The sequence below is a fragment of the Xiphias gladius genome, unplaced genomic scaffold (genome assembly GCF_016859285.1).
Source record: "Xiphias gladius isolate SHS-SW01 ecotype Sanya breed wild unplaced genomic scaffold, ASM1685928v1 HiC_scaffold_1473, whole genome shotgun sequence".
NCBI lineage: Eukaryota > Metazoa > Chordata > Actinopteri > Istiophoriformes > Xiphiidae > Xiphias > Xiphias gladius.
This window is the reverse complement of record NW_024401803.1, coordinates 44,132-331,180: the sequence shown is the minus strand read 5'-3', so window position 1 is coordinate 331,180 and position 287,049 is coordinate 44,132. Positions and strand designations below refer to the sequence as shown.

Genomic DNA, 287,049 nt, shown 5'->3' with positions numbered 1-287,049 from the left:
ATAGTGTTGACACTTCAGTTGATTCCAATTAAAAATGAGAAAAATAGCAAAATTATTTGCTAATATATAGGTTTGTTAATGAATGAACGCTTAACAATCAGCAGGTAGACTTTGTCCAGTTGTCATGGAATTATAGACACTATATTTTCCTTTTTTTTTGGATAACTTTAAAGACATCCTGCCATATTGGCGTAATAGCTCAACACTCCAGAAAAATGGAAATTTGAGCATCTACAATTCCATGAAACTCCATTTGCTGATGAAGATCATGTGATATGATAGAATGCTTCAAAATAGCTGTTAAATTGCCCTGGTGTATTCTCAACCAAAGTCAAGAAATAACTTTTAGTCTCTGATTATAAATGGTTCTAAACACACTGGTTTCACTTTTTAGTGGATGACTCATCCAGTCAGGTATAAATTGTGAAATATATGACCCAACTTAAACAGAATGTTTGGGATTAAGCTGAAATTCTGTTGTTCTGTGTTTCCAGAAGCACTGCAAGTGGCATAGTACAGGATTAGACAAGGTTTTTTTGTTTTCCCACTGTTAAGTAGGGAGTGGGTAAAATTGACAGAGCTCATAGTAACCAGTTTTTTATGTTTTCTATAATACAAATAGTTCGGAAAAAGTACATTGTTGACACCATGTTAATTGGATTGTCTAGGGAGTACTAGGGACGTTGTTTCTGGAAAGACATGTTGCTAAGTATTTTGAGCAGCAGAGATGAAATTCCATTCATTTCTGTTGTACTGGGGTGGCCCCAGGACAGTAGGCAGAGTTTTAGAAATACTGAAGGCCATGATTCCAAATCCCCCTAATCCACATCCCCCAAAAGAAATTTTGACCAGGCGAAGGTCTTTACACTTTATTTAATGATTTGAATTTACATTTCATTACTTACTTTTTAATTTAACCCAGTTAGTTCAATTTTCTGAAATTAATTTCATAAAAGTTAAATATCTAAAAACAACAACAACAACAACAAAAAACCTTGGACAAATACAACAAGACTATCTCTATGAATGGATATAACTAGTTATAAATTTGAATTTGGTTGAACCGACTGTCTAAAAATGGATCAAATATAATTTGAAAGTTGTCCCTTACAGTGATAAAACCACAGAGACTTATCACCCAACTTTGCCATCCTTTTCAGAGACTAGCTGGTGAACATAGCGGAGCATTTAGCTGCTAATACGTCAGATATTTATATTCCCTCAGGATAGAGATAGAAAACCGAGTTTAAAGAGATATATTGATGTTGGACTAAGATTCATCATGTGAGCACAAACACCACTCCAAATGAATGATCTTGTTGCTCTGTGTCTGCTGGATGTGTATGTAGCCAACTCTTTTTGCTTGCATGATAACCATACTAATTTTTAAGTTGATAACATATCATTGGTGTGTTTATCAGCTTGTCGTGGAGTTCCCCTGCTCCCAAGTGGCCAGAAAATCAATTACTGCAGCTGTAATACCTTACCTGACACATCTTTGCTGTCTTTACAGCCATCACCTCCCCTGCTCCCCATCACCAACAACATCAAGGTCCCATCCATGGTGCTGTGGTTCTTCAGAGACCTGCTCATTAATGGTGCTGCCCCCTAGTCAGTTTGGGTCCAGGCTGAGGCAAAGAGAAGATGCAAGGAAATAGGAATTAAGGAAACATGTTTTCAGAGAAATTAGATTTGCATTCCTCTGAAGTGTGATCTGAAGGGACATCAGCTTCTGATGTCAATGGCACAGCTGGTTCACAGCTGGATCAGCTGTCACTGTTTAGGTGTTAACTGCTCTGTATACCTTGCAGTTTGTATTTGCACAAATAATGTGATGTACTGTCCAAACAATATTAAGGACGCATGTTACTAGTGCCAGCACATGGCAAAGTCTGCATGTTCCATGTTTGACAAGCATCTGCAAACTCATAAAAAAACCCTGTGTTTTGTAATTATATTGTCAACAGACTGATGAATGCAGAGTTTGTAAAGTTATTGCTCAGACATTGAAAGCACAAATGCTTTATTTATTTTTGTAAATTCATTGTGTAATTATCCAGGTTTTGATGACAATGTTTTGTAATTTGTAGGAAAATGTTTTGTAGGATATAAGTTTTAAAGAAGGTGGAAAGTATGTTAATATATCTCACACCAAAATATTTACTACTTGATGCCAGGGATTTTCAGCCTTATAGAAACCAACATTTAAGACAATAGACTCCTCTGCACACTGACTATAATATTATTCATGATACAGGTTAAAATAGTTGTAAACTTCCTTTATTGATCAGACCTACAGTTACCAAAGATCCAATCGCTTTAACTCAGTGGCAAATAAGAACACAAATTAACTATATCACTAAACTTGGTCGTGATATTACATTTGAGTTGAATCTTTATGTGTCCCAGCATAAAACAGTGGTGATGTAGATCAGTCCAATCAGCTGCAACATCCAATCACAAACTTATTTCTAATAATGGGAATTGAGATGTCCTTCATGATGGCAGACCAGATCAATTTCCTGGCCCCCTGTGGTGCAAGCAGACATTAAATAAAGCAAATGAGAAGCACCCTTGGCTTCTGTTACATTTAAGCTATCAACCTAGCCAACAACTGGCATAATAATGTAAAATTTCAATTGACAAAAAGTTGAACTGTTATTACCCACTGGTACAGTTATTAGCCACTGTCATTTTCCTGAATAAAATCCTGATACAGTGGGGAAGGGGAAGAGTCTGTTTTTGACTGTTTTTTACCAGCGGAAATTGGGAGCTTATAGACAAGCACTATGTTCTATTTTACAGGATTTATTTGTAAGGTGAGAACCACTGCCTGTTGTGGTCTAAACATTGAACCCTGATGCACCACCACAGCCAAGTCTATTAGTTTCAGAGGTCAGTGAATTTGACAGATTCTCTGGCTACTCTGAACTTACCCGTTTGGTCAGAGGGAAGTGTTACTGTCTCGCCCTGCAGTCTGTAGCTCTACATAATCAGAATCCTTGAATAGGAGCCTGCAAAGTAGACATCCATTCCTTATATAAGATAATGCTCATTGGATACAAAGCCTACGGGAGCAGGCTTGAGAGAGGGGAAAACTTTGCCAAGCAAGTTGTCCATGATGCACATGAATGACGATGCCAAACAGCATATAGAAGAAATCTAATGTACTTACAGACCAGCAACTTAAGATAAAGTTCTTGAAAGCACTCTTCTTCAGAGCTGAAGAGTCTTTTCATGTTGAATTGTTGGCTTTATCATATAGTGATTTTGCATCAAGACAAAAATGTAAGAGGAAAGCAAGTACATAAGATCAGGAATATGTGACTGATGCCCTTCTTTCCTGTTTACTTGTTGTCTGTTAATACCAGCTTAACATCCTTCACACAAAACACATAGTGTAAATTTTGGACCCAGAGCCACATTAAAGCTCCAAGAATACTCCAATAGGGGCCCTATTCACAAAGAATCTTATCTTACCTCTAGTAGTCCTCCTAAATGTTTTCTTGATGGCAAACAGCGTGCACATTTTGCGGAACAGTTTGACTCGAATTTCTGGCCTTGGTTGCTGTGTAATGTCTGTGGTGATCCATATCAACATACTCACTCATGAGTTAGCACTTAAGTCACAGGTCTCCACTCGTTTTGTGAAATACTCCTGTAACAGGAGCATATACCAGTTGTGCTCAAGTTGTGTCTCATTCAGTAACCCATTTTGATTAACAACCAAAGGCTACCATGGTTGGTGAGCACGATGAAGGGCTGCCCCCTGGAGATACTGCCGGAAATATGACATAAACTCCTGCCATAAGGTGCAATAGTTCTGTTCAGTTTTGGATAGCTTATAATTCCCATACGTCAGCCTGCCCTGCTAAATTTATAAGAGGACAACAGTGATGCCCATGTTGCTTGTGTCTGTGGCCAGTATCATGTTGCACTGGTGGAGTGGATAACCCAGGACTGCTGCGGTGGTGAGCAAGCACTTGAGTTTGTCGATGCTTTCTAACACTCCAGTCAACTGAAACCAGGCATGTTTATTTGTCAGAGTACGGAGCACGGGCGGGGCTTGGTTATGGAATCAAAGCCTTTTATAAACCACAAATATTACGGTGCAAGGCTGACGAATCGGCTGACCTCAATGTAGATGTTGGCCATACCAGCACCCTCTGGGCTTTGCTGATGCCTGTGGCCACACCATCGTCCGAGACAATGTGGCGTTAAAGGCAGCAGTTAGCAGCTTCATCTTCAAGAACTTCAAGCAAGTCCAGTTGCCTTCGCATAGCACTTACCGTATACCATGACTTGGATTACTGAGAATCTTCACAGACATTTAGATGAAGACATTGTTTAAGTTAGTTGGCAAAGGTCGATGGGAGAAAAATCTGAATATATATCAGGTTTCACAGCTGTTTCTAAGGTTCCTTTGAAGATAAATTGGTGCTGGTTGAGGGCAGGAGGTGATGAATTTAGTCTCTAATAGTTACAGTTTTATCATTAAAGAAGCTCATGAAGTCATCACTACTGAGAGCTATAGGAATACATAGAGTAATAGAGCTACGACTCTCTGTCAGCCTGGCTACAGTGCTGAAAAGAAACCTAGGGGTTGTTTTTATTTCCCTCTATTAATGATGAGTAATAGGCTGCTCTGGCATTAAAGAGGCCCTCCCTATATGTTTTTAGACTCTCTTGCCAGGCTAAGTGGGATTCTTCCAGTTTGGTGGAACGCCATATCCTTTCAAGTTTTCGCGTAGTTTGCTTTAATTTGCGGGTTTGTGAGTTAAAGCATGGAACTAACCTCCTGCAGCACTATCAAAAAGATGATCGATTTGGGAGGGACTAAAGTCAGCATAGGAGTTCTCTGTTATATTGTAACATGGCGGTGAATTAAGTGCTGATGGAATCACTTCCTTAAATTTAGCTACAGCACTATCAGATAGAAATCTAGTAAAGACATTTTTGCCTAATGGTGTGTAGTCCAGTCACAGGAATTAAATAATGGTCCGATAAAAGAGGACTCTGTGGTAAGACTATTAAATGTTCAATTTCGATGCTATAAGTCAGAACAAGGTTGAGGTTGTGGTGAAAACAGTAAGTGGATTTATTTAAATTCTGAGTGAAGCCAATTGAGTTTAATAATGATATAAACGCAGAGCTAAGGCTATCATTATCAGCGTCCACATGAATATCTGTACTAAGGACAAAACTTGATCAAAACTCTGATAATTCAGATAAAAAGTCAGAATATGGGCCAGGAGCGCGGTACACTGCAACAAATAGAATAGGCTTTAAAGTTTTCCATGATGGATGTGTAAGACTAAGAACCAGGCTTTCGAATGAGTTATAACTGACATTAGGTTTAGGGTTAATTAATAGACTTGAGTTGAAAAAGTTTATAAACTGTACATAATTTATAATCTGCTCGTATCATTTTCACGTAACTTGGACCTCATATAGACATTTACCCACCTTGTTTTCCTGACTCAGCATAAGAGGATGTTTGTGCTTCAGTTCCAAGCCATTTACCAGTAAAAATCTGCGTATATCCATTTTTTCCTCACACTGACTGACTGTGTGAGGTAGTGTTTGGTATAGTAATCCCATCAACTGAAGAATTTACAGAGACCTGTCAGCCAGTATGTTCCAGTAAACCCTCTCTGATTGCACTTGCATTGTTCATTGAAAATAAAATACAACACTCTGTTCACAAGATAAAAAAAAATTACAACACCTGAAGTCTTCTTTTACTGATGTTCAGGTAGTGATGAACCGCTCAAAGTGGGAAATTATCATGGGGTAAAGACAGAAATCTTAGGCGCTACAGCCATGAATGCCCAGGCCAGGCAACACCCATGCCAGAGGCGTGTCTATCTGATACATTTATTAATACATTTGGATGTGAACAGAAACCTATAAGTGTAATCTGTCTGTGTGTTCTCTGGATTTTTATCCATGGGTAAGAAGCTTTGCTGTACATCATCTATCACGGATCGATAAGAGACAGATAAGAGACATGTGGAAGTCATGTATGTATTATATGTTCAGTTATTTTTTTAATTTGAACATAAATCTATTGTATAAATACCATCCTGCTTTTGAAGAAAGAAAAATCAAATAGCCTCTTTGGTTTGTATGTCTGATAGTACTTTAAATGTGACATAATAATGTGTCACTTTTTGCCTTTTAGAGGACGATGCCATGCTAATCATGATAATAATATCAAGTAATTCTCCCGACATTTTTTTTTTTTCATGATTAAATGTCAAACCTGTTTTGCACAGTTGCTTGTGTTAAACTCATATTAAAATAAACATAAACATAAACATAAACAAATGATGGTTAGATGACAATCTTGTCAGGGAGTGTGCAGTATTTGTGTGCTGTGCATGTTTGGCTGTTCTGGGCTTCAGGGCTGCTTTTCTGTCCCAAACTATCCCTGCTCTGAAATGTATTGTACAAAGTAGTATAAAACTGAAATACTCAAGTAAAGTGCAAGTATGTCAATACTGTACTTACAGTATTGACATACTAATGTACTACTACATTAGTAGTACATTACTTAAGTAAATGTACTTACTTTACGACACTGGGGTTGAGTTTTTGATATTTTTCACTCACTTTTACACACCAGCTACTCATTCTATTGCATCTAACAGGAAATGTAAAGACCCTAGATATGAGTCCCTGTAAATCTGCGCTCTTAGTATTTGGGGCCAATGTAACATTTACTTGATTTCATTGTCATACTAATGGAATTCTTAACTGGTGAATGTATTCAGATGAAAGGTATAATACGTTTGTTTCCTAGTTGTGGAAAGAAACTGATTAATTTCAACCCAAAATCAAAAACCACACTTTCTCCCAGTAATATGCAGCTGGCATGTTTGTAGTTCCAGTTTCAGTTTTTGTGGTTTGGAGACATCTGTAGGGGTGAAGGGACCTGGGTTTGTGGCAGTCAGAGCATAGAAAAATAACAGCAATGTCATTGTCCAGACATGACATCCTGGTTTCCCATGTCCACCCATTGTAAAAATGTAGAAGCTGAAAAAACTGAAAGAAATAAGGCCACCATTTGAAAAGTCTTTCACTTTGTTCAAATTTTGGGCCAGGTAGTTGCGTCAACTCAGTTTAAGAAGTTATACTGCTAATCAAACTTCTGTGTTATTATACTTTTATTCAATTTAAATTTACTACATTTTATTAGATGCCCAAGCACATTGCATATTCATATACTTAACATCCATGTGTTCTTTATATTGAGCTGCATCTCCTGATATAGGCCAGGCCCATTTCTAAAACTAAAATATTTTTTTGCAAATTTGCAAAATAAGCAGAAACAGCTTTCTTGTACTATTCTATATATTTTTGAATCAGAGTGATAAAATTATTGTCAAATAATTGTTTAAACCCTCCTTGTCAATAATTATTTCAAAAAGTTTTTATTGTGTACATTTTTTGCAACCCACATGACTTTGGTCTTTGACTGCACAGTGTCATTTTACAATGAAAAATTTGGTGTAAGTCATGCACTAAGGGGGGCTGTTTTCTTTTTTCTTTAAATGAACACAATTTTGAAAATGTCACCATATTTGTTACGCACATCCAGCATATGCTATAGACTAAGTATGTCAAATTTAATGTAAATTGGTCAAACAATGCTGCTGTGAGATTTTTTCAAAGATTGACACTAAAAAAATTCCTCCTGGTTTACCAATACTTGCTCCAAATGTCACCAAAACTGCTTATCATTTATGGTCTGCTGCTGTCCTCCAATGGAGAAGCTTCATTTTCAAGTGTTTTTGCCTTCTGTGGTCAATTCACATGGCTGATCGCACTGGGCTTTAGCTTAGGGGCATAAGACGATGGCTGTGAGTAATTCTGTACCCTTCGGATGGGGGCTTGATGTCTGGGCATAGACCACTATAATTTTATGCTCATTTCAATCTTGTTTTTCCAGTATAATAAATGATAACAATACATCCAAGAAGTGCCAATTGCTTTAAGCAGTGCAACAGTATTTTTGCAATTCATATGTCCCTTTTTAAGTGTCACACTGTATTACTGGCTGAAGTAGTAGATAGACAGACATAGTAGAGAAAAATCACTAGAATCATTCTTTACTTGCAAATGTGTTGGTTTATTGATACTGAGAAGTCTTCCTGGCGTACAAATACTTTATCCAAATGACATCAAAACACCAGACTGAGTCTGCTTTAAAAGAGCCCCTGCAGACGTGTTTTAAAACATTGAAAAAATAATTAGTTAGAACCCTAATAAAAAACTGAGAATACAGGAATCTGCAAATGTGTTGGAAACAATATGTCTTCTACTTTACCAAAAAGTCCATTGTCAGTGATCTGGAGGCTTTGAATTTCTACCTCACAGCTGTGTAAACTGCAGAGATACAGTCTGAGGACAGAGAAACTTTTCCCCTTCAGATGATGAATGTAAAAAAAACTCTGATATGCAGTATACAGTACATCATTCTGCACAGTGAGCCTCAAACATCATGGTGATGTAGCAGTAATGCCATTTTTTTAAAAGGAGAGGGTCTTTATCAAAAACGTATTAATTCATGATAAACTGTTAAAATAAATTAATAAAAAAACTTAAAAATTAGGTTCATTCATTTCATTATACTTTAAAAATAAGCTGATTCCTATGTTAGGTCAGTGTTTTATTGACATTATACCTGTGGTGATGAATGTGTCAGAGCTAGCCACAGCATCAGAAAGACAGAGAGTGAAGGAGAGAGAGTTACAGGAGGTGGTTTTCATTTCTCTTAATTTTATCCTCATTTTCCTCGTGTGTTAGTCCCTCCCACTGAAGATGTGAAGAGAGATGCCAGGAAAAGATGTGAGGAGAGAGCAAACAAGGAAATATATTTTTAGAGAAATTAAACACCCCCTCTAATCTGAAAACCCCCTGTCATTTTAAACTGATTTTAGGTTCTATTGTCTGACTGAACTACAACCATAGCAACACTCTCCCTGTTGACAGTGATGGTAACAAACATTGTTCAGCCTGAAAGAGCTGTTCTGATTTACTGTTTCGTGTACTATGATTCCAGAGCCCAACTCTCTGTAAACTCACTTTGACATTAATCAATGCTACACTCTAGCTAATACCAAACCATTTTCTGAACGAGTCTCACACCATCTACACAATAATAGTACTCATTTTTTATGGTCACAAGTAGTGAACATATTCAGCAATAGCAGTTGCTGGTCTTATCTAAAGTGTACTGTAGGAACATAATTCCAGTGAGATTTTTCTCACATCTGAATAATATACTGAAAAAATTGACTGCCCCCAACCTTAGGGTATGTGCTGGTTCATTCTGTACCTTTATCTATATCAGCAGGTTCATTTTTGTAGTAAGCCAGCTTTGTGGCATACATCCCACTTTGGATGGAGCAGCTCTAATATCTAGAAATCTGACTGAGTTTGTTAGTACACCAAAACCATGACAACCCAGAGGTGAGACCAGGTTGGCAGAGTTTGAGTCTTACACGCTCCTCTGACCAGCTAAATTAATTAACTCAAACATAAACAGAAGAGGAGTTGTACACAGAAACCTAATGAAAAGTAAGACCACCACTGCAGAGGTACAACAAAATTGGAGAATTAAATGTGGACTCTTACATTAGATCGCTCCAATCCAAAGCTGTATTAGTAAATGATCTAATATCAGATCGTTATATTGATATATTAAGTCTCACTGAAACCTGGCTGTGTCATGATGACTATATTAGCCTAAATGAATCCACTCCCTCAGTCATATTAATACTCACATTCCTCGAGGCACTGGCCGAGGAGGTGGACTGCAGCCATTTTCAACTCAAGCCTAATAATCAACCCTAAACCTAAACTCAATTATAACTCATTCGGAAGCCTGGTTCTTAGTCTTACACATCCATCATGGAAAACTTTAAAGCCAATTCTATTTGCTATAGTGTACTGTGCTCCTGGCCTATACTCTGAATTTTTATCTGAATTCTCAGAGTTTTTATCAGGTTTAGTCCTCAGTACAGATAAAGTAATTATAGCAGGTGATTTCGATATTCATTTGGATGTTGATAATGATATGCCTTAGAACTGTGTTTCTCTCTGCGTTTTAGACTCAACTGGCTTTGCTCATGGTGTTAATAAACCCGCTCACTGTTTTAACCACACCCTGGACCTTGTTCTGACTTATGGCATCAGAATTGAACATTTAATAGTCTTACCATGGAATCCTCTTTTATCGGACCATTATTTAATAACTTCTGAATTCCTGTTACTTAACTACACACTATTAGGCAAAAATGTCTTTTCTAGATGTCTATCTGATAGTGCTGTAGCTAAATTTAAGAAACTTATTCCGTCAGCACTTAATTCACTGCCATGTTACAATGCTAACTTTAGTCCCTCCCAAATTGACCATGTTGTTGGTTGTGCTGCAGGCTCAGTAAGATTGACACTCGACTCTATTGTCCCTCTAAAAAAGAAAATAATAAAACAAAGGAGATTAGCTCCATGGTTTAACTCCTAAACCATTAAAGCAAACTACGCGAAAACTTGAAAGGATATGCCGTTCCACCAAACTGAAAGAATCCTGCTTAGCCTTGCATGATATTCTTAAAACATATAGGAAGGCCCTCTGTAATGCCAGAGCAGCCTATTACTCATCTCTTATAGAGGAAAATAAAAACAACCCTAGGTTTCTTTCCAGCACTGTAGTCAGGCTGACAGAGAGTCATAGCTCCATTGATCTATGTATTCCTATAGCTCTCACTAGTGACAATTTCATGAGCTTCTTTAATGATAAAATTCTAACTATTAGAGATAAAATTCACCACCTCCTGCCCTCAACCGGCACCGACTTATCTTCAAACAAAGGCACCTTAGAAACAGCTGGGCAACCTGATTTATACTTAGGTGTGTTCCCTGACTTGAAATAGATACAAGAGAACACCTTTGGAGTATTTAAAGATGTCTTCATCTAAACCATCAACTTGTCTCTTAGAACCGCATCCCAACTAGGCTGCTTAAGGAAGTTTTACCCTTAATTAGCACCTATTTACTAGATATAATCAAAATGTCTTTATTAACAGGTTACGTACCGCAGTCCTTTAAAACCGTTGTAATTAAAGTTCTTTTTAAAGAGCATACTATTGATCCAGATGTTTCAGCCGACTATAGACCCATATCTAACTTTCTGCTTGGCCCCCAACACCTCAGAAACACCTTATCTAATGATAAAGTTCCTCTGGATGGCTTTACCCTGGCCTCCAGCACCACCATTAGGAATCTCTGAGTTCTCTTTTAATCAGGATATGGCCTTTAATTCTCACATAAAACAAACTGCGCTTTTTCACCTACGTAACATTCCAAAAATCAGTTACATCCTTTCTCAAAAAGACGCTGAAAAACTAGTCCATGCTTTTGTTACTTTTAGGCTGGATTATTGTAATTCCTTATTATCAGGCTGTCCCAACAAATCTTTAAATACTCTCCAGCTGATCCAGAATGCTGATGCAGGAGTACTGACAGGAACTAGGAAAAGAGATCACATTTCTCCTGTTTTAGCTTCTCTGCAATTCAGAATAGAATTTAAAATCCTCCTCCTCACCTACAAAGCCCTTAATGTTCAGGCACCATCATATTCGGAAAAGCTCATAGCACCTTACTACCCCATCAGAACACTTTGCTCCCAGAACTCAGGCTTGCTTGGGGTTCCTAGAGTCTCCAAAAGTAGAATAGGAGGCAGCCTTCAGTTATAAGGCTCCTCTACTGTGGAACCATCTTCCAGTTTTGGTCCGGGAGACAGACACCCTCTCCACATTTTAGAGTAGGCTTAAAACCTTCCTTTTTGATAAAGCTCACAGTTAGGGCTGGCTCAGGCTTGTCTTGAACCATCCCCTAGTTATGCTGCTATAGGCCTAGACTGCCAGGTGACTTCCCATTATGCACTAAGCTCCTCTCTCCTCCTGTTCCTCTCCATCTGCACGCATTCATATGGCATCAATGCTCATTACTAACTTGACTTCTTCTCTCTCCCTTAGTTTTGTGCTTTCCGTCTCTCTCCTCTCTCTTCCTTTCACTTTCTGCAGTTATTTCTGCCCCTGGTGCTAGAGAGTCTGGATCTGTGACTGCAAAACCACTTACTGCCCCAATCATCCTGCTCAACACCCGCTGCTTCAAACATGATGATTATTATCTATTATTGTATTTAGTTTTGTTAGTACTATTATTCATCCTATTATTATAATTATTAGTTTTATTATTAGTCTCATTATTGTTACACATCTTTATGTTATACGTCTACTGTACTATGCCCCCCCCCTCCTCTCTCTTTTCTCCTTCTCTCTCTCTGTGTTTCTCTCTAGACCCAGCCGGTCGAGGCAGACGGCTGCCCATCATGAGCCGGGTTCTGTTCAAGGTTTCTACCTGTTAAAAAAAAGTTTTTCCTTGGTGCTGTTGTCAAGTGCTTGCTCATGGGGGAATGTTGGATCTCTGTAAATATAACAATAAAGAGTACAATCTAGACCTGCTCTACATGAAAAGTGCCCTGAGATATCCTCTGTTATGATTTGGTGCTATATAAAGAAAATTGAATCGAATTGAATTTAATTGAATTGTTGCTTTAGATGGCCAACATTAACACAGCTGGCTATATTAAAAGAAAATAAAGTAAAGTACGTTTCATAGCTTAAGTAACAGCTGCTTACCGGAGAATCAATATTGCCAGCTGTTTATCGCTTACTTTAGCAAACCTTTCTGCATTTCTGAGCAAGGATACCTTAGTGATGCACGTACAAGATCCTTTGTGGATTTCTTTACTTTCAGTCTGTCTCTTTTTTGTTTGGGAGTCTGGCAAATTACTCTCCAGTTCTCCAGTAGATCCATTCACTGTTTAGAAATGATAGCATCTTCAAAATTATTTGGATGATTTTCTTTGCATGCATGCACCTGTCACAGTGGTATTTTAAAATTCAATTCAATTCAATTCAATTCAATTCAAATCATTTCAACTCAACTCAATGCAAAGCACTCAATACAAAGTACTGAGTACTGCCTCAGAGAGCAAATCATTAGCAAGAATGATAGAGGAGAGAAGGATGTGCTTGCATTTTATTCATTTAACATAAGCTCTCACACCAGTCTTTCGTTTTCGAAATCCCGCTCATTGTCTGCTTCATGAGTCCATTTAGTATCTCCTCTGTTATATGTTGAGTGTAGACGAACGTATTAGTCATGATGTTATGGAGCTCCCAAGAGTAGCGTTGATGTAGTTGGCCCTCTGTTGACAGTCCCAGTACCCCAAAGGCCAGGCAGCAAAATCACATACAACTCTGAAGAAATCGATCTGTGCAAGTTAGGTAACATCAAGTATTTTTTATATTAAGTCCATGCAGTCAGAGAGGGAGGAAATCACAACACACAGTCAGCAATAAACAATCAAAAAAGCAATCAAGTCTCCATCACACAAACTTGTTGCCCACTGCAGGAACAGTGACTTGGAAGCATACAGTATGTTGTAAACGTACTACTACCAGTGTGGAGCGGCAAACTCTTGTCCTCAATATCTCCAAATCGGTCATTTGGACCGATTCCACCCCAACCTCTCTCTGTGACAGAGACTGTCTCTGTGACAGGTTGGGGTGGGACAGCAACATCACTGGCCACATTCATTAGTTTTTTCTGCTCCCAGAAATTTCTCAGTTACCCCGCATGAAGACCCACTTAGAGAAGAGACAAGCTCAAAATGCACCAGGAGAGCCAGAGATAGTAAAATGGATTAAATGCACAGAATCAGTAAACAGCGTTACGTTTTATCTTATCAGGTTCATTACAAATTTCCTGGGGTTATTACTAGTGTATGGTATAGTATGTTGCATTTCTATGGATATTTTTTGTTATATAGGCTGGAAATACAAAAGCTCTTATATTACAATGAGTCAAATGACAGAGGGCAATATAAGAGGGGTCACTTGTATTGATGAACCCACATAAAATTATTAGCCAATTCTGCAGATCTATGCAGCTAGTAGTTAACTAACGGTTATTTACAGCACATCTACTGTTTTGGTTCAGTGGCTTCGCTCTCATCAACTTCATTTACGGCAGCAGTATGCAGCTGTTTAAAGAAAACTGATAAACCAGCTTGATGACATACTATGCATGCTACCATGTATGGTGGGCTAACAGATTTGTTTGCAACATTGTTTAACTATGGTATTATGAGGGATTTGAATTTTAGTGGCAGGGGCTGCAGTAGACACACATTTATCTTATAATAGACAGTAAAACACAGAAACACATTTCACTTTTTCCACAAGATCACTGAAAGAACCCCTCAATGAGAGATTGCATTGAATAACAGAAGCTAGATGAACACACGGTAGCCTGGATGTGATTTCATGACTTCAGCTCCCTATACTCTGTAGAACCACTAACCACTACTGTCTACAAGAAAGAACTATTACTCACTTCTATGTTGACTTAAAAGAATATTTCTCATTCATTTCCCAGCCTGGACAGTGAGCTTTCAATCACATCCCTGACCTTATCTTACCAATGAAATAGTGCATAAAACCAAATAATGCAGAATTAATTCTCTTTATTTTACCGAAATGACACTACACCCAGACCCCATGCATCCCATTCATATACATGTAAACAGAAATATTTATTGCACAAGAAACAGTTAAAATGTAAAGTTCCTGTTGTGAGTATCATGCTAGTCAACAGAGGAGGACATCATTGACAGAAACACAAAAACCTGGCTCAAAATCATTTTTTAACAATTTATTACTTTATATTAATAAAGTCATAATTTCTGCAACCAATTCAATAGCTGTAATTCAATGCAGTATACACATCTTTCATTACACAGCTATCAACCATAAAGATGTGATCAACCAGATGATGACAAACACGCACGCACGCACGCACGCACGCACACACACACACACACACACATACACACACACACACACACACACACACACTTCCTATGGTATATCTATTATGATATGGCATGTCACTGAAATACACTAAGATTACACATTACACATGTAAGTACACTTCTCCTGCCCGTCAACACCGCTGTAAAAATGCATACTGTGTTAGATTTTCTACTGAGAGGCTAAATCTGATTGGACAGTCAAAATATAGAGTCAACAAACAGCATTGTGGTAATGTGTGAGAGTCCATGAAGAGTATGCTAAGATATCAAGGTGACCACATAGAAGATTTACTTTGTTTTTTAGAAGTATGTGTTCATGGCTGTTGTTTGGGGTAACGCACATTTCTGTTACTTTTCAACATAGCATGTTGGAGTTGTTGATTATATCACCATATCACTAAGTGCTTCTTATCAATACCAGTTACTGTAGTCCTATGTTACATCAATAGCTGCTGATTTTTGAAGATTCAAAAATCTCTGTGTACTTGTTGGAAAAGCTTCACACGCTAAGGCCTAATTCCAAGAAAAAAATTATTTGATGAATGTATAAAAAGAGCGAATAAACACTGTTTTCCAAAACTAATTTAAAAAAATTAAAAATATTAGGAAAACCTGTTTAGCAGAAATATCTGTGTCCATCATGAAATTTATCTTGCACTGACAAAATGTTGCTTAAATGGCAATATGATGGTGCTACCCATGCCAAAAGTTAATCACACATGACTGAAAACATAAGCTCCTTTGAGGAGGTAACACAAATGGGGGATTGTAGGTGTTTGCCATTCTCCTATGGCTACCACTGTGGAACCATATTTGCACCTTTTAGAACAAAGATCCATTATTCTTAATGTATGTAATGAAGATGTTGAAAGTATGTTTTGTAGAAAAGTAAGACAAACGCATGTTGTCCCAACTAAACAGATGAACACTGTTACTGCAGATGAACACTGGTCATGTTTCAGGTGAGTTTTGTAGTCTTACATCCTCCTAAACCTTGTACTGTTATATCAATGGTTCTCAAGCTATGTTCACAGAAATTTATAGCAAACAAGTGTTCACATCTGGTGGATCTGAATGTTTAAATGTTTGAAGTTAATCCGTAAGATTTTAATAGTAATGACTATTGCTGATACTATTTAAGGCTTGGGTTGTGTTTATACTCTGTTTTCACATTGATTTTCATTGTTAGTAGCAGAGTGCAGGATGAAAATCCACAAATTCAAACCCACACACAAGGGATTCACAGGAATGGATGCATTCATGTACCGGATGTGATACAGAAGACAAATACATTCTTCATTTGTCTTCTGCATTACATTCTTTTCATGTAATGTGGAAAACAGTATTCGATCATGACTTCATTATTTTGATGTCTGAAACAGATACACCAGCTTCTGTTATATTTATGACTGATAGCTGCCCATGGTGTGTTTGCTGCCCCCAGTGCTCGATAACCTGTAATTTACAGAATGGTGGGACCTGTATTATTACGACACACCTGCCAATACGACCAACACCCACAGGTGTTGCCAAATCAACCAGGACTGAAATCTTATGGATTATAACTTAAATAGCTGTAGTTGTGTGTTTGTTTTTGTTGTGTTTTTTGTGGGGCTTTTTTGGGTTGTTGGGGTTTTTTTTTCGCATTGTCAAAAATGACTCAGCAATACTGTTGGGGACGGTCATTCGAACAGCTGTGGCTTTGATTTGAATTTAAATAACACCATGTGGCCTGTCAGACAGTTACAGTCAATGTTAATAATGTAATACTGAGTCATGTCATTGTTGCTTTTGCAAATCGGTCAGATTTTGAACAAGTAGTCTTCTTTTTTTATTTCATAAATGCAGGATTAGAGGCTGCACAGACAGTGTGATGTTATTCCAGTTAATGTGCAATGTATGTAATGCGTCTGAGTTGTGATGATCCCAACAGTCCATGATTCCTGGTTCCTGGTGGCCCTGCAGCAGCACCCTTCCATGATTGTGTTTGATTCAGTTATCAAATGGAGAGGACAGGAACGTAAGGCAACAGGCTGATAGAGCAGAGAAAACTGATCAACGAGAAATAAATTAATGAAACAAGATATCCAAAGTAGGCTCAGCTGTACATACAGTACATGCCATCCACTTTTGTGCTGTCCTTTCCTTTTTTTCTCTTCCGTCCTCTTAATACTTTTTTGTCTTTGACTCACTGCTGGTGCCCAAAGACAGGAAAAGAAGCATGCCAAACCTACAGAGTCAAATCTTCATGCCAAGCTTGGCTTTCTGTGGAGAGGACACATCACAGAGGTAAAGTGCATTACAGATATCCAACATCTTAAACTGAACAAAAGTAAATTAACATTTACACTAACTACTTATTTGGATGAGTAGCAAGTATTTTTATGCCTTATAACAAAATGATTGTAGCAGTCAGAATTAATTTAATGTTTAAACTTTTGGATTAATAATGGAAGTTAGGGAGTTCACTGCTTTCAGTACTGGCGGCACAGTTTCACTTTCTGTCTCATAATAGTAGTTAGCACTGGCATTTTTATTACTGAAACAGATCACCATCTTTCCTAACATTATCCAAGTGGTATTAGTTGCCTACAGTGAAGATCTACCGAATGGGTCCTCTAAAAGTAGTAATATACCACAATATAAAAATACTCCATTACAAGTAAAAGTCCTGTATTCAAAATTTTAATACTATGGAAGTATATCAGCAAGATGTACTCACAGTATAAGAAGTAAAGGTATTCATGCATAAGGGAGTTCCCTCTAAATGCTATATATATTATATTATTGGATTATTATTTCTAATCCATAAATGTTTCAGAAACTAGTTGAGGTGTAACTATTTTTTCACTACTCTTGGAGAGTTTAATCTATAACAATGCATTTTTTAAATAAATTGAATATTTGAATATTTTGAACCCATATAGTGAGGTAAAAAGTACAATAATTCCCTGTGAAACATAGCACCCTCAATTAAAGTACCAAAAAAATTGTACTTAAGTACAGCAGTAGAGTAAATTTTCTTAGTTCCATTACACCACTGCTTCTGCATTTAACCGATGCACATTTGACAAACAGCAAGATGATGTATGGATATTACCCACACATGGGTATTGAAGCAACATCCAACTGTAAAAATGTTCAGTGTAAATTATTCTTAGATATCGTAAATGTAAATATTCAGCTAATACTGTGTTTTTCTTCAAGTGTCATGTTTTGGTGAACCTGCCCACTGCAGCCTCAAGTTTTTGGCTGATGGGAGTGTAACCTGATGTGGTCTTCTGTTGTTGTAGCCCATCCACCTGAAGGATGGCTGTGTAATGTATTCTGAAATGCTTTTCTGCTCACCACAGTTGTAAAGAGTGGTTATCTAAGTTACCACAGCCTTTCTGTGAGCACCAGCCAATCTGGTCATTCTCCTCTGACCACCAAGGCATTTCTGTCCACAGAACTGCCACTAACTGGATGTTTTTTGTTTTCGGCACCATTTTGATCTCAGAATTACTGCAATACACTGCTGCCACACGACAGGCTGATTAGATAATTGCATGAATAAGCAGGTACACAGGTGTTCCTAATAAAGTGCTCTGTGGGTGTATTTCTTAAATCATCTTTGTCAGTTTTACTTTGTGTTAGGAAGCCAAGTAAATTGGTTTTAATTGTTAGAGCTTTTCTTCTTCAGTCTTCAGATTAACAGACGGATCTTCTGACCTTGAGTTTGCTAACACCACAAAAATTAGGAACAAATGTCAACTTACGATGCCAGAGGCGTGTTTAGGTTTGACGCTGTAGGAAGCCTTCTCCTTGGCCTGGCGGAAGCACTCTTCTGCTGCTTTTAACCTGTACAACACACAATGTTACAAATACACATACTCAATGTTCCACTTTCATTATATCACGAAATTTAAGATTAATGTTATGGTGGTAATCCATTTAATTGGTCTTAATTTTGCATTCAAAGCACTTTAGGTTATTTGAATGTTAAAGTTTGATATGTCATACCAATATTGTGAATTTATAATAAGAGAGAAAGAAAGAGAAAAAAATTTAACAACAGCAGGTTGTAGAGCAGCATGTGATAATGTACCTCTCCTTGAGAATGGTTTTGTTCTCCTTCTTCCACTGGTCCTTAAAATCGGATGAGAACTCGTGCCAGATGCAGAAGAATGTATTGGTTGAAACCTCCTTCTCTCCTGCCTTGGCCCTCACTGAGAAGAACACTGTGAGCTCCAGGAACCTGACAGGATACAAAATCAACTTTATGTATTGACATTACCTTTCATGACCCCAGAAATGAGCCAAACTCTGCAGACTATGAATAATGTGAGGACCAGAAGACCTACAGCCATAATTATCATTGACTAACTGTGGAATCACATGGTTGTAATGTCTCTGATGTCTCAAAGACGCCTTTTTGAAGGCTGGAGTTTGGGTGTATGCTCGCAGCCATCATCAGTCAATGGATACTGGAAATGCAAATCTAATAATAGGGTTGATGCTCGGCAAGGCTTTTCGGGGGGGGGGGGGGGCAGTCCTAAACCACCACAGTTTAGGGAGGATTCAAACGAAAACATTCCTGCATTAAAACAGTGCAGGGTGTTGTGGTGGTGGGGACATGTTGCTTTAGGTACCTGTGAAATAATGAAATACAATTCAGGAAGTCAAGTTTAAGTTACATATTAATGCATTTAAATGTGTTTAATTGCAATCATATGCCAAAACTAAACAACAGTTTATAATACTCACAGACAAAATTTGACAATTCTGGAAAGCTATCATGGCAGAAATTATTTGATCTTTCATTCCAATGATCATGAGGTAAATAGTACAAATATTCTGTTCATGTTACAAAGTCATTGACCAGGAATGCACGCTTACATGTATGTGATTAGCCAATGCAGCACCTTGCCAGATTATTTGCAAGAGCCCTCTGTGTTGGCACCCCCACCGGACTGGTCTCATTCAACTGAACGAGAGGGCTGAATTTTTTCACACAGGGCTCAGGTCGGTCTGAACACAGCCTTAGTGTGTCAGTTTAAGCAATCCAATCCAGTTAAAATAAATATGGCCCAAAGATGTGTCTCTCTCTGAGTCTATATCTACATCTGCTAAGTGGAACAATGCATTGGCATACATTGATGAAAGTATTCAGAACTCCTCACTTTTCGCTAACTTTATTTCGTTGTAGATTTAATTTTATATGCATAAAATTGCCATTTTTGCCCATCAGTCTGTGCTCAGTAACCACTAATGACAAAGTGAAAACATGTTTTTTAAAAATTTGTGCAAATTTATTTAAAAAAAAAAAAAAAAAAATCAAAAATTGAAATCTCTTTTTTACAAACATTTTCAGATCCTAAGTTCAGTACTTTGTAGTGGCCCCCCTATGGCAGCAATTACAGCTTGGAGTCTTCTTTGGTAAGTCTCTACAAGCTTTGCACACCTGGATTTGAGCAGTTTATGCCATTCCTCCTGGCAGCTCCAGGCTCCATTAGATGGGATGGGAACTGCCATCTTCAGGTCTCTACACAGATGTAATTTTTGCAGAGTTATAAAAAAATCAAAAGCTGAAATCTCTCATTTACATACGTTTTCAGATCCTTTTATAGGACTCCAAATTGTGGTCAGGTGCTTTCTGTTTTCTTTAATTATCCTTGAGATGTGTCTAGAACTTGATGGAAGTTCACTGGTCAAATTGCATGGACTGAACATAGTTTTAAAAAAAGCACACATCTGTGTGTATATAAGGTCTCACAATTCACACTTCATGTCAGGTCAAAAACCAAAAGATTAATCCAAGAGAACTCTCTGTAGACCTTTGTGTTTAAATTGTGGCAAGGCATAGATCAGGGAAAGGGTATGCCATTTCTAAAGCTGTAAGTGTTACCAGGAGCACAGTTGCCTCAATAACTGTGAAATGGAAGAATATTAGAACCACCAGGACTCTTCCTAGAGTTGGCTCTCTGGCATAATTGAGTAACCAGGCAAGAACGGAGATGACCAAGAAGCCAACCATCACTTTAACAGAACTTCAGAAGTACTCTGCAGAGATGGGAGAACCTGCCAGAAGGATGACCATTTCAGCTTTAGAGAGTGGCTACCATAGAGGCCACTTTGTTTTAGAGGCAAATGACAGCCCACTTGGAGTTTGCTAAACAGCCTTTAAAGAACTCTGAAAGCATGAGGCAAAAGAATCTCTAGTCTGATGAGAGTAAAATGTAACTCAGAACTCCAAACACTTTGTCTGGTGAACAACAGGCACTGCTTCATTACCTGGATAATACTATTCCTATGGTAAAAAAATGCTGTAGGGGTTATTTTTAGTGAGATGAACAGGGAGACTGGTCAGAATTGAGGGAAGGATGAATGCAGCCAACTACCGAGAGGTTTCTGAAAGAAAACATGCTCCAGAGTGAATGTGACCTGAGACTGGGGTGACTGTTCATTTTTCAGCATGACACTGAACTGAAGCATGCAGCCAAGAAAACACTGGAGCGGCTTTGGGATAAATCTCTAACTGAATGATCTATGACACACTGATCAGTTTGCATAACTATTGTGCATTATTTTTCATAGCTGCCAGGTTTAGTGAAAATGATCCCATTCCAGCAATCAAAAGCCCTTCCCAGCAAAGTTATAAGCATAGTTTTATATTCATAATTGGGGGCAATGCAATCTTTAAATTGAAAATTTGTTTTGCCACCATCTTTGTCAACTTTGAAATAAATTTTACTTTAATACTCCAACAATCAGAGGTAGCTGAAATGGTCAGGTAGTGCTGTAGAGATTCATTTAGAGCGCTGATATGAACAGTGCAGAGCTGTGTTAACAGGAAGTATGGCACACTCTTTACCCAATTGGAATATTTTCTGTGGCCATGGTGTAAGATCACTGGTTAGGCACTGGCCATAATACATTCCAGGTCAATGTATGTAGATACCATCACATTCTAGGCCTCCTTTTAAATTATTCAGTTCTTACGTGTTATATTACTTATTCACTCAGATTCAAGTGCAACATCAAGACACATTTTATTGTAGACGTTTGATATTTGTCCCTCTGGCCTCCAGAGGTCTTTTCCTAATGTCAAAGGCCCTTGAACAACAGCCCTATTGATTTAGTCATCTCTGGTGTAATGTTGTTACTGCAAAACAAAAGGAATACAGGTAAGTGGATTTAAGGAGTGGGATTTAGACAGTTGAGATACAACAAATAAAGGAGGTTGTTCTTACAGTTTGTGAGTGCTGCTGAGTTGATCTTCCAGGGTCTCCAGTTCACCTTTAGCTAAGAAAGGAAGAATAAATACAATAGGTCAAAACAAACAAGTCCTTGGGTTTGCTGTCAGCAGCTGCTGCCCATTCATTCCAGTGACAAGTTAGATGCCAAAGAGAAATGTCTTACTTCCTGGTCTACTTCTTAGATGTGTGGAGCACTGTACATGCTAATTAGTGCCCCTTTCCCTGAGCCTGCCTTCTCATGCCATAGATATTGATATGATGTCACATATATATACATACACATACACACACACACACACACACACACACACACACACACACACACACACACATATACTTAGATATTTATTTATTTCTAGACTTGGGGAAGTTTTACAAACATTAAACCTTAAACCTTCACAGTCAGAGTCATAGTACAGAGAGTAACAATAGGTATGGAGATTTTTTTCTTGGACAAATGAGCTGAAAAACTGACTCATTGACATTCATGTTTTTTGTCAGTTACCTTGTTTAAGGAAGTCCTCCATCTTGTCTTTGAAAGGCTGCAAGTTATCCTCATCTGAAACTTTGCACACCTTTTCTACTTCTGATGTACAAGCTGACAAAATATGAAGAAAACAATTAAGTCAGGTCATATTCACAACTTTAACAGCATTAAAAATATAAGTAGGCAAAATACAATATGTTTTTGGTGAAAACAAAAAAAAACAAAAAAAAAAACAAATGAGCTGTCACATTTACAAAACATGCAATATTTAACATTTAATTACATTGTACGCTGAGAATCAGCATCTCATTTTTGTCATTAGTCTTTGTCTCCTATCTCATAGGCATGTTATTGTGTTGTTGAGTGCTTTTGTCCTAGACAGAAAAGATTGTGAACTTTTCAGTAATGTATTAGGAGGAAGGTGTATTTGAGTTTGGCTTGCCAGCATTGGTGTATTTATTGTGGAGAAGTGGCAAGTGGCACACGTAAGTAAAGCTGCAAATTTGTTGAATTTGCAGCAAGCCTTGTGATTGCAAGAACTTAAATGCAGGAAGGACTGAGGACTTTTGTGGATCATTCCTTGAACCTTCAAAAGCAGTCAGTCATTCACATTCTGCAGCCATTTGGTGAAAAAAATGCCAGAAGCCACAGGGACTGAGACTATTTATAATGTAAACTCTCTCCCTCTGTGTGTGTGTGTGTGTGTGTGTGTGTGTGTTACCTCTGAGGTCCTTCCTGAGTCGAGTCAGGTCTTTCTGAAAGTCTTCAAACTTCATTTGTGAAGCCTGGAACAAATCATGAGGCTCAGGGAGAGGATACACACAAGTCTCCCTCCCAGCATCCTGATGACAGACAGACACACACACACACACACACACACACACACACACACACACACATTATACATTATGAAATGAATAATTAGGACAATCATAAATGTCTGACACTGTTTTAGGATTACCACACACACATCATTCTTCTCAGTTTGCTAGCGGCCAGCCTATTAAATATGAAGCCTAAAAGCATTACATTGGTGTGGTGCAACACCAGACTGATGTGAAAATATAGTGCAAAATTTTGCAAACTGTGTTTCTTGGGTTTGATTTTCCGATGTTGTAGATGTGCACTTATCTCAGCTCTGAATATGAGCTAAATATGAGAGGGGAAGGCAGAAAGTACAGATAACATAGCAAAGAAAAAAAGGTGAAGATGAACAATAAAGAGTTACAAATGAGAAGTATGACAGCAAAACAGCTTACTTCATCAAAGTGTCTGAGGTAGTATGCAACAATGTAAGACAGAAGACTTTTCGTGCTGTCCTGCATGTGTAGAGAAAAGGAAAAAAACATGTAAGTTTACAGGAATGGAGAAGTTCTTTTCAAAAACATGATATTCCTTACAGGTATTTCTAGGGGTTCGCTTTTACTTTTCAGTCTTTTTAACAGAGTAAAAAAAAAAAAAAAAGTGCTCCACAATTATCAAACTCCTAAAACATTGTCTGACTCATGATGGACAGTTTAAAAAAAAAAAAAACCAAAATTGATGCAGCAAGAAACAGACATACTGTCTCTTATTCCACACATTCTTCTTCCTTGTTAAAACCTGGTGCCTACCATGATGCAAATGGACCGCCAACAGTTCAATCGGAGATTCAGGTGTGTAATGCTAGTAGCGGCTAATGTATCCTGCTGCCTGTAGCTTGCAAGAGAGATGAGCAACGGGCTACAGAAGTCTGGTAAGCTCATTTCTTTCTAACTCCACACCCCCAGATTTGTTTACTTTTCAAACTTGTAGTCTTCAGACCCAACCCAGGCTGGCTCAAGTGATATCACTTGAGGACATTTATCAGACATCGCATAGCTTCCTTTGGAGACACTAAAGGCTGTATACTACTGTTTTCACATATACAGTAGTGCTCCCCAACACTTTGGAAACGGATGTGTAAAATCAGTGGAGGTCCCCTTCGGTAACTCTTGAGTAACTGTGGTTAACAGAGTTGTTAACTGCCCCATATGAGCAAAGCCAAGCACGTTCTCAACACCACAGCTTCACACACTGTTAAAATGTCACAAATCCTTTGGTGCTGTCCCTATAGTCTGTAAAAGTGAAATAAACAGTTAAAACAGTCAGCACATGAACATGGTATTGAAAATGTGATTTAAGATTTATACAACTATATATACAGTATAATGCTGAATTAGCAGCAAATGTAATATTACCTTTAACTCTTCCATTTGCTTATTGTTTTATTTTAATTTGTTGTCTTTCATGAGGCACTTTGCAATGTGTTTTCTGAAAATTGCTCTGCAAACTAAAGTGGCACTCAGTAGTGCTCATACCTCCGGCAAGGCCTTGTCAAACAACATACAGCTGACTTCAGAGAAAAAAAATTCAAATTCATAATAAATGATCCAGATCTGCCCTAAAATTTAATGGGTTATTCCCTCCACCAAATTCGTTGCAAATGGGTTCCGTACATTTTGCGTAATCCTGCTGACAAATAAAACAAAAAACAAACCAACAAACAGACACGGGTAAAAATGTAACGTCCTTGGCAGAGGTAATAAAGGTTTTTTTTTTTGGTTTTTTTTAAAGTCACTCACAGCACTGGGGGTATGCAAATGACATCTTTTCTGTCAATTTAAAATTTATACTATATAAAATGCAAAAAATAAGACAATGATTTTAAAATGAAAAGGAAGTCAGTGCTGCATGCAGCAATATTCATCACAGTTTGACCATTCACTGGTGATGGGTAATACATGAATAAATACTGACTTGTCTTTTATCACGCAAGCAACTGTAATTCCAAACACATCACCATTCAGTCAAAGTACATGTATCATGACTTTTACACTGGAAATTTAACATGAATAATGATCCACAGGATTTACAGCTTTACAGGATTTGTTTCTTTCTTGGACCACCTTAGAAAATGTGTTCTACAACAATGTTCAACCATAGCAGTTGTCTAATTTACAGTTGACATGGTGAGATGTCACAGCTAATTTCTACTATAGGGTTATTCAAGTAATTATAACCATTAATAACCTGTGTTCACCCTATTATACAGGCTCAGATAACCCATGTTATCACATTCATATCAAATGGTAACATGGATTTTTTCTAAATTGTTCCTTCATACTTTTGATGAAGACTGTTTTAAAAAGAATAGATGGAAGATACGAGTGCAAATGTCCACATCAAAGCAGTGCTTTTTGGCTGTGAGAGAGAATGACTGAAAAAAGTCTTATATATGAAAGTCAAATATTACTCAGAAAGTTAATCTGCAGGTTTATCAAAGGTTATAAGACTGTCTGGAACTGAGCTGATGGAGTTGATTTGGCTAAAAAGAATAATTTCTGTCCATTTACACCTTCAAGCCACATAACTACACAGTGCAAACAGATTATTCATTTTGTGTTGGGTAGGATTAATTCCTAAGAGATTTGGTTGTCCATGAATATAGGGTCAAGCAACACTGCAAACTACAAATAAGATAAATGTTATATAAATATAAACTGTATTATATATACACTATATTGTCATCTTGACACATAATATTTAAATGGTACAAATACTGTAATCAGCACATACAAGCACACAAGGCTGTAGGGAGCAAGGTCCAGGATGGAAGAACAGCATTTTTCAAAGGTTTCATTACATTTTTTTGTCAGTATCTTTCCCTCTTTACTCACACTGCTCTTGACATCTTTGAGTTTGGGCAGGATGTCAAGGGTGAAGCCATCAGCTTGGCCTCTGGTTCGATTACCACCATTCATGAAGTTACCAAAGGCCAGAACCAGACCTAGAACCTGCTTCACTGTCTCACTGTCCTGTAACACCTGCAGATGAGATGTCATTTTACCTTTAAACAATTCTGAAAGTTGAGAGAGTGAGGATGGGAGATGGTGAGAAATAAAGGCAACACACAATGGGAGAAAAGACATAAATGTGAAAAAAAAACCCTAAAAATGTTTTCCATCATGCACACAGGGTCACTGCTTAGGTCTGACACAGGCAAGCTGTGTCAAGCTGACAGGCGTTCATATAATATATCTGCTGTGTTGAATTCATGCTGGAGAAATCGAGTGCACTCTTATTAAATCATCTATATTCTGATTGGACAGCTTTTAAGTGGTCTGTACCAAACAGGATTTGACTCACCTTGCATACCCTCTGCAGTGTCTCCAGTTTCCTCAATATAGATGACATGCACTCAGAGAAGCTGGACTGGAAAAGAATGCAGAAAACTCTGCCAGAGAAGTTTGGAATCACAGAGAGCTGGTAGAGAAACCTGCAACAAAAGGACAAACACAGGCTGCTTTGGCTCCAGCTTTCATCTCATATCATCTCTATACTGACACTCATTCTCCCCTGTGTGCTTTACACTCTTTATGGAATGACACAGCATATGCCAGTATGTCTGCTCATTAGTGATGAAATGTCATAGAAGTAACTCACTGCTCAGGTTTGTCCAGAGGTTTAGCATTCTCTTTGTCTTTAGAGGGCTTGATGCACCTTTCAATCTTGTCCAGCTCCTCCTGCTGTGCCCTCTGTGGGAGAGACAAAAGAGAGTGGTTCTAGCGCTGCATACACTACAATTCATATGTAGTGTATGCATAATAACACTAATATACTATAACAAACTTACTGTTTGTTATACTAACAGGGAGTTAAATTAGCATGGACAATTGGAACTAGCTGGCACCAACCAAAAGAAACCATAACTCTAAGCTGTGAAACATAGATTTTAATGCCAAAACATTCTTTTCAAGAGGGTGTAAACAACCACAGTGACAGATGGAATTTTTGCTGGCATTTAACCCATGGGAAATAGCAGTCATAAAGATGTTTGAATCAGTTTTTCTTTTACTCTTTTATCTATTTCATGCATCATTTTTAAATATATATCCAGGGACATAATTTCCATTGGGGATGGGCAGGCATGTACCACTCACTTTCTCTTTCTTTACAATTTCTGAACATTGTTCTCTTACTGTTCAGCCACCATATTCCATGACAAAATCTGATTTCTTGTTGATTTTTGTGTTGCTGCTCATCTGAGTCGCCTTCAGCTATTTCTGTGAGTGGTGCGGCAAGCGCGTATATACTTCTGACACCAAACTTTCACCCTTGTTCCTCAATTTGATTAAATTCTATTTCTATTATTGTGATACAATAGCTGATAAACCTACTATATATGTTGCATTTTAAATGTTTAATGAGCTGTGCTTAACTGACGGCTATTATTATTTACACTACAGTAACTAACTGTTACTTACTGGGCTACAATTAAAATTGCCTAGTAATTCATTATCCTTAGCACATATGAAAGCAATGAACACTTAGTCATATAACCGCAGGGAAGCTGTCCACCACGGCTGCCCATCTCTCTAGGTCTGTGTGCTCACGTCTCACAGTGTGTGTGTGTGTGTGTGTGTGTGTGTGTTTGTGTTCACTACTTACAGACGGGTTAAATGCAGAGGTCAAATTTTCTGTGTTGTAAAACATACTTGGACAATAAGGATTCTTCTTCTTCATATACACCGATCAACCACAATATTAAAACCACCTACCTAATATTAGGAGTATGTAGATCCCCCTCGTGCTGCCAAAATGGCTCTGACCTGTCAAGACATGGACTCCACAAGACCCCTGAAGGTGTCCTGTGGTATCATGCACAAAAATGTTAGTATCAGATCCTTTAAGTCCTGTAAGTTGCAGGTTGGGGCCTCCATGGATCTGACTTATTTTTCCAGCACATCACACAGATGCTCAATTAGATTGAGATCTTGGAAATTTGGAGGCCAGGTCAACACCTTGAACTCTTTGTCATGTTCCTCAAACCATTTGCTGAACGATTTGGTGTGTATGGTAGGGCGCTGCCATCAGGGTAGGTAGGTGGTACGTGTCAAAGTAACATCCCAACGAATGCCAGGACCTAAGGTTTCCCAGCAAGACATTGCCCAGATCATCACACAGCCTCCACCAGCTTGCCTTCATCCCATAGTGCATCCTGCTGCCATTTCTTTCCCAGTTAAATGACACAAACGCACCCTGCCATTCACATGATGTAAAAGAAAACGCGATTCAGCAGACCAGGCCACCATCTTCCATTACTGTGTCAGCTTGGGCACTCTGACCGGTCTGCGGTTTTCAGCAATTGGTGCTACAGTAGCTCTTCTGCCCGATTGTACCACATGGGCCAGCCTTCGCTCCGCATGTGCATCAATGAGCCCTGGGCGCTCATGACCCTGTCGCCGGCCCACTGGTTGTCCCTCCTTGGACCACCCTTGGTAGGTACTGACAATTGCAAAGCGGGAACACCCCACAGGACCTGCCATTTTGGAGATGCTTTAAACCAGTTGTCTTGCCATCACAATTTGGATCTTGTCAAAGTTGCTCAGATCCTTACGCTTTCCCATTCTTCCTGCTTCCAACCCACAAACTTCAAGAACTGACCGTTCACTTGCTGCCTAATATATCACACACCTTGACAGGTGCCATTGTAATGAGATAATCAGTGTTATTCAATTCACCTGTCAGTGGTTCTAATGTTGTGGCTGATCAGTGTATTGCCAAACAGACAATATAAACTGAATGTAAGACTGTGGAGAATGGGTGTTGCTCACATTTTCATACAGGGCCTGCAGGGTCTCCAGGTCCACTACTGTGTAGTCCAGGTTCAGGATGGCTGAGAGAGGGACAGAGAGAAAATCTGAATTATAAGCAGACCTTTATTTGTAATTATGTACCCTGTGCAAAAACATATTACTTCTTTCTTTTAAATAAAGTCCAGATTCACATCAGCATTGGTCCAAAAAATTAGTTGTTCCTCTCCTAAAGAGCACAGCACCCTGCATAACTCCAGATACACTGGAAACCATTCAGGTCCTGACTGGCTCTGCAAAAACTGAAGTCCATCAACAATCTGGGCTTCATCATTTGAACGAAGACTAGTTTGGCATCAACATCCAAAGATTTCTCCACCTTCCTCCCCTTGCTCACATACACAGCCAGCCTTGCCCGTCCTATACAGAAGTTTAAAAGGTGACATTTGCTCTTTCTAAGTTGACTGTATTTAAAAACACAAATAAAAACTTGTTTAGTAAAATCCTCTTCAATTCAGTTCAAAACCTTCTCTGGCAAAGCAAAAAAAGGCTGTCAGACGGGTACAATCTAAAAAACAGTGAAAAAATTGTCTCCCTTTTATCACAAAAAGGACATTTGTTTACTGAAGTGGCATTATAACACATACAAATTAGTTAACTTGTACGATGCCATGTAGGATCCTCCACTGTAAGTCTGCATGTTTCTTTGTCAGAGGAGGTTTATATAAAACACCTCCAGGCTGGTCTGAAGTTAGGAAAACCCCAGATAAGTCCTCCATGCAGTGTCACTGTGTCCATTCAGTTTCTTTTTGTTCAAAGTCTTTACCATCAGCCTGTACAAAGTCTTCCCTGAGGCCTCATCTAAGGACGCACCTACAGGGCAGATGCAGTCGACTAGGGAGCCACAACAGTCTTCAAAGTCTGGAAACAGTCTGATGACAAGAAATGGGTCAGTAGAGTTTGGCAGCAGACAACCATCACAATAATGCCTCAGTAAAGAGCATTCATCTCCTGTCAGCTCATGTTCCAGTGTCTCGGTAACTGATTTGTTATACGTGTGCAACTGAGTCCCAGACCAGCAGGATTGTCCAGCTAAGGTTTGTTCAGATCCACTCCCTGTCCCAGAGTGGAAATCCTGATAGTGAGGAACAGTTTGGACAGAGTGGGTCCCGCCCAGCCAGGAGTGTCCAAACTTCCTCCACACAGTACAGGCTCCTTCAACAGCCAGTACAGAGAGCCCGTCTGTCCCTGTCTATGAGTTCATACTGTAAAAACATTCTGATAGAAATCTGGGAGAGAGGAAGTGTTCTAGTTTTCTTTCTAGGATCCATTAAAAACAAACACTGGCTCAGTCCCAGGCCACCCAACTGCTGCAGAATACAGCAGGACAAAAGTCTCCACAACAGGTCTGTGAGCCCAGAGAGCATTCTCTGATGAATCAGACCCAGTCCACCCTCCTCCTCCGAGAGAAACAGAAGACTCTGAAGTATCCAGTGTACCTGTCCTAGAAGAAGTCCACCAAAACTGTTTGGATGTTAGACAGAAGAGATGCTGGAGGATCAACACAGGCCAACTGGTGCCACAGAGCAGAGGAAAACAGGTTATTAATGATAAAAAAAAAAGCACACACATGACATTTTAAGTAGAAGCCACTTCCATTTTTTAAGATGACCTTCAGCCTTTTCTAAAATGTTCTCCCAATTTTTCTGTAAAAACAGTTATTTTTCCCACAAACGCTCCCAAATATTTCAGTCCTCCTTTTTTCCAGACCAGACCTCGAGGTCTATAGTCTGTGGGCACCTCAGTGCCAGGACAGGACAAGAACCTGACACACTCAGCACACAGGGAGACAAACACCTACCAGGAGGTTGAAGCCTCCCCTGTCCAATATGGCCCAGAGACAAAACTACGGCAAAAAACAAACAAAGGTGGGATTCAATAAGACCTCAATCTCCTGTGGATTCTACCAAACCACACAAATCCACGACTTCAGTCTCTATAGCTGTCATAGACCTGGTTATGTTCATGGTGACATTGCGTTTGAACTGCTAAAAGACCTGTTTGAGTTGACATTGCTGAATACAACCGACTTGTACAACAATACAAGTCAGATAAAGATGCTCTGAATCTGTATATGCACATTATGACTGTTTGATCAAGATAAAAGCAGCTGTAGACATATATAAACTGGCCAATGCAGTTTTAACCCATGGACAGTTGTCCAAGGGAGTGGAGAACTGTCAGTGTCTGGTTCACTATCATTGGCCTCAGTAGGTAGTTTCTTTGGACAGGAACACATGAGTCCAAACATTTCATTTTCTCTGAAGATGCATAAAGCGTAGTCAGAATCATCCACTCTGAAATTGAACATCAGATTTAACTCAGTGTTGTTCTTCAGAATCTTAAAAACCTGGCTTCTGACGGAAACCTGTTTCAGGTGTGGGGATTTACAACCATTAACTGACCTTGTCTCGCCAGTTCTCTCTCCAAATTTCATTACCACTGAAAAGAGGGACTTTCGACAAAATGACCTTTTTGACGAGATTAACCAGTGGTACCACCTGGACAAAGGTGTCCTGAATCACCACACCTCATTTATCAATCACACTGACTTTATCAATGCTGTCCAGAAAAATGCCAACAAAATTGTTCATTCTAAGTTCTGACTTAACACTTTTATAACCAACAATCTCTCCGACAACCAAACTACAGAACTGTCTTCCACAGAGCACCTGACAGTTGGACGGTATAGTTTAATTTCCATGTTGCCGTGTGAGCCATCACCGGTCCAAAACCACTTTAAACCAAAAAACAGTAACGGTAACAGATCTATACAAATATGTCTGCAAAGACAACAGCAAAAGATAGAAAATATGGAAAACACACTCGCACTGAAACACTCCCAGCAGATAGAGACAGGGGACACCCTGCTGCAACACTCAGAGGACACCCTGCTGTACCCTGGTCCAGCACCTTCCTGCCAACCCCACACAACACATATGCACAAGCTGTGAGCAGAGCAAGCCCTGACCTACACCTGGTGGAGATCCACCCTATGACCTAAGCTTACACCAGATGCTCAGGCAGCTCTATGCAATCATGGTCTCGGCCTAAATGGTCTCTGAACAACAAACCATGGAATACAAATGTTATACTAGTTCTTCCTGGAATATACAAGGTCTGAGGTCAACTGCCTTTGGTATTAAGAGTAGAAAACCAGATTTCAACAGAAATTTCAAACACTGACATCATTGTCCTACAGGATACATGGTACAGAGGAGATGGTCCCACTGGCTGCCGTGTAAACTACAGAGAGCTGGTAATGCCATCCACTAAGCTCACAGGGATCAAACAGGGAAGAGACTCATGAGGCATGTTATTATAGTACAAATCAGAACTAACCCACTCCATTAAGCTAATCAAAACAGGTGGTTTTTACATATGGGTAGAAATAAATAAAGGAACTTATCTCAACTGAGAAACATCCTCGTGTGAGCTATGTACATCCCCCCATTGGAATCATCATATTTTAAGGATGACATGTTCTCCATCCTGGAGGGGACTTTAACCATTTACTGTCTCATGGCCACATTGTAGTCTATTTGGACCTCAATGCCAGGACAGGACGAGAACCTGACACACTCAACACACAGGGAGACAAACACCTACCAGGAGGTGAAAGCCTCTCCTCTCTAATATGGCCCCAAGACAAAACTAAAAAAAATAACAAAGAAACATGGGTCACAGCTCTTACAACTTTGTTGGTCGCTGGGCCTGTAATGGTAGCCTTCGAGGGGACTCCTACAGTAGGTAGACCTACAGCTCATCTCTGGGTAACAGGACGGCATATTAGACCTCAGCCTGGGTGTCTATCAGAGCATTCCCTGTCAGCCCATTGACACCCCTGTCAGTACACAGTAAAACCACAGTCTACCTGAACAGATCAACATGCAATCATGAAGTATCAGAGCCAACCAAACTACATACCATTAAAAAAAACCTACAAATGGAAAGAAGGTAGAGTGGAAGCTTACCAAAATGCTATTCGGCAACAGTAAGTCCAATCACTCTTAAGACTACTCTCTGGAAATAACCTTTCAGTTCCACAGTGAAGACATAAACTGGGCAGTAGAAACCTTAATGATATACAGTATTTGACCTTTCAGCCTCTTTATCCAACCTAAATGCCTCAAACACCAATCAAAATAAATAAAATAACAACAATGACAAATGGTTTGACAATGAATGCAAAAACCTCAGAAGGCAGTTAAGGAACCAATTAAACTGAAAACATAGAGACACAGACAACCAGAACATACTTTATGCCTTCACTATGGTGTAACATTGAAACAGTATAAAAATACAGTAGGGGAAAAAAAAGACCAACATGTTAGAAACCAGCTACTTGCCATGGGGAATCCATAAAAATAAAACACTTCTGGGAAGAGTGGAAGATTCTAAACAAACAAAAATATGAGGGCCTACCTGAACAGCAAAAACACATACAAACAGCAACAACAAAACACACAAACACAACATAAACTACAAAGTTTAGAGTCAACAATAAAAGACCATCAGAATCTGCTAGACTCCCCAATTAAACTAGAGAACTTCCGGACAAAATAAAATCACTTCAACGATAGTTTGGCTTTTTACCAAATTATCATAAAACAGATCATATCTTCACCCTCAGCACCCTGACTGACAACCAAATAAACAAAAACAAAAGCAAATTGTGCTTCTGCTTTGTTGACTTCAACAAAACCTTTGATTCAATTCGGCACGAGGCTGCTGTATAAACTTTAAGAAAGTGGTGTTGGGGGAAAAACCTAAGATATCATTAACTCAATGTACACAAACAACAAGGGCGATGTTAAAACTGGCAAAACACACACAGGCTTCTTTCCTCGAAGCCAGGGGTGCAGACAAGGATGCAGCTTGAATCTGAACCTCTTCCACAAATACATCAATGAACTGGCGAGGGTGTTAGAACAGTCTGCGGATAAGCTGAAGCTCTGTTCTTAATCTTGAGATGAAGGAAACTCTGTAAATGAAGGGATCTGTGAAAACATCGTTAATAACAAAAAACTTCCAAACCTACTGGCCAAAATACAGCAATGTGCAGACACAGCAGCAAGATACAGTATGTGAGCTATTGTGACCAGAAAAGGGTATCTAATGTAATACAACCGCCATGAAGACTGTCAAATCACCTTTTTATTCTTGCACTGACCATTTGTACTGTGCTGATCTCTGTACATAGACAAACGACTGACATACAGAACAAATATCTTTTAAAACATTCATTTATTTAAAAAAAATATTGCAAGGTTTATATAGTTCTCACTGTATTTATATTTCTTCTTTTACATTTTAAACTTTTCTATTTTACTTTAAATTATTTTTTAAGTATCTCTATATATGGTATACTGTATATTTCTAACAGCAAAATTACAAATCTTCTTTTTATATACAATTTTTTTTTGTTTTGTTGTTTTTATTTCACACTTGCTTTGTCAATCTAAGCATTTTTCTCCCATGCCAATAAAGCCCATTTGAATTGAACTGAAAATTGAAAATTGACAGAGAGAGAGACAACTAATCATAGAATTGAAAAATAATGTTACCAGGTATGATTAAAGAAAATGGAATGAGTACTTATGAAGTGCTTTTCTGGTCTTATTGACCGCTGAAAGCACTTTACACTACTGCCACATTCATCCATTCACGCACACATTCATACAGCGCTTTCTCTACACACACACACATTCACACACCGATGATACATCGGAGGCAACTTAGGGTTCATTATACTGCCCAAGGACACTTCGACCTGCAGACTGGGGGATCCGAGGATCGAACCACCAGAAATGGCTTTTCACGGCAATACAACTGCTGTGCACGGTCACTTGTAGGGAAAGCATTCTGGATTGCTTTGTTTAAGACGCAGCAACAGAAAGACAGAACCATTTTGTTAATTCTTATCCCCACCCAAGCATGATAGCCTATATAAGGATTATTAACAGCCTGAACAAGTAATTTATGCACCGCTGCTGTTATGGTAACTTTACACCATGCGTCATCTAACGTTGTCACTCATCTTATGTATATTTTCACTTTAACTGCCATGTATGACTGAGAAGATGCCTTAAACTAATGTTACAGATTGTTGTTACAGTTTGTAAATCATTTCAAATATCTTCCTTGCTGATGCAAAAATACACTTGCCAGTGATTTTCTTAACTTCATATGACTCCAGTGATGAAATAAATCCATGTCATACCCATTTTAAGTTTTAAGTCAAGTTCTTCTGTGAAAGTACTGATTCTCCAGTTCAAGGAAAGGGTTACTATGACACACAGTGATTAAATTAATCTACACTAACTTGCCAGTTTATTAGGTACATCTGGATAAAACTCTGTTCCTAATATTATGTAAACCTTAATAAATGGGATGAACAAAATATTAGGATTGACCTCTCAGTGTAACCCCATACAAATTAATACCCTTCAAAATTAACATGAAAATAAATCAACACGTCTTTCAAACAGATTCAATAAAAACTGAACATTATAATCATTATAAGGATTTATTGCAGGCCTATTGTATTATAGTGCATTAGTTTTATCTAGGTGTATCTAATGAATTGGAAAGTGAGTGTATGTGTCACAGCAATTGTTTTGAATTTGTGGTCAAGTATTTCCTGATGAAGTATCTGACAAATAGGGTCTATTATTATTATTAATATCACAACACAGCAGTGACATGGAAATTAGATGATGATGATTAGATGATTAAATAAAATATTGAACTATTAATGAGATAACAAGCATGTTCTGAATGGGCACTGCACTAGTATTGTAGATTATGTGATATTTCTGATTTAAAATATTTTTTTCTATTTAAACTAAATGTAGTTTAAAAGTGATTTTTTGTATATAGGATGCATATATTCTTAACTTGTTTTAATATCATTACAGTTACTGTACTTAAAGTTACTATATGTATAAATATAGTCATTAAATGTAAAATGTAAACTAGACATCCGAAAATTTACACCCAGTTTTTACCTAGACACATTTTCAACTGCAAATCATCAAAATCATTAAGCTATCACTGGGTTGGACAATGAGTTTACAACCATAGATCTATAAAGTTATGTCTTTTCTGTTTGATCTATATCTTCATCTTCTGTTGCCACCAGCACTTTGTCCTCATCAGGTTACAGCTGAATAAATATATTCAAAAATTTATTCCAACAAACAGTAGGATTTCAGCACTAATTTCCTTAGCATCCACTAAAGAAATTAAAGTCTCTAAATGTGGTCTAGTGGACCACGCTGAATGAAATTTAATAATGTTAACTTATTGACTCTTTTCTCCAACTCAGCCTCTTTCACTGCTGCTGCTGTGTTTTTAAAAGATAAATGTGCATTGCCATACATTAATCTTTCTTGCTCCACTGGATTAAAATGGAAGCTCTGTTCCTGATTTACCCGTTGCCATAGTGATTCGCAGTATCAGAGCTCCATTGATGATGGCTCGCTTAACTCAGAGTAAACATACTCAGAGTTGATTGAACTAAGTCAGATCAGCTGTTCTGGAACCAAAAACTATGAGTTTCCCATCTCAGGGTTAGTCAACTCAGAGTTTAGGGTCAGGCTCAAAGTTTGTTAAACCTACTTTCTGAAACAGGCCCCATGAAAACACTGAGAGGGAGTATGCAGGAAACAATGAAATACTACAAAGAAGACAGGAGGACAAGAGAGTGATGGTTGATTAGAGTCAAAGCTCAACCTGTACCTCAGTCTTTGGGTTATGGATAAGTTTCATTCTTACTTTCATTCTACTTTTTTTTCTATTTAAAGAAAAACTTATTACATATTTTGACTTTCTTTACTGAACTGTCTGAAATGATAAGATGCAGATTGGACATGTATCAGATTTATGACAATTTTATTGTAATCATGCTTGTTATTATTTTACCAAGACAACTGTTTTGGACAAAATATCAAATGGCAGAAAAAAAAACAACACATTTATTGACAAAGGTTTTTCTTATGATTAGATGAATATCCATCCATTAAATATCCATCCAAAATGCTGTAGATATGTAGGTAAATAAAAATAAAAGGTTCCTTGAGTGGAATTTTCTTGTTCTCTTAGTAGTATCATTTTCCTCTTTGGTAAAAGTAGGTTCTTACTGCAAAATGTGAGACTAAACAACTTGTTGAGGTGGATCTTTTCCTCAGTGTTTCTGGTTATGGCCTATCTAAATTATGACATTTCATGAGGAATAAGAACCCTGTCTTACTGTATGTAATTATCAAGCTATTACACTAACTACAGCAAACAAACTGATGAACTCACCATGCTGGATATCCTTCATATCAAGGTGCAGGGAGGACATGAGGATTCCTACTGCCTGAGAACGCTTGTTGTTTAGGAGCTTCACAACCTAAAAAGAAACAGATACAGGTTTAGATTCAATAGCTTAGATGTAGTTTTGCCATTGCAGCACATGCAGTGTGTCAAATGCTGTACTGGTTTGCATTTTATTTTGCAGCATTTCCAAAAATATGGCACCAAAGATGACACTGCAACTGTAGCATGACTATCAATCTGATAAAAGTTGGCGTTGGGAGTAAATGATGAGTAATTTATAAAATTAATGAAAGCGTGGTAACAATACTAAAACTAGGACCTCTAGTCTGGGATGGAACAAACATACTACAGTGTCTGGGAGAGGAAAGGTCAGGGGGTCACCAAAATAGTTAGAAATCATCCTTTGTTGACCATGAATATCTGCGCCACTGATGTTGATCGGGGTGTGTGTCTTTGCCTCCTTTTTTCTGAAATAAACAATCAGCTTCTCGGTTTTGTTGACATAACTGTAGGTTGTTCTCTGTGCACCACTCCGCAACACTGTTGATTTCCTAACGACATGAATTCTCGTCATTGTTTGCCAATGATAGTGGTGTCATCCACAAACTTCACAACAGCGTTCTCTCCATGTCTCGGAATGCAGTCATGGGTGTATAGTGTGAAGGGAGGGGGCTGAGCACATAACATGGGAGTTCCGGGGTTGAGCATTAGAGTGAAGGAGGTGTAACTGTCAATTGAAACTGTCTAGGGTCTGTTTGTGAGGTATGTCCAGTATCCAATTGCAGAGTGTAGTCCAGAGCTCTAAGTTCAGGTGTTCTGGAGGTAGAGTAGACTTTACAGCTGACTGTTTGTCGAGGAGATCAAACTGAACGTAAAATATATTAAGCTCAACTGGCAAAGTGGCCTCACACATGGTGGGGGTGCTCCTGCTTTTGTAGCCTTTGATGTTCTGGATGGTATATCCTTGGTGTTGTTGGTGTTGAGATCTCTCTCCAGTCTCTGCTGTTGTCTCCACTTTGCCTCGCTCTGGTGGAGTTGTATGCTTTCTTGTCACCTGACCGAAAGGCAGCTTTTTTGGCTCTGGAAAGAAAAGATCCCTGACCTCTCCTTTCATCCAGACTTTCTGGTTGGGGAATGATTTTATTGTCTTCTTGATCACTACGTCATCAACACATTTACTGATGTATGATATCACTGATGATGTATATTCCTCAAGATTGATGTGGTTCTCCTGCATGGCAGCATATCTGAAAATGTGTCAGTCTGTGCACTTATAACAATCCTGTGGAGCTGCTGTAGCTTCATCTGTCCACACTTTAACAGTTTTTACTGATGGTTTGACCCTTTTTATCAGCTGGAAGTAACCTGGAAGGAGAAGCTGAAAAAATATGTTCTGATATACCAAAATGAGGAACAGGGAAGGGCTTTGTATCCGCCAGGAATATTTGTATAAATATGTCCAAGGTATTTCTTCCCCTGGTGGGGATCTGGACATGGCGGTGGAATTTAGATAAAAAAGTTCTGCTGTCTGTATGATTAATATCACCAGCTACAATAAAAAATACCATCCACTTGTTTTGTCATGTGACTGCAAATGACCTCTTACAATTCCTGTGGTGAATTTTTTTAAATTTTCATTTGCAGGAATCTAAACAGCAGTAACAAACACACTGGCTTAACTTAACTCTCATACTATATTTTTAACCACATGGTCATTTACTCCCCTATATGTTTTATATATGACTTGTTCCATGTGTCATTAACAAAACAACATATTTGCAAACTTTTTGGTAAACAACCTCCTATTGATGGTCTGATTGTATAAGACAATGATGGGGATTGTAGTTTACTGTCTGTCAGGAGGCCACCGACTTGGCTTGTAGGTCAGTATTCAAATGTAGGTTAAATTTGTTTACATCAAGCAACTTCAAAAATCCTCACTGTTTAAAATCCTTGTTAAAACATTTATGCATCCATTTTTTGTGGTGCAGGACAACATTTAAACTCAGTTTATCAAACTTTTTATTTCCAGAATAGAATTTGGACATTAAGACAATTGAGAGTCTTTGAGCAACATTCAGGGAAAACATAATAAGCCCATTATAAAGGCCCACAAAAGAGAGATCAGCAGTGCCCTACACCATAATGCCACAGCTACTAGGTGTTGTGGGAGCATCCATCAAGCATTGTGGCATTGCTGCTGTTATTGGCTATATTCCTATTATATTCCAGGTTTGCATTCAGTTTATTACTTTGTAGCCATTGTTAATGGTCCAATTAACTGCAATGGCAGAGTTGGTGTTATAAAGGTGTTATAATTTATTACGCCACTAGAGAGAACCCTTTCCTTTCTCAAGTTGAAGAAATGCAGCAGAGCCAATTTCTGAGTTTCTGTCCATACACTGTGTATAATATGCCTAAATTTTCACAGTTGATCGAACTACCTAATAATTTGGACTTAATTATAACATTTAATCGGCTTTTTTGAAGGCTGTTAGTTATTTTTTAGATTTTTAAATATTGTTGGGTGTGTTTTTATTGGTTCAATAAGATCTTTACTTTTGTGCCTTATTTATAAAACCACTTCCCTACCCATCAACAGACTTGACTAGGATATATCTGATTGTACCTGTTATTTACTATGCTTCAAATAAAAAATTGAGACTGCATTCTGGGTTTAGCCATATGTATCCTGACAGACACACCAAGGCAAATATCAACCTTAAGAATTAGCCATTAGAGTACTTAATTCTAACTGGCTTTAACTTGTAGAAAGTGGCGTACTGGCCTTCGGGCATATTGGGATAAATCCCGATGGGCCACTGCATCGGTAGGCTGGTGAACTGTCAAAAAAATCCATCCATGCCTTTCATTCGGAGTGCACATGAGAGCGTGCTGCATGCGTGTTCCAGGACTAGGCTAACTGGCCTGACCTCCCAGTAAACCCATGCTAGTAGAGGGTTAGTACTACAGCTTTTGACCCCTTTTATTTCAAGCCATATCACACTTTTATGTTTTAAGAAGGAACAATAAATACGTTAATAATCTGTGATAAATAGTTTTGCTGAATTTAGAATTTTAATAATACTACTTTTACTGTATATAAAACAAACTTAAACACTGACCTGTTTGGTCTTGGACTTGGTGATAGTGTCAGAGAGCGGCTGCTTCTTCTCCTTTACAGCTGTTTTCGAGAACAACTCTACAAACTCCCCAAAGTCCACATCAGGCTCCTCAATTGTCTCCCAGACCAAGGAAGAAGAAACCTCCCTGAGAAACACATAACAGCACTTACAGGTAGCACTTAAAAATCTAAAAAAAGTGTAAAGGTTTTCAACAGTAAAGTATGATTATCCTCCCCTGGTGTTACTGCTGCAAAATGGTGATGCAATTTTGCACAGATTTGTATTAAGTTTGAATTTCATCCATTCAGTACTTTGCAGGAAATCTGATAACAGACGATGCAGCAAAAAGAGTTCTAGACAGTTTTACACTCGCGTGTAAAATTAGCCTTTAGCAGTTTAGATCAAGGATGCAGACTCTTTTAAAAAGTCTACCACTGAACATAATATTAATATCAGATAGGGGATATGTTCATGTGGAGACAAGAGGTTCTGAAATATAGGACCTCCAAGTCGAGGCTACTGAACAATAAAACAAACCCATAGGGCACTCAACAAGTAAACATAGATGTGGTTGAAAGAAATAAAAAAAAGCTCAACTACTCTCATGCCAAAACAAATGCAAATCAATTTTCTGTCTTAGAAAATACAGATACGGATGTAAATAGTGACATTTTTAAACGCCACTACTTTGCATTAACACTGTAGTAGAACATGAACACTTATCTAGCCTACAACATTAAATTTCAAAACAGGTAAAAATGTTAATTCTTGAGTGAAAAGTCTGGTGATATTTTTCTTCTTGTCAACAAATCACATGCGCAGACTCAAACCAACACTGAATGTCTCCTAGTAACAAGTATTGTGTGTCCATTAAAGCCTGATATATCTAATTCCTCTGTACACAGAGCTCTATTGTTGTCCAAAAACTATTTAAAACACATCAAAGAGCCAGACTGTTGCGCTGGGTGATGTGTTCTTTCATTACCATGAACACACACACTGTAGTTTATTTTGACTCAGTCCCACACACACTGTCCAGCTGCCAATTGTAGAGTACCAAATGTAGATTAATCTGCCACTGAAAATAGTCCCCAACAAATGCATTATTTCCTCCTGTTTGAGTAATGTTTGATAAAAACTACAGTGACCAGCTGTTTTATGAATTTACTGAGCCTTTTAAAAGAAGATGCGTTTAAAGATTTACGTCTTCACTAGGAACCAATGGGCTTAGAGCTGAGGGCTGGTACTAACACATTGTTGGTTTGAAGCTTTTCATGGGTTTTGTTACCAATATAAAAACACAGAATAACGGCAAACATATCTTTTAGGGTATAATGTCTACATGTTTCAAAAATGTTAACACCAAACTTAAATCATATCAGATCCAGATCCTTTGAACAGTTACTTCTTGTTTTACACTATTTCCTCCATTATATAGAACACATAATCTTTTTACTCATGGTGCAAATACATTTTAAAAGATTGCAGCATCTTTTTGGGTCAATCATGGCTACAGTTGTTAATTTACGTCTTTACTTTTTGGTGTGCAGTTGGATCCTGGTCCAGTACAGTGGCTTCATGGGTCTGGGTGGCTCAACCAAAGCCTTCCTGGGTGGTTTCTCCTGAGTCAAACCCATAGCATACAGCCCCAACGGCAGAGGAGGAGGCAAGGTGCCCAGAGATCCTGGAAAAGCTGGAGGAACAAAGATAGCTCCTGGTGGAGGAGGGGGAGGAGGAGGACCAAAGCCAGGAGGTGGTGGTGGAGGAGGTGGGCCTCCAAGGCCTGGTAATGGAGGAGGGGGGGGGGGAGGGGCAATGCCACCAGAGATAGTAGGGGGTGGGGGTGGGAGAAGGCCACCAGGAAGGGGAGGAGGAGTAGGTGTGGGTGGAGCAATGCCACCAGGGAGAGGAGGGGGTGGGGGTGGGACAAGGCCACCAGGAAGGGGAGGAGGAGGAACTGCTGAACCAGGTAGTAGAGGAGGTGGTGGTGGAGGGGCTAGCATTGAGCCTACTGGTAATGGTGGAGGAGGAGGTGGTGGTGGAGGAGGTACTACATTCTGTCCTGGATTAGGAGGCACTACTCCTCCCGGAAGGGAAGGCAGAGGCGGAGGAAGAGGCTGCTGCTGACATGAACATTGGAAGCTGTCTTGCCTGGGTGGGGGCTGTAGAAAGCTCTTCCCTCTACCCAGCTCACTACAAGGTACTTTGAACTCAAAGTTGTCATCCATGGGTGATGTCTGCACCGACTTGGCCTTCAGGCAGCCAAGAGATGGAGCAACATCTGTCTGCAGGTGAACATCACACACAGGCCTCAGCAGGCCCTCCTCTCCTCCACACTCCTTATCTGTAGTGAAGGTTGTGTGTTTTATACTGTCCCTGACATGCAGAGGGGGCTGTCGCTCTAGCTCAGCAATCTTAGTCCTGAGGTCTTCTATGGTTTGTTCCAACTGTTGGATGACATTAACATGTTTTTCCTTCAGTTTTGCTGAAGGAAGGACACGGTCCTCCTGCAAATAAGAGAACACAAGGGGGAGAAAAATCAAAGAAGCTCTCATTTAAAAATAATGTTTATTAAAATCAGGAAATCAGAAAGATTCTTTTACTTTAAACTTTTCACTTTAAACTTTACTCTCACTGAGAGATGATATTCTGTTGGTCCTCTCAGAAATAAATACTTATCTCATGTGACCAAACAAAGCCACGGAGGATACATCGTGTACATATGCTGTGTACATATCCTCTGAAGCCAACTAACACAGAATAGACGATTATGTGAATGAAGAATATGTACAGCAATAACATTTGGTACCTGAGCTCTGACCTTGTAGCACTTACAGCTCAAAGGGTCTGCCATGTCTAAAAAGGAGCATTAGATACATGCTGCAGCAAAAAGAGTATGCCATATGACTGTAGCGTCTGACACGAGTTGACTACTTTAGCCAGCTTGCAGATTTTGATTCATTTGCTATTTCAGTTAAGCAGACTTTGGTTTTGACAGCAGGGTATTTTTTGTGTGACTAGTATACAGCTCTAATCTGTGTGCTATAGAGATCTTACCTCCCATCCCCCTATAAAGAGCCGAAGTGAAATTGAAACTTCCAGCATGCTTTCCAGAAGTAAGAAAATCTAATTCAAAATCCAACTGACATGTGTGACTACACTAACCACTAAAAATCCTACCTTTGAACAGAGCCTTTCTCAACAGCAGGTTGTGTGGTTCACTTCATATGTTTAGATAAGGACAGTAGTTTTATGATATATTGCTGTTTATTCAATAATTTGTTTTTAGTGCTCTTTAACAAACTGCATTTTCCATAAGCCCTAGACATTTGCAGGCTAAATTTTATGGCTGCCAAAGAGTCTATGAGCAAGTCAAGGGACTGTGGTTAGTTCTCGTGTCTGTAATAATAGCAGGACAGTTGAATATCTGTGGTTAGTTCACATGGTCAAAGAAGACTGGACGAAAAGAGGAGTAACTTTAACAAAACCAAGTTACAATGATACGAATATATTGTTTTTGTCATGGAAGCTGCAGTTGTTTCTGTTCTCACAAAGTAATGATTGTTTAATTTGTTTCACAAATGTTTCAGTTTCTTATAGCATCTGCCATAGTGGAGCCAATTTGTCTTAGTAAACCCCAGAGGAAAGTAAACTCCAGGAAAACACCTCACCTTTTTTGAAAGATCGATGAAAGAAATGCTGATTGAGAGATTGCATTGAGATATAGAACCTAGTGGAACAGCGGCTAACCTTCTTCAATTCTTGAATCACAAATACCATTAGCTCTCACTTTTTTTACGAACTGTGGTTAATCTCCACCTGAATGGATTAGAGTACTATAAAATCTATTTTTCCTCTGATTTCAGTCTCTCAGGCAGAACTATCCATGTGACTATTATCCATAAATACAAATTCCTTTAGTTTGGTGATCATGTTTTTTGGGACAAAAATACCTTCAAAAATACTTTGCCACTGATCCAATCTCTGTTAAACTATAGAATTATATAAACATTTATTTAGGTCTATGTTCATCAATTGGTTTTACATCACCAGGATAAACATCTTTCACATAAAGAAAGATTATATGGAGTCATAAGCTCTAGAGCCATTTATAATCAAGTCTTAAACTCTACATTACAGCGTGTTCATGTTTTGTAAATTCAAACCAATCATAATCCCTGAACTAAAAAATATTGTATAGATGTGAGAGGAAAAAAGAGTACTTTTATTTAGGATCATGCACAACAATTATGTTCAAAATCATTTTACATAACACCATTTAGAATTAACTATAATGTGTTCTGTATACCAGTCTTTTTTCTACATATATTTTGTTAAAAAATCACTTCTGCTCCAGGTTTCAAGTAAAGCATAGAAAATTAAAGTGACTGACCGGACAATCTTGGCTCTGCTTCTGGTGTTGCCTCACACCCAAGATGGCTGCATGGTGTTCTGGAACAACAGACACATCAGCAGGTCACTAGAATATAGTACAACAGAAACACTTTTCACAACGCTCCTAGGACTCCTGTAAATGACTATGAACACATGAAACCATGAAGTGACTGTGCATAATACATATCTTGATTCTGCTTAGTACCAATATTTCCCAGTTACATCAAATTAATAATTTTTTTTTACCTCTAACCAAGCACCTTATCAACAACAGCCAGTTGTAAACTAAACACCATCATCAGTTTTTTGCCAGACCAAAATAAATTGTAATTTTAATCAGATCTACTGGATCTGAATATCTGCCTGAGCCATTCAGCTGCATGGTGTTAATTAAAAATGTGACACAACTGTGATATAATAGCAGTAACACACCAGAATTTGTAATATACAGTAGTATAATGTAATGTTAGCACTGATGTGTTGGTCTCTGTCACACAGTATCGCGGTCTAGGCCGTGACAGCAGTTTTTTGTCTTATGTTTCTAGTGTTTCCCTTTTCCCCATGTTTTCTGTCTTTCCCCTCTCTGTCTCTCTCTCTCTCTCTGTGTGTGTGTGTGTGTGTGTGTGTGTGTGTGTGTGTGTGTGTGTGTGTGTGTGTGTGTGTGTGTGTCTGTGTGTCTGTGTGTCTGTGTGTGTGTGTATTTGTGTGGCTGTGTCTGAGGCATGGTGCTCTTCCCTCTCCCTCTCTCTGTCTGTAAGCCACCTGTTGCCAATCAGCCAGCATACCTGCAGTCCATCAGCTCATCAAGTAAGCAGTATATATTCACACATTCTACAGCCACTCTTTGCTAGATTGTTGTTTTCAGCAGTATGGTAGATTATACTCAGTCTGCTTAGAAATTACATTCTAAGTTCTTGCTCCAGTTAACATTTGTCTCGTTGTTTTCTGGACCACTTCTCATCTGTTTGCCTGCCAGCTTTTCAGATTACCACACTCCAGACCGCCTGCTTGCCTTGCCAGCCACCAGCTATCTCAACCTCACCTGCCTGCAAGTCATCTACTCCTTCTCCTAAATTCCCTGCTCTCCACACGGCTCCCTCTCCATGTGCAACCGGCTTCCCTCTGCCCCTCCAGAAAAATTCCTGCCTGCCCACTGATCTACCCATTCCCTAGCTTCCAGGACCTGCCTTCCCTGCTCACCTCACTGCTTCCTCTCTGCCTACTGCCCACTTCCCTCAGCCCTTTGCCCAAAACCCCCACTCATTTTTCTAATCTCTCTGCTGAGTTTGAGAAACTCACTTTTGGTGTTTCTGAACTGAGTTGTGTCCTGCATTTGGGTTCCTCTGCTATGTATGACACACATTGAAGATTTATGGAGTGGCGTATTTAGGTTGATATTTATATATATTTAAATACCCCAAATTAAGTGGACAATATGGTTGAGAGCATGCTACAGAAATGCATTTGGTTGCACATGTTACACCAATTGATGCTTTTCCTGAATGAAACTCTTGACTAGCTTTATTATTTGGATGTGGCTGACATGAAATAGTGTGGGAATATAATCAAGGTGCTCACCAATGCTAAATAGCATTGGTTTTCCATACAAGGTTCTTATTGAACCTTCAAAGTTGAGTTAATGGAGTCAAGTTTTCCACACTTGTATCAGGACAGAGCTAATTGCCTGTTGTCAAATAGGAGCTACCAGCCAGGGAGCTGCTTCCCTCACCAAATTATGAGGTGAAATACTCTTATCACAGTTTCTGCTGCTGTGTTTTGCGCTTATTAAGAGGAGCCTGGTTATAGAGTTCTACTAGTTCACATCACAAATTATAAAAAACATAACTTAGTACTGTGCAATTTATTAGTGGGTTTAAAAAAGATGTTTAAATGCAGTGAGGGTTAGATAAATAATTCTGCTGAGAGACGAAACTATCTTTGCTTCACTGACAGCTCAGTCACTGTTGTGATACATTGACAAAGAGTGAAACTAAAAAGATAAGATTTAACATTCACTTATGTAAAAAAAAAAAAAAAAGTGTGGCTCTATTTTCAGTTGAAGTGTAAACACGTTCAAGCTAAGGATGTAGACACATACGGCACACTTATTTACTTTAAAATTATTTTTGGGGAACCAGAGATGCAAAATCCATGTTGTCCCTGTGTAATATTTACTTTTATTTTAGAGCACAGTTACTTCTGTGCACTGACTTTATATCATAATGAAAGGCTTTGTCTGCTCTTTTGGTTTTCTTAAGGGATTAAAAAGTAAATGAGGCAAAATCAGCATACATAAAAAAGGCTTTACATTATACTTGAGAGGCCTATGCGGGTGCCTTTAATAACTTAAACCACAAAAAGAGAGTACTTTTCAGGTTTCAACCAAAATTAAACTCCAACCACTACGGTATAGAAAGGTTTATTTTAAGTTATATTACCATACAAGTGGAAAAATCTACACCTGAAGCCTAACAGCAATGACAAGCTGCTTGTATTTGCAGATTCTCAGGCTTTGAGTCTGCACAAAAATACAGCCCACAGTTGCAGAAATTATTACTGACCTCGATTGTCCTCTACGAATGCCACCGAATGAAGATAGAGATATCCCATTCAGAAGTAAATAGGATAATAAAAAAGGGGAGAAGAAACAAATGCCATGGTCAGAGTCCTTGGATAAAACTGAATGGAAATCAGGCAGGACATTTTGTCTTTGACACAGTTATCATTGCCACCCTCCTCCCACTTCCTCTTTCATGCCATTAGAAGGTGAGAAAGCAAGGTAAAAATAACAAAATAAAAAAAACACTGATAACATGCATCTCTAGGATTACACATGACTTTTCAGTAGTGTCAGTAAGCATGCTGACATATCAGTCACCTGCCGAGGTGTCAAATTGTAAATCCCACCCCCACACAACGACAATCACCACCAAATTTTCATAAATTTTACCTGTGGTATTACTTGAATACATTCTTGGAAATAGTTTTCAACAGTCTGTTCTACTATAGATTTGAGTTTGAATAATACAAGACATTTATTACAGGAAATATAGCCATCATTGTGTAGCATTTTTTAAATCACATATGTATTCATAATCATCATATTCATTCATTAATATCCACAATTTATAACTAGATCATCTGCGGTTGGTCAAATCACGCTGATCCTTGGAAACTCATTAACCCTGAAACTGCCACACTGTCGTAAAGCTTTTCTACTTATCTTCTACAGTGAAGATAATTTGGCTTCAATATAGTATACAGTCTAGTGTTGTGAATGTCTGAGTTAATGCCACCCAAGGAAAGTATTTTCAGTCAAAGACACTTAAATTGACCATTTATTGCAAATGATTAAACAGTCACAGTAGCTCTTGTGGAAAATTGTTCTGGTGAAGTTATTATGGACGCATTGTGTACCTGATTGAACACAGTTAGATGTTACTAGTCAGCTGGTAGCCAAACAGCTGGTCAACGAGCAACTCATGGTGAAGTCTGAATGAAACGGCTGATGTCAATCAACTAATGCAAGTGCTTGTCTGAACTAACACTATGCTCTAAGACTAGAGACACTGGGAAAAATAAGTGAGTAGTGTCTGTTCCAAAAGAGTGTATGGGCTGTAAAGAATAAAAGCTACAACTTAGTCTCATGAGTTTGATGATAACCTGCATGTCATATACAGTATGTACAGAATATGTGTAAGTGTTGTTATTACCAGCCTCTGTGGATTTGAATCCAGTCCTATTTTCTGAACCAGGCCTGGCTGGGGGCCAGGGGCCCTTGATCTGCCCAGGTAGCTTCCCATCAAGAGGATCCAAGGAGTGTGGTGGCTGGTTAACTGCTGCCCATGTATACAACTGGTCATGCTGGAGAGACAATTATAATTACATTCAATTAATGAATAGCATGAAAAATTATACAGGTTTTCAGTGGTTCAAAAAAAAAAAAAACTAGATTTTTTTTAAGTCTCAAAGGCAGCAAAACAAAATTTCACTTTGATTTTTAAATTTATTAACATTTCTGAGTTTGTTAGTGTTAAACTTATCAACATGTCTCCAGATGTGCAAATGCTAATAATAAATGTGCGGTCAGTTTAGTATCCGGTTTTCCAAATGTGTAGCAAGTACCTTGTGTTTCACACTCTCAAATCAGCACATTATCAGGTGTACCGAGTTTTTTTCATGCCCCCATAATGCCTTGCTAATGCATTCATGGGAATATAGGTTTCTGGTCTTGCAAGAAAATCTTTGTGTACCAAATGGTGGACTAAATTTACAAATAACTGGATGCTGATTTGAGAATGTGAAGGCACCCTGAAACGGATTAAATTCACATTATTCACATTACATTATGGACCAATGTTTAAAAATGCAAATGTAGTAGTGATGCCCTATCTTTGTAAATAGACCTCCATGAAGAATTTATATCAAAACAACTCACAACAAAAATATCCGAAGCTGGAAAAATAATGTTTATGAGCTGCGACTATTTACATCAAACTTGGCTGATGGCACGGAGGTGATGTGGGCAGTGCTGCCACCCAGCTGCTCTCTGAAGCAGTCAGTGAATGGCAGCAGGAGACCCATGGCCAAGATCCTGGAGCACAGCCTCTCAGCCTCCTCCGGCTCCTCCTGATGCTGCTGCAGGAACAGCTTCTCCAGCAAGGTTCGACCTGGACATGCAGTAATGAAACAGAGAGACAAAGCTTATGTGACTTGTATATGTGAGAAGCTGGGAACAGCCAGTACTTAATCTATAAGAAAAACTATTTCATATAGTAAAGCAATTTGCTAAGAACCCAGATGCTCTCGATATATTATTTCTCTTCTGTATTCATTAAATCCCCCCAGGCAAATGTATTTTTCATTGCAAGATTTTCCTGTTTGAATGCTTCAAAACTTGATGTTTGTGTCAAAACTAAAAACCTTCCTACATATTCCGCTACTACTTAGAGGCCGTTGAATGTGTGATGTCTGATCGCAAGCATGAGGCATTTCCCTTAATGAATCCATGGACCTACTATGACTGCATCAGACATCAAAGGTCTGGGAGCCATTTGTGGGGCCCCACATGTCAGTAAGATATATGCAAAGAGTCCAGGTTTGTCCGTCTTTCGTGCCTTGTCTGTACAACAGGATGGAATGCCAAGACATCATCTAAGCAGGACTATAACAGGTCTGAGATACCCTAGCAACAGTTTCATGACTGTTTCTTTGAGAAGGACATGCTTGTTGTTCAGTGCTTTATTTTTTATGCACCCTCCCATCTCCCAAAATGAATTTTAAAACAAAAGAAAAAAGATTGACTGATAAACAATTAGTGTGTCCTCTGTAACGTGTGAAAAGTCATTAGGATTAACTAGGAAAGTTTTCACTGAAAGCTGTTTGTTGATGCAGGTCAGATACAGCTGGTCCTGAGAAGATTCAATTTTAATTAAAAAAAAAATCATCAATCTATCCCTAAATTGTTGAATCCTAAATTCTAATTCTAATTGAAATTAGATGGGAATATCGATAGCTGGCTACAGGGATGGTTTTAACTGTGACAGACCTTTCAGCAACTTTCTTTTGGCATGTTAAAACAGGAAATTGGAAACATAACTAAGGCCATTTCATTACCAAGCTCACTACACTTGAAAATGCTTCTTTCCTTCTGTTAACTGGCCTTCCACCTGTGTAATCAATGCTAGGTCAACACATTGCAGTAGTTTGAGTTACATATTTATTCAAACACTTCCTGTTTACATCACACTGTACTAAAACAGACTCCATAGAACACTCTTCATATATAGCCTTTACCAAATCTTTCCAAAAAATCATACTTTATCTTAAAATGTCTTGGTCTTAAGAACCATGTAAACCTATAACGTGCTCCAGGAACATTAGTAATAATGTGAATACTGCTTTCAAAAAACAAAATTAACACTGTATAAGAACAATAAAATAACTAAATTAAGGTACACCTCCATTATGTGCTGCCTATAATATCAACAAGACAAAGATCTTTTTTTTTTCATCCCAGGATTAACATTAGGTAGGACCAGAGGTTCTACAACTTGACCCACCGTTGGTGTGGGAGAACTTATATATGTGCCTTGTTTCTGCGCAAATTTCCCATCCCTGTATCCACAATGTCGGAAAGGGGTGCATTTACCAGCCCCATCACCTTACTAGCAGCCCCTTGTGTGGTCAACCACACCTGCTGCCCTTGATGCAGTTCTGGTCTGTTTTTGGCCTGGAATGCGAATGTGACAAGTACAGATTTAAATCCCTGGATGATATGCTTTGAAGATGAGTGTGAAGCTTCTCTGATCTCAAAATAACAAGAAAAGTAATCCACCACCAATATATAGGATTCTGCCTCACAAACATGTCAGCCCCTACTTTCTGTCTCTTAGGTGACGGTGTTGACATTAGAGGCTCTGAGTGTGAGGGAGACGGTTTCACGAAAATTTCTCATTCCACCAGTATTTCACTTTCTGCAATCAACCCTAGTCACCAAACTGCAAACTTGAAATGTGAATTGCAAACCCACAAGATAAGAGCCCAGTCTCTCACAGGCCCAGACGGCTGCCAGGGCCTCTTTTTCAGTCCTCAGATAACTTTTCAAAATACAGATCTCCACTAATCATCATCCTGTAGCTGTGTAAGACCAGCCCCCAGCTCAAAGGACGACAAATCCACTGAAACTTTAGTTTTAGCCCCAACACAGTACTGTGCCAACACTGTAGGAGATTCCAAATCAGAGTTGATCCAATGGAAAGATTGCTGCTGTGCATTGCCCCATGTCAACTTATTTCAGATGTCTGTGAGATGTTGCAGAAATTTGAACATGTATGTGGCAGGGCCAATAAGTTGCCCAGAGGCAAAAACTCATCTTCCACTGACTCACCAGTTGAACTCAGTAACATTTGTGTCTTCACAGGAACTCATGTGTAAGATATGCATTACAACATCTGTGTTAATTTATTTAATCTTGGATAATTTTTCATATCATCAGCCATCATGGCAAGAAGCGAGAACAGAGGCAGCAGGGTAAGGAGACAATGGACACATTTTATTCACCACTGCAAAAGACTACTGTTGTTTTTGTTCGGTTTTCAAAAGCTACAACAAATATAATACATAATGCAGTATTTGAATTCATATCCAATCAATAAAGGATGTACTTAACAGTTAAAGAAAGGTTTCTATTCAAACTTATGTAATTATGAAATATATTCACATTACTGTTTGCCTGCTAGTGTCACTGTCAAATTGTGAAAAAAAAGGAGCAGATTTCATACTATGTGATATGAAAATGCCTTTATGTGTTTCTTTGTTCTGCATGTGGGTGTAACAGGGTGAGGACATGAGAAAAATGGAGGGTGAATGAAAGAAATGGAAGAAAAGTCGAGGATTGCTGCAAAGATCATGTTCATGAGAGGGAGTTTTGGAAAAGTGATGGACAGCAGCTGCTGGATGAAAAAAGGACCATGCAGAGAAAGCTGTCCATCACTGAGGGAAACAACAGGAAGTTAAAGATTGACCTCCAGAAGGAAAAAGAGTAGACTGGACAGAGAGAAGAAGAGATCAGCTCTCTTCAACCCTATCTCTCTGCTTTGGAGAAAAAATATAATGCAGCCAAACCTGTCTGCAGGGGGTTGAAGAAAGACTGCAAGAAAGCAGAGGAGGAAAAGACAAAGACAGATGAGAAAACATCTCTCCACAAGAGCACCTCTGTACTCAGAAAGACGAAGTGGAGAGGCCACTTTTGATGAATGGACAGAGTCCGGTGGGTTGAAGGTCATGGAAGTGTGGCAGAAAAAAACTCAGCAATATTGAAGACACCTTGGCCCAGCTGAATGAGACATAGTCTGCTCTGAAACACAGCAAGCTGAAATGTGATAGTGTCAAAAAAACTCCAAAATCTGCTGGTTGAAAAAAAGAAGAACTTCAGGAAGGAACTCTCAAACAAAGAAGACAGCTCCAGGAAGGAGCTTTCGTAGCTGGTGGACAGCGTCAAGAGGGAGCTCTCCGGTAAAAGAAGAGAGTAGCCAAAAAGATGCTGCAGGTCAGAGGGAAGATAGTGAACTATGAGGAGGTGGAGCGGAAAGAAGAAATCCAGTGCCTCACAGTGGGAAAAGATCAATCTTCCGGTATACTCCTGTTTCTGTTATGGGTAGACTCTGTCTCTCCCTTTTTCCCTTTGTTCTCATCTGTTTTCCCTCCCTTGTGTGTTTGTTTGTCCCCATTTTCTGTTTCTCCTTGTCTGTGTGTTTGTGTGTGTCTGTGTATATGCGTTGGTGTGTGTCTGGCTGGGTGTGGCTATCCGGTCCCTCCTCCCGCCACTCCACCTGAACACCTGCTTTTCATCAACTAATTACCTCTACAAGCTGCAGCAGTATTTAAACCCTGGCTCCTCGTTTCACTCTCTTCCAGATTGTTCAGTCTCCTATGCGGTACTAATGCTACACCCAAGTTCTAGTCTATTGTTTCATTGTGTTTTCTTGTATTGTCCTACTTCTGTGTTTACCTGTGCTCCTGGTTCACTATTCCAGTCTGCCACATTTACCTGCCATGTCCAGCTCCGTTCTCCCGTTTGCAATAAATCCTCTTTAAACTGCTTTCTGCTTGTGTTTTTGCATTTTGAGTCCAAAATCGAATAGTTAGAACAGAATGATCTGGCCAGTATAGACTCAGCAGACATAGCTCCCGAAACTTCCATCTTACAGAAAGCAGTTCCAGTCAAGGCATACTATTAGGGCAGCATGAACAACTCCTTCGGACTCTTTCAGATATTAATCAAGCCATTGTAAATGTACCTCGGTCTTAGGGAACTTAGGAAAGGGATATGGAAGTACTTGGAGGAGTGTTTGTTAAAGGTATTCGTAATCGTATGTGGAGTTCGACTTGTCATTCCTTTTGCTTGCAGTCTGCTTTATCTCCAGCAGAGAATGCCACTGGAGCATGTAATCCTGCTCCAGAGCCCCCAGATTGTCCTTTATTCCAGATGTAGAAATACATTACGGACTCCTTGGCAGCTGGTATCATTTGCCCATTCCTCCTAACCTCTGGGTGCAGGATTCTTCCTTGTGGTGAAAAAAGATCAAACCCTACGGTCCTGCATTGACTTTCGTGGTCTTAACAATATCACAGTCAAAACTAAATGCCCCTTGCCTTTAATCAGCTCTGCTTTTGCTGGACCTGCGAAAATGCATACCATCTAGTTTGGATCAAGGAAAGAGACGAGTGGAGGACTGCATTTAATACCCCACTTTTGCATTCTGAATACGTGGTAATGCCTTTTGGGTTAACTAACTGGCTGTTTTCCAGGCTCTTGTGAACACTGTTTCGTCTTTGTGTACTTCGATGATATCCTTCTTCTCTCGGAACATGACTGAATACATGTCCCAGAATTCATCAGGTACTCCAAAGGCTTTTTGAGGACAAGCTTTTTGTAAAAGCTGAAAAAAGTGAGTTCCACTCCAGCACTGTGAGTTTCCCAGGCAACATCATAGAGAACGGGCAGGTAAAGATAGACCCAGAGAAAATCAAGGCAGTTTAGGAATGGCCGCAACCCACCACCAGAAAGCATCTGCAAAGATTCCTTGGTTTTGGGAATTTTTACCAGAGCTTCATCAAGGACTTTAGCAGAGTGGCATCACCCCTTACCAGACTCACCTCATCCTCCATCCCATTCACCTGGTTTTCAGAAGCTCAGTCCAGATTCACTAGATTTAACACTCTCTTCACCTCCGCTCCTGTCCTGATCCAGCCTGATCCCTCTCATCATTTTATAGTTGAAGTGGATGCACCAGATATTGGGGTAGGGGCAAAGATAATTCCAGTGCGGACACAATTCTTCCTCCTTCCCGTGTTGTGGCTGCAGTGATGTGGTAAATAGTGTGGTAGGATATGTTCAGCAACAAGCCCAACTTTGCACGCATGGAGCAATCCTAGTGACATTAGGTGCTTTTTTGAAAAAAAAAATAAATTCACTAAAGGAGTTTGAGAATATTCAGTAAATCTAGTGACAAAGACGTTATTCATTTTAAAAAAGCCAACCAATGGTGTAACTTCATTACTCAGTCAGTCAGTCAAGGGCATCACTCAGTCAGTCAGTCAGTCAGTCGGTGATGTAGTGCTGGACCATGGCCAGTTCAGCCAAAAACAAACCCACTCACTGCTCCGAATCCATCCCTCAACCCTTACCTTAACCCTAACCCCATATCCCCTTCCTAGCTCCACCCCTACCCAAAAGCCTCTACCCCTACCTCCCAACCATTCCCTTTCCCTATATGTATTTTTTCTAAATAGTTCATTAAAATAAAAATAAAAATTAACCATATCTATATCATATCATACCATATCTTCAGACTTTCTGAAAAATCAAATGGTATAAATACAATAATGTGACATTATTATTTCTGTCAGGGATGGAAATAATTTAACTAACTTTGGTAATTATTCACTGTAATTCAGTCTTTCTGGTTTATCAGTGACTTGGACTGTGGACTAAAGAGTGGTGACATCCAAAGATTAACCTGTGACAGAAGACTCATGAATGGGTTCAATTTGGGTCCAAAACATGCAAGCAGACCTGCGTCATGTACAGGACTCATATATGAAAAGGATACAGTATTAGTGACTGTACAAAAATTTATAAAGGATGGAGGGGGTCAGAAATGGGGGAAGGTTATGTACTTTTTCTTTTTGCTGAAGGGAGTGTGGTCAGACGTTGGGGAGCAGGTTAGGATCTTTTATTTTTTCCTCATCCCAAATTTATTTTATATAATTTAACTTGTAGATTAACTGGGACAAAAAGGAATTAACATAAAAAAAGACAAAAAAAAGGATCAAATGCAAAAATAAGGGCATTAAACCATTAACATATTATGATTAAATCTTAAAATTATAATAATTTTCCAATTTGAATTTGACCAATACTGTTATATTATTTTGACATATTGAGGGGTATTGCAAGTTTTTCTAGGTTAAGGAGACAGTCCAAATAAAATATTAATAGCATTTTTAAAAAGTGAAACATAAGGTTCAACACCTCTCCCCCGTCAATACATTTTCATACTGTCCTTTACTGTCTTCAGTTTGATCTATGTTTTTAAGGAAGTTCACTTTGTTGCTGGTATGAATAATTTGGTTCAGTTCAGTTCAATTAACCAGGCCTATATGCAGTAAACACTGCTTATAAGGTTAATAGCTCAGCAACAACTTGCAGTCTGTAGTTATTTCATTACAATTCTTTCTATGACTTTCCATCTTTTCCAGGAAGCCAATAATCAGAGTATAACACACTATAGATTATATCTAGTTTGACACTGTACTGTTGGTGTCTTCATACCAGTGAGAGCTCCAATAGAAAAACCTCAAGATTCCGTGTGTTGACATTTTGGATTGTGGATTCATTGTTTAAAAAACTAGAGTTAGGGAAACAATACAGGAGCAGGTTATACAGTTAGGCTTCTCAGTTATCTGAATGACCTCTTCACCTCTGAAGTCAATAAAGAGAAACAATATTGACACTGACATTGTCAACCAGCAGCTGTGATGACAATCAATTGCTGTCTGAAAGCACCGTAACTGTAATATACTGTAATATGCTACAACTGATAAAAAGCCTACACATTGATGATAAAGTTTACCAAGAAGTTGATTGTTTGCACACAAGCCAAAGGTTATTATTAAGAGAACACTAAAGGGGCATAGCAGCAGACAAAGATCAATGAAAAAAGGCTGAGCTTGTCACCAGCCAAAATTTGCCTACACAGTATGCATTTAATAATGACAAACTGCTTGACACAAATGCTGTCTACAGTATGCCAAAGCTCAACAACATCTATTTTTAAGTATTAAGTAAAAGTTTTTAATTTGGACAAAGAGATAATGTCTGTCTTTGTTGATCTTTTTTTAATCCATTTAAATGTTTTCACTCACCTGCACGTATGGACGCCTTAATGTTTCTATCAGCGCAAGATTCAACTACAGGACATTATTACACTGTTCCCAAACTATTGAGGTGGAACCGCTTGGTCTCTCATCTTTGTATACATCCTACCAGGGGCTACTAGTGCCTTGGATGATCCCTGTCTTCCTTTGTATGCTGACTTCTAGCTGCTCTCCTTGAGGTGCAGAAATCCCACATTCAGGCTTAAAAGCATACAATCTTTTTTTTTTTTAGCCTCAGTCCCATTAGTGCACTTGTATTACATTTAGTTTCTTGCATTCTTGCACCCAGAAAACAGTAATCATTGACAGAATTGAAACTGAGACCATTCTGTACTCACCTGTAAAGACATCCTGAAAGCTGCAGGTAACCTGACCACAGGAAGATCTTCTGGTTGCACATATGGGCTGACTGCCTCCTCCTCTGTAGCCCACCAGATATTCTCCAAAACCACCAGAGCCTCCACCATCCTCCTCTCTGCTCCGCAGCCTCCTCTCAAGCTCTTCTGTCCAGTCAGCTGAGCGACTCAGAGGCCCAGCAAGGCTTTGAGAGCGCTGTCTACAGACCTGATGACCTTCAGCCATCATCCTGTCAACATTTACATTTCTAGTTAGCTTTACTTTGACAGTGGATAATACATTTAAACTAATCTTGTTGTGTAAAATGGCAAGTTCCCTGTCAAAGCAGACCATTTTCCAAAGTGTGCTGCATGTTTTCCTTCCTTTCAGACAGCCACTTGTTTCAATTTGTACATATATGGTATGAAAATTAACTTTGAAAGACCTAAAACCTTCTTCAGTTCTCAGTCAGAATCCATGAGAACATCATTGCATGCCTTATTGCTGTCAGTCTTATTATTGCTTATTAATGCAACTGAAATGGGGACTGCACTGCATTACAACATAATAATGTAACTGTTGTTGCCAACAACAAAAGCAGGCATCATGGTCAGCTCCACCCTCCAATATGTGAAATGTGGAAATTTGGACCAGACACATCATCAGCTGTCTCCTAAAGCTAAAGAAAGCTAATTTGTTCCCCTCAATATTCAGTGTTAAAGTACTGGATGTGTAGACTCACTGAACTACTCCTACTCCAAGTACAAAAAATAGAAAAAGAAGTGCTATGATCAGGCAAGGGTGAGAGCTGCATTAACATCGGTGAGGCACAGTAGAGAGACCTTTGAGAGTTGAAAGGCATGAAGACGGATGCAGAGGTTGCTCTCTTTTTGCTTGACAGGTGGGTAACAATAGTTTTGCTGTTTCACAGAGCTAATAGGTCTGTATCGTTTTGTCCCATTTACTAATGTTTGTGATAGCTAATCCCAACTGGTTAATTAGTAGTCCGGTCACATTAAATCAATTGTCCACGGGCACTCGGTTTACTTTCTAGATTGCCAAGATATGTTGTGGGTGTGATAGTCGCTGGAGTAGCAGGAGAGTTGTGAGTATTGCTGTCTGCAGCTGGTTTGTTGGCTATAGGAAACCGTCACATCCTCTCCGTATGTTAGCTTTGCAGCAGCTACTGCAGCGTAAGTTTGCTGGTTCATTGTTTGCTCTGTATCATGATATTTGTGTTTACATCATATGAATAGTTTTATAGTCACAAAAACCTAAAAACACAACTTTGCTAGCACAGTAGATTTGTTTGGATTGATGCCTAATTCGAAATGCTATGCAGAGTAACGTTACCTTCCTTGTTAGCTTAGCTACAAACCTACGGTCCTGACAGAAGGTTAATGTAGTTTTATAAACACACCACAGATGACTTAACAACTAACTCTTTCAAGTTTTTACTCCATTGTGTTTTGGATACTGCATTTGTGTGCATGCCATGTGTTTGATGACTTTTTATATTATATGGTTTAATTTACTTCAGCTAAGAGAAAGAGTATCCACTTCCACACTGTATAAGACGCTTTGGATACCACCGTTGTGTTGCTGCCTTTGCAATTCGTGTCCATGAATTTGAGGGGTGGAGCTTCTGAAGGGGCACTGAAGGGAGGGGTGTATTTTTTTTTGCTGTTGAGTTCGTATATCAACAGTCTTTCTCCAGAATCGCCAGCTACCGTTACACAGTGCTGGTGGATGGGTAGACAGGAGGTGGGGTTAGAAATGCACACATTCCTCTTGGCTGGACAGTCATATTGTCTGTCAGTGCTGTTAAGTGCACAATTCTTCACTACATTCCCCATGATTCCTAGACTGAACAGATGGGTGACAAATTAAAGGAAAAGTCACCAGATCTCAAGACAGCACTCTCCACCACCATCATAAAAACACCAAATAAGGGAATATCTTTTGGAAAAATGGTGTTCCATCCTTCCATCAGAGTTCCAGAGACTTGTATAATTAATGCCAAGGTGCACTTAAGCTGTTCTGGTGGCATGTGGTGGCCCAACACCTTACTACACTTTGTGTTGGTTTTTCCTTTCATTTGTAGCCATCAAATGTGTATTTAATAGCTCTTTGCAAAGTTCAGATTTTTGTACAAGTCAACAGGAATTAAAAAGGTATTAAAAACTCACTTTGAGAGAAAAGTTTTTAACCAACTCACTGAGTTAATTAGCAAATTGTTAAATTCTTCCAGTGATATCTGATTTTAGCAGGCAAAATAGACAGTTTGTGACTAGAAATAAGAAACCTGTTTTTGCCTATTTCTGTTTGAAATCAACTCGAAATCAAATGGCCACAAGTTTTGGTGATAGATCTGCCACTGTTTGTCAGTGCTAATTGGGAAACTTGACAGGTGAAGAAACAGTAACTAAGGGGGGCTGGAGGTTTAAGTGAAGGGTCATTTCCAGTTTATTACAACTTGGGTCTGATTTTCATAGCTTAGGCCATCATTTCTATCAGTATAAATAACACTGTACTCACCAAAGTAATTTTCCTAAGAGCCTGGAACATGGTGACATCACTACAACAAAGTGTAAAAACACAAGCAGTCAGAGGATTAGTCAGGTTGTAAATAAGCCAACCATTTAACCAGATGATTTAAACCACTTTTGGTTTTTTAAATTTTATTTGGAGGTCAAACTGAAAGTGACCTGAAATGTTCTTTATATTCCCTCCTTGAAAAGGTGAACTGTGCACACACAAGTATCGTTGGTACTTTAGGTCAAAGTTGAAGCAGGAAGTGTGCATGTTTACAACAGACAGTTTGGGTAGTAATTTTAGTTTTCACCTTCATTTTCTCCTTGAAATGAGTTAGGTAAACTCATTTCAAGGGGGTTTGTTTACAACCCGTCTGATCTATGTTTCTTTCCCCATCGGAATTCATTTTAGCAACAATGCTATGTACCAAGATTTCAGCAATTAACTTGAAATTGTTATTATTATTTATATGAATGATGTCCCAAACTACAAAAATAAGACCCAAGTTGTAATAGATTGGAATTATCATTAATAATAAATCTAAGTGAATCCAGTCTATCTGCAAATGTGATTTACATCACCTGATGACAGTTAAAATCAACAAGTTTCTCTTAAAAAGCATACTATATCTTAAGTATTGTCAATCACATTTGACTGCCTGTCAGAGGTAAAACAAAATCAAAGATTTTAAAACAATTAACATGCAGCAACACCACAGATACCTGTGGAGGTGATGGTGGGCTCTGCGCTGGGACAGTGGGCTGTGGGAGGGGGACAGGGCTGGGGAGTGTCCTGGGGAGCTGAGCTGTCTGGTGGTGGTCTTTATGTAGGACGGGAAGATAGGAGGGTAGGGTTTCACCACAGGGCTAGAGGAGGTGGAGGAGTGGGTGAACCTGAGGATTCTTTTGGCCAATGTGGGGCTCTCCTGGGGAGGCAGCGGGATGAAGCAGATGCTGCTCCTCCTGCACTGCTGGGTGCAGGGGGAGGAACTGGCTCTGGCAGCAGCAGACTTGAGTTCAGAGCTAGTACTTAGGCAGTCCTCAAGGGAGTCTGCACTAATGCCCAGGCCCAACTGACCCTCACCTTCTTCAAACAGGGTCCCTGGCTTCAGCCCCTCAGTGGCGTCAGGACTTCTGTTGTGGCTGTCTGCGGGCAAAGGAATGAAATTCACATTCACCCTAGGCTCCTTCTCCTCCTGAGGGGATTCACCGTCTGTTTCCTCCTGCTCCAATGGGGTTTTCCCAGCACTATCAAATGTGTGATCAGGGAAGCTGTTATAATTGGTTGTCATGGTGACTGGGCTGACTGCTGCCCCACCCATCGTAGCCATGGTGATGGCTGTGTGAGGGGGCTGCTGTACCCGAGCATGCTGGTCTTCTATTCCTATGATAACACAAAGAGAGGCTTCTCTCTCTCTCTCCCTCTGTCCCTTCTCATTTAGTTCCAGATGCTCCACCTCCTCCTCCTTCTCCTCCCTCCTCTCATGGACTTTTGTGTGGACGAGGGGGTGTAGTGTTGGAGGATGGTCCATGTGCTTGACAGAGCCCGACAGAATTCCTGTCTCTAGGAATGACAAGACATCAGACCCCAGTTCTAATTCAGGGGTCAGGTCAAGTGCCTCAGGAAGAGTTAATTTAACTACTCCATTACTCTGCTTCCTCCTCCCCTCTCCTTCTCCCCAGTTCAGATCCCCCACCCCCCCCCCCTGTGCTTCCACAATTGAGTTAACCACGCCCTGCTGCTGTTGGTGTTGCAGCCTTATAGTGAGCTGGATGTCCGCTAGCAGATCTTCATGGTCAGCTGCTGAGTGAAAGCTATAAATATCTGTGTCTGACCCCGAACTCCCTCCCTTCTGCCCTCCATCCTCTGTGGGAGAGGGTGCTGATATTGAAGCTTTCTGCTGCATCTCTGGCTTCTGCTTTCCTCCTCCGCCATCTCCATCCTTTTTTCCTTGCTCTACTTTTTTATTCTTCTCAGGGAAAACAAACTCAGTGTCTGACTGTCCGAGGTCATCTGCAGACAAATCAGGTGTTTTTGTGCTGTCCAACTCCCCATGTTGAAAGGCTAAAACGTCCTCCTTTGAGCCTGTTACTGATGAACACGTGTCTCCTTTTCCTTTTAGATTGCTCTTTCTCTTGCGAATGGAGAAAACAGAGGGCTTGGACTCAGATTTGTTTTTTTTCTTTCCCAGTCCTGTGCCATATATTCCACCTCCTCCTCCATTGCTGCCTGCTCCTTTACCTCCATGCTTACCGTGGAGTTTCTTTCCTCCCTTTTTTGTCATATCCCCTCCTCCCTCTCTCCATCCTTCATCCAGTGAGGGGTAGCTTCCATTACCCGATGCTGCTGCAGCTTTCTTTTGCTTAGCCTCCTGGTTGCCCATGTCGATGGAGAGCGTCCGATGGCTGCCTGCCTCACTCAGGTCATTCTATGGGGGAGCTTTTCTAACTGGGAGAGTTTTTAGATTAGAAGGTAGAACCGTATTGGCTTAATCTGTGGATGCATGTCTGATGGAGGAGGAGCTACTGCTGATGGTGATGTTTTCTTTTTTTTATATCTGTTGTGCGAAGATCTTCCTCCTTGTTTTCCGGTGACGAATGCTGGCGTGGCAGTGATGTTGGCGCTGATGCAGGAGAGACAAACGGCCCCCCCCCCCTTTCTCTCCCTGTCTTACCCTCCCCCTCTTCCTTCTCTCCATCTGCTGAAAGAAGTGACGTAGGCACTGCATGCTCAATGGAGCTCTGACGGGGGGGGCAGACTGGGAGAGATGGAAAGCAACTGGGATCTGGACTCAGAGCCAGTCTTGGCAAAAAATTGGCAAAAGACCCTGAGGGGAATAAAGATGCTGCCAGCTACTTTGACACTGTGTTGGTGGTTGGGTAGACTGGAGGTGGCGGTAGAAATGCACACCCATCTCTTTGCTGGAAGGTCATTTGGTCTGTCAGTGCTGCTAAGCGCACAATTCTTCACTACATTCCCCATGATTCCTAGACTGCTGCCTACATTACCCATAGTGCTAAGTGTGGGCTGGACTCCAGTAAAAAATCTCTCATGCAACTCTCTGTCACAGCAGGATGTTGGTTCTCGAAAGTCCAAAATGCCATCCGTTCTCTGTTTAACAGTAGTACACACAAACAATAATACTTAATAAAGATAAAGGTGAACTATTTGCTCACTGGTCATAGATTTTTCATGGTCCCCTCAGTACAGTAGCTGTTCTGCAGCTTTCGATTACATAACAGGATCCTCTATAGCAGATGGAGTTTTCCCAGTTGTCATAGAAATATAGATGTTTTGTTTTGATAAAATGTTTTCTGAGCACCTTATGGATTTCTTATCCATGCTGTTGATGGTATGGTAGATCATTTTAATAGATTTTTAGCTTAAATTTATCTTCCCCCATATCAAGAATGCTTAGTATTCCAAGGTTCCGTTGCACCATGGGGTGCTTGTTAACAGTTGCCTCCTACAGAGAGGTTATTTTAGCTGAAACACAAGTGAACAGATGTGTCACATCCTTTTTTTTGCTTAATTTGCTTGATTTGTTTCAAAGAGCATTGGAAGAACTAGCAAATTGCTAGTACAATATTACTATTCAAAGGAAAAAACTGTTAGCACTTGTACTATAGCACTGAAGATGCTCTTATTTGTGTGTTTGGGAGGGATGCACTCAGAGTTTTTGATGACATCTAGCTTTTGTTCCTATACCAGTTGATTGCACTTATTGTATTGTTATATTGTTTGAAGAAAAGCAAGCCAAGTTTATTTTAATGTAATATAATAGAAGGAATGCAGGGGAAGAAAAAAAAGGGAATGAAACTTAACACCCCTTTTTTTGTTTTCAAAGTGAAACTATGAACAACACCCTAAATGTCTGGTAGAAATCTAGTGACATTACTTATAACATCTTCTGACCATCAGCTCTCAACTAAATGTGGCTCAAACCTCATCTTCCAAATAAACAAAAAGCCTTTCATCTTCCCAGAATGGAAGTAGGGAAAGTAACCAATCTGGAAAAACTATACAGTCATGGCTTATTCACGACTGAACAGGTTTTCAAGTTTGGTTACTTTTCTGACTTCTGACATGACTAAAAGAAGCCCTGGATGAGAAAACTTGCACTTTCCTGTCTCTGTCCTTGTTTTATGCAAAACACAATTTTGTTCCCCTGTATACTGAATATCGTACATGGAGAGAAATACAATACATTCTACGTTGTACCTTGATAAAACCAAAGAAAATTGGGTCACAAATATATGAACTCTGCTCATTGTGAAATTACTGTATGAATAAAAGGATGGATAAAGTAATTTATCAACTTAAGTACCACTAAGTTGTAATATCTGTATGGAATGGTTGAATAAGATCTAATATTCCCCAGAGATCAGAATTGCCCAACATTAGATTGTAATTCATAATGGCAATAATTTGCCATTACTAGGCAAATTATACAGTAGTTTGCAGTGCTGCATCTAGCACATAATATGAGAGTGTTAAGACCGACCTGGGGTGCTAACTACAGAGCACACCATATCAGCACTTTTCCTGTTATTCCATTGCTGGTAGATCCTTAACCAAAGAAACTGATTTAAAATAATCCCCAAATTGAACACAGACGACCAACAAAATTATGTTGCGAACTACATAAATAATAATAAAAACAATGGAAAATATGGAAATATGGTGACACAGTATGACAAAATCTTTCATGAATGTGATGTGTACAACAGTTTTCACTATAGCAATTTAAGTTAAACAACTACAGTTCAAAAGTGTATCACAGTATGAAGCCACTTGATGCTATTGCTCTATTATTACAGTGATCATAACCCAGAGTTGCAGTAGTGAAACGCAACATGTTAACATCTTTGTATCTTTAACATATTAGTTTATTTATTTTTTCAGCACTCCTGGATATATATCTTAAAGGTTATCCATTTCATCATGTTCTTATAAGCTCATATAAACAAGTGAACATCAATCTAAAAATAATAATTTTTAGTTTAGTCCCGCAAGTATTCACTATGTAACACAAAAATATTCTCATTTTATTGTCATTTGTGAAAACAGCAGTGGTTAATCAGAAGTAATTGCATATTCTGTAGTGTTTGATGTCATCGGGCACATGGGTTCAGTTTGTGACTGTATAAGAGAGTGCTATGGGTTTTAATTTGAGCATTTTTTTAATTATCCAAGTACAATACCTCAACAGAACCATGAAGCTGAAAGGACTTCATTTCATTTGTAGTTTTGTATTGTATGAGAATTTCTTTCTATTAATCTTGCTATAAATATATGTTAAATTTACAGGACGGATGGAGTCATATCAGACATTCAGGTTTTTGTTTTTTTTTTTTGTAGAAAACAGTCATTGCTGCACACACAGAGGGAGAACATTGTTTGTTCAAGGCCTGGCCTGTGGAAATAGACAAGAAGCTGACTGTTTTCATCTATTTAGCCAATCACTCACCCTGAACACATCTCACCCAGAATAAATCTTGTTAATATACATTTCTGAATGTGCTGTTTATGGATACTTTTCCCACAGTGCAACACAGATTGAAAATAAGAAGTTAATTATGGTTGGACAATGTTGCAACAGTTCCAGCAACAGACTAGAAAACATTATTTTGTTGCTTCTTGTTAATAATGATTCCTTGGGGCAATTTTACTTGCTATTTCTTAAGTTATAAAATTTAACAGTCTTAATTGACAATCAACTGTGATTGACATGCATCTTCACATGCTTTGTTTTATTTCCTGTAATCATCTACTGATGAAACAGCACAGTCAGCATTACTTGTGCCCATGCAAGCCCTCTACAGTGTAATAAAGTATAGGTTAAAGGTAGGTGATGTTTGAAAATTCACTCATCCTCACCCCCTCTACTGGCAACTCACAATGTGAGGCTGTCATGCAATGATTATTTTCCAAATGTAAACCAGACACGTGTCTTCACATTATTAAATATTACACTATTCTATAGTAACTCCACAGATAAACAGATATAAATATTAGAAAACACCTATTATATTTAACACAATACAGTTCCACAGAAGCATAAACTACAGCCTGCAAAATAACCATAACGATGAATCCATACCTCTTTAAAACAGTTTCAAAAAATTAGCAAGGTGTACCTAATAAATTGCCGACTGAGTATATGTCATAGCTGGCATCCCAGTAATCATGTCAAAGCAATATTTCGATAGACAGTAAAACTGTCTATCAAATCTTTTGGAAACATTATTCATTGTATTTTTATGAAAAATAAAGTTATGCCTACTAGTTCAGTAACCATAATGTTATTACCAAAAAAAAAGTAATTTGAAAAAACTTTTTTGCTGAACTATTGGTGCCTCACTGAGCTGTCTTTGAGGTAATTTTATTTATTCATTTATTCATTCAGTCATTCATTTTATTTATTGAATGCTGAATATAGAAATTTAAATACCCTACCAAAAATACTTAAAAAAGGGCTCACTGAAAACCAAATCTGGCATATATAAGATGACCTCTAAATTTTCCTGGTGGCATCAGTATTAAAATCAAATAATAAAACTCTTACATCCTTCAAGAAGTCCACTTCCTAAAACACACCAAACTATCATTCCATTATTCACAGCAGAGAAGTGAAATAATTAAATACATCTCTGCGTACATTTGTATCTGAAAAGCCTAAGTCTAAAGCCCTATTAAAACAAACAACACACTAAAAATCCTGCTTTATTAAGTCTCATCAGGCCCAGGGATACAAATGTGAAGTCCATCGTGAGGGTGGCACAAGTCATTAAACTGAAAATATTTTAGAACATTTTATATCTAAAAAATTCCATGCAGAATTTTGATATTAAATTATAAGATATTTTTCCTACAACTGACAATTTGGCCTGAGGGTGGCACTTGCAGTGAGCTCATGGGAGTGTCCAAAATGGAAATGTTTTATCCTCTGTGATGATGAATATGATCATTAAATTTCATGTGAATCTGTCTATTACATTTTGATAGATTTGATCATTGTTATACACAGTGTTAATGTTGTCCTGATTGTGGCACTAAAAATACAGTCATGGGGCCACTGAAAACATTGTAGTTCATACTCTGAGGAACATGAATATTCACAACATGAAAATCCAGTGAAAAACTTTTGAAATATGAAATCAATGTGATATTTTTAAACTGATGTTGTGCTAAATAAGAGATCAAGGGGTCACCAAAATTATTATGAAATTACCTCTGGAGACCATGAATATCCATTTCATATTTGGCCAGAGGCTGTCAAGATACAGTATCTTGGACAGACTGACAAACCAGCCTTAGGCTCCTCTGCTAACTTGTTATAACATCCCATAAGGTTAGAACAAGGTTGGGTGCGCAAAATTCAGTTCAGCATCTTTTCCCTGAAAGATGAGGCATGCATGCTGCATTCCAACTCTGAAAATGGATCAAGAAATGCATCTTTAAATATTGATCCTTCTTATTAATTTTCCCCCCTACTCTACATTGAGTCTTTCTTCCGGAAAGCCACAGCCTTCCTTTGATGAAAATGAGACTTGTTCTTCCTTTGATTCCACTGGCACATCAAAATATCCCTGAAAGTTGTACGGAAGGTCTTGTTACACAGGGCATAGCACATGGGGTTGACTGTGCTGTTTACATAACACAACCAGTAGCCCAGTGCCCAAAGAGTTTCAGGGATACAGTCCTGACAGAAAGTGTTGACCAACACCATGATGTTATATGGTAACCATGTCGTAATGAAGGCAAACAGGATAGCACTGAGTGTCCGTGCTGCTTTCTTTTCATTGGCCTTTTTTTCATTTTTGCGCTTATTGATCTCTGTTTTGGCCTTAGAAGCAAAGCGTTTGGCCATAGCTGCATCTTTTATGGTGATGGCTGCAGGTGACTGGTTGGTAGGCGATGAAGTCACAGCGTTTGATTGTGACTGTTTTTGACTTTTAGTGGATGATGATGGCTGTATATTCTTGTTCATCTTCACCTTCCCAGATTTCTTACAATCTAGACAGATAGATAGAGAGATAGATAGACAGATAGATACATAGATAGAAAATTATGTATATTTTTGTTATTAATGTATCATGCAAACAAGGCCTTAGTAGGGTTATGTCCAACCTGTTGGAGGCTTTAAAGGGTCCACACCATCAGCTTCCTCCTCTGTGCCTGACTTCTTCCCAGAGGCACCAACTTCATTGTTGTTGAAACTATCACAGCTGCTCTGCTCTGCCTCGCCCACCATAGTTGTCATGGTGTTGATGGACCTCTTAAATGCATGGTGACCTGGCAGCAGTGATGAAAACTGCAACTGAAAGCAGAACGTTCCACACATCCCTCTGTATCCTGTTCTTCCTGGTATGCTGGCATTGTCCATGTTGTTGTTTTCTGAAGCCATCTGATTTAGTTCATAGCTGCTGCAGCTTTGGGAACTCATCTGGCGGAGCATGGCTGATGAATTACTCTGGCAGTAACTTGCACTTTCTCCACCAGTTCTTCCATTGCCACTCCCTTGATTCTGAGACGGGCTTGGGCTGTTGCTTGACCCAGATCCCTTGAGACCTTGTACATCTTTAGCTCGCTTCTCTGTCTCCTGATAAATCTTCCAAAAAAGGATTGCCATAATAGTCACTGGCAAGTAGAATGCAGCGATAGCAGTGCAGAATGTAATGATGGGTTCAGACAAGAACTGAATGTAGCACTCGTTAGGCTGGACTGTCCGCTCACCCACAATGTACTGCCAGAAGAGGATAGCTGGAGCCCACAGGATGAAAGAGATGGACCAGGCTAATCCAATCATGGTCATGGCCCGCTTGGTTGTACGCTTGGCCCGGTAGGTCAAAGGTCTGGTCACAGAGAAATACCTGAGAAGACACAGAAGGAAAGTAGGCAACTGTACACATACAGAGTAGGTGTCACATTGCCATGCATTACCGTCTACTTCATTGTCTATGATAGTACCACTAAGATTTAGAAATTTTCAAACTCTTCACAAGGCACTTTAAATGTAGCCTGTTTCTCATGGTTATCAAGATGATACCATCATGATACCACATGTAAATGTGTGATTTTGTGATTTGGGTACTCTGATCTGATTCAATTTTAAAACACTACATTCATCAGAAAATGGACCTCTACTAAGCAGTCGGAATAACCCCTTCTTACAACATAATCCCCTCATAGATGTCAGTGTCCACAGGTGTCCTATTTTATTTTATTTTAAAAAATCATCATATAACTTTTTCATGCGGGTAGAACCAACAATACAAGGTGTCCAGCAGATAAGTTTATCAACAAAAAACATAATAATCACTTTCTGCTACCTGTCAAAGCTGATGACGAGCAGGTTCATGACTGAGGCGTTACTGGCCACGTAGTCAATTGCAAGCCACAAGTCACAAACCACTGGCCCCAGAGCCCACTGGTCCATGATGATGTAGGTGGTATACAGGTTCATTGACAGTGTGCCAATGGTCAGATCAGCAAATGCAAGGCTAAGGAGGTAGTAGTTGTTCACTGTCTTCAGTGCCTTATTGATCTTGAATGACACCAACACTAGGATGTTGCCAACAACAGTGACAAGAGAAAGTGATCCAGTGAGGAAGACAATTATGATGACCTGAAGATGAAAAGGTGGGAAGAGAAAGAACCAAAGAGAGTACATTGCACTGTGTAAGACACTCATACTGTTTATGTTCTGAAACTCAAGTGAGAACAATGTTACCTTTCAAAACACTGAGCTGAACAAAAATGTGGAATTTTGGAGGCTACCTTAAGGAGAATAGTTCTTTGTGAAATTGAAAATGCTATTAAGAAGTAAATGTCATTGTATTAGGATGGTGGCATAACTCTCAGAACCTTATCCAAATCAAACGGAAATTATTACATTGCTAGATGCCACCAGGATAAATTGAGTATATTTAGGTAAACTGACTAAGTTCAATCCTGGAACACTATTATGCATATGCTGACCTCTACTAGCAATAGGAAAACCCTATTATTCTGAGAAAGCCTCTAGTGGTTACCAGGATTGGCTGCAATACATTTCTAAAAGACCTTAAAAGGAATTATGAGCTGTGTGCATTTCTTAAGACAGTCAATCATTACAACTCAAGATGTTATGATTTAGACCATGTCAGAGCAGAACAACCGCTGCTTTACTTCTAAAAAATAATATTTTCAATGCCCTGAACAATTAGCAACAGTCTACTGCACTACTCAATTGACCACCATCCATTTTAGTTTTATAGGAATGGTACATTCGATAACTCAAGAAGTAGTTTCAAATGAAGTGCTGTTAAAGTACTATTGGTGTCTCAAAAGGGTCTGTTTTGGGTCCTCCTCTGTTCACTGTTTATATAAATAATATAAAACAAGTAATTTCTGTCACTCACACTGAAACCGACAATTTTATGCAGATGATACTGTCTTTCATGTTACAGACTAATCTCTTAATCCAACCCATTGCAAATAAGCATAAGCTTGTTTTAAACTAAAATGGATGGATGGCTAAAATTTAACCTGACTTCCAGAAGTACTTATAAAACATAGAAAAATTAAGTCATTGATTCATTTAGTTGTCTAAATGAATCAATGACTCAATTTTTGTCTAATAGCTTTCTTTATATACAAAGTTTATCTTGGAGCCCCAACTATAAGCAAATGTTTCAAATGAGCCAAAAAATTCAAGAGCTTTGGAGCAGCCATGTGTAGACCGCAGCTTAATGTTTGTCTGGCAGTTAGAATTAATTGCTACTAAAGTCAGGATTTACACAGTGAGGCCACAGAACTATCCTGTCTCCTCTTATCTGGAATGCTTTCAAATAGCAGTGTACACATGTTTCATGTCTGCACATTCAGGTGACAAAATGTAGTAGTAAGTCATATGAGGAATTATTATTAGTCTATTGGCTGTTAATGTTTGGTGAAATCACAGCTGATCTTTACCTGCCAGATAGTATGTCCTCCTAATGGGTCAAAGCCGTCCGCTGGCAGTATTAATGTCCTGTTAACTGTTGAATCAGTGAAGTTCCCTCCTTGTCTTGAGACATGACTGACATTATGCTGCCACTCACCAACACTGTCAGATAATATGGTCAACTCCTGGTAAGAGCCACCTAAAGATGTGGAGAAATATATATTTAAAAAAAGCCACATCTCAGATCACATCCTTCTTAAGATTTTAGAATAATCAGAGATTTGGACTACAATTACTCTCTCAGAGTATCCCAGAGAATTCCACACAAGCCTACAAATCCTAAAAAATTCATACAGATGCAAATTTTATCAGCAAATTTGTATCATCTCAGCAGGCTTAAATCATAAAAAGCTCCACTTTTTCTTTTACTGACTGCTCCCTTCTCTCTCTCCCTCTTTTTCTTTTTCTTTGATTATCTTAGTTGACTCTAAAATTTCTTTAATACTGGATCTTGGACCTTGTATAAGTGCTTTTGGCTCACTTGATCCCTGAACATAACTTTTGCGATTTTTATTGAATGCTTTTACAAATATAATCTACAACTTCACAATATCTGCATTCCTTGGCTGTTATAGAGATACTAAGTGCTGTAGACAGTACCAAAGATGGCTGGCTCGAATATGGTGGTATCAGACGGGTCTTTCACACCAGGAGAACTGTTGGTAAGGAAGTGGACAGGAGTGGAGGTAGAGGTTATGTTCATGATGACCAATGGACATCTGGAAGAAAAGGGGAAAATATATTTCCAGATGTAAAAATTAATAATTGAGGTGTTAAACCTGTTTAATTCTTTAACATTTTTATGAAAGATTTGGGCCACAAAAGTAGAGTTATTTGGTTCAAAGATGAAATTACTATTTCACTCAGTGGAGACAGCAGTTTTGAAGAGAGCACATGTTACCATCACTTGCAAATTGTGTTAAATTGAAGCAATTTGAAGCAAGCCACACACACATATACTCTATATGTTGAATTACTAATTACCTGATAGTACAGGTTTTGATACCTTGATACCTGATTTGTTATTAGCACCAGTCTACAAAGGTTTGTGTTCAACATTCTGCTGTCTAGGAATTTCTTAATAAAATATGACAATGAAGTTGTGTTGTTGTGTTGTTTGATGTTCATCAATGTATCTGTTTGGAAGGCTGTCACACTAGCCTCATAAAAAATGGTTGTACACCACAAATTTAGATCTAAGAAACAGTAATTTTAATGCATAAAAGTTTAGCTTAAAAAAAATTGTAACCCAACACAAGGCACAACGTCATTAGTTACTGCACCTTCTGCCAATCCCTGCCGCATAACCCCAGATATACCACAGCTTTCTCCATCTTATCTAACCTAACACATCTGCAGCCTTTGTACCAGAGGGAGCATATTTAAGAAACAATGAGATGGACCAAACTGACACAAGACAAATTCAAACTGCCAATATAAAAAAATAGATCAATAAAACAAAAGGTAGTCGTCGGACAGTGGCGGATTAATGTGGTCTAGACTAGACTAGACTTTTTGTGGGGCCCCCTACCATACTACAAAAAATGAGAGAACGGAGTAATTCATTGACACCATATGACACAACACGTATGTGCAGGGAGTACAGACAAAACACACATTCATACACAACAGATGCATAAACACACATACAACTATAACCTGTAATGAAAACACTGCACTGCCTTTTAATACAGGCTCAGACCCTTAATTCAAAAATATTAAGAAGCAAACAGTTACTGTGTTTATGTAGGTAGTGATGACAGGTGATCATCACCAAACTGATACCACCACCCACTTTCACAAACACTTTGGACACCTCAAACCAAAAAGCAAAAAATGAATGATTGAGCCGCACTTTAACGCCAAAATAAAAACTGTTTAATACAAAGGGACAAAGGACTGGAAGACTCTCGGAGAGATTATTCAGAAGGTTGTCACATAGCCAACTTCAATAGTTGACATGGATACCATAAAAATACATTAATGTGTGCAAAATAAAATTATGGGACACTAAGGGTTGCTTTGAATGGAACTACACAGGTTGTATGATTGTGTCATCCAAACTGTTGTTGTCCATCATCTTCAACAATACATTTCCAACTGCAACTTTCATGAGTTGCCCACAATCTGGTTTAAGAGCCCTGCATGGTACAAAAACTGCCTTAATTGACAAGAAAAAATAAATAACTTCCCCAGGTCAACTATTCAAGTCTTGCCAACATTCATTCTACAGTATTACGTTTGATATTGTCTACCATAGCATCCTCCTCACCCGTGTGACTGACTACCTTTGCCTTACTGGTACCCCTTTTCCTGTTTCCAGGCTTATCTTGTAGACAGGAAGTAGTTTGGATAATCGTGGACTCTATATCCAAACCTGTGCCTGCCAACCAAGGGGTACCCCAAGGCTCAGTGCTCGGACTACTTCTTTTCATCAACAACATGCTTATTTGGGTCACATAATAGATAAGTTCATACATCACGAACTTATGATTGCTAATGATACATAACTGTACCATCACACCAAAACTTTCAGTCACCTCCCTCCTCTGTCACTCATTAGCTGCCTTCCTGAACATGCTCAAACTCAACACCAATAAAATAGAACTCATACCTTCGAGGGCTGGTGATTTGGTACTGCCTCTAAGGTTTGCAATCTGTGCATTGTTTTCAACTCCACATGTTAATTTTAGCTGCTCTTAAAATCCATCACCCAATTTACTCTCTTCCATCTGAGGAACATCCCCAGACTCTGGCCATCACTTCCTGACTCTGTCACAGAGACGTACATCAAAACTTCTCACCTGTATTACTGTAATGGAATCCTAAATGGAGAACCCCAATAAAGACCTGGACAGACATCAATATGGACAGAACTCTGCTCATAAGGTTCTCACACACACAAAATACCCCAACTCAAACAGCATCTCCACTGGTTCCCATTTAAAATTTAAAATCCTCAATCTGGACAAAGCAGTTAACTGTTACTACAGCCATAATCATGCAATTTTGGTTTTCCAACATAATAACCTACCTTTGAATTTACTGGACAAGAACATGAAAGAACTAAAGGTAGACCTTACTGTAAGTGTGCGTGATGAAGATTGCTACCATTGCTGACTGGGTCACCACCAGTACCAAACCTCAGGAGACACAATTGTGGTCAAGACAAGCCTTAGGATAATAGATGTACTAAGGTTCTGTGCTTCTATGATCTGAATCCAAGCTATCCCAAGGAATGTACTTTTTAAGTATTTCAACATACACCATGTTGATACACCAGTGGGTCCATAGTATCAGCCAAAAGAGTGATAAGAACAGTTCAGTATTGTCATTTATTTTGGCCAACACTGTAGCCATTACATAGTTAGTCGACCACAGAAACATTTAAGACGCCACTCCCTGTGAGCTGGCAGAAAGAAAGACAGCTGATCAGACTAATGGCAGAGAAACGCGGGATCAAAGTTTGTTGGTTTGTTAAGTGTTTATTTCATGCCAAATATTTGCTTATGAAATGGATTATACAAAATTAACAAATAAATACAAATATAAACTGGTATGAAGCTTGACAAAATTTGTGTTAACCATGGCCATATGACATTTTTGATACATTAGATAGCTAAATAGGTTCACTTTACTGACATTACACAACACAGTATTGCACGTATAACAGTATAGCTACAGTTAGTTTGCAAGCAACTTGTCTTAGCTTATCTCATGTAGTTAACATAGCTAGTTTGCAAATGTTAACAAGCACGAACAAGCTGTTTTCTTAAGCTTGTGACTAGTTTAATATTTAATATTTTTATATTATATTTCATTTTACAGGTAAAATCATTACAGAAGGTGGTAATTTGCTAAGTTTGTACTGTACAAAAGCAGGAGTGCATGTCCGTGCAAAGACTGTTGTATAGGTAGTTTAGTAGAGCTGGGTAATGTAAATCTAATGTAAATTAGATAAAGTATGTAGAGCTTGCATACACTACATACACTACAAGATATTGTAGGATACCTTTTAGCACAACGAAATAGGCAGAAATATTTTTTTTGAGGTGTAATGTGTTGCCAAGGTGAACCCACCCTTCAGAACTCTTTCCTTTCCCACAGTTGTAAATTAGTTGAGAGTCTATTTGATGGCTCTAGAACCTATCTGGTGTTTACATTCAAAGACAATCAAAGACCTCTTGAAGGAAGCAGACGATTAGACCAGATTCAAAAGTGACGTCAAATGGTCCTGGAAGATGATATTGGAGGCAACACAGACCCCCTCTAGCAGCAGGGGACGCTGCACGCTGACCTCTACAACTTTCCTTCAGGCTCCATATAGAAGAATGGATTATCCATCAAGATGGGATCTAAATTAAAAGGGAAGCCAGCTTCACTTTGGGGTCAAGAGACCCAAGGATGGAACTACCACACTAAAGTGTGAGTCTGAAAACAGCAGCTTTACAGCCACTTAAAAAACACTTTCCCCTGGACATTTCAAAGGCCCCCTTCTCTCTGATTGTCTCTCCCCTCCTCTCCTAAAACGCTCTAATGTCTCTACTTTGTATTTGCATTCTTACTTTTATTAGAGATTTACTACCATTTATAGCTAAATTCTGTAAGTTGTATATCTGTAAAGTTATGTATTAATATTTCCATAACCGTTAGAGATAAACATGTGATGTTTGGTCTAATTGTAATCACCTGGGCACCTGGACACCAGATCTTTAGTCATTGAAATTGATTAATGGCAAAATACTGTTAATTAGGAACTTGTCTTAAAGTAAGACAATTAAGCAGTTGACATCTGGCCTCTACTGGACAGCATGCTTACAGGGGGTGTGAGTATGTGGTGAGCTGTCCAGGGATTTGTCGGGTGTCTGTGAATCTCTGTCCCAAACTTTCCCTATAAAACATCATCACTGGAATGCAACTTTGGATTTCCTTTTGTTACCTGTGCTATAGGTGTCCCTATCTGTCTCTGTGTGGCTCCGCTAATCTCAACTTCAACAGAATCTTCACCTTCACACCTCCAATGTCGCATCATCACCTTCTCCCCCGATCTGGACAACATCAGCTGAATCAGCTGTTCCACAGACACGCAACTAGTATACCTTCTCTTCTGCTAACCGGGTGAATTCAGAAATTACAACTGGCTTCTCTATCCAACTGTGTTTATAAATTTACCACTGTTTCACCAGCTGCCTCCTGTGACAGTCGAATTTTGGTTTTCTCACCTGTTGCATATTTTCCCTGCCTGACTGCAGTTCTTCAGTAATATAGTAATTCATAGCGTCAATATACTGACCCCAAATTGCCCCCAATGTATCATCGGTGTGTGAGTGTGTTTGTGTAGAATGTGCCGTATGTATAGAAAAGAGCGCTGTATGAATGTGTGTGTGAATAGGTGAAGGCAGCATGGGTGAAGCTTTGAGTGGTCAATAAGACTAGAAAAGCTCTATATAAGTGCAGTCCATTTACCATTTCAGCCTGCCCCATACGTTGCACACTAAACCAAGAAGGCCAAGGAGGACACCACTATTGAAAGAAAAGCACAAAAAGGCAAGACTAAAGTTTGCAAAAACTTTCATAGATAAGCACAGTCTTTCTGGGATAATGTTCTATGGAAAGGTGAAACCAAAGTAGAGCTCTTGATTTTGACGTTTATAGGTGACAAAATGAAGCCCAAAAGGAAAAGAATGTCCTACGTACAGTAAAACATGGTGGAGGTTCGATCATGCTGTCAGTAGGACAACGACCCAAAGCACACATCCAGCAGCACAAAAGAATTGTTGAAAAGGAAAAAAAGGAGTGTTTAAAACTAGCCAGCAATGAGTCCTGACCTAAATCCCATTGAAAACATTTGGAGAGACCTGAAATCAGTGCAAAAAGGACTCCTGCAATCTCAAAAGTGCTTGAACGTATAGCAATGGAAGAGTAAACTGCTGGAAACTACCAGCAGACAGATGCAAGAAGCTTCTAGATGGCTACAAGAAATGGTAAGAAGCTGTCATTGTTGCCAAAGATTCTGCAACCAAATGTTAGTGAAGGGTGCCAAAAATTGTGTCAGGCGTACAATTTGTGTTCGTATTTTTTCACTATTATAGATTTTTTTTTTTTCTTTTGTTCTGTAACCTTGGACATTTTATTAAAATATTTTGATTATACAAAATTGGTAAATTTTAATTTATTTCTGAAGATATTCTAATTTCTGTACATAAAATTCCTGGGTGCAGATAATTTAAACCAGGACTGTATATCAGGGGAAATCACTGTATTCCCGTGGTGACATGCATACGTGTTAATATGGTTATATAATCAGAATCAGAAAAACTTTACTGATCACCACAGGGAAATTGCTTTGTAACAATTGTTCAACACGCAGCTAGGAAAAAGGAAGTATAAAGTATAAAGTTAAAACAACTATAAAATAGAAATAATGATAAATACACTGTTAGTGAACAGAAAAATGCACGATTGCGAAATCTGCAAAAAGTGATGTGTCCACTGTCATGTGAATGAAGTCCCTGGAGCTCATGAAGAAGCACTGGGGTGTAGAGTCTGGAGTCTTGCAACAACAGAGTGGATGACATCACCTGTGGTTGCAGGGTCAGCGGGGGGGGGGGTGTAAAGAACAACCAAGACAGCATGTGAGAACTCCCCTGCAAATTGTAGTATGTAAATAGACCTACGGCTAACAGTTCAATGTCTGGGCTGCAGAAACCTCCCTTTGCAATAATGTGAGCAAGCCCGCCACTTCTTTTCTTTCCAATCTCGGATCTATTCCTGTTCGCCCAAAACCATCTGAAAGCTTTCAATCGTAGTGATGAGATCCTGTGTATCCACCTGTAGTCATGTCTCTGTGAAACACATAACAATACACTCACGGACGTCCCTCCAATTTCTCACCAGGGCTGCTAGCCTGTCCATCTTGATGTCCAGCAAGCTCACATTGCCCATGATGATAGAAGACAGATATGGCTTATATCTCCCCCATCAGTTTCTGTTGTCTGGACCCAGCTCTCTTTCCTCATCTCTTTGCCCCCCCCCCCCCAATTTCTGTGGGGATGTGCTTGCCGGCGGGCTTAAGCACGACAGCTTGTTCCTGGTGTAACAATACTACCTTTGAGTTCCTGCGCAACGGTAGGGTAGCTGAATGTAAACACATAACACTACATTCATTACAAAGTACAAAGTACTAAAGAAAAAACAGACTAGAACTCTCTCTACTAGCATGTTTAGAGAGGGTACCGCTAATATAAGTTATTAGTAAACATTTAAGTGGGTAAGACAAAAGAAGAAAGCTAAAGAAAGCTCAAGAAAAACAAGAAAACGAGCAGGAGCAAATGCAACCAGCTGCATGTACACTTGCCGCATGCGCACAAAAAAAAACGATATACCAATTTCACTTATAAAAATTGCAAAATCCTTTTCTTAATAGTTTACAATCACAAGATGGTCTAAATAGCAGTTTAGATTTTGAATTCATGCTAAAAACACGTATCTACCTACCCTAATCATGTATATGGTCTGTTTGCTTAGCATCTCATCGGCCTGTCAGAATGGCTTGCCTCCATCTAACACATATATTTTCAATTAGAAGTACAAAAAATAAGATCCCAGAAATCTTGCTAGATATTGAATAATGCAGACAACAGTGGAACAAAACTAGGGCACTCCATCTTCAGGTGAAATAATATTAATTTAATCCCTCAAACATGTAGGCAAAAACAGACTAACACGTATCGACTATAGGCCTTCAAGAAGACTGCCTTTCACCTGAAGACAGGTTTTTTTTCCAGGGTTGTCTGCATTATTCAATATCCAGCAAAACTTCTGGGATCTTGTTTTTGTACTTCTACTTGCCTCACTAAATCCAGCCTGTCAGACTAGAAAGAGCAGCGCTTTCTTCCTCCTTTGTAAGATATTTTCATTTGTGTATCTGTTCAGTCACCAATTATGACTGTGTCTCTTTTCATTTGTACTGTGCTTTTGCTCACGACAACTACAGATAACTATTGACAAACAAAGTGCAGTCATAGCACGATAATAGTTTAAAATATTAGTATTTCCTACTTTTGCTTAAGTACTGGAGCACCAGGGCTTTTATAGTGATTCCCACTGCAGCAGAACTTCTGTCCTCATATGTTTTATTTCATGATGAAAATTACCCAAACATCCTAAACATTTTGGTCCCGAAAATCCTCCCTGACTCCAGTCTATCAAGTAAATGCATAGTTTCATATGCAGTCCAACCAAGAAAACATAGTATTCACGTTAATGGTGCTAGAAGAAGTGGAAAAATATTGCAGAGTTCAATCCTCAGCTCCCACTGCATTGCTGATTCTGGCATAGATTAGCATAGCCTGTAAAGAATTGATGACATTACTAATACAGGCTGTACTAATTAAAGCCAGAACCATCATATTTAGTCAGAAAATTTCTTCTCTCTGATTTATGATGTTAGGGAACATAAAGGTTTGATAGGTTAGACCACAATCTGAAGGGCTACATTACTACACAAATCAATAAAACACATTAAACAATACATAGAAAAATCAACTACAAACATACACAATCACAAAATAAAATACACATATAACAATTTCAGATAAATCACATCACTATATAAACTGGGTTATCTAGCCTCTTCTCTGATTTACAATTCCATGTAATACTTAATACTTAAAAGTAATTTTAAAAAATTGAGAAAAGTGGAAAATCAGTGGGTAAAAGAGTGAATTAATCCTCATATGCCTGGAAAGACCAGAAAGGTGGGATAACTAAATATAAAAAGTCATGTGGGTTCTTTCTGGTAATTTAATATCTGAAAAACCAAAGTAGTGAATTTCAATTCAATTGATGGGGAACAAAAATCCATAGCACTCATTCAGTGCAAAGTTGCCTTGTAAAGTCCAGCCAAAGTTAGTATGAGGCTTCAGAAGTCTATGTGTGTTTGCTAACCCTCCATTACATTAAAATTGCTTTAGGAAAGGAGTTACTTCATGGCCAGTATGGAAAAAGCGGGATAATTACAGACACCAACAAGTCATTCAATGTACATACATATGGGCATGCAAGTGTTGTTTTAAGTAAGACTTGAAAAAATGTAAACCTATCCAAATAAGTAAATATCACTTCTATGCTGTCAAATAGTAGTATTTCTTTTAAGTTGCTTAATTCAACATTTTCTATACATGGAAAATAATAGAATACTAGCCTTAACTGAAATTAGTTGATTTGCTTTCTTTTACACTTCTATGCCATCAAAGCTGCAGGAGACGTGTTATATCATTAAGCAGATCTGCATGAAAAATGTAAGCAAAATGTGGGTAAGGAACACTATCATCAGATACTGAAACATTAAAAAATACTTTTGGAGCACTATTTCACTTGATTTATCATTTTAAGCTCTTTATAATATTCCTATAATGTCAGAGGCAATGCTGTCGATTTGTGACTGTCAGTAATTAGGCAGCTGGTGTTGACCAAATATAGAACAATACATGGACTATCACAGGAAGAAACTATATACATGCCTGGGTTTTTCACTACAAAAAATGAAAGATTTAGAGAAACCTAAAGGGATATTTAGGTTGAACATCAAGTGGTTAAGAGGTTAATGAATTCCATGTATTTTCCTAACTGGGTATGGATGTTAAAAACCTGGGTTCTTTTTAGTTAAAGACCCTGACTATCTTTGTCTGTCTGTATGTATGATAATGTGTGCCCATGAAAAATGAAAAGAAAACGTACTTACAAGTCCACTCTAGTTCCCAGTGTTGAGTATTATTTCCTACTGGGAAGCTCAGCTCTGCTCATCCAGCATGCTTCTCTCTGCTGTGGCTCAGACTGTTCAGTTGGTATGACAGGAACTTCAAGCTCCACCTTTTGACTACTGCTTTTCTACCGTCTGTAGTGGAACCTCTCTGAGATCTATGACAGAGGCGATTATAAGATATTTTATGAGGGGGCTACTATGGGACCAAGTGCTGGGAATGGGTAGCCTGTGATATAGATGGGGCAATAGTACAAAAATGGGGGTGCTTTCCACTCTGTTAATTTATGCTCCAGCAAACATACTACAAAAACTACATTAAAATGTATGCATCAAAAACATATTTACCTTATAGTACATAAAGAGACATAATTCTATGTAAAGGAAAACTAAGCAACATTTCCCCACGTGTGAAAGCAGTACCTTATGGTTTATTCTGAGTACTCAGAGATGCTGCAATTTTCAATTCAATTCAATTTTATTTATATAGCACCAAATTATAACAGAGGTTATCTCAGGGCACTTTCATGTAGAGCAGGTCTAGACCATACTCTTTATTGTTATATTTACAGAGACCCAACATTCCCCCATGAGCAAGCACTTGGCAACAGTGCCAAGGAAAAACTCCCTTTTAACAGGTAGAAACCTTGAACAGAGCCCGGCTCATGATGGTCAGCCGTCTGCCTCGACCGGATGGGTCTAGAGAGAAAGAGAGGGAGAGAGAGAGACAGAGGGAGGAAAGAGAAATAGCACAGCAAAGGTACAAAATGTAGATGTATAATGACATTGAGACTAATAATAAGACTATAATTATAATAGTAGAGTATTAATACTAATAAAAGTAAATATAATGATATTATTATATTATTATTATAATTTTATAATAATAATATATTAATCATAATAGCACTGGGTGTTGAGCAGGATCATGGGGGCAGTAGTTGGTTTTGCAGTCACATGTCCAGACTCTCTAGCACCAGGGGCAGAAATACCTGCAGAAAGCGACAGGAGGAGAGAGGAGAGAGACGAGAAAGCACAAAACTACGAGAGAGAGAAGAAGTCAAGTTAGCAACAAGCATTGATGCCATATTAATGTGTACAGATGGAGAAGAAGAGGAGGAGAGAGGAGCTTGGTGTATCATGGGAAGTCCCATGGCAGTCTAGGCCTATACCAGCATAATTAGGACGTGGTTCAAGCCAAGCCTGAGCCAGCCTTAACTATAAGCTTTATCGAAAAGGAAGGTTTTGAGCCTACTCTTAAATGTGGAGAGGATGTCTGCCTTCCGGACCCAAACTTGAAGATGGTTCCACAGTAGAGGTGCCTGATAACTGGAGGCCTCCCATTCTACTTTTGGAGACTCTAGGAACCACAAGCAAGTCTGCATTCCTGGAGCGCACTTTTCTAGTGGGGTAATACAGTACAATGAGCTCTTTATGATATGATGGTGCCTGATTAAAGGCTTTGTAGATGAGGAGGAATTCTATTCTGGATTTTACACGGAGCCAATGCAGAGAAGCTAACACAGGAGAAATGTGATCTCTTTTTCTAGTTCCTGTCAGTACTTGCGATGCAGCATTCTGGATCAGCTGGAGAGCATTTAAAGATTTGTTTGGAGAGCCTGATAATAAGGAGTTGCCATAATCCAGCCTAGAAGTAACAAAAGCAATGTAATGTAGGTGAAAAGAGCAGTCCTTGAAGTTTGTTTTATGTGGGTGTTAAAAGACATATCCTGATCAAAGAGATTCCTAATAGTGGTGGTGGAGGCCAGGGCAATGCCATCTAGAGTAACTATATCATTAGATAATGTGTTTCTGAGGTGTTGGGTGCCAAGTACAATTACATAATTTTTGTCTGAGTTAAACAGCAGAAAGTTGCTGGTCATCCAGGTCTTCATGTCCTCAGGACATGCTTGAAGTTTAGCTAACTGATTGTTTTCATTAAGTACAATTGGGTAAAATCTGTACAACAATGGAAGTTTATGGACCGCTTCCTAATAATATTGCCTAAAGGAAGCATATCCTTAAATAGGCTATTATCATGTAAAAAGTCACACAGCTTTGGCAACAGCGACAGCTTTCTCAAGGATCTTACAGAAAAAGGGAAAGTTAGATATGGGTCTATAAGTTAGCTAAAACATCTGGATCAAGAGTAGGCTTTTTACTTTTTAAGAAGAGGTTTAAAGGACTGAGATACAAGCCTGTTAATAAAGACATATTGATTATATCTAGTAAAGAGGTGCTAACTAAGGGTAAAACTACCTTAAGCAGCCTAGTTGGGATGGGGTCTAACAGACAAGTTGATGGTTTAGATGAAGACATTTTTGAAGTTAGTTGGTGAAGGTTGTTGGGTGAAAAACTGCTTAAGTATATATCAGGTTTTACAGCTGTTTCTGAGGTTCCTGTGTTTGAAGATAAATTGGTGCCATTTGAAGGCAGGAGGTGGTGAATTTTGTCTCTAATAGTTAGAGTTTTATCATTAAAAAAGCTCATGAAATCGTCACTACTGAGAGCTATGGAAATTAATGGATCAATGGAGCTATGACTCTCTGTCCGCCTGGCTAAAGCACTGAAAAGAAACCTAGGGTTGTTATTATTTTCCTCTATTAGAGATGATTGATAGGCTGCTCTGGCATTACAGAGGGCCTTCCTATATATTTTAAAACTATTATGCCAGGCCAGCGGGATTCTTGCAGTTTGGTGGAACACAATATCCTTTCAAGTTTTCGTGTAGTTTGCTTTAATATGTGGGTTTGGGAGTTAAACCATGGAGCTAACCTCCTTTGTTTCTTATCTTCTCTTTTAGAGGGACAATAAAGTCGAGTGTCATTCTCATCGAGCGTGCAGCAATATCAACAAGATGATCAATTTGGGAGGGACTACAGTTAGCATAGGAGTCCTTTGTTATATTGAAACATGGCAGTGATTTAATTGCTGATGGGAGTACAGTTCCTTAAATTTAGCTACAGCACTGTCAGATAGACATCTAGAAAACACATTTTTGCCAAATAGTGTGTAGTCCAGTAATAGTAATTTAAGTTACCAAATCTGATATATCTGATTCAGTCTTGTGTCCTATAGGGACAGATGAAGAGATCCTCAAGCTAATAAAGCTGAAGGTGGAAAATGACCACCTGTTTACAGAGGAATGACACACCACTACTGGCCTGAGAGTGAGTAATTAGTGTGGTGTATAATGATATATTTAAATAAAAGTATCAAGAAAAGAAAAAAATACATATATCGGGAAACATTTGAAAAAATAAAAATTATTTGTCTGGTGTCTACACATGTTATATAAGAAACAGTGTCAGATGTTTTTCATATAGGTTAACATGTGCAAAGGGGCGCCAGATACAGTCATATCGGTCCAGAACCCAAACATAGAAATATGCGGCTATTTTCGGTTTATAACCATTTTGCGCTTAACAGAAGGAAGCAACACAATTGCCCAAATTTAAAGCTGCGAAAGCAAGAAGTGAGTTTCAGGCCTCAGAAAAGTCACACCAAGGAGTACCCATTAGGGTATACAGAAATACAGAAAATGGGGAATATATTACAACCTTGGTTGAATGTTTCCCAGTGTCTGTGTTTCTCTCAATAGTTTGGAAAAAAAACCCAAGACTTGCATCTGGAATACTCACTCCAGTAGGGTATTCCATAAAGCTTGGTTAACCTAGCCTGGCATAAACCCTGTGACTACGGGTTGACTAATCTTATTGCAGTTTAGTAATCTGTCCATAATGCCAGTCCTTAAATACTGCATACAAAAATGTATGCAGATTGGACTACCTAAGATGACTTTCTATGTGGCAAGTTTTGTGCAGATAAGACTCAGAGCCTAGGAGGAGTTTGAATAAGTAGGTTTTGCATATTTCTCGATTTTTCAAAAAAAAGTTTTTATACATGGAAATGGCCGTGGTCTGTATCACGAGATTCAGCTGTGTTCTATGTGGGAGTTACTGACAAAACACACTTACCTTGAGTATAACACCACCTGCTGGTGGACATGTGTCATTTTTGGTGTCTGCAATGTGTGCATACCTTCCCTGAAAATTTCACTTACAAAACTTTTACATTGTAGGCTGCAGTACCAATTTTATCACTGGAAATTTTTTTTAAAAAGTAACTAAAATAAAAACCTAAGCGATTACAATAGAGTTAAACTAGACCTGCAGGCAGGTATTAACAGGGTCCATGCCCCACATGCAATTCGCACCCAGTGGCCCATCGAAGCAATGTAAGTCTCAGGTTGAGAGCAGCAAAGACATTGGAAAACTTCTGAGAGGTATTCCAGAAAGCATGGTTAAAATGGCCTAAACTGGACTTGGTGTCGAGTGAACCTGTTGTGACATACCCCAAGTTTTGGCCAAAATGAACCGACAATCATGGTACGAGTTAGATGGTACGAGTAACAGTTATGTCGACTGGGTGGATCTATCATGAGTTTGAAAAAGTTGGTTTTGCATATTTTTCAACTTTGTATAAAAGCACTACTTATTGGCCAGTATCCACCAAATCTTGCACAGAGGTTCTGTGCGAAACTTGGTCCAGTAATAGTTCAGTGTGGCATGGTAAACTTCTGGACCAAGTTTTCTGTTACTCGGACTGACCTATGTAGAGATATGACATCACTTCCTTTGTATGAGTACAAGTTTTTCCTTTATAACCTTTGCATTTTTTGGAGTATCAAAATTCTTTTAATAACTTGACACATGCAAATGGTCATGCACATCACACTTACAGCCACCTAGTGATTGTTGGCAAGATATGCAACACTTCCTGTTTTGACTGAAACCTTTAGGATGTTGTTCCTTTAAAAGTTGTGCATTTTTTGGATTATCAAGATCCTTTAAAAAATTGTGATCATGAGAGTCCATAGATTCTATGTGCAAAGTTTCATGCAGATTACACTCACAGCCTAGGAGGAGCTTGAAAAAGTAACTTTCGCATATTTTGCAATTTTCCTGCCTATAAAAATTAACTGACAAGTGAAGACAATAAAGATACTTAGTGATTGTAAATCAAATCAGTTATTCTTGTTGTTTGTTTGACGCCTGATAAATGCCAAAAAAAACATCAATCAAACACCATCAAATGTAATAGACTAAAATTACAAGCAGTGTAATCACAAGCGGTTTGACTAAAGCAGTGTAATTAATTCTTAATTCTTAACACTTATTATTATTACTATTAGACAGAACACGGAAAACAGAGCATTGCTTTGTTGTTTCTGTGCTGCACTCATCGAGGATCTGCTCTTAAATAACTTTAGTAGACCACTGCAGCTCTCTGATGTGTAAAGACTTTTTAAATAACTTTCACTCCAGAAAATTAAATAACTTTCACTCCAAAATTTTGAGCTATTGAGGATCCTCACTGCTTGAGTGAAAGAGGCTGTTGCAGAACCTGGTAGAGGAGGTCCTCTTGCTCAGGTATCTCCTGACGGATGGTAGGAGGGTGAAGAGGCTTTGGGGTCAATCATGGGGGGAGATTAGTACCAATTATCTTTTCTGCTGTGTTCACTGTTTGTTGTCAGGTTTTAAAGTCATAGACCTTTTAGTTACCATACCAGTGATGCAGGTGGTCAAGATGCTTTCACTGATGCTTCTGTAGAATGTGGTGAGGATGGCTGGAAGGAGACTCACCTTATTCAGTCGATGCAGGAAGTGGAAAAGTTTTGCTTTCTTGGAGAGTGCTGTTACGTGTAAGGTCCAGGAGAGGTGTTCTGTGATCTGCACTGCCAGGAACTTTGTGCTGCTGACCCTCTCCACAGCAGTGCCATTTATGGTCAGTTGTGTGTGGTTGGCACACGGCTCTCTGAAGTCAATGATAACATCCTTCCTTTTTCCCTATGTTTTGGGAAAGGTTGTTGGTGGTACACTGTTTGTAGGTGCACCTCTTCTGTGTAAGCTGTTTCATCATACTAATGAGGTAAGCTAGAGCTTTGTCAAGTAGAGATGTAATCCAATATGTATACTTTATTTGAATATGAAGAGCTCTCAATAGAGAGCAACGCATATGAATACTTTATTTGAGTCTGAATTTGCTCTCAATAGATGTGAACCTGTAATTTTTGTTTTTCCCCACTGACCTGTCAACCAGTTGAATCTCTTTATCTCAAAACTCCCTGAAAAAAAGTTTTCATAGTCATATCTCAGGTAGATTGGAACTCAGACCCATTATACTGCTGGAACCAGTGGAACTTGGTCTTCTCAGTATTAGTGATATCCCTGATGTCCATTGAGGATAAACATCCAAAAATGCAAAATCATTAAAAAAAAGGCTCCTTATAACTTCAGATCTAGTGTCATAATTTAATAATCAGATTCATACTTTTCTTTCAGTCTCAAAAGTAATCAAGCAGAGTTTTGTTGTCTGTGCATCCAACACGATCTGCTTGCAGCAAATTAATCATTAAATTTCATGGTGCAGATTTGCTAAAATGTTAACAAGTATAGCCTAGGTTTAAGAAAATGTGTAGATAGGTTTAGATTTGCTATTCAGACAGTCTGAAAGATTAATCTTAATGTTTGAATAAGATCATGAGTTTTCACAAGATTTGTTGTGCATTGCTGGAAAAAGCTTCGGTGATGCTGCATGTTTGCTATTTTTACCTTATGGTCTGAATTTGAAGCATGGTCCTTAAGACTTTGTAGGACTTGACAGTAGATAGGAAATAATGTAAAGGGACCATCTTCAAAGTGAATGTGAAATGGCCAAGAGATCTTTTCAGATCCTCGTCAATAGCTTTCTCATTTTTTTCAACCACAGACATTTTAGACTAACTTAATGCCCATCTGAGACTCTGCTGTGGACTTATTTGAACTCATCAAACCATGCACACCACCTCAACATCCAGATCTCATGTTCTGACCTCATACTACTACATTCCGATTGTTCTGAGATTGCATTTCAAATTGATATAAAGTATTAAGTGACATTTGGGTGATTACTCCTTTGATTGTACTTTTAATTGAGTAGAAAGCATCCATTCTTTTGTTAAATTATGAGCATTTTCATTATTTTTATATCACATTTTAAACATTTAATCAATTTCTTATGGTTGATTTTGACTTTGATATTATTAACCTGCTTATGATTGAATACTCTGACATATGTAGCTTGCTCATGATTGATGATTGCTAATTCCTCAGTGATTCCAGATTGATTGCTGCTAATGACTTGCTTGTATTTTGCATATTGAGTCATTATCACTAAACCTTGATTTTAATTTAAGTATATTAAAATGATTAATTATTGATTGATTACTTTACCCGTGATTGATTATTTGGTTGACTGGTTAGTTGGTTGTTGATTGTTGATTTTGGCTAATTCAATTAGTTTGTATGTTATGCTCATTTAATCTTTTATTTATTTATTGGTATAAAGTCACATCTTGCTAGTTCCCTGAGTTGGTTGTTTTGCCTGGTTAATTTTTCCTAACAGTCTCCAAAAAGTTGAGTATCAGTATTAATAATGTAACTAGATAGTTGTCAAATTTTAGAATTGGTCCTTCTACCAGTGCTGAAAATAATGTTATTTTAAGGCCTCAAGACTTCTTATATTTAATTAATTATAAAATTATAATCTATATTTATATTATCTCCCTTTATATAGACAGCTTCAAGTTTCTAAAAAAAAATCATGTTATATGGCCTAATGAGGCTTGCATTTCCCCAATGTTAAAACCCCTCTGTTGTAGTTCCACTGGTTATTTGGACTAATTTCTTCTCCTGTTTTTTTTTTTTTTTTGGGAGGTATGCTTCAAATACAGATCATTATCTGCTATTTGATTGAAGTACAGGGTTCAAATGTTATATGGATGCAGCTAAACTTTTAGTCATACAAAAAGAATAAATATTAGTGGAAACCGATTTAACACAGAAAATGAGGCAGTCGAGATGAGTTCTACCAGCTTCCAGCACAGACCCTGCACTTCCAGCATAATGTATAATAATACAGCTATTGTAGTGAATTTGACCGATACAAAGTCATAGTAGCTCTAATGAGTTTCTATAAGAAATAACCAGATTTTTAAAACTAATCTTCAGTAGTGTTTAAACTGTTTAGAATAGCCTAAACAAATCCATTTTGAAGCTTACACTGCTTCGAATGTTTCCACTGATAAAAGGTGAAGAGAGAATTTGCTTATTTCCTAATTATACACCGTAGTAGCACAAAAAAAGTAAAAGGAAAATAGAAAATGGCTTATTTACAGTGCTTTTGCAGCAAATTATATTTTTAAAATCCTTTTTTACCCAACTTTAAAACATTTTTGTAATTCAAAAATAATCAGATAATTTCCCACATTTTTAAAATTAAAGATTAAAATAATGAGACCTAAATGTAATGCAAGAAATCCTTGCTTCAGAAAGCTTTTATTTTTTTATTTTATTATTTGTTGAGACTGTGTCAGAGGTGAGTTTGTCAATCTTGTGTTGTATTCAACTGAATTACCACTTAAGTCTATTAAGTTATGTGCAGGTGTATGTAACTGTCCACAGCCTGTATGTTCTATATAAAAAGTAACCACAAAACAGAAATAAGCTTCATAATGTTGAAATAAGAATATTCTCCTCTTCACAAGTTAACAAAGTTTTATTTTCAAAATCATGCAAATCCATTACTCAGTCCCTCTTTACACATTTATGTCTCAGAAATAGCATTAGCCTACTCAAACAGTCTACATGATGCCTTACTGTGTGGCAAACTAAACATGCCCGCTCTGTGGTAAATATGGAAAATATTCATTTATTTTTACATTAGCAAAATACCACTTAGTAATGGCATTATTCAGTCTGGTGTGATATTGCAATAAAAAAAAAAATTAAAAAAAACATAGGCATGACATCTGCATTGTATAATGAGCCCAATGCTATATGCAACACCCACAGTAGTTGGTTGTAAATGTAAATTCCACTGTGTTATCATACTTTGTAAAGTCGTAAGGGCTAAATGTACTCTCCTTGAGTAAATTGTATAATGGAATTTAATTTACAGAACTTCGGACATGTCAAGTACAAACTGACTGAGGTGAGAAAACTGATTAATTTACAACAACTCACAATCAAATGCCATCCATGTTTTTCATGGTGGGAGTTTGAGTGCTCTTATTAGCAAATATATGTTATTAGCTGTAGACAGCTGACGTTTGTTACATAGAAAAAACAAACATCAGGTAGCTAGTTTATATGGCTGACTGCATCATACTATAGGTTGCTTATTATGGAGACCCAAAATTTTCAATATTTAATAAAGAAGACATTATGAAATACATTATATAAATAAAGAAAATATATATAAATATATATAAACAATTGTGAAATAATCCAAAACAGCTCAGTTCAGATAATTATTATGAATATTATTTATTCTATCCCAGCAGTCTGTATTTTTCAAATGTCCTACAAAGTATGTTTTATTTGATAAAGCCACTTTTAGCTGCAAAGTCTTTGTCAATCACGACAAACAGAACAGAGCCCGTTATGTGACTGGCCGTTTCTACAGTCCAAATGAGGGGCCAGCCATTCTCAAAAGTGGCTCTGCCCCTGGGTGAAATAACATTTCATAATAAGATGAGTATTTAAAATATATTGGATTATTTCATGGTTATATTATTAATTTGTTCTGTATTTATTCATATTAATATTTATCTCACAATGTATTAATGACTAATATTAAGCACTTTGGGTCTTCATATTGCATGGTTACTGGTCTAAGAGATATATTCCAAATTTATCACTTACTTAAATATTTCGTTCACCTTTTACTTACTTCACTAATGATCACTTGGATTTTGGCGAAAACAAACCTAGTGCCCAGTGTATGCAGAGCCTGGGGAAGCATAACATTCTCTGTTCTCTTACATAACAGGAACACCTCTGCCTGTTTGAAATCTTATATTAGAAAGCTGATAGGTGAAACAGAACAGCAACGGGCAATGTTCAGCCAAACCTTGCATGTATGCGAAGGTGGTTTTGCACAAAGAACCAATAAAATATTACTTATATACTGCATCTTTAAGATTAAGTGGTGAAATTACTTAACAGAACGACCTGTTTTTATTTCCTTACCATTATTTGTTAAGTAATAAAGTAAAGAAATAGCTAATAAAAGAAAAAATAGATAATTTTATTTCAATCTAAGACAAAGTTAAGCAAGCTTGTTGTTTTGCCTTAGTTTGCATTTACAATAGTCAGTCATCTCCCATATACTCCCTGAAGGGCTATTGCTTGAACCAAATGATACCTAAACAAACCCATTACTCATAGTACATTAAAAGTGAGAGAGAAGCAAGAGCCACTTTCTTTTTTTCAGAGGGATGCAGCTGTGGCAAATGAGTTAAGAGTTACAATGAAGCCCACAACAATTAAATACGGTTCACAGAAATCTTAATTCATCTTAAATAATCCTATTAAACAATTTATGGGTGACATAGATTTAGTGCCATTGTTATACTTGTTTATCAATTCTGCATAATAAACATGCAATGGAATTTTTTTTTTTTTCTTAGTTTTTTTTTGGAGAATGTTTATACAAAAAGAGTAACTCTGTTTGCTGTATTGCATAAGATCATCACAAGAAAAGAAAAGGAAAAAAAGACCTTGGATAAACAATCCTTATTTGAAAAAGTTTCTGGGACATGTTTTTTGAACATCATTTGCCAGCTCTGAACATTCATTCAATCAACACACACTTCCTATAACTGAATAAATTAGTTTAAAAAAACAACAACAACAAAAAAAAACCCAAACAAACAAAAAAAAACCCAACTATACTCCAATAATTATTATTCTTTAAATAAATAATTGTTTCTGATATTTTCATTCATTTAGCCATAGTTGTGCATTCTGACCTACAAGGTCCAAACTTTGTAAGTCATGAAATGTCTTCTATAGAAGATTTGCACTTGTAACAATTACAATACAAAATAGAAATAAATGATCATACAATCCAATGTTTTGAAATGGATGATAGATTTCTGTATCTTCTGATTCTCCTATATTGCATGAGACAGAATGTGTAAATAATGTGTGTCTGCAACAAGATGAATTCATCTTTAAAATTGGTGGCATGGCAGCATCATAAATGATGAATACTGGTAAGTGTCATGAAAACCACTTATGTTGTTGTAGAAACCATCACATACATGTAGCTTGTTCCATGTTAGACTAAACAAGCATTGTAACATACCTAGTTTACTAGGTCCACCTTGCTTAAGCTAATCCAGTCTGATCCAACAGATCTGCAATAATACCTACCACAGGCTATTGTTGGTCTGTCTATATTAAGAATTCACCATCTCTATTCACATCAATGAAGGTATATTATATATTAGAAATACCTCAGTATAATGCAATACTGTTCAACATCAGCACAAATTACATCATCCAAAATGATCAAACAGTTGAATCAACACATCTTTACAACAGTTACAACACAAACTGAAAATTAGAACCTTCACAAAAGAGGATTTATTACACGACTGTTGGATTAGACTGACTTAGATTCAACTATGTGGACCTAATTGACTGGAGATTGAATGTATACAGAGCCACCCCAAAGAATTCAATGCTTTTGTTAAAAGGAAGAAGGCGTTTGCACTTGATGAGTGTCACAATACTGAAGGTGTATCTCTTATTACAACACTACCACTAGTGACAGACTCCAGTCATTCTGCTGTTGAATGTCCCTATTTGCTGCTGTCATATCAAACTGAAATCTGACTTCCCAGAACTCAAAGCAATTTAAAGATCATCTGACCGTACTGTATAATAAAACAGAATTAATTAAATGATACTGAGTTGTACATTTTTAAAATTGTAACACGCCATTTGCAATTCATAAAGCTATGAAGCAAGCGCAACTGAAATTGGATACCATTTCAAATGTAGATATTTCTAGTAAGGTCTCCACCAAAACTCCTTAAGAATCAACAGGGCATGCCAGTCTTTTTATGTCTCCAATAACATAAGTCCGGAAGACATTTCTCTCTCCATACTTTTTCCGTTTCTTTCCTCTATTTGTACTTTCGTCTAGTGCTCCCACATGGCATATTTCTCTCTTTCGTGAACACCCAATCACTCACCTGTACATGTTATCCTCAGTTCTTTACATTGTATTTATGTGAAGCTATCCAACATTCCTCTCTCCTCCTCCAGCATGCATAGCTCATTCCTGGCTTAGTAAGGCACTGTATCCTCCTGTTTTCCCTCTTCTTTCATCAATTCATTTAGGAAACATGACTAAGAGTTGCTCCACATTATTTATCTTAGCGAACAAGCATGCACAAATTTTGTATGCAGCTTTAAACAGATAAATCCCTTTTTTGCTACTTCAGTATTGCTTTTCATGGAACTACATCATTTGGTTAACAAATGTACTGAGCAAACCCTAGTTAAGTAGCATTCATTAAAAGAAGACAGTCCCACCAGTGGCACCCAGAGACTGTGTTTTCTCTTACACATCACAATGCTAAAGAGTTAGACAGAAAAAATGTGCTGACTGTTTAGCTGTTCTTAGTCTTGACCTGCAGAGGGGCTAAAAATGTCAAGTTTCTCTGGACGGTGGCATTAGACGAAAGGTCTGACCAGTACTTGTCCACATCTATCAAGCTAGACAAAAGTGTTGGAGTTCCCAAAGACAACCCTAATGGATTCAACTATTTTGCAAGCATATTTTGGGGGACATTTATTGATTGATCTAATCCTGTCCTTACTGTAGTTTCCAGGTCACTCAGCTCTACTGGAACAAAATTGACTTGCTGATCCTGTTGCTAGCAAATAGGAACATTTACTTAAAGAGCCCTTCACACACAGTGTTGCCATGTACAGGGTGTGGACTCAGTATTAACAGCTCTGATCTATTCTTAAATTCAGTCCAGTACAATGGGCTAATTTGTGAAGATCAGACTGTTCAGATTTTGTTGACAATGTGTCCAAGGTGTTGATTCAACTCTGTGGTACTTCTGGAGGCTGTTGGCTGGTAGTGTGTAGGATTAGATAAGTAGGTAGAGGAGGTATATCTTCCCTCTTTACATGTACCACAAACTAAAAAGCCTAAGAAAGTTACCTTAGAGTTGAATCAAATCATCGCCTCTTTGATGATGAGGATTTGTCTTAATTTCTGACCATGGAAGCTTTTAAATGGTCAGATTTGTTGCACAGCCATGGAAGCCAGTTTCAGAGATGTTTGTGTCCACCCCCTGTACCAACATGCAACGTACACTCTACACATGTAAAGTTGTAAATATCATCATTCTAATGTCTAATGTCTCTTTGTGTATCCATCACTGTCCTGAAAGTCTTTCAGGAAGTATTCTCTCTTTATCTTCCGTCCACTCTCCTCCACTGTCCATCTTTGGGTTCTTCCTTTTTCCCTTGCTCCATTATTCTTTTGTATTTTTTGCTTGTTACTGTGAATGTAGAATAAGATAATGCAAAGAAGTCATCATTAGAGCCAAAAACCAAAAACCTATTGGACAGCATATAATCGGATGTTTTCTCTGTATAAAGTCTTAGAAGCATTCAAAACAAACTGGGCTGGAAGGGGGGCAGAGCTGGCAGAGTTGAATGTCTGGATGAGGAAGAGCTGGGAGAAGGGCTTAGGGTGGGTCTGTAGAGGAGGCTGGAGATGTAGTTCCTCCTGTACTGGGAAGTGGAGCAGAGTGTACAACCTGTTGTTTGGTACAGGGACAGGGACTCCTTAGAGAGTTGTATGAAATGTTTGAGGGGTAAGCAGAGGGAAGACAGAGGGGACTGAACAGGTGACTAAGTGAAAGTGAAGAGTCTGTTGCTCCAAGAACAGATTAGTTGAGCTGATCCTCATACTGTTTCCGGAAACAGTCACCAGCAGGGAAAAACTCCCAGCAACGCTCTTGGTACATCTTCCATACATAAGACTCCTTAAGACAGACAGGTGAGAGAAGGTAGGAAGGGTTTACATTACATACAACATTTTCTGCATCTATTTCACTCATCTACATTGTCCAGTACTGAGGTTAGTAACAGCAGTGTAAGCTTCAAATACTGAACCGCAAATGGCCTCAGTATGCTTCAAACAATGTCTTTCACATGTGAAGGCGAAGTGTTTCTGCCTGTTCTCAACAGCCAAACCTGAAGGCCCATTTCTGCATCTCTCTTGGTCAGATCACAGATCTGACTACAATCTGTCTTTGTTTTCTTAGCTACTTGTAAATCAGTATGGGGGGAGTCCAGAAGTTCAGAGGGAGGTGGTTATAAACCTGTAGCTAGGAGAAAAAGAACTTCTGTACTTTAGCTAGCATTAGCTAACAACTATCCATTAGCTAGCACAAACACATGAATAAATCAAATTTATGAACTACAAGCAAGGGAAAAAAAATTATATCATCTTCAGGGCTCTAACTGGCCGCTCTCACACATACAGCTTTCAGCAGTTGAACTGATCAGGGTATTTGATAGTGTGTATAGTAATGTTTGGAGCCGTTCTTTTGGGTTACTTTAATGAAACACACAACAAGGGCTCATTTCAGTGACATTTTACTTAAGTTGCTGTCATCACAAGGACAAAGGACACAGACCATGGATGTATTAAGAAAATCAGACAGTGAGTAGGTATTTCCACAGATGGCTTACTGACACATTTACACCGGAGGAGGAGTAAAAATTAGCCTATGTATGTGTCTTGGACATACTGATGCATTAACACCTTTTCAACATCTGGCGAGAATGCGCCAAAAACCTCCTCCAGAGGTGGTTTGAACAATCGTATTTCAATCTGTCTTGAACACTTCTTGGATGCATTTAGATTAAGTTTATCTGATCTGATACTGTAGTTCTCTGATCCACCCAAGCCACATGAAGTGACTCAGTCTAAATGAGGTAAAAGACATTGATGAAGTAGCAGTGTAAAGAATTAAACAAAAAGAGCTTGAGAGAGAAGTTCAAACCTTGCCTATTTTCCCACCTCCACACAGCTGTACAACCTCAATGTAAACTGGGTGTTTAGGCTTTGAGTTTATCTAACTTAGAATTTTTACATCTGTGAAGTTATTATAATTAAAATATTATTTTACATGATCACAACCTAGAATTTCTACTTTTGTTAATTTGCTCTAAGTTGAAATAACTTAGAATAGTAAGTTAGTATAACTTATCTTTATCCCTCATGACAGCTTTTGCTGCACTTTCCACAATATGACCAAGGCTCAAGTGCCACACATCAGAAGGTTGCAGGCATTGTCGGAAGTACAGACCTGTCTTCATCATGGCTTGAATTTTTGTTTTTGATTTTGAATTTAAGTTCCTAAGGCCTAACAATCTATAACTGTTACGGCGAGTTTTTACAGTGCAGATAGAAGATCTAACAAGCACTTTGTCTGAAGCATACTGAGACTTTAATAATGCAAGCAGCCAACAATCTATAACTGTTACGGCGAGTTTTTACAGTGCAGATAGAAGATCTAACAAGCACTTTGTCTGAAGCATACTGAGACTTTAATAATGCAAGCAGCCAACATCTGCCACAGATCAGAAGCACAGGAGGAAAGTTTGAAGCTAAGCTGTACTAACCACATTACGGTATCACAATAGTGTACTGTTAATTAACTGAGATCAAAGGGAAATGAGCTGGTTTACCTGGCCTGTGTGCTCTGTTTCATCTTTGTTGATGAGATACATCACAAAGAATCTGAAACACACACACATACACACAAACATATTAGAAAAGCATATCTACCAACATCACACATACACCCACATGCACAAACACACACCAACAGTGCCTTATGTTAAATAAAATGTAACCCTTGCTACTTCCTTGCTGTAGTATCAACACAGCTCTGAAACTGTTGGAAGCTCAGTCTTTAACAATAATTTGGGCAAAGCATGAATTACACAAAATATAGATTTGGGTATGTATTATCACCTTAAACCTGATCCTAATTCTCAAATGGTAATCCTAACTAAAGCAAAACAAAACCTTAAAGCATCACTTTTTTTTTTTTTTTTTTTTTTTTTTTAAATACTATGAATCCCATTTCTTAAATTGGGAGGACAAGTGAATATGTGGCAAAAAAAATTCCCACTGAGTTTTGTGTTTTGAGAAGTTCTCTTGACTTCTTCTGACAAATGTCAGCCAGACCTGTTCTGAAATGCAGCCTCTATTTCCTCAATTCTAGTTGGTCTGTCTCAAAGTAAGGTTCAAGACATCTCCAGAATTATACATCTGAGAAATGTTTCCACCAACTTGTTGTATACCGACTGCGTTCGCACATTTTTCATGAAATGAAAAAGTATTCTGAAGTTAATTGCAACACAAACACACAAAAGAGTGGCTACATAGAGCCATATCTATCGTAGGTACTTTCTCTGGGGACCAGGGAACCTAATGAGGATCTCAGTGTTTTAACCAGAGGAACTAGGGACTAATAATAGTTCCTGTTAAAAGGACAAGATAAGAGAATAGAATAGAATAGGATAGAATAGAATGTAATTTTTTTTATTGGTATTGTACTGGTGTATACAATGAAATTCAGGCGCACTAGTGAGAAGAGTATAAAACTGTACAAAAAAGACTTAGACACACTCATACACGGACACACACATTCACACACACATAGGCATTATCAGTAATAATTCCACAATATAAGGTATTTCACAGGGGTGGCCATTGCACAGAATAAGTATTGCACAGAGGTAGGTATTGCACAGTATAAATATTGTCTATGGGGGGTGTTCTTTCGGCATAGAGTTCAGTGTGGTGATGGCCTTGGGATAGAAACTGTTCATTAATCTTGTGGTACACACTTTGATGGACCTGTAACGCTTTCCTGAGGGCAGAAAGACAAACAAGTGATGAGTCCTTTTAGATGAAGGATGCCTTCTGCAGGCAACGGGAGCCATTTATGTCTTACAGGGCAGGCAGATGTGTGTTGGTGATCTTCTGGGCTGTGTTGATGACTCTGCAAAGCCTTCTTGTCAGCCGCAGAACTGTTACCATATTACACTAGGAGCTCATGTGTCAGGACACTCTTAATGAAACAGCGGTAGAAGGACACTAGCAGCTGTTGTGGCAGATTGACTTTCCTAAGTGTCCTTAGGAAAGTAAAGCCACTTTGGTGCCTTCTTAATCAGAGAGCTTATGTTGGTGGACCACATGAGATCTTCTGAAATGTGGGTGCCCAGGAACCTGAAACTGGAGAGACTATCCACTATTTCTCTGTTGATGTACAGTGGGGGATGGACCTTGTTTCTTCCTGAAATCAATGAATAGCACCGTTGTTTTTTTGGTGTTTAGTGTCAAGTTGTATTCTGAGCACCAGCCTGTTGGCCTCTGTACCTCCTCCTTGTAAGCTGACTCATTGCCCTCAGTGATCAGCCCCACCACTGTTGTATTGTCTGCAAATTTAATGATTGTGTTCGTGTCGTGGGTTGGTATTCAGTCATAGGTGTATGGGGAGTAGAGGAGGGGGTCAGCACAAAGCCTTGTGGAGCCCCTGTGCTGAGTGACAAGGTTGGAGAGTGGTAGGGGCCCATCCTGGCTGACTGCGGCTGGTCTTTTACGAAGTCCTTTAACCAAAAACAGATGTTGTGTTTGAAACCTAGTTCAGACAACCTGAAGACACTGGCTGGGTATGATGGTGATAAACGCAGAGCTGTAATCAACAAACAACAGCTGTGCATATGCTCCCCGTTGTTCTAGGTGGAGCATAACAGCGTGGAGGGCAGTTGCAATGGTGTCATCTTCTGATGACATCTGTTGATGACATCTGATCCGTTGGCTCTGTAAGCTTATTGGTGTGGATCCAGGGTGGCTGGAAGAGCATCTTTGATCTGCTTAAGGACCAGTTGCTCCAGGTACTTCATGATTATCGGTATTAATGCAACTGGCCTGTAGTTGTTGAGGCAGATTATGGTTGTCTGCTTCAGGACTGGCGCTATTGTGGAAGATTTTAGACGTGTCAATCTATCCCATGCACTGTCCCAGGGATAGATCGAAAATACAGTGCATTCAGAAAGTATTCAGACCCCTTCAATCTTTCACATCTTGTTAGGCTGCAACCTTATGCTAAAATTTAAATGTATTAAAAAGGTAAAACTGAAATATGACATTGACATAAGTATTCAGACCCTTTGCTGTGACACTTGAAATTTAGCTCAGATGCCTCCCATTTCTCTTGATCATCTTTGAGATGCTTCTAGACCTTGATTGGAGTTCACCTGTGGTAAATTCAATTGATTTGACATGATTTGGAAAGGCACACACCTGTCTATATGAAGGTCTCACAGCTGACAATACAGAGCTGACAAAGCAAAAACCAAGCCGTAAGGTCGAAGGAACTGCCTGCAGAGCTCAGAGACAGGATTGTGTCGAGACACAGATCTAGGGAAAGCCATAAAAAAAAAAATCTGCTGCACTGTTGGTTCCCAAGAGCACAGCGGCTTACATAATTCTTAAATGGAAGAAATTAGGAACAATCAGGACTCTTCCTAGAGCTGGCCGCACAACCAAACTGAGCCATGGGTGGAGAACGGTCTTGGTAAGAGAGGTTAGAGTTCCTGTCTGGAGATGGGGGAAACTTCTATAAAAACAACCAATTCTAAGCGTCGTGTCTGGTTTCCTCCAGACATGACGCTTAGAACTGAGGCCAAACAGTTCAATCTTGGTTTCATCAGACTAAAGAATCTTGTTTGTCACAGTCTGAGACCTCCTTTAGGTGCTTTTTTGCAAACTCTCAATGACGAGAGGCTTTCATCCGGCCAGATCGGCAGAGTGTTGCAGAAATGGTTGCCCATCTGTCCTTCACCACACAGGAACTCTGGAGCTCAGCCAGAGTGACCATCGTGTTCTTGGTCACCTCTATTACCACGGCCCTTCTCCCCTGATTGCTCAGTTTGGCCAGGTGGCCAACTCTATGAAGAGTCCTGATCGTTCCAACCTTCTTCCATTTAAGCATTATGGAGGCAACTGTGCTCTTGGAAACCTTCAATGCAGAGGAATTTTTTTGTGGCCTTCCCCAGATCTGTGCCTCGACACAATCCTGTCTCTGAGCTCTGCAGGCAGTTCCCTTGACCCTTATGGCTTGGTTTTTGCTCTGAAATGCATTGTAAGATGTGAGACCTTATATAGACAGGTTTTTGCCTTTCCAAATCATGTCCAATCAATTGAATTTACCACAGGCTGACTCCAATTAGGTGTAGAAACATCTCAAAGATGATCAAAGGAAAACATTTCAAGTGTCATATCAAAGGGTCTGAATATTTATGTCAATGTGATATTTCTGTTTTTGCTTTTTAATAAGTTTACAAAAATTTCTAAAATCCTGTTTCGGCTTCGAAATTAAGTGGTATTGAGAGTATATTGATGAAGGAAAAAGTGATTTTTTTTTTTTTTTTTCATTTTAGCATAAGACTGCAACATAATGAAATGTGAAAAAAACTGAAGGGGTCTGAATACTTTCCAAATGCACTGTGTTTCCCTAGCAGCTGGTTAGACCATGTTGACAAGAGGTCTGTATGCTGGGGTTACAAACAGGGAGATTTAGTCTGACTGGCCCAGATGTGGGAGAGGTGACGCTTTGTACCCTTGTTTAATGTTGCTATAAACTTTATCAAGTGTGTTTTTTTTTCCTTTTGTGGGTCACTGCATATGTTGATAGAATTTTGTGAGGACAGTCTTTAGATTTACTTGGTTGAGACCACCTGCTATTGGAAAAACTATCAGGATGGGCACTCTGTTCTTTGCTAAAGGTGGTTAGATAGCCCAAAGCTTCTGTAGTATCAGTATTAGTATCAGCACCGTTCATTCTCACAACATACAGAAAGGGTGAGATTTTATTGATAAATATTCCAAGTCCGGGGAGCAATGGTTATCAACGACTTTTACATTTGTGCACCAGTTACTGTTTGCTCCTGTCGTGATGGTGTACTATGTGGCCTGCTAGCCTAACAGTCTTCTCCGTAATCGTCAGGTTGAGGCACATTTCCGTAATAATCATAATGATGCAGTCCTGTATGTTATTCTGCATAGATATGGTAAGTTCCAGATCTTCCATTTTGTTGGCACGTGATATTGCATTTGTGATGAAAAGACTTGGCAGTGGAGGTTTGTGCGGGTCTTTTCATAGCCAAGCATGTAAATGTGAGGCTCAGCAGCCTCACATTTGTTACCTCTCTCTGCACCGCATCCATCGCTTTCCAGGCAGGACAGTAATCCTCGGAGACCCCAGCTGTCTGACGAGCTCTGTCATAATTGTGTGTCCAAAATTCTCGTTGTTAAAAAGACAACCACTGTGCATTGACCTGATGTTCATGTTGGCTGTATGATAGGTTTACAGATGCATTCATAGCACTCAATAATAAATAGACTAAAAGAATACTAATTAAGTAGTGCCACTTCAGGGAGTCTCTGTGATTGAGAGACTTAGGAGAGTGAATGACAGGGAGGGAGCAGTAATTGGAGATTAATTAAAGTGAATTAAGGTGGAAACTATAACTTTGCTTTTTAATATTTTCATGTTGGTTAAATAATAACGCAGCAATAAATAACCAGCAGGTTGTGTACTGTGGAGACACTGATGTTCTGGTGTTTTCAGTATCCTTTTTCTCCATTTCCTGAAATTCAAGCATCAAAGTTCCAGAGCAATAAATACAAAGAATATCATCATAACTCTGTGTTTCTTGTTTCCTTATGTGAAAATTATTACTAACTAGTTTAGGTTAGTACACTCAAAAAACTGCTAGTCTTTATAAACCAATGAGAGCCCAGCACCCGCTGAGTCTCCCAATTAGTTTTATTACATAATGAAGACATAATAGCTATAGTAACGAGCTCAGCTATACCTGTTTGTAATTCTACTTTCGTTACAGGAAGCTGAAGAATTCAGGTCCTAATGATTAAACAATGGTTGGCACTCTTTTAGAGGTGTAAGAACACACAGATACTAAGTACTATTAGGAACACCTTACTAATACTAGGTAGGGCCTATCTTTGCTGTGGGGCAGCGCAGGAGGTAGACCGGGTCGTCCACTAACCGGATGTGGATCCCCAGCTCCTCCAGTCAGCATGTTGAAGTGTCCTTCGGCAGGATACTGAACCCCAAATTACCCTGATGGCTGTGCCATCGGTATGTGTGAGTGTGTATGAGCGTGATGTATGAATGTGTGTGTGAATGGGTGAACGTGGCATGTAGTGTAAAGCGCTTTGAATGGTCGATAAGATTAGGGAAGCATTATGCAAGTGTGGTCGCTTTACCATTTACCATTTGCTCTCAAAACGGCCTTATTTCTTCCTGGCAAGGATTCCCAAAGATGTTGGAAACATTCCTGTGAGATTCTGGTCCAATGCTGACACGATTGCATCACATAATTTCTGCAAATTTGTCAGCTGCACAATCATGTTGCCAATCTCCCATTTTACTAATTCCTAAAGGTCTTCTACTGGATTAAGTACAATGAACTCATTGTCATGTTCATTAAACCAGTTTGAGAGGACTTGCTTTGTGGACTGGAGCATTATCATGCTTGGAAGTAACCATTAGAAGATGGGTAAATGTGGCTGCACATTTACCCATCTTCCCATGAAGGGATGCACATGGTCAGCAAGAAAACATTCCCCACACAATTACACCACCACCACCATCCTGGACTGTTGACAAAGGCAGGTTGGGCCCATGTATTCATGCTGTTGACACCAAATTCTGACCCTACCAGCCTCAGTAGAATTCAGTAGATTCATCAGATCAGCCTACGTTTTCCCAGTCTTCAACTGGGTTGGAAAGCCTGTGCCTGTGCAGCACCTCACGTGGTGGTCTGCTGTTGTAGCTAATCCACATCAAGGAAGAATGTGTTTTGCATTCTTAGATCCTTGTCTGCTCACCAAATTTGTAAAGAGTGGTTATCTGAGTTACAGTAGTGTTTATGTCAGCGCCAACCAGTTTGGCCATTCTCCTCTGACCTCTCTCATTGACAAGGCGTTTTTTGTCCACAGAACTGCTGCTCACTGGATGTTTTTTGCTTTTGGCCCTAGGCTGAGTAAACTCTAAAGACTGTTGTGCGTGAAAATCCCAGGAGACCAGCACTTTCAGAAATACTCAAACCAGCCCGTCTGGCACCAACAATCATGCCATGGTTTTATTTTTACCTATTCTGTTGATTGATATGAACATTAAGTGAAGCTCCTAGCTCCTGACCTGTATCTGCATGATTTTATGCATTAGTAATAAAAATTACAATAACTGCATGAATTAGCGGGTGTACAGGTTTTCCTAATAAAGTGCTTTGTGTGTGTACAAACAAACACAAACTCCAGATGTACTCACAGGTAGTTGGCCAAGTTGTGCTCCTGTAGCGTATGTGTTTCAAAGCCATGTGGCACTGTGTCAAAGTAGTCATTACCTATTCCACAGATAAAACATTTGGTCTGGAAGAGAAACATGGAAATGTTAAGGGACCATCATTACACACAACATTTACCTGTGGGTTTTTATCTGCCCTACCTCCCTACTTAGTAAACTGTAAATAGCAATCTGCATCATGATATCATGCAAATGTGATGGGTATATTGGGGATTTGGGAGTGGGGGGTTGTAACAATATCTGGCAGTGTGTATTTCAATACAATGTCATTCATTTACTGTATAATACTGTGTTGTTTAAATTGGTAAAGATTGTGTATGTGCGTGCATGTGTCCGTGCTTGTGCATGCGTGTGTGTGTGTTTGTTTTCACCTCCATATCTTCTTTCACTTGTTCCTGCTGGTCCCTCAGCTCTCCAAAAGCATCAATGATCAACCCTAGAATTTCACAGAGCACAGATGTTGAACAAATTAAACGACCCAGCTTTCTCTTTTGGAGTTTGAGTCAACATAGTTTGACTTACTTAATTCACTTCCTTACCTCTGCACCAAAACAACCTGGAGACCATAAGTCTTCTGTTTTATCCAACTGACCTTTCAATAGTACTGGTTTCATATGAGTATCTCTTGGTATTCAAGAAAGAGGCTTTAAGTCCTTTTTTTATTATCATAGTAATGATCAATTTTATTTGTTTATGTAAAACAAAATCAGTGTATTACATGCAACATTAAAATAATGCCATTACAAAGCTTAAAATGCCGTCTTCGACTCATGTGCACATCAGCTTGTAAATCTGGAATATAGTTCAAAAATATATCATATCAGGAATAAAAATTGATATTAATGATGGCTGCATTCCATTTAGTTGTTCTAGGGCCATTATGCGTGATGATCCACTGACACAGGTAACTGTGGTACAAATGGAACAAAGTCATCATTAGTGTTATTAGTTATACCTGTGCTTTTCCAACTATAACAAGTCCAAATGTGTGATGTGAAATGGCCTCATGCTTGTGACTGCAATAAGATTAATACGATTTTTAAAAATCCCTTCTAGTCATGTTTGACAATATATAAAAATTATCTGCTTTGAATAATAATTTGTGTCTGATATGGTTTTCCATCAAATAGTTCATTTACCTGGTTACAAATTCTTAAAATGACATCTACAACTCCTCCCTCAATGAAAAATTCAGAACTATGACTATGCAAATATTTTTCGTTTCAGAAGTTTAATAGCCGGAGACCATAAGTCTTCTGTTTTATCCAACTGACCTTTTAATAGTACTGGGTCTATATGAGTTTCTCTTGCTATTCAAGAAAGAGGCTTTAAGTCCTTTTTTTATTATCATAGTTATGATCACAATTTTATTTGTTTATATAAAACGTCAGGATATTACATGCACCATTAAAATAATGCTGCATGAAAACAACTCCTCCCTCATTGAAAAATCCACAACTATGAATATGCAAATATTTTTCATTTCAGAAGTTTAACTGCTGGATACAAAATGTTTCCTACATAACTGAAAGACCATTCTCAATGTGTGTGCAATGCAAGCTTCAAGTTTCCACAACACACTTGTGTAAGCTATTTATTGGACCAGGATTGGCTTCCAGACTACTTCTTTTGTCATACATCATGCTCGCAGGCACATAACTAAAACTCAGCACAGAGAAACTTTATCCCTTCAAAATATGAATTTAAAAACAGCCTTCCAGAACATACATCAATCTGAACAGTGAAGGTCATACATCTAAGAGAAGTAAAGACCAAAGCACATTATTGAGTGGAGGGGGAACTTTAACATTAAATTATACACTTTTTGGAACTGATTCCTGAGGCTGTGAAAGTAAACTAGCATGGATCACTAACTTTATCATTTATTCACTTTATTACTATTATGAACCTTTGATCGCTTTGATTATTTGTTGGGATTAATGTAGCTAAAGAATGTGAAGATTACACGTTAAGTGAAACCAGATGTTCTGTTCTGCATTATCACTAAGCAGTGGCCTCTCTTCTTTGGTTTCTTTTATCTGTATGTTTAGGATTGTTTTCCTGCTAAATTATACGATTTTGTCCAATAAGTTTTGATGCAGTTGGCTGAATTTGAGCAAACACAGAATTCTCCTTTATACCTCTGCATTCATCCTGTTGCTTCCATCAGCGGTGAAATCATCAAAAAATGCCAGTGTGTCAGTTTCACTGGCAGCCGTTCATTCCCAAGCATAACAGAATCATCATCATGTCTGATAGATGAAGTGGTGGCTTTGGGTCATGAGCTGTTCCTTTTTTTGTCCATCTTTCACTTGCACAGTCACCTCTTTATTCCTCATACTGACAGACAACTTCACCTCAATCTAAATGGCAACTCTCAACTCTCAGTCAACTCTAAGCAACATGTGAGCTCTTTTGTGCATCAAGTAACAATGAAACAACGCGCAGTTGCCCAAGAAACATTTAGCAGCCAATTGTCCAATTACTTTTGAACCCCTAAAATTTGGGCACTGTGTGTTAAAAGGGCTATATCTCTCACACAGTTCTTTCCATACTGATGGATACATGCTCAATTTAAAGCTGAGACTCTGCACTTTATTTTAGTATCCGTTATTTTATTTCAAACTGAATGTGCTGAAGATCAGAGCCTGAAGTCTAAAACATGTGTAACTGTCAAAATACTAAGGGTCTGAACTATAAATCCCCTTTGTTCTTTGACTTTGTAATTGTCCTGTATTCATTGTTTTGTTTCCCTCGTGTTGTCCTGTCAATGTTCTGAATTTTGTCTTGCACTTGAAAGAAAAAAAATATTTTTGGAAAAAATGATCACTTTGTCTATTGCTGAGTTATCATTTCTAGATAGTGCCAGCATATTTAAAACACATGACTTACCTTCCAAAAGTAAATAAATAAAAAAAACAGCTACAGTATTTCCTTGGGCTTGAACCCGTCAGTACAGTCTGTGTGTGTGTGTGTGTGTGTGTGTGTGTGTGTGTGTGTGTGTGTGTGTGTGTGTGTGTCTGTGTGTCTGTGTGTCTATCTCACCCTGGATGATAGCCAGGAGGATTACAATGACAAAGAAGAAGAAGGTGATGTCAAAGATGATGCGATAGATCTCGTACTCGTCACCTGCTGGGTCTTCAATCTGGTCACCAATCCCTCCACCTGCTCTCACACCTACATACATGTGAAACATGTAGCACTAGCAGAGAGGGCAAGAGATACACAAGAAGTAGGGGGGAGAGAGAGAGAGAGAGACCAAGATGAAATTTAACACGCCGGATTTGAAATTGGGAGCAGATATGATTACAGTATTGCAGTGAGATCACATAGACTAAATTTACATCAGCTTCTCTGAAATATTGCAATGAAATTTGTAAACTTTCCTTTTTTTCAATAAATTACAGTAATATTTAAAAATCAGGGACACAAAAATTGTGACTATTTAAGTACATCAATGAATCTTGTATGTTTAGAGTCAAGGTTCTAAGTACAGATAGCTTCAGAAAAAAATAAGCAAAAAAAAAATATATATATATTTTGTTATGTAAATGTAAGTGGTTGTCGAGGATCTCTGATGTTAGTAGCTGTTTTTCTGTGCAGATAGTCAGCCTTTCAACAATGCAAAGTATTAGTTTGGAAAAGTTCATGATATCAAAAGGCCAAAAGTAATCTATCACACGGGTAATACATAACTTTTTTCTTGATTTGGGTTTAATTCGGTCATATGGTCTATGTGCCTTTACACATTAACGTTGAAAATGCTTTTGTTCTATTCATGTTTCTACAACAATGTACAAAAAACATAATCACTTTAAAATCAAGTTCAAAGACAGAGAAAGAGTCAGATTTGGGGGAAAACTGTAAAGAGAATCAGAAACAGTGACAAATACTTAAAATGTTAAACAGTATACTCTACACAGAGGGAACAAGATGCAGAAAGGAACTGAGCATAAGAAGACAGAGGGGGGAAGACAGGAAAAACCCAGTGCAGAGAGAGAAAGATGAAGACTAAGAGAGGATAGAGTGAATAGAAAAGGACAGATCAGCTCAGATCATCTCACTCTGCTGTGAGTGTAAGGGTGAATAGAAAAGAGCAGAAACCTCCCAGGTTAGTGGCCCTTCATCAGTCTATCCCTCTATCCCACTAAGCCTGTGTCACCTTCCTGTAGACCAGGCAGAGCTGCCACCTCTGGCCCCTTAATAGGAAACAGAAGAACTCTATGGAATGCTATGGCTGGCTGACTACAGGGGATTAGAATGTGTGTGTCCTGAAATTTCTGGGTGACAGAAGCCCCCCCCCCCAGCTCCAGAAAACACAAACCATAGTGCCCTTATATAGTACTTCGTTCAAATGGCTTGGCAGCAGGGAAAAGCATCATCACAGCTGTAATTCATTCGGTCTTTACTAACATGCATTACAACTTTTGTGCAAATGTATAGGGTTACACCATCAAAGTTTAAAAAGCAGCATTAACCTGTTATCACTGTTTATTGGCCTGTATCATGAAGTGAGATGATTGAATTAGCAGGGTTTTGGGTTAAACTCCAGTATTACATTCCTGTATCTCAAAGCAGTCCCACCTAACCAAGATGAATACAAATGGTAACTTATGCTGCATATTCTGGTTAACCTGCTCCAGTATCATGAAACAAGTTGACAGTTCTATTTTTCATTTCAGATCCCATTATCCAACATCACTAACAATGGCTTTCATGAAGCCAGATAGTATAATGCAAACAAAGCCTTAAATTGAATTTGCATCATGATATAAGCCTCAGGTTAGTAGCATAAAATTAATCTTTTTTGTCATGTGGACTGTTGCTATTCCTGTAAAACTAACAGATGCTTGGAAAAAAATATGACAAGAAATGAACATGTAATCTTACAGCAGCTCAGCCGGACCATAGACAAAGCCTGAGGGTGAACACCGTCAGACTAAAAGCTCTGACCCATGACTTTCTTTCCATAAATGGAGCTAGACCCTCTTTACTAACAGGCTACACAGGATACTTCCTACTTTCAATGAGACATTATCAGCCTGAACAGCAGTGAGCCACTGCCCAGAGCAATGAGACTGAATAGCTGAAAAGTCAAACCATGGTCTTAATGTCCACACATTTAACTGCTATTTGCTGAAACATCCACCACCATACCCTTCATCCATACAGAGTCGTTATTCATTACAAGCTTAGTCAACCTTACCTCTGTACCTAAAAGGCTGTTATTATGCTCACGTGTAATACTAACCAACAGAGTCTGCCATTGCTCAGTTTAGGTTCATGCCAAACAGGAGGTTTGTTTTGCCCTAAACATAATATTAAATCAAATATATTGAGAATGTTTGCGTCAATGGTGTTGACCAATACACTACTCATACTCACTGTCAGCATGTCGTCACACTTCATGTCTGGCAGTTCTCCATCTTCACTCTTGTTGTAGAACTTCCTAAAGAAGTTGAAGGCCACTACTGTGTAGAGGTACACCACCACTGCTAAGAGGCCAACCGTTAAAACCAGCTGGAAGACAGGAGCAGAGACAAGGCTGCTGAGATGCACAACGGAGTCTAAATAAACATGACCAATACAAGATTCATCACTTTGGTGGAAAAATGACAATTGGCTTTTTTCCTACAAAAGCCTTTTTGTCAAATTTAAAAGTGAAAGATGTAAGATAAATCAATAATAATGTGTAAAGTGTTTTTGAAAAATGGTTAATCTTTTAGAAAAACAGGAGTAATGAAATGAAAATTAAATGTATTGAAAATTTCTGCAGTGATGTCACATTTGGGTTTGGTTATTGTTTGTTCTAAACCACTTGTGTATCTGATGTGTAATCATATATACAGTCATTATTTTATCTCTTAATTAATTAATTAATTAATTTATCTCTTTCACTTTATGACATGACATTTCACTCAAACTGAAATGTTAGTGTTTATCTGTACCCAGACTCATATTTTTGGATACTGCTAAGAATTTGTGAATTTATATAAATTAGTACTACTGAGTGCAATTAATGCGTGTCAACAAGGTAGTGTATTTTACAGTAGAGTCTCCTGGTATTTTTATTGCTCTATATGTGTAGCTTTCTAATGATGATACTATAAAAAAAATAATCCGGTGTTAAATAAGTCAGAGGAAGTCAGAGGAAAATGGTCAGAGTGATTAAAACTAGAAGTTTAGTAGCTTAGTACAATGTGCAGAAGGGCATCTCAGAAGCACAACTAAACTACAGTAGCAGAATAGGTTTCAGTCCGGCCACTTTTAAATTGCATTAGATGATTTTTCTTGCCATTCAAGGGCAGAAGAACTCCAAAACAAGCTGACATAGGTCATAACATACAGTACAGCATTATCACTTGTAAAGTCATTACAGATAATGTTATAATATCTTAATGCAGTACTTTGTAGAAGCCCCTTTGGCAGCAATTATAGCTTCAAGTCTTCTTGGGTAATACTCTAGAAGTTTTGCACACCTGGATTTGGGCAGTTTGTCCAATTCTTCCTGGCAGATCCTCTCAGGCTCAATCAGAACTGACATGTGAACTGACATTGTCAAGGTTCTCCACACATGTTCTATGGGGTTTAAGTCTGGGCTTTGGCTGGGCCACCCAAGAACAGTCAGAGACTTGTCATGAAGCTACTCCAGTGATGTCTTGGCTGTATCGTTGGGTCATTGTCTTGCTGAAATGTGAACTGTCACCCCAGTTTCAGGTCACATGCACTCTGGATTAGGTTTTCTTCAAGTACCTCTCTGTATTTGGCTGCATTCATCCTTCCCTCAATTCTGACCAGTCTCCCTGTTCCTACTGCTGAGATCAACCCCCATAACAAGATGCTGGCACGGTATTAGCCAGATGATGAGCAATACCTCTTGTTCACCAGACATAAGATTTGCAGTTCTGCTAAAACGGGTTACAATTGTCTCACAAGACCAGAATCTTTTTCATCATACTTAGAGTTCTTAAAATACTGTTTGGCAAACTCCAAGAGAGTCACATCCCTTACCAAGTCCCTTTTTGCCTGGTCAGTTTGGCCAGATGGCAAATTCTATGAAGAGTCCCGGTGGTTCCAAACTTCTTTCATTTGACAATTATTGATACCACTGTGCTCCTGGGAACACATCAAAAGTGAAAGGGTCTGAATACTTTCTGAAGCCACTGTAGTTTATTTACCTGTTTGCCATTGTGTGTGACCGAGGACAAGATTGTACGTAGAGTCTTAAAACCCATGGCGATGTCAAGTAGATGGGCAGCAAAGAAGAAGTTGTTATAGTGACCCAGGATGGACATGGTCATATACCAGGCCAGATACAGGAAGGACTGCAGGGATGGAGGGGGGGGGTTAGTCAAAGAGCTATAGTGACTATTGCAGTGAGTGTGAGAGAACTAAGAAAGGTACCTGTTTTAACACTGAAATAGGTTTTGCTCGCTGTAATCATTCCTCCTGTTCATATTGGCCATTAATATATCCTGTGCTTGTTCAATGCAAAAATACATTCTAATTTTGTCTGAAGTTCATTTGAGGCTTCAGCAGTCTGAGTTAGATAAATTCTCCAAAGTTAGTCTTTTTGGTACAAAATTCTCTCCCTCCACCACAGCTGAACAAGGAAACTCTCTCTTTGGAAACACAAATAGGGAATTTTTGTTTCTTATATGTGTAGGAAGCACAAATTCCCTAGGTGATTCCAAAGACTGCACCTTTGGATGTTACTTACTTGATTTCTCTAGCTCAGCCTCATAATAACTTAACTTATTAAGCTTGGAATGTATTTTTGCACTGTAGGAGGACTGCGTGCCCCACTTGTCCTCAATATTTTTCATTGGAAGAACGTTAGTAATGGATCTCTTATTGGCCAGTATGAACAGGAGGAATCATTACAGAGTCAAAAACTTGGCATGTGACCATCATTTTAAGAGCTGTGAAAAAATGTGAACTGTACTTTAAATTATCCAAAGATTACATGTAAACGCCAGCATGTGTGAAATATGTACACATTTACAATATTTCCATTCGATATGATGGTTCAGACATAACATACATGGAGTATGTGAATTCAATCTTTCACTTGGTGTAAACATCATACTGCTGTATGAAAAGCTTTAACAAGCCGATACAGAATACATATGATATTGTCACACAGTATGAGATAAGATGATTTTAACTATTTTAAAACTGCTTAAGGGGAAACAAAAGGGGGAAAATAGAAAACTGGATGTTTAGAGTTTAATAGAAACTTTTTAAAATCTTACTATGAGAAGAAAGGAATTTTACAAGGCCTCTTACACACACACAGCCAAATCTACAGTGAATCCACATGATGGAGCCAGACACGGCTGGTGAATTAATTGTATTTCTAAATACTTACATTGTCTGTAAATACAACCCCCAGCTTCCAGATCTGGTACTTGACATCAATGGAGCTCAGCCTGTTAACAGACGAAAAAGAGGCTGTAGGATGATCATGTATGAGCCCCCTTTTTCATAGGATTTTTTTGCCCTGGGTCAACCTCCAAGGCAAAGCTTACTGAGGGTGAATACAAATCCTGCTTGTACAACTGGATACATGAACTCCCAGTCTCAAAATACTTGTGAGAGACTGCCCTGTGGACTTTCTTCATGTGTACAGTAAATAACATAATATTTTTTTGTGTCTGGATGACAATCAGTGAATGGCCTATGGTGTAAGGGTACTGATCTGAACAGCAATAAACATTTCTGCCTTTTTAGCTGATAAAACAACTTATAAAATACAGATATGAATGCACTTTGACTAGAGTCTGTCCTCTTAAGTATTGGAAAAACTCTAGTCAGCCCACCACAGAATACTATAGCCAGTAATTAACATTACAGCACCTGCTAGTCTTTGGTGTAAAATGATATGTGTAAATTTTGATAGTCAGCTTCCTTGTTTTGCATGCCCTCATTCTCAAATTAAACTGGTTTTTAAATTAGAAATTTGTCAAAAATGAATAAATAAATAAATAAATCTCTCACACTCACACACACACACACACACACACACACACACACACACACACACACACACACACACACACACACACACACACAAAGAACACTCACACAGCAGCCAGTGAGCTGTCTCTCCTGGGTTTTCTCTTTTTGTGAGCATCACTGAAGTCCAGTGCCGCCTTGTCCATTCCCAGCAGCTCACTGATGCGGTCATGGCCGTAAAACTCTCCATATTTATCCATCACCTGAGGAAGAGCAGCATTCTTGATGAAATACTTTTAAGTGGCAAATTTTCTCTAAAAATGTTGTGGAACAACAGCTTCTCTAAAATTTAATTTTTTAAATTAAACATCGGCTATGCAGGGGCATATGACAAGGAGTTCCTTTACAGGACTTACACACTTGACACAAGAAGCTGCCTAGCAAAGGCGCTGTCCTCAGCTTGTGGCTGTCAGTACATCCACTGTGCCAGCCTCAGTTAACAGGAGGTTTAGGCTGATTTATATCCATTTTAAATCGTCCCAAACTTGGCTCTGTTCACTGTAATAACTAAAAGTTCCAAAGATTTGCAGATCAAATTGGAAGTATTTTTATCAGGGGGCTACCTTGATAAAAGATTTTTGTAAAAAAAAAAAAAAAAACCTGGACAGTATAGTCTAACCTAATAATCTAATAGCTACATCCCTAAAGAGAAGGGAATACAAATAGAATTTATAGATACACTGAAAGGGTTCACTGAAATGTGACATACAGTGGCATGAAAAAATCTGGCTACCCCGGTCAAATTTTCTTTTACTGTGAACAGCTAAACAATTAAAAGATGACCTGATTTCCAAAATGCATAATGTTAAAGATGACACATTTCTTTAATATTATAAGCAAGATTATGTTTTATTTCCATCTTTTACAGTTTCAAAATAACAAAAAAGGAAAAGGGCCTGAAACTAAAGTTTGAGCATCCTGCTTGGTCAGTACTTAGAAACACCCCCTTTGGCCAGTATCCCAATTTGTAAATCCTTTTTGTAGCCAACTTTTTCCTTTCTTGTTTGGGGAATTTTAACCCATTCTTCCTTTCAATAGACCTCTAGTTCTGTGAGATTCTTGGGCCGTCTTGCCTGCCTCGCTCTTTTGAGGTCTACCCATAGATTTTCAATGAGGTTTAGGTTTGGGGACTGTGAGGGCCATGGCAGCAGCTTAATGAATTTCTGCCCACTTTTTTTCCCCACACATACCTTTGCTCATTGCAGCCAAAAAGTTATATTTAAACTTCATCAGTCCACAGCACTTGTTGGCAAAATGCATCAGGCTTGTTTAGATTTTCCTTTGCAAATTTCTGATGCTGATTTTTTTGGTGAGGATGCAGAAAAGGTTTTCTTCTCATGACTCTTCCATGAGTGTCATGTTCATGCAACAGAACAGTGATGTTAACTGCCATTATTTATTTACATTATGTAGTGAGGAAACAGCTACTTGAAAATTATTTGCTATCTTCTTATAGCCTTCTCCTGCTTTGTGGGCTGCAATTATTTTAATTTTCATTTGGACTTCACACTCATTACGAGAGGCAAACGAGCCACAGCCCTGACAAGCTAATTATGGTCTAAGACCTTGATAAAAGTTATGTAAGAGCTTAAATCTCAGAGGGCTCCCAAACATCTGTATTGTAACCCAGTCAGAATCGCCCATATCAATACCAATAAATACTTTTTATTATTAAAAGTGGCTTATGTACTTTGATGTAGTGGAGACCAGTGTGTTATGATTTATTAGGTATATGCATCATCAACAGGCTACATCTTGTTTAATACATTAGTTATATTTTTTTCAATTCAATTAAAATAATTAATTTAGATATCACGTTTCAGTGGGCTGAATCTATTATTTGAAAGCCTGAATATAGTGAATATTTAATCAGTCTCCTAAAGTAACAGCTAATGATGACCAATTACAGTTTGAAAATGTAACATAATCCAAAACTGAAGATTTGACAAAAATATAAATTTCACTAGTATACTTGGATACCTCTCTGAAAAGACTTTCCCTGTGTCAGGGGTCTGTCTTAGGCATTCTCCTCCTTCTCCCTACTTTTCTGTTCCACAGTTCTCTTTTTGTTATTTTTTAAGTGTTTAAACAAATTGGTGCTGTTGCCACAGTAGTGAACATCCTAATTCGCAGTTTTTTCATTTACATCTGCAAAATAGCTAAACACAACGCTCCTCTTTCATTCAGCCATCACTACAATCGTATTGGATTGGCGCAGGTAGTCAGGGTGCATGCAACGGTGTGCACACGACAGGACAACAGCAGCGGAGAAGCAAAGAGTGCACGCGCTTGTCACTGTAACTGGCCACATAAATATGTAGCATGTCTTCAAAGACATAACTGTACAGACAGAGAAAAGCGTTGGGAAGAGTGAAGATGGATCAAGAAAGAGACTTTGTGAGTGAGTGAGGGGGAGAGAATGGAAGTTAGACTAAGTCTTTGAGCGCATAGCTTGATTAGAGAGAAGAAACTTCTCTCTAATTAAAATGAGTGTGATGCAACCCACTATCTAAATTAGTCCGGATTTTACAGCTCCTATAATTTAAACCTAAAGTATATATATATTATAATAAATTAATATAATATTAATATAAATATTCAAAAAACCTCAGAAAACCTAAATTCTTTGTAGCTCAAACTCAAGACTATGCTGTTCCACAACTAAAATGGCTTGATGAATAAATTGGGTTTAGTATTTCCAATGACTCATATGATTGGTAAGTGCTTGAAGGACATTACCAGGTCTACAAAAACAGTGTCACCTACCTTCCTCTTCACAAACTTATCCCAGTAGTTGTTGGGGAAAGATCTGAAAATCAAAGGACAAAAGCCTCATGAGCTACATCGAATATAAAGGTGTATTACAAAAATGTATCTGTAAAGAACTGTAACAAGAGACTCGAGCAATTCAAACTTTATTTGGAAATATTTTCTCCCAGTCTGAAATGCTTTTCCACTCTGCACTGCAGTCCTTGTCCCTACTGACTCTATTGTTGTGGAGGGCTGTAACAGACATGTACTATCTCCATGATTCATTGTCAGCCACTTCATCCCTGCCAGTAATGACTTTCAGTTGCACAGGATTGTTACATGTGGTAGGTTCATGCTCCATCATACAGGTGCCATACCAAACTAGTAGGAGTCGCTAATGTAACACCATTGACACAGAGAGGGCCAATTTCTTTCACTGGCATGATAGAGGAACCTCAACCAGGAGCTGAACTTCGGGTTGTACCATCCATGCCCTTTTGATAAATAGGTTTTCTCAAACTGTACGTCATGTTCTTCCCACATTTCTAAGTCATTGGTACCTGTCTTTTGTCAATAAATATATAATACAACCTATAAATTTATTTATACACACTCTTATATAAAAGGGGGTCTACTTACTGTGTGTTGATGACCAGTCTGTCCCACTGTCCTTTGATGTCATCTTCAGATGGTTGTTCTGTGATATAAAGGCCGTCAAATTCCAGCTTCCTGGCCACCTCCTTCTCATGCTTAAAAATTACCAGTGGCACCTACGTCACAGACACACACCCATATACAATATAGGAGTGCTATTTAATTTCTGATCCTTGAATTAGAAATTTTTAAAAATATCTCAGAAAAATAGCAGATTCTAGACAAAAGGAGCATTTAATGAGTGTAAGAGAACATCATTTTGTTTTTGATTTAATGTATATATGATTTTAATGAGAAATATCACATACAGACTCCAATGTTTTTAAATTATTTCTGCTATATATCAATAGTCAGTATCCTGCCTTGAGACAGTAGTATCCAATGATACAGAAGAAGGAGATAACAGTGTGAAGAACGGCCAGGATCCGTAACATGGGCTCCATGTATCCACTGCTCTCTTCCAGGACAAAACGGACCGTGACAGCCTTCAGGGGCCCCCCAGTCTCATCCATCACCTCCTCTGTCTCCACTGCTTCTCCACCCAGTGGATCCCACTGAACGCCACTGTCTGGTTGGCTGCTGGTGTACATCACTTCCCTTTCTTCAGCCACAGATGAGGATGTAGACACCTGTAAGGGACAATTTATCAGTCCTTAAGCTACGTTTGTAAGAATAAAAAAAACCTGACAGTCAACATCATGTGACCCTGATGATGTAACCGATAAATTCATGAGCAATCCTATAGTTTACCCTTAAAGTTAAATATACAACCTTTGTAAAGCTTTGAATTTTCAAGGTATTTACAGGTTGTTAGAGGGGTTTATTCATTTTAAGAAGCCCCTATCCCAAATTTTACGATATAAAGGGTGTGGACACAACTTTTTGAGTTTTTTAGGACTTTGTCCAGGAAGAACATATTGTTACTTTTAAAACATTTTGTTTATTTTGTTATGTATTTTGTATGTACTGTTTATCGCAATGCATTATGTTGCGCAGTTATTGTACTTTATTATTTGAAGGGCAACAAAAAACCAACCACAGTAGCTATATGTCGCAAATTAAAGCTGCACTTATTGATGTTTGGGGGGCACCGAAGCAAGCTGTAAACAAACCATTGACATATTATCACCTTATAAAATTGATACTTGCATATCCAACATATCATATTTCTGGTACCTCAAAGAATCTAAGTAAAATATTCTTTCTTCTTTTAGCTCTGGTTTGGTCTCTAGCGATTACTGAGAAAGAATATTTGGCTCTTTACTGCTAAATGCTCCACTATTTTCACCAGCTGGTCTCTAACTGTGTCTATCTGCTGTTTGCTGCTGGACAGGTAGTGGACAGTGGGTGAACAGTACCAGAGACTTAATCTTTTCTGAATGTGCTAAGAAAGTCTGTGAAGAAAGAATGTTTCTATTTCTTACCAAAAGTGCAAGTTAACACAGCCTTGGTATGCTGTGCCATTACCTTATAGAATAAGAGGATGAAGTTGATTGCAAAGGCAACAAACAGCGCCAACATTCTCATGTTGTAGAAGTTCCTGGCAAAGTAGTTCTGCAGGGGAGACAGAAAGAGGAGCTTCTAATGTGTTTCTGGGTGTTACAGACAGAGCACTTGATGTTAGACTACAAACTCCTAAAATAATCATTTAGTTTCAAAATTGTACTTTTCATGTCATCGCTCACATCATCACATGAAAATATCCAACTCCTTTCATTTATGTCACTGCATTAATGTGAGAGCTCTCCTCTTCAGTTTTACTGTCCACACTGTATGTAACCAGCATTTGTTTAAACTCTCTGAATACAAAGTTGGACTGAATAATATTGGGTTGACAGAGAAGCTCACGACCAGGATTGAAAAAGCAACTGAAAAGGACAGAAATGTATCCCGTACCAGTAGTTTCCTCTGGTAGGCTATGATCTTCTTCAAGAATGCAGACTCCTGCAGATCTGGTTCATCGGACTTTGAGGTGTGATGCCTTCTAACTTTTGGCTTCATCTTCTCATTCTTCTGTTGTTTCTCTTGTTCCTCTACATGCCCAGCCCTGAAATCACAACACAATATATACTTGCACACATACATACGATACAGTAATGCTTCGCTGTGACTTCACTCATTTCACTGTGTTTTTTAGATTTTAGAGGGCTAAGTAAATTGACAGGCAGTTGTTGCACACTGCAAGCCAAGTTGTAGCACCAAGCTGCTAGAAATTTTCATTGCTCTGAAACCCTCGAAATGGATTTGCACACAAAGTAATGATGAATAAAATAACAGTCTATAAACCAAATTATCAATGTGTGTATTTTACATGTCACTACAATTTCAACTCTACATTTTCCCGTGGATCATCATATTTCTTCATGAATAAATAAAATAAAAATAAAACTGAATAAATAATAAACTGTTGCAAATGGTTAGTTGTAAGGAGCATTTAGTATGTATCAATGTCTATAAAGGTTTTTGTGGACTAAAAATAAAAATAAACATTTTATTTTTGCCAAACAACTTACTTACGAGCTTATTAGCTTCTTCCAGAGCTTTCCACTACACCTCACAATCTTCCTGATTTGGCTCAGTAATCATTGTGAAAACCATTGACAACATCATCAAGTGACCTAAGGAAGACCTTCATCAATTTTCCAAGACCATAATATGAGGCAGAATGGAGGGGGGGTAAAAGCTTCTAAGTGGACCTTTTTTCTTGTCAAACTACTGCTTCCAAGTCAAAAAAGAATTTCCATGCTAAATATTTGTTTTTGTTCAGAAAAAGATCCATATTCTTTGTTTTCTGACATGACCTGTTATTTGCTCTGCTTTACTGCACACATTTTCATAAGGGACAAATGTGGCTGAAATGCTTAGATCATTATTTCCGCATAAGTAAGATTCAGAAACAGTCTTGTGTTGCCTTCTGACAATCAGTGGATGAAACTGTATGTTAGTGCCTGACTCTGGACAGAAAGTAGCTATTTCACACTCTTATGTGCTGAGTGCTATGGTCTGACTTTGACTCTACAGAGCAAGTGCTATGTTGGGTCTGGCCACAACTGTTTGATTCTTCCCCTTATATTTAAAATTTCTATAAGTAGTGGTGTCCAGTTGTGTAATGATGGTCGTTTGACTACTGAGCAGGCCATGGCATTTAGTTGAAACTGCCTATCAAGCCAGCTGGCCAGCCACTGTAGTTTAACCTGAGCAGATACAATGTAGCTATAAGGCCAGGTCATGTCACAGAGTATCTGCTCTTTGCTTGGGTGAGAGTAGAATTTAAAGGCAGTTTAAAGGTACATTAGTTCAGGGGTAGAGAATGGTTTTGCTTGTCAGAGGGTCCAATAAATTTGTAACAGCATACCCAGGCCTAGTGATAGGTCAAACATTGTTTAACATGAACACTGGGCTTCTATTGGGATGCTCACCGAACCTCTGGCACATTTTACCGCATATTGATAACTGCAGTTTAATGGCATTCCATATGTACTTTTAATGTCTCCACTGTCTGTAAACACTATGTTGTTGCCTGCCACCACAGTTAAAATGCTTGTTATAGCTATCAGATAACATAACAAAAATGTGTACATACTCTGATGTTTTCTTGGGTTCACATTCAGTCTCTGGTGTTTCTTCCTTCTCCTCTGTGGAAGAGCTCTTAGACTGAAACAGAAAACACTATCAGACAAACAAGTCAGTTTTACAGTGTATGTATTTTAGCCATAGTTTAAAGGCCCTGAAAAACTATTTTTTCAATCAGCTTCTTCTCATGACTAATAGGATCCTAAATTAACAAACTATTTTCTGTCAAAATCAGAACAATTTTGATACATTACACACTTCTGCTCTGCTGATATAATATGTTGTCATCTTGGCTTAGAAAATAAGTTTCTGCTCTGCTGAAGAAAGAAATAAAGGAAAAAATACATCTCCCTGACATGGGAGATCTCTGTATTTCTTTATTTCTCTGTGCTGTGCTCACTGGTTTGAAGTGGATGACGCTCAGCTGGAAAAACCTGATGTCACATATTTCCTTGAACTAATCAGGTTTGAGCAAGATTTGAATCAGAATCTGAAGACAGCTGGGTGGGTTGTTCAGTTACTGACAGTCAAATCTGATCAAACCACATCCATACAAAGAAGCAGATTAGATTAGTTAGATTCATTTTTGACAGTTAAACTTTTAATAAATACTACCTTAGGATGTTTTCTTTCCAGACTTTAAATTTGATTGTTGACATTAATGACTAAATAATCAATAATCAACAATCAGCCAATGTCACTCTGACGGTCACTCCACCACTGTGGTCCAGATTGAAATGACTCAACAATTTATGGATGGATTGCCATGAAATATCAATGTTTCATCTCTGAAACACTGTTATGATAAACTTTAACAACTTTGTTAATCCTCTGACTTTTCCTCAAGCACCAGGTCAACATTTTGATTTGTCCAATACTTTAGTTTCTCACCAAATACGTGCAAAACTAATGACATTCCCAACATACAAAACTAATGACATTCCCAACAGCTGTATGCTGTGTTTACTGCTAATTAGCTAATTTTAGCATGCAAACACTGATAGTGAACATGGTGAACATTACACCTGCTCAACATCAGCATGTTAGCATTGTCTTTGTGAGCATGTTAGCATGCTGACATTAACAGTTCGTTCAAAGCAAAGCTGTGCTTAACTACATCTTCATAGAGCTGCTAGCGTGACTATAGTATCTGGCCATATTTAGCCATTTTCCTTTCATTGTACATGTATTATTAGATACAATTAACCACAATAGTGATGAATTTGATGGTTTTTAAAGAAAAGTTCCTACATAACACTAAGCTAAATATGTGGGCTCACTGATGAGCGATACTTTTTAAAAGATGTTTAAACTACTACATTTTTTCTTCTTACCTGATGCCTCCGTCTGAGCTCAGGTGGGGGTGCTGTAGGTGGGGTTAGTAGGTTTGGGGAGGGAACTGGGGAGTTGAGCAGTTCGGTCAGGCTAGCATTGGGGTTATGGGGGGTGATCTTGTACTGCCCACCCTCCCTTCTTAAGTCCAGACCAAAAATGTCTGACAGCAGCTCGGTCTCACTGGTGTTGACTGCCAGGTCAGCCAGGTCCTCCTTCGGGGAGCTGCGGTCAGATGATCTCTTCTCTCTGTCCTCAGCTTCACCCCGCACCTCATCCTGGGTGGGGTCAGGCATGTTGGCCAGCAGCTCTGACACCTGGGGATGAAGGCAGTTTAGGTGTTAAGGAACAGCTCTCAGTGTATTTATTTTATATAATGACCTGTGGATACACTGCTCTATTCTTATAGATTTGTGTAAAATAACCTTTATGGTCTTGGCCTCCTCAACCAGACTGCCGCCCATGAAAGTTCTGTGGAAGATTCGGCAAAAGCCTCGAGCCACACTGAACGCCACATGGAGAAGGCCCAACAACACTGACCAGTATAAGGACACCAGGGTGGTCACCATGTCCTTCACTGTCATGTTTTTTATCTTCTTCATCTGTTTCTTCAAGCTCTTCATGGACAGCACCTGAAAACAGATAGAGTATAGATGAAACATTATTAAAAGTAATTTCTCCTCAAACAGGCAGAAATCTACCATAACACTGCTGATCCTGGTACACCTCTTTCTGTACTGAACCAACAAAAGAGATTAACAAGTTACACCTCAGTCTTTTTAGCTGACCAATTATCTGCTCAAAGGTGGGAAACATTCTGCTATTATTTCTCCTTAAAATTAGTAATTATTGTAACTACAGTAGCTGTAAAAAAGTACACATTAACACTAATCCTACTGACAGGCCGAACTGAGGGAAATAAGTCCTTTAACTTTGAGTGAGGGCTTCACTTATCTTTTTTTTTCTGAGAGTGATATAACAAGGTGGATATCAGTTTCATGTGCATTTAGTACAGGGATGGAGTCAGGACTGGAAGCAGGGGGAAACAGCTAGTCCAAAGTTCATAAATACAGCTACCAACACCTCTATAGGTCTCCAATTAACACGTTTATCTTGTTTGTTTAATCTGTACACAAACATAAATGTAAAAATGACTGTTCTTAGTTTTAGGGGAATACTATGTGCTCAAACTATTTCTTGATGAATGACAGATTATCCATCCACCCAGCACTTTTGTGCAGCGTCTCTGGCCAGATACTGGACACAAAGAGATTGGTATCAATCTTCTTATCTCACTCAAATGAGCAAATGAGCATGTTTAAAAAATGTTCAAGTATTCCTTTAAAATACTCAAAAATACACCCACAGCGTTTTGTTGGCTGTTGCTGTGTTCAGTGCAGTGTGTATTCTCACCTTTATCAGCAGCATGATGTTGTATCGCAGAGCTAACAGAGCCATGCAGACAGTGGTAACGGAGAAGAAGCCCATTTCAGGATTCTCCTCATCTGGTTTCTCCCGCTCACTCTCCTCTTTCACTGCTGAACGCTCACCAGCATCAGACATCTGAGCCGCCAGCTGCATTTCAAAGATGGTGTCCTCACAGAAATTCACAAACAGCTCCATCTTCTCCTTCTCCCCTCCCTCATTCACCACATCAAAAATGAACTGACGCTTTGATTCTTTGACCTGTGTAAAGGATAAATAAGAGAAAACAGGGAGTTGAGAAGGGAGTTGTCACTATTTAACACTGAAACCAAATCAAGTGGTGTCTTTTTGAAGTGACTAAACTCAAAAAAGAAAAAAGAAAAATAAATCAATAAAAAATTATATCCATCTTTACCTGAGGTTTCTCCCACTGAGTTCGACTGGACTCGCTGATTTCAAAGTAGACCCTCTCAATTCGCTTAGCACTGCCCATTATCTCAATCCGGCCCAGGTAGGGTTGGAAGTAGTTGAGGACACTCTCTGCCAGTTCCAAGAAGGTCTGCAGCCGGGTGTCATGAGGCATGTGCTCCGACAGGTTGGTCAGCAAAACCGCCACATTGAAGCCAATATCCTTTTGAATCAAAGTTTATAGTAATTTTTTTCTTATAACAGTTTCCTTTTTCAGCATTTTGCTCAATACACAAGTTTAGCACCACTCAACCTCCAAAATCCTGTGATAAATTAAACCCCTGAGGGATTTCTCAAAAAGTTACATCAAAAGCAAAGAATCAAATGAAACCACTCAAGTTTACTTTTCCAGGGTAAATGTGGACTGTTATACTGTTTTTTACAGGCTGTAATCTAAAGCCTTACCCACTTTTGAAAAGTGAAAGTAAAAAAGTACACCTGGCCAGTGACAGGCCAGCCAGAAATGACACAGATGTAGCACCCTACCAACCACTCTGAAAGCTTTTAATACTTTAAATTATTTTAAGTCACAAAAAATAGAAAATATTGATGCAGTTACTAAGTATTGTGATTTGATTCAAATGAGTAAACAGTTGATACAGCATGAAATAAAATGTAAAAAAAAAAGTAAACTGCAGTTTGTGGTATTCTCTTTTCCCACTGACAGCTTAGAGACTAACTAGAAAAATATAATTTTTCTTATTTTATCTCACCCTAACTTAAGCAGGTAGGCCATTTTTATGCCACCCCAACCCAACAAAACAAAAGGGATTAATGAATGTCTGACTGAGCTGGTAAACAAGAAGCGAAAGTTAAGGCATGCCCCATGTTATCTTTCCCATACAGTGTGTGTGTGCCACATTAGTGAGAAAAAAAATATAAAGAATTTTACCAAATTAACAATTCTACTCTGATATTGATAAAAAATATATATATCCCCAACTTCTTTATCAAGTCCAACAAATGGAAATTTTGAAGAAAGAAAAAGAAGACACAGAAAGAGTAACAACAAGAGGGTTCTCCTACTAAACCCCTTATTAGATGGTGAAGCATTTCTCTAAAAATAGATTTTAATAATAGTGTAGCAGACATAGGCTGGCCTCAGTAATTGCTATTGAGGAGGTCAGGTAAGGACATTCAGAGTTTATTGACCCAAAAGGTCTCCCTTCCTGCCTTCCCACAATTATCCTAACACATGGATAGGACAGAGACGAAGAATCTTTCTCCAAAAACCAGAATAGCTTTTAGCATGTCAGAGAAATTTACAACAGAAAACTGGTGGGATTAAAACAAAACTAAATCGACAAAGGCAAATAATACGAATAAAAATCCAAAATCTCCACAGAATGAAAATGAGTTCATTCTACCACAAAAGACCTCATCTCTGATCAGTTTTGACTGTTTTGCTTCCCCAGGGAAAGTAACATTAAGAGAACTGCTCTGATCACCAAAGATTTGACTCTCCCTCTCCATCACACACACACACAAACTAATTTCAAACCAGTTTGTTTTATTTGATGCTTTAATGGGCATGGTGGAAGGCAGATGAGTGATTTTTGCGAGTAAACTCCAGATTAAACTATTCAAAAGTTTTATAGAAAAATTACTTACTTCGCTAGTTGAAACAAAGGGAGAAGACAGGAACCGCCCCTAAGACGCATGCCTAGGCCTCAGGAATAAAACAGTCAGATTTCTTTGTGCCGTGCTTTTTCCTATTTTTGCCGTTGTGCACTTATTTTCGTTTATCTCCTATCTTCTTTAGTTTTTGTCTTGTGTCTTTTGTTCTTTCTTTCGCCACGTGTTTTCTGAGCAAGTTTCTGTCAATACATGTAACCTGTTTCTCCTCAATTTTGTAAGCCAAGTTGACAACAAATGAAATAAGCAGAGCAGAAGTGCCTTAGAATATGTTTACAACTTTCCAATCGTTACCACGTCTTTGCTTTGAAGATTTTTGAAGGTTTTGTGTCATTTGGGCAACGCCAATCCCTTCTAAAGATAGCCAGCTAAAGTTAAGTACAGTAATTAGAATCATTGCTTTTATTCTGCCATCAACCCATCAGAGACACGCTCTGGCTGCACACTTGCCCAACCACCCACTGAGAAATCAACAGTGGTGCCAAAGGAGATAAGTCTGTTGGCAGACTTCCAAAAACTGAAACAACTAAGAAACATTGATAGAACCTTTCACCTAAGCAACAAACAACGCCTCCAAGGTGATCCACCTGGAGTTCACTGTAAAGGTAACCACCAACTGCTTTGGGCTCTGTCCGAGAGTCTCCAGACCGCCAGCTGAATGTAGGTAAAACCATCTCTTATTTTTCTCCTCATGACTGGGTTGATTTTCATTCAAAGTCATCTCAGGATCTGTTAGTTGTAAAATACATACAATACATAGCCTAAACATATCCTCTCCCATCACTTCCCAATTTATCACATTGCTCACTTTATCAGCTACTGATAAACACTGCTCTTTTGCTCCACTTTGCATCTTGATTATCAGTCATTACATTTATCCTGTTTATCCTGCTTGTGTCAGTAAGTGAAAGCTTCTGGTATTAGACTGATTGGATTCACTGTATAATTTCCTCTTTGGGGCTGGTGCCCCTAAACGAGTGCAAATCTGAATAAAAAGTAGTTTTCGCTACAAATGATTTTAATTATTCCGAAGGGCTTAAATTTGGACAATTTAAGGCCCTTTCTAGACTTTTAAAAGATTTGTAAACATCAAGCCATCTACCTTGGCTGGCTCATGAAAGCGCTCCACAAATTCTTCATAGTCCAAGAGTTCATTCTCATCAGTCTCAGCACAGGAGAGCAGGAACTCTGTCTCCGACTGGGTGTAGTGCTTGTGGCTCTCCATTGCCTTATGGAAGTCCCTCATGGAGATGACACCTGTCAATGAATTTATATATTGTCAGCTCTTGTCACGATTTGTCTCTGGGCTCTCTTTTTCCCTTCTGTTGACCTGCCATTCTCTCTTGCCTTGCTTTCCTCCAGTGCAGTCACCTGACCTTCCTCGCCCATCTCTCATCTGAAATTAGCAATGGACTATATATAGCTGCTCTCGGCTCAAACTTTTTGTCAGATTTTCTTCGTTGTTCCTGTATTCATGTCCTCCCATGAGTTTCTGGACTCTGGTGTTTTGGTCCTGCCTGTTTTAGTCTGGTTCATGTTCTCACGCGTTTTCCCATTTTGCCTGCCTGCCTGCCTGCCTGCCTTCTTACCTGCACTGCCGGTAAGTTTGAGGTTTCAGTATTAAATCACTTGACTGTTACTGCCTGCCTCCTCTGTTCCTGCATTTGGGTACTCCTGCCTACCTGTGCTGCCCCTGGGTGTGACAGCTCTCCCATGTCTATCTTTTTATATTCAAATGATGTAAATCATGATGATTCCTCAATGAAAAATATGATGAAAGAACATGTTTTTAGAGCCCCACCTTTTCCATCAGGGTCATATTCTTTGAAGGCATCTGAGGAGGTCAGGTCTTTCAGTTTGAGGAACATGTCAAAAAACTTGAGGATCATCTCCACATTGTTGGAAGACTCCACCAACATGTCCACCATCTGCTTCCCAATAGTCCCATTCACCACATTACCTACCACAACAGAACAACACTTACACTATAAGAAACCACTTGAAACCCCAACACAGCATTACTTTTTTTTTTTTTTTTTTTTTTTTTTTTTAAATATACCATCCACAGAAGACAAAGCCTTTGTTAGTCAAGTGTCTATACAACAATTGACTGTTCTTAGCACTCAATGTGGGGTGTGTCAAAGGTCACAGTTGATTGAACAAGCAGTGACCTTTCACTCATTTTGGAGAACTATTTAGCATGTTTTGGAGATATATTTTGGCTTTAGATGGTTCTATTACATCTTAACCAATTGCTACTATCCATTTTTTTCTGGCAAGCTGCCAGCTGAAAATGGCCAGATACCAGACTTACATCCTCAGCTGTATGCATCCTGTATTCAACCTCCATAAATAAATCCACTTCCTTGTCTAAATACATCCGAATGATTTCTCTAAACCCAGTGTCTGGCTAGAATAATGTACAGCACTGGGCTGCATTTTATACATTTAGATATACTAAGGGCGATGATTCAATCATTTGTAGGATCAGAAAAAAACAACACATTTCATGTCTAAAGAAGCAAGGTGACCTTGTGTTTCTATCAATTCTTTCAATAAGTCACAGATGCTTTAATGTTTAATACAACTCCGCTCATGAACATAAACCTACCCTCCAGCATAGACAGCAGCATGACCACCATGTCTTTCTGCAGATCCATCAGTTCCTTTAGTAACTCAATCTGACTGGAGTCCTGAGGTGAAGAAAGAAAGAGATGTTTTTATAAAAGGATTGTAAGATTGACTGTTGGGTACAGGTGCTGGCAGCAGCAAACAAAACTTCCAGTTTATGGGTCACTGTTTGTTCACACAAACAATAACAGAGTATCAGAGGAAGAAGCTCAGGGAACGAGAAAAACAACTTCAGTATCAAGTTGCTGCTGCTTAAAAAAATCCAGATAAGTTGAAGAATGCATCTTTGCTGCTGACCACTTGAGGTATTTCAGGCATGACTGACTTTATTTTAAAGTACTTTTTTTGCACTTTTTGCCTTCATCAGATAGTTGACAGTGGAGATATGATGGGGAATATGGGGAGAGAGAGGGGATGACATGCAATAAAGGTCCCCACAAGACTCATTATTATTTCACGATCAGCATCTTAGACCCCTAATCCATACACCCCCACACTTTGTGATCTTAACCCACCTGAGAAAGTTTCATCTGCATATGAGCGAAGACATGGAGAAAACCAACCACAGCATCCCACAAACGGCTATGGGCCAAACTCTGCTGGTTGCCAGTGCATGGACCCTTTAACATCATAAGTAACAGTCACAATCACATTACAGCTAACAGTCTGATGTCAGTTTTACTGAACATGAATTTTCTAGATTGAAATGTTAGAATAGTTCACACATACAGCCTCTAAATATTGTAGAATATCAATGTAATGTTGGTTTTCAAGTTGTCCATTTCCCTACATTGAAGAAATAATTTGTTACACGTTTCCTTTCAGAGATAAAGAATCGCTCCATCCTATTTCATTTTAGCATCTGTATAAAGCCACTGCAGCAAAAAGTTATTGTGCACATGACTCCTATAAACAATTTCGGTTTAAATCATTTAAGCCCTTTATATTAACTTTTGAGAATAACATTGGAAAATAATTTAAAGAATTTCAGGTGTCAAGTCAATTCTACATAACGACTTCATAAAGACTGATAACTGCAGTGGTTTGTCATACCTGGATGTACTCAGTCAGTGTATTGAAAACTTGCTTGGCCACATTTATTGCCTTGGAGAAATTCCTCTGGCCCTGTTCGTCAATAACATCTTTCCCAGAATAATACCAGTAGAAATCACTGATAGATTCCTGAAGAGGGAAGAAGTAGGGCAAGAAGAGGAATAACAGGAGGAAATGAAAAGGTAAGAATGAGAAGAATGAGAATGAGACTAACTATAAGAAAATTAATTGAACATTATTATTAGTAGCAGTAGTAATAACAGTAGTAGAAGCAGTAGAATGTGACTGTAGAACAGTGTGTTTGGGCAAGATTTACTGATTAAATAAATCAATAAAAACACACAATCTGAGTTAAAAAAAAAACAGCAAAAGGAAAAATGCAAATCTATTAAAAACTAATTTTAAAAAATATAATTTTGGCCATTTTTATCTGTAGTTATAAGTTACATGGTGTGTACGGTGGTCTTCCACTGTTTCTGGTGGGTGCCAAAGTCAAATTCTACACATAGTGGTTTCAACTTAGTGCTACATGATTGTTAAAAAGTTTATAATTGTACTGGTCTGTGTACGGGTACATAAATCCATCTGACTTGTATGGGAGTGTGTGTACATATGGGAGATAGTTAATTTATGGTGGCAAATGCCTAGGACATTATCGCTAGGTTAGGTAACAAGGGTATAAAACAGCTTAAATGTAAAAATAACCCAAACTAGTAACCTTAAAAAGCTGATTTTAAAAGAATATTAGAATTTCCTTTAAGACTGAAACTTTAGGCTAGTAAAGTATTTAAGTGTTAGTTTTATTAACTGTCACAATTAGTAGATTCTGCAATTCCACGAGTAACTGAACATGAGTTATATGGTTTTTAGAATAGACTGTATGATTGTATCATCATTTCCTTTTCAACTTTGGGAAATGCATCCTTTTATGAAGCAGAAGTTGTGAACAGGATCTACTAACCTGGACTCTGAGGAGGTAGTCAACAGTAGAGATGATGATGTTGACAGTCGTATTGTTGCCCGTTTGTGTCCTTAGGTAGTTTTGGAAGTCTGAAACAGGATATCACAAAACATTGCAATTTTTTGCTTGTAAAACGTGCTCAAATGAATAAATACTCTAGAGGTAAAATTTCAGTAAAATATTGCATGAAATATTGTGTTATGCCACAGACATCTGAATGAAACCCACACAGAGAAAAGCTTAACGTTGAAATATAAAGGGGTCATCTTCTGAGTACATCTTTATTCATCAGTGGGTTATTTAGGACATGGAAAAAAAGTGTGTTCTTTGACAGTGATACTGGTTAACAAAACTAATTTCCAATCATTTTTTTCAAACTGTAACCATACACACTTCAATATAAAAGAGGCTATTTGAGAGGAAATACATAGATCATAAATAAATTTACCCAAAAGTTAGATTCACAGCCATAGTCCTAGATTGAATCAATCATTAACGGAGAACACACACAAGCACACACACCTGAGTTGTGTCCCTCACAGAGCAGCTGCAGGAAGCGGAAAAGGTCACAGGTGAACTCATCATCCTGCATGACCTTCTCACCTGGCCGGAGAGAAGAAACACACAAACCCACACACATACATGTACACACATACACAGCAAGAGACACATGCAGACACACATATGCACAGGCACAGACATGGGTATGCACAAACGTACACACAAAAACACGAGCATGTGCAAACACACACATGAATGCACACACACGTTCATATAAACAGACACACATACACATAAAAAAGTCAGAACAGAGAAGACAAAAGCAGACAACAAATAGGAAAGGGATAGACGGACAAAAAGATGGAGAGTGAAGAACCATTAAAAAGAGATGGAGCTAATGTGACGAAATCGCAAGTGTTTTCTGTGAGTCAGTAAAAGGTGTATGGTCAAAATACAGAATTTTTTATCTAACACAGTCACACACACACACACACACACACACACACACACACACACACACACACACACACACACACACACACACACACACACACACACACTTGGATGAGCAGTGGGCAGCCTCAGCATGTGGTGGTGGACTGAAGTGCACTGGTCTTTAAACTGCAGCATTTTACAGTCAGGACTGGATTTAGGCTCTTTTCATGCTCTTTTCAATTTTTTCAAAGTTGTTGTACATGGTTAGAAAGAAAATGTGTTGGTTTGCGCTTTCCATTGTAGATTTGGCACAGATTACAAATACATTGAAGAAGTTGAGGACAGCTGCTCTGACTGTGCTAAAATGCTGCTTTGAACCATGCAAAAGGAAATGAAGGTCAGAAAAAGGAAGATGAGACACTACACAATAACTCAGTAGAATAGCAACATAAACATTAACAGAATACATCCATTAAATATGAAAACAAACTGGACAGGGCTAAAGGAGGAAAATCTGTAGGTCTGTAACAAGACTGAAAGTGCAGTATTTCCTATTTTAATGCAGGCAAGTTGGTGGATGTGCAGACTTTTATTATCTATAAATCAGTCCACCAGGATGTTAGAAGTTTAGTTTTACTTATCATGGCCGAAAATTACAGAATCACTGCTAAATTTTGCTGATGTCCACTTGTGTAAAGTAAAACAAAAATGGATCTGACCACACCTGCTACAAATTTAAGAATTCAACTTATGAATTACAGTGTAGTAACAAGTTTAAAGTTATTATATTATTATAATACATAATAACTACTGCAAAGACTAAAAATGATACAAGTATTCTTAGTAGTGGCACAACGGTTCAGTGTTTAGTACTGTTCCAATCCAGAACCTGTCCACGGAGTACTGTGCCTCCCACCCACTGAGTGCTGGGATGGGCTTGAGTCTTCCTATGACCCTGATATGGATAGGGTAGTATAGATAATGGATACAAGGTTTATAGTTTCATTTTCCACCACTTAATGAGGAATGGGTTGCGATGGCATCCCATACATTATTCTCCCAAGCCATGTCCTCTAGCTCTTACTGGGGGATTCCAAGTTGTTCCCAGGCAAAACAGGATATGCATTCCCTCCAGTGTGTTCTGGGTCTTTAAAAGAGTACTCTAACAATTCAGCATTGCATCTCTCTAGCATTGTCTAACTCACAATGAACACTTTAAAAACTGAACTGATCAAGACTGATGCAGCAGAACCAGAGATATTTTTTTTCACACACACTCTTCTTCCTTGTCAAAACCTGGCACCTTGATTGACCACAGTGCAACTTGACTGCCAACAATATATTCAGAGACTCAAGTTTGTTATGCTAGTAGCAGCTATTGTAACCTGGAGCCTCTGTTCTGTAGCAGAGATGAAAAGCTGGCTACACCCCAGATTTTTTTACTTTTCAAACTTCAGATCCAACCGACACTGACATCATTTTATCAGACTTCATGCAGCTCCCTCTGGAGAGACAAAAGGCTTTATAAAACTTTTTTCAATTATTTAGTAGCACTCCCCAAATCCTGGAAACAGTCTTGGATTTAAAAAAATCAGTTGAGTTACTCCTGGTGGGACGAGCCCAGAATACTTCAAAGGGATGCATCAAGGAAGGATCCTATTCTCCTCAACTGGCTTCTTTCAGTGCAAAGGAGCAGTGGTTCCATTCCAAGCTCCTTCAAGATGTCAAGGCCCCTAACCCTGTCTGTAAAGGTGAGCTAACACACCTTAGTGAAGGAGTTTAGTTCCCAGTTCACCATGATACTCTGGTTACAATGCGCTAATTACTGCCAACTCTGCACAAATGTTCCTGTCAATCTCCCACTTGATGTTACCCTCATTCGCAAACAAGAACCTGAGATAAATCCAACACTTTCTAGAAGAGTAACATGGCGTCAGACTTGGAGGTGCTGAGTTTCCTCCTGGCTGCTTAAAACTCAAGTGCAAACAATTTTAGTGTGTGGTTTTGGCCATGGTCTGAGGAAACTGTGAAGAAGCAGAACTATATCATCTGAAAAAAACAGTGAAGCAATCCAAAGGTCATCATCAATATCGCCATCAATGTCAGCAGTTCACCTGGTTAAAACAGTCTGGGCCTGCCCTTCTGAGTCATTTGATAGTTGTCCAGGAACTTCTTGAGGTAAACTGAAAGGCCTTCTCTTTGGTCTTTCCCAGAACTACTCCTACATCAGAGGTTTTGCCTCCGAAAGCGCAGAAGCTGCAGTCCTTCGGGCCTTTGGGCGTCTGCCCGTTTCTTCAAATTCTTGGTTGCAGGTTTTATTTTTGTAACTGAATTGATTTAAATTTTTATATGTTCAGGAAGTATAGAGTCAACTACAAATTTTAGATTGTAAGAAATTGCTATTTCACATAAATGTGTTCGCTAGCAATGTGTAAGTAATGTGAGGATTGGTTGTATTTGTGATAATTAATGTGATAGCAGGTCTTAAATTCCTGGATGGACTGATAGATGGAGAGGGTAAATCTTAATATTTACTCTCTTAAAAGGCAGTCTAACATCTCCAATAACTGTCCTACAGTTATTAATGCTATGGCAATAAAACTCACTATTGAATATTTTCAATTATTCATGATAAATAATTGGATGTGATAACAACAGTGCATATGATAAGATCTTTATAGTTTTCTAAATAATATTGAGTAATCAAACACTGTATTTCCTATCAAAATGATATCTAATGTTTTTCTATGATAATCTGTTTCTAAAATTGTAAGAATAAGCTGAAAATACTATTTAGTGATTAAAAGCACTTTCAGGCTTATTCCCAACAGAGTGATACAATGGATGAGGGGAATACATTTTTCACAGTTGAAAAAATAATGAGACCATATTATATCTTTATTAATATCTCAGTAAGTAAATCTTGTATTATGTCCCTATAGGTTTGTTAGGGGATTATAAAAAATGACAAGCTAAGGATGTGCTGTATTAGCACAGAAAATTTCCTCTAGTTTATCAAATCTTTTAGATTTACAGATATACACACACTATAATGCTACAACTACAACCAAATCATGATTTTAAAAAACAGTATTGGGGTGAAAATAGGTCAAAACATAAAATCAAAAAAAAGGACAGGTTATTCAAATAAGGTTTTTTCAGGTAAGCAGTAAACTGTCTACAGCTCAGCCAGTAAACTGAGAGAAGGGAGGAAGAAAGGAGGAAGGAAGGAGGAAATAATCAGAGTCCACCCTCCTCCACTCACAGAAGAGCAGGGCTATAAACACAAACTTGAAAGTCCAAAGTGCAACACTTACAGAGAAAAGTGGGAGAGGTAGACCAAATAGAACAGATGAAAAGGTGAGAGATGAGAAATAAGTAAGCAATTTCTTTTTATGAATTTTCCTGATAAATCTATTAATTAAATCCTTAAGAAAATTAATCGATAATACACATTCTTTAATATTACATTTTCCTACAAACAGTTTAAAACTGTTAAAATTTCACTTTGTACAAATACTGTATGTCCTAATATTTTTGTATTTTTGCCTTTCTAATGTAAGTTCAGTTGTACTACAACAGTTTAAACAAACCAATAAAAAAATTCAATTCTTGCTCCATGTTGTCTTAGGTTGTTAGAGCCTAATTAAGAAAAATGTAATTAACGTGAATTTACTGTTTGCTTTATTGTTAGCTTCTTCATTAGCTAACTAACTAACCAGCTTTCAATTATAATGTCCAGATTTCACTGCAGTGTAAAAACACCTTAATTATTGTCCACACTGAAAAATTGTATTTGTCCTTGTATAAATTGGCTGATTTGATCTGCAGGCAGGCCATTGATATCTATTAATCGTACGCTATGTTATGTTAAACGTACAATATGTAATTTTCTGCCGCTGGGGGTCTTTTAATCAGAAGAACAACAAAAGATGGAGTTTGGTGTTGTCATGAAGTAATGTGGGGTCATGGGAATTGTTGTCTTAACCACCATTGCTGTTAGTGCAATAAGCATCTCCCGGTTAGTATTCTTTCAGTGTTAATCATTCAGGAGGTTTTTACCGGGAGCCGAATTATCTGCAGAGGTCTCTCCCTCTCCAAAACAAACAACCAGTTAATTGAAACCAGTAAAAACACTGAATAGAGCAGTTTCATATTAAAAATCGTAAATAAATATATAAAATATATAACAGATCTAGTCGTTTTTAGACATTTTAAAGTGAAAAAGTTACATATTATACCTTTGACTGATTTTTTTCTTTTGGTCACTTGAGAGAGTGCAACAATCTGTAAACATATCATTAGAATATCTCACAGCAAACTGTTGCACCTGGCAGACACAGAGCAAAATTCATTTGGACTGGTGTTTGTGTCTACCTAATGAATGTAATCAATGTTTCCCCTTAGTTCTATTTTTGGTCTCTACCAACTCTTGAGAAAAATATGTGTCTCTTCAGCTGCTAAATGCTCCACTATGTTCACACATTAGTCTCTAACTGTTTCGTTCTGCTGTTTGCTGCTGAGCAGGTAGTGTACAGTGCCTTTTTCCAGCTTTTTCCCAGCTGCTGCTGCTGCTGCTGGACAGGTTGATGATAGTGTAGAGACTGGACCAAAACAGCAACATTCCCGGCCATGAAACCTAAACAATGAGCTGAAAGATGCTAAAATGTTTGTGTAGCTGGGGGGAACTGGAGGGTTGGTGATGATTAAGTTTCTGACCCTAAAGGAGTAGAACCCTATTATTTTTGTGTCGGTCTATTATTAGAGTTTAAGCCCAGAAGGGGCAGAACCATATTGTTTTGATGTCGTTTGATTGTTATTATTTGTCTTCTGCCAAGGCTCAAATTGCTGTGAGTTGGAATGAGCTAACCCATAGGGGGCACCACTAATACCAAAAACAAGTACCTTAAAACCTGGAGGAGTAAATCTCACTGAATTTGGTGAACATGATCTGGGGGCATGTATTAACCAAAATCTGAAGTGACATATTGATTGGTGCATGTTGGTGTGGCCTATTCATCATTATCTGCAATCTTATTCCTTTGCTCAATTTACTGTGAGTTAGATTAAGTTAGAGACATGGAAATTGGTGCAATAACTGAAAATGATGTGCCAGTGGTTCCCGTGAAATATGGTTGAATTGGCCTGATGGTGGCACTATAATTAAGAGCCATAAAATTGATACTTTGAAAAACATGCATGAGCCTGGTGCAAAATGTGCCATAAATCAATGAGTTTGTTCAATCATCACAAAACTTGGTAGATAGTTATGCTGGGCTAAGTTTGTAATATTATCTTAAAATTGGCCAATAAGGGGCACCACAATATAGTATTTTCATAGGGCTTTTATTTTGAAACTGGGCTTTGTTTCTTGAGAATTGAAGCCTCTGTCTTAGTGGCCTTGCTTACTTAAACATAACGTTAAGTGCCTATATTTATGGAATTTATCTTATTTTGTCACTCTGCATGCATTTTGCAATAAAATAAATCATGAATACTTATTCAGTGTGTTGTCAGCATATTCCTAACATTGGTAGAGTATCGACAACTAATGTTTGAAAATTGCTATATTGTAATTTGCCCTTCATATTTATGATTGCTGATGAATTGCACACACAATTGAGAAATTAATTTTGAACAATATGTATTTGGGTTATTTTTGTATTCATTGCAGCCCTAAGAGAGTGGGCAAGAAAATTACAGTGATAGTGGCTGAGAACACAGATGGGATTGTAGACTTCACAACAGAAAACAACCAGCATAGTAACCATTTTCATTACTGAGACAAAACAACCAGCTGACTTTAGTAGGACTACATAACCATGAGGGTGTGGGTGGGGGATGAGGATGGGGGTGGGGGAAGGTAAAGGCTCATATTAGTAATATTTATAATGTGCCAGATACTGTACAAATCCTGAGAGGGAGGCATATGTGGGTTATGTTTTAGATGGCAGGTTGTGGCAATACAGCTTAAACTTCTACTACTGCCTGGACATGTCTAGATTTTTAAATCTTAAAATCTATATGGTATATTCCAAAACAAGTCATCATAGTATCATCATCAGTTAACTATTGTTACTATTGTCACAAAGAAAGACATGACACATTTTATATCAAAATTCAGAAATGGACTAAGACTTTAAATATTATAAAAAAGACGAACTACAAATCCAACCACAGAGTGACTTGTAATTGGTCGAGACTAAAAAACAAATGAAAACAAAACAAACAAACAATAAAAAACATCAGAATGGTGAGGGTAAGGCAGAAAAGTAGCTACAAGCACAGAGCTGGTAAGGACAAGGTTTGAAGGTCTACACTTAGGACCTGGACAGAACTGACACAACAACTAACCAACCGTACTGTAAGAGCGAGAGAGAGACCAACCAACACACAGGAAAATGGCAGAAGGCATAATTACCACGCTCATGAGTGATGACTGAGGGAGGGAAGAAAGTGCAGTAAACCAAAATGAGAAAAGGAAAACAGGGGAAAGGAAGAAAGAGAGAAAGAAAGTAAGAAACAAAGAAAGAAACAAAGAAAAAAATTACATATAGGGAAAACAGCTTTGAAAATTCTGAATTTAGTTGTTTGATCAACATGGAAGAAATAATAAAAGACTAAATAACAGAAGAATTGTACAGCTGAGTAAAACTCAAAAAGAGTTGGTGGTTAAAGTTTTTTTTTTTTTACAGTGAGGAAGGTATGAGTAATGGTGCAGTAATGAGTAATACAAAGTCAGTTCTAGTGATTATTGGTTTAACCTGGGCTCAAACTACAGTAAATTTGGGCCGAGGGGGTTTACAGATCCAGTCTTAAACCTCCCAAAATGCTTGCAGACTCATCGGGACCACTCCAATAATATCAAACATGTTTGATATTTAAGCCAGAGTCAGACTACAGGAGTTTGATGTTTTTTTCTCTAATCTCAAACATGCACACACTACAAGATCTGAAAATAATGGTATATCACAAACTCCAGGATATAATTAAGATTATCGTCCCAGATGGAGCAATCAGGGAGTAATACACCACCTTACATGAACTCATACGATCTCATGGTGAAGCATATGTAAACAAAATGGTGACTGTGGTGCAAAAACTTGCTTTAACGTTAGTAATACCTTGCAGTGAGAAAAAACAAAGCAGAAGGCTAAACATTTCTGGTTGAGAAAATGGTTGGGGAGATACAGGCAACATGCGTTGTCTATTGTTCAGCAAAAACTGGAGGTGAGATCATAATTCCTAAATTTCAAACATGTTTGATATTATTGGGGCAGCCCCAATGAGTCTGCAAGCAGTTTGGGAGGTTTAAGACTGGATCTTAAACCCCTCACATTACCAGATAATCTGGGCCGAACATTGGTACTGACCTAGGTCCCAGACCAGTTTTCTCCTTCGATTGTCGAGAGGGGTGAATCGGCAATATATCTTCCCAAAACTCCTGAAGTTTGAGCCAAGCTTTAGGAGTTAATCTGGATGATTACACTTATGATTACTTTCACAATAGCCAATAATGTTAGTCCCAGAGCATCTGATGGTGTTGCCAAGCAATGGTAAACATTCTAGCACTTTTGGCTAACATTAGCTAGCATACTACTGTTGACTGATATTAAAACTGACAGATAAAAACTCACCTCCAGCTCTCGCTGAAGAATAGATAACCTATGTTGACTGCGTATCCCCAATCATTTTCTCATCCAAACTCCTCTAGCCTTCTGCTTTTGTTTTTTACTCACTGCAAAGTATTACTAATGTTAAAGAAGGCTGTTCCTCTTCTTCTTTTGAAATTTGCAGCAGACTAGACACAGCAAAGGGGTATTGCTGCCCTCCACAGGTCATCTGTAGAATTCCATTGAATGTTAAATCTTTATGTAGAGTCCTGTATGATGGAGAAAATTAATTCTTTTGTTATTGCACATGTTCCACAATGAGTATTGATATCAGTGAATGATTTGTGACTCCAGTTTCTGACAGCTCTGCTTGCATGAAGCTTCTCTCTGTGTGATAGTTGGCACATTCCATCAAGGTGTGATTTACAGCTTCTGCCTGTCTACAGATGCATTTTCCATCCGTGTGCTCACCAACCGTTGCCAGCCCATGACTGAGTGCACAGTGACCCAGTCTCAGCCTAGATATTGCCAAAACATCCCCCTGCCCATTCTTGTATGTGACATGTGTTTCAATGTTTGCTGAATTGAAAAATAAAACCTGCCTTAGTTCTCCCCCTCTCATTCTTTTTGCAATAATTTTGCTATTCCTTGTTGTATTAAGCTCTTACACTCAACCCTTCGATACAGTACTTCCAAATCTAATTCCTTCCTGTTGACTTGTTGCTGTGTTATCAGCTTCTTCATTCCCCTGTACTCCTATTTGCACTGGGGTTCAGAAAAACACAACAATATTCTCCAACTTAGATACCTGATTTAACACATTCAAAATTTCAACTACTACCTCTGGTCAGGCACCACTTTTTCCACCCTTCATGCTGCTGTAGGATCTGAGCATATAATTATGTTTCCTGGTCTAGCTTTCTCCACCCACCCAAGTGCCCAGAAGATTACCACAAGCGTTGTAGTGAAGACTGACACATGATTTGATATCTGCTTTTGATCCATCGTACTCATGATTTGATATCTGCAATTACAGATACAACATGGATGTTGTATCTGTAATTGTGGAATGCTTATTCCTATTGCAACTTTTACATTGTTCAGATTCTTGTAGCCTTCAGTGTAAATCTGTATGAAATCTGCCCATTTTTCTTTAAGATGGTCACTAACTAAAGTCACAGTATCACTTGCATCCTTCTTCTTGATTTGGTCTAATATGGAAAAGTTTACATCGGTTTCTGGCAAAGGCTATGGTGGAACAGGTGGCCAGCACACTGCTGGGCCCATCAGCAAATCTTTCACTCCCACTTACTGTGCTCTCTCACTCATGGAATTTATTAGACTCCCCCTCCTAACTTTTCCACCCCTTCCCTGAAGCTCCCAGTGCTCCCCCCACAAACACTTTGCAGGTATTAAGTACCTATAACTCTGTAGCTTAGACCAATAGTTCAGAGACAATTTGCTCCTTCTCAGCTCTGAAGAAGATTCCCCCATTTCAGTTACAAGAGCATTGATAGGTGTTGTCCTAAAAGCCTCATATTCTAAATGCTTTAACCTTCACCACATCAAGCTTCTTTAACTGCTGTCTCATATGCCATACACCTATAAGAAACTGCAGATCTTCGAATTGCCCTGTATATCAACATTAATGCTCCTATATCTGCTCCCCAATCAGTTCCTACCAGACATTGTAAGTCATTAATGATTTTCTCACACTTTACAACTATCTTCTCTAGATGTACCCTCCATGCCATTCTCTCCTCAAACCAGGCGCCCAGGAATTTGAATGTTTTAACTCTTTCAATATATAGCCTGAGGTCCTGCTGTGATCCTTTCTTTTCAATACCGAAGACCACATACTTTGATTTTGCCACAGAAATCTTAAAAAAACCAATTCCTCTGCCCATGTCACTATTTTATCCAATGCCTGCTACAGTTGCTTATGACTATGGTCTAAATTTTGACCTCTTTTCCATATGGCCCTATCATCAGCATTAGTGATACAACTAAAACAGTTCCCACTTTACAAAAAATATCATTGATCATTATATTAAACAAAATTGGGCTGATTACACTTCCCTGGGGGGTCCCATTAGCCATTCTTTCTTCACAGGATATAGCCCCACCTACAGTCCTGGTTGAAATTACTGGCACCCCTACATTTTAAGAACAGAATTTAGAATATCTTCGGAAATAAATGCAAATTAACCAATTTTGTATAGTCAAAATATCTTTACTTAAATGTCCAAAGTTACTTAACAAAAGAAAATTAAATTTAAAAAAATTTTGCATAATAGTGAAAAAATACAAACACAAAATGTATCTAAGACACAATAATTGGCACCTTTCACTAATATTTGGATGCAGAACGTTTGGCAACAATGACAGCTTCTTGTAGCATTTCTTTTAGCCATCTAGAAGCTTCTAGCATCTGTCTGCTTGTAGGGTCTGCCCCTCTTCCACTGTATGCATTCAAGCTATTTTAAGTTTGTCAGAGTCTGCAATGGCAGATTTCAGCTCTCTCCAGGATTTTCAATAGGATTTAGGTCAGGACTCATTGCTGGCCAGTTTAAATCTTTTCCTTTTCAATCTTTCTTTTGTGCTGCTGGATGTGTGCCATGGGTCTTTGTCCTGCTTTGTCCTACCTATCTTTCTGACACTGGGTAACATATTTCGGTCTAAAATGCCTTGTTAATCTTCTGATTTCACAGCATAATAGAACCCCCACCATGCTTTACTGTAGGTAAGGTGTTCCTTTCCTTGCAGGCTTCATTTTGTCACTTACAAACAAACTGATGCACTTCATGCCCAAAGAGCTCTACATTGATATCATCTGTCCATTGATCATTTTCCCAAAAAGACTAGTTTATCTATGAAAGATTTTGCAAACATTAGTCTTGCCTTTTTGTGTCTTTCTTTCAATAGTGGTGTCCTCCTTGGTCTTCGTCCATGGAGCCCTACTTGGTTTAGTGTGTGGCTTATGATATGGGCTGAAACCACCACTCCAGATTGCTCCAGGTCAGCCTAAAGCTCTTTAGATGTCTGCACCAACCTTCACAGACTTCTCTGAGTTTCTTCTTTGCACCACGTCCTGGCAGTGTCTGAACAGTTTTATGACTGGAAAACTCCTTGCTAACAAAAGGGATTTCAAGATCTTTGACGATTGCCTTGTAGCCTTTGGAATTGTTATGTTTTTCAATAGTAGCATTTTTGATGCTCTCCGCACTCTTGTCTTCGCCACTGTGAAAAAGAAACTGGAAACAATCAGCCCTTTCTTATGAAGTCAAACCATCCTTCAGTGGTTAATTCAGGTAATCTGAACACTGAAAATACACCATAGGTGAGTCTTATTCTATTTTTATTTTGTTAAAGGAACTAATTTAAATTAAAAGTTAGAAGCCTGAAAAGACCCACCTGTGTTTGCATTTTGAGTAAAGCAAAGTACTAAGTGAGTGATCTCCAACTCCAATTTTTGTTGTTGATCAGTAACTGTGGCCCTTTTTTGTAAAATATTCTGATTATACAAAATTGGTTAATTTGCATTTATATCTAAAGATATTCTAAATTTTGTACTTAAAAAGCAGATGTGCCAATAGTTTCAACAAGGAATGTACAATATATGGTAATTGATAGCTTGAGTGGTATTACTGATCCAAAACCTGCACATCCATTCTTTACTTTCAAAAGCACCTGAAACTCTTCTTCCCCATTAGGCATTTCCATCCTCCTGCTCTTAACCTGCCTGTCCATGTCTCTTATCTGATGAATGTTCAATATCTTGAGATAAGTTCTTATATCTTTTAACCCTTTTATTTTTCACACCTCGATCCTTCCTGGGCCCTCCACTCTCCACAAGCTGTTTACAACAGCTCGGTACTGCAGTCAACGAGAATTAGCATGAAAGTGCTGCTACTGGACATATACAGGCCATCAGCCGATACTCCTACAGTCTACTCCAAAATCCACAGTCCATAATCCAAGTCAATTTATCTGTATCTAAATCAGATCAATCAACTTTGACATCACGTAAATCAACTTATGTGCCTGACCGTTAAAACTACCTCTGATTGTCAGCTGTGTCATACATCCATCGTACTCTGCAGGAAGAGTTGTCGACCAGGAAATATAAAAACCACAGTCTCCATTTGTTTACATATGCGTCGCCATTAGATCACTTGAGATCATGTGTGCTGGTGCATTGCTCCTTGATTGCTCCCTCTGGCTGGATAATCTTAATAATATCCTGTCGTATGTGAGGCGCCCCTTTTTTTTCAGATCTGGTGTGTGTGCATGTTTGAGATTAGAGAAAAGAACATCTGTGAAGTTTCTCCTTATGTGCATGATGCAACTGGATTTCAAATTCGGTTAGGATTTTAAAACTCCTGTAGTCTGTCTTAAGGAAGAGTTTTTTTCTCCATTCTGTACATACAGGGATGGAAAACAATCAATCAATTGAGTAAAAAATACCATGAATCTGAATAAACACCTCATTATGAACATTATGAGCTTTAAAAATGCATTATATTTATTGTTTTCAGTAATAATATATTGTCAGGTGTTCTTGTTATTTTGTCCACTCACGTAACACTGTAATATATATTTACTTGATATTTAAAGTCATCATTTACCTGTAGTGGAAACCAAGAAATTAAGTATGTAATATTAATGTAGTAATGACTGTTTTTATATTATGCAGCAATCATTAAAGCAAAGTGTTAATTTTCTGTAGTGACTACTCCGTAATCAAGCAGTACGTAGTAGTATAAAATTTAAAAATAAGCAGGGTAAAATTAACATGGAGTAATATGGAAGTTAAAGACTGTCACCTAAACATTATTTCAAATATACATGTTGTTAGTTTTTTTCTGAATAAAGGCCACAGTCCTCAAGCTCTTTTGCATGGTTATTTGTGAATTCATAGGTTATATTTATTAGTATTTAGGTTATTATCTTAAAAGATATAATAACATTATTATAAGTTATCAGGTCATAAGTCTTCATGTCTAAACAACGAAAAAAATGTCTCTGTCAGAGCCTTCCAAAACAATCCATGTGACCAAAAAATGAGTCCCATGAGTGTTTTCTGATCTCCCGACTCAATAGTTAAGCTGTGGTTATGTTTAGTTCACTAAAATGTCTTGGTTAAAGTTAGAAAAATATTGCACTCATGGTTAAGGTTTGGAAAAGATCACCTCCATGTTTAGAAGAAAGTAAATTTGACTTTTTGTAGGATACCCACAGTCTTACAGTTTCACACATGTTGTAGGACAAAGTCTGTACTCCCAACAATTCATTGTGACCTCCTCCCTGAGGGGTTTTATAGTGGCAAATAACATCACTCTACATCCCTCTCTGCTCAGCTACTTACGGAAAAGAGTCATCAACTGCAAAAGGCATGTATAAATTAGGTGAAATTAAAGTGTAAAGGGAGATCAGAAATGTCATATACTGTAATAAAATTACTTTAGGTATTTACCTTTTTAACCAAAAATTACTGAAAACAAACAACTGCACCTTTTATTATAACATGATAATAATTTATGTACCAATAATTACCTCATAATAACATTTATTACCCAGTACTTGGAGTTATTAACCTTTTGCAATCTAGTTCTACAAAACAGTAAACCAAACAAAGGAAAGTTTCTTACACTGTTGTAGACTGTCTACATAAAGGTAACTGATTTGGATTTTGAAGAGAATCAGTGTGCAATCTAAAGGATGATTGTGAACATTTGCAACAAATGTATACACACAGAAGATGTAACAAGCAAATCATGATCACATACATGTACACCAGGGACTTTTACACTTGTACACCAGGAATCCTACTTGATAATGCAGATGAACAACAGGTAGTACTGCATTACCAATTCATTAAAATAAAACACTCAACCAAAGTAATGACCAGAAAAATGGGACAAAGCAAAATAAAGAATGATGATGAATGACAGGAAAAAAGACCTATCATGTATCAAAAATAATATCCAAGATCTGGACACCAAAGAGTATATTTCTTCTAGCACAGCTACTTTAATAATCACTTTCTAAACGGTTATCAGTCCTGAAGATCACTCTAGAACACGCTAATGTAAATCTTTTCATTTGATACCTTGATGTTTTGAATTGGAGAAAGAACAGTTTTACCCTCAGCTACCTTACAATCTACCTTTTAGTGTTAATCTCTGAAACCCATGGTCCTAGCAAGCACTGCCCTCTGGATTTTTGCCAGTTGCGACAGTGGGGCTGGTTGTTTTCGCCTTTGTGTGTGTGTGTGTGTGTGTGTGTGTGTGTGTGTGTGTGTGTGTGATCATGGTAAAATGTGGTCCTGAAGACACCTACTGTAGTGGTAACTACCAAAGAGGTTGTTTTGAGTACTTTGGCAGGTGTTTATATGTCTGTCAGTTGACAGATTTTGTAATAGCATTACAACCTTGCAAGATACAGTCAAAAAAGTTTACAGGTGTGTAGTTAAGATCAAAATGAAGACTGATTTCGAAGATGGTTGTGGTCCGAGCAAGGGCACCGGAAGTAGGGGGATTGGAAGTGGGGGTGTGGCCACTGACCCACTTTACAAACCTGGGACACATTCGTTTTAAGTCATGGATAACTATATCCCAGTTTCAATCATTCCCCTCCACTGTAAGACATTAGGTAAAACTACAGACCTTATTGTGGTTGGATCGCAACTGCTGCACTGCCTTTCAATAATGTAGTAATAACTACTGAGGATTCCTGGGTCGGAATGTCAACATGTTGATGGGTGTTGCAGCTTGTGTGATCCCATCGCAAAATGGTCTCTAGTAATAGATAGGATTAAATGTACCATCCTGACGTTTCTAAATAATTTAGGTACTTCCTCTTATTTAGTAATGCTTCAGAGCAACAACACTAATCTTCAACTCAGAAAAAGAAATGTGTAATTAACATTTCTTTCTTTTGCTATGTAATAAATGTATAAGGTTAAAAATTATGAAGCTTACCCGATCCCTCCTCTGTCACCATTCCCAGTCCTTCTGCTTTGTTCTGCCTCTCAAATGCATTTAGATCCAGAACACTGAAACACAGACAAATGTAAAGTGAAATTCTGTACTCCCTTTACTGATCTTCCTTCCACCTGCAACTTTGGCCAGTAATTTGAGCACTATTCTGTTCATTACCATACATAAACACCTGAAAGCACCTTTGTCCAGAGTAACATCTGAAAACTGCACTCAGTTTTCATTTTAATGTAATACCTTAAGTTATCTTCTCTTACAAACTCTCAAGGGAGTGCTGTAATCAATAAGGTTGTCTACTCAGTGCTAAATAAATATTGGTATTGGTGTATGTACAGTACTAAAAACTAATAATCATATCATGAATTCAAAGATAGGACCAGTTCCACAAATTTCTCTTTAAAGGAATGCTCATTTGCACTTTGTGGATGTTCTATGCATTACATGTCACTAGACTGATGTATGTGTCTGGATAATGTTAGGGAGACTTGCCCTGTTTAGAAAAACACTCTGGACAGAGTAAACACAGAAATGATCGTTGAGGAAAAATAAGTATATCGCATACAGGTACCTTACAACCTTGGAACCAAGGGGAGAACCTCCTCGAACAAAAGACAAAGTGTAATTTATAATTTCCTTTGAGACAATGCCGAAGGCAATGATCGGCCACTTATCCAAAAACCACATTATATTAACCAACTGAAAAGAATCACGAGCCTTACATGAGCTGTGCACACGCTATGCCATGTATGCACAGGAAAATCATACTCATCCTAAAGAAGGCCTCCTGAGTACATCTGAAATGACTTATCATGATGTTTTTACTTTCTTCAGTTCACTTTCTTCAGTTAACCACATTCGAGTACACCTACCATAGGTACAGAGCTTGTTCTAAAACCACACAATTACAACATAAGGAGTAAGTGATAAATCAAAAAATAACTGACAAACAAAGGATTCCAATGATTCATTTAAAGTGTGCTGAATTAACCATTTGCAGTACCTGTTTGCAGTGTACCCTTAGATGTACAGGAAACTACCACTGGATTACTTTGGTACTGAAGAAAACTTCAAAACATGATTCTCAAGCAAGTTCTGCAGTTATAAGGATCGTCTTTTATCTATGAACTCTAAGCGGATTAATATGGATGTTTATTCATGATGGACATCAAAGGTAGTATCTTCAGGAAATCATAATAAATCTAAAAATATGTGTATCATGTCTGTGTGTTTAGCTTTAACTCAGTTATGACTTTGAGGAATGTGACTTTTGGCACTAGGTGTTTTAAAGTAGCTTAATCACCAACATGAGCTGTGTTACAACCACTGTTGGTGCTGTAACTGGGGACTGTATTGGTGAGAAGCCAAATCAGCAGCCAAACTAGAATGACTCACTTACTGTTGTTTTCAGAACATCTGCATGCATCTGTCATTTTCACATCACACACTACCTTTGTCTCAGGTCTCTCCCTCCACAACCCTCCCTTCAACTGTCCAAGATTTTGGAAACCTATGTTCTGAAGTAATGTGGAGTGATAACCAGATAAGTGTGCATGCAACCATAGTTATTGTAACTGATTTTTTATCTTTTAAATGTATGCTCTATATTCAACACCTTAGCTAAATACTTGATTGAGTGAACCTGTCAAAAGAATCCACAGTCAGTACCCATTAACTAACCCAGCTGTGGTATGAATACATTGTAAATATATTTTTTTCAGCCTTGAATCAGAAAGAGTTTGTAGAGTTACCTGCATGACTGCATCAGACCAGCCAAACTCTGAAAAAAGCCTACATCCTTCTTTTCTTTCAGATAATCCAACATTTTCTGTCAAAGAGACAAAGAAAGACCACAGAGGAAATTGGGATAGCTGAGTTATATTTTAGACTCACTTCTGATTTAAAACAAGTACAGGACAAGTACAAAGGATGGGCACAATCATAGGAACAATTGTATTGTGAAACAGCACTCTGACAGGGTCTCAACAAACAGTACACATTTCAAAGAAATACAGGATTAGAATGAATATAATATGAAGAATGAATATAACACACATAAAATACACATGTTCCTGTTATTCTGTCTGTGTCTTGTCGTTATCAGAATCTAGATACATACTGACAAAATGCACAAGGTCAAAATTATCTCCATGTACAAATAAACATACACCCTTAAAAATACAATGCAAACACAAACAAACACTAACAATGACACGTTTCATGACACAAACCAAAGTGAGTGAGTACTGTAATACCTGCTGTACAATAGAGTTTCCTCCATTGAGAATAGCTATTCCCAGCTTCAGAGTAGAGGCCACTATGGGACCCATCTCACCTGGTGAAAAGGAAAAAACACAGAGAAAACAACTTGTCATTATTCCTTTATCTACCACAGAGTAGGGTCATTCCAAGTCTTTGTCTTTCCCAACAAAAGATCATTGCATGTTTAAATTTTAATAACTTAGCTGCCACTCTCTTTCAGAAAAAGGATGAATGTAGTTGACAATAATACTGTAATTGCAATGACCACATGTAGTGTATATTACCAACTCCTGAATTGTTGACGTGTCTTAATTAGTCATTATTAGAATCATTAGTTTATATTCACCCAAATTAAAGTTAACAGTTACAGTATAATGAGCAAAGACTTGCTGAATGAATCTCTTTAATTTCAGAAAATACTATTTCTTAGAGTTAAAAGTTAGAAGCTTACAAAGACCCACCTGTGTTTGGATTTTGAGTAATGCAAAGTACTAAGTGAGCTATCTCGAACTCGAATTTTGGTTGTTGTTCAGTAACTTTCTTAAAATATTTCTTAAAATATTTTGATTATAAATATAAAATTCGTTAATTTGAATTTATTTCTGAAGATATTCTAAATTATGTACTTAAAATTCAGGGATGCCAATACTTTCAACCAGGACTGTAGGTGAAATTCTGCCAATTTGTGATTAGAATGCTTATTTGGAGACAAACTCAAACTATGAAATCCTATTACATTTTTTGGTTTGAGTTTCCTTCCCGTAATGTAAGCAACACCTTCAAATGTCACTGGAATGCTGTTCAAATTTCAAACTTTTACAATTTCAATATTCTAACCCAAATTTCAACTAAAATCCACCATGGTCAGTTGTATACAGACACCGTGTATGTACATGGCTAGTCCCTTGAGATGTAAGAGAAAGTACTGTAAGACATGCAGTTGTTCATGGTTTTACCATTTTATTGTTTTTTGTGTTTTATCAGCGGATTCATATGAAGTCCCATGCGTTGCTGTCTATTGAGACATTATCTTCAGTTGTCAAATAAAATTATAGGACCTTCTGTTAGTGTTATCATATTTTAGATCTGCTTTTTCTTATTATATAAAATCACAACTATCCAAGAGAAATCACTGAGGACTTGAACCTACCTTTGCTAGCGCTGATGGTTTGAAGCACCATCTCAGCAGCTCCTCGGTCATGTAGCCGAGCCTGCTGATACAACAGCTTCTGCTTCTCCATCTCCTTCTCCTATTCATGTTAAACACAATACAACAAGTAGCATAACAGTCTACAGCTAAAACCACCATGAAGAATGACAGACAGACACAGAGTGACTGATCACCTACTTCAAAACTCTTCACTTCCTCTCCGTCTTCATCCTGTTCATCATGGCAACTCTGTGGATAGAAGATTGATGAAAAACAAAGGTACATATGAAGGCAACAATTAATATTGTCAACATCATCGTCCGCATCATCTTTTGATAAGCCAGCTATTTCACTTGTAAGTAATGAAAAGGTTTTCAGTACTGGCATTCAGTAGCTGATACCTTAGCCATGATGTCAGCATAGGCCATGTAAAGATTATCCTCATCCAGTTTACTGCAACAGGAAATACACACACACACACACACACATTAGCACAATTTGACTAAACATACTAATGACTGAACAGGTTTTATTTTTTAAGCTGCATTAAGCATTTTTTTTAATCATAGCATTGATTCAAATTACTCTGGTTATGTGAGCTTTTTACTGGTACTGCTGATCCCACTGAAAATCCAGTGCCGCTGGATACTACTTTTAGCCACTTTAAGCTCATTGTTTTGATTCAAAACATGCCGACTGGAAGCAACACAAGCTCCCAAAAACTATTTGTAGACTGTACTCATCCACTTTGAAACAGCAAAGACGATAGATAAATAAGTGACTGGTGAAGAGAGTTGAACATCTAACAAGTCAGACAGATCCAGATACTTTTCTCAAGGGCTGACAACGATAAAACACCAGTGAATGTTGGCCTTAAGTTTGACTGGTGGCCAGACAGAGGACAGCCCTTTTTCCTAGATATGTAAATTGAAAGTTGTTTGGTAGCATAGTAACTATAATTTGAGGCTCATTGCTGTGAATATATTTTGGAGTCTTTCTGTTCCAAAAATTCTTAAGGCAGCTTTAAGTAGTGGATATATTGTTAACACTCATTCTATTTACAACAGTGATTATTTGCCATACTTACAAGTATAAATAGTGATATAGTGGTAAATATAAAGGATGGTAATTTGTGATCTTGAGTTTTCATACTCCCTTTTATGACTTTATAAAAATGATCAGTTCCTATAACTGAGACTTATGTTGGTGTGAGAAAATACTTCACATTTGGTAGAATCTTGTATCCTACATATATATCTATGAGAACCTACCACTTCTCTGTGAGGGCTGTTCTACTGAACAGCTGAATAAGCTGATGCAGTGGATCAATGTGCTTCACCCCTTCCTCTTCTTCTAATGGCTCTTGTTCACCTGGTTTCTGACATAGACACAGATTCACAATCAGAAGTGATTTAAGGGTACACACTGAAAAAATAATTTGGTCTCAGAGTCAATTTTTTCTTCAAAGTAAAAGAAATTGTGCCAGGGGCCAAAATAATTCCACTTGTTTTACATTTATATTGAAATGAACTAACAGCAAGGTCCTCTATGAGTTTATCTTCAAAATAGTGTTCCTCTGCCTCAATCCAGGACTTCTCATAGCCCTGCAGGAACAAGTTGACAGCCCGGTGCCTAGTTTGGGGAGATACAGGTAAGAGTAATAACTTCATAATAATATTTTCACGTTTTTTTCTTACAACATATACCTGATATGCAGTACACACAGATGGACACTCTAAATCTAACTTACAGTGTGTTTGTGTTTATGTGTGTGGGTGTAGAACATACCTGGGCAGGTTATAGAGCGGTGCCATCCTGAAGCAAGCGACCACTGCTCTCTTCCTCTGTTTTGACAGAAGTTTGTGCCACACTGCCTTCTTACTTCGCTGAGGGTGCTCAACCTAAACACACAAACTGAACTCAGTAGGGAAGTGGGTCAGTGTCTGGAGACCATATAATCAACACCTCTAGGACAGCTGGTTACAGAAGTGCATTTGTAAACAATATTGGCTTAACAAAATTGGACAGACATGATTGTTTCACATCACATCAGCTCTTCTAAGAGGAGAGAGCTGGCCAGCTTTTCTTCAGAAGCGGTTCTTCTCCAGAAGGATCACAAATACGCAATACATCAACCCAAATATGATTATACAGAACTGCATATATTGTATGGATAGTTCCCATTGCACCTACTACCTAACTCCCTGAAATGCAATGTGTCTTCTGCCCTGTATCATCTTTCATTCTCCACACACACACACACACACACACACACACACACACACACACACACACACACACACACACACACACACACACACACACACACACACACACACACACACGCACACACACACACTCGTCATACATCAGTTGTGAGGACACATTGACATAATGCATTCCTTAGCCCCTCACCGTAACCCTAACCTAAAATTAATTGAAACCTGAACCATAAACCCAAGTCTTAACTCTCAAACAGCCTTTTGAAGTTGTGAAGACCAGCCAAAATCCACTCACAATGATAGTTTCAAACCAAAATTTGTTCACACAACCATAGAAAGAAATGTACACACATACATACACACACACCTGGTCTAGGTGGAAGAGGACATGAGCGATGTCCAGGACTCTCTCCACAGTCTTCTCTGGGTCAGAGGTGTCGTCATAGTGATTAGGGAGGTCCCTGTACAGAGCCATCTGCCAACGAATAGCTGGGTCCTCCAGCTGTGCAAGTCAAACACATACAGTTAGAATTGCATATAGAAAATTCATTTAAATGTGAGTTGAGGTTGAGCACTTTCCTGAGCAATCCAGTTAAATATGTGGCTTTTCATTACATTGTTGTGTGAAATGTTTGAGCTATTAAGGCTCAGATTATCCACTACGAAAACATGAGATCAAACTTTATTATCCACAACGAAAGGTTTAAAATTTAATTTCTCAGTAGTGTAAATATAAGAATATCAAGTTTTTCCCAAATATACTTAAAGTACCTTGATCTTGTTACAATCACGAACAACATCAAGGTACCTGACTGTATTCTTACCTTCCCTTGTAAATGGAGATTGTTCCTGATGATCTCTCGGACTTCATCCTCTGTATCCTTCTGTTGACAGAGCAAATGTATAGTCCATTAGGAGATCAAGATAAACCTTAGATCAGGTGTCCACTTAGAGGATAAGATGCTGACCATGAATCGCAACGTCCCTGGTTCGAGTCTAGCCTTTGTTGCAACTCTTTTTCCCTCATTTCTGTCATCCCTCTACTATCATTATCTAATAAAGACATAAATTGGCAAAGTAATAATAATAATGTAACCCTTTAGATTACAGGTCATGAATGATAATTTATACTTGTTATGATACCATAAGCAAAAAAAATATTTGGCTGCCTGATTAAAACTTACATGGTTTGACTGTTATTTAACAATTTCATCAAAAAATTATTGTATTGTACATATCGATTGAGCATATCAATACTTATTGCCAATAATTAATTGTTTGCTATATTTTTTGAGATACAGAACTTAGAAAAGTTAAGTCAAATGAAGTGTTTTTGTTCTCAATTCTTTAATACCAATGAATTAGAATTTACATATAATGCTGCTTTAAAATTAAAGGGACCACTTTCTCAAATCATTCATGTTCCAGACCTGTTACTTGAATTGAATATGTTCTATGAAATTTTATTTCTATAGCCCCTTGTTATACAGTATGAATGTGTCATACCATATCAGAAACCAGACAGCAACTTTCAAAATTTATTAGACAAATGTTATTTTGAATACCTGGGTGAAGCGGTTCTTAGCCAGTGCGATAAGCTCTTGTTCTCCGGGGGCACAGATGTTGAGTCCAACAGGCAGTAGACGCTTCAGAGTAGCAACAATCAAACTTGTCTGCATTGAATATCGATCTCCCTTCCTCTTCATCTTTTTCCTTTCCTGGTCTGAAACTATTCCCTGAGTCAACATAAAACATCAGAAGACAAGAAATACACACAGCCAAATTTCATAATTCAAGCCTTACTAAATAGTTTTCATTCACATTACACAGATGTGTAGTGATTTTTGGTTGTAAATGCTGATCACCAATTTGCTCTATATTTGTTACTGTTCTGTTTTAAATGTTTATACGTTTTCCTGCTCTATTGTTCGGATGTTTGCTTATGCAGTGAAGGAATTTATTTATAAGGATAGATTAACATTAATAAATCCTATGTTTAGTCGTGGAATGGAGTGGAAAGGCTTGTGAGGGTTAGGGGGTTAGGATTAGGGTTAGGTTACAATGTGTTTGTATCAACTCACTCCATTCCATGTGCCCATACCTTTGACATCTTACACTTGGTGTCAGTGATGAGGAAGGACATGTTGTTGATTTCATTTTGGACCACAAAGTTTTGTTCTTCCCTCTTGAAGTTCTGCAGAAAGATGACAACATGGCACCATTCATCACTCTTGTGTCATACTGTTATGGTCTCTGATGTTGATTGAGAGCCAGGCCCCTGTTGACATTCCACATGTATGACTTGTTAAATATACTGTACCATACACGACACACAGGAATGTAGTGTACATTTTCTAGGATATTGAATCTCATGTGTCACTTTCATCTGTTACTGTTCTGGATGAGCTTAAATTCTGCCAGGCAATTGCTTGATTTGAGATTACTCTCCACCCAGAATACCTCTATAGGTGAATGGTACAATCACATTACCGTACTCATGATATCAATATTTTGAAAAGCCTGGTTAAATCCTGTTTACAGCCCTAGATACCAGTTGAAGCTGTTGTTGATTCTTGTTAAGGTTTTGTCTAGCACATGTGTGTGAGCTAATGTTTCCTAAGTAAACTAAGTACACTACACTAAGTTAGAGCAACAACATCTGCTAAATCAACTTTTCAAAATATTGTGGCTAATGTGCTTGTTTGCCTAATACTACCTACACATCAGGCAGACACAGAGCAACATGGGCATCCCATCTTAGACCTATTTCTCACCATCTGATGAAGTCCAATATTTCTTTTTTTTTTTTTTTTTTTAGCTCTGGTTCACTACGCAACCCCATATGCAGCAGGTGGCAGCGCACAGTGTGTTGTGACACATTCCTCCCATAACCATCATTAAAAATTTTGCAACTTGTGACGCAGTAGCTCTTCTGTCAGTTCGGACTAGACAGGATAGCCTTTGTTGCCCTCATGCATCAACGCCGTTGTTACAAGAATACCAATATTATTCACTTCATCTGTAAGTGGTCATAATGTTTTGGCTCATTTGTGCATTTCTAGGCATAAGGAGATCATGTAACAAGCAGTTTCACCTTCAGTCGATAAACAAAAATTCTTGGAATCTGGGGGCTTGGTATGAGCTTGTGAGTTTGAAGCAGCTGTCTTCACTTTTATAAGGAGGTGGGGGTTAAGCTGTCTCTATACTCTGTACAAAGTGCTTGTTGGATAGCTAGATAGCTTTGTTAGCCCTGTCCCCCCGAAACATTTCCAACGCCAGTTTACGGGAATTCCATGTCTGACCATGTCTTCTAGGAGAGACTCTCTGAAAATGTGTGCCCAAAAGAGCAGCGCTGCCGTAGCAGGGCTCTACCACTTTTTTCTCAGAGTGAGGAAATAGAATATTCGCAGTTCGCATAATCTGGTTGCAATTCATATGTACTGAATCGCACACCATATCTTGCCGACTTCTCTTTTTTAAGCGCCTGAAGATCCAATCCTCACTAAAGTATATGTCATGCAAGAGAGCCAATAAAAACAAATGGAATGGTCAAAGTTGCCATATTGACATTTAAGGTATTGATTGATTCACAACGTCAACTCATACATTGAGTAACATGCAAGAAAACATTCCACCTTAAAAGTTACCAGTAGCTGCCAGTAGCCTTGGAGCAGCACATGGAATTGAATTTTTTTTTATACCTAGCTAACTTTAACTAGTGAAGATGAAAAGGCAGCAAGACATGCTTTCATTCATCGCTCACTCTTCTGACGGTTCTTTTATTTGTAATTGAAAAGAAACATTACAAAGCCACTTGGAAAGCTTGTGCTGCATCCTCAATGCCTGAAGTAAATGATTTTTATTATAACTATTGGATGAGCTTGACCTCGACCTGCACTCCAACTTTCAGAATGCATTTTTTGAATGTGACTTCACTTGAAGTCACAATGAACACAAACTATTTGTGTTCATTTGCCTATATTGATTAATGCCACACTAATTACAACCTGCTATATACTCCATGGCATTGTTTAATACTACTTAGCTAGATGTTTGGCTGACTGCCACGTAATATTCTCAACATGATGAAAGTATTCATAAAGTCAGTCTAACATCTGAGCGTCTGGTCAATTGACTAATGTATGTAAACTTCCCACCGTAGGAACATTGGTTGCATAACCTTTGAAATGAGCTACAACATAACCATGTGTAGGTGCGCTCTAGTACTTAAACAAATTACACTACACTTTTGTGTGTGCCGTTATCCCCATTTCTAAAAAATATCACATCTCCCCCCTCTCTCTAACAGCCAGCTTTTCACTCTACATGCTAGTGCGGCCGTTTGGATCAAGTATAAACACTTTTGATTTCCGACATGGTTAGGATTACGAGCTTGTTCGGAAAGAACATAAAACTGGCCCGTAATGAGAGATGAAAGGACTAGACTATAAGGACCAGTTAACCAACAAAATGAGCTCAATGCTACTGAAAGCTCCTTGGAGTTCGATCAGCAGTACTGGCAGCTCTTTATAGAGAGTAAATTAATCAGGTACTAATTATCAAAATCATTCATCAGTGGAGTACATAAAATTAAGCAGGAATTTACTAGTGTTCTCACAATATGCACCTACCATTAGACCTTGCCCAATATTCCCTTGTCTACCTCTCACAGTGAGTTTTTCAAACAGCAGCACCTTTCTGTGTTTCTTTGCATCTTTCTCAGTGATTTTCTTACATGAGACTTGGCCCAGAAGATGAAAACCTCAGCCACCATTCGGAACAGCTCCTCAGCCTCTGGGTTGGACTCTTTCAGCCATCTGGCCCTGTCAATATATGAAGGTACTTAGTGGATAGTGGCGCCTCTTTAGCAGGTTCTCTGTGTTCTTTACTGCAATTGATTTTGTATTCCTGTCCCAAAATGTAGCAAATATAAAGCTTGGTGTTAGCAATACAGACCATCTGCATGACATGCATGTAGGCCCATAATTTTAACACATTGGAATTATATGTCATATTGTAAGTCATATGATCGTTTCAGAAAAAACATGTACAATTATAAGCAGTGACGTACAGGAACTCTTCGATCACAACACTGTACCTATTGTAGTCGACAAATCGGATGAGGAGAGGGTAGAAGGCGTACAGGTCTCTGACCAATATGGTGAACTGGTCCATGATGAGAAGCTCTGTCTCTGACATCTCACCCCTCCCCTCCACCTTGCTGTGTTCCTCATCCATCAACACAACTGCTGCTTTCTGACACAGTACAAGATTACTGACTGTTAATGTGCACAGTAAATACATTTGATCATAGCAGTAACATTATGATGATATTTTGAATTACTATAAATGCTGTCAGGAAATAATAGTCCATTATAAAAGCTTATGAAAGCAACTATGCTTGTTATTGTGCCATGCTATTTTTGTAGTGATCTAGTTATTTATATAATTATGTTGGCAGATGAATTAAAAGGTCCTGTGTGATGAATTAACATTTTGTTTGGTAGGCTTATTGTTTTTCCATTATCTGTTGCCAGACAATGGAAAAAGTATTAGTGATCGAAAAGTAGTGATTGAAATGCGGCTCATAAGACTACATGGTAAGCAGCAGACACTTCCGAGCCATTTCCAAGCTGCTGCTTTGCACTGTTAAAATCCTGACTTTATAACCGCAATATCGTCTGACGAAATCACCATACACATAAATTAAAGACAACGGCTGTGCTGTGACTTTGGCTATATTAACTTGTAAAATGATCACTCGGAGAGAGTTATTCAGTCATTCATGTCTGTGTAAGCTGCCGTGTGGTAGATTGAGATGCATAGAGAGGTGTATCTGCGGAGGGAAAGCCTGACCTGGCTCACAGGGCAATACTAGCGACTCTCTTCTACAGAAAGTAGCTAAGGTTTGTCCAAGAAGTTGCTAGATTTGTCGCTTGGTGCCTTATTCAAAAAACTGTTGCTAAAGGGGTCTGATAAGTTGGTAAAAATAGCCAGAAAAGCGCTATGTTTACAACACTCCCTGTAAACGCCTACTGATGACATAATAGAAACTGTTTGCGCCAGTTTATTTTGAAAGAGCAACAGCCAATTGGGAAACGCCAACACTTGGCCGGCTGACTAATGACCAAACTTCATTACGAATTTCATCTGAATCTGCAGGAATATGACTGAAACATTTCAAGACTGTTTTCCAAAACACTGCATTAGACTTGCATTCTTGATGTCAAATCATTTGTGGCTGGCATACCGTGAGTTCTAAAGTTTAGAACCTTACACTATTTTCCACTTGTGTTGTAACAGGATCAAATAGCAATCTACAACACATTATAAAATGATAACTCACTTTTTTGAGTTTCTCCATCAAAGGCAGGAAATGGGTCTTGAGCAGCTGGGCTTTGGCCCTGCTGATAATTGGCTGAGAGAAAACTTTGGGGAGGGGACAGAGATGGGATTGGACAGTTAAAAACAGAAAAATTAATTTTCATTTAGCTTCATGAAGTGTGTGTGAATTTTGTATGCTCATTAAGGTTATAATGTTCAGTATGCATTGAAATTGTTTTAGAGAGGTGCTGATCGACTGTATGATCATTTTTAAGAATGTAGTCTGTACTGCTGTTGAACTATATTACATTATACAGAGAGGATTTTCTGTCATTTAGCCTACCCTCATTGATATTAATGGGATGGAAAAATAATAGAAACACCTGTCAGTATAACACAATACAATTCAACAGCAGCACAAACTGCATTCTCAAAAATGACGATATCAACACACAAATCAACACCTCACTAAAACAGTTTCATCATGATTCCCAATGATTTATTGCAGGACTGTTGTATTAGACTGCATTAGCAGGATTCCCAACAGAAAAGTTGTTAGGCCCTGCAGCTGTTTATTGTTGTAACAGCATTACCAAGGACAGGGTGTCGCCGGCTGCGCTTTGGGCTGGGCTAACATGACTCGAGGCTGGGCTAACATGTTGACTCGGTAGAGCCATGTTAGCACTCTCTTCCTCATCGCCATCAACTCCAGAATTTTTTCATCTGAAAAAATTGTCTAAATGTCACAAAGGAAGTATCCATGTTATAGACTGTCTGGCTAGCTGGCTAAGGGTACTAGGTGATAGTTGGAAGTGTCACGTGTTGAACATCACTCTACACAATGAGGGTCTCAGACCTGCTTTTTTCCCACAGTGTGTTCAAAGTGTGTTGAAACTTGAAACAGGGCTGAAACTTGGTTGTGATTGGCCATTGAACCCAGTCCAAGAACATGCACACAGCACACTCTCATGCGTACCCTGCATGACAGGCAGTCACCCGCTGGTGCAGTCCAGCCAAAAAGAAAAGAGAGCAATGAGCCGTTCTTTTGAACGAGAGCCCTTCTCTTGAACAGGAGCTGTTCTTTCAAGTAGCTCTCTGAAAGAAGCAGAGCTGTAAGATCTGGCTCCCTTCAAAGGGCCGAAATTCCCATCACTACTCAATGCCCAAACTGTTACTTATGTAGCCTATTATTAATGCTGTGTATAATATGCTGATACGAAACCATGGTTACGAGAAGCTACGACAATTCCTATTTCAGCTGGAGAGAGCAAAGTTTGTCCTGAAGCCCGCTGCTGTATTTATACCCTACACCTTAATGAAGGGTGCTTCATTCAGCTGTGAGTGAGATTACAAACAGAGTTGCACTCCATGATGGAGTTGGAGTGGGGAGGGTCCGGTTTGAGAAGGGGCCTGTGTTTCCAGCCAAGCCACCTCAAATTCCCCGATAAATAGGCGGGCCGCTGGGCTTGCAATACATTGATGGAAAGCTTGATTAGTTTTAGCTTGATTTTCATAATAAACTGCCAACTGAGTGTATATATACAGTCATCAGCCATTAGCAAGTAGCAAGTAACATGGATGTAACTGGATTTAAAACATTTTTAAAAATCAGCACTGTAAATGTTTTATGAGAAAGGGAATGCATTTAAATTGTTTGTTTGAGCTCAAGAATACATAAAAATGAGGTGAGTAACACTAAATGTTGCTTACATGAAAACTCCACAGGGCCACTTTATGATTTTAAGTAAAGTCAAATTGATTTGTAAAGCACATTTGTGAAGCATACTGTAGAAAGAAGAAACAGGGATACACCGTCTGTCTGTCACACACACTGTATCGTCATGTTTACCAGCCAGTCTTTTCATCCAAGCCCCCTCATCTATTCCCAGGTTGTTGTAGATAATCTTAAGAATGTTTCCCAGCAGAGTGTTCATGTGTTCGGAGTTCACAGAGGTGCAGCAGCTGTCAGCTTTGTCTGCGTTGCTCTCTGGTCCATGTTCCCACCAGTGAGACATGTAGCTGCATAACATTGGTAACACCACCTGCAGTAAAAGGAACAATACATACAGAAGTTTAAATTATCACAAGATCACCCCATTCCCCGTCCCAACGCAGTGCTTTGTAGCACATCTCACTGACAGTTTGACAGTGAACCACAAAGACACAAAGACAAACATTATATGAATACTATTTGGGTTCAGTCAACAAAGACTCAACATGTCTAATTTCCAATCAACAATGTCTGGCTTCATCATGGACATATACCAGAGTACTGAGTGAGCACAGTGTCACTCTAATGACTGTAAAGGTGTAGCTGTAGATATATTGAGTAAATCTGAACAGTTTGTTAAGGCAGGTTTAATAAGGATGAGTCAAACTCTGCATTTAACTCTTTCAAAGTTCTTAGTAGCAGTGGGAAGCCAACATAGCAGCACCGAGTGACCATCTCTAGTTCAGAAGCTTTGGTTAAGGGACAATGGAAAGATTATTTCTAATACCTAACATGGATGATTTGGGGGTGATAAGAAAACACAGCACCCTGACGAAACAAAACCCAGATGGATATGGGTACAACAGAAATAAGGCCCATTGTGGAAACCAGGACCTTATTCCTGTTCTATCATTCTGTTAAATGCATTTTTTAAGTTACTATGTCCCACCTCCATGACATGGGGCATCTGAGTGTATCTCATGCCAGATTCTGCCAAATCCATGATCTCCTCCAGAGACTTCTCTAAGTTTGGGATCACAGGACAAACCTCCCCAACGTGCCCTGGAAGACCTAAAGCTGGGAGGTGAAAAGAGAAATGCACTTACAGTTTTTCTGAAATGCTAACACACAAAACCCCATTTTCTGAACTAAATGCTCAGTGACCTGAACCCATTTATTGATTTGATCACTCTTTTGGTAAAACGCTAAACAGCTGTCACCCAGTTAGACACAATCTGCAGATCTCATTAAATCTTTTTGCAAAACTCTAAACACATTTTCACTCATTAAAACGTATTTTGCACGCTGATGCACTTCTGATGCATGATGGTAGCCACAGGTGGCAGAAGTTAAATACAATTACAGCACAGATGCCATAGTTTACACACAGCAACTCAAATGTTCACACTTGTTGCTAATGATGTGATGAAACTAATAAAAGCTGGGTAAGAGTGCACAGGTAGCACACCTGAGTTCAAGGTTGATATCAACAATGGATGGAAACAATCTTTTCAGAGATTCAGAGGAGAGAATAGGTAATTGTTTTTTTGTTTTTTTTTGTTTTTCATTTAATGTTTACTGTAGACAGATGTTTCAGTATTTCAAAATGTCAATGTAAAGGAGACTGTTACTGTTTTTACTGCTTGTATATTTTTGTAACTCCATGTTCCCTTTTCCCTTTTTTGATGTAATGTGTATTGAATGTGCAGTAGTGTTTTTATTTTGACTGGCTGTGTGTATGATCTGACAATGCTTGATTCTCAGCAGAGATAAAATTGTTTCTTTGATTTTCTAAGAAGGGTAAGTTTTGTGAATGTAGTTTGAAAATTGGGTTTTGTGTTACAGTTTTGAAAAAAAAGGTTGGAAGGTTTCAAGAAATGTGTCTTAGCAACTGTAAAAACTGCAATCACCAAAGATGAATATAAATACTTATACCGATTTTAATTATTACATTACATTTTTGGATATACAGGATTAATGTTATTAAATTTGTCTTTCACTTCAATAGCAGACACCAGTTAGCCTAGCCTGCTTACATAAGCACGGATTTTCACTAGATGTTACTTTTCATTCAAGTTAATTCAACTCCTTCTGAGAAATCAGCACCTTTGGCACACTCAGTGCTGTGTTTGCCCTTACTTAGAAAGAATGGGGGGCTTACTAGTGCCAGCTGTCTTTCTTTCATGGGTCCAGTTGTGGTGATTGCAAATGGGTGTCAAAACTAACAAAAACAGGTAGTCCTGTAGCCTAAGCACTGCACAATACTCTGTGATTTGAATCTCTGAGTAAGATATTGAGTCCTGAGTTGCATACAGAATAAACGCAATTCTCCATGGATACAATTACAACATGACTTATCTTGGTGTAATCTCTGCCCTAATATATGTGAAATACAAGCACACAGAACAGCTAAACATTAAAATGAAAACCACATTCATCAGTACCCCCTCTATCTTTAGTTCCTTTGCTGTTGTAGATGGAGAAGATGTTGAACTTGTTGATGTGAGGCTCAAGAAATGCAACAGGGAAGGCTGCTGAGAAGGCAGCTAGACACTTTCCTAACGCTGGACGCTGTCTAGAGAGGAGAGGAGAGGAGAGGAGAGGAGACAATAATCTATTTGTTTTTCAATAAAGTTGGTAATATTGTTTTAAATTTAGTTCCATGTTTCACCTTTAAAAATCATGAATTTGTGACTAAAGAGGTCTTGATTCATTTGTTGGTCAGCTGATCAGCTGTTAAAAATTACCATCAATTTAATGTATTTAAATTTTCTCATTGCTATTTTCTATCGTTGAGAAGCTCGGTTTTAAAGCAGTTTGACGATATTTTATCAAACAGTAAAAAAGGTGTAATTAGGGAGCAAGACCATAACCTGTGAATTGTTAACTGGTGCATGTACTATCACAGGATGAATATGTACAGTGCATTTGGCTGATTTTCCATCATAAAAATTCAAATGAACTTTTTCCATGCGATGAAGAAAAATGATATTTGTGTGCTGCGTGAAATTCAGCAGAACTGACGACAAAAAACCTGCAGATAAATTAGATTTTGTGCAGGGAGGGGCAACTCGACTACTCAGATTTCATGAAGCTTAGCAATGGAGTTTTTAACACACTAACAGTGAACTGGCAGTGATACTGCTGATTTCACATATTTTACTGTTACAGCTAAAGCTAAAGGCACACATGTAATGTTAGACAGCTTATTGGAAATGTTATATTAATCTGTCTCCTTCTCTCTGCCTAATACACAACAGCAAAATACACTCATTCATGGGGTACATAAATGTTTTTGTAGTATGTGATGCATAAGCTGGTCTCTTTTGTAAGTTGAATTGATACGACATCAGCGTTCAGCACAAAGAAACTTGACTTTGGAATTTGTCTGGTACCTTCGCATTGAATTTCTTGTTTGAGTTGTATTCAATGTTTACTGTAAATTCAGTTGCTCTGCATAGTGCATCACATGTACACCTATCTACAGTTGAGTAAGAAACATTATTCTATAACAGGTTTCCTGTCCTTAAAGATATGTGTAGGGTATGCTGCACCTTTCTACATAGATGCTTTTGTTGGTTCCCAGAAAGTAAAGGCTGTTGAGGATCCTGTAGCAGGAGACCTGGACATCATCCACTGGAGGAAGAGAGGCAAACAAACATCTTTTTCACTTTATGTTTCAGGGAGTTTATTTTTTAATAGAAAAATTAAGTTCTAATTATTAATTTGAATTAATTAATTAATTAAGTCTTCAAGAAGAAAGTCTTTGAAAACATTAATTAGTAGGATTTTATCCTTGATGCCTTAATCAAGCATGATATGAACACCACAAGTCAATACTCACATATGAGGTCTTCTCCAAACATGTTCTGTCCAATGTGTTCAAACAGGGAGGAGAGGACAGGCAGCAGGGCGAAGGTGGTATAGTTGATGATCTGGGTGACACCTCGTGGCAGCTCTCTGCTGTGGGTGAACTGACCTAGCTTCAGGTTCTCCTGTGTCTTCTCCAGATCCTCTGCCGAACTGTCAAAGTATGACCGTAGAGCCGCCTTCACTGACTCCAAACCAGTCTTCATCACTGTCCTGATGTATGAGGAGAGTTAGATTTTCCATCCTTATCTTTACAAGAGATAGTTAATTCCACCAGCTGATAGAGAAAACACACACATTCTACATTCTATTTTAGTAATTGCCGCTCAAAAATCACACAGAAATAGATGAAATACTTAAAAAATAAAGTGACAGAAGAGAAAACAAAGACAGAGCAGCCAAACTACATTAAATCACAAGGTGAAATGTCAGGATAAAATGTTTTAAAGACTCCGAAGCTCAAGTCAATATCTATAGAAGCTAAACATGTAATGTTTACTGTGGTTCATGACTTCCCAACCACTTAGAAATCTCAACTTTGGGTTGTTTTGGTAAAATTACTCCTTCTTTGTTTGTATCTCATCAATTACCAATCATGACAGCTCAGTTGTCAATATTCAAGCACTTTTCTATTCAGATTCATTTCAATGAGTCTTATCCAAAGATACAGCTAATACATTACAAAATGTCGCTCACAGCACTGGTTCCTCATACCACAATATTTACACATTTGCATTGTACATTACTGATAAATAAGATATTAGCAGACAAAATCTACCTTAAGCTGCTCATTCTAATGAGGCTGATTGGTCTGATTTTATTCATTCAGTTTTGATGAGCGACACATTTTGTAAATGCATTGATAGGTCCTGAAAGAACCACTGTTACTACTACTAATAATAATACTATTAATAATCATAATAATCATCATAATAATAATAATAACAGTGTGTAGCATGTACTTGGTACTTGGTACAATGTTTAGCTCAGGATGCTCTTTGAACTGAAAAACTGCTGTCTATGTCTTGGCATTTGTTGAACATAAATTACAGTAAGTGATGTGTTGCCTGTTAACTAAACCTTGTTAGTTGAACTCGTCGAGCCTTTATAGCTATTTTAACAGATATGGTGAATGTAAATGAGAAGCTCAAATGTATTCCCATAACATTTATATCCCTTGTTTCAAAGCATTATAATTTTCAAGTAAATTATAGCAATGCTGAACAAAGAGAAGTAGATTAGATGAAAACTGTATATCACTATAGTTCAACTCAACATGATTTTTAGATTGATTAATTAAATGGTTATGTGCCTTAATTTTTATTGAAATAATTATGCTTTTTTTTTAAATTATGCTGCTTAACATTTACATTTTTCAAAAAAAAGGAAGAGACATTAGCTTATGCATTTCTTTGTTTTCCATAATGTTCCTAAACATACCGAACTGTGCCTTTTGTGTACCACTGCTGAAAGTACTAGGCACGCAACAGTACTAACATCACTTGTTACTTGTTGGATTTAAAGAAAAAAAAGTGTCAAATTTATGGTCATCTTATATTTTCAGTTTATATCAGTTTATATTGTGCTAAAGTTCAATTGAGTTCTTCTTTGCACATGCTCACCAGGTTGTTTGCAGCTGCATTATGCAATTATGAAGTGCAGTGTCAAGTCAGGTTCAGTCAAGTCCATTAGCATTTACCACCTAGTCCCTCAAAAATGCCCTCCTTTTGGGGAGCACATAGCATTTGGTCAGAATTCATCTTCATCTTTGGATGTTTGATGTGTAAATCCAGTGGTCCTGATGATGACTGCTCCAAAAAAAAAAAAAAAACCATACTTTTGGTCTATTGTTGGTCATACCCTTTAGATTTTATGGTGACATTTTTGCAAAGTGATGGTAAATAGTGAACTGATAGTGGCTTGTTCTGTAGTAACTAAACCCCTTAAACACACCAAATTTATACCTAAAGTTCGCAATTTGTACCCTACTACAAAACATAAACATCTGAGATGCAATATCATATTTTTTGTTATTTGGAAAAGACTGTCAAAGAATGTAAAACTTATTTATTTTCAAGTCCTTTTCCATTTTATATGTGTGTGTATACACACACACACGTGTGTGTGTATATATATATATATCTACACATATATTTATATATATAAATATATGTATGATTATGAACTATGATTATGGAGAGAGTCAAATAGCCATCTGTTCCGGCACATCCATCTGACGGAAAAGATAGTGGATCATACAGCATTCTATACCACACACAAAATGTCTCATTCTGAATAGTTCCAGTGTAGACACATCTGGAGGACTGTTAGAAAAGCACCACAGTTAACTTTCTAAACTTAGTCCTCAGCTTAGACTTGGTCCACTGAGATAAAACTAAAACTCATCTACATGATTCACTGAGTCAGTCCTTCAGTGTTTTTTATACAATTAGTGAAGGAGAGCAAAGTTTAGGTCATGTATGCAATATGGGTGAATACCATTGATGTATTATAACTATATTAGAACTGGATACTGGGTTATTTTAAAGAGTACTCCACTGATTTAGCATTGCACTCCTTCAACATTGTCAAGGCGGCTGTGGCTCAGGAGGTGGAGTGGGTTGTCCACTAACCGGTAAGCCGGTTGTTTGATCCCAGGCTCCTCCAGTCCACATGTCGAAGCGTCCTTGGGAAAGATCCTGAACCCCAAAATTGCCAGCCAAGTATCATCAGTATATGTATAGAAAGTGCTGTATGTATAGAAACGTGCCGTGTGAATGGGTGAATGTAGCATGTAGTGTTAAGTCATGACTGACATTTTAAAAAGAAGGATTAAAACTGATTCATACAACTTTTGTCACTGAAAGCAGTGAAGAGACACCATTTAAGTTCCTCATTAGGAACTATTTGCATTTCGACCATTAGAGTTCCTATTTAAGCTCCAGTGGCCATGGTCTTTTCTTTTGAGTATCTTTTTGTATCTGTGATGGAAATCTGTGAGCTGGTCAACTCGTGATGAAAGTGGTTTCAGGAGACCCAGATTTCTTGAGCAGAAGCATTTATTGAAACTCGATGCATCGAGGAGAACAGAGATGAGCAGTACAAGTTGATTATGTGTAAAGCCACCTCATTCCAAAATTCATTGTCCTTGCAGGCTGAATTTAATCCTTACAGAATTTACATAAAACTTACTACATGACCAAATAGGGATATTCTACGTGGGACCACAGCATCTAAGCATACATGTGGAAAGATTGTATTGGGTACCAAATCATAAACATGAACCTACTTTACCTAAGTTACTTTGAATAGTCTATGTAGTACTATGTAGTCCAATTGTTTTGGAAGGTTACTGAAGAGTTTTTCAGCATTACTACATCTTTTTTTCTGGGTGCCACTATTAATTTGCACTTCCTCAACTCCTGTTTAATTGCAGCCTGGCCTAGGCTGACCTAGTTGCTGATTATGTGTTAAGCTGCTGCATTAGGAAAGTGGACACAAACTACACACAGTGATTTACATGAATTTCATGTGTTGTTTGTTTGACATTTAAGGCCAGATTTATATACATAGATTTTTAATATGGGTTGAACAATCTAATGTACTGGCTGACTAAATACCAGATTTACAGAGTGACCAAAAATGACAGGCTGGTTAAGTTTAAAAGTTACCAAGTGAATGGGGGGGTGATGTTGCCAACTGCCTTGTGAAGGGGAAGTTTATTTATTAGCGGCATTTAAAAGTAAATGGTAAAAACTCTACTGACCATATAACTGGCCCCCTTATTAACAGGCAGCATTGCTATCTAGCTGATTATGGGCCAGAGGATAAAACTAACTTGCTTGCTAATGACTGCCAGTGTTTCCAACTGGCTAAGGAAGGAACCATTAACCTAACAAATGACAAAATATGGAGAGCATGAGTGAATGAGAGTGAATGACAAAAGGCCACATTTTATATGACTTCCTGACAGATGAAGAGCCCAGCACTGTCAACTGAATGTCAGTGCCATAAATATTTAGGAAATTGTTTAAAGCAGCAATAACTTAATGAGCAATGGTACATATGCGTTTGATGTATATTAATGAGAACCACATTTATGCTGAAAAATGTATCCCTTAGTAGGAATATGTTTAATGACAAACCATGAGCTATAATGATTTATTTTCACATCTATGACAAGCATTAAACATGTTGTGGAAGCAAGCATCAACTTAACTGAGGGGACGCTCAGAGGCGACTAATCATGCATACCACAGAGAATGTAAATACTGAAGTGAAAACTTGCAAAGCTTTGGCTTGCAAATATTTTTTTTACAACAACGAATGTTACATGGTGCTAAGAGCCACATGATGGAACTATTCAGTGCAGATACTTAACTTTGCTGAAGTAAAGAAGTAAGATCTGATCTTCAGCAACCTCAATGTGGTGTGCAGACATTGCATGCGATGAAATCCCTTGAGTAAGGAAAGCCAAAGGTGTTACTGTGGCCAATGATGATGATCTCGTCTCATTCCCCAAATGATGACCTCTCCACTACAAGTTTCAGAGACCAGAGCCAGGGTTATCACAGCAACCCAAATTTCTAGGCATTAAAACTATAAGCGAGACTGGATATCATGAATTGTCTGTGCAAAGTGCTAAATGGATACAGACAGTGATTTTCCTTAATACCCCCTCCTGAAGTGACTTTGTTACCAGAGATTTAGACAGAGCTGCAAATCAGTACTGATGGAGATTCTTAAACCTGACTGACTCAATTTATTGGACCTGTCTTGAACATAGGAACTCAGTGGGAATGAAAGTATCTGCTGTATATTCGTTATAGGACAAAATGTGACCTGAAATTTGACCTACTGTAATGGCACAAGAGAGGTTGTGTGAAATTCCCATAAGGTACACTGGAGAATTTTTTAATCAACTGATGATATCAGCTACACACCCCAATTGTTAGGGGAATCAGTGGTGATTGGAGCTGAGAAACCAAACTAAAGGATCCAAAGGAGTTTATTTGTCCATATACCAAGCATTTGATGAACATTGTAAGACACAAAGCAAAAAATGTGTTTTTGACGTAAATCAGAAAGGTGGCTGAATATTTTAGCTAAAATTGATCAGAATGTATTTTTCTGCTTTTTTTTTTTTTGGCCCTTGAAAAAATCTTTGCTGATGTTTGAAAGGGCTGAATAGTTACAAATTAATGGGGCTTTCAGATACAATGTGACAATGGCATCACTATGCTCTGACACCCATCATTTCCAATTGCTTGCAATGTGCTACAACGGTTTGTCGCTTTATCGAGCAAAGTGCACGCACAGTTCAATCTAGCCAAACTTTGACTGCTGCACATTGCAAACAGTGCGCTAAACCCAAAGGAAAACAACAGCGCAAAATCACATTATGTCTGAAAGCCCCATAAAGGTGTGACAAACTTGAACTGAACTAAAGGGACTGTTGTTTTAACCTCACAATAGTTACCTGCCTTCACTGAACCAACTCTTAAATAAATAACAAATATGTTACAACACGCTCCCTTTGATGCTTGGCCAAAGATAAGAAATGTAAGAAACAATATGAGAAGAGCAACAAGAGTGCAGTAGGAAATACATCTACTAAATGCCCAACTGTAACACCTGTAGTCCCTCTTTGGCTTGAGAAAAATCCTTTCAGAATACTAGTTCTCACTTGCATCACGATTCTTCTGCCATTTTGACTTATGTGCAAAATAAGCTTTTTATTGTTTTGCTCTAAAAGTTGTCCTATTCATATGCACATAAAAATACATGTCTGCAAGCATTTAATTACACAGAGTGTTGCCATGGTGAACAAAGATTACAAGTAAGATGCATAAAAAGGAAGTGGTGTGTAATTCACTTAATGTTTGAGCAACCACTAAACAGAAATTTTAGATGGACCCCAAAAGAGCACAGTTACCCATTCACCACTATCAGGGGTTTTTACAAAGCTTACCCAATCTGTAGCTGATTTCACTTTATGACTCATGTACCTAGATAATATTACAGAAATTAACACTTTAAGTGGGCTTTGATGCATGAATGATCATAATTCACATCTGCTCATGATGTGAAACAGATCAGAAACAACAAAAAAGAAGAAAAATGTTTCATTCTAAAGCTGAGGAGGTACATGTATGTGTGTACATACTATATGTATGTATTAATGTTTATTTTCTATTTGTCCATGTTTTTATTCATTTATTTTCATTAAACTTTCTATCTAATCTTATAAGACAAACCTAAGAGTATTATCAGTATTCACATAATGTGTCCTTCAACATTGGCCTGGACAAAAAGTCATCCCTGGCGTGATGGCAAGGTGCACACACACACAGACACACAGACACACACACAGACCCACACTCACTCACTCACTCACTCACTCACTCACTCACTCACTCACTCACTCACTCACACACACACACACACACACACACACACACACACACACACACACACACACACACACACACACACACACACACACACACACACACACACACACACACATCACAGTTAATGTCTTTTCTTACCTGGCATCCAGGCTTTGTCCCAGTATCTGCAGACAGTTGACTATGGATGTGGCATTGTTACCTGGACAGTAGAGAGGATCACATGATAGACATACTGGTTGGAGTTTGGGGTTCATATCTGTCAGGGATGTGAAGAGTCAAGCACCAAAACACACAAACAAATAAAACAACAACCTCTACCTAAAAAAAAAAATCTGAAGAATCACATGTCATGTGTGTGTTTTATTAAAAAGCACAGGAGAAGATCATATTCAAAGAAAAAGGATGTTCCATTAAAAAATAAAATTTGTCAAATAAAACAAATAAAATTTGTCATATGCACTGTTTAAAGATATGGAGGGGTTCAAAATATGAAATATCCCCATGATTAATATTCTAATAGCCTAATAAATACCAATGATAAATATCAAACTGTAACATTTTATTAATCCAAATATATCTCTTTGTTTCCATTTGTATCAAGGTTTAATCTGCAGAAGAACACCTTTTTACTTTGAGGACAATGACATTTTGGAATGCTCTCAATATTTTCATAATGACAACAAGTTGCATCACATACCACACAACACACACGGCTGCTGACAAGAAGATAGTATACACACACCAACAACATCATGCATGCATGCATACACACCCATGCACACATGGTATACACACTGGTACTTATGATCACATACTGTGGTGGAAAATCAACAATAACTCTAAAGGATAATTTCTTTTATAATGTATCTAAATTTGTAGTCGCTAAAAGTCAATAACAGTAACTGACAGTTACAATAGAGATGTATGGTGGGATGTTACAGGAAATAATCTTCCAGTATCCCTGACAAAGTATTTACTGTTCTGGAAAGCCTCACAATGCCTCCCTTTGATCCACTTGACATCAAAATGTTGTCTCTTGAGGCAGCTTTGCTCTTGGCTTTGACAAAAGCCAAACATGTGCTGTAAGTTATATCCATGCACTATCTGTGCATCTTGCCTGTATGTACTTCACCTCATGAACCTCACGTTGACTTTAAAGATTTATCCTGATTTTGTCCCCAATGTGGTCAATCCATGCCCAGCAGTGTTCTGTGGAGAAGCAGCAGTTGCATATGGTGTGCCCAGTTTGCACTTTGCATGTGTATGTGCTCATGCTATCCTGAGCAGGGGCTACTTGGTAGACATGTCATTCACACACAATTGTGTGTGTGTGTGTGTGTGTGTGTGTGTGTGTGTGTGTGTGTGTGTGTGTGTGTGTGTGTGTGTGTGTGTGTGTGTGTGTGTGTCAATGTGCGTGGAATGCGATAACAGAGACCTTTAGGTTCTTGCATAACCTCAGTTCTCTAAGAAGTATGATTGAGATGTCTCACCAGACTTACCTTCTTGCTCCCGGGTAAAGCAAGAACAATCGCCCTTCAGCCATATATAAGGGCAGTGGTTCTTGACACAGATAGCATGACCACAAGCCACATAGAGCTGGCAAAATGGAATAAATGCCTATTTGACTATGAAAGAGGGTGTATCTCATTGTGATACATATCATCCATGCTAATTAGAGAAACAGGGTCACACAAGTAACGTAAATAGGCTTGGCTTTTATTAGGCTTTGGTCAAGTGATATATTTACAAGCGACAGATGGCCACCTGATACAAGCATGATTTTTCCCAGATTTACAAAAACCACCTGGATGCTACAAAAAGAAATTGACTGTTCCAGAATGGATTATGGGATACTGAGCACTGCAAGGGTTGAGTCCTTCAAATTTGGGCAAAATCAGGGATCAGTTCTCAACTGCATTGGGATGAGCAAATGGGACAGGCTTTGTTAATTCACATAGGACAGTCTGAAATGCAGACTTGAAAGATCTATATGAAGAGTTCCCATCTGGATCATCATGTCTATGTATGTCAACATATATGTCTTTTTTAAAACCTAATACACTGAGAGTATGGCACTTTTCCTTTAGACCAGGAACAGTTTGAGATAGAGTTTCATTTTTTCAACCAAGCATTGTATAAATAGTGATGAAACTGCCCTGTTCATCTGAAATTTTCTTTGTGGGACACATAAGTAGTATAGGCAGGACCCTTTGGTTGGCATGTCATGAACCCACTCATATTGCACTTATCTAACACTCAGCACTTGCTTATTAAACCAAGCCTTTACATCTCATCAACTAAAAAGAGTTAGGCACAAACCTTCCTTACCAAACAAGGATATCCTATGTCTGACAAGAACTCCCAGTTTGCAGAAAAGACTGAAAAGATTCAATGAGAGAGGAGGAGGTAAAGGGAAGCAGAGAAATAGATAAAAGAAGGTGAGATATAATCAAATGAGAGAGACCCAGGGGAAGACAGAGTGCAGGATATATATAAAGGCACACAGCCTTACATCAAGCTGTTGAGACTTCCAACAGCTCGATGACGGTCATACACGTCTCGTCAATTATAAATTTTCCATTTACTTAGTATTGCCAATATCCGTCCCATTCTATCCATGGCTCATGCTGAAACACTTATTCGTCCATTTGTCTCATCTAGGCTTGACTATTGTAACACCCTTTCTCTGGCTTACCTAAATCAACTATTAGCAAGTTACAACTTGCACAAACTGCTGTTAACTGCTGTTAGGATATTAACCAAGTTTAGAAAATTTAATCCTTTTACCCCTGTCCTTATTTCATTACATTGGTTTATTATACATGCTAGGTCTGACTTTAAGATTCTTCTTTTAACATATAAAATGTTACCGGACTTACACCATCCTACTTATCACCTCTAGCCACTCCTCATATACCTGTTAGGGCTCTATGATCAAAAAATGCCGGTCTCCTAACTATTCCTAAAATAAATAAAATAGTAGGTAGCAGGGCTTTCTCTTACCAAGTCCCTCTTCTCTGGAGTCTTCTTCCTATCCAAATTTCGAGAGGCTAGCTCGGTTGACTCATTCAAAAACAAACTTAAATCACATCTATTTGCATCAGCCTACAATCTCATTTAGACTGCCCGAAGTACTAAACTATGGTTATCTAACTTATATTCAGTTTTATGTGTGCATGGTTACGTATATGTACTACATTTTATCTTATGTATAGCACTTTGAGACATATTTTGTGATATTGGGCTATAATAAACTTTGGCTTGACTTTAAATATTAGTCATATAAGCAATAATACAAAAGAGAACGTGCTATACCCTTGGATACTGGAATTGTTGGCTTTTTGTCTATCTCCCGCCTTATCAACACCCCGCTCACCTGGTCACCATCTCCTTTTCCTTGTTGGAGGCGTGGCCACCACTGCTGATTGGATGGATGGCTGTGGACAGGAAGTACAGCCTATGGTTTTTAAAGTACTGATCCACCAATGGCAAGACAACCTGTGGGTAAATAGCATAAACACACAGTGTAGTTATCTCTGTCTGGCTTTAAATTTTAAAATGTCAGACCAAACCACATTTTTTTTTGTCTTTAGAAACTTTTTTTTGATCAATTTCAGTGAAACACCTGTCTCTTCATGGACATAAAGAGTTTAACATTTTACCTGCATGTACAGTGTGGACCAAAATTTATTTATCAGTTTATAAGAGGTAATTAGAATTATTTGCAATTTTAGTAACCCTTTTGAGATGATCAGAAATACTCCTGTTGACAAATTTGATGATCACTGCTAGATAATATTTTTGTATTGCACATTGTCAAGTTCACTGGTTGCCTCAGACCATACAGACCCATTGTTCTAGATGTTTTTCTCAAACTTTACATAAAAAAACTCCAAGGTCAGACGTGCACATACTCAAATTCCCAACTGATACTCATGAATAAAAAATATGATGTGTTCTGACCTTTCCAAAGAACTTAATCTGCTGTTCATGAGGAATCTTCTCTCCCTTTGGTTTTATTCCCAGATCTAAATGTAAGGCAGAACAGAATCAAAGATGATAAGATCTAGACAGTTTGGTGACATCACATCTGCACATTAGTGTCAATACAATTTACAAACAAATGTCCAGTTACATAAAGTTACTTGTAAGACATGTAATTTACTTGTAAAACACAATGCACAATTTCACATTTATTTGTACATCGTCTTTTACGAGTAAAGTAAATTGATTTACAGATACAATCACTCTGCACTTATTAGTGCATCGTGTTTTACAAGTTATGTAACTTGACATTGTTTGTGAATAGTTTTGAGGGTGTTCTAAAAACATACAGGTGCACTAAGGGAAGCACACTCGCAACTCATAGTGAACAGTTTATTTTCCAATGCCATTTTCACAATAGACTGGTACCTGGGCACACAATGTGATTGAGGAATTAATCCCACAAGTCTCTGTTTCCTGAATATGGATTATGGCAGATCGGCATGACCATACAAACACAGATAATAGCTGCAGCTACTACAGATCACAGAAGGACCTAAAATAATACTACTGTAGTCCTATGCAGGTGCTTACAATAGCAAACACTCTCTTTCTTCTGAACTTGTTAGTGGTAATGCTGCATCTTTTATCAGTAGCATTAGCCAGTTTTGAGCACATGTCTTCCCACTGCTGGTGTGTAGGTTTGCACAAAAAATAATCGAGGGGGACTGTTTGACACACATTGCTTCAGGGAGTCAATGTTGTCAAGTATAAACTGTCTGTTATACCATCACAATCTGAATGGCCCTGTCAAAAAGTAACTGTTATGTGGGAGTAAACTGAAACAATTACATATCATTTGCACAGACATAAATTCTGCTTATTGTATGCCTATTAGGTAGCCACCCACTCTGAAAATTGTTGTTGTTTTAGTAATTAGGCACATTCCACTCTACACCAGCCCTTTTGAATCTAATTTAAACATTATTATAATTATTCAGTTAAATACCTTGCATGCAGATTGCATTATATTAATTTCTGAACTGCCATCTGTTTAATATTCATTAGACAGCAGAAGAGTCTCACCAAACTCCATCATGTGTTGGTGGGCCTGGTCTACATAAGTGATAAGCTGCTGGAGGAAGGTGTAGGCAAATCGTTTCTCTATAGCTGGAGTGTCCAGCTCCTGTGACTTCACTCCTCTGGAAACAACAAAAACAATCGTAAAGGAATCATCTGACATTTCGGGAAATATACAAATTTTTCATCTATGAGAGGATAGATATAATTTTCCTCTCTGTGCATCCATTACAAAGAGCTTTGTACTCGACACACAGAGATGAAATTGATATGATTTGACTTTGGGTCAGACACTTTAGCAAAAAAGCATGTTTCCTAAAATCTCAGATTGTTCCTTTTGGTTTGTAAAAGCAAATGCAATACAGATACACACTGTTGTGCACACTGCAGTATGTCATCATGCATGACTTATATTTGAATTTAATCAGTCAAACTAATACAAAATGAAATCATACTTTACATCCTATCTTTGTGGAGAGTGTTTGCCTGTTTCCCACCTGGTAACAGTGTAACCGTTGATTTGGAGGAACTTGAGGATGTCTTGTGCATTTCCTCTGTCTCTGGATTTCTCTTTGGCAGTCAGTGTATCATAAGGAACCAGAAGGGGATGGTTTCCTCCACCTTGAGACAACAACAAGAAAGAAAACAGGCTAATACAAAGAGAATACTTGTTTTTCCCTTTAAGTGTGTAAAGCTACAGGAACCTCAAGAGCATGACTTTTTAGTTGTATTAATGGCCTTTTACCTTATTTCTTCATATCCTGGTTCAGATGAAACATTTTGAAGTATTTCAACATGGTTCCAAAAAAAAATCCAAATGTGCAATACCACTCTTGCACTGCTAAAATTCAGACTATTATGTCCACAGTTTAGGCTGGAACGCTGATCCATTCTTTTGTTACATCCAAATGTAACAATGAGAGCAACCATAAAAGCTGGTGGTGATGGCAGCAAAAGAAAAATATTTTGGAAAATACTGTGTGTGGATGTGTTGTCTTAGATTTACCTTTGGCTTCCAGCTCTATTTTCTTTTTCCTGGCCCATATATTATGCAAATTCTCTGCAAGAAGCTCTGCCATAGACTGGACAAACACAATATTAAACATATGTGCCTCTGTTGCACTGCACAGTTCCATTCATCAATTCATCCTAAATACCCTCTAGTATATTGTATATTGTTTTATCCTTTTGTGAATACAGTAACCTACCTGCATGTCTCTGGACAGTGTAACATTGCTCATATCAATGGGTCTTGGGCTGAAAGCTGAAGTTCCTTCAAAAGACAGCTGTGGAAGAGAAGATATATGGCTATAACCTTTTCATTTGATTTTCCTTTTCTCTGTATGAATACCCTTTATAGCAAAATTCATATTTAATTTTTTTATGTGCGTAATTCTGTGTATGTTGGTGTGTATGTGTCAGTGTTTGTGTTTGCATGTGTACCTGGCTAGCCTGTGATATCCTCCTGGACTTGTTCTGGAGGCTGGTGGGGTCTCCCTCTCTGATCCTGTCAATGCTCCAGCCCCACGAGAGCATAGTTTTCAGAGACTCTCTGACTGACCAGCAATATGACTCCTTATCCTTCAAGAATACAACCACACCTCATTATTTTATTATAAGTGTTTTAAGAAGAGAACAAAAAGTTTTCCTCTTTCTTCAAAAGATAACTTCCTACAATATTTTCAATGGCATACGGCTACTTGTTCTGAATTAAGACAGCCCTCTCACTGTAAGTCTTTAAAAAGACCTTCACCAATCTATGCCTATACAGTATCTGTAGAAAAAGAACACATTTTTACACACACTGTACTTAAATTGTCACATTTCCATCAAAAATAGACTTAAGGCTTCAGTTAAGGATTTTCCTTCTGGCAATCAATATTAAAATCAAGTGAAACTACAACCATGGAAGCCAACTGCTTGGGCCAACAGTTCCCTAGTTCTGACTTCACTAGTTAACCCTACAGTTAGGTAACCCCAGGATTCATGCCAGGCTAGTAATGAATCATACACCAGAATGAGAATTCCACGAGCAGACACAGGCCCAACGTTGGCACCCACAGAACCAAAATCAAAATCAGATCAATCATATCAGCACACTGTAAATTGGAAATTTTTGCAAAACAGTGTCAACATGAGGCCAGTTGGTGTGACTTGTGTTGACTTCAGAAACACTTGAACACCTTCTGGTCTTGTTGCCTGAGGTGAACAGATTCAGACAGCTGCATGCGACTACCTTTTCAGAGAGGCCTTTGTAAGGTTTCAGTAAAGGGTGGGTCTTGCTGATTTCACATATCTGTTCCCCATATAACCAGCCAATGGAAAACTGTACAATAAACATAAGAGATATTTCAAAAACCAAACATTCTCTTGCATAATATAACTACTGAGACATCATCAAAACAGTCAGTAACAGAACTACCACAATTTCATGTTTGACTTGACACCTGTCGCTCCCTTACCTTTTCTATACACCACTTTTCATGGTTGTGCTCTGCATATCTGGTTATGAAATAGTCCATTTTCTCAGGGACATTCACACTGATGAAAGCAGAAAAGAAAAAAAACACAAATATGTGGTGTTACCTGCTATCAAGGCTCATCTAACAACAATCTTCGGAATTCATTATAACAGCAAATGTTTAGAAATTTCAAATCTGCATCTGTATTTTGGATAAATGTACAAACAGTGCTAAACAATGACTGGATCTTTTAAAAAAAAATATTTTCCTATTTTTGCAACTTTAAGGATTCCTTTATAAAATTCTCATTTTGTTGTATACTTGGTAGTGTCTGCAGGCTGTGGAGTAAAGTTTCCCTCTGAGTCCATGGATGACTGTTTCTCCATCATGGCCATGTAGTTAGACTCCATGTAGTCTGGAGGAAGAGCTCCCGCCACAGCGCTGAGACATGGCAACGCCAGCTTAAAAAGCTCCTGGTCATACCGCTAGATTATAAAGACACATACACAGTATGCTGCTTTATACATCATTAGACAGCACTGTTATGCTTCCACTGCAAGTTTAACCTTCTCTGGTTCTGCTCTCACATTTTTAATGCTAATAACTTTGTCTCCAGCCTTAGATATTTATGTGTTCACTGAATCTTGGCTAGTGTAGGATCATTTAATTCCATTACGCAGGAACCTGGCCCACAGCTTTCTTTATGGTAATGTTTTCTTGGATCACAACTGTTGAACAGAAAATGTTGTACTACACAGGCCCTGATCTTTGATATGGGTCAACTGCATACCCACGGGTAACACAACAAGCCTGGCTATATACTTTGCCACTACTTTTTGTTTTACATTATTGTATGCGCAGTTACAGTATGCAGCAACAAAAATTGCCTATACGACAACTACTATAAATTATATTATCAGTAACAATTAAATGCACAGGACTCATTTTATGAACATAGCAATATTCAGGTTTATCAAAGATTTATCAAAGATTTTGTACATGCTATAAAAGCATTTAAATTTCAAAAGATTATAAATTAACTCAACATGAATTTCATACATTACTTAAAAGGTAACTCCACCCATTTTACAGTTTACATTTCATGGTTGGTACTACTCAGCTGGGGAAAACAGTTATATGTCTTCTGGGGCTATAGAGGAACTTTTTGAAGTCTGAAAAAAAAACCTCTTATGTCACGATTTCATTAAGGTTACCTCAGCTTTGGCTTGGACACTAAAAAATTATGATAAAAAGCCTGATATACAAAGTGGAGGTGTAGAATTGAAAGATATGGCCAGCTACCTGACAGTGAAGGTCTAACAAAGAGATGCTATTAGTTGCACTGTGAAAAATGAAGAATTCATTATTTTTTGAGCTTGAGCCATACGGGGGACTAAAATTTGGGATATATCAGCCTCTAGTGCATTGATTTTGATACATCTTTAATAAATCTGTCTCCTGTGAGTCCCTCAGTTTTATGGAAGTGAAAGACAAAATTGTGAATACATTTTACATATTTACTTACTTTAGATATCATCTAATTCATTTGCTATTCTATGAAAAATTAAACCTAAACTAGAACCTCACCTTATATGATAGAGCATCAAATATTCCCCAGAACAGTTTCCTGGAAAGGTGAAGTTCTTCGTCTGATGCAGCTCCAAAGTTACCCCAGCCTCCAGCTAGGCAGTAATACTTCCAGCACCGCTCATAGTGATTGGTTAACAGCTGGGTAAAGTCAAGAGTATGTTGAAGAAACATTTTCACTAAACAAGTGTAGCCAGTGGTCAAAATTCACAATGCAAGGTCACTTGACTATGCTAAATATATTTTAAGTAAATCTACAGTCAGACATGCTGATGCAAAGGAAGGGCACCTGTAAAAAGGGATTGTGTTGTTTTATGCTCTTGTCAAGTGTCATGGTAATATGACACTTGAAAACTGGATAAAGATTAAGACAAATAAATGTCTCCCATTCATATTACCATAACAAATGATCCCAATTTCATATTGGAGTGGAAAATCTTACTTATCTCTAAGCTGAGGTAACACTCTGCAGATGAGTCTAAGATAAAAACTGGGATGTGTTTCTGACCTTCAGAGGCATCTTGGTGTGTTCATTAAGCAGGGGAACGTCAAACACCAGCCTCCTCAGCAGATGCTGCATCATTGAGGGTCTCAGCTTACTGCACATTATTAAGATGACATATATTAGTTGGCTGTTTGCACTGAAGAATAAGTACTGGAGTATAAGCAGTATAAAGACATAGTAGACAAAATGATAAGTGTGATCTCATAAAAATAAACAATAAACCTGATTTTAATAACAAACAAAACAGGAAAACAGCCAAATGACAAACAATGACATTATAACAAAACACAATGACAGGAACATGAATAATGAATGAATAAGGAAATTAAATAAATGAAAATATAGTGAATAGCAGCTATAGTCAAGTTGAAGACAGAGCTGTTAAAAGTGAAGCACACTTGTAATGTGTGATAGGGTAGTGATGCCCACAAAATTTAGTTAAATTAACTAAACTCATGTTGTAGTGTGGTTTAAGTTCATGTATTTTTTGGCAAGTCAATTCCAAAGTGAAAATTTGATAAGGCAAGTTGATATTGATAGCAGAGGCCACACCCACAATTCAACTAAAATCCAATTACTGTGTTACACATGGCCCTATCGAATTCTTTTTTGTCGTCCCATTTGAAACCACTTTTCAGTATCTTACATTGTTTTCCCAACATCCCTTCTCAGGTGTTTTAACAGTAATTCACACTGTGGGATTCTGACGACTCTTGCATATAAATGTCTAAATTAAAACTCTTGGATTTAATTCTAGTCTCACCCACAAACAGCCAGCAGACACTCCTCTATGGCATCCCTCTGGGCCTTAGTGAGGCAGCAGCCTTTGGACAGCCGGTAAACCGTGTGGAGGAGGGAGTCAATCAGTGAGGCAAACGGCTCTGTCCCCGCAAACAGTGGTGCACATTTAGTCAGGAGAGGCAACACAGCTGTACAAAGATACCTGTTGAGGGCGAGTGCCATGTCTGTGGCACTGAGAGCAACCTGACACAAAAACAGAGACAAAGGAAGAGAGGAATGATGGAGAAAAAGTATATGTTTCACCGTGAGATCACGTTTAGTCTGGGAAAAACCTGCATTGAAAGGGCAGTGGGATTAGTAAATCTACAAGTCGAAAGTCCTGTTGAAAGGGCAGTGGGATTAGTAAATCTACAAGTCAAAAGTCCTGCTCCAAGAGAATGCCATGCTCTAATATGAAAGCGATCAACATAACTACCCACACACTACTTGGACTAAAAATGTTGAGTTTGTTATCATTCTCAGTGGTGTGTGAATATACTGAGTAAATTTTCAGGTCAATGTACCTTTTAAATGTTCTGTTTTGTCTGGTAAATAAGGAGTAAATGGAATTTTTGGCCTGCACTAGCTCATTTTGTGCATTATACATTTTATTTAAAAAATTTACATATCAGTTTGAACATAAAAATCTAATCGGTAACAATTTACTTTTCTTTTCTTTTGTCCTTGATTTTAGATATATTATAGGTTGGCTTAAATTTGTTAAAAATGCCTTCAGAAGGCTGCATTCCAGTAGAAGTGGTGTGCTGTTTAACTTTGAGTTCAACAGTAACATATGAAACAAATGAAGGGAGGACCTGATGGACTTATCCCGTTTAGGTCATTAGATATTTAGTTATTTGTCACTATTTTGATTGGGCCATTTAACACTCCATTAATGGATTTTTTGGCCACTCAGGCACACTAGAAAAATCATAAACATAACAATGGCATGTTATTAGCTTATAAATTTGTTATGTCAAATATTTTAGCAAACTACTGTATATTAATACATCCCACACACAGAGAACAACATTAGCTTCTATATGCAGTGGTGTTTCTGATCACCCAATGAAAGTGAGTCCTTTAAGCTCTGTTGTAGTCTCTATCATATAGAAAATATATAATCATAAATATCTGGCTGTTTAGCTGGTAAATACTTCACTATGTCCACCAGCTAGTCTCTGACTGTATCTGTCTTCTGTGTGCTGATGAGCAGGTACTGTATTGGACAGTGGCTTTATTTTTCACTGAAAATAGCTGCATGCTGCTGCTGGAAACTGATTAGAGCTGTGAGACTGAACCAGAATGGACAGATCTGAGAAGAATTGCAGAATTTCTGATAATTCTCCGTGGCATCATCACCACTTGCGACAACCTTCACATTACACAGAGTCATTTGAACCATTGGTAGTATTGAAATATTTATTAGTTTAACCTTAAGGAAATGTCAAAGGGCAAACAGATGGATAAGAGATATTATAGAAGCAGCAGTTGCACACTTGCGCGCGCGAGCACACACGCACACACACACACACACACACACACACACACACACACACACACACACACACACACACACACACACACACACACACGTTGATCTAGGTCACTTTTGGGAACATTACATAGACTTTTGTTAATTTTCCTGGAGACTTACACTAACCATAACTATAACCCCTACTTGCCTAACCCTAACCCTTACCCTAACCTTATCCACAGCTTTTCCCAATTGGGGGCATGGCTTTTGTCCCCAATTGGACAAGCCATCCCCAATTAATTGGTGTTTAGTCTGAAACTTGTCCCCAAAAGTAGTCTATGACACATACACACACACTCACAGTGTCCAGAGAGGCAGCAGCTCTCAGGTCTGGTAAGAATCCGACTTCCAGCAGGTGGAGCAGGAAATTCTGGTCTTCGATACCATAGACCCGGTCCAGGAACAGCACCATGGCTGCTTTATGGTCTGGACAGAACCCAGCTGACATGTCTGGCTCCACCACCATCCCATCTGTACATGCACAGGCACAAAAACACACATACACACACAAGGAACAAAATTTAAGTCAAGATTTAACCCTTAGTAATTAATGAAGTTAATACTGCCATTTATTTGTGTGTGCACTTTTTCATCTTTGATCCTATGCTGAACTTGTTTAAAATCATGTCAAGTGGGTGGTTGCTCGTGGATTTAATTACCTTTAGCCAGGTTGGGCATGGAGAATGGAATGCTGATAACTCCCACCAGGTCTTCAATAGGAATGAGAGACCTCAGAATGGCTCTGATACGGATCGCTTCACCTTTACCAGCATGGATCAACTGATACAGAATAGGGTAGGTTAGCATTAGCATGTATATGAGTCTCTGTGTTTTTTTTTGTGTTTTAATATGTTTGTGTGTTTTCACTCACATGCATCTCTGGAGCACAGCGACCTAGCAGGTCAATGAGAGCAGCATAGAAGGTCATGATGGCATTCCCCATGTGGATGGTATCATCTTCCTCTTCTTCCATCATGTCACTGCTACACACACACACACACACACACACAAAGAAACAAAAACATGTAACTCATACTACTAAATACGTCAGACCCATCTCTCCTCTTAAACACATTTCAGTTTTAATATCCATTCCTGAGGGTTAGTTTTATAACGAACCTTTGCAGGTGTGACAACAACCTCTCCCTCGACCTCTCTTGCTCTCTCATTTAGTTTTAATAACGTTGGAAATGTACAATGATTTTGTACCGTTTTTTTTTGTGTCAAAGGAAACAGTTCAACTTTACCTAGTGGTCCCGTGTATTTTGTTCAGTGGGATTTGGATGAGGGGAACCATAAGAGTGTCAAGCTAAGGCTTCATTCATTTGAAATCTACAAATGGTATTGCATGAAATGGTAGGTAAATCTCTATACATGCTTCAGTATGACGCTTTAGAACTTCACTCTTTCTCCTTCAGCTAGAGAACATGAGACGATCCTTTATGAAATGAAGTTACATTTGCATGAACAGCATGAAGGCTCATGTGATGAATGGAGGCAGTGAAAGACACCAGGAGGCTATATTTGGTAGCCCTGCACTACTAACTGCACTATTTTTACAACAAAACCTGTATTATAAAGGGAATGTTGCTCTCCCATGATTCCTCACTAAAGCACGATATGATTTTACAGTTTGGAGTTTCTGTCCAACTGATTTCTCTCCATTCAGTAAATGGACATTCACTGATTTACTGAATTGTAAATGAGCTTCTCATAAATGTAGATACAGATAAATACAATACACAGTGTAACTGTAAATAAAGTATGTTTTCCCCGTAAAGTCTCATAATGTTATACTGTAAAATCAAATTAAGACATGACAGATGTTGCCTTACAGAATTTTAATGCTCTCAGATTTAGGAGAAGGACCATCCCTAGAAGAATCCTGAGAGATCTTAATAGCTTCCTTCATTGCTGCCAACAGCCCATCACCACCTTCTCCCCGAAGAGCAGGGCCAAAACATTCTGGTCGGCGAATCAGAAGCCTCACCACAACATTGGCATTCTCCTCCACGCTTTCACCTGACCACAGAACAGTAGAGGTGTTTGTGACAACATACTGTATGCCATACAAATAATATTCGGAAAAAGACGGACAACAGTTTTAAGTTGAAAATAATTTGAGCGCTTTGACCGGCAATATATTTGATTATGAAAAAATGGACTTGTAAATTGAAACTGTTTAAAGTTTCACCATTGCAAAACACAGCAAAGCGCAGGAAGTCAAGGTAGCGTTCCCCTTCCACAGGGTTCCAGCCGATGTCAGGGTATCCTTTACGCACCAGCATCACACAGCTCTGCAGCCCACAGCCGGCCAGGTACTGCACAACCTGCAAGGCAGACAAAGTGACAGGTAGAATATTTTTATAATTAATTTCATCCAAAAATTGAAAAAATATCTGCACATCTGAATTTATGATAGGTGTGTCAAGGGAAAGCACAACTTGAATAAAAATTAAAGAACTCCCAAACACTATCTGCCTTATTGCCGGAATATTTCATTATTTATGGAGGGTTTGGACTGCAATTCTCTGCCAACCCTTTAAAGTCAGGACCGTTGATTATTACCTGACTGCACTGTCAGGTGCATGCGCTACCATGAGTCACTGGTAAATATATCACATGATAGGATCTTTCTCTTTAAGATCCTTGAGAAAGCTGTCGCCAACCAGTTGTGTGACTTTTTACATAATAGATAATAGTTTATTTGAGGATTTTCAGTCAGGGTTTAGAGTGCAACGTAGCACAGAGACAGCACTGGTGAAAGTTACAAATGACCTTCTTACTGCATCAGACAAAGGATTTGTTTCTGTACTTGTCTTGTTAGACCTTAGTAATGCATTTGATACCATTGACCATCATACCCTATCACAGAGACTGGGACATTTAATTGGCATTAAAGGAACCACTCTAAGCTGGTTTAAGTCCTATTTATCAGATTGATTTCAGTTTTGTGCACGTTAAAGATGAATCCTCCATATACTCAAAAGTTAGTCACAGAGTTCCACGAGGTTCTGTGCTTGGACCAGTTCTATTCACCTTATATATGCCTCCTTTAGGCAATATTATTAGGAAACACTCCATAAACTTCCATTGCTATGCTGATGATACCCAATTGTATTTGTTATTTGAAACCAATCAGTTGGCTAACTGAAGCTTGCGTTAAGGACATGAAGACCTGGATGACCAGCAACTTTCTGCTGTTAAACTCAGACAAAACTGAAGTTATTCTGCTTGGTCCTTTAACTCTCACATAAAACAAACTTCAAGGAATGCCTTTTTTCACCTACGTAACATTGCAAAAATCAGGCACGTCCTTTCTCAAAAAGATGCTGAAAAACTAGTCCATGCTTTTGTTACTTCTAGGCTGGTTTATTGTAATCCCTTATTATCAGGCTGTCCCAACAAATCTTTCAATACTCTCCAGCTGATCCAGAATGCTGCAGCGCAAGTACTGACAGGAACTAGGAAAAGACATCACATTTCTCCTGTGTTAGCTTCTCTGCATTGACCCCCTGTAAAATTCAGAATAGAATTTAAAATCCTCCTCCTCACCTACAAAGCGCTTAATGGTCAGGCACCATCATATCTGAAAGAGCTCATAGTACCGTATTACCCCACTAAAACATTGCGCTCCCAGAATTCAGGCTTGCTTGTGGTTCCTAGAGTCTCCAAAATTACAATAGGAGGCAGAGCCTTCAGTTATCAGGCACCTCTACTGTGGAACCATCTTCTAGTTTTGGTCCGGGAGGCAGACATCCTCTCCACATTTAAGAGTAGGCTTAAAACCTTCCTTTTTGATAAAGCTTATAGTTAGGGCTGGCTCAGGCTTGTCTTGAACCAGCCCCTACTTATGCTTCTATAGGTTTAGACTGCCGGGGGACTTCCCATGATGCACCAAGCTCCTCTCTCCTCTTCCTCTCCATCTGCACGCATTCATATGGCATCAATGCTTGTTCCTGTCGCTTTCTGCCAGTATTTCTGCCTCTGGTTCTAGCGAGTCTGGATCTATGACTGCATACCACCTACTGCTCCCCATGATCCTGCTCAACACATAGTGGTTGCTTCCAGCTTCTCAATGTAAAAAAATCCTGCTTTTCTCAGCTCGAGTTGTGTTCTGCATTTTGGGTCCGCTAGTGAACTGATTATAACAGAACGATTTGGCCACAATTGACCCAGCAGACACAGCTCCAGATTCCTCCCATCTCCAATAAGCCATCGCCAGTCAAGGTGCACTCCTTGGGCAACATGAACAGATACTTCAGACTCTTAACGGACAGAAATCGGACTCTAGTAAATCAAGTTTCTGAAATATCCTATCAAGTCTCATTCCTGAGCGTTCCATTTGCCCCGCGGGTCACCATAAAACAGGCAGCTCCTCCTCCTCCTGCTCGAGCTCCACCAACTCTTCGGGATTCCTATGCCACCAACCCTGAGCCTTTCACCAGGGAATTGGATAAGTGTCAGGGTTTCCTTCTCCAGTGTAACATGGTTTTTCCACAACGCCCACAGACATTTCCATCAGATCATTCTAAGGTACATTGCGGTACCATTTTTTTAAGGGAGAGAGCTTTGGCCTCAGCAGAAACGGTGTATGCACCTCAGTTGCTAGTTACAGTGTCCTACGAAGATTTTGTTTGAATACGAAATCAGTTTTGGATCGTCCCGATTACAGTGGCTGTGCATCTAAACATTTGTTGAGTCTCCAACAGGGATCTAAAAGTGTAGCAGATTATTTAGTGGATTTTTGGATGTTAGCTGCAGATCTAAACTGGAATGAGGAGGCTTTATGAGGAGTTATTGTGAAAGGTTACAGTAAACGATTGAAAGATGAAGTAGTGTAACCATTGGTGTCTGACCTTGCGTGTGTTTTGTTTTAATGAAGAGGTTCAGACCGGGATATCTTTGGAGGCGATCTCCGGTCATTCCGACTACAGAAGTAAATAATAAAATCCTCCGGTCAACTCTGACATGTAACTTGAGCTCCTCTCCCATGGAGTACAATAACAAAAGGGGAAAGGTAAAGGTGGGAGATATCATTTATAGGGGGGGACCCATGGAAGTGAGCGTCAGGGTACAGATACTGAGACTCAAACATTTCAAATATTGACTCTGGAGGAGTAGCATGTCAGATTATAACTATTTACACAGATTTTGTGTAATTATAATACTATATATTACTGATGTATATTTGACACATATTACACACATTTTTAATGCTGTATGATTGACTCTGTTACACTAGCCTCTTGGGAAGAGCCAGCTGTAACCAGCTTTCTTTGCCCCTCCTTGCTCTCATCGTTGATTCTGGAGCTGAAGATAATTTAAGAATCAAAGCCTCGCGATTTGTTTGACATTCAAGAAGTGTATCATGATTTTGGTGAGGTATTTAGAGAAGATCGAGCACTCTCTCTGCCCTCCTCACAGACCATACGATTGTGCTGTCGACCTGCTTCCAGTGCTACTCAGCCCTCTATCTGCCTGTACATTCTCTCACATCCCAAACAGGAAGCCAAGGAGAAATACATCAAGGACTCGGTTGCTGCAGGTTTTATCCATCCATCCTCTTCTCTTGGTGCTGTGTTTTTGTTGAAAAAAAGTATAAAACTCTATGTCCATGTATTGACTTTCATGGTCTCAATAACATCACTATTAAGAACAAGTGTCCGCTACCACTAATCAGCTCTGATTTTGAGGCCCTGCAGGGAGCTGCTGTGTTCACTAAACTGGATCTCCGGACAACTTACCATCTGGTGCGAATAAATGAAGGTGAAAAGTGGAAGACAGCCTTTAGCACCCCGTTATGACACTTTGAGTACCTGGTCATGCCTTTTGGGTTAACTAAGGCACCTGCTGTCTATACTTACTCAACCGCTTTGTCTTCATGTATTTAGATGACATTCTCATCTACTCCAAAGGCCGAACAACCAGTCATGGTTTGTACTCATCATGAAAAATCTGTCATACGTTCAGTCAATTAAGAGGTAAAACTCCAGACAGGGTCGATGAGCTCTGTTCCTTAGTCGCTTCAACTTTACCCTTACTTACCATCCAGGCACCCATATTGTCAAACCTGATGCTCTCTCCATCAAAATCCAGCAACACTCACCCCTACCCTCCTGTGTGGTAGCTGCAGTCTCTTTGGAAATTGAATCAGTGGTAAAAAAAGGCACAGAAAAATCAACCAGATCCAGGTACAGGTCCACCTAACTGTCTTTATGTCCCAATTTCTTTCTGCTCGCGGGTGCTGCAGTGGATCCACACATCTAATTTCGCCTGTCATCCGGGTGTGAGCCACACCCTTTCACTTCGGAGCAAACACTTTTGGTTGGCAACTATGGATGCAGATACTCAGGCTTTTGTTGCTGCTTCTAATGTGTGCGCCAGGGGTAAGGCTTCTCATTGTCTGGTCACACATAGGCCTGGTCACACATAGCCTTTGATTTTGTTATGGGTTTACCTCTTTTACAAGGCAACACTGTTGTTCTTAAGTTGTAGATCGTTTCTCCATGGCTGTTAATTTAATTGCTGTGCCCAAACTCCCCTCTGCCCATGAAACTGCTAACCTACTAGCTAACCATGTTTTTCATCTCCACGGTTTACCGGTTGACATTGTTTCAGATGGGTCCCCGGTTTATCTCTCAGGTATGGTAAAGCTTTTTGCCGGGCACTGGGAGCAACTTTCAGCTTATCCTCCGGTTTCCATTCCCAAACTAATGGACAAACAGTAAGGGCAAACCGAGACCTGGAATCTTCACTGCATTGCGTCTTTGTCAAAAATCCTGCCTCCAGGAGTATATACTTGGCCTGGAACAAATACGCTGATAACACTATGACCAGTGTGGCTACAGCTATGTCTCCTTTTGAAGCTTCTCTGAGTTATCAACCCCCCTTGTATCCCTCTCGGGAGAGCGAGTAAACGGTGCCCTCAGTCCAACATCACCTCCATCGCTGCAGGCAGATCTGGAGGGACACTCTCCTTTGCTCGGTGGAAACCAACAAATGCATAGCTGATAAATGAAAGATCAAGGCCCCTATTTACAAACCAGGTCAGACTGTGTGGCTTTCCTCAAATGATATTCCATTGAAAACTGAGTCCAGAAAACTTTCTCCTCGTTTTATAGGAACCGCTGTATTGAAAAGATAATTAATCATTCTGTTGTCAAGTTGAAACTACCCAGCTCTATGAAGATTCATCCCACATATTATGTGTCACAGTTAAAACCAGTTTCCACTAGTCCTCTGTCCTTCTCAGATATCACTACCTGCAACTCCTGCCATCAAGCCCTGTCCAGCTCAATCCTAGTCTCCTACCAGTTTGGATTCAGCTCTGCCTGGCCTGCTCTGCCACTAATGCCATTCCCAGCTCATTTCCGCCAGTTCCCCAGATTTGCCTGACCTGCTCCATCAAACCCACTACTCAGACCGGACATTCCGCCCCATGCCCTTTCTTCCCAACCCCATTTCCATATCAGCAATAAATTACCCTTTAAACTTCCACCTGCCTCTCAAGTTGTGTTCTGCATTTTGAGTCCAGTAGTGAACAGATTATAACATGGACAAATGAATGTAAATACTGGCAAGCAGGCATAAACTTTGCTGTTATTCTTTCTTGTTAGAAGCCACGTTCATCGTTACATAGTGAAGGTTGTTATAAACATATGAAGTGGACAATTTGTGCATGCGTCAAACAGAAACATCCCAGTTTCTAAGTTTACTGGTGTATACTTGCTCTAATGTCAGTTTAGTAAATACACCTTTAGGTGCACCATTATACTAAGACATGTCTTTAATATGTAGTTCATCCTCATTGATATAAATAGGGCATACTAAATAATAGAAACACCTCTTTGTATAAAACAACACAATTCAAAAGCAGCACAGACTACATCCTCCAAAATGACTGGATTAGTTTTATGTAAGTAAACGAACTGCACTTATATACATATATGCACTTATTCTTATTTATACTACAAGCCATGTTCACCCATTCACACATTCACACACAGTCACACATACTGCTGGCACAGCCATCAGGGAAATTTGGAGTTCAGTATCAAAGGACACTCTGAGATGCAGACTGTAGGATCCGGCGATCAAACCACCGACCTTCCAGTTAGTGGATGACCTCCTGAGCCACAGCCGCCCATAGATGGACCTGATAAACTAACTATGTGCACTCAAAATTATGACTTTCTAAAGTGCTGGAAGGCATATTCCTTACAGTGAGCTCGGAAATTTGCAATTTTACAAATTGATGAGGTTCACCCAAAAACACCATCTACTTGGTCTGAGTGAGATGAGTGCTAGGATGCTACGGTGAATCCTCTGCAGCCCTTAGTCCTCTGAAATACACTTTCGGTACATTCTTCCAATGAAGCAACCACTGAATTTCTGATTTATTTTGGTATACCTTGTCTTTCTCTGTTTGTTTGTATAAATGTTTGTCAACCTCACCTTCTCCAGGTCTGGCTCTCTCAAAGCCAGGGCCAACTCATTATTATCCATGACTGATGCTGCAGCCACATCAAGAGGAGTAGAGCCTCGCATGGATGGAGATGCTGAGAAGAGGAGAGGAGAAAACAGAAAACAGTACACAGTTTCTCACAATTCACAACCTTTAAAGAACAACACAGATGAAAGCAGTAAGGAAGGGTGGAACACATGTTCTTACTCATTGTCACATATTGTCTACATTCATCCTCTTGAATCCGATACGTGTAGTGGCTGGATCCACATCTGTTTGATAAATGTGTCATGTTTTCCTACCAAGATTACATGTAAGATGTTACCTGTAACATCTTACATTTACATTACATTTTTGGAATTTGAAATATTGTATTTTGTTGTACTAATAACTGTGTCATTCTAATATTTTGTCCACCCGATTTATATCACTGAGGGTAGGCTAATTAAAAGAACAAACTCACTGTATAATGCAATACAGTTCAACAGCACCATAAACTAGATCCTCCAAAATGGTCACACAGTTGAATCAACTCCTCTCTCAATTCAAACAATTTCAACATAAACTGCACGAGAACATTGGGATTTATTGCAGGACTGTTGTATTAGACTGCATTAGTTTTAGCCCTGTGTACCTAGTAAAATGCTTACTGTATACACATGTCAATATATTCCAGACCTTGACATGCCCCATTGCCCATTGTTACAAGATAATCATTCACTTATTTACATCTAAAAACATGTTTGTTTTTTTAATCAACATTATTTGAATCTAAAAAACAAGCAAATAAGCGAATATGGTTCATTATCTTGTAACAGTGGTGCATGTCAAGTTCTGGGATATATTAGACGGTAAGTTATAATAACAAAAATAATTTATTCATATAGCACTTTTTAAAACACACAGTTACAAAGTGTTTAACATATAGGATAAAACACACGCACGCACGCACGCACGCACGCACGCACGCACGCACGCACGCACGCACGCACACACACACACACACACACACACACACACACACACACACACGCACACACACACACACACATAAACATACATAAAATAGGAACAGGGAACAGATAAAAGACCTTGATCAGATGATTAGAAAAGCTGACAACTAGAATAGGGGTTCAACATTTTCTGTTATATGAGCCATGCCTGGCCTTGTATGTAATTAATAAAATTTTGAAATCAGTTCTATATTTTACTGGAAGCCAATGAACAGAGGCAAGGTTCGGGTTGATGTGGGACAGACAACTAGTTTTTGTTAACAGCTAAGCTGCAGCATTTTGGACCAACTGAAGACGGGCTAGAGAGGCCTGAGTAATGCAAGTAAAGAGGGAGTTGCAGTAATATAAACGAGAAAAAATTAAGGTATGTACCAGTAGTTCTAAGTTTTGGGCTGATATTATAGGTTTGACTTTGGCAATATTTCTCATCTGAAAGAGACCAGACTGGATGAGCTTGGTAATATGAGATTCAAATTTAAGATGTTGGTCAAAAACAACACCAAGATTCATAGAGGTGGTCTTGTTGTTGCTGGCAAGGGGACAAAAATACAGACTGACCTTGGTAAAACAAGTAGGTACGATCACAAAGATATCAGTCTTGTCAGAACTGAGATGGAAGAAATTTTGTGGCATTCAATTTGTAACAGAAGCTAGACAGTCGTGAGTGGTGGTAAGGTTATTGAGGTAGTTGAAGTAAAGCCGCATATCATCAGCATAGCAAGGGTAGGAGATACCACTGGAGGAGTTTAGCAGATGCCCCAGAGGTGGCATATATAATTAAAACAAAAGAGTCCAAGGATCAACCCTCGAGTGACCCCACATAAGAGAGGAGTGGAGGACGACACATAATTGTTAATATGAACATTGGAGGATCTGTCACACAAGTACGAGGAAAACTACTGCAGTAGTGCAGTTCAAGAGATACCAACCCAGTTCGATAGTTAAAATGTCATGATCAATGGTGTCGAAGGCAGCAGATAATTCAAGAAAAATTAATATTGAATATTCGCCTTTATCTGCACGCATAAGAATTTCATTGGATACTTTGAGCAGTGCAGTTTCAGTGCTGTGATTTTGACCAAAGCTAGATTGGAATTTACCAAAGACATTGTTTCCTTCAATCAGATGGAGAAGTTGGTGAGTGACAACTTTATTGAGAATATTAGAAATAAAGGGGAGTTTGGAAATGGGCCTGTAGTTAACTATATCAGTGATATCTAGAGAGGGTTTTTTGAGGAGAGGGAACACACTGGCTTTCTTGAAGTAGTCAGGTATGCAACCCCGAAGAGAGAGAGTGATTAATAATGAAGAGAAGACAGGGTCAAAAATTATACATTTGTGGTCAGAAATTACATCAGTTATGTGCATGTTCAGGTGGCCAGGTGTGAAGACAAGATAAAAGATATGCCCACGGTTATGTGTGGAGCCAGAAACATGTTAAATGTAGGTTAAATGATATGGCAGTATTAAGAAAATCAGTGGCAAGGGAATAAGAGGGACCATCAATGTAAAAATTAAAATCACCTAAAATAATGATCTTGTCAAATTTGAGAACAGATAAAAGCAGATTTTAGAATTCATTGATAAAATTCTTACAAGATCTAATGAACAGTGAACAGTTGGTTCTTGTAGTCAATGTAATGGATGCAGGACAAACGGGCAGGTGTAAGACCTGAGCAAATTTGAAAAGGGTCAAATCATAATGGCCAGGTGACTCCAAATTGACAAGGCATGTGGGATGCTTCCGGTCAGCAGTGGTGAGTACTTTCTGTCAGTGGTCTGAAGAGGGAGAGTGGTCCAAGGGCAACAAAGGCTATACATTCCACTTACTGAAGACCAAACTAAAGGCAGAGAGACCCCACAACAAGCAAGAGCTGAAGGTGGATGCAGTGAAGCTCTGGGAAAGCATCACCAGGGATGATACAAAGTGTCTGCTGATGTCTGTGGGTCAAAGACTTCAGGCAGTCATTGACTGCAAAGGATTTTCCACTAAATATTAAATATGATTTTGTTTGATTTCATGTGTATCTGTCCAAATACTTTCGAACCCCTAAACCTTGGGCAATGTGTGTTAAAAGGGCTATTTCGCCCACACAGTTCTTTCTATATTGATGTGACCTGCTCAAATTAAAGCTGAAACTTGGCATTTTAATGTAGTATCCATTATTTTCATTTTAAATTGAATTTTTTAAAGCTCAACACTCACAACAGCTCACACAAAAAGCATCTTACTGTCCAAATATTTAAATAGTATAAATACTGTGGCTCTTAGTGGAACCACTACATTTTTTTTGTAAGTCTCAATGACATCACTTTAGATATGACAACATGAGCATTCTACAATATCTCACAATGACATTATTAGAGTTCTACAATAGATCTCAATGACATTACTTGTTAGATGACATCACTTATATTCTATTGTCACTCATATTGACATCACTACAGTTCTACTATAGCTTTTTATGACATCACTGTGTTCTACAATAGATCTCAAGACATTGGTGGTGTTCTTCAATGGCTCACATGGTCATCATTACAGTTATGACACCACTAGTGTTTAATTAGCTTACAATGACATCACTAGAGTTCTACTATCTCTCTCAATAACATCACTTTAGTTCTTCTGTGGCTGAAAATAACTTCACAAGTGATCTAATGTATGTTACAATGACAATACTAGAGCTCTACTATAGCTTTCAATAAAGATTCATAAAGTTAAAACATCACAAATGTTTTACTGTAAATCACATGGACATGACTGTACATACTGTACCTCCAAATGATAACACTTCTCCCTCATTCACGCAATCACTTCTCTCTATATAACAGACACCCAATGGTTCACCAAATAGTGAGCAGTGAATTGAGATTTTGGACACTAACTAATCAACATCACATTCCATTGTAACTGTCACCCATAGAGTCACACAATGTTAATTTTCCTAACTGTAAACTGTAACTGCATTGCATTATGAGATTGTAAGCAGAGAGTATTGTACATGGCACGGACACTTCTTTTTTCGTTCCATTGTTGAATTTTTGAGGGCACTATATAGTGGATACATTTAGACTTAGAATTCAGACACTCAAATAAAATGTCGGACAGTAAATGTACTGCAGTATTGAGAAAATAGGGGGTAATTTCAGACACAGCTTGGAGTTCTACTCTAGCTCAAAGTGACATCTCTACACTTTTACTGTAGCTCTCACTGACATCACTAGAGTTCTTCCATCATTCTTAGTAACATCACAAGAGTTCTACGGTAGCTTGCAATGACATCATTAGTGTTCTACTGTAGCTCACAATGTCGTAACTACAATTCTATTGTCGCTTTCACTTGTGTTTTCTGTAGCTCACTAGAGTTCTACTCTCACTGACAATGACATAACTAGTGTTCTACTGTAGCTGACAATGAGTTTTAAGGTTCAAGGTTCAAGCTTTTTTATTGCTATTTCTACATACAGTATGTATGTCATACATACAGTGCTTCAGGAACTATTCAGACCCCTTCAATTTTTTCACATTTTGTTATGTTGCAGCCTTATGCTAAAATCAAATATATATATTTTTTTTTTCTTCATCAGTCAACACTCAATACCCCATAATGACAAAGTGAAAACAGAATTTTAGAAATTTTTGCAAATTTATTAAGAGGGAAAAGCTGAAATATCACATTAACGAAAGTATTCAGACCCTTTATTAAGACACTTGCTCAGGTGCCTCCCATTTCTGTTGATCATCTTTGAGAGGTTTCTAGACTTTGATTGGTGTCCCCGTGGTAAATTCAATTGATTGGACATGATTTGGAAAGGCACACACCTGTCTAAAACAAGGTCTCACAGCTGACAATGTATATCAGAGCAAAAACCAAGCCATGAGGTCGAAAGAACTGCCTGTAAAGCTCAGAGATAGGGTTGTTTTGAGGTATAAGTTGAAAGTCAGGAAAAACAAACAGAAGCAGCACATACAGGATAAGGTACACTCACCAAGACCAACACTGCTGTTCTCCAACAGGTAGCTGAGATGGTCAAACATGGCTTTCTGGTTCTGACGACTGATTCGACAAAAATAACAGAGAAAGCGACAACAGTTGGCCACCATTTTAGGGAAGGTTATTTCCTGCAAAAACACAGAGACATCATGTAAAGAGTTGCTGCAAAAAAATCATGCATCAATTGTCCAGTCATTATAAATGGTATATTTGCCATAATGTCTTGTCATCACTTTATTTGTTTACTTTAAATTTAAATGTATTTCAGTTGAAAAAAAGTACAATTTAAAAAAAGCCTGTTTTAAACACACTGTGGGGACGGCTATGTGATAACCCATTCATTTAAAGTAAGGCAGTAGAAAAATCTCTTCACATCCAGCCATTTTTATTAAGGTGAGGCTATATGCCAATAGTAACAGAACTACTTCATCTCTACTTTACTACCTTCTTTATGTTGTCGCTTAGGTGTACTGTACTGAAGAACAGATTTGTGATTGATTTAAGTTGTTCATGTCCCGGTTTCATCGACACCCTGATCTAACTTTAGTACTTAAAATCTATTTTCTGGCTCTGCAGCAACAACATACTTCATACCTTCAAGTCTCCTCCACTGAGCACATTGACCATGACCTCCATGACAGTCTCGTGCATCCCCAGAGCTCTCATCAGGTTAGGATGCTGGTAAAACACCTTGTTGTTCATGATATCACTACAGAGGAAGAATGGAGTTAAAACGTCATGGATGCTCTCATCAGGTTTATAACCACTGACTTAACACGTTATACACAGTATATCACAGTAAAAGAAAACCCAGTAGAAGTCAGGGTTATAAGCTCAAACTCAGAGTCTTTAAAATTAGATTAACATGAACATTTCTAACTTTTCCTTTTCTTAAACATTAGTGGTATTAAAGAACGTCAGCAGTACATTATAACTGGTCTGTGTTTGGCATCCTTCAGGTCTCAGCTAAAACCAAATAGATATGTAACAAAATGTCTTATCTTTCATTGAAAAAACAAAATTACAAACTTTTTTTTATCACGGCAATAACGCCATCCACCACTGCACCATGTTTTGATCCCTTGCCAGTGGACTGCTGTAGGTAACATTATTATATCAACACTTCCTACAGCTTCCAATAGATTTTTGTTAGTCATTTAATTCATTTGATTTGAACAGCGGTTTAACTTTCATCAGGTGTCTTTTCTGTAATTTATAGCAAAATTGTACAAGTGTAGTTCAATGTTAAATGTTGTACAATAACAGCAGGAAAAATGAATTAGTTGTCTGCTTTTACTACCTCTTTAAATGCAGCTTGACTCCATGAGTCCCCTGGGCAGTGGTCTAAGGTGCATACAATAAGATACGATCTATTCTAGTCATACTTCATCTCAGGGGCTAGAAAAAGTATGTTCCAATTCTGTAGGGGTATTCTGGACATTACAGTTAAGGTATATACATGCAATCATGCAGTCATGTAACTGCGCTAATGAACTACCGCTAGAGAATTTGCTGATATTAACTACAGATTCAATTTGAGATAAGACTAGATAATTATATATGAAGTTAGTCAGTGTTAAGTACTAAATGAGAAACATTAATTAGTATACATGAACATATTGAGATTAAGACAGAAGTACTATACTAGGGAATTGCTTTGAGTTAGATCAGTGTAGATATTTCTCCAACTGTCAAATAACAAATGGGAAGTCACTGATTAACAAGAAAGAAAGAAAAGAGGAGCAGAGGAGTAAATTCCCTTAAAAAATACAATAAAATAAAAAATATGATTGGTGTTCAGGAGCATGACATGAGTGTGTCCTCACCCCAGCCCTCGAATCATTAGTTTCTCCTCCTCTCTTCCCATGCGTACACTCAGCAGAGATCTGATCTGACCCAGAGCAGCCAACAGGTTGATGGTGTCCTCGATGGATACTGAATTTATAGTGTAGGTCTTCGGGAGAGCCCGCACCTTGACAGAGAGAGACAGACACACATTCCTATGTTGTCAGAAAATTGATTTTCCTGTTAGAAGCAGTACAGACTACAGACTGAGCAAGACAGTTTGTCATCACTTTCCATAACTTAAAAAATTCCATTTAACACAATGAATTATACTTCCATACTATGATTTCTCCAATTAGTTATATTATTTATTTAAATTCTCACAGTAGTATTGCACATGATGGTTAAACAATCTTCTTAATTATTTCATTAATAATTATAGATAGCCATTTCTTTTCCCTATGGATACTGTATCATTATAAGTTGTATAAAGGTAAATAAGTAAAGATCTGATTTAAATGATGTCCTACTTTGTGAGACAAATGTTTCCACAGCACAGGATTGGCAACTAATCTAGTCAAGCAAATCAAGTTTCTGGCACGGATCGCTGTAACGTCTTTGCGACCAGCCATCGTCATTTTATCAGAGGCCTCAAAACAGCTTGCCCTGATAGAAGTGACCATGACCTGGGAAGACCGCATAGAGGAGGACATTTGAAAGAAAGCATGCCAAGTATCAGGGACTCTTAGAGGAATGTCAGAGACAGGGTTGGCAATAACACTGACTACAGTTGAAAATAGGCTGCAGAGGCTTTGCCGGCGGCCCTCTCTAATGAGTCTACACCCTGCTGAGCACGAGTGGGCCATTAAAGAGAACAGCCATCAGGGCAGCAACAGAGGCAGCAGAGAGAGCCTCCAGGTGGCTGTGGATAAAGAGGGGTGATCCATTGTCCAATGCTGCTGGAACGCAAGTCGGGGACTGATCAACCCCAGCTGGGTTGCCTGGGCGAGGATTTATGATGTTGTGAGACCTGAAACACCGAGATTAATCCAGGAAACATCACTGATGATGCGTCCCAGAGCAGCCGTAGGATGTTTCGCCCACCAGAAGTATTGGTGTATTTTCACAGCAAATAATTAATGGTTAATATAGAAATTGAAAGTTATGTGGTATATTTCACAGTACTGTACATATTTTCTCAAAGTTGTTGCATATATACTGACAATTATGTACAAATGCATAACAAACAAATCAATTTAACAACTAACAAATTAATTTGTTAGTTGTTACATTGATTTTATATGAAGCCACACACACTTGACAAACACTTGACCAACACTTACCATACTTTAATGCAAGGGAGTAAACAGGTCTTAAATTATATACTCTTTCTATTAAAATGAACACACACACACACACACACACACACACACACACACACACACACACACACACACACACACAAACACACACCAACCTGTCCTCCGATGCCATCATACTGGCGGTGCAGCAGGACAAACATGGCTCTGACCAGCTCTGGATCCTCAATAACTGACTCTTGAGCCCAGCGGACCATCGTATCTGAGATAAGCTGCTGTAACGTACCTGCAAAGACAGAGAGAGACAGAGAGAGTAAGGGGGTGCTGGGGGATTGGGGGTTCATAATCTGAAAATTTTATTTCTTCTCAAATTTTTTTTCTCCCTTTTTCGTGTAATTTTTACTTTACTGGGACTTATAAACAGCTCATACAAAACAAATAAATTGAAACAAGTTGGTAATCAACTAAATTATGTTACATTCTAGTAAACTAAACCATTAGAGATATCCCTTGACTTCCTTGACTTTAAATTCATTCATTTGGCAGATAGACTTTTGTCCAAAGTGACATATAACTGAGGCAAAATCCAAGCAATAGTAGATCAAGGAGAAGCCCTCAAGAAAAAGTGCCTCAACATTCTGTTCTGTTCTACGCTATACCTACCCACAAGGATCTAGGTGCATGAAGTAACACACAAGTGCACAGAAAATTTTTTAGAGAGAGAGAAGGATGAGAGAAAGAGAAAGAAAGAGCATATTAGCTGTGTAAGTAGTCTGGGAAGAGGTAGGTCTTCAAGTGATTTTTTACAAATGATTATGATTTTCCTAACAAATTTTCCATATTCATTAAATTTACTTGTTTAGCAATAAGCCTCTCAATATTCCACTGCCAACAAGGACCTTGTTAAATTCATGGTTGAACAACAGAACCCATTAAAATGCTGCTAACTGTAGTCTTTAATGTTTATAACCTGCCACAATCTTTAAGTGTCTGATAACATAATGATTATTTTCCAATTGTTAAACATGTAAACGCGCAACATGTAAAATTGTCTTGAAGGAGATGGTAGAGGAAAGCTCATGGTGTCATTGAAACCAAAATGATTTATCTCTCAGGAGTCTGGATTTACTCAACACATTTTATGAAAATCTGATAATTAAATTATGAGACCTCTTGTGTGTGATGTCAGTATTTTTTCAGAACCAAAATATAATATTATGCTTGTGAATCATATGTTCAAATTTACCTCACTCCTGTCTGTCTGTGTATCAGATTGTGAAGAGGACTTACTGGGTTTCTTGTCTTTTTTCTCCTTTGGCAGGTTGGCCATCTTCTTCTTCAGATAAGAGACTTTCTCCACCAACGACATGAGTCGACCGCGGATGGTGAAGTCACTGTCACCGTCTATCCCTCTGTCCTCATCCAACTCTATACCTGACAGAATGGAGGAATCAGTATACAGTGCATATTGTATGTTTTCAATTAATGCATATACATTATACAAATAGCACTGATCTATGTTTTCTTGTATTACTGGTTTCTATGATCCCCTTTAAACAAACTAGTATTTGTAGTTAATTTGAATGTTTGGTTGACTATGTAGGTGAAGCTGACTGGCAGTTTACCACAGTGTCTCATCAGATCTTCATGGAAGTCGAGCAGCTGTTCTCGGATGTATTCAGGACAGGGACACTCCTGCTTCTCATCCTTAAAGTTCAGCAACATGTTGATCTGCAGAAACACATGGAGTCCTGTGATAAAAGTCCTGTTCATTACATACCTCTACAACAACCTCTGGGATTACATCACAGAAATCCAACATACACTTGGTCCTAGGTTTTGTTGTTCTGTGGGATATTATGAACATGTTTCCAACACTGTATTGGCTTTTTTGCAAAGATGCTATTTCACTTGTGGCTGCAGTGCATTTAGGTAAAAAATGTCTCCATGGGCAGTAAGAGCCAAAGAAGCAAAAAATGGGTGATTTATACACTGCGAGACTGAGTCTGTTCAACATAAAATGGGAGAAAGTAACTGGCATCAAAGTAACCCTTAACTGCCAGGGTTAAGAAGCTTCAGCTCAACATCAGTATTTAAGGTGATATAGAATATGTTCTTGATCTTAGCTCCCTTTATTCAATGCATCACCACATTCTCAGCTTTGTTCTTTCTCTATTGTATGCTGTTCTTCTATTTAGCTATTTTACTTTATGCTCTACTGTGGTGTTCGGTTTTACCAATTTCTGCAGAGGCTAGACTTGACCTGATTTAATACACTCAAAATTGTATTTTTCTCTCACAATTTTTTGTAACACATTCTTCTGTACTCTTCTGTCCTCCAGCCCAGCCTAAATTTTCCTCAGTGATGTTCCTACCTGTTCCTGTGGAGGTGATCTGAACTCTTTGGTCTTCTTGGCGGTGAGAGCTGCAGACATGTTGAGTGCCAGCATTACCTCGTTGTAGCGGAACCGCTGATTGTCTTGGAGACAGGCCACAAAGTCATCAGAGAAGGCCACCACTGCCTCTATACGATGACGCACCTGACAGTCACACAGGTACTGCAGCACATGACACATCTACACACACACACACATACACAGATTACACATTCAATCACATTTATGTTAGGTCAACTACATATCATGTTGAAAAAGTCAAATAGATAAGGAAAAGGGTGTAATACGTTTGTAGGATAAACGACATCCCTCTCACAGGAGGTTTGGTGTCACTGTCATTGCAGAGTCTTTGCAGATTGAAAACCTTTCCAGGGTACTGCTTTGCAATTGCCAAAAACCAAAATTGTGAATCTGTAAATAAAAGGTTTTGCCACTGCCATCATCTCTTAGTAATACCATCAATTTTGTTTCTTTTCTTAAATTTATCATCTTTATTTCCTGGTTCTGATGCTGGATTTTAAAAGAGAAGTTGTGTGCAGCCTTAATTTTAGTCGAGTTAGAGAGAGAGAGAGAGAGAGAGAGAGAGAGAGAGAGAGAGAGCGGGAGAGATGCTTCAGAGACATGCTATACCCTCTGGTTTGCATCTTTGTAGAGAAGGATTTATACTGCACCAGGATAGGGACCCATACACGCCTACTTGAAGGCCAAAGAAGACCAAGGAGTCCTGACTGTCATGGACTTTCCTCCACAGTCACCTGAACTCAACCCCACTGAACATTTATGGGGACTCTTGAAGACTGCGAAAGGCAAGCATTCTATGACATCACAACAAGCTTTTTACAACATTGTTAAATAATGGCGGGGGGAACATGGGTCATCAGGTTTTGCACAACCTTGTGGAGTCCATGCCAGCTGAAGTGGAATGCATGCTGTCATAAGATATATATATCTTATATATATATATATATATATATATATATATATATACACACACACACATATATATATATATACATATATGTATGTGTGTGTGTGTGTGTGTGTGTGTGTGTGTGTGTCTTTGTGCACATATGTTTCCTACTCTTGTTGTCCTGTAACATCTGTTAGGATGCACATGTAACATTAAAAACCATGTCTGCATCACTGAATTGACTTGCCTGTCCCTCTGCCACGTATAAGGTTCAACCTCAGAAATACAGAGTTTGTTTAGTCATTCATGAAGTTGCCAAAATGTTCTGATGTTGTGACACGTACAACAGCCTCATTCCTCTGGGGTTTTGATACTATGTCAGTGTTCTGCACAAACAAACTTTCCATTTGGTTTTTTGTTGTACTGAACTTGGTAATGCCTTGCTGTATCTTTGACTGTATACTTTGGGGGCTTCTTTAGCATATTTTGTGGTTGTGAGATTCCTCTGTTGTCTATACTGTGTGTTGCCCCCAGCAACCTTTGTTGTTCGGTCATGGTCTTTGTTGATTATGGACGTCTGTGAGAAAATCAAGAACTACACTGATTTTTAACTGCTATTTGATGTTTTCTGTAACTTCAAATGCTTTTACCAGTACATCATGTGTCACTAAATATACATATGGAAGAAATGTGATTCTATATCCCGTTTAACTGTAACTTTAAAAAGAGCTTTGTTGTATCTTTAAATAAGATCACTTTGAACAAACAAAAATGTTGAACCAGTGTGTATTCCTTGTTATAAATCTCGTAAAAAAAACTGATTATATATAATGCTGTAATATTGAAAGCTATGTTTGTCAATACACCACTAATCTGATATAAAAGAAAAATACAGTATAACTGGACTTACAAACTGAGGGTTTAACAACTGTTACCTGGAGTTTTACAGGCTCTGGCAGTTTCATCTGTAACAGTCCTTCTTTTGGCATGTTCCTCCTTCCATCTTCCCCTCTTCCTTCAGTCACCACTTCCCTCACCATCTCCAGCTCCATGTGAATCTCCTCCTGCTCTTCTCGTCTTTCAGAGAACACAGATGGTTCAATTAGTCGGAGGATGTTCTTCAGATCTCCATTTTGGAAAACTCCCATGATGAGCATGGTGTAGAAGAGCTTGATGAGGGGGACAAAGAGAAACTCAGTGCTGCCTCCTATTGGATCCCGTACATGCATGCTTCCTTCCTGCACTGCCTCTGTAAGCATCTCAATGGTTTTAATTTTCAGTATATCTAAGGGGAATTCAGGGCTATACTGGAAACAGTCTCCTGATCCTGATCCGCTGTTGCTGTTGTTACAATAAGATGATCCGGTCCTGCAGACAAAGCTCGGAGATGAGAAGTGCATTCTGGGTCTCAGGGAGGTGCTGAGGCCGATGCCTGGCAGGCCATGTTTCTTCTTCTCATCAGGAAACAGCGTGATGCTCTTTGTTTCATCCGTCATGGGAACGATGTACTCATTGTTCATCATAAGGCGAGCCGTGGCATAGCTCCTCAGGTGGATGTCAATAAGGAGGTTGTAATAGCCCGCACGAAGCAAACCTGTGGGTGAGAGACAGATATATATAATTATATATAATATAATGATCATATCTTTATGCTCAATCAAGAAAAACATTATAATTCCGCTTTCACATAAATGTATTACTAAATATTAATAATGATAATAATGATAATAACAATAATATACAACAGCAATGAGGCACCATTCTGCATAATGAATACTTTTTGTATTTTATTTGCATTCTGCCAATAATATGCCTGTATGTTATGTAAGGGATGGGTCTGGTGATGTTCTATCATTTTATTCTTGTCCACAAATCCTATGTACAGAGCCAAACCAGAAGTGAAAGTCTACTACTAACAAGTATTGTGTGTGTATCAAAGCCTGATCTCATTGTTTGATACATGTTATCCCTGTGTGCCAGAGAGCTCCATTGTTGTCCAAAAATTAGTAAAAACACATCAGTGAGTCACACTGTTTTACTGGGTGACATGTTCCTTCACCACCATTACCATGAAAACACACTGTAGTTTATTTTGACTGAATCCAACATACACCATCCTGCTGCCCCAAATACTCACTAGAGCACCAAATGTGGATTAATCCGCTGCAAAAAATAGTCAACACACACATTGTTAAAATTACAGTGGGCAGCTGTTTTGGGAAATAACTGAACTTTTTTAAAAATTAAAATGATATATTTATGTGACGTTTTAAAAGATTTATGTCTTCAGAAGGAACCAATGGACTTGGAGCTGAGAGCCACAGACAGAGTAGGGAAGAAAGAAAGAAGTGAGAATGGGATTTGTTGACATTAAGAAAAATATGCAGTAATACCAGCTTTATGCTTTAAGTAAATTTATTAAAGCAAAACTTCTGATGTAGTATTTTAAATTGTGGTATTAATAATTTTAATGAAGTAAAGGATTTGGATACTTATTTCAACTCACAACACCTCTATATAATGCAATGATGATCTATAATTCTCTGAAATCTCAATTGACTACAAACCATGGAGTTGTTGAGTTTATTATATAAGAATTGCGAATGAGTGATTGAGGGAGAGAGTTTGGAAAGCGCCGTAGCCTTTTACATGGTATGAACTAATATTACTGTATGTTTAACCTCTAGGAGAGGGGTGCTATTGCTGGTGCCATGACCCGGTTCTGAAGGCCATAGCTGACAACATTTGCACGGCCATCAACCAGCATAAACACCTCCAGCTAGCACAGTGGACCATTCCCTTCATTAAGGCGGGGGAGAAGATTCAGCCTCAATCGAGCTCGTAGACAGGGCTCCTTGCTACAACCATGGACAGGCAGCTGAAGGTCGACGTGGGGAGGAAACTTTGATTTCCGGCGCCCATTTACCTGATGGCATTAAGGCCAGACATAGTGCTGCTGTCAGGACAAGTGGTCATGCTGGAGCTCACAGTTCCCTGGGAAGAACAGATGGAGGAGGCCACAGAGAGGAAGCGAGCCAAGTAAGCAAAAATGGCAGAGGATTGCCACAGGCAAGGGTGGAGGGCACAATGCTTGCCCATAGAAGTGGGCTGCAGAGAGTTCACTGGTCAGTTCCTCTATAAGGCATTCCATCTCCTGGGCTTCACAGGTGCCCAAAGAAAGAAGGCACAACCAGCATAGAGTTAGCAGAGAGGGCCTTGAGATGGCTGTGGCTGAAGAGGAGCAAGCCGTGGTCAGGTGCTACTTAAGACACCAGCCGAGGCCTGATCAACCCTGGCTGGGTCGTCTGGCCAAGATTGTATGATGCTGAAAGAGCTGAAACACTCTATGACCCTGGGTTATATCACTGATGATGCGTCTGAATGCATCAGATGATGTATGATACAGCAAGGACAGGCTCTGTGTATTTTCTGGCCTCAGGGACAGGCTCTGGTATTTTGCATGCAGTTATTCTTTCTGCTCTATATGCTGTGCGTGTTACCTGGCATGTACTTATTCTCTATAGCCTGTAGGAGCTGTGCTTCGTCTACATGGGAGCAGAGGGCATGTGCCACCCAATTGTTTCCCAGAGCACAAATTGCCGAGTACAGTCTGAGCGTATGGTAGTGAAACTTTAATAAGTCCCTCTGCTCTGACAGCTCCAGGATATCCACCGACCTGGACAACACAGAGAGAGAGAGAGAGAGTCTACATGAGAAACGAAAGAGAAAGAGGAAAAAAATGTGTTTTTGTATTACACACTATGAGGAGACATAAATCTGTTTACAGAGTCAGATTGTGGGGATTTAACTTTGTTTTGGAGACAAAAAGCAAATTTTAAATTTAACTTAAATTAATTAAATTGTAAGGTGAAGACTATAAGGTGTGTGTGTGTGTGTGTGTGTGTGTGTGTGTGTGTGTGTGTGTGTGCGTGTGTGCGTGTACTTGTACTTCTTGTACTTCTTTGTGAGGACCAGTTTGAGTTATATCCCTAAAGAAGTGAGGACATTTCAGGAAAGTGAGGACATTTTGGTCCTCACTTTCCGACACACTTTCAAAGGGCTGTTTGAGGGTTAAGACTTGGTTTTAGGGCTCAGATTAAAATTAGGTAAAGGTTAAGGTTAGGGTAAGAGGTTGGGGTTATGCAATTAGTTTTGTTGGTTAAGGCTGGGGTAAAGGGCTAGGGAATGTATTATGTCAATGAGTGTCGTTACAAAGGTAAAAGTACTAGTATGTTTCTGTGTGTAAGTATATGTGGGTACTCCACCTGTTCTCCTCAGGTATGTGCAGAGACATGAATTGCAGAGGTTCATTACACTGGACCAGCCAGCCATGTCTATCATTCACTCTGGATGCTGACACCTGAAAAAACAAACTGTTAATACTTCAAAGACAGCATACATAACAATTCATGTTATTTTCTGATAAGTACTTCTGGCTAGTGGCAACTGTCTTAAGATAAACCCACTGTGAGGCACAGCAGACAGTTCACCATGCATACTGGCTACACTGCTGTACGGGTGTGGAAGTAACATAAGACTAACCAAGCAGCTAATATCAGGAGCTCAGCATCACTACAATACTGTTTTTATAGAGACATCTGTCAATTGGGCTTGCAAAATAAATTGGAAAATATCCAAAAATCAGTCAGGCAATCAGTTTTGCTGAGCCAGAAAAAGGGAGTTTCAGATACCCTTCAAAAAAGGGGAGTCATGTTGAGAAGGAAGCTGAATTTAAGACATAAGCTGTGTCCCAGCTTTTGGTACATTCTCTACATTTCGTCTCAGAACAGGCAGCTGTGGCTCAGGAGGTAGAGCGGGTTGTCCACCTACCAAAGGGTCAGTGGTTAGATCCCCAGCTCCTCCAGTCCGCTTGTTGACGTGTCCCTGGGCAAGAGACTGAACCCCCAAAATTGCCCTTGATGTATCATCGGTGTGTGAGTGTAAATGCATAGAAAGTGCTGTATGTATAGAAAAGCACTGTATGAATATGTGTGTGAATGAGTCTATGTGGCAGTAGTGTAAAGTGCTTTGAGTGGTCAATAAGACAAGAAAAGCGCATATAAGTGCAATCCATTTACCATTTAACTGTCAGCCAAAAAAACTAAACTAAACTAAACTAAACTAAACTAAACGCAAAAAATGCAGCCCTACAGTACATATTTTGAAGTTGTTACCTTGAGGAAGTGGTTGGGAACACGACTCCATAAAACAGGAGTGAGAAACTGGACATGAAGCCGTGGAGGACACTGAGGTACTGGGTTCCTTCTTTCGCTCTTAAACAGACCAGCTGACAGAGGCATCACATTCTGATAGAAACCGAGACATATTGGATAATGTTACAATACATAAAATGAGGCTGGAAAGGTCAAAAGAGCATTATTCAAACCCATTTTGGATTTTCTTTGTAAATCGGGTAAATCAGATAAGGTGTTACTTTCCACCATGCAAATTTCAGTTGGATTGGACTCACATTCCAGAGAAGGATTCTTTCTTCCCAGCAGGGGTAACTTTGCTGACCTTTGATATCATGTTTATGTCACTGTCACAAGTTGACTTTTGTAATTTTGATTGGTTATCGAACTTCAAAGGGGCAGGTCTTATCTAAGATGAGCTGGTCAGAGGGTGGACACCAGACAAAGAGGGGTAGAGGAACAAGAGAGGAGAGTGGTGTGCTGACCATAACGTCACTCTATGTTATGGGCACTGTGAATGATAACTCTCATCCCTGAAATATTTTGGTTTCATTTTCATTTCCTGCTGCCGTTGGTTTACAGTAAAATCTCTCCAATGATGTACCACTGGAAGGCTTTTATTATGGAGCAGCTGCAGTGAAGGCAGAGTCAGTAAGCTCTCTTCTCAATATGAGATGGAGATTTTTCGGCAGATCAACAGAGGAATTATTGTACTCGGACCACAGTGCCTACAGAACTGGAAAATCTGAATTTCAGAAAAGCACTCAAGTTCTGTCAGCAGTAGAGAACAGCTAGAACAGTACCCCAGTTACTTTAATTTGGTGATGAAGCTGTTTGTGTGTATATATGTATTTGTGTGTGGCCTCCTTACCTTTATTCGCCCCAGTTCAAACTGGAAGACATTGGGGCTTGTGGCCTTGGCAAAGACTGCAGGGAAAAGCTTAGTGCTGGGCTCCACCTTTGGAGAGGAGAGAGTGCTTAGTTATTAAAGTCCAACTGAAATCACAGGTAGCCATTTCTTTTTTACTCTCATACATCAAGTCAAAATGATTTTTAAATGTATTTTTTTTTTTTTTTTTTGAAAGGGAGGAAAAAAATAGTCTTTTTCAGAAATATTCCTTTAGGCTGCAAGCCTCTGAGTTGGCAGGCCAATGTATGTCAGAAAGCTGAATATGCTGGGGCTGTTAAGCAGTGTTACCGTCAGCCAGTGACATGCAGTTTAGTTTCAGTTGGAGTTTAACAAATATTGCAGAACAGATGAAAGGGGTTTTAATATAGGTGTTGCCAGACTGCCATAGTGAGAGGGTCTTATGTTAGAAGCAAAACAAACTACATGAGAAGAAAGAGAAAGAACAAGGCAGGAATGAAGGAGGCAAATGTTTGTGTAGGAAGCAAACTAAAAGATAAAATAGATTGTAGAATGAAAGAAACAGTTGGGAAGGGAGAAGAAGAAGGAACCAGGAATCAAAGAAAAAGGAACAGTCCGAAATCTGTTACACTATATCAAATATTCACCTGGTAATATGTGCTGAGCTCTTTGCCGTTGGCAGTGAAGGTCAGCAGACCATTTGTCGTGTCGACTAGACAGCCAATCTCGAAACCGTTGTTGTTCCTCCCCTGACCAGGACTGCTGCTCTCTCCAGCCCACACCATGTAACAGTTACTGCGCTTTATACTGGAGGACACAATATAAAGAAAAGCAAATCCAGATGAGAAAAAACACACATACAGTGGTCTCTATTTTAATTGCGCAACAACAAGTGCAGAGTGATACATCTTGGATGCACAGATTGTGTGGCCATCTCCACCTGGTATTTTGGTTCATGAATGTGCAGCAGCAAAGTGCAAAAGGGGTAGGTGAAGGTGAATATACTGTAGATTGGAGGGTGTGGTGATTACTAAATATGCTCAGAGCCAGTCATATCACTGGTTTCATCATTTTGAAACAGCTGAGCCAATCACAGTGAAGCATTACAACAGCTCAAACAAATTGCAAGATGCTTCTCCAGGAATTCATGTTTGCTAGATGGCGCAGATTTGCACGATCTGGACACACAGCACCTCAATTAGCAGCCACAGGCAGATGGTATTGGGTTTTTAACAGTTAATTAATACAATGGTGATAGAAACAAAGAATCAATCAATCCAGTCATATTTCAGTCATAATTCTATTGTATTTCACATTGTAAATGGTCACATTATATCTCAAAATTTGACACACCATCATTTGCTTCATAATGCATTTCAAGACTAAAACATCAACTGCTGATTTATGTTATTTTTTTAGTTGTTAAGGGAAAGGATGCTGTGATGCAAAGGATTAATGAAATCTAGTAATCTAATGTCTCCAGCATAACCAGCAAAAATCTGAGTCATAACAAACCAGTAGGGCACATTAAAATGACTTCTGAAAAAACATTGTGAATTAAATAGCTGGTTCCATACTGGAAGTCTAGCAATGGAATTCCGGTTGACAAGAGATAAAAAGTAATATGTTGTTGGCAAAATTTTGCATGCTGCCAGACATTTACCAGAGAATCCTACAGATTGTAAAGGTTCTAAAGATGTGCTGATGAACAAGTCATGATTAAACTGCACATCTGTGCCAATCATAAAATTATAAGAATAGAAGAATTTACCCTGCGCAATGGTTTGGCTGAAACTTGACTAACCTCTCATGAACCTTGCCTTTCTCATCTCCCAGGGTAACAGTGACAGTTTGGACCTTGTCCAGCTCAAACCCTGGGTCATACTGATGGAAGTCAGAGGTTACCCAGCCTACCCACACACTGCTGGGCTCCTGACCAGGGAAGATCCGCACTGAATAGTACTGCTGCACAGAGAGAGGGCTGCAATCAAGTCAAGTGCAATTGCATTGCCCTTTAGTTACTTTCTTGAAGGGCTTCGCAACACAAAGATTATGAAACAGTAAGTCAATACATGATATTAAGGACACTTTTTTAACAGGTGCAGGGGATAAACATTATTTGCTAACAACCGAGACCTCTTGAAAACTGCAAATAAAATCAAATTTAAAATTTAAAATTTCATTATTTAACGCATTTAATGATTGATCTGTAACACTTTTTTAGTACCTACAGACACCATGTGTTCATTCTAACTGTCTCTATAATATTTGTAATTTATTCATTTCAGAACCAAACCTTGCTCTTGCTCTCTTGGTGTGGGGAGCTGGCATCAGTAAGTATGCATGTGAGTGCTGAATGAATGTTATGAATTATATTTTGTATATGTATTTCCTTACAGTGGCGGCTTGCATGAGGAATTCATAGTCATCTCTGTCATCAGTCATCCCCTCATCTGACAGTCGAGGAGATGAGGGGCAGCTGTTGTCTTGTTTGTTTCTCTTCAACATGAACCTTGTAGAGCAGATACGTGGTTTAGGTTTAAACACATCAATCAAACACAATGACAGTAGGGTAAAAATATCCATTATAAAGACAAGTGAATTGTCTTTATATGAGCACACATAGGGTTCACCGTTGTTTGAGCTTAGATGGCTTCTCCTGGTTATAATCTTTGTGGTTGTTGAATTCATCTCTCTCGGATCCGTTGGGACCACAGTGACCATGAGACGACTTCATCAGGACCTCAAAGTCTGATACAGTTTCAAAGTCCTCCAGCTCCTGCAGAACAGACAGTGAAAACACCACACATATTCTCAATCATATACCCAAATCTGCTGTTTATATTTACAGGTGAATATGAGAAGTTAGTGAGTTTTCCTGCAATAGGCAGTAGCCTATTCACACAGCTCAGTGGGAAGCTTAGCATGCGCTGGACAAATTCCATAAATCTCAGTAAATATGAGTTAGGTTCAGTTTAGATATATATTTAGAAATAGTCTGCTGAGATTTTAATTGCCATTGCATGTTGGCCACAGCCTGAAAGTAAATAATGTGTAAGTTGGAAAAAAACACCCTTTTTCATAAAGATATTTGCAAGCACACTGATGTTATTGGGCCAGTGTTTCATTTTATTTGACCTGGATTTCACACACTGAAAATGTTTAACTTTAACTTATGTTGTCATCATCTACCCACTTATGTGATAATTAAGGTACTGCAAGCTACTATATTTGTATTGTGAAGCAATAACCCCAATACGTTTTCACTTTAGCATCATTACAGCAATGTAAAATACAGAAATACATGTTATGCAGATGGGTAAAGAAATCAGAGAAAGTTAGCAACAGCAGGGTATACAGTAAATCTTTTTGTACATGTCAATAGCAGCACTTGGGCAGTGGAGGAAACTGCCACACAAAAGATGGATCGAATTTCAGTGTGTGTGTGTGTGTGTGTGTGTGTGTGTGTGTGTGTGTGTGTGTGTGTGTGTGTGTGTGTGTGTGTGTGCGTGCGTGTGTGTGTGTCTGTTACACACAGTATCTGTTACCCTCTTTGGCGAGAAGAGGCCGCCATTACGCCTGGTGAAGGATTCTGCACAGTCTATGGGCATGCTCAGTCTGTAGAACGTAATGTCAGTGTAACTATTCTGGGAGCCAAATGACCTCTGGGTGACCTTTAGGCATGGACACGACTCCACTGTCCCATCAATCCTTGTCACCTGAAAAGAAGAAGCAAAAGCTAAACTCATTTGTCCTATTTCCATTAGCTTGGTCTGTCTTGATTGTTTTGCTTGTTACAATCAGTTTAGTTAAGTTTTTAGTTTATTGAAGATTTTTGTGGAAAAATCATATTGGAGAAAAATTATTATTATTAAGTGAGTACAGTCTATTCAAAGTGACCGTCCACACCTCTATATGCTGGTGGTTGGGGGGGACAGGTACAAACTGAGGCAGCCTCTTGCTGAGCCACATGGTTACATCTCGGTTCATGTTGACAGCAAACGGCTCGTAGCCTTCCTGCAGGCCACAGATGGTGAAGTACTTCAGAGTGCTGACATCTTTACCAAAGTTCATCCGCCCCACCTGACATACACCCAGACTGCACACTGGGATAAAACCTGGGAAAGAGAGAAGAAATCAAATACAAAGACTAAGCTTTTTGTCCATTACTTTGTTTAACAACAATTGTGCAAAACAATATCCAAATTTCTTTTACTGTGAATAGTTATGTGAGTAGAAGACGTACTGATCTCTAAAAGGCATGAAGTTAGATGTGAAACATTCTTTTCAACATTTTAAGCAAGATTAATGTATTACAATTACAATTTTAGAGTAAAAAAAGGAAAGGAGCACCATATAAAAGATTTGAGCTGTCAGCTAACTTTTACCAAGGTCTCAGACCTTAAATAGCCTGTTATGGCTATGGTTTGTCTACAGTCATCATTAGGACAGGCCAAGTGATCTAAATTTCAAAGCTTTATATATACTCTGACTGCTCAAAAATTATGCCAACAATCAGCAGCCATGGACTCCTCTAAGCAACTAATAATTGATGCCCACAAAGCAGGAGAAGGCTATAAGAACACAGCAAAGCATTTTCAGGTAGCTGTTTCCTCAGTGTGAAATGTAATTTAAAAATGACAGTTAACGGGAACAGTGGAGGTCAAACCGAAGCCTGGAAGACCGAGAAAACTTTCCGAGAGAACTGCTAGGATTGCTAGAAAGGTATAACAAAACCTGTTTGACTGAAAAGACCTTCTGGAAAATTTTAACAGACTCTGGTGTGGTGGTGCAGTTTTACTGTGCAGTGACATATGCACAAATATGACGTTTGTGGAAGAGTCATCAGAAGAAAACCTGTCCTGCATCCTCACCTTAAAATTCAGCATCACAAGTTTGCTATGGAACATCTAAACAAGCTTGATGCATTCTGAAATTAAATGATGAAATTAAATGAGACTTTTTGGCCGCAATGACAAAAAGGTATGTATAATTTCATGAAAAGAACACCATTCCAACTGTCAAGCACAGAGGTGGATCAATTATGCTTTTGGATTGTGTTGTAGGCAGTAGCACAGGGAACATTTCACTGGTAGAGCGAAGAATGGATTCAACTAAATACCAGCAGATTCTGGGAGCAAAACCATCACATCGTCTTTAAAAAAGCTGAAGATGAAAAGAGGATTGCTTCTAAAAAAGGATAATGATCCTAAACACCCCTTAAAATCCACAATGGACTACCTCAAAAGGAGCAAGCTGAAGGTTTTACCATTGCCCTCACAGTCCCCTGACCGAAACATCATCCAAGATCTGTGGATAAACCTCAAAAGAGCAGGGCATGCAAGACGGCCCAAGAATCTCACAAAACTAAAAGCCTTTTGCAAGTAAGAACTGAAACACTCTTAGCTGCTACAAAAAGCATTTACAAGCTGTGATACTTGCCAAAGGGGATGTTACTAAGTACTGACCATGCAGGGTGTCCAAACCTTTGCTTCAGGCCCTTTTCCTGTTTGTTATTTTGAAACTTTAAAAGATGGAAATAAAAACATTGTATAAAATATTAAAGAAATGTGTCAACTTTATCTTTATGCTTTTTGGAAATCAGGTCATCTTTTACTTACTTAGTCACAGTAACAGAAATTTTGACCCGGCATCCCCAAACATTTTCGTGCCACTGTATGTGTGAAACATAAATATATCAAAACTTTTATGATATAGTAATGGATTCATACCCAAACTGGAATTACTCACACACAATTGATTATAAAATTGAAGAGAAATCCTCTGAAAATATTATGAAGCACTGATTAACAATCACATGTTACACAGCTGATGGCAAGCAGAACTGATGTCCTTTCATATTCAAAAATGTTCAGACAAACGTGCCCATGGGAGTCTTACATCGAAGGTTCAGAATTACAGAGATGAGGTTGGTAAGTTTGTCAGCTGGTGTGAACTACCTGAGCTTCAACATTAATAAGGAGGTAGTGACCTTTGTGTTCTATAATGGACTGTTGGTTTTAATTTCAGTGGATATGGAAAAGAACCAGATGGATCCAAAATTTTCTCTAGTGTGATATGTATTCTTTATATAATTTAACTTGAAGCCTTAAAGGTGAGTTGTGTCTCCAGTTGCAGAGGCATATATATGCGTGTGTGTTTTGTCAATGACAACCCTAACCTTCACCAGCTTCAAAGTCCTTGAAGGCCAGCTCAGAGCCAGAATCATCCAGCAGCACTTCTCCATTAAGTGTGAACATCATGGTGTGTTCGTTCAGATCCACCATGCATCCCACCACGTCCCCCGTCTGCCAGGCACGCCCAAAGTGCTCGTTGCCCTGGTGCCAGCGCTGGACCTGGGAAAATAAAAGTTTTTTTTAAATTCCCCATTTATGGACAGTGATTTTGAAAATGTTAAAAAAATATTTGAAAGGTCCATTACGACATAAGATTGTATACAATGCCAAGCACAAACAGAAAAAATTCTGACTTTCAGTGATAAGCACTGAACAAATGGGATGTGTAGCATGACTGCATGAGTAAAGAAACATTCCAGCCACCTTGAAGCCATCAAATACAAAGGCCTGGTCATCAGATCCCAGCTCCTGGTCTGGGAGGCATCCTGGCCTGGCCCAGCCCACCCTCGTCTCTCCTGCTGTCAGTACCTGGAGGAGATGTAGGAACAGGTTAATATCCAGCACCCTGCACCCTGCAATCTGTTGAAGTCTTGGTGACAGTTGAATTCAATAAACAATCATATTCTTCTCGATGTCTGCAGATGGATCAATAAACACGTGGAATAGTAAGAACATTTAGTAAAACATTTTGACTGTTTCTTCACACCAGTGTATTACCCCAGCATACCAAAGCTCAGAATAGGCCATTGTGAAGGGTGTTAAGTTAAGCACTAAACATGACATCTTGTTGGAATGAACCTCAACACTGGTCATAATTCAAAGGTAACATTTTATTATAGAAAATCATTACAGTAAGCTTTAAAATTCCATCTAACAATGGTTTATATATTTCGGAACAAAACCATCATATCTCACATCATCTCTCTTCTTACCTCCAGTTCAAAGTACCACTTCCCAGTATTAACACAGTAGGTTTTTTCTGCTCTGAAAATACGGAACTTCTCAGCAGACATGTTGTTGAAGTCAGATTGAGCTGCTGGATGAGAGGGAGGCAGTGAGGGACAGGGGGAAAGAAAGTGATCAAATGAACAATCTCAAGGACAAATTATATTTTAGTATATATAAATATACTTATATTTTGTACTTTTGTAAACAAGGTGGTCATTTTTGCCCCCCCAAAAATATACGAGATATTGAAAAATCAGTGAATGAAATGATACGATGGAAGGCAGGCATTGTACCATGGTCCTGGTCAGGAGCTTCCAGGTTGTATCCATATCCCAAAAGAGTCCTGACAGCCTCTCTCAAACTGTCTTTGTTGGACTTTTTGGTTCTCTCATCCAGCAGAGTGTAGGGGACCAGACGAGGATTTCTATGATTCTTCACATCCTAACAAGCAACAGATGACGGAAGAATACAAAAGAACTAATCAATTATTCTGTAGGAATGCATTGCAGGCTGGAGAAAGTTTAACAACAGTGCTTGCCCTTCCTGCATTACCACCAACTCAGGTGCTCTTGATCAAGGCACATTAATCCATAATTAAGCAAGCAAACTGTGAGACATTCATTTTCTTTGTGTACGGAGAAAACAATCGGTCAGCCAACTGAGTGAAAGGAGAAAAAAGAGTTCTATTTTCAGCATTATCCTTGATTCACATGGTAATATTGAAGAAACACAGAACAACATACTGTATACTGTGGATTACCTGCATGCAGGTTTAACGATGCAGCTGTCAGTGTTATCTTATACCTACTTATTTGCCTCTCTCCTATTGCTGCAGGTCTTTGTTTAAATTAAGTGCACCTCAGTTTGACTATTTAGACTCAGGATTCCTCTCCACTGACATGGCATGGCTGTGACTGTCCACATATAGTAGCTACAGGTGTTTTTAAAGTTGCCAACTTGTGCTTAGATTTGCATTTATATCATCTTATCATTCTTACTGATTTTGACGGCCACACCTCAAAACGTGTTAGTAGTTTGTTTTTCTTTTTTTTTACCACAGTTAATATTTGAGCATTTCAAGTAATGACCTGACACACAGTCTTTCATACTTTTCATACAGCATACAGTAGATTGTTCATGCCAGTTTTTTCCTAATTTGAGTGCACACATCTATGTTAACATTCTGTCATAACTTGGTTATATTTGCTTTAATGAATTTATGTTGTGCTTCTTTTCTCTTTCATGGATCCTGGGCAAGGCCAACTGGGTGTGCCAGAGGAGAGTCTGCCTTTTGAGAGCCTAGTTAAAAATAATTATTTTGGGACGTTAAGTTTTGTGGTTTTTGTTCTACATGTAGATTATTTTGTAGATACTTCCTTTAATTGAATCTCAGTTGCATTAGGTTAATTTTTAGTTTAGAGTTAATTGTTTATTCCTGTACCTCTGTGTCTGTGTAGGCAAGCCCCTGTCCATACTAACTCTGTCTTTGTTTGTTAGGTCAGTTATGTTTACCTCAGTTTAGTAAAAGAGCCCTTGTTTTTGCAAATTACTTTTTTTCAAATGTTCCCGTCTTTGCTATTTTTAATCATTTGCTACTTTGTTGATTTCAAATTCAGCTGTAAATAAATGACTATTTTTGCTTTTCAACACCTGATGTCCAAGAGCCTTACTGCTTGGTCCCTGACAGTGATGCATTAGCATGAAAGCAGCATCTTAATGTTGTTGCTGGTTGAGTTTGCGCTGATTTTTTTAATGCTTTATATACTGCCCAGTAGGATAATCCATAATATTGCATATTTTGTAATCACATCATATGTTTTGTATGGAAAATCTTACTATGCAAAGTAATGGCTATTTTTGAATTTTACTGAATTCTGTTTAAGTGTCCTGCAACCTCATGGCCCATCCCAAGACAGTAGTAACTATAGCTGTATAGTTACAACACTATAGATGTAGTGTAGTAAGAAGTACAATACATCTTTATGTAAGTATAATACAATAAAATGAATGATAAAGAAGTAGAAAAAAAGTAAAATACAATTACCTGAAAATGGTACTTGAGTACAGGTCTTGAGTAAGCGCGTTTAGTTACTTTCCAGCACTGCATTTGAGTCACAAGTAGTCTTTAGGCTTCACTTGCATGACTTCAGACTTCACTCACACTCATTTATAATTACTTATGAACTGTAAAATCTTTGAGGTACATTATGAATTATCAGATAAAAAAAACAACATATAGGACAGCTAGGGACAGTGGCAACGCAGACCACAGCTGCAAGTCTGCTTGTACACTTTACTACATCTGTGTAAAAGACCAGACAGCCAATCAGGTCAAATAGGTCCCCAACATGTGACATTCAGAGATAAAGAAAACACTAAATCATCTCTGTCGTTTCAGCACATAAACATACACACACAGTGCACAATATTTAAATTACATTACCTGTTGGATTCCATAGGTCCAGCCCTGGTGGATGCGATCTCTTGCCCAGACATTGTGTGCATTCTCAGCTAGTTTGTCCACCATGGCTTCCTGGGTGGAGGTCAGTTTGATGTGACTCAGGTCCAGAGGAGCAGGTTTATAACCACTGGACAACTCATAGCTGCACAAATAAAGTTGAGGCACTGAATCATTAGCTAGCCTGCTGCTCAACAACCTCAATGGGCTGATGTCTAAGAGTCTCTGTTGCTCTATTCATAGTAATAATCTTTTTGTTCTGTCCTATTAATCATCTCATGAAATGTTCCATTGTCATGTCATGTATCATTAGATCATGAGAGTATCCTCCTGCATCCTGCCCATGGTTGAGGTGACTTACGTTGGTGACAGTTTCATGCTCTTGACTTTCTCTACAGCGTGTTCATCTCCTACGCCCACATGGCAACCCAAAGCCAGGAGAGTTCTATAACCCACACACACACACACACACACACGCATACTGTTTATGTATACTATGAAGACTCCATCTGGAATAAGTGTAACTGATTAATATTTGATCTGAATGTCATATCTTGTGCCTCTCACTGCACTGATGCATTACTTGAGAGTCTCCAGTGACATCTGTAGGTTGTAGCTTCGCTCTTGTTCAGGAAGTTTGGAGAACTCCACCAGACAGGGGTGTTGCCGCTTGTTATCTTCTCGCACCTGAAACACACACACATAAACAAGCAAAAGTTAGGACAGGAAGGGAGTCTGTTGCTTGGTGCTCTTTGATGTCAGGACAGGGAGAACTAGGACTCATGTAATCATAGAATGGGAGTTACATCCAAGTAACTGGAATTTTTTTTTAGTATTCTGCCCTCTAACAGGTTTCACTGTTGACTCTTTGGGATGTGATATATCAGGCTCGGTTCCTGACAGGGCAACAATTGAGGCCCCACATGGGGCTGCAGCTGTGAAAAAGTCAAAATATAACACACATCAGCCTGAGTCAGACTGGGCTTGAAAACAGAATTTAAAGGAAGATGTAATGACCTTGGGGTTGGAACACTGAGTTAGGTCAAAGCTCTGCCAACCTAGTATTCAGCCCAACCCTATTAGGGAGGTGTCCTTGAACATGAAGGTGCTGAAAATGTCACACAACCACCAACCAATGAGGCAACTGTAGCAATTTAAAAATGTGATGTTGCCCCATTTCTGGGTGGGGAGATAAAGCTTCTGTTTTCACAGATCATAATCTCATATGTGCAATCCACCATTAAAGATGCCTAGCTGGGTAGCATGCTGCTCAATTCTCAATAATCAGTGTTTCATAAACTGTATTGAGATGTTTTCCTCATACTCACTGCACCATAGGTCCAGCCTAGTTCTATCTTGTTCATCACCCACAGTTCATGGATGTTTTCTGCAAGCTTCTCCCTGATCCTCTCCAAGTGAGGAGGCAGCACAATCTATACTCACACACAAAAACAAACAGTTCATTTGCATCATTTTGGTCATCACTCTTCTGTTGCTTCCCCTGTTTGTCTTTATTGACATAGACAGAATACAAGATAGAAATAACATCATAATAATGAGCTGAGTTTTAGAAATGTACTGGATTATTTCAAAACTGAATGGTTATGCCATATATTTTGTCTGTACTTATTCATATTGTTGTCTATTTCATAATGACTTATTTTAATATGAACATGTTGGATTTCCATAAAAGACCACTCTTCCAAGATAAAATGAACCTGCTGTTAACAACCCTAACAGTTGTCTCTACCTGACTGGTGTCCACAGGTGTGGGGGTGAATGCTGCCTGGCTCAAGGAAACAGTTGGTCCTAGGATGTCTCTGGCTGCAGTCTGGTCCTGACTGGCCTCCAGCTTCAGTTTCTCCCTTGGCAACACTGCTTCATAGCAAGGAGCATAACCTGGAGGAGGGAGGAACTTAAACTCCCCATGGCGACCTCCGAGGAGAAAACGCATCCTGCATTGTGACATATGACAGAGGAATTTGAGGGCAGGAATATTAAAAGAAAACATGATGAGGAGTTAAGAAGGAGACATTATGCCATACTGGGTATGATTACTACATGAGATCAAAAAAACATTTTTCTTCTCACCCTGAAGTAAAAAAAAACAACAAAAAAACAAATACAGTAAGTTACTTTGTTAGAGAATTAGTTAGCAGTTACCAGTTGTATAAAATATACTGAATGTGTGCTGCCAAACATCACATGAAGTCTTTGTAGCTCTTTATTTTTGTTTTATTATTGTTTTATTTTTGTCATGTTTTTTGCAGTATTATGGTTGCATTTATTGTATATATTTTTTAAATTATTCTGTTTATGCAGTTCCTTTACTTTTTGTTCAACCTGACTGTGATGTGATCTAACCCTAACTTCATCAATGGACAGGGTTTGCTCAGTTGTCATGGAGATAAATCTGATCACATGCTAGCTCAAGAGTTGAAAAGCTCCAGTAAAAGCTATTAAGTGGACCTTGAGTTAGGAATGTTTTGTCAAATATCTTTTGTTCATAAAGCTGGTGAGATTTCAGAACTCTGGTGATTTATTTAACAGATACACTATATACACATTATAATAATTTTAAATACCGAAAAAATAAAAAATAAATAAAAAATAAAAAAAATAAAAAAATTTGTCCTCCACATCACATTTTGATTTCTACAGGCTTTCAGCTGTACATTAAGCACTGTAAACTATGCTAAATGCGACTTTGTAGAACTGAACTATATTTCTGAAAAGCGCTCTACAAATTAAGCACAGTACAAGTGTTATTCTATAGTAGGTAGATGAATTGTCAATTTTGTAATCTATTTTGGCAAAAAAAAAAGGATCATTTAACAGCTGTCCAGTCAGTTGAAAAGGTTGTGACTGAACAGGACACCATTGCATCATGACAAAATGTAACTTGTACAATTATTATACATACATTTACATAATGACATAAATGCAGGCTCATTTGGCAGTGTAATCATTAGTCTATGGAACTGTTTGTTTTTGAAATTTAAACATCACTTACTGTCTCTTTAGTAAAATGTTGACCTAAATGACCTAATGCCGGTTATGTGTAAGATGATCACACTAAATTTACTGAAATTTACTTTGACATGATGGAAACAGATAATAACTGATTTTTTATTTGTGTAAAACACTGACTTGACCCCGGCAGAGAAGCTGGCCACAGGGAAGAAGAGGCCGTCAGAGTTGAAGTTCTCAAACATGCCCTGAACTGGCTGGCCATTGATCCTGAAGGAGATACTGGGCACACTTAGATCCAGGCAGCAGCTCACCACATCCTCGGACCTCAAGAGATGCTGATTGGGGGAGCTAACAGTCCGTGCAATACAGCCTGCACAGGTTTGGTGGAAGGACAGTGAGGACAGAGTTTAAGATTGGTGCATGTTTAACTTTAACTCTGCAACATGTGAACATCTGAATTTTGAATCAGCCTTCTGGAACAATTTGACTCAGAATTTATTATCTGTTTGTTTGTGTAAATGAATTACATTAGCAGGGAATTATTTTCAAGCCTTATGTTGTCTTATTATATGAAAACGTGCAGAGTAGCTTGTCTTACTTCTATACATAAAGATGTACAAGTATTATCTATCTAGTCATTATATAGAAGTACCATCCATACCTACTTATACCACCATCATCTCTCACCTGACCAAAGATGGAGTCCATCAAAGCCGTAGGAGTAGAGGTCATCACCCACCCCGTTGCCTCCCCAGCCCTCCCCCCCACTGGGGTACGGTGCGTAGCCACTGGTGCTGGCCCAGCCCACCCTGAGGTGAGTGGCCTCTGCTGTGATGAATGGCAACACCTGATCCACAATCAGCTCGTAGTACCACTTCCTGTACTGAGCGGAGCCATCACTGACGCCCAGGAAGATGTTTGGATGCATGCTGTTGGGAGAAGGAAAAGATACGTGATATGACAGAAGTCCTATTTTAATTTGAAATCTTCTTATTTTACAAGTTTTATCCATAAATGCAAATTTTCTCAAAGAAAACCAGCATACACCAGATCAAAACTGAGATGAAATATTACTTTAAAGCACCACAGGGGGAAACAAATCAGAAAACCATCAGGACTATGATTATCTATGCCTTGAAAACCTCTTTTCAATTTCTAGTTCAATATATATGTACCCCTTGTCATTTTGTTCTTTTTGTTACTTGGCTAATCCATCATGGTTTTGTACGACTTTGCAAGTAGAAAAAAATCTATTTTCTACATCTAAAAGAGCTGTTATAAAGAGTGATGTAGAGTGGATACTGTCATTGCACACTCAAAATTACCAGCTGGTAGGTTAGAATGGCAACTGCTGTGTATTCTGACAGCTACAAGTATTGGCGGTTGGATTTTTTAAATGTAACGTTATCAATGCTGTGACCACCACAAAAGAAATTCAATTCAACTGTATGTGTCTGTGTGTGTGTGTGTGTGTGTGTGTGTGTTTGTGTGTGTATGTTTTGTGTGTGTGTGTATACCTGCTGACGTGGTTGATCAGGCGAGTCTGTAGTAACAGATCTCTTCCTGGCAGCAGGTTGTCACAGATCAGGTGCTGGTTGGAGCGTACTGCTACACCGTGACATACACACAGCGAACACAACACATCTAGAACCTAAACAGCATGCACATGCCAGAGAACATGTCATTGTTGTAAATATAATATTGTTACAGTGAAATCACACATGTGCAAACACTTAGTGGCACTCTGATTGAATTGCATAGATTTACTGTAACTGGACAGGGTTTGGCTTGAGATATCATTCTTGGTTATCAAACCCCTGCACAGTGAGTGCCCTCCAGGAATTTATTACAAGGTACTCCACTTGAGGGATTTAAAGACAAGTTGAAAAATTGGTCTAAATTCTTAAATCACTGCTTCTAGCTGGCTTTTGCATCCAGCACTGTTCTGCCCACAGATTCCTACAGGTTCCTACAGGCCTTTTCACACCACAGACAAGTATCCATTGTTGTATACAGGTATAAAGATATACTGTACATATGTCTATGTATATCTATAAGAAAAAAGTAAGTGCCTGAACCTTGTGGTTGCGTCCATGCTTGTCCAGCAGAGATATTATAGATTTGATGTGTCCCTCTTTGATTATGTTCAGTGCCTCAGGACTCTCCACTAGTACACAATGAAGCACCTCTAGTATACCTAGAAAAACACAACGTATACAGTATAGTAAGGATTACTAATTATGTAAAGTAAAGATTCAAACATCCTAAGGCTAAAAGTAGATCCTAACTGGCTGAGGTAGGAGAAAATCCTTTAAACTCCTAAATATAAGGGATTTTTGGTCTAAGTATAATTCACAAAGATAATTTGAAACTATAGCATATATATATATATATATATATACACACACACACACACACACACACCCACATATGTATACATAAATAGATACATATAGTTTCAAAGTATCTATGGTATTACCAAATATTTTGTTTGGATTTGTTTTCTACTGTTTGTAAACATACAAAATAATTACCAGCAAATGCCCATGTTTTGTCCACATGCTGCTGTGTCTTGTGAAAACAGAAACTGAACCCTTTGATTTTATCAGTGTGAGTATCTCACAACCTCAAGCTGACCTACCAGAAGAGGCCTCCAATCGCTCCAGTCTGCTAATCAGCCAGTCCAGCGAACCAGAAAACTGGGCGCAGTTCTTCCTGTTTCCTCTGATCAGTGCAGCTGGGTGGAGGACAGCGGATAGAGGAGAGGAAAGGAGAGAAGAGAAGAAATGCACAAACAGACTTTCTTACTATTTTTGCATGTCTGTGTTAAATCTCTGTCCTCTTATTGTGACACTTTTTATTTAATTAAATTTTTTGTTTTAACCAAATTTGTCTACTGTGTGAATTATCATAAAATGTAGACCACTAGACAGAGGAAATAAAATTTGTGTATACCCAGTAGTTGGTAGAGGGAGTTGAGGATGGAGCTCCAGGCCTCTCCTGCCTCCCTTCCTACTGCCTCAGCAAAATGAGCTGCACTGCTGTAGACGTGAAGCCGATCAATACACTCCAAAACCAGGCTGATCATCCCCTAAAGACACAGAGGTTGGTGGTTTTACTGGTTTATTCAGCTGAAGTCAGAAAATGCTCTTAATTATAATCGAATGCGGAGAGAGCGACAGTGCAACTTTTAACACTGTGAAGGCAAACCTAAAATGCTTGGGCCATGTTCTAGCGTCATACATTTCCAGTCTTTTTCCCTACATGCATATACATATGTGTGTGTGTGTGTGTGTGTGTGTGTGTGTGTGTGTATATATATATATATATATATATATATATATATATATATATATATATATATATATATATATATATATTAATGAAGATAATTATAAATGAAGACATAGCATTTTCATCTGGACAGAGAGAACAAGAGATTCTGCTTTTGGTGCCAGTAAACTGAAGGAGGCATCTTGCACTCAAATTTCAAAGATGAAAGACATACAGATGTAGATCTACTGCAAAATGGAAAAACATAATTTATTAATTGTTGTGTACAGAATGAAAATGAACAGCCAGACAAAATCTGACTTGTCAGACACTGAACAGCAGTGATTTCACACAGATACAGACTAACTGGGTTAATTTGAGGAGTTCTCACTAATTAAATTGTCAGCCTGGCCAAAAAGCTTTAACAGTTGTGTGACATAGGTGCCTTGTCAAAAGGAACTAAGATGTTGGCATCGTCCTTAAGGTTGACATTTTACTGGTAATTACTTTGAGAAGCATTTTAGTTATATTTTGACCTAATAAATTCACTTGTAAAATTAGAAAACAGATTCTGAATTGGATAGAAGTTGAAATCCAACTTCATACACATGGGAGTATGAAGTTGGATTTCTAGAGCAAACATAAGAGACAAACACTAAGCAAAGACCTGCAGTTGCAATTATTACTCACTGAAAAATACAAACACACACTCACACTCACAGACAGACAGACATTCCCCACCTCCTCCTGAAAGAGGTTCTGTCGGTTCTTCAGAGCTCTCAGTCGGTTCTGCTTGTCTTCATGTTCCAGGTGATCTCCAGGTGGTTGGAAGTAGCCAATCAGATCCTGTAGATTCAGACTGACTGAATCTATTGGTAGATCCAAAGTAGAGGTCTTTCCCTTTTTCCTTAGTGTGTCCAGACCCCTGGAGGATATAGAGGAGAACAATTCAATCACCGTCTTTATAATGAAGAGTTTTCACTGTTAGTCTTCTAATAACTGCTGCTGTAATGTTGGTTTTTACTACTTTTTACAAGCTGGAAATAATGATTGTGTTGACTGATACCTAACATGTAGGTGCATTAGGATTTGCTCTTTTGTTGTAAGCTGATTTATATGCAAAAGTTATATTAGTCAAATTTATGTGTAGCTGGCTGAAAACGGTGATTGCTTATGCACACCTCCTTGCTGCTTGACATTGGTTTGATGTATGGATGTGGATGTGATGATTCCTCAGTCCAAACTAATGTGATGGGTTTTATGTTTAAGATACAACTCCATCAATTCAAATGGCTTGTACATACAACAAATGATGGGTGTGAATTTTATAACATACAAATTCAAATGATCTATAGTGCATCTTATAGTGTATTTTTCAATGAGTAATAATTGCCACTGCAGCTCTTAGCTTAGTGTATGTCTCTCATGTTTGCTCTATAATTCCTCCTCAGAAGTCTCTCTACCTCTCTGACAGTCCTCCAGTGAGCATGGAAGAGTTTCCCCCCATTTCTCTTATAGCAAAACACACATACATCCATCTTTGTGCTGGCAGCTAATGTGTCTAGAGAGTTTGAGACATCTTAATTGTGCCTAGCTCCAATATATGCCCAGATATTCGACAATACAATAATAAATATATTTGTAAAATTTACTGTATATTTATATGCACATATACACAAATATATACAGTATACATATCACTACATACAAGAAAAATTTGTTAAATAAAACTGGAGGACTGCAAGTGAAGGAAAGAAGAAAACAAGCAAAATTATAACATTTTTTATAAAAGTTATAAACACAACATCATTATCATCCCATCGGTGTCTGGACTATCTAAGAAACTCAGGAGGATCTTCAACAAGCACAGTATCCCAATGTTTTCCAAACCCAGCAACACGCTAAGACAGAAACTGGTCCGTCCGAAAGACAGCACATCCAAACACACTAAAAGCAATCTAGTGTATTCAGTCCAATGCAGTGAGGACTGCACAGACTTATATAAAAGTGAAACTAAACAACCATTAACCAAACACATGGCTCAACACAGGAGGGCCAACTCCTCAGGTCAAGACTTAGTTTACCTACACCTGACAGATAAGGGACACTCCTTCAAGGACAACAACATACATATTTTGGACAGGGGGGGACAGTTGGTTTGAAGGAGGAGTGAAGGAGGCTATCTACATTAAAATAGAGAAACCATCCCTCAACAGAGGAGGAGGTCTACAAAACCACTTACTCCCCAATTACAATACTGTCCTTTCATTCTTTCCCAAGAGATTTAAAAACCATTCATACTTGGTGTCAAGTGACTCCAAAAACTCAAACAACTGTCGTTTACACTTGGCCTCCGGTGACTCCAATGACTAACAACTGTCATCCCAGCCAGGAGCACTAATGCACACAATGGCCTCAATAACAACCCCACAGGGGTTAAATATCTGAGATTCCCCACCAGTCAGTGAGAACTGAAAAGCCTCTTCGATTAGAAGTGAAATGTCTTCAAGTATCTACAACCAAGTCCAGTTTTCCTCAATTCAACCCTTCTTGAATAACCATGACCTGGATGACTGAAAATCTTCATTGAGAAAAATTATATGCATACTGTCAATACATAACACTGTGTTGTATACACGAGTGAAAAGGAGAACAAAAGATATTTTTAATAAATTAGCAAACATTTCTATAAACATGTTTTCTCATTATGTGTTATTGAGTGTTATTGTTATTGATGGGAATAAATGGCAGGGGGGGACTGTGAGGGCCATTGCAAAACCGTCAGCTCGTTGTCTCTTGAGGTACTCCATCGTGGATTTTGAGCTGTGTTTAGGATCACTATTCTGTTGTAGAAGCCATCCTCTTTTCATCTTCAGCTTTTTTACAGATGGTGTGATGTTTGCTCCCAGAATTTGCTGGTATTTAATTGAATCCATTATTCCCTCTACCAGTGAAATGTTCCCCTTTCCACTGGCTGCAACACAAGCCCAAAGCATGATTGATCTACCCCGTGCTTAACAGTGGGAGAGGTACTGTTTTGATGAAATTCTGCACCCTTTTTTCTGCAAACATACCTATGCTCATTGCAATCAAAAAGTTCTACTTTAACTTCACCAGTCAACAGGACTTGCTTCCAAAATGCATCAGGTTTGTTTAGCAGTTCTTTTGCAAACTTCTCACAATAAATTTTGTGGCGAGGATGAAGGAAAGGTTTTCTTCTGATGACTCTTCCATGAAGGTCATATTTGTGCAGGTATCGCTGCACAGTAGAACTTTTTACCAGTGTTAAATTTGTCAGTTATTTTTAGATGTAGTCTTGGTTCTAAAATAAAAAAGTCCATGCTAGTTTTAGTCATACTTAATCAACCTCACCCTTTTTATTTTTAGTCAATTTGTAGTCAACTAAATCTCTGAAAATTTTAGTCTCGTCCTAGTCAAAGAAAAACATACACATTTTAGTCTAGTTGTAGTCGAAAAAAAGACTGAAAATGAGCATTTTATTCAAACTTCAACAAAATGCTTTCAAAAAAGATCTGGCTGATATTCACAATAAAGTCTGGAAAAATGCAACAACATTAGCAAATCCAATGCAATCTAAAAGCTTCCAATATGAGTAAATCAGACAATATCCAGAAAAAAGAAGACCCTTCACAATCAAAAAGAACATTGTGCGACAGCCCTGAAATAAATTCTACCCATACAATGTTTAGTTTTGTCAAGATGGTGCAAGAAAGGCTTTTTTTTATTCTCTAATTTAGTAGGCATGAGTGGTGGTGTTGTACTATATATACAGAAAGTGTTTATAATAGGTTGTACACTACAATATACATACATTTGTTAAGAAATTATTTGGAACCTCTTTGCACACAAAGCAATCTAAGTAGTAGGCAGCTGACTAATTCCCACCAGACTTTATTCAAGCCCAAAACAATCTAAAACATTATATGCTGTGCATTTTAATAACCAGCAGAGGTCTCAAATAGACTACATTTAGCTATCACGGACCAATTCAAAATTGACAAGACCTGAAATATGTATGGCAATTAAGTTGTGCATGCTTTAACATGAATAGTATATTTCAAACATGAAAACAAACTTGTCTTAAGCAACGTAGCTGACTGGGCTACTGCTTTTTAGTGAGACTAAATCCCCTTCTGCAAGTAATATAACAGCGTCTCCTTGTTGTGAGATGCTAATAGATACACCACTGCCTTTAGTAGTTGGTTTAATATGGCTTTAAAAGTAACATTATTTAACATCTTAATGAATCAATTTCCCTTTGGTGCATCTGAAGGTGTCTCTTCAGGTTTCTTCCCACTGATTTTGTATTCACAGGGCTTCTCTGTCGACAATACTACATACTCACTTTTTCTCTCGCCGGCATCCAAATGTAAACCCGCTTTGTTGCCATCATGTTCTTTTTTCTTCACTGTATGTTACCTGATCATAGCTAGGTCCAGTCTAGCACTGTTGGCAGTGCGTTCATGAATGAGCTGGTGTGCAGAAACACCAGAGAGATGATTCGAGCGCATAGGAAGAGAAATGTGCAACACAGCCATTCAAAGTACATTTAGATTATGTCATTGTTTGAAAGAAATGCTCTATGTAATTTCATCTCCTCTTTTTTCATCAATGAAAATATACAGATTTGGTTAAAGTTTTAATTTTTTAAACTGCATTTTTTTAGTCTCATGTTTTTTAATCAATAATATTGCATTGGTATATAGTCACAGTTAGTGCTTGATGATGTCAGTGCTGTATTGCATCCTTAATACACTAATCTTGCTTAAAATGTTGAAAAGATTGTTCATCTTTCACTTTATGCCTTTGTAGATCAGTTCATCTTCTACTTACTTAGATGTTCATACTAAGAGAAATTTTGACCAGGGGTGCCAAAAAACTTTTTCATGCCACTGTATATTAGGAACATTAGGAACACCACACTAATAATAACTTAATATTGCTTCCCTTACTCTTAAATCAGCCTCAATTCTTTGTGGCATTAATTTCACAGGATGTTGGAAACATTCCTTTGAGATTCTGGTCCATCATTTCTGCAGATTTGTCAGCTGCAAATTCATGCTGTAAATCTCCTGTTCTATCTAATCCAAAGGGTCCTACTGGATTCAGATCTGTTGACTGGGGATGTCCACTGGATTCACAGGACAAGCGGTATAGCTGATGGATGGATATACTGTATATAAACAGGAGTATGTCCTGTTGACTCATAGTAATGGGGTCCTTTAATAATAATAGTATGAAAATCATGGCATCCATTTGACAACTTAAGTGACAATTTTGTAAATGCTGCAGTTTGTTCTACTTGAGTTACCCACTCATCAACACTAGGGGCAGCTGGTATTTTCCATGTATTGGTAATAAAACAATGAGCTCTTTTTTTTTGTTGCTCATGCGCCAACTGTGCATTCAGCCTGTTGCATTTGCTCCTGTTCATTTTGTTATTTTTCCACCTTTTTAACTTTCTACTTTTGTCATATTAATTTAAATTTTTACTATTAACTTATTTAAGTTGCGCCCTCTCTAAACATGCTAGTAGAGAGAGTTCTGGTCTGTTGGATCACTTCTTTCATTCAGCTACCTTTTTGAATTCAGTTACACTAACATCAACTCCACAACTCCACAATCGCATTGTTTACACCAGGGACCAGCTGATCACGTTGAAGATCCCCGCAAAGATCAGGAGGAGGGAGGACACACACAGGATGCAGGGGAGGAAGAAAGTGATGAGGGAAGAGAGCTGGGTTAAGACAACAGAGATTGATGGAGAAGAGCCTATCGCCTTTCTATCATTATGGGCAACATGAGATCACTAGACAATAAGATGGACGAGCTAGCAGCCCTAGTGAGAATCAGAGGGACTTCCGTGAGTGAAGTGTTATGTGTTTCACAGATACATGGCTACAGGAAGATACTATGGATCTTATTGCTACCATCGACGGCTTTCAGACGGTTAATCTGAGAGTGGAAAGAAAAGAGGCGGCTGCTTTTATTAACAACAGATGGTGCCACCCTGGTCACATTACCGTAAAGGAGCGTTTCCGCAGTCCAGACATTGAAGTGTTAGCTGTGGGGCTACATCCATACTACATACGAGCTATGGTTGTGGCCGTGTTCGAGGGCGAGAACATGTTATCTCTACCTAATTTGTATACAAAAGATCGCAATATGATTCATACTACACATGGTAGAGTTATACTTCCGTTTCCTCTGACAATCACGGGATAGCGGAAGACAGAGAAATAAAATTGTGAATAGTTCAAAGTAAAAGAATATATTGTTTATTTTGATAAATGATGATGAGTTGTCGCTTGATTTTCACTTTATTCAGCTAAGAAAACAATCAATACCAATGATATAATAAACAAGCATTGGGTTTCAACCGTAACCCTAACCCCTAACCCCTAATCCCTAACCCTAATGTCAGATATGACAAGCCTGGTGCCTAGCTAGTGGTAGCTTGGTCTTGAGCTAACAACAAGAGAGGTAGGCTGTCCGCCATCTTTATAGATCCCATTTGAATTAGAAGAAACATAGCAATATGCAGGCACAAACCAACGTGAAGGAGGGGATCTTACAGTATTAGTAACTGCACAGGCTGTGGGTTTTGCATAAAGCAAAGCAACCCAGATAATAAGGCTTCGTTCAAAGCCAGGGTGGAAACCTAATTCGCCCTGACAAGTCTTTCTCTGCATCCAGTGACAGGGCAGCAGCTGGAGAATAAGTTTATTACATGCCCCACAATGTTTATCAAGCATCTAGTGTTGTCTGACAAGTTCCAACCTCTAATAAATCCCACCTGGTCTGGGTGAACTTGGGAAGTCATCACCCTGTTAATTCTGTTCACTTAAATTTTAGCCAGGATCTTAATTTTACAACGACTAAAGCTAACTTGTCTATAATTCTTCAAATCTAAGAAAATCTTGTCAGGTTACAAAATTAACATGATAGTGGCTTCATATAGTGTGGATGGTGAGAATCCTCTATCTCTGGCTTGGTTAAAAAGGTCTATAAAGAACAGTGATAGCTCTTCCTCATATATCTTAAAGAATTCAAATGTGTAGAAAATGTGTAGACCAGGAGCCTCATTAATAGTAACTGTTGTATTGCACCCTTAAGATATTCCAAAAATAAGGGAGAATCCAATAGAGCCACCTGTTCTTGTGGAAGTGACAGGAGAGTGAATGATGAGAGAAATTTATTTATGTCCTTTCCACTGTCTTGGCCTTCAGCATTATATAAATCTATATATAAGTTTTTGAAGATGCTGCTGATTTATATAGAGTCAGAATTTTTCCATTTTGGTCTTGTGGAGCTGAGATAATCCTAGCGCTTTCTCTTAATTTCATGTATCTTTTCTGCAACCTACCTGCTTTGTCTTCCTCTTCAAAATGTGTCCGCCTTGCTCTAAACAGTCTAATTTTGAGTTTAAATGCTTAAATAAGCTTAATTAAGTCAGTTAAATATGAAATACAAATATTTTGTGTAAGTTTTTGCTCAACTTCAACAATTAGTTTTACAGTTCTGTTTATTTAGCCATGTTTTGTTTTTTCTTAAATCTGGCATATCGAATAATATAACCTCTAATAAACACTTTAAAGGCCTCCCAGGGGAACGGGCTGTTGGGATATTAGATTCTTTATAAAGGAGGTTTTGTGATCTCAGATATTCAATAAAATCCACTTCTAAAGTAAGGCTAGACTTAAACCTCCATCTCCAAGTTTTCATTATCTGGTGGATGGGTTTAATGATCAGGGAGGCAACACCATGGTCAGAAATAACTATATTCCCTATAGAACAAGCTGTAACTGATGAAGTATGGTTTTCGGATATTTTTAAAAAAAAGTCAATTCGAGAAAATGTACTGTGGGGGGCAGAACAAAGGTATAGTCTCTAGAGGACACCAAATATCAATTAAACCAAAATCTTTGGAAAATTCTTGTAGAGCAGATGTAGATTTTATTTAAAGATGAGGATGGAGTGTGCTGATCCAACATTTATCCATAACTTCATTAAAATCTCCTCCCATTATAATAGAAAGGTCACCTATGTTTTCCAGTTTTCTTTCTAGTTGCCCAAAAAGAGGGTGCATCTACATTTGGGCAATAGAAATTGGCGAGAACTAATTCATAGCTTTGGAGCTCTACCACTTGTAAAATATGACATACTGCTTCATCACTGACCTCATTTAGAAATTTAAATTGTAAGTGCTTATTTATCAATATAGCGACTCCTCTGTTCCTTCTAGTCCCACAGTTTCTAAAAACATACCCTACCTAATCCCTCTGTAGCTTCTTTGTCTTGTAGTTTCTTTCGATTTGATAAAGGCCATGACTATTTTTTTAAGGGTGATGTAGACCGCTGATATTGAAGGTCATAAAGTGCAAATTCACAACACTATCAATCATCCAGCAATTTACTTAATAATTAATACACTCAGTTGTCAGCTGTTGAAGTGTTGTGTTATACGCAGGGGTGTCTCTGTTATTTAGCCTAACCTCATTGATTTGAATGGGGTGGACAAAATAATAAAAACACCTGTCAACTTAATGCAATACATTTCAACAGCACTAGAAACTGCAGTCTCCACAAATATCATACAGTTGAATCAGTACATTTTTACCACAGGTTCTACAAAAGCTGAACATTATAACTTTCATGAAGGTAGGATTTATTATAGGACTGTTGAAATAGACTGCATTACTTTTAGCTAGGTGTGCCTGATAAACTAACAAGTGAGTGTATATTGAATATTGATCCTAGCATCTGCAGCTTGAATTTTCCTCCACATCCTATCTTGGTTGAAGACTAAATACCCATGCACAGCTTGCATAATGCCAAAACTATTGTAAAAAAACAAAAAAAAAAACAACCTTCAGAATAAAAGGGGAAGAAAAGAATAAAAAGACCCTGTCATATTTAGACACCCTTAAAATTGGTGTCAAAGTGGTTCAAAAAGTGGTTTAAATAACTAATGTAGAATTCTGCTCTCTTAGCATCCTTGCCCTCAGTCATCTTGAAACTGAGTATAGCCAGGTAGAGAAGCGCAAATTTGATGCCTTGATCATTCAGTTATTTTTTACAGTTGTTCAATTTCAACCATCAATTTAGAAAAGTCAGGAAACATCATTATTTGGTGACCAATCCACTGCAGAGTGCATTTCTTCCAAGCCACTTCCACAGTCAGCTCCCAGTCTCAGAATCTTAAGAACCGGGCAATAAGAGGCGAGGGCAGGATGGACTGTGTAACTCTTTCACAGCTAGGAGTACAATGTGCCTGGTCTACCTCCACACTCAATGGGAAGGAAAGTAATTGCATCATTCCCCTCACAGCCCTCCCGAAACTTCAACTGGGATTACTCAACAATACTTGTATGTTATGCTTGCTACTTCTTGTCTTTGCTGTTCTACCGAGACTGCATTTAGGTAGCCGTGTTGTTAATGTCACGTGACTCAATCTATTTACAGGTTTTCATGTTTTGCCACCAAAGAAATTACAGGAATGACTGCATGTGTGCTCTATAATTCTTGTGATCATGTCTGAACAGTGGCTCACTAGAGAGATCTTGAATTGGGACATTTTGCAAGGACTTCCCTGGACTAATGGGTTGAAAATCTTCATTTTGTATGATCACATGATTCTAACAGGTTACAGTGTAATATTCATGACACTCAGCAAAAGTTGTTCTGTGTGATTAAGAAAAGATGGTACAAACCTAAATTTACGAACATATTGTTTCATAAAAAAATAATTACAGTGTAGGAACTTATGTGAGGTACAACTCAATCAAATGTCATAGATTGCAACAGGGCACTTTAATGGTCTGCCTGAAGAGAAAAGACTTTGTTATGTGATTTAGGTTAAGCTGATGGTGAAATCCATTTCATGTCTCGTTGCTTATTTAATGTTCTTAATAATTAAAATTAATGTTTTTGTTCATATAATGGGTTCATCTGGTTAATGATTAAATGTGTTTTACCATATTGTGGAAAGAGAACCTTTTCATGTAACACATTTTAGTTGTAGATTTTAGGGGGCCATGAGACAAAGTACTTTCAGAGGTTCTTCTCTTTTTTGAGAAATGTCTTCATCATTATTTTGAAAGCTCTTTTATATGCAGTTGACTGCATTAGTATGAATTGTAAATCACCAAAGATAAGTGGCAGAGCGACATTTACTTGATTGGCCTTGCAGGGATGCAACTGCTACATGCTTGTTGCATAACTCTACAATACTTTGAAGGTAGCAGTTAAGTTATGCAGCTACTAATACTTAAAAGTTAATTACTCTGCCTGTTGCTTTACATAAATATGTGGTGGAGAGTTCTTGCCTTTTACCAAGCTACTCTGTGGTATTCTGCCACATTTTCACTCAATGAGGCAGTTGTCTTCTCAAGGATATTAAAGCAGAATGCAGCATACTCGATGGTTCACATACACTGGGGACTTTAAATTCAGGATATATTAATCTATATGACTATCAATCACTTGTCTCATGTTCACTCCAGAGCAGCCACAATTTCCCCGAAGCTTAATTTTTGCTACCATTCATGGGAAATTGCAAAAAGAGTTTTTCTTCCGAAGGGCCGCTACAGTCACATGCTGCCACATTATCATTGTGAGAACAGGACTACCAGAGAGGTTGCAGCTTGCTTGTTGTATTGTTTATGCATACATAGAAAGGAGGTTTAGCTGGCTAATATTGTTTTGATCTGTTTCAGTATATTTCCTGTTTATCCAAGAATCAATAATCATCTTGCTTCAAACCCTGTTCCAGAATCTAGAGGTGCATTACTGTTTGCTGCAAGAAATCTCGTGTCAATCACAGTAAGTTACTTTTAGGTTTTTTGATCATTATGCTGCCACTGATGTTTAATCCAACATAATACACACTGCATCCTCCTCCTCTGATAGTGTCTTATTACTATATTTTGCTATGGTATTTCTTATTTTCTAGGTTATTGTATTACATATCTGTGTGCGTGTGTATTTGTATTGCTCATTTTATGGGAACATAAATCTGTTTACATAGTCACAAGGGGATAAAAAGCAAGTCCCCATTGTGTAAATCATTACATTTTAAGGTGAAGGCTTGGTTTATTGTTAGGGTAATGTTAGGTTTAGGTCAATGTAATGTTCTCTGAAGTAATGGAGATATGACTACATCTGTGTGTGCAAGTAAAATACCTGATGAAGAGATTGAACAGAAAGACAGTACTACGGATGACTCTGGCAGTGCGACTCTCTTCATGTTGTGACCGAGACAGCGTCAGCCCGTCGTCCATGTGACCCTCATGGTGCATGATGGCCTGAAATAAGAGGTAAGGTTTTGAAAAACACTAATCTCTACTCCTAATATAATGCTTAATTAATCAAATTACTGTATTTTCAAAAGACTGTAGAAATTGTTTTGTGAGAGACTGTTATGTAAAGCCTGAGTTGTCTTAGACTAAATCAAAAAGTGGGACAGTGATAGAGTCAATATTGCAGGGCCCCTGTGGCTGATGTCAAATAGGAAGAAGTTGCCATTGTGTCAATTTAAGTATCAAAATTTAAATTTACACTCACACAGACTGTTTTGTGATTGTAGCTTTACCTTTGATTTTTTTTATGAGGAAGACTGGTTTTATTTTGCAATACCAGGACAAATTTCATAATTTAGCAGACTGTCTAAAATGTGCAATCATGATTTATTTCACCTTTGCATGAATAAAACACCACCACCACTGTTAGCTAAGTTCTGTCTTCTTCCCTTAACGTCCTGACATCAGCTCTGTTCAAAAGTTTGGGCCTTCCTCTTTGCTGTCATTGTCATTTCTTTACCAAATAAGTCGTTTGTAAAAACATTAAAAACTCCATAGTGACTTGTTGCGACATGGATGCATGGAGCTTTACTCTTACAAAAGGGTTGTAAGCTCTAGTAAGCTCTAGTGTTGTTTTCTTAATCTGCTGCCACTCTCATTGTCACATCTTCCTCTTTGTTATACATCAACCCCAACAAGGAATGCAGTTACAAGAATCGAGAGACAAGTGATAAAATTTTTTAAAAGGTGCAGTATGGTTCAGTACATTATGGTACCTTTCTCTGTACTCCACCCATGCGTGCACACTTGGCATCAACAGTCTGGTATGTTAGCCACAGGCAGGTATTAACATGTTGGATGTAACAGACAGAGTCGCCATACTTAATGTCAGGAACACCCATCCCATCCACTTCCTTCTTCACAACAGGGTCCAACTTTTCCTGAATTAAAAAGAAAGGAAGAAAAACCTTAAATTCTACTGACTAAATGTTACATGACAGACACAGGGCTGCTTTAAAAGGTATCCGTTTTGGGTTTTTTTGTTTTGTTTTGGTTTGTTTTGTTTTTAAGATTCTAGTAATGTTAAACATGGATGTGTGTTTCTAGTTTATTGTGTTAGGGCAAACAAATGTGTGCAGAATTTTGTGATTCACCAGATTCAGCTAGTCACTAATCATTAATATCCCAAATAACTGAATTAATTTACAGCACTGGGTGATGCAAGTCAAACAGTAAAAAGAACCTGTAGTGAACATGCTATCCATATTTGGATAATAGTAGGCCAGTTAGCCATATGTTATCATTAGTTTCACAGCACCATATTTCTGTGAGTAAACAGGTCTTCAGTGGATTTTTTAAAATATATTATTAGGGCTTTTATATTTCTTTTTTATGTGTTCACATGCTTAATCCAAACTGAGCAAAATATTTCAGTCCATCCAAAAGACTGAAGTCTGGTTAAAAAAAAAGTAGACATCAGTTAGAACGATAGCGAAGTGGAAGCGATATCTCTCCTTGCTTCTCTGAACGGCGTTCTGTCCCATAAAGAATGTGATATTGCCAGTTTGCATTAACCTTGTAATCTACTTTCCTCTTATGGCCTCAGCTGGCTACTGTCTCTGGAAGCTAGTGTGACTACCAGCTGTTGCATCTATGATTTCTGTCATTTTCGTGGGCATTGCAATGTCCCATTGACAAAGGCTGGGGCTTTTTGGACGTTTGCACATGCGCACTGTGGATTATCCTGGGATCTTTGAAAGGGGACTAGCTATAACTAGCTATAGAAAGCTGCCCTTGACTCACTTTCCACTGTTCTGAGATCAGTTATGACATTGTATGCACTATTATACACATGCGCAGATACATGTGGAAACTGTACCTCCACATTGGACAATTATATCATAAGTCTTTTCTTAAATGTTAAGAGGTAGCAGCAGCAAGTAAATGAGCAAATTACACCGTCATTTATCATCTCAAATTGTTATAAACTGTCTTACTACTTTTGAGTTATAGCAATATCTTTTCCTTTCTGTTAATCAAGGTGTAGGGTTGTCTGTGCAAGGTCTCTGTGCAGAGCCAAAGAACTTTAGATAGTTGGTTCTTTGGTTCTGCTTGCTTATCTTTAATAGTCACCTCACTGGAAAGCACCATGATGTTAATACTGTAACACCTCACAGCCTTTTACGCAAAATGATGTTTGGTCGTACTTTACCGTGTGAAGTATTGTATCAGGATGATGTACTCAGTCTACAATACAGAGATTTACCTTCCATTATAAAGCTGTAGTACAGTGCATTCTGCCCTTCACAGAAAGTGTTGTGGATGTTGTACCTTAGAGGACCTGAAGCAGAAGGCTGTAGACTTGACATCAGCTTTCTCTTTGTCCATTAACAGGAGATATTTGTCTTCTATCAAACTCAGATATTTCCCTGTGGTCACATGTCTCAGTCTGAATGGCTGACCCCAGCGGATATGACTCCCACTCCACCTTGGGCACAAAAACAGTCAGAGGCATAAATACTAAAAGCAGCAAACAGCAAACAAGACACAGTTGGAGACTAGGTGGTGAACATAGTGGAGCATTTAGCAGTTAAAGAGCCAGATATTTCCCTCAGGAGTTGGTGGAGACCAAAAACAGAGCTAAAAGAGAGGGAACATTGGAATTCAGATGGACACAAACACCACCCCAGATGAATGATAATGTTGCTCTGTGCCATGGCAACTGTTTACATTCAATGTAACAGTTTTATTAGGTGATAATAAGCTCTGTCAGTGTTGTGTTTACAACTTTTTCTAGTGCCCCCAAGAGGCCAAAAACTAATTAATGCAGTTTTTCGCATTAATTGTGCAGGGGTATTGTTGCCATGTCTCTGCAAACCTTTCCTCTGTTGAACAGTTACACCTAGTAGCGCTAGCAACATCATTCCTCTTTCAATTACTTACAAGCGTGCGTGGAAGAGCACTCTGTGCTCCTATTGGTAAATGTCGTGTAAGATATCACAGAAAATGTTGAGAGAAGGCAAAATATTCTGACATGCTCATCTTTTTGTTGGGACGTCGTTACGTTTCCCAGATGCGGCATCGGTTGTTGCCTACTGGTATTCTACATGGCATAAAGCAATCAGTTGTCGCACCCGATGCCCATTTTTTCCTGACACACTACGTCTATCGGTTCAGGCTAGCATGAAAGCGTGTAGTCTGAAACTGATTTAAGAAAAGTAAGGACACTGGAATCTAGGCACATGCAAGATATAATCAATTGTAAAAATTTAAGTCAGTAATTGAATCTTATATTTACTTAAAATATGAGGTTAACTATACCATACACAGACATACTATGGATATTAAAAATGTTAAACTTTCCCTTTAAAATGGAAGTAGTTCTGGAAGTAGCTGATTCTCTGATTCTCTCTGCAATTGGGGTGGATAAATTCTCAAAGTAAGTTTTCAGTTTATGGTTTTTATTTATTACCTCAGGTTATAAAGTAAAGTAAGGCCAAGGAGGTTATGTTTTAACCTGTGTCTATTTGTTGGTGTGTTTGTTGATTTATTTGTCAACAGGATTACGCAAAAAGTACTGGACAGATTTGCCCCAAACTTGGTGGAGGGATGGTGCAGGGGCCCATTAAATTTTGGTGTGGATCCCGTTAAAGGGGTGGGTCCTGGAATTATTTATCACTTTACTTATCACTTTCTTTAACATCGTGAGAACGGCATTTTTCAACATTTTGGTCAATATTTGGCCTTGGCAAAGTTATATGCTCTACTAAGTGCCATTATAGTAATTTTTTTTTTTTTTTGGTGATCTGACTTCTTAGTTTGTTGTGACTCTGTGAAATTAAAATTGGTATGAATCATTTGTTTATCATTTATTCTTTGTTTTATCATTTATTTACTGTTACCACTGTGTGTTTTTTTTTTTAACACTGTGCCTGCATGCCTGCTGGGATTATGTAGTTGGAGAAAGTGAAGACATCATGGTAAACGGATTCCAGATGTTCTGTTTTGAAGCTTCTTTCTTTGTAGCGGTAATATGATGCCTACCATAGATACAGCTTACGTTAGTATAGCGGACATTTTGTGGCTTTTGCCAATTGGTTAATATCAGGTTGTTTTCGAGCAAATGGCCATCATGGTCCTTTCCTTTGCTTCCAAGAAAACTGTAAAATATGTTCAGCCCTTTCTTTAGGGAGACTCTCCTCTTGGCTTCATGGCTGCAAGGCACCTGTCTGTATTGTTTATAATATATTTTTCTCAACCTATCAGTGTTTTGTGTTATGTTTAGAGTGCTTTATACAGGTAACTTTTCCACAACAACCCCCTGTACTACAGCTTTATTATTCAACTCTCAAGCATATCTACCTATACTGGACTGTTTTTTTAACTTTAGTGTACAGTGGTGAAGGTTTGTTGAGGTGTAATGTTTAAATGCAGTATAATGAGATATACTGGAAACTATTTAAGTCGATCATTGTTGGTGGTGAAGCTGAACCAATTGCTTACAGTGAAATCCATTTTATGTTTACATGTCTGTGTGACAGTTAACCAAAAGTAATGTTGCATAATGTATGTTTTACTATTTTTGATATTACTTCACCACTGAAATATGGAGTATAATTACAAAATACCATTAACATTCCAAATTTACACAGAAATGGTTAAAATATGGCAACCATTCAGTCAGCTGAAAGCAACCAAGAACTGCTGCCTGGTTGTCAACCTGGAAACCATTTCTAAAACTTACTGCCAGGTCCTGAAACTGCTGTTACTTGGCAACTACTGAAATCATTTAAAGGCTGTTGATGCGCACCGTGGGTAGAAGTTGTAATATTTTTAAGGTGTACTCCACCACTTTCCTGCCCAAAGTACAGCAAGTGCTATCAAGCCATGCGCCATTATGTGTGTGGTGATCTGACTATCACAACATTATTATTATTATTATTATTATTATTATTATCAACTTCATTTTATTCATACAACACTTTACCCAGTCACAAAGTGCTTTAAAAAAAAGACATAAGAGACAGAAATAAGATTATACAATATACAATTACAAATAAATCTAACTATAAAGTGAGGAATTTCTGTCTGTCTGTCTACCTTCTTTCTCTTTTTGTCTGTGTGTCCTTTGATTTTCTCGACAACTGCCCCCTTCAATTTCAAAATTCATGTGTATCGCTGAGGACGCAAGGAAGTGTAGCGTTGCCTGTGAAATTTATTGGATGAGCAGTTCTCAAGAAAAATAAGAGGAGATATATTAAACGTCAGTTGATTAGGGCTGGGGCAACATATCTTGTTGCCCTTGTACTGTTATGCCGGGTTATTTGAAGCTTAAGAATCTCAAAGTGCTTTGTTTTTATATTTATATATAAATACTTTCGTTGGTGATGCAAAAATACATTTGCCAGTGATTTTCTTAACTGCATATAACTCCAGTGATGAAATAAATCCATATGTGGCATCTATGTGCCACATAAATCTATATGTGGCATATGATGTCATACCTATTATAAATTAAATCAATAAATACATTAAATTTAAATTAATCTACACTCACTTTCCATTTTATTGGGTACACCTAGATAAAACTTTGTTACTTTGTACCTCTCAGTATAACCCAGTACAGTTCAACAGCACCACAAATTACAGCCTCTAGAATGACCATTAAAATAATCTTATTAGTCTCTTATGTCTTTTGTTAAACAAATTCAATAATACCTGAACATTACAGTCCTCATGAAGGGAAGATTTATTGCAGGCCTGTTGTATTATACTGCATTAGTTTTATCTACGTGTACTTAATAAATTGGCAAGTTAGTGTATGTGTCACAGAATCCTTTTGAATTTGTGGTCCAGTATTTTCTGATCAGGTATCTGAAAAATATCATTATTAATATTGTGATAACTCGGCAGTGATGTGGATATTAGATGATGATTACATGATGGAATAAAATATTGAACTATTAATGAGATAACAAATATGTTTTGAATGAGCACTGCACTAATACAGATAACAGACACAATAATTTTAAAAAGATAAGATTCAACGGGATGAATTTTTAAAAAAGGTGTATCTTTAGCTGACTTTTGAAAGGAAACAAAGTAGCTGCGTGCATTGTGAACAGTAATGAATCCCAGAGTTTGTGCCAGGACATTGGATGCACAGTCTTTGGAACTGCAGTTTTTTTATGCTGACCTGAGTGTGTAAGTGCATATCTGCTGCTGTATATTGGTGAATCTACTTGTTTGTTTTGTGTGTGTACAGTGTGTATGTTGTACTTACACAACCCGCAGTGTCTCCAGCCTCCACAGGGACCTGGCATGACTGGACACTGCTCCCCCCTCATAGTGCACTGTCCTGGGGTCAAAAATGAAACAATCACACCTTTGAATCAAATTATATATCTTTCCCATATACAGTGGTGTAACTTTACTAAGTATATTATCTAAGTACTGTACTTAAGTACAATTTTGAGGTACTTTCACCATACATGAATTTTTCAGTTTTCTACTACTTTATACTAGAAGTACTACTATTCAAGGCAAATATTGTACTTTGGACTGCACTACATTTATTTAATAACTTTACTCAGTGGTTACTTTGCAGAATCTGATTATTAATAAAAAAAAATATACTCAACAGAAAATGTACGATATATTATTAAAGTTGCATCATAACTAATGCATCAATACTAAGAATATAATGATGTAATAGACATTATTCCTCTCTTTCTACATTGTGGTATTGGTACTTTTACTTAAGTAAAAGATCTAAGTGCTTCTTCCACCACTTTCCATACATAGTATTGTGCATTCAAGAAGTCATTTTTTGCACTTCATATCCACTTGCCTTTGACTTACTAACCGGATACTAACTGGACAACTCAGTAGAAAACCTTTGCAGACAGGAGGATAGAAAAACACAGTCCCTCTGACTGGCATTATTTAACAACATGCCCCTCCCTTTTGGGGATAGCTTAAAACTATAATTATTAATTATCCTCTCTGTCTCAGTAAGAGCAGAGGGTTCAGTCTTTAATGGGAATTGTTTGGCTTTATCTTTGTTAAAGCTAAACCTATAACTACAGTATATATCTTACAGACTACACTATAAATACACTGTAAAGATATTGTATGTTAGACGGGGCCTTATTTATCAAACTGCTAAAAGTAAAATGTTCACTTTTACTCCTTCTCATAAACGTAACAGTAAAAACAACTGATCAAACTCCTTTTTTTTTTAAATCTCTTAAGTTAGTTTAGCGTAGAACCTCAATGATTGCACCACAAAAACAGCCAAGCATGCCTCTGTTTTCTGTATAATGATGATGATGATAATGATGATGATGATGATTATTATTATTATTACGATGATGATGATTATTATAAGATGTTACTCCTCTTTTTCTTTTCTTTTGGCATTTCAGGCCGCAAATAAACAACAAGAATAAATCATTGATTTGATTTACAGTTACTGTCTAAGTATTTTCACTGTCTGCTCTTGTCAGAGGTCAGAGTGGAACTAAATTCTCCTTATTAAATGATTTTTCTGTCAAACTTCATCCACTAACAGCAGAACATCTTGCAGCAGAATTTTGTTTCTATTTCAGACAATGTCCTTCCATTTCATCCCTGTTTCTTTATTTGTACATTATAAAGATATTAGATTGCTGTTCATTTCTAATGTTAATTATTCTGGGAGATTTCACACAAATAAATTAAACTTTCAAAATATTATAATTCTATGTGTTCTTGTAGAATAATACAAATGAATGAACTGCAAGGATTTTGGTTAAATGTAGGGTCAGTCTATATCTCTGGCTGTTCTTTCTCTGATCATATATGTGATCATTCATGTTATCACCTGAGAATTGCTCTTCAAAGTGACTTTTATACCTGGCTGTTAGTGGGAGGAAGTCACTTGGGAAATGCGTCTAATTGCTCAAACTCAGACAACAACTGTTTCACTATTAAGTTGGTACTTTAGAGCATTGTCAAGTGTAATTCTTAGTCCGGAGTGGCCCTTTCACACATGTAGCACACAACAGGATATTGTCCATGTCAGACACATTCTCACCTAGACTAGTCTAATGGAGTACAGTTTTAATTTAGGCTGTGCACTGAAGTCATGTTTGCATCAGCTGATTGGCACCAGCTGTTTAATTTGCAATTATGCTGCAGTTATGTCATATGGTAATATCCAAAAACAGCATTCAAACCAACTTCCTACTCATAATTACAAGTTGTAATTATCAGTATGCATTACCTCCTCTGCTCATCTCCATGCTCCCCAGATGGAACGGTTAGACACTCATCCATGTGACCATGAAGGAGGCGCAGGACGTCCCCTCCTATCAGGAAACCTGCAAACAGAGAGCAGAGAAGGAGAAAAAAGGGAGTGACATTGGAGGAAAAAAAAGGAGGAAAGAGAGAAATAAATGAAAGGAGAAGCAGAGGAGGGGGAGAACTCTTTAGAGGAGCAGTGAGAAAGAGAGGGAGGAGGACAGATAGAACCGACAGTGGGACTCCACACATGAATTATACTCCAGAGACACAAATATTCAGGTTTGCTTAAAAGCACCAGATTTATGATTTACGGATGTTGGAATTCCTTTAAGAATTCTGCTGAACCTCAGGAGGGCAGCAGGTATCAAGTGCAGCCGCGTAATTATGGGACGCACCTCTGAAACCCACCTGGTAAAATATATAAAGACAGACCTGACTGCCCAAATGAAGACCTGTAGTCCCTGACAGAGGAGCACAGCCAGTATTCTGAGACAGTTGCAGTGTTCCAGTTCCAGACTGCACACAGTGGGTTCCAAAAGTCTGAGACCACTTTCCCAATCACTTGAATAGGAAAGTATGTATTGAGTCTGAGCAGCTTTTGAGTGTGGTCACACTCGAAAAGTGACAATAGGAAGTATACTCAAAAAGTGTGCTGTTGATATGTACTATTATCCCACAATGCATCGCAGAAAGGAAATTGAGAAGCTGTTCACATCTTAAAAACATATGAATAAATTATCAATGGTGGTGAAACAGGTACAGAATGATTACAATGTATACAATTAAACAATTAAAATGTAAATTAGAATTGAGACACACAAGTTAGTTCTTACTTCACCTGAATACTGATCACTTCTAGATCAACTGATGTCTTCTGAATATCATTATGTGTGTGAACATGGTGCGTCCAGATATTTAAATTTGACTTCACAAATTTGTACAAATATAAGAGGCAACAATAAGAGAATGTACAATAGAAAGAAGGTAAGATAGCAAAAAGAAAAATACAAGCAGATGGAAAAAAGAAAACAGAGACACAAAGGAATACAGACAGGTGTACCTTGTGCTACTTCACTGCCAGAACAGATAGGAGCCACGCTCCAAAGAGTCTGCTGGAAGGCTGCATCTACATGGAGACTGCCATTACCATAGGATAGATGCTGCAGTAAGAGAGATATGACAATTTACTGACACACCAGACTGAAAAAGACACAAACACTTTTCTGATTCTTTTCTGATTCTTAGTCCTGTAGTTAGCAGTTCAGAAAGGCAGGACTACTATGGCCATTGGGAGCACCAGAGACTGCACAATGCAAATGTATCAAACCAATTGCATGGTAGCATCTTTTCAGTGATCAAAAGATCAGTCAGGAAAAAAGAAATGGTGACAGAGAGGGAGAGAGAGGGACAGAGAAAGAGCCATAAGATGAGAAGGGCCCTTGAAGGAAATACAAATATATGTAGTAAAATTACAGCTGTATGTAAAAGTTTATACAAATGACATATTTTAATGATTTTTGAAGAAGTAAGTAAAACTCCTGAAGCAAACAGACATTAAAAATGAGCCTGTCTTCATATGTTAATAAACTGTTCCTTTTTATTTCATCAACTTAAAAATTCAACCGTAACTCTGGCATGTAAAGAAGTTTGTACACTCTACCAAGTCAGTTCTTTTTTTAGTTTTGTAAGTCAATGAAATAGAAGGTAGCAGTGCATTAACATTTGAAGAACTGCTCCTTTTTACGTCTGCTTGCTGCAGAGGTTGTATTTACTTCTTTCCACTTCAAAATCAGCAAAATACTATATGTCATTTGCCCAGGGGAGCCCAAACTTTTGCAAAGTACAAATTAATGCACATGGACAACAGAGCCAAACATATTATGCAAACTGGTACAAGCAGGCATATGTTCATATACTGTATATGAATAAACTTTCTGAACTCTTTCCAGGTTTTAGAGAACTAAGCTGCAGATTATGAAATCCAGCCTACATTTGGGTTAAAGTTACAAAGATGTAGCAAATGTAGCTAATTTTTCAATTATTTTTATAAAAAAAAGTTTGGAATTTTAGATAGTTGCTATAATGCCATCGTCAGGAGAATCCCCACATGTGAGAATATATTGGATGCTTTTCATTCTGCTAATTATGCTTCCTCCTGCCATTGCTCCTGCATCCTCTGGCCCATGATATGGAAACTGATCGAGGATGTTCCAATCCCTTAAATGCGTCTTGGAGGAGATGAGTAGAGAGGAGATATGCAGAAGTTTTTTTAACGGCAAGCAACACCCTTCAATTAGAATTTACTAGGATATTAATAATGTTGCATGACTGTAATATTGTAGATTAGGCTAAATTACATTGGAAACGGTAAAATCTGAATAATGACTGAATCCTCGAAGCAATCTTTGCAACTTTGTCTACATGGAGAAGTACCGCAGCTTGTACAGTGAAGGCTCTAATGGGGCATATGAATGTTGTTCAGTAGTTCATCTATTGATGCATGCATATGTGTGAATATCTCACTGGCTTCTATGTATGTGTATGTGCAGCATATGAGTGGTTGTCTTTAACCTTTTTTCTGTCATAATTTACAAAGTTTTGTCCAATTTTGTTCATGGAAAGACAGTCTTATTAAGAATAAATGAAGATTAAGGAACAAAGCAAAAAAACAGTATGAAGGAGACAAGAATGGAGTGAAGAGGTGAAAGAAAACAGTAAGTTGGAAAGAAGGAAGGAAGGAGGAAACAAACAAACAAAGGAAGAAGAAAAAAACAAAGAAACAAATTGAAAGTGATATGAAGATTTGAGCCCCCCTGTCCTCGCACATGTTTCCACACACAGCTGCTACTGACCAGATATCTTTCAGAGGAAACGCTGACCAGGATGAGATCATCTCCCACTCTAACCTTCTCTCCCTCTGAACGCTGCTTTGATGCCGGATGGATGGTCCACCAGCAAGCCTCACCTACACACACATACACATAGATAAAATACATACACACACAGACATACACAAAGCAATTAATGGCTCAGAAAATAAAGCAGAAATGTGTCCATGACTCATAGACTCATATTGCAGCGTTAACTCCTGTAATACTACCTATCACCTTAGTTTGTGTGTACCGATTTGGTAGCCTAGATTTTGCAGCTGTTCTACTTGTACAGTAATTTGTATCATCTTTACAGAAGCAGGTCAAGAACAAGAACAGAGGAGATGACTTTTGCTGTAACGTACTGTTTTGACTTTGTGAAAAGTGAAAACCACTGTGGAGAAGCAGCAGGTCAGGAGTCAGATTGTATGTGTTAGAAACAGAAAGAAACAACCTAACAGAATAAGACTGAAAACATTCCACAGCTTTTTTCAAGGAAGGATATGAAGATACACTATTTGTGACATGAGTTAAAATACCAAGCTGGACCAGGATGGAGCTAACTTAATCATGTTAATTCTAGCCTGGGCCCTATTCCGAGTTAGCTTAATTTGGTTGTTGTTGTTGGTCTCACATGATCAGGATTCTTCTGAATGGTAAAGCTGTCTGTGCTTAGTTTAAATAATAATTAATTCATTGGTATTCATACTGCTTATTATTAAGTAATGTTGCATTTTCCTTTTCCCCCTTTAAGTAATATTCCAGATTTTGTGAGAATAATTTCTTCTCCATTATGTACCATATTTGGTATCTTTGTAAACTTTGGGATCACCACCAGAATTTAAAACAGCATTTATCAGCTTTTTTCATCTCTTACAGAGCCATCTGATGTATTGTGACCTTATAGATTTGGTATATCTACCCTGTAAAAAGCCTTTCACTCGTACTGTATAGTGGTACAGCTACACAGCGTTTATATTTAATTCACACCTAATTAAAAAGATTCCAATAACTCATTACTTTCTGTGATGCAATTGTGTTTCAACTTTGTAATACGTTGCGTTCACAAAAGTCCATGCACTAAATGAAGTTCCAAATTTAACCTGCATTGCACCAAAACAACCAGTTTGAAATTGTTCTCCTGGCAGTGCAGTTTCTTTGTTGCGATCAGTTGTACATGGAGCCTCTTAGGGATTATAAAGATAGTATTCTTTTGCAGTGTTTTTAATCAAAGTTTTAGCAACATTGTAGAGGTAACACCATAGGATGAAGCTATAGAATACTTAGATCCAAAGCAGAAACAGCTGTGTGAACACAGATAATAGTAATAAACAGTAGTACTGGCCCATATTGAACGGCCATGCATTTTCTACTGCTATTTTTGTAAGATCAATATGAATCGAGGTTACACTGGTACATACTGCCTCCAGGAAATAGCCATATGCTGCACTCCAAAGTCCAATATGACAAAACCTTCACCTTCTCCCACCTACTCAGCTTTTATATGTTACCAAACTAATGTCCAGCCATATGCAGTGGCATGAAAAATTTGGGCACCCCGGTAAAAATTTCTGTTACTTTTAATAGTTAATACAGTAGAAGATGTACTGATCTCCAAAAGGCATACATTTAAAAGTGAAACATTCTTTTCGACATTTTAAGCAAGATTAGTATATTATTTTTGTGTTGTTCAATGCTAGATTGAAAAAAGGAAAGGAGCGCTATACAAAAGTTTGGGCATTTCAAGAGATTTGAGCTCTCAGATATACTTTAGACCTTAATTAGCTTGTAAGGACTATGGCTTGTTCACAATCATCATTAGGAAAGGCCAAGCGATGCAAATTTCAAAGCTTTAAAAATACTCTGACTCCCCAAACCTTATCCCAATAATCAAAAGCCATAGGCTCCTCTAAGCATAATAGGTGCCCACAAAGTAGGAGAAGGCTATAAGAAGATAGCTAAGCTACCTGTTTTCTCAGTTCACAATGTAATTAAGAAATGGCAGTTAACAGGAATGGTGGAGGTCAAGTTGAGGCCTTGAAGACCAAAAAAAACTTTCTGGGAGAACTGCACTTTGGATTGCTAGAAAGGAAAATCAAAACCCCCGTTTGACTTCAAATGACTTTCAGGAAGATTTAGAAGACACTGGATTTGTGGTGCACTGTTCTACAGTGCAGCGACCTTCATGGAAGAGTCATCAGAACAAAACTGCGTCTTCACCACAAAATTCAGTGTCAGAAGTTTGCAAAAGAACTGCTAAACAAACCTGATGCATTTTGGAAACAAGTCCTGTGGACTGATAAAGTTGAAGTAGAACTTTTTAGCCGCAATGAGCAAATGTATGTTTTCAGAAAAAAAGGGCAGACAATTTCATGAAAAGAAAACCTCTTCAAATTTCATGCTTTGGGCTTGTGTTGCAGCCAGTGGCACAGGGAACATTTCACTGGTAGAGGGAAGAACAGATTCAACTAAATACCAGCAAATTATGGGAGCAAACATCACACCGTCTATAAAAAAGCTGAAGATGAAAAGAGGATGGCTTCTACAACAGGATAATGATCATAAACATACCTCAAAATTCATAATGGACTACCTCAAGAGGTGCAAGCTGAAGGTTTTGCCAGGGTCCCCTGACCCAAACATCATCAAAAATCTGTGGATCGATCAGGGCATGGAAGACTGACCAAGAATCTCAGAGATGTATAAGCCTTTTGCAAGGACGAATAAGCAAAAATCCCTCAAAGAAGACCTGAAAGGCTCTTAGCTGCTACAAAAACTTTTTACAAAGGGTGATATTTGCCAAAGGGGATGTTACTAAGTACTGACCGTGCACCCTGCAGTTTATAGCCAGTTTTATGGCTTTAAACTGGCTCTAAACTTTTGTTTAGAGCCATTTTCCTTTTTTTTATTTTGAAGCCATAAAAGATGGAAATAAAAAAGTAATCTTGATTAAAATATCAAAGAATTGTGTTATCTTTAATTTTATGTTTTTTGTAAATCAGGTCATCTTGCTTAATTATAAGTGACAGAAATTTTGACCAGGGGTTCCCAAACTTTTTCATTCCACTGTAAATGAAAGCATTACAAACTTAAATAGTGTTAAACATTCACTTGAGTACTTTGTGACAAAATTTAGCTTTTAACAGGGAAGTAGGAAACTGACTAATCTGTTTCCCCCTTGGAGCTTACTGCAGCGATATGCACTTGCTGCTCAGTCCATTTAGTACTACAAACCAGTACAAACCTGTATACCCTACTAGACTAAACTCGACTACTGCTGGTACCAGCTCTTCTACAGACTTGCAGTCCTCGACCCGCCTCATAAATGCTGAACTGTAGCCTGTACATCAAAGAATGCTGAAGAGACGGTTTAGGAGATATGAGGACAGACAATAGACTCAATGCCTGCAAGACTGTTATCCTGTGGATATCACTCCTTATTCCTGCTGTCTGCGGACTGTGGAGAGACTTGCTGCTGCAGTTTAGTTAAGTTACACAACTTTTATTGCCTCTTATTGTTAATAATTGTTTTGCAATTTGATTCAAATACTTTTATTGTCTCCAGGTTGTTTCTTGTTTTTGCTATGCTTACAATCTACGAGTTGGTGGATTTTTGTTTATTTACTATAAAATAATACACATGTAACATCAACACAATGATCACATCAAGTTGATTAAAAACACTTTTTGTTTTTAAATTCATCAGCTTTATGTATCAGGCAGCTTCATATTTCAGGAGGGTAACCATGTATATTGTTTTACTCCCACACCACACCAAGTTATCATGTTAGTGTGTACTGCACTCTCAAGAAAAATAACACTTGAACATCCTGCCACTAGTTGGCAAAGAACATGGTTAAATAAGTCCATAACTTCAGTTAATGGAGAGATATAGCACCTAATTTAAGGCTTATTGTAATCTGCAAGCTCACAACATTAGCATAGCTCTCAGTGTGGTAGCAGTCCATGTTAATGTGTATTTTTGGTGTGTTTGGTGTTAGCTAAGGCCTTAAGTTAAAACTACCTCTGTATGATATAATATATGAGCTTCTGCATCAAAGTGACTGAGGAGACAGACATTTGTATTCACTAGACACAGAGGACCAGGTAACTCTCCTGAACCCTTTGAGTAGTAGATGATTCCCGCCTGCTCCAGCTTAAGTCTGAAAAGTTGACACCAGCAATAGCTGTAATAGTATGTTGGATAATAGTATGTTGGACTGTTGCAGGAATTTGTTGTTTGCAAACAAGTATACTGTATATATTTTTTGTTTACAAAAGGACTTCAAGCTAAATTTGCTCTTCACTGAGGCATACTGTTGGAATGATCAGTCTGTAACTGATCATTTTTAAAAATAAAACATGTTCCTCAAACAACACTAAACGAAATAAGCATCATCTGAATTAGGTCACATAACATCTCTCGAATTTCTGTGCTTTCATCAACAATATGACAATGTATAGCTATAATAAGAGAGTTCTATCTGTGTGTTTTATAGGGAACAGCAGAGAGAAATATGCATGTGGACCTAAAAAGCTGAATGAGCAGCATCATCAAGCTAGACCGGCCAGTGCTGACTGATCTTGTCTGGCTAGTGAATGCTTCATTCTACTCAGCCTGACATACATCCTCATTCTGAAGTATCCTTCCAAACTGTTCAGATTCTTGAGATTTAAAACACTGAGGCTAAAACTACACTGTAAATGTTTTTTGTTGTTCTCAAAGTGATCTTACTGTATTCTTAACAGTTTCTTACTGTATGAGCTATGTACAGTATCTTACTGTAGATTTTGTTTTCACAGTATTTTTACTGTATTCTCAATAGTTCATTACTGTACAAGCTGTTTACAGTATGTTACTGTAGAGTTTCAATGCATTCTGGCAAATTATTATTGTAAATCTAAATACGGTAATAGAAACTGATTAAAAAAACAACCACAAATCTGACTAGAAAGACATTTTTCAAGATGAATTTCGGTTATGTTGAGCCAACTTAGGTGTATCTTGGTATTGACCTAATGGTAAGGGGTGTTTCTGCCAGTATGTGCCCAAAAGCACTGCTCCACAGTTCGGGTTAACCACTGAGAGGCCCACATGTGTTTGAGGAGGTGAATGATGGTAGAAACTGTAGAGAGAAAACCATCTTGCAGGATGTACCTTCCTCTGCCTCAATCATCGAATATCAGGATGCTTTTGAGGTTACAAACCTGACAATGATGAGACCTTGCAGGGGCAATGATAGCAATTGTAGGTGATAACCTGGGTTCACATTCTATCGGGAGGTTTTCAGCAAAAGCAAAATGATACTGCCTTATAGATCGGGATTGTTTTTGAAAGGGAACCCGCAAAGCTCGGCCCACTAAGGACAGAGAAACCTATGAACACATTGTTGAGGACTTGTCCAAGGGTCAGGAAGTCATAGAGTGAGTGAAGTTTGACTTAATTTTCAAGCAACTGAGACATTTTCATGGAAGTGCTGTTCAGAACTTATACTTGCTGGTGATCGGATCAATAATCCATTGGAAGACCAAGCCTGGCATTGTGGCTTAAGCTCAGGGAGATAGCAAGACTGATTTGCGCACCAACCAGAGTAGCTCTTTTACAAGAGAAAACTGCCAAACCAAAAAACCATTTCCTTCATTCGCCTCTGGACATTGCGCTTTAAGAGTAAACACACATATTTTAAGCAGTGTCCACGGAAGATCCCAAACCCTTGGTAGCACTTTGGCAGAAAGACGCCAGTTGCCTCTTCATTGTGGGAGTATTTTTCCTCCCATTCTCCGAGTAGGTAAGGCAAATGAATTTGATGACCAAATGTATAATGCAGCAATTCAGGAAGCTTTGAGCTTCAGGGCCTTGACTGAAGACTCCGTAATAGAAATGCCTACTGTGACATACAAAGGCACAACATATAGAATGAGGCTGACTGTTGTTCTTGATTTCAACGAGAGTGGCTATGTGCTAGATAAGGTTGATTCTAACAATTGTTAAACCAGAAAGGGTTTATTTTGTGTCGGAGAACTATCGGTCAGTGCCAGTGTTGGACCTTGGTGTATACTGTCTACAGCGTGACTGTGAGACTTGGTACGTTTGTGTATGTGCTGACAGTCTTGCTGACTATTATCCATTGCCTGTGTATAGGCAGTTTGATCTCGATCTTGCTGTGTTGTATCATCATACCCGTCAAAGGTAATGAAGTACATCATAAGAGGCACCCTTCCCCATCTGGAGGATGACACGTTTGGGACTCTACTTGAGGATTTGTCCACATTTGGGAGTAACAGAGGCTGACGAGTCTATGTACATCAAAGAGGATGACATCAGACATCTGCTGTCCCTGGTTGATTGCAAGAGACTACTGCATAGATTCAACAACAGAAGTGAAATATTTTGTTAATGTAGATAGTGTAAATAAATAGCCTACATCTTAAATGTTGGTGTGCAGTCCAAAGATCCTATACAGAACTTGAAATTATTAAAAAAGGATGTAAGATAAATTAGATAATTTCGAGGTCTTAGAAAGTTTGGCAACTGCCCAAACACAATTCCTCAAAAAGTATGGGAATATATTGCTTTTCAGTCCTGATAAACATATGACTAAACATTTGTGTAGTTGTAGACTGAATATGCTAGATATTTTTAGTATAGGTGCACAGTTAACAATTTTTCACTGTTGATACTTATTGGGGGTAATCGGACAAAAATGATCAAGATGTAATCCATTTTTCTTCACCGGAAAGATCTAATATACAGTATTTCTACATGTCAAAATAAGAGAAAGCCACCCTCTTTGATTTGATTTCTCATATGTTACACACGGCTCTTGGTGTCTGATTTCAGTTTTGGAAAATTCTCTGATACCTATACCTTGTTTAGGCTGGTACATGCCCAATATCCCACACCAGTATTGTTGCATGCCTAATTTTTTGTCGTTAATGATCTCCATCTAAAAATGTACATTTATTTTGTGTAGTTGACATATTCCCCAACCACCATCAGAGTAACTGACATTGAAACACAACCAAAATAATCAAATCATTTCAGGAAATAAAGGTCAGGGAAAGTATGGAATTTTGAAATTGAAAAGGTTTAGGAACCATGGCAGTCTCGGCATACAATATATATTCATGCAACAAGGGACTTGCTCTTTGCAACATTCTCATTCCAGTGTAACCAAAAATATTCAGTACAAAGCTATGTTCTAATGTTACAGAGAACATGTAGACAAAGAGGACATGGTACATTTCAGTTTTTCTGTTACTTAACTAAATGTACTGTAATGAAATTGACAGTTATATTAAGCTTTGATAAGCTTGCTAGCTTATTTCATGTTATAAGCTTTAATTTTTTGTTATGGAAAAGATGGTTAGTTTTTGTTGTTTTGCTACTATTCATTCAGCTTGATAATGCTATTTTTCTGACTACATTTGTTCGATATAGCTACAGTAGAACACTACCCAATTTCTTATAACTTCTCATATTAATACGCTTAAAAAAATTAACAGTATACCTGACTAGCTAGTTACAGATGTTGGATGTGGTCGGGACTTTCATTCTATTTGTAGTAGATTTGCCAGAGTGAATATCACTTTTGTTTGTTCATCACATCTTTAAGTAGTCTTGGGGTTAGGGTTGGGGGATTCGGGATTAATGGTTTAGAATAGCATGGTAGGGCAGCACGGTGGTGTAGCGGTTAGCACTGTTACCTCAGAATAAGAAGGCTCTGGGTTTGAACCCTGGTTCGCTTGGGGCCTTTCTTTGTGGAGTTTGCATGTTTTCCCTGTGCCTGCGTGGGTTTCCTCCCACAGACAAGACAGGTTAGGGTAATTGGCAATTTCAATTACCCTTCAATTACCCCTCAGGGATAACCTATTCCTGTCAAGCCTAATGCAGTAAACTATCTAATGAATCCATCTATTATGAGTAGGTGGGAGGGATGTGTCAAAGGTGAATAAGTGAATAATTCCGATAAGGGCAGTTAGGGGGTTGGGGTCTACCGTTTTACATGAGACCCCACTAAGTGTATCAAATATTGCAAACCAAAACTCTGATAATTGTAGGCATGACAAAGACATGTGCATATAGTCAGCCAGTGATTGTTTACATCTGTTGCCTGTATCAGTTCTATCAGGGTATATCTCGGCTAGTCTTGCATTGGTGAAATGGACTCTGTGTAAAATTTTGCACTACAGTAGAGTGTGCCTCGTGCATTTGGAGGAGGTATGTACAAGGTCTAGTATATGTCACCACTGTTCATCTGACATGGTAATCTCGAGGTCCAGGGACCAAGATGGGGTTTACCTTGAAAATGTAATCATATATGATTGAAGTGAGTCCCTGTAGGCTAGTATTAAGTGATAGAAAAGAAAGAATCATAGAATCTTGGGGGCGGTTAGGAAATTGGGGTAAGTGATTTTGCACAAACTTCCTAATGTGGAAGAAGCAGAACAAGTGAGTATGTAGAAGGTTTGTCTGCAAATAAGAAGAAAACACCTTTAACGTAAAGGTCATTGATAGTTGGCAGATCTTTGTTTTACCATGTCTGGAAAACTGGATCCAAGCAGGATGGCAGGTGGTTACAAAAGATTGGAGCAAGACCTGATGGTGCATGTAGTTTCTAATTTTTAAATTGTTAGTTACAATTGGTTTCTGAGCAACTTGTTTAATTGAGAGAGGCATGTGAAAACAAACCACCAACCAAAGTGAGAGACACGAAGAGATCGTTTCCATCTGGGCCAACTGGGGTTGTTCAACCTTTCTCATATTAGTTTTACAAAAGAGAAGTTTGTTGACTTTACAGGCCCAATAGGATTAAGGGAAATTTGGCAATGTCAGGCCTCCTTTAGACTTGGGAAGTTGAAGGACTGTCAATACATGCTTGTTTATGACACCCAAGAAATGAGTTCATCAGTTGTTTGCTCGTTACTAACTTGACTTCTCTCTCCTGCAGTTTTGTGCTTTCTCGTCTCTCTCCTTTCTCCTCCTGTTGCTTTTGCAGGTATTTCTGCCCCTGGTGCTGCAGAGTATGGATCTGTGACTGTAAACCACCTATTGCCCCTATGATCCTGCTCAACACCCACTGCTTCAATTATGATGATTATCATTTAGTTTTATTAGTATTATTATTCACCCTATTATTATAATTATTAGTTTTATGATTATTATTATTATTATACATCTTTATGTGGTACCTGTACTGTGCTATGCCCCCCCCCCCCCCCTCTCTTTCCCTCTCACCCTAGCTGGTCAAGGCAGACGGCCCCCACCATGAGCTTGGTTCTGTTCAAGGTTTCTACCTTGTTTTTCCTTGCCGCTGTCGCCAAGTGCTTGCTCATGGGGGAATGTTGGGTCTCCGTAAATATAAATATAAAGTGTACGGTCTAAACCTGCTCTATACGCAAAGTGCCCTGAGATAACCCATGTTATAATTTGGCATTCTCTCTCTCTCTATACATATATATATATATATATATATATATATATGTATGTGTATATACCCTCCTAAACTATGTGTGTGTAAATTGGTACACATAGAATATATAAGTGCACCTAAAGAGCAGCTTTTTCAATATCAAAAAGTAAGACTAAACATGGAGAGCGAACTTGGTGAAGGTGAAAAGCACAAACATTGACAGGCTTTAAATGTCTCAACCAGTGTGCCCCCCTTAGCAACTTATAACAGCAATGTTGGTAAAAAGTAATATTCAATTATAATATTATTAGTTGCCATAAAAGATATCAACATGAGAAAATCAGCCCTAAATCACAGGCTTGTACAGTAAATGAATCTACCAGTCATGCAGCTGCTGTATTTAGAAAGCAGTGTCTAGGTTACATTGATATTTAGCTTATGAGTACCTAACATTAGCCCTTTTCATAGTAACATGGCTAATGAGCAATCCCATTCAACACAGCATTAATGTCAAGGCTGTGTGGTTAGATAAAGCTGACCCGCACTTTAGTATAGCTAGTTAGCCAGCAGGCCAGCTAATGTTATCAAGACTGTAGCAATCCAAGTTAAGTGTGTTTAGCTGAAAGATACTTCTTGGCTTCAATGACAGACAAAAGTCGCACTTTATCTCCACTCTCCATCGTAATCATCTGTCTGGCTGGGTACTAGAGGGCAGGCCTGAGCTTGTATAGTTGGTATGCGGCCCGCTACACCATAACTTCGGGGTTATAATCCAAATAAAAGGCAATGGTTTACCATGGTACTGCAGTTTTGTTTTACTTAGGTTTCGCAGCAACATGTGAGAGTAGGCAGTGTTTGTTCGCCCAGAAGCTGGGGTAGTACATCGGAGAAGAAAGTGGTAACGGAAGGCAAACACGTCTACTCCTCATCTGCCATTTCCCAGAAACCCAGCTCTGCTGTGGAGCACCTTATATATGGTATTATTTACTGCCACAAACACAGTCTAATCCTGTGGGAAACACTGATACTCAAACATGGCTGTTGGCCTGACACAGCTTGTGCAACGCTCTTTTACTGTGTGCTCCAGTATATGTGTTCATACTGTGTGTCCCAGTAAGTGGGATATAGTGTGGAGAATGGACTTTGTTTATTAATGACACACTGAGCTGTAGTTTAAAAGTGACATGAGTGTCTTTTCAGAGGTTTGTCATTTTGGAAAGTACTGTGTAGTGTTTATATGTAAAGCTTAGTCAAGTATGTTTCAGAATAAGTACAGCTGTGAGTAAAAGCTGTGAAGGTTTTTAAGTAAGATCTCTTTTCTAACTAAATGGCTAAACTAATTTTGAATGTTGGGTAATTTTGTTTTGTTTTTTGTTTTTTTGATGGAATGTCAGGTCATTTTCTTATAAAATTATTTACCTCTGATTTGGTTTACAGTGTTTACATGTTTAACTTTAAAATGTGTTTAAATTTACTCTGCAGTGTTACAGGAAGTAAATTAGGAATTAACAAGAATTAATTTTACAGATTACTATATATATATATATATATATACATATATATATATTACTGATACTGTATATTATTGAGTTTTATCTTCTCAAGATACAAAGAAGTTTGCTAAACTTACAAATAGTGGTTGGAAAATGTTGCGTTAATTTTTTGAGTTAGCAGCAGTTAACAGCAGACAATGAGTTACAGTGAGTTTTTTCGCTTTTTCACCGAAAATAGCTGTCTGCTACAGCTGTAAATAAGGTTGATGTGAACACTGAGATTGAACCGAAACAGTCAAGTTGTGGTTTGGAAAACCAAAACAATGAGCGGAAAGAAGCCACACTGGCTACACAGTGCTGAGGGGAACTGCAGAGTTCAGAGATAATTCTCTATGGGTTCTTCACTACAAGTGACACCTTTTACTTTACATGTTGTCATCTAACTTATTGTTTATATAAAAATACAGATTAGTGCAGCTTTAAAATATAAATTAAGTAGGGCAGTAAGTAAGAACTAAGGGGTTAAACATTGTGATTTTAGAAATCCACACATGTACAGATATCTGTTTGACTCCTACCTGTGGTATCTTCCTGCAGTCCCACATCAAACGCCAATTTGTCTGTGGATGAGCGGGACGTTGACAGACAGCATAGGTACTAAACAGAGAATCACAATTAATCAAACTCAGTTAATCTAACAGATCATCTAGATCATCTATAAACTACAGTGCATCAACTAAGGAACTACTTCTTTACACCAAGTTCTTTACACTCAAACAGTTGTTTGAGATTTCTTTAACACTGTATAAGGGTTGTCCTATGTCCATTGATTCACAAATATGACCTACCCTTGGATTAACAGTTCTAGTTTCTTGAAGACAGTTTTGGAGTAGTGGGAGAGCATATTTTACCTATATCTGTTTTAGATACACCAAGGTTAAATTCATCCCAATCTTCTCAACTAACTTCATTTGCTTTCAAATCAGCTTCAGTTCTTTGTGGCATGAATTCCACAAGATGTTGGAAACATTCTTTTGAGATTCTGATCCATAATGACATGATTGCATCACATCATTTCTGCAGATTTGTCAGCTGCACATTCATGCTGCAAATTCCTGGAGATCAGCAGTTTCAGAAATACTCAAACCATCTGGCACCAACAATCATGCCACGGTCAAAATCATTAATATCACATTTTTTTCCCCATTCTGATTATATAGCTCTTGACCTGTATCTGCATGATTTAATGCATTGCAGTGGTGCCACATGATGGCTATTTGGATGATTGAATGAATAAGCAGGTGTACAAGTGTTCCTAATAAAGTGCCCAGTCTGTGCATCTGTGTGTGTGTTTCTACATATATTTATTTTTTTACATGTTTATTTATAATTCAACAAGAATTGAAAGACTCTTAGCTGGATACAACTATGTTTACAAGCTGTGATAGTTGTAATCATACTTATAGATTAAAGGAATGTGTCACCTTTAACTTTATGCCTTTTGGAAATCAAGTAATCTTTTACTCACTTAACTATTCACAGTTACAGAAATTTTGACCAGGTGTGTATATATATATATATATTGTGTGTGTGCGTACGTGCATGTGTTCACTAACCATTCCACTGTAGGAGTGTCGCAGCAGGACAGCGTGTCCATACAGTAAGGTACGATGACCGCCACCCTGGGCTGTCTGAAAGAGAGAGAGACAGTATCAACAGGAAAAGAAAAAAAGAGCAGTTACAAAAGACAGAAAATCACTCAGACAAAAAGACAATGAGAAACAGCAAGAGAGAGAGAGAGAGAAATACCAACAAAAAAAAGATGCAGACAGGAAGAGAGAGGGAGAGACCAGCCATCTAATTCTACAAAAAAGGAGCAACTCAAAATTTGTTTGTTTCATGACACATTTTGAAAAACAATATTGACCTCAAAGTTAAGCACAATAATGGTTGATATTATTTTTGTTATTACCATGCAGACCTGCTCAATAAAGCGGACAGTGCTAGTATTACAATGCTAATGTTCCTCAAATTGATCTTCCTTCCTTCTCTCTCTCACCAGCATTTCTCAAGACTCCAGATTAGTGCAAAACTACACGGTGACACTAAAATTTTTCCAGCAGCAGAAGTCTGCAGGAGTAGACTGTACCATGTAACTGGAGTCTTGCTTTTGTCTTCTTAGCAGTAGCGCTCCTATATGACCAAAATTAGTTTGGGGCAATCATTCCTCCTGTCCAAAAGTAAGATCTGATAACAGCTATTGGTAGGATTAGGTGAACTGAAAATCATCATCAAAATCCTTTACTCGTATGCAGAAAGTATTTATCACTTGGATGTCATAAAAGAAAAAAAACAGGAAAACAAACTTACTACATGCCTTTCCAATGGCAGAGTCAGGGAGGGTTGTGATCAACAATTTTTATAACAGACAAACCGTCGTCCTTTCACAAATGCACTGCAACCGTATTTATCTAGATCACAATCAGGCTCAATTCACGAAGTGATTGTTCTGATGTTAGAAGTTAGCCAAAATTCAATTCGCTTAACTTCTCTCTCATGCTTTGTCTTTCTATTCATCACCCAACTACTTCCATAACATTTTGCCATGTACAAAAGAGTACCATCACAGTTTGTACACTTCCTTGCATCAAGAAATCAATGACATGCAGAAGACCTGAGGCCTTATTTATAAATGGTGCATATGCAAAAAATGGGCTTAAAACATGCACAAAAACTTCCCAAGGAAGTGAGGTTTATAAAAACAAATTTGACAGATAATGTGCGTAATTCTGAAGAAACTCTGACCCATGCATATGGACTGAATACGGATTTTGGAGACTGGGGAGATTGGTGACTAAGATGTTGACATAATGAATTGAAGCCAGATTTTATGATGACCCTTTCACGGATTAATTTCACTTCATATTAAATATATAATCGTACATTATATCCATAATGTGATAAACATTAAGCTGCAGCAGTGTTATGCTGTGTTTGTGCTTGTATGACACTAATTATTCCATTAGCACCAAGCTGTTTTAAAAGAAACCGTACAAGTCAAATCTGAAACAATTACATCTGTGATGCACTATTAAACTTTTATTAAACTACTAAGCGCCTGTCACTGACTCATCTCCACATTCCCAAACCCTCAGAGCTCAGAGGAGGGGGTCAGGCTATATGAGGCTCACACTCAGTCCCAGTCGGACCATGTATGAGCTGGGTTTTGGAGTCACAACCCTTTCAATTAGGATTCAATTGCTTAAATCCAGATACGATAAGACACGAAAAAATGGGTGCATGGATCGGGGTCTCTGCGACAGAGTCTGGAGATGATCCTCAGGTAGCAGATCTAGGAAAGAAGATTTCAATGAAAGGGTGGAACCAAATATAATGCCCAGGTTGCTGACCTCTGTAGCGGGGCAGATGGAGCAGCCATCAATGGAGAGAACAAATTCACCAACGTTTTGGAGTACAGACTTAGATACAACAACCTTAAGTTCTGTTTTGCTGGTGCTGAGTTTTGTATGGTTTTTGTATGGGTTTGAAGATGCCCTGCAAGTAGGATAAGCTATTATCACACCAAGTTAACACTGTGAGATTACACAGTGTTGGGCTGTGCTGGGCTCTAAAACCAGACTATAGGGGTTCATAAAGTTCATGGTTGGACATTTGCTGCTGGAGTTGATGGCTAAGGAACAGGAAGTTGGAAAAGAGCTGGGAGTTATAAAGATCATCTGGGTTCAGTCCTTGGTTTTTGATAATTGAATAGCAACCATTTTGAGAGTAGAGGGGACAGTGGCAGACCTGACAGAGGTGTTAACAACTACAATGAGCAGAAACAGAGCAGGTAAAAATGAATCAACCAAGCTGTGGGCACTAGATCCAGAGAGCAGTTGGAAGTCTTTGAGTTTGTGACCAGCTCCATGATGTCTGCAGCATCAACTGAGGAGAAGGAGGAAAAGGAGCCTTTTGGTTGAGAGGTAGATGTAGTTGTCAGTGAAGAGGGTGAGGGTCAGGGTGAGAGTGAGGGCGCCTGGGGGCAGGACACCTGTAACTGCTTATAGACTGCATCAACCTTGGTTTGGAAATAATCAAGGAAATTAGAGCAGAGGTCATCAACAGAGAGCAGAGCAGGATCAGGAGTATTATGACTATGATGGAATACTTCAGGTGAAGCTGAGAAGGGGGGCAGGGATGCTAAAAGAGATAGCAAGATGATCAGAGACAGGCCAAGGCTGGGCTGTGGCTTGGTTAAACAATACAAAATCATTATGTTGCTGCCAAGTCTCAGTCAAACTCCAAAATCAATTTTCTTATCAATAACCACATTGTGAATAAGAAGTGGTTGGTTAGAGACCTCAGGCAGTGAGATTGCACGCATGGTTTGGTGTGATGTTGTAATTGCAGTGCCTTGGTGCACCTTGGACTTCAGAGAGAGAGGATGCAGGTCTCTGAGTAAACAAACTGGCACTGAAAGCCCCTGTGCGTAAAACAAGGACAGTGTTTCGAGGTAGTGTCCCTGGTTGGCCTTTCAAAGGATTGTCCTACAAACCAGTCTGCGTTTCTCTAGCCCCTCATGCTTATTTAAATTGTTCGACCACTGCTACTGTGGCACTAGGGAATGCAACATTGCTAAATTTTGGTCAGACTAAGAGAGTTAAGATATGGCAGTAGTGTAGGAATTTTAAAAGTGTGCAAGTTAAAGTTGGAGCACAATGGAGGACAAATTTTCCATCATAAACTTTCTGGTCAGCTGCTCATATTGTAGTTCACCTGGTACTGCTGCATACTAAAGACTTGAAGAGATGACTAGAGACGGGTGAATTTAAATAAATGGGACTTGAGTTTTGATTGAATACATTTTACCTTTTGTCCAAAGTGCTTCCTCATTTCAAACTATTTCAAACTACTGTGGGGAATAGTTGCGGGGTGAAAAAGGTCACGGAGTAGGAGATGCACGTTCATACGCTCATGTGATTATTTACTACAAGTCCCACTTGTGTTTGTATATGCATTTGTGCGTGATTATTACAACTCAGCCATGCAGACGCACATACGTGTGCACATATGACTCCTAACACACAGGCATGCATTTGTACGTGTGTGTGCATCCTGTGACTACATGTTTGACTCTTAACAGTCAGGCTTCACCTAAACTCTCCAACCAAGAACCAAGAAAATCTGCTGTTTATCTAAATGTAGACCACATTAATAATCTACCATTACTGTTGTTTTATCTGTTTTCATCATGTATGTAGCTTTATTTTATTTTTTATGTATGTATGTATGATTTTCCCGTAAGTTAGTTACTAAAATAATGATTTGGTGAAATTGTTTATATTAACATGGTCACATAGCATACAAATTACTGCTGCAAAAATGGTTTGCACGGCAATGGGTTTCAAGGATTAAACATAAGACACTACTTTTGCTAAAAAGAAAGTTGGAAAACAGCCCTGTGATCAGCGCTGGTAACTGCACATCTCCTTCATAAAAAAGCGGAATATCGAGTTATAACCAACTAGCCTACTTTATCATTCACCTATGTGATGCTCACAAAAACAAAGGGATTTTATGGGTTAAATAATTCACATACAAATACGTTATTTTCCGTTTGTCTTGAAATGAGAACAAAAAAAATATTGGGGCCACCACAATAGTAGCCTATTGTTAAGATTGTCCATTGTCCATCCCCTTATGCTTTTTTCTGTCAGTAGATGGTAGTATTTAGCCATGATTCCTCAGGGGACTGGGGTTTGAGGGTACAGGCGTTGTTGTGACTCATAAAGCAAACTGTTGCTGAAAAGGAAAGACACACTGCATTCAATTACTACTGTTTACAACTTTTTCCAGTTGTTTTCCACCATAATCTATTCATCAGGGATCATGTTCAGGACCTTTAACACCTACACTATTTTTCACACTCACCATCAACCACACCACAGTCACAGCCGTGGAGTCATTTAAATTCCTTGGCACCACCATTTCCAAGGATCTTAAACGGAATATCAACATAAGCTCAATAACAGAGTAGGCCCAACAAAGGATGTTCTTCCCCAAGCAGCTGAAGAAGCTCAACCTGCCACAGACAGTGCGGCTCCAGCTCTACTATGGTATTATGGAGTCCATCCTCACATTGTCCATCACTGGTACAGTGCAGCAAACAATCAGGGCATTCAGAGGTTGCAGCGCATCATTCGCTCCGCCGAGATGATCATTGCCACCAAACTGCCCCCAACTGATCAGCTGCACTCCAAAAAGGCTACTGATACATGGGTGTGTCATAGGCTAGGTATACAGTAGGTTAATATTCTGCTTTTTTATGAAGGAGACGTGCGGTTACCAGGGCTCATCAGGCTCTTTTCTAACTTTCTTTTTAGCAAAAGTAGTGTCCTACGTTTTATCCTTGAAACACATTGCAGTGCAAACACTGTTGTGTAAAATTAATAACTATTTAACCTGATGGAAAATCATACATACATACATAAAAATTTAAATAAAGCCACATACATGATGAAAACAGAAAACAAGAATAATGACTCATGATAGGCTATTAATGTGGTCCACATTTAGATAAACAGCCAGCTTTCTTGGTTCTTCTTTGTTGGAAAGTCACACGCATATTCACAGGTTGCGCACACAGATGTACATACACACGCATGTCTGCGTGTTAGGAGTCACACGTGCACACGTGTGTGTCTGAGGTTTATTAATCACGCACAGATAGACATACATACACACGGGACTTTTAGTAAATAATCACACGAGTGTATGTATGTGCCTCTCGTCCTCCAAGATCCTTTTCACCCCACATAGAGTGTGTCTTTGTGTGTGTGTGTGTGTGTGTGTGCGTGAGAGAGTGTGTGTGTGTGTGTGTGAGAGAGAGAGAGAGAGAGAGAGAGACAGAGAGAGAGAGAGAGAGAGAGAGAGACTACAGAGTGCCTGTCTCTATATTGACTTGCTTTTTTTCAGTACAGAGGTGTTCCACATTTATAAGGTCATATCTCGAATCTAGAAGTGCTCATATTGTTAATTCTCATGACATTGACTGTAATTACCAACGTAAGGATGATAACAACTATGATGAACACAGACAGCGAGTGGAGGCACACCTACCCATATCTCCACATCTACATGCTGTGTGGAAATGAGAGAGAGGATGAAAAGTAAGTTGTCTTAGTCATTTCACAAATGACACATAAAAACACACACCTCTATCCAAAAGACTTTTGGATAAGGAGGTTATGACAGCTAAGTGAACATATTCAAGGTCTTGTACTTTAATTTCCCTTCATTAGAAGATTTGGTTTGTTGGCTAATATGCTTATTTGCTTTCTAAGTGAGATGAGACGATAGATTTCACTCTCATATCTGTGTGTTAGGTATGAAGCTGTAGTCAGGATGTGATTCGCCCAGCTTAGCATTAAGACTGGGCGCTGGGTGACACCTACCTTATCTTAAGTGAGAAAAAAAAAAAAAAAAAACATTTACCAACACCTCAATCAACCGTTTGTCATTGTGTGACCAAACAGAAATATAAAAATGACAAGTTGTGGTTTTATGGGGAGTTGAAACTATTTCTTGGCGAACAGCAGTCAGGTGCCTGTCATAGATATCGGTAGGTGTATTTTTAAAGTTTGGGCAGCACTAAGTTAGCGGTTCCCCCGGCCTCTAGTCTTTCAGCCAAGCTAAGCTGACCATCTCCTGGCTCTAATTCCAGTTCCATACTAAGAATGCAGACATGGAATGCTAAGTCTCAGGAACAAAGCAAATAAGAGTATTTCCCAAAATGTTGAACTGTTCCTTTTAAAAAAAAAAAAAAAAGAGATACATTTCTTTCATACTGTTATGCATAATTTAATGTATGTAGCTAGGTGGATGGCTTTTGTTCAGTAAGCATTTGATTCAAAACATGCCAGCAATGCTAACAAAAAACTTAACATCATTGAACACAATTGTTCGTAAATTCACAACCATGGTATAAAAAAGCAAAGAAAAACAAAAGTAAAATGGCTGGTGTGAGCAGAGAATTTACAGCTGCAACAAAACGAAAAGGGTCTTTTTCTATGTATTTGCTAATTCTATGTATTAGCTAATTGTTTAAGGAAAAATGTGTACGTAGTTAACGCAGGAAAATTGTTTCCATCAAAGACTAAAGTACCATTATGTTTACTTCTTGTAAAATAGTGTACCTGTTGCACATTTTTTGTCACATAAAAGCTGTGTAATCCTGTCCATCCACTGACAACAAAAACATTTGTTTGCTCATTGTTGTCCATGTGTTTGCATTAGATTAATGATTATGTTAGCCAGTTATCTAAACTGATATTGTTGTAGCTTAAGTGCTGATATGTACAAGCTATTCTTCTTTTGGTGTTTGAGTGCCAGCTACTCTCAAACAGTTTGCACCTGGCATTACCAGTCTATCCTGACTGGAGTAAGGCTGACCTTGTTTTGCATGTAGCCCGGGAAAAGCAAGAATGATTTGTGATCTGGCCCATAGAGACACATGTAAATGAAATGTATTAAATCTCATCTGGACTTTATCCTGTACAAGACACTTGAAATTACAAGTGTAAATCGGGCTGGAGTTCCAAATATGTGGCTAAATGTAAACAAAAGTCTGTTAATGTGCATCTGGGTCTTAAGTGATAAGTGTTGCATTTGAGCACTTGATATGACAAGTTTAAATGGGGCCTAAGACGTGTTAGACAACGCTAATTTAACTGAATCAATAAGGTAACACTTTAGTCACTCCACTCTACCTTGGTCCAACTGTTCACCCATGGCTGCCTGACCATGTACAGCTTGTGTTGTCACACGGATGTGTCCACACTGATTTTGTCTTGTTCAGTACACAGGACAAAATATCCCATCTACCACTGTCAACATTTAAATGTAATTAGGCTCTGAACGATCGAAAACAAAATTCATTTTCATTTATGGTTTGATATCATGTGTAACTGCCTTGTAAACTAGGGTTGTGCTCCATTTGATTATGCTGCCTGTTATGTACAGGCAATGGTGGAGAGAGCAGCTTCTTATGCTGCCTCAGTAGGTTTGACATTTTCTACTGGCTGATGATCAAACCGCAGTAAGTGGTAGAGATGATGTGATTCTTTTTTTTTTAGATGTTATCAGAGACTTCATAGTACTTTTTCCACATGTATTCAGCCTACAGAAGCCATGTAAAAAACTGTTAACGATGCTGTTGGCACACATGGTATTTTGTTCACTTGCCACACAGAGCAGTCCACTCAAGCCAGTATAAGTGGTATGTGCCATTTTGTGTGCTGAATAGAAATTTGAGTGGTAACCACATACAACTAGGTCAAATTAGCATTGTGCTGTACAGGTTTTGAAGAGCACTGTCATGCGCTCTATGTGTATGAGATATGCAAAGCAGGTACCTACTGGAGCCTCACCTCACACTCTTGGAATAAGCCTGGCTTACTGGTGTTAATGATATTTGTGGGGACCCATCGTTGACATAATGCATTCCCAACCTCCTTACCCTACCCTTAACCATCCCAACTGAATGCCTAAACCCAAGCCTTGCCCTAACCCTAACCCTAACCTAAACCTAAACACACACACACACACACACACGCACACACACACACACACACACACACACGCACACACACGCACACACACACATTCCTCTAAAATACACATTCTCCTTAAGTTTATCACTCTCTGAAGTATTTTTGGCAACAGTTACAGCTTCAAGTCTTTTTGGGTAAGTCTCTACAAGCTTTGCGAACCTGGATTTTGGGCGGTTTATCCCTTTCTTCTTGGCCGAGTGTCTGTGAACTTCCATCTTCAGATCTCTCAAGACCCCCATAGAACATCAAGAGATGTTCTATGGGGTTTAACCATCGCCCCAGTCTCAGGTTGCACGCACTCTGGAGTAGGTTTTCTCTTCAAGGACCTCTCTGTATTTGCATTCATCCTTCCATCAATTCTGACCAGTCTCCCTGTCCCTTGCCACCATGCTTCACTATAGGGATAGTATGCAGAGGACTTCTGAAGCTCTATTAGAGTGACAGTTGTTCTTGGTCATTGTCACCTCCCTGACCAAGACCCTTTTTGCTCGGTTACTCAGTTTAGTTACTAGTTTACTCCAGGAAGAGTCCCAGTGGTTTTAAACTTCTTCCATTTCACAATTATTGAGGACACTTTGCTCCTGGAAACACTCAAAGCTTTAGAAATGATTTCATAACCCAAGTTCTAGACACATTTTAAGGATAATTAAAGCAAAGAGAAAGCAACTGATTACAATTTGGAGTGCCACAGCAAAGGGCCTGAATATTTTTGTAAACCAGAGATTTCAGTTTTTGGTTTTTATTAAATTTCCAAAATTTCTAAAAACATCTTCACTTTGTCATTATGGATTATTCAGTGTAGACTGATGGGCAAATTTATCAATTTAAAATTAAATCTAAAACAAAATAAAGTACACTCAAAACAAAAGGGTCTGAATACTTTTTGAAGCTACTGTATCTTTCAACAGGATTCAGCACTGTCAGCCCATTATGTAGAAAGGCTACAAAGACTGGCTCTTTTGTACGCACATATGTTGTGTTTTAATGTGTGTTTCTATGGTTTTCTCTCTCTCTGTGTGTATGTGTGTGTGTGTGTGTGTGTGTGTGTGTGTGTGTGTGTGTGTGTGTGTGTGTGTGTGTGTGTGTGTTTTAAAACCCATGAAAACAATCAATAAATAGTAGTACATATAGGGTAAAAACTAATACAGTTCTGCTCATTGTGCTCCAAAATTTGTCTGTAATGTAAAAATGCTTAAACATAATCATTTGTATATATAATAACTTTCATAATAACATAATAACATTCAAGTGAATGGGAAAGTGGTCTCAGATTTTTGGACCCCACTGCATAAAAGCACTCACAGAGTACGATGCAGTCTTCTTCTTGCTTGGGATAATGACTGATTATAGTCAAACAGAAAAGCACTTGTAGTTGTAAGTAAAGTGCTCAGTAAAGGACAGCATCTGCACAAAGGGGATCGGGCCAGCTCTCTAATATAACTGTTGAGGGACTGTTTGGAAACAGTGTCGATACAGTGTAATGAAGTCAGCTTCCTGATGAAAACTGATCAGCAGCCTCCTTCTTGCTGCTTTGAACTATGCATTAGTGCTTGTGAGGAACCACCTGACATAAGGAAGAGTGTAGATGACTTCAGTCAAGGATGAACAGTAAGTAATAAGACTCACTCTTGCTGTTTCTATTTTTTTTGTCTCCACCAACTTCTCCTCTGTGTGTTTCTTTAGGCTGGTGTCTCAGGCCTGATTTGACAACAGCCTATTGTACATTCACTCAACACTCACCCCCTCAGCCTTTTCCTCTGTGTTGGCCAGCATCTCCTGAAGGGCTCGTACTGATAGTGACTGCTCCAAGACAAAGGTGCAGATGGACAGATCTGGAGGCACATTCTGAAAAACAGGGACACAACTTAAAAGATTTATGATATAGGTGACTTAACATTTACATGTTTACCTTTTTTTTAGTACTTTTATACAGGACAGTCACTTCTTTTGTGGAAACACAATGTAGGATTGATGACGAACTGAGAGCAGCCGAGCAGTGATGTAAGATCAATGAAGTAAAAATACTTTGTTCCTGGATTCATGTGTGTTTGAGTAGAATATTGTGTTTTATGTTTCACTTTTATTTGTTCATTCATTCATTTATTCATTTATTTTGACTTTCCTAACACACATATATACACTTATCCTTGGCATACATTCTACAGGTCTCTGGAATTCTACTGGAGGGGTGTTAAACCATTTTTCCAAAAGATAAACCCTAATTTGGTGATAATAGTGGCGGAGAGCGCTCTCTAACCATGCGTTTCAGGTTTTTCCTTTAATTTGTTACCTGTCTGTATAGACACATAAATAAGACAATGTTAACATAAATAACAAAATCTTAAAGAAACCCTAAAATGAAAATCAAGTTTTTAACCTTGTTAACATGTCCTTATGGTGTTTTTTATATGTAACACAACATATCGTGAGCAAAATAAGCAGTCAGTACCATGGCTGAGTATTTCCACCTTGGAACTGCAGTGTACCAATGACATTCTCAAAAACACAGATTCAGACAGCATGGGATTCATATGTCACGTACTATACCTTCACATACAAGTTGACAGGAACCAATTTGTAGGGTGGGGCAAAAGAGACCTGAAACCTCCAGCGCAGAGCAGACTTGTGAGTACAGAGAATGAGAGAATGCTGTGTCAGCCACTGCCAGTTACAAGCTAAAAACAACATAAACAAAAGAAAGATGATAACTACACTAAGCCTTGTGATATATCTGCTAGCTGCCGATTTTGGTGCACAACAGACTCCTAATCTGAGTCTGGGTCTGTCTGAGGCTCAAACATGTATGGCTGAACCTCTCCGATGTTTACTGGGTTGTTAGCCATCTTGATGCACACTGCTCTTTTAATGGTCAACCTAGTGCAAGCAGTGGTTGTGGGCAGGACATGAGTCCTGTGATATTTGCATATTTGAATATTCATAGGTCCAGAATTTCTCATTGAGGAAGTAAGCGTAGATGTGTTTCCAGCCCCTTCTAAGAGTTTTTTTCTTTTCTTTTTTTTTTACTTTTTATATGGGAAAACCATGTTAAACAACATATTAATCAGAGTTTTTTTATATACTTTAAAACATGTCTGGAGGGGAACTTTAACTTGAAAACTAAACCAAATGTGCAGATTCCAGGTATGTAACAAACAACAGTTGTTCTGATAGAAAGGTTAAATGAGCAGACAGGACATCTTAGGCTGTTGCTGTGTTGACTCCTCATAGCAGAAATAGTAGAATGACAAGAGAGCCAACAAGAGCACATAGTTGGGTTCTGGTCGGTCGTCCAGCATCCCGCTGCCACCCATTGACATTGACCAAAAAGGCAAGTCCATAAAGATTGAATAAAACTCTCTCAAAATTCATAATAAATCATCAGCAAGAGCTGGAATACATATACTGTAATTACCATCCCTTGAAGTAGGTAAGACATTTACAAAAAATTTGACCACATCTTTTGTGTCACATGCTCCCTGACATTGCACACCAACTGAATTTTATACTTTTGAACCTTCTACACTCAATTAACTCATATACACTGTAAGCAACACGTCTTTCATTCTCTAAGGAAGTACAAGGCAACAAATGGTGTGGTATGGCAAGGTGAGGCGGCTGATATGGAATGTGGTGTAGCTCAATATGATGCAGTTGCATTTCTCATAATGGTGTATGTGCTACCCCATAGGCCCCCATTAATTTTCAGCTGCAAACACTGGGCTAAATGATGTGTTGTCTTGAATGTCATGTAAAGGAATGTCCAGTAATGTTTTCTATTAGCCACTTTGGTTGAAGTTGAGTCTTAGAGGTTCATGGACAAATTCTCTCCTTACAGGTATCCGAAACCAGTAACTTGTGCTATCTTCCTCGTCTGATTCTGACAACTAACTGTTTGTAGACAGTTTCTTCTGATATCCATTGTTCAGCTGTCTACTTCTTGTTTGTCTCTCTTTAGGTGGTTGTGATAACGATGACAGGGTACAGGTAGCTTTCTTTTCTTTCCAGGCACAGATGGTGAAGGTAAGTCAACAAGTAAGTCATTAACTAGGTATAGCAGGTTTCAGTGCAGGCTGCGAGTTCTACTATCCCCCATTTTTCAACACACCTTGAACACAGGACCACTGTTCATCTGCTCTTTGACAATGTACACAGTGTCTTCCCAGTAAGATCTCAGTTTTCCTGGGCCTCCCCTCTCCCCCAGGTTAAGGACTAGTACACGGTCACCTGGCTGAAGATTCAGTCATGTCAGGGTGTCAGCATCAATGCTGATTTTACCAAGTCTATACCTAATCTCAAAATGAAAGTGTGCCAGCTCCCGAACCCACCTGTGTCCTACAGCATTTTGTTTGGTGGTGCTCATTACATAGGTTAGGGGGTTTTTATCCGTATACACTGTAAAATCGCGGGTTTAGAATAGGTCATCTCAAAATCTTTTGCATAAAGCCCACTTTAATGCTAGAAACCCGAGCTTCCCTGAGTGCATATGGTAATTCCTCTCTGCAGTAGACAGTGTCCTTAGTGTTTAGGGTTCTTTCCCTCAAAGCTTGGACAGCTGCTATGTCTTAGGTATCGACCCACACTCCATCAGCCAAGACCCAACATAGTGTACCTCCTCCTTGAATAAATAACACTTGGTGGGCCTGAGTTTGACTCTGTTGTGTTGAAGAGTCCTCACGACCCTCGTCAGTCCCTCCACACGTTCCTCAAAGTATTTGGTGTAGCAGACTACATCATCCAGGTAAGTGATAAAACATCTTCCCGTAGAAAGTCCAACACCTCCTCCATACATCTCTGAAAATGCAGCAGGGGATTTGAGAGGCCGAAGGGGATGCGGACCCACTCATAAAGGCCACACAGTGTGATAAATGCTTTAAGATGTCTGGATCCCTCTGATATGTAACCCTGGTGATATGCTTTCCCTTGCTCCAATATAGAAAACTAGTGATATCCTCCTCCTCATTAGGTCTTGGATACGTGGGAGTGGGTGTCTGTCTTGGATGATCTTATGATTGGTTGTGTTACCCACAGGGATTTCACCAAATGGGCTTCCAGCATGGTGTATTTCAACAAGACCATCATCCATATCAAACTGCTCGAGTCGTGGATCATTAGTGCAGAGTTCAAACAGGGAAACAGATGGATGAAACCTCTAGCTACTGGGCACTTAATGTGGGCAATCTGATCAGTATGGACAACAATATCATGATGACCTCCTTTTATTGACACTTGCTCACTCATATTAGTTTTTTTTTTCTCTGCCTGGATGAAGTTTATTACTGCCTCAGCTTTCTCAGTCTCAATTTGCATGTCCCCTTTAAGGAGGTTGCATATTGCAGGTAAGGCCTCTATTCCATCTCCCTGCCCTAGGATTATCTCCTGAATGCCATTAAAGCCTAACAATGTCCTTAGGAGGTTGACTAATGGAATAGTTTGGGTCATTGTTACCAGGCAAGTTAACAATCACTTCCACCCATCCATCAGCGGTGGATTTCTTATCTTTCTGTCTCCAGGTTCTGTTTATAAGGCTGACCTGGGTACCTGTATCAAACAGAGCAGTGCCAGCATAACCATTCATATGAAATTTCAGTAGAGACTATTTTCCTTTTAACTGTGCAACTCTCTCAGCTTTGGGTTTGTCATTGACTGGTGAGTTTGGGGGACTACAAACTGATGACTGTTTGGGGCTTGCTCCATGTTGCCTGCATTTGGCTGGGACTGGATACTACTGCTGGTCACAGGTCATCCCTTGGCTCTGACCACTGCTAGTTTCTCATCTCTTTAGACAGCCCACAGCACGATGCCCCTCTTCAACACATGCAAAACAATGATGACAGTTTGGCAGGTTTTGTCCAACGCAAGAGGGACAGCCATGTAATATTTCCTATTTCTGTGTTTGTTGTTTTGTCTGACAACTGGTGCAGTGGTACAGACATCAGACTGCACCTTTCAATGTTTTACTGACTCCACCATTTTTTTTTAGCACTTGTGCTTGTGCACTCAGTTTTTGTACTTCCTCATCTTTACCTTTAGGATTAGAGTCCTCTCTACTGTCTCTGAGCTTACCTAACCACTTTTGGCATAGATGACTAGTGCGTGTGTTACGACTCAGGTGATGTCTCTTCTCACTCTCCTCCCAGGTTGTTTTAATGACTTGTCTCAGTAGGGCTTCATCTGTGAAAGACGGGTCGGAGAGAAACGGCTTTAACTCTCTCCTGATGCCATCGTGCTTGTCGCTTAGTCCCTGGTGAATTGTTTGCATAAACACAGTCTGCACAGTCTGTGTCTCATACTTCATTTCAGTATCAGTCTGCCTTGATGCGAGAATAACCTTTTGTTTAAGTCCCACCATCCTATACAGAAACTGTTGTGGTGTTTCATGTTCAAGTTGTTTGGCTATAATCAGTTGTGAAAGAGTTCTGTTGTGAGTTCTGTTGGCCTATCTTTGTATTCCTCTGTGTCCTGTTCTTTTAGCCCCTCATCTATCTGTTTGCAGATATTACTGTAGCTAATGTCTACCCTGCTATCACCTATCTGACCACCATGTATTTTGAACTCTTTTCTGTGGAATAGGGCTAAATCTCTGAGAGCTACCAGGCTTTCACTCCTGTGAGGTGACTGTTGTGCAAAGAGTGGGTGAGCTGGCTGGTTGACATGTGCTGGTGGACTAATTAAAGTCAACTGCAACTATCTATTGGTCACAAGTGTGTGAGTGTTATGCAGGGGTAGGAGCAGGTTTGGTTATTAGCAAATTATTAATAATAATCAGGGATAATTATTAATATTCATACAATTATTAATGGAAGTTAATAATTATGGGGCACTAACCCGGTATAGGGAACCAATAACGAAATTGTAAATGCAGTCTCAAATGGGTGTTCACTTATGAGTGTCAATATCAAGGAGATATCAGCACTTACGAAGTGAACAGTGAAGGTTGAATCCGAGCACTGACCATCACAATCCAGCTGTTATCACAGGAAGTATGCGCAAATAATAACCAACAATGACTGCTTAAAGTGTATAAAGTGTACATAATTTATTAACAATAGCTAATATTAATCAACAATCAATATACCATTAATTAAACAAACATCTCTTATCCAACTATAGCTACAACAACAAGCAACCATGAGCTTAAATGACTATATTACCAAAAAAATAAAACCAGAAAACCAGCAGACATGTAGTACATGTGATGTGTGTGTGTGTGTGTGTGTGTGTGTGTGTGTGTGTGTGTGTGTGTGTGTGTGTGTGTGCGCGCGCGTGTGTGTGTGTGAATGTGTGTATGAATGTGTGTGTGTGTGTGTGTGTGTGTGTGTGTCTGTGGACGGGTGTGTGTAGAGAGGTAGAGAGAGAGAGAGAGAGAGAGAGAGAGAGAGAGAAGGAAAGATAGCAGGCCCAATCACAAGATTTCAACAAGGAGGCAAGGCAAACTGGGTTATGCTACCAAGCTATCTGTGCACCAAGGGTGTTTGTTAATGTGTACAGATGTGTGTAGGTTTGGGTTAGTAAAAGAGAGAGCGAGAGAGCGAAGCATGCAAAGCAAAGCAAAGAAGATCATAACCATCAGGGTGGGACACAATAAACAGACCTGTTTTACCACACAGTAGTAGGGAAGGTGAACTAGCGTTTGTTTAACCAGTTCGTTAACCAGTAAAATTGCAGCTCATTGGGTTTACGGTGGTGAGATTAACACAAGCAGCCCACAAAGTGTGAGAACATAAACCAGCTGTAACGCACTAAGTGCAATCAAACAAGCAGCAAACAACAGTAAATACTCCACAGTATTTTACAGCAATCACAGGACATGGCAGTCCTTTCTTCACAATAGCAGCAGTTTACAAGCATAAAGTTTACAAGACATAGTATTCATAAGTAAAGTCTCTGCCCAGACACAAGCCTCCTACTTTTTGCTGCTTCAGAAAGCAGTTGAAGCGTGGGTAGATCAGTCCAGTGTGGCTTCAGCGCAATCCTTGGCTGAACACCGGCAGGGCTGTTTGTCTCGCTCCTCAGGCGATCACGGTGAGCTGGTTTCCTTGGAGGTGGTGGGAAAATCGCAGAGTCGATTCAGTTGGAAAATAGCGTGTAATCTGTTATCTCCTCGATGAAATCTTTTCGACCTTCTGCAGGCAGTATGAGAAATCAGCTTATACTGTGCAGCTGTCTCCTTCGGATCAGGAAATGTATTTGGTAAATAGAAAAAATCTGTTCACCTGCTCATAAGTTAAAGACTTGAGTTAAATTCAAACATTTGAGCAAGATGCTCCCTTTCAACAACTGAGTCAAGGGGGAAAACTCAGGAGAGGTCCTTGCAGCAATGATGGCGTATGGGAAAAAGGAAAGGAGGAGTGGAGCGGGTTAATGGTTATTACCTGGGTGACGTTGCAGTGGTGAATCTGGTGAGTCTTGTCCAGTGAGAGGGCAGAGTTTGAATTCAAGCCAAACTTCACACATAGGTGATTTGGCAGTGTTTTAACTAACAGTTGCAGAAACTTACAGAAACCCTGGTTAAGGCCTCAAGACACAGTAGCCCCTTCTTTATCGACAAGACCAGTTCTTTTCTCGCATTGGCTGCCATAGTTCACATTTGTCAGACACTCTAGAAACACTGAGCACCTCACTCTGGCTGCTGACAGACTTCCTGGACATGCACAGCCCCTCTTCTCTGACAACATTTTTCTGGCGGTCCACTGGACTCACGGCCCCTGGTGTCCTGGTGGCGCCAATCCTGGACGAACCTCCATGAATCTTGCAGTTGCAGGTCCCAGGGATATGTCCATGCAAACAGTTGTTCTGATAGAAAGTTTAAATGATCGAACAGGACAACGTTGCTGGCTTTTGCTGCTTTGACTCCTCGTAGCAGAATGACAAGAGGGCCAGCAAGCCATCAAAACAGGCTTCTGGTCAGCCCACAAACATCCTTCTGTAATACCAAAATAGCAAGTCCACAAAGACTGAGTAAAAGTCTCTCAAAACTTATGATAAATTATCATCAAACGCTGGAATACATATAATTATTATTAGTAGGTAAGACAATAACAAAAAATGTGACTAAATTATTTGTGTGCGTCACACACACTGTATATACAATTCAGTACATAAGTATTTGGACAGTGACATATTTTTCATAATTTTGCCTCTGTACACCACTACAATAGATTTTACATAGAGTTATCAAGATTTGGATGAAGTGTAGACTTTCAGCTTTAATTCAAGGGGTTTCAAAAAATATTGCATCAACTGTTTGAATGAAGAACTTAACTGAAGAATTACAACCATTTTTATACATAGTCCCTCGTTTTCAGGGGCTCAAAAGTAATTGGACAATTGACAACTGATGAGTTTCATGGCCAGGTGTGGCCTGCTCCCTCGTTTTTTCATGACAAATGAAGCAGATAAATGGTCTTGAGTTGATTTCAAGTGTTGAATTTGCATTTGGTAGCTGTTCATGGGCAATCTCAATATATGGTCCAAAGAGGTGTCGATGCACATTAAGGATGCCATCATTAGGCTGAAAAAACAAAAAAAACATTCAGACAGATGGCAGAAACTTTAGGCGTGGCCAGATCTACAATTTTGTACATTCTTAAAAAGAAGAAATGCAGTGGCAAGCTCAGCACACCAAAAGGCATGGAAGAGCATGGAAGACAACTAAAGTGGATGATCACAGAATTCTTTCCTTGGGGAAGAAAACCCCTTCACAACATCTACCCAGGTCAACAACACTCTCACGGAGGTAATTCCGCAATCAAGAGACACCTTCATGAATATAAATACAGAGGTTTACCACAAGGTGCAAACCACTGGTAACAATCAAGAACAGAAAGGCCAGATTTGATATTGCCAGAAAACCTCTAAAAAAGCCTGCCCAGTTCTGGAACAAGATTCTTTGGACAGAAGAAACCAAGATTAAATTGTACCAGAATGATGGGAAGTGAAGAGTGTGGAGAAGGAAAGGAATGGCTCATGATCCAAAGCATACCACATCCTCTGTCAAACATGGTGGAGGCAGTATGGCATGGGCATGGGTAATGACCCAAAACATACTGCAAAACCAACCCAAGAGGTTTCATTCCAAATCCATTGTGGTGGTATACAGAGGCAAAATTACGAAAATTGTGTCACTATCCAAATACTTACATACCTAACTGTGTATGGTTTAGTTAGAATCTTAACTAAAAAACTAAACAGGCATAGATGACAGGCATAAAGTTAAAGATTACACATTCCTTTAATAGTTTTAGCAAGATTACTTTTGTATTTCCATCTTTTACAATTTCAAAATAACAAAAAACAAAAAGGGCCAAAACAAAAGTTTGGGCACCCTGCATGGTCAGTACTTAGTAACAACCCCTTTGGCATGTACCGCAGCTTGTAAATGCTTTTTGTTGCCAGAGTCTTTCAGTTCTTGTTTGGGAGATTTTCATCCATTCTTCCTTGCAAAAGGCTTCTGCTTCTGTGAGATTCTTTAACTGTCTTTCATAAACTGCTCTTTTGAGGTCTATCCAAGGATTTTCGATGATGTAAGGGCCCTGGCAAAACTTCAGCTTGCGACTGTTTAGGTAGTCCATTGTGGATTTTGAAGTGTTTTTATGAGAAGTATCCTGTTGTGGAAGCTATCCTTTATCATCTTAGGCTTTTTTAGCAGAGGGTTTGATCTTTGCTCCCAGAATGTGCTGGTATTTAATTGAATCCATTCTTCCCTCTACCAGTGAAATGTTTTCTGTACCACTGGCTGCAACACAAGCCCGAAGCACGATCAATCCATCTCTGTCATTACCAGTGCAATTCTGCACCCTTTTTCTCCAAACATACCTTTGCTCATTATGGCCAGAAAGTTCCATTTCATCTTCATCAGGACTTGTGTCCAAAATGCATCAGGTTTGTTTAGATGTCCCTTTGAAAACTTCTGACACTAAATTTTATGGTGAAGATGCAGGAAAGGTTGCCTTCCATGAAGGTCATATTTGTGCAGGTGTTGCTGCACAGTAGAACAGTTCACCACCGCTCCAGAGTCTGAAGGTCTTTTTCAGTCAGACAGGGGTTTTGATTTGCCTTTCTAGCAATCATACAAGCAGTTCTCTCTGAAAGTCTTCTTGGTCTTCCAGACCTCAACGTGACCTCCACCATTCCCGTTAACTGCCATTTCTTAATTACATTACATAACGCAATTACATTATTACTTTACTATTGAACTCTGTTAAAGTTTAGTGTTTAGAGTTTAAATCCACCTTGAGAAGCTCTGAGTTTTAATGTTTTCTGTCTCTCTCTACTGTACTGTTGAACTCTGTTTAAACATGTTGTGGAAGACTCTGGACGATATTTAACACACAAAACACTGATAGGGTTAAAGTGAAATATATTGTTAGTTACAATATTGGAGACAAACAAACCTTATCACAAGAAGTGAAAGGAGAGTCTCTCAATAGAAAGAGTCTTACAATCATTTTTAAAGTGTTGAGACAAAGAACTTACCAATTGGTACCAATTGGTTATCTTTACTTCAACCCAAACACATCCACTAAGATAGAAACATATGTAATATTTACGTGCTGTCCATGCACTGGCCATAAATGAAAGCTCAGACAGAAATAGCTTGGCTTATTTCCATTTATGGTAAGGCGACAGGCTGCTCTATATGTAGGCCCCCCTGGACTCATAAAACATAAGTCTAAGGCCCCTGGGAGAGACCTTGAAACTTCTATAGGATCATCACCAAAAGTGAATAAATGATAAACAACGTTTCCTTCACACACACACATCATGACTCTTGTGCTTTGAAAGCTGTTTAATCCATATAATTCAAAACAGTGTTCTTGGACCTCACTTATCGCAGCTTGCAGCCATGTTTGTTTTTAAATTTTGCTGTAGTGGATATGTAATTTTCCTAAAACAGGGCAAAATGGATTCAGGAAATTGCGGTGCAAACAATGGAAATACAATCAGTCTTTATGTGACTAACAAAGTATTAATATCTTTCACATATCCAAAAGAGAGGAGGATTATTTTTATTAATGAGATCATAAAAACAACAGCCTAGGGTAGAATTTTAGTCTCATACTCCAACAGAGGGCAATAGAAGCCATGGGTAAATTAATTTTGTTTTGTTTTCTTGGGATAACCAATTAACAATTTCACCATTTTTACATAACAGGTTTGGTTTTCTCATGATCACAGAATCATTATTTTGTGATCTTGACATTACTAAAACATCAAACGATAGCAGCAATTATAACCGACTGAAGCAGCAACTGTGGGGAAAGTCCCTGCAATATCTCTATAATATTTCTATAGGGACTGTCAACAATTAATTTACAGTATAGCCTATAGTGACCAAATGATATGAGTCACTGTACTATTCTGATAATTACTGCTGTGGGGACTAATAGTCAGTCAGAGATGTTAAACAGTGCTGCCATTTAGTTTTGAACCAATGGCTAAAAAGTAGTATTCTCTAGTGTCTACATAAAAGAACCTACTTTGGAATAGATCAGAGAATAGTGACATTTTATTCTTCTATTAGTATTTTAACCTTTCATTTATCTTCTGGTTTGCATTTTTTTTGTCAAAAGGACAACAACCAACTTCAAGGTGTTGTTAACCTCAGCTCTAAAAATTCTGGCAAAACACAAAGATCTGAACAAGACCTCATAAAAAAATAAGATCATCGATGACCGTACACATGTCCTAAATTGACTACTGTAAGCTTATTCCATCAGGAATGGACTTTAGATTGCTTGTATGAAAAACAAAGAGAAGGAAGATGAAAAAATCTTAGGACAAGAAATGGTCAACTTACTTTTGTGTAGAGTGTGATAAATGTACATGGACTTTTGCACATTTTGACATACTGTGCCTTATTGACACAAAGTGCCTTTGCGCTGTTGGATATTGTTGGCCAAACAGTAGATGGCCACTGTGATTAAATCCTTGTTTATTTCAACTCTTCTCTTACATTATCATATTAATATTTTTAGATAGTTTTTAATGTGTGCAAATTAATTGTTTATGTGTAATTGTGTTTGCAAACTTGATTTCATTAGTGCTAGATGGAAAAAAACAATAGTAATTTTAAAAGACTCATTCTTGAGCTTGAAACTAACAAAGAATGCATGTGTGATACATACTGCTTTGATGTACAATCAAATCTCCCACTCTGTCAAACCCAACTGAGGGCTTGCTGAACATGTACAAGAGGTGATTGTTAAAAGCACTGGTCACCTCACCCATTTAGCTATTGTGATTTATGAGTACATCTCAGATAAGAAGGACTTTGAAAGCATTTAAGTGGCATTGCAACATCATTGTTGTTTTATGTTATTGACAGTTTTTAATATCTGACTTGTATCGAGATATGTACAATAGTATCTTGCCACATGTTAAGCTGAAGATAACCAGTATACTGCCATCATATTAAGGGGCACTTCAGCAAAGTTATGTTTCAAGTTATAGGTAGATTCAGCATTGATGTCATGTATGATGTATCAAGATAGTTTAGTATCTTGGTGCATGTTCAACTGGTTGTAACCAGTATACTGTTGACGCTACATCTCTCAGCTACATGAGAGGGGCTTGGCTAGCATTAAAGGGGAATTACATCTTGTTGTATATTTAATGCACCCAAAATTTGGATTTGACTTTTATTGTGGGGGTCTTACATCTCCCTGTATTAAGCAGGGAACCATCAGGGGATCAACTGTCTCATTACAATGCTAGAACATGCAGACAGTGTTTTGTAAATTGAGTTGTTCATGTAGCCTGCTAAATGTACTGAAAATTTGGTTAAGAGTTACACAAATTAACATGCTTAACTGATTTTGATGACAGACAAGTTGTTTTAGCCAAAAATTAAAGAAAATAATTGAATATACCACCACACAAGTTAAATATAATATTAATGAAATCACAAGGAAAACCATACACCACACCCAATTCAGAGAGATAGTGGAATGTGTCCAGACTAAGCGATATTGGGTCAAATATAGCCAAAAAAATATATGTCTTATTAAGGTCCTGGTTCACCACAAGCCTACAGAACAGTTTCAGGACTACTTGAAGACTCTGACTCTACTGAGGGGAAAACATTGTTCCAAACTCTTCCATAGGTGTTCAGTTTGGTTGAGATCTGCTGACTTCTTTGATGAGTATGAAAATTAATTATATGCTATGGCCTTCACATTCAGTGTCCCCCTCTGTTATTCATGTAATACAAAGGAGTATATAAAAGCTTGTATCAGTACCTTGGAGTTGGAGATGGATTCAAGGAAGCAGAGTCTGTTTCCAAAGCCTTCAGCAGCCAGACAGAGTTTCTGTTGCTCCTTATGGATTGTAGCTGAGCACTGTAGGACAACCTCATCATCCTAAACACACACACACACACACACACACACACACACACACACACACACACACACACACACACACACACACACACACACACACGCACACGCACACACACAGAAACAAGTCAACACATTTGTTAACCCAGAGTCACTAAGAGATTTTGTGTTGTTCATTGCAAGTGGCTTCTGAAAAGTACAGAGCAACCTCATCTTCCTCATCAAAATGTGTTGACTCAGTAAACCCATCAGTTAAAGCCAAGGGAGGGAATTCAATCCAGGTGGCAGTACTGTCAATTTTTCTCAGTGTAGTCTTCATACTGTTAGTAAAGTAAATTAATAATAAAAACTGAAAACAGAATTGCACTAAGTGTTTACACAACCGCAAAATAATGAATCAAAGAGATTAGAGGCATGAACAAAATGTGAAGGCTGAAGCCATAGTGTAATGTTTTGCTGTGATATTGTCACTTAATGTTCTTTTAAGTGCTATATACAGGTATAGATAACATGCCCTGCAAAAAAAGTAGATACTGGATGATTTTTCCAAACAGGATGACGATTGATGACAAAATTTTTTTACATTTAGTTCCATCATTTTAAAATTTGTTCTTTCTTAGCAGTTACCATGTATCTGCACATGGTAACTAAGCATAGTGACAGGATGTGGACTCTGATCAGATGTAAATGGTTAATGGACTAGATTCATCATCATCAAATATACTTTCATCCAATACAAACATAATTCTAGGGATACTGAGCTGAAGAATGTGATGCACCAACTTCTTTACTTTATTGATCAAAACGTTCCTGATTTCAATTGTGTTTTTGGTCAATTTTAGACCATTTGATTTAAGCAAAGGTTTTGTACTCCTTGTAATTAGACATTTAACATTTGAGGACTGACATTTTTTGTTAAATGACAAAAGGGTTTTGTCATATTGCCACTAGTGTCTAAAATTTTATACTGATACCTAGATCTTTAGATAATAAACAATATTTCTTTTTCAGATTTTTCTATGAACCTGATGACAGCTCTTCCTGTTAATACCTTTGCTAGATACATCTATATACACTACCATTAAACAAACAAAACACCAAATCTGTACAGTTTAGATTAGGCAGATATACTTTCCCATTGTTATCATTTCCAGTTTCAACTCATACATTTCAAAAATTAGATAGAGAGAGACAAGCACAGAGTGGTGCTACAACACAGACTAGCAATGCACACTTGCTTTGTCACTCACAGTCACTTATTCACTCAGTCGCCCACTCACACACAAACACACAAACAAAACCACACAGGTTCACTCTAGTATTCACTGAGGCACAATGTGTCCTAAGCTATCACATGGCTATAAGCCTCTTATCAGTCAGTCAGACAGTAGCAGCACTACAACATGTCCTGCACTAGATTGTTACAATCAGTTAAAAATCTGTCTGCTCACATATCACAGCAGCTGATCCTGCTGTAACTGATATCTAATCAGCATACATCTGTTCTGTCTGCCTAATTTCTCTCTACCCACACATACAGTATGTGTATTACAATGTCAGCAGTAGTATATAAAGTAAAAATATGTATGTGATAAGAATGTGTGACCATCTGTTGTTTAAATTGTAGGAGATTCCATATATGGTCAAGGAAGTTATTCAATTGTTTTGTTTTGTTTTGGGGAGTGGCTTTGTTGCTGTAGAACTCTTTAGAGCTGTTGTGTATCTGGTCATGTACTAAACAGCGACTGCGGGACACCAACTGCTGCATATTCTGCCTGAGATTTCAACGCGGGGACCTTCATCTCCGGGCTTGTGCTGTAACCATTATCATGGAAGATACAGGTATCTATTCAGGTGTCTCAACTCCAAACCATGGTATAAATCTTGTTGATGCTCAAGTGCTTAGGGCTCCTAGGGAGAAAAGTTCAGCTCCTACACATGTAGCCCATCTTCTGGATCAAAAAGCATGGTCTCCGCAGTATGAGTGGGACGAGGAAGACTTTGGGGTTTAAGGCTACTTGTTTGACCAAGGGGCGGTCTACGTTTACACAAGAGAAGCTGACGAAATGTTTCTTCAAGGAGAAATCGCATCTGTTTGGTTTTTTTGCCAACGACTGGGATCATTTCAGAAACAAAATTTGTAAAGAACTAAGTAACTCAAAAGATGTGTACACAGCACAATGGGATGGATTGGTGTCTGGAGAGACCTGTCATGTAGAAACAGACTTAGAGGTCTACGATCCTAAATGCTAAATATTTTTCAGACTGTATCTGGAGAACACTGTTATTCATGAAGCTCGGAGGGCACTGCTGATGAAGACAAACTCTGTCCCCTAACATCTGAAGAATGGGTCACATAGTTTACCACTGGTTTTTCAATCCAGTCAGACTGTCAGGTGGTATAAAATCTACCAGTGCTACAAAGATCTCAAAAGGATTTCTGACAAGGAGGGTATAGAAAATAGACCTCCTGTGGCTCGATCCCTGTTTTAAAATTTTATCATGAGCACTTTGCCTGTTCTAATATGTAGCCTATATTTGAACAGATGTGTGGCTTTGTGCATGGTAACACGTGTTACCAAATATGGACATACCCGATTGCTTTACAAACCTCCAGGATGACGGTAACGACATCTTTGGATAACTTTGGTGTGGAGTTGGGGGAAATTAATTTGACATTTATTTCTCCTAAAGAGTTAAATCTCGACTGTTTGGAGACACTGGATGATAAGGCGGAATGTGACTATTTTGAACATGATACTCCATTTGATCCCATTGTCACGACATTTTAGAGGTTACAGTAGCCTATTATCTACACAAAATTCTTCAGCAAAGAGCTAAAAATCTCTGTGTATATTGTATTTATTCGAATGAACTGCACAGAAGACAGTGTTACTCATTTGGAAGAAATTAAGCATGAGATTATTAAGGGAAATTATACAAATCCACAAACATATGTGCTGGATTGTTTTTGGGTCACACCATCTTCTGCACACAGTATACAAGACATTGTAGCAGCTATTTTGCAGAAGTGGTTGATTACACCATTTCTCACTACAAAACTAAAACTGATGACTAGTGGAAACAAAAGACTGAATACTGTAGTTCAAGAATCTCTGAGCATTTGGAGTGGGAAAAGAAACACTTTAGAGTAATGGGAACCTACCTAAGTACCTAGGCTGCTAAGTCACGTCAAAACTTGGTAAGATGAGAACTTTGTTGTGTGATGCTGTTTATAATGTAATACATGACACTGACAGAAAAAAAATAAAAATACAGACAGTCAGTGTAAATTTTTATGACAACAACCATGGAAAACGTTATGAAAAAGAGTTCTGGGCAGATCTAGTGGACATGTCACATTACTCTTCAGAAAACAATGGGGTACGTTATTTGTTAACATGTATAGACTTGTGTTCAAAATACACGTGTTGGTTGCTTTTTTTTTTTAAAATGTGGAAAACATTAAACTGCATTCTTAAACAGGGAGTTTGATGCATTAAACAGAAAAAAATAACATTATCCAATGAACAACATCGGATGAGACAAAGGCTAGCATTATTGAGCATTTCATCAGGTCACTTAAAACTAAAATATGGACCTCTTTATCAGCCATTAATTCTAAACCTTATTTAGATGTTTAGGCTAGATTTGGTAGGCGCCTACAATCAGAGTTATCGTAGCATTAAAATGAAACCATCTGAGGAAACAAAAGACAATTAACACATTGTTTTTAAAAATCTGTATAAAACAAATGACAAAGGATTGATTACTTTTAAATATAAAGTAGCTGAAACGGTGAAATATTATTATTGAGCCAAATTATACCGATTTGGAATGTAAAGGAATGCGTGCCTCGAAGACTGCCTGTCTACATTTTAAAGAATTAGGATGGGGAAACATTACAAGGACTATTTTACACGCTAGTATTCAAAAAGTTATTTTGGATAAACACAAAACTTTTAAACTAGAAAAGATCTTATCCAGAAAGAGAAGACGGCAACAAAATATTGTATTAGTCAAATGTGTCGGATGGCCAGATAAAACAACAACATAGCAAATTGTGGAACAAAGCTGGCAAAACCCTTACACTTTAAACCTTGTGAAGTGGGGTTAATAGAAAGTCAATATCTGAGAACATGGACAGCTCTCCACCAGAAGATGCAGAATTTGTTGTGTTTGACAAGAAAACAAAAAAGAGGACACCTCTAACAGCAACTTTGGGGTTCTGTACAACCATGCATCAGATCACGACAGGGATAAACAAAGTTTAACATTTCATGAAAATGTACCTGGTGTATAGTATCAAGCCCCTAAAACAGTAGAAAAACATATTTTGTAAAAATGTTGATTGAAAATGCAAACTGCTTTCAAAAAGCACTGAAAATATTGTATATATCTATTCATGTGGGCAACTGTTTTATGATGATTCATGATGATAAGAATAAGAAATGTGAATTTTGTTTAAGGTTTTCCTTTGTCTTTATGTCATAATTTATTGTTACCTGTAAATAAAAACAATTTGTTGATTATTGATGATTTACTGAATAATACCAGTTACCAGATACCATGTTGAGGTGCAAAACATACTTACTTAGTATGTGCATCATAGACATTTAAGCTGTTTTTATCTTGTTCAAAAACTTTTTTTTCAAAGGCTAAATCAGCAGGACAATTAATCCAAACACAAATTATCTTGTTTTGTTTAAAAACCCCAGAGACAAATACAAAGTCGTGCTAATGGCTAGACAGATGTTCCCAGGGAAAAGTACATTTTTCATGGAATATTTTGATTGTATCTTATGGATATTTGCTGATTAATTTTACAGCCAGGACACCTGACCATCTACGTCACAGAACTGACTTGCTCTCTGACATGGCTGTCGTGTATGTAACTCATTTCAAATTCAAATTCAAATTTATTTGTATAGCACCATCTCATACAAAAGCCGTTCAAAGTGCTTTACACAGAAACAGAATAAAACAGCAAAAATGTACCCATACACACATATGGCCATTCATATTATGCAAACATGATGTGTTCATTAAGGAAAAGCTACACTGAAAAGGAAGGAGTCCTTGATATAAAAGTACACAGCATTGGAGCAAGTCTGGATCATGAGGGAAACTGCTCCATTCTTTAGCAGCATAAATAGTAAAAGCCAACTCACCAGACTTTGAAAGTGCTCCAGGCACATGGTGGAGATTTCCACTTTGTGACCTGAGAGATCTGTTGGGATTGTATACTGACAGCATATCTGATATGTACTGTTGAGCCAGACTATTAAGTGCTTTGCAAAGCAAGATGAGAGTTTTAAACTGTATTTTGAAAGCAACAGGTAGCCTTTGAAGGTTGAGGAGAACTGGTGTTGAGGTCTGATCTTTTTGTCATTTGTGTGGCTGAGTTATGGATAAATTGTAATCTATGGATTGTTTTGTTAGAAAGACCCATAAACAAAGAACTGCAATAGTCCAGCCTGCTTATGACAAATGCATTCATGAGCTCCCCTGAGTCAGAAAGAAAAGGAAAAGGAAAGAGTTGGAAAGAGACAGTCTTGATGATGCTGCTGATATGGTCCATGAAACTGAGTTCACCATCCATGGTTATTCCAAGGTTTTTAATCTTTTCAACAAGTTTTGAGTGATCTGGACTCCAGGTACTCAGAGACAAGCTGTCTCTGGGCTTTAGCAGCCACAACCAAAATTTCATTTTTTTGTTTTTGTTTTCATCATATGTATTATGTCTGTAAAACGGTGGTTCAGTTGCTGATATTCAACCTTCTCAGCAGCAGTTTTCTTGCAATGGGGAAAGATTCTCTCCAGTCTGGAGAGAAAAACCTTTTTTTTAACAGCCGACCATTTGTCTAAAAAATCAGCTGTTAAAAAATAAAAAACAGATTTAAAAAAGGACACGGGGAGTGGATCAAGGGGGCTGGTAGAGGACTTGAGTATATATATAGCATCAGCAAGATCACTAGAGTCTACAGTGGAGAAATGCTTGAGACCGTCAACATGCAATGGTGGAGGTAAGTCCTGGCTGGTATGTCCAGTAAAATTAGAAGTATGGATATTGCTCCTGATGTTAACAATTTTGTGATTGAAAAATTATGAAAATTGATTGCAAGAAAGTATCTGAGGAAACAACAGGGGAGGGGCTAATGAGTTTATCAGGGGTTGATAAGATGTTTTGGATTGCTTTTATGGGTTTCAATAAGAATTGAGAACAATTCTCTTCAGGCCTGTTTCAAGCTTCTGATGTAGTTCCTGAGGATGTTTCTGAAGAGGTCCCAGTCTACTTGCAGTTTTGATTTTCTCTATCTCCTCTTATCTTTCCGAAAATCTCTTTTAAACTGCTTTATAATCTTGGCATTCTTCAAATGGGATTTACATTTGCTAGAGATTTTTTATAGATCTCAGTGGTACAGCATTATTAATACTATCTAACGGAAGAGAATTAAAGCGTTCAGCGAGTTCATTACAACTGCTGCTCTCAGATTAAAAGCAACAAGGTTGACTTTGTGATATGAAAATGAGATTGAAAAGACTGCAGTGATGTTTTGCAGAAGTACCATTTCTTGACATGACTACTAGTCATAGCTCGATCAGCAGCTAAGAGTGCATGAAAGAAAACACAATAATGGTCCAACAGTGCAACATCATTGAGAGCACTTACTCTGTTATCATTACCCTTGGGAATGATAAAGTCAAGTATGTGATTGTGCTTATGAGTTGGCTCCATAACATGTTGGGTCAAGTAAAATGACAGCAAGAGCTCATTAAAACATACCATTGTGGACGCTGTGGAATTATCGATGTGAATGTTGAAATCACCAGAAATAATTACTTTAGTGTAGTCAATACAGATATTTGATTGCAGATCTGCAAAATCACAGATGAATTCAGAGTTGTATTTAGGTGGTTGGTAAATCATCAGTAGCAGGACTGACATGTCACATTGTAGATTGATAGTGAGATATTCAAAGCTAAGCTAAGCTATCTAAGAAAAAAATAAAATCATGTCTGAAAGCATGAAAAGAAGTTTGTTTTTATTGAAACTCTTACAAAATGCATCTAGTGCTCAGAGGAAGCACATTATTCAATCTACTTCCAAAGATTTTATTTTGACATTGTGTGAAATAGCATTGGATGTTCTAAAAGGAAAGGTATCTTTAAACAACTGTCAAAAGTTAAAAAAGAAGAAGGTTGGGATTTGACTAATAACTGATAAAAAGGTGTGCTTGTCAAAGAAGAAGAAGTTTATCTACCAGGTCTGGTTGATTTCTCTTACCTCTCCTGAGTACAGCGGTGCCCTTTATATAATGTCATTGCCTTGAGACAGTAAGAGAAGATATGGAACATGTTCAGAAAATGTTTCTCGTACGGGAGCAGAAAGCATTAACTTTATCTGTCCTGATTAGTGAGGATTCAGTTCAGTTCAGTTCAATTTAAATTATATAGCGCCAAATCATAACAAAAGTTATCTCAGGGCTCTTTTCTTATAGAGCAGGTCTAGACCCCACTCTTTATAGTTATATTTACCCAACATTCCCCCATTGGCAAGCAATTGGCAACAGTGGTAAGGAAAAACTCCCAGAGAGACGAAGAAGCCAATTTAGTAAGAAGCATTGATGGGATATGAATATGGATGGATGGAGAGGGAGAGGAGGAGAGAGGAGCATCATGGCAAGTCCCCCGGCAGTCTAGGCCTAGCAGCATAACATAACATAACCTAACTATAAGCTTTATCAAAAAGGAAGGTTTTAAGTCTACTCTTAAATGTGGAGAGGGTGTCTGCCTCCTGGACCCAAAATGGAAAAAGGATCCACAGAAGAGGAGCCTGATAACTGAAGACTCTGCCAACAATTCAGGAAAAAAAGGAATAAATGTCTGCCACAACTACGCCTTTTATCAGAAGAAAACGATGGTCAGACATTGAAGCAAGTCCCTTTT

The 287,049-nt window shown here is 38.4% G+C and overlaps 3 protein-coding genes across 3 annotated transcripts; all 3 read right to left on the bottom strand.

The window, feature by feature from the left end:
- Positions 1 to 14,728: 14,728 nt before the first annotated feature.
- Positions 14,729 to 62,391, bottom strand: LOC120787399 (formin-2-like). The gene is made up of 20 exons (XM_040123018.1): positions 60,731 to 62,391; positions 57,476 to 57,723; positions 49,686 to 49,864; positions 48,882 to 49,058; positions 46,237 to 46,363; positions 45,193 to 45,251; positions 42,336 to 43,306; positions 40,800 to 40,944; positions 37,660 to 37,747; positions 29,311 to 29,372; positions 27,140 to 27,231; positions 26,843 to 26,972; positions 26,374 to 26,520; positions 23,935 to 23,994; positions 23,397 to 23,517; positions 22,694 to 22,786; positions 22,183 to 22,234; positions 19,038 to 19,187; positions 18,709 to 18,790; positions 14,729 to 17,215 (listed from the first exon to the last, which is right to left on the bottom strand). The coding sequence occupies exons 1-20, from the start codon at positions 62,389 to 62,391 to the stop codon at positions 17,189 to 17,191; spliced, it is 4,671 nt and encodes a 1,556-aa protein (XP_039978952.1). The 3' UTR covers positions 14,729 to 17,188.
- Positions 62,392 to 67,506: 5,115 nt separating this feature from the next.
- On the bottom strand, positions 67,507 to 87,002 carry LOC120787398 (muscarinic acetylcholine receptor M1-like). The gene is made up of 8 exons (XM_040123017.1): positions 86,938 to 87,002; positions 86,407 to 86,578; positions 86,139 to 86,227; positions 71,599 to 71,717; positions 70,968 to 71,137; positions 69,344 to 69,639; positions 68,190 to 68,884; positions 67,507 to 68,027 (listed from the first exon to the last, which is right to left on the bottom strand). The coding sequence occupies exons 1-8, from the start codon at positions 87,000 to 87,002 to the stop codon at positions 67,507 to 67,509; spliced, it is 2,127 nt and encodes a 708-aa protein (XP_039978951.1).
- A 7,504-nt stretch (positions 87,003 to 94,506) lies between these two features.
- Positions 94,507 to 279,120, bottom strand: ryr2a (ryanodine receptor 2a (cardiac); the record flags this gene model as incomplete). The annotated part of the gene is made up of 114 exons (XM_040123032.1): positions 94,507 to 94,664; positions 96,379 to 96,430; positions 103,062 to 103,162; positions 103,469 to 103,533; positions 106,143 to 106,299; positions 108,483 to 108,617; positions 110,276 to 110,422; positions 111,469 to 111,529; positions 112,185 to 112,318; positions 114,882 to 114,924; positions 115,506 to 115,636; positions 115,883 to 116,149; positions 116,988 to 117,074; positions 117,417 to 117,567; positions 119,104 to 119,174; positions 120,428 to 120,742; positions 120,851 to 121,057; positions 121,839 to 122,111; positions 122,266 to 122,481; positions 125,056 to 125,210; positions 125,755 to 125,913; positions 126,565 to 126,646; positions 127,100 to 127,204; positions 127,638 to 127,766; positions 128,599 to 128,687; positions 129,121 to 129,201; positions 144,131 to 144,204; positions 145,897 to 145,973; positions 146,401 to 146,480; positions 147,558 to 147,657; positions 147,756 to 147,806; positions 147,959 to 148,010; positions 148,832 to 148,935; positions 149,093 to 149,189; positions 149,346 to 149,458; positions 150,147 to 150,281; positions 150,604 to 150,663; positions 151,345 to 151,515; positions 151,881 to 151,973; positions 154,515 to 154,602; positions 154,878 to 155,035; positions 156,126 to 156,208; positions 157,953 to 158,145; positions 158,764 to 158,891; positions 160,259 to 160,389; positions 161,369 to 161,450; positions 161,659 to 161,897; positions 168,236 to 168,296; positions 170,426 to 170,475; positions 171,474 to 171,595; positions 172,061 to 172,125; positions 173,168 to 173,283; positions 173,659 to 173,782; positions 174,168 to 174,243; positions 174,370 to 174,447; positions 174,605 to 174,742; positions 175,398 to 175,487; positions 175,624 to 175,702; positions 175,945 to 176,108; positions 177,211 to 177,351; positions 177,719 to 177,809; positions 178,479 to 178,699; positions 180,334 to 180,503; positions 180,692 to 180,812; positions 180,904 to 181,015; positions 181,868 to 182,054; positions 182,227 to 182,362; positions 188,490 to 188,593; positions 193,503 to 193,635; positions 194,102 to 194,216; positions 195,334 to 195,479; positions 196,770 to 196,897; positions 197,902 to 198,045; positions 198,237 to 198,342; positions 198,987 to 199,187; positions 200,853 to 201,511; positions 203,418 to 203,593; positions 204,183 to 204,277; positions 205,092 to 205,223; positions 205,981 to 206,067; positions 206,625 to 206,784; positions 207,782 to 207,942; positions 208,375 to 208,489; positions 208,611 to 208,756; positions 209,526 to 209,696; positions 209,887 to 210,095; positions 212,159 to 212,333; positions 212,538 to 212,642; positions 213,047 to 213,150; positions 213,356 to 213,503; positions 215,506 to 215,665; positions 215,882 to 215,965; positions 216,104 to 216,207; positions 216,849 to 216,953; positions 217,271 to 217,475; positions 218,671 to 218,863; positions 219,181 to 219,422; positions 220,011 to 220,144; positions 220,572 to 220,690; positions 221,135 to 221,230; positions 221,449 to 221,584; positions 222,508 to 222,691; positions 232,972 to 233,093; positions 233,864 to 234,028; positions 235,419 to 235,575; positions 239,371 to 239,445; positions 241,354 to 241,450; positions 241,782 to 241,805; positions 242,434 to 242,533; positions 244,226 to 244,338; positions 255,728 to 255,806; positions 256,766 to 256,840; positions 266,501 to 266,605; positions 279,001 to 279,120. Coding segments are annotated over 114 exons (14,874 nt in total), but the record flags the coding sequence as incomplete, so codon positions are not given.
- Positions 279,121 to 287,049: the final 7,929 nt, after the last annotated feature.

What these genes read in the sequence shown, in the direction of transcription:
- LOC120787399 (XM_040123018.1), bottom strand. Translation starts at nt 62,391, where the DNA reads ATGGGCAACCAGGAGGCTAAGCAAAAGAAAGCTGCAGCAGCATCGGGT. An exon ending in ACAACACTTACACATATTCT is followed by an intron (nt 46,364 to 48,881) that starts GTACATACTGTA and finishes CCTGGAAGCTAG; the next exon opens with GGAATGGGTAGATCAGTGGG. An exon ending in CTCAGCAGCACTCACAAACT is followed by an intron (nt 19,188 to 22,182) that starts GTAAGAACAACC and finishes GTATCCTGTCAG; the next exon opens with GTTCCTGGAGCTCACAGTGT.
- LOC120787398 (XM_040123017.1), bottom strand. Translation starts at nt 87,002, where the DNA reads ATGGACATCAGGGATATCACTAATACTGAGAAGACCAAGTTCCACTGG. An exon ending in CAGCCTCTTTCACTCAAGCA is followed by an intron (nt 71,718 to 86,138) that starts GTGAGGATCCTC and finishes CTTTTCTTCCAG; the next exon opens with ATGTCCATTGGTCATCATGA. An exon ending in ATTCGAGCCAGCCATCTTTG is followed by an intron (nt 71,138 to 71,598) that starts GTACTGTCTACA and finishes CCACATCTTTAG; the next exon opens with GTGGCTCTTACCAGGAGTTG.